Source organism: Orcinus orca, chromosome 13 (genome assembly GCF_937001465.1).
Source record: "Orcinus orca chromosome 13, mOrcOrc1.1, whole genome shotgun sequence".
In the NCBI taxonomy this organism is placed as follows: Eukaryota; Metazoa; Chordata; class Mammalia; order Artiodactyla; family Delphinidae; genus Orcinus; species Orcinus orca.
In genome coordinates, this window is record NC_064571.1 from 31,983,255 (window position 1) to 32,262,161 (window position 278,907).

A 278,907-nucleotide genomic window follows, 5' to 3' on the forward strand; every position below is an offset into this window, starting at 1 on the left:
AAGCTTTCCTACTAAGATTGGGAATAAGACAAGGATGTCCGCTCTCACCATTTCTATTTAACATTGCACCGGAAGCTCTAGAAAGGGCAGTTAGATGAGACAAAGAAATAAAAGGCATTCAGAATGGCAAGGAGGAACCAAAACTCTCTCTATTTGCAGGTGACATGATTGTGACCTTGAAAGGCAGGTGCTGGAATGGTCCCTGGCCATCTTCCAGCCTCACTGGGTTTTGTTTTTGTTTTTTTTGTTTTTTTTGATGTGAACCATTTTTAAAGTCTTCATTGAATTTGTTACAATATTGCTTCTTTTTTTTTAATGTTTTGGTTTTTTTGGCCTTGAGGCATGTGGGATCTTAGCTCCCTGACCAGGGATCGAACCTGCACTCCCTGCACTGGGAGGCGAAGTCTTAACCAATGGACCGCCAGGGAAGTCCCTCCATGAGGCCTTGGCATCCTCTTGCTCCCTGGCAGCACCTGCTACTGAGGTGAGGCTGCCAGTTGTCAGGTTCACACTATCTTTCTCCTCCTTGTCCCAAGGACAGGGCCTCTTTGGGTCTGCTGACCCTCTTGCCCAGCCCCCTGCAGCACACTGGGGGCACATGCCTCTGTGAAGCTGTCCTCAGGTCCATCCACCAAGATGCCTCACTCAGCCATGGATACAGCACTTCCCAGGTGCCATGTCGGAGGTAGATCTTTTAACCTCCCAGTCTACCCCTGGGGGTTCGAGGCCCCAGCTTTCCCAGAGAGAGTGAGCTTTTTGAGTTGGGGTGTAGAAAGACATTTCTGTGAGGAGCCTGAAGACACGGTGATACGGAGCACTGATTTCTAATGCATCAATATTCTAAGGGATAATTCCCATTATTGGAAAAGTCTGGGAAGAACAGCATCTGTGGAGGAAAGAATCAGAAGAAATCGCAGCATGGTGTGGGAGGGGCGGATATGAAAGGTTTCTTTGGCAGAGAGGACTGGATGGGCCGTGGCAGGGAGGAGGATGGTGCAGGAGCATCCCAGCTGTGATGAGCCCAGGTAGTAGAGACCTGATGAGGCACACAGGCTGTGGGCCTGGTCAGCAGCCTGAAGTCTTTGCTCAGGGTTATAGGCAGATTAGTGCCCAAAGAGCTATACCTGGAGACCGGGTGCCAATGGGACCAGCGCCAGGCCCTGGGGTTTGGGGAAAGAGGTTCAGTAGCTCCAAAGAGGTTCACTTTGTGAGAGAAAAGGCAACATTTCTGATGAACAGCTTCCAAATATGTCACTTACTCATGGTTCTTCATAGAAACTGGTTTCAGACCTCCATCTTTCGCCTGCAGCAGGAGCAAGGAATCCACTGGAAAAGCTGGCAAGGGCATTCCCATGGGCCAGGCAGTTATGCAGCTCAATTCAAATCAGCTTTACTCAGCACAGATGCCTCGACTTCTCCCTTATTCTCAGCATGATGCTATCACTGTTTCATAATTGTGAACCCTTCCATAAAAATCATTGATTAAATGTGCAAATAAGTGGGTTTACTTGTTATTGCTTTTGTTCATAAGTATTTACAAATCAGAAAAAGGTCTTGGTCGGATCATGTGTCCTGATTTTTGACTCAGAAAAGACCAATACTTCAACTCCCTGCTATATGAATAATGTAGTGACCAAGGCTCAGTCTCCCAGGTCTCACCGGAGTCAGGGCAGGAACAAGTGTAAAAATGGGTGCTACAGGCAGTGAGCACTGTAAGTTCAAAGACAACCAGCTGCACCTGGTCCAAAACCTATAAAGGTGAAAAATGTTCCTCCCACCCCCTAGGCCACTGGGCAAATAAATACCCACTTGCCCTCTGAGGTCATTCGGTCTTGAGCTGCAAATTTTTATGATGTCTAAATAGGCACTCTGAGCGGAAAGAAACACAAAGCACGTCACTTATGGATTTCTTTGGATATAATGGGAAGAGTATGAATAGGTTTCTGTGTCACATAGCCTAGGTTCTAATCCCAGCCCCGCCACTGAGACTGGTGCGGCCATAGGGAAGCTCCTTAATCCACTTGACTCCCTACTTTCCTTTCTGTGAAAGGGGTTGCTCAGAGCTGCTTCACATGTTGTTGGGAAGATTAGGGAAGGTCTATTCAAGAGTGTGTCCACAGCAGGTGTTAAATAAATGCCTGTTCTTTTTCCTTCCTACAGTGGAAGGAAGAGATGATCCAGGCTAATTTGGGACCAATAGAGAACTCTGCACTGCCTGGGGACAGACGGATCACTCCGACTTCCCTAGCTCTCGGATTCATTTGGGTGCCCAGGCTCAGGTTCCATCTAAATAGAATGGAGCCTTCGGCTTGAAAATATGTGATTTGTTTCCCTCTTCCACTGCCGTCACAAAGGGACGGCAACCCTCCTGAATAATGCATGAACCCCTCAGAAGGCTTATCTTCACTGATGCTCCAGTTCAGCCACGCTACAACTGAGGGAGGCCATGCATCTCGTCTCCACAGAAACTGTCACGTCCTGGAACACAGCCTGCCTTCTCTGGGTCTGGGCCTTTCACCTCCCAGGCTGACGTCAGTCCTGCCCTCCTTGGAGCTATGCATGAACTGAATAGGGTTTCTGCAGTGAGTCTCCACCCTGGGGTTTTCAATGGCCATCACGTGGGGGAGCAAGACAGTGGATGTGTCTCTGGCGCGAGCCGTCTCTGATGATGTGACCTGAGAACCCTCGGTTCACCAAGCCAAGCGCTGAGTTGGCGGGAGCTCCTACAATCACAGCATCCGGGCCTCCACGTGGCATAAAGAGGAGCATTGTCTCGGCAGCATTAGAGATGATTAAATGAATAAGGCTGGGAGCAGGACTGCTTATTATTACCTGACCTCAGCTGATTCTGTGCCCAAACAGTGAAATATAGGCAATTCATGGAATTCTTTCCGTTCTTTCACAATAATTACACAACACAAGCTGTACAAGCCTGCTGCCAGTGGTATTTGCACATCAGTGTCTTACAGACCAAACTCCACATTGATGTTTTTTCTCTGTGTTGAAAGATCATCACTAAAATGTCTTTTTTTCTTTCTTTTTTCCTTCCTTCCTTCCTTCTTCTTTCTTTCTTTCTTTCACCAAGAGCTTATATCTGCCTTGGCCCACATGTCACAAATTACAATATGGCTGAGACTGACCTGTTAGTTCAGCTGGAAAGCCACCTTAATTCTTAACAGTGGGGCTGCCATGTATCCAACCTGATTTGAGTCCTCACACTCAAGTGATGACCCTTTACCTCATCATGGTCAAGCACCTTCTCCCTTTCCAAGTTCTCAGCACTGTCTCCAATCTCCCTATTCAATCAACCCTTTAGCCATTACACCAGCAGAGGACCTACTACCCACTCTATCAAGATGATCAAGGTGGAACCTGTAAACAATATACTTCCTTTCCTGTTCCTCATCTGCATTCATTCCCCCACCCCCATCTTTACCTCCATCTCTCCAGACTCAGAGGACCAGGTTCTGTACTTGGTTTCAGAGACAACCCTTCCCTCACAGCAAGCAAGGGGAAAGAAAGAAATAAATTTGAAAACTGGAAAACAATAAATAAAATTAATGAAACAAAGAGCTGGTTCTTTGAAAAGATCAATAATATTGACAAACTTCTAGCAAGATTGGCAAATAAAAAAAAAGAGAGAAGACACAAATTACTAATATCAGGAGTGAAACAGATATCACTACAGACCCTGCAGACATTAAAAAATAAGGGAATACTACAAATAACTCTACACACACAAATCTGATAGTTGGATAAAACAGACCATTCCTCAAAAAACACAAACTACCAACTTACAAATAAAAGATAGATTTGAATAGTCCTGTAACTATTAAGAAAATCGGATCTATAATTTTTAAACTCCCCAAAAGGATCTCCAAGACCAGATGATTTCACTAGAGAATTCTACGAAACGTTTAAGAAGATTTAACACCATTCTACACAATGTCTTCCAGAAAACAAAAGAGAAGGAACATTTCCCAATTCCTCTTATGAAGCTAATATTACTCTGATACCAAAACCAAAGACAGTATAAAAAAAGAAAAATACAGGCTGATATCCCTCATGACTATAGATGCAATGCAAGCAAGACTGGTTCAATATTTGAAATCAATCAATATAATCCATCAAATTAATAGGCTAAAGAAGAAAAAAATCATATGATCATATCAAATGGTGCAGGAAATATTTTTGACAAAATTCAATACCCATTCTTGATAAAAATTCTCAGAAAAATATAAGAATAGAGGAGAACACCCTCAACTTGACAAAGAGCATCTACAAAAGCCTACAGCTAACATTCTTCATGGGGAAAGACCAAACGCTTCCTCCCTTAGATTAGGAACAGGGCAAGAATGTCTTCTCCCCTCTTGTTTAAAAACTTCTCGAAGTTCTAGCAGGTAGAATAGGGCAAAAACAAAATTTTAAAAATAATATAACATAACATAAAATAATATAATCATACAGATTGGGAAGGAAAAAATAAAACTGTCTCTGTTTGCAGATAACATGATTGTCTACATAGAAAATCCCAAGGAATATATATATTTTTAAAACCCTCCTAGAACTAATAAGTGAATTTAGCAAGGTTTCTTTATAAACATATAAAAATTATTTCTATATACTAGCAATGAACACATGGACATTGAAATGAAAAATACAATACCATTTACAAACTAAAAAGAAAAGAATACTTAGATATAAATTGAACAAAACATGTACAGAACTTCTATGCTGAATACTACATAACACTAATGAAAGAAATCGAGGAAACCCTAAGCAATAGGAAAGATATAATATGTTTACAGATTGGAAGACTCAACACAATAAAGATGTCAATTCTCCCCAAATTGATATGTAAGTTTAACATGATTTCTCTTAAAATATCAGCAGGAATTTTAAAGATATAGATTATTCTAAAATTTATATCAACAGGCAAAGGAACTTTAAAAAGCGCAAACAATTTTGAAAAAAGAAGAACAAAGTAGGAGGAGTGTCTCCCCAATTTCAAGACTTACACAGCTACAGGAATCAAGACAGGATTGGATCTGAAAAAGAATGGGTATATGTACATGTATACTTGAATCTCTTTGCCACATACCTGAAACTAACACAACATTGTAAATCAACTGTACTCCAATATAAAATAAATATTAAAATTAAAAAAGTAACCACATTGAAAAATACCTATACATGTAAGAAAAAAAAAAAGACTGCATCGGAATTGATGAAGGGATAGACACATAGATCAATGGAACAGAGAATACGGAAATAGAACCTTACAAATTTGTCCAGCTTATTTTTAAAAAATATTTATTATTTATTTATTTGGTTGTGCCGGGTCTTAGTTGCAGCAGGCAGGCTCCTTAGTTGTGTCATGTGAACTCTTAGCTGCAGCATGCATGTGGGATCTAGTTCCCTGACTAGGGATCAAACCCGAGCTCTCTGCTTTGGGAGCACGGAGTCTTAACTATTGCGTCACCAGGGAAGTCCCCTTGCCCAGCTCATTTTTGATGAAGATGCAAAAGCAATTTAATAGAGGAAAGATAGCTTTTTAAACAAATGTTGGAACAATTAAACATAAAAATCAAAGAAAAAAAAGATCCTGTACCTAAGTCTCACATGTTATACAAAAATTAACTCAAAACTGGATTATGGACTTACACATAAAATACAAAACTATAAAACTTTTAGGAAAGAAAAACACAGGAGAAAATCTTTGCAATCTAGACCTAGGCAAAGAGTTCTTAGACTTTACCCCAAAAGCACAATCCATTAAAGGAAAAATTGATAAGTTTGATAACAAATTTATTTTCATAGAGCAAAGTTAAGTGGATGAAAAGATAAGCTATAGGACAGGAGGAAATATTTTCAAACCACTTATATGAAAAAGGACAGGTATCTAGAATAGATAAAGAACTCTCAAAACTCAAAAGAAAAAAGCAAACAATACAATTAGAAATGAACAAAAGAGGAACTTCCCTGGTGGCCCAGTGGTTAAGACAGTGCCTTCTGAAGCAGGGAGTGTGGGTTCGATCCCTGGTCAGGGAATGAAGACCCCACATGGCTCAGGGCCAAAAGAAAAAAAGAAAAACATAAAACAGAAACAATATTGTAACAAATTCAATAAAGACTTTAAAAATGGTCCACATCAAAAAAATCTTAAAAAGAAAAAAGAACAAAGGACACAGAGAAACATTTCATTCAAAGGGATGTACACATGGTAAATAAGCACATGAAGAGTTGTTCAACATCATTAGCCATCAGAGAAATGCAAATTAAAACCACAAGGAGATATCACTATACACCTATCAGAATGGCTGAAACAGAAAATAATGTCACTATAAAATTCGGTGAGGATGCAGAGAAACTGGATACATTGCTGATAGGAATGGAAAATGGTAAAAATCTGGAAAAATATTTGGCATTTCTTTAAAATTAAGCCTGCAAATACCATATGCTCCAGGAATGGCACTCTTGGGTATTTACCCCAGAGAAGTGATGACTTAAGTTCACACAAAACCTTGTACCTAAATATTTATAGTGGTTTTATTTTAATAGGCAAAAACTGGAAATAACCCAGATGTCTTTTAAGGGGAGAATGGTTAAACAAACTGTGGTACATCTTTTCCATGGAACACTAGTGCTATGGTCTAAATGTTTGTGCCCCTGCCCACATTTCATATGTTGAAATCTTAACCCCCAAATATGATGGTATTAGTAGGTGGGACCTTTGGGAGATGCGTAAGTCATGAGGGTAGAACCCTTACGAATGAGATTAGTGCCTTATAAAAGAGGCTCCAGAGGGACCCCCTAACCCCTCCCGTCATGTGAGGACACAGAAGAAGGCACTGGCTATGAACCAGGAAGTGGGCCCTCACAAGAGCATGACCATGCTGCTGTCTTGACCTTGGACTTCCAGAGCTGTGAGAAGTAAATTTCTGTTGTTTATAAGCTACACAGTCTGTGGTACTTTGTCATTGCAGCCCAAATGAACAAAGATAAGTACTCAACAATAAAAAGGAATTATTCGTACAGACACATGCACCAACGTGGATGAATCTCCAGGGAATTTTGCTAAGTGAAAAAAACCAATCCCCTGAAGTTACATACTGTATGATTCCATTTATACAAGAGCCCTGACATGACACAATTACAGAAATGGAGAAGAGATTAGTGGTTGCCGGGAGCTAAGGAGAGGATGGGGAGGAAATAGGTGTGGTTACAAAAGGGGAACATGACGCCTCCTTGCGGTGATGGAAATGTTCTGTATCTTGACTATATCGATGACAATATCATGGTTGTGAAATTACGCTATGTAGTTTGGCAAGAAGTTAACATTGAAGAAACTGGGTAAAGGTACAGGGGCTCTGTCTGTGTTATTTCTTACAACTGCATGTGAATCTACATTTATCTCAAAATAAAAAGTTTAATTGAAAAATAACTGCAGAAAAGAAAAATTGTCCCTGGTGCTTTTTGTAAGGAGCCTCAGGGTAGACGGTTCGGTTTTGTTGACCAGACAACCTGTTGTGATGAAATGCTAAGGAGATGTAATCGTGCAGAACAGAAGGAGAGAGAGAAAGAGAAAAGCAGAGAGAAAGAAAGGGATGGAGAGGCAGAGAAAGGAGGAAAAACTGGAGACATTTAGATTGAGAGCACTTGCCATAGGAAACAATGAGAAATCAGTTTGGGCATAAGAAGAATTGTTTAGGGATTTTAGGAGATCTTTTTGTCCTTTGTAACCCTCTCTTCTGGGTCTAGAAGAATACTTCATTAAAGATCTGCATTACTTCTCAGCTTTTTTAAAGGTGGGATCTGTGTTTATTTGGATGTGACACCGTGGCAATGGTCTGCAAGGAAGCCTGGAACTTTCACGTCGTATGTGATGGTTTGTCTGGGTTTTGGACCTTTAGGTAAATTACGTCCCTAGAGCTGTGACAAGAATGAGCTTTCACGATGACCATCCAGTTGTTATGCTCATGGTACCAGGGAGCAGAGGTTGGCCCAATAGGAGTTGTGCCATCCTTGGAAAGTCTCCTTCAAAAGAAGGAAATGGGGGCTCTTCTACAATCAGAAATAGGACTGTGGAGGCATGAACTTTAAGGACGCAGGTCTGTGAAATGGAGAACCGCATATCTGTGGCTTTATGTAGGCAAGGCTGAGAGTCTAAGTCTTCAGAAAGTACAGGCTGAGAATTAGTATTTGCTCAGTATTGTATATATAAATGTACAATTTCTACAGATATTAGACTCTTTCATGGGTAAAGAGGTCAGTGGCAGACATGACCGGACATGTTCAGAACCCCAGTCCGGCTGCTGGAGAGCAGAAGGTCATGGAGGGACCCTCCATCCATCAGACCCCCTGCTGTACCACACACGTCCATTCTGTGGTTAGACATGCCTCCAAACGCTGCAGGGGTGGCGGACCCCAGAGGCCGAAAGTCAAGGAGGTTAAGAGGGTGATTGGAGCCTGGCCCTAATAATTACCTGTGGGCACAAAGCCACAGAGACCAGTTCTGGCCGAATGCCTGCCAGCCCTAGAAAGGCTCTACAGTAGAGCGAAGACGTTCTGGAATTCAGAGTTCACCGCTGTGTGTCAAAGGGAAGGGGAACGGGAACAGTGTCCGTGGTCAGGACCTTAGGGCTTCTGCAGCAGTTCATTCCAGGGCACAGCTAATTGCTGTTTGCAAAGGCAGCTGGCCCAAATAACCGAGCAACAATTAATGGTCAAGTTCATGAGCAAACTTCAGTTTCCCGGGGAAGCCTGATTTCTTGCTGTTGGGGAAACTAATTCAGAAGGCGGAAGAGAAAGCAGCTTCCACTCCGGGAATCTGACGGAGCTCACCGTGGGGTTGCGGCCGGAAGTGGGATGCAGACCTGGGCGCCAGCAATGATGCAGGTGTGACTCAGCCTGCTGAGGTCAGGTCCCCACAAGACAGGTTTGGTGGGTGGGGATGAGCCGATGGCCGAGGTAGATTGCTTTACATGAGAAAACACAGGGAGGAAAAAGATTTAGGGAGTGGTGGAAGAGGATGGGGTGTTGGAGAGGCTACTGAGAGAAGAGGTTCTTGGGAGGACTTTTAGGAAGCACTGCAGGGTCCGTGCAGTGTAACCAGCTCTTTCATCATCATCCTCAATTAACCACCAGCAAACACCCACCAAGCTCGTTTATTTAGAAGGCGCAGCTCACCAGGGTACAGACATGAAGTGTTTTTATTTTTCTCAGTAACTGCTCTCTAAACGTGTACTGTCACACTTCCCTTCCCCACTGGGGAAGGGAAGCCAACTCCCCTATCAACAGCTTGTCAAGACTCCAGACCCTTTTTTATCCACCACTTTTCGTGACTGAAACAGTCTCACTCCAGTACTGAAAACTCCAGGGCAAACTAAAGTTGTGGCCGCAGCAGCTTGGAGATGAGGGTGGGCTGAGGTGGGGCTGGGTGTTGGGCTGCACCCCACACACCTGCAAGCCCTGTGCTCACCCAGCTTCAAGACAGAAGAAAGAGCCCTGGAGTCAGCAACAGAGACATCAGTGGTTTAATGGACGGGGGAGCTTACATGTTTGAAGCAAGGTCCTGGAGTGACACCCCATCGTGTGCAGCAGTCAGGACATGGCGGCAGTCTTCATTCCCAGGGGAGGGGGGAGATTGCCAGTTATAGGGGGAGTAGACGTCATGTTGGCTCACGGATTACCAGGGAAGCTAACAGAGGGGTGCACCCTCACCACTCCTTTGATAAGAACAATCACTAGGGCTTCCCTGGTGGCGCAGTGGTTGAGAGTCCGCCTGCCGATGCAGGGGACACGGGTTCGTGCCCCGGTCCGGGAAGATCCCACATGCCGCGGAGCGGCTGGGCCCGTGAGCCATGGCCGCTGAGCCTGTGTGTCCAGAGCCTGTGCTCCGCAACGGGAGAGGCCACAGCAGTGAGAGGCCCACGTACCGCAAAAAAAAAAAAAAAAAAAAAAGAACAATCACATCACTAGCTGGGACCAGGACAGCTAAGTAGGAAGGTCAGTCAAGTAAGTAGGGTGTAGGTGAAATAGGCACTGGTCTAACTGGGGATGTACAGAGAGCAAGAGAACAGCCATCTTGAGTGGCCTGACCATCCAGTGGGGGTCACCTCTCCAGTACCTCCCAACTGGGAGAGTACTGGAGGGGAGAGTCCCTCCTGTGGTCCCTCTGTGGATGTTGCTACTAGAAAAGTAGCAACCGATGGGCCCCTGGTGGCTTCTGAGGGTCAGACACCAAAATGCTGTCCTCTCTTGGGCAAGTCGTCCCCCGAGGCAAGTTCCCTGACTCAGGTGGTCCCCCCCTGAGAAACTGCCACTGGGGTCCCCTCACCTGAAAGATGCTCAACCCCAGCCACCCTCTCTGGGGTCTGCTGAGCTGTGGGGAACCTTCACATTTTTGCTGAGGCAAACGGCAGAGGTGCGGTGTCCTGCGGGTACCCTTCTAGCAGCTCTGCCATCTCTCAGGCACATTTTTCTCCAGGCTCCAGCAGGGTTAGAACCTCTGTGGGTCCAAAGACTCAGCAAATCTCAGAGACAGAGAGTCACCAGGCCCCAACTTAGTGGAGGTGGGGACGATCCATGTTCCCTTGCGTCTCCTTCCTCTGGCGTGAGGTGCTCCGTCTACCTCTCCTGCCTCAGCTGCCCTTGCATTTCAATCCCGGTCACAGAAAAGCATGCCTATTTTCTGTGCACCGTGGGGTCCCATGTTTCTGGGTCCCGTGTCTTTCTGCTCTCTGGACACCTGCAAATGCTCCTGTTTAGAAATCAGTTAGTCTTCTTTCATGCAGACCGGACTAAGCATCCTTTTCCCCTGCTCCACTCCCACTCTTTGAAAATATATGTTTCTAGCTTGTATCTCATGATATTAAAACATACCTTTAAGTGTCTAACTCTCCCATGCTGCACCATACATTCCTTGAAGACAGAAATGGGCAGGGGGAGGTTTTGTTTGTGTTTTTGTTTTGCCGCACCACAAGGTTTGTGGGATCTTACTTCCCTGATCAGGGATAGAACCCGGGCCCCCTGTAGTGGAACTGCAGAGTTCTAACCACTGGACCGCCAGCAAATTCCCAGAAATTGGTTTCTTGATTCTATATGTTGTGCCTACAACAGCTTCTGATTCATAGAAGACAGTCAATAAGTGCTTATTGATGAGATGGAAGAGAAGAAGGGAAACAGACTACATCTCTCATCTTTCACAGTGAGGGTGTGTGCAGTCATTCTGGGGGAATGCCAGTGTCTCACACCTTCCTAGGTCCAAAGACCAGCCTTTCTCCACTGGCGTTAAAAAAGCCAAATACAGTTCTTCCAGACCCCAGGTGATTAGAGCCCAGGTGGGCGGCCTAAATTCAGCAGACAGGAAGCCCCCCCCAGGATTTAACCTAGAGGAGGAGTCAGGAGGCTTGTGCCCTGGGGCTGTGGTGGCAGAGGCAGCACACTAAACAGGCTGGTCCTGGGTATGACCCGGTTCTAGGTCCCTGGCCTCCTGCCTACTCGCCCAGCCTCACTCTCCAGGCCTCCCACCAAAGAGCCTTCCACTAATCTACCAAAGAGCCTTCCACTAAAATCCTAAAACTTAGCAGAAGGCTTCTCTTATTTGCCGGTAAGGGTCCTGACTAGTACACTTGTCAATAGATGCTAATTTATGCTTGATCTTGAAAAAAGATAACTATATACATATATGTGTGTGGGTATATAGATATATATTTAACCTAAATATATATATAATCTAAATATATATTCCTTCATGTATATTTAATCTGAAGATAATCAGTAGTAGAATGAAGTAGAATATAAAACTTTAAAATTACTGTTGAGTAAGAAAAACAAACAAAAGGTAGGCAAAGAAGAAGAGCAGAAATGCAAGTTAGCATAAGAATAAGGAGATTAGAGCGATATTATCTGTTATAATAAATGTGACTGGGCTACCCTACTCCCCATTTGAGACAAAAGGGCTCTCATAATTCCAAAAGATAAATCCAACACTCTGTAATTGAGTGGCAGATTCTTGGATTGGCTCTCCTAACTTCCCTTCCAGCCTCTTTCCATTTGGAGAGGTTGTAAAACTAAAAATTACCTTTTTCGAAGGCCTTCAGAATGAGGGTACTGGGTCTAAGTCGGTTGGGCCAATAAGATGCCCTCGACAAAGACGTGCTGCTGTGATAGGTGGAGGTGAGGTGGAGGCCATTTTCCTGCTGCTGGGTAACAAGAAACACATTTAAGCAGCCGGATTGGACCATGTTCCAGCAGCTGGTCACTAACTTGGAGGGATGAGAGACAGTTGTGCTGACAGCAGCAGCAATAGCTTCCTGATCCCCATGAAGTAACTTGGAATCAATAAGCCAGTGGATGCCGCCAGCCTCCACTCCTCCAGATGCCCCGAAGGCCTCCATAAGCACAAAATTCCTTGTATTAAGTCCTTTCCCACTTGAAACACATAAGGTGGTTTCTATTTTCTCCACAGAAATCTGAGTAATATATGTGGTTGAGAAAGTGCAAGCCTAAAATAAAGTGACCCATTAAGCTCTTTTTTAAAAAGATGACAAAGACATAGTGCATTAATGAAAACAAAGCCAAAACTAAAATACAGATGGTAATATTAATATCAAACAAAGAAGAATTCGAGAAAAACATTATGTAGAATATTCTACCAATATGTGATGTAAATCACAAAGATATGACTCATGAATGTTTATGTTCTGCATAAAATAGTGTCTAATATTAAAAATGAAAACTGAGAAATCAAGAAGAAACTATTAGGGCTATAATTGTAATGGTAAACTTTACCATTTCTTTATGCCCTTTGATGAATCAGGTGGACACACAAAGGAATAATATAATCAATGAGCTTTTCAAAATTTATAGTCCACAAATACCTAGTTCATATTCCTTTAGAATAGCCATGGGTTATAAGGTCATATATAGGTCATACAAGAAATTTCAATAAATTCTTAGATTTAAACTCTCTTTGACCATAATCCAGCAAAACAACGAATTAGTAAGAAAAATATTAAATACCAGGAAATTAAGCAATATTCTTGTAAATAACTCTTGGGTAACAAAGGAAATAAAACATGTAATTAAATACTGTTTTGAAAATAACAGTAATAATAATACCGGGTTTCAAAACTTCTGGCATGTGACAAAGCTGTACTCAGAAAAGAAATCATATTCTAAAATGCTATTACTGTATTATTATTTTTTTAAAGGAATATTGAAAATACATGAATTAAGCATTTATTTCAAGAAGGAAAGTTTTGGTTTGTTTACTGTGTATTAGGGTGATTTCATCTCTTTTATTCACCTGCCTCTATCCAACAGCCTTCAGTGTCTGTATATTCTTTTTTTCCCAGCTTTACTGAAGTATAATTAACAAATAATAATTGCACACATTTAAGGTGTACAACTTGATATTTTGATATATGTATACGTTGTGAAATGGTCAGTACAATCAAGCTAGTTAACGTATCCATCGCTTCACATAGTTCCCATTTTCTTTTTCTTTTGTGTGTGTGTGGGGGGGGAGGGTGAGGACACAAGAGCTACGCTCTTAGCAAATTTCAAGTATACAATGTGGTATTATTACCTAATGCCGTACATTAGATCTCCAGAACTTATTCGTCTTGCGTAACTAAAACTTTGTACCCTTTGACCAACATCTCCCAATTTCCCTCTCCCCCCACCCAACCCCCATTCTATTCTTTGTTTCTATGGTGACTATTTTAGACTAAGAAGGAAAGTTTTTTAATGTAAAATAAATATGAAGTAAAGCTGTTAAAAGGTATTAACATAATGAAAGCAGAAATTAATTATTTGAAAAGCAGAAAAGTAGCATTAATAATTCAATCCAAGCTCCTTTCTGTAAAATAAAAACAAAAATAACAAATTAGACACCCTCCTAAAAGTATAGTAAAAAAAAGAGGGAAAAAATCTATGCTAGCCTATTTGAGGATCTAGATGAAATGGGATGATTCTCAAACATGTAAGTTACCAAAATGAATGAAATGAGGGGTAGAAATCTGATTACTAATCCTTAAAGAAAATTTTAAAGTTTTGGAAGAAAACTTCCAGTCACGGTGTTTGGATGGTCTATTGGACGTTACTTGGAATCTTCTGGGCCTTAGCTCTTCCCTCAGTGTAGGATGCCAGTGGGACCCTGCTTGCTCAATCTGGGTAAGAAGTAGTTAATGTCATTTGGAGCAACCTCAACAAAGTGTGGGGGCACCCAGTGGATAAATGCTTCTCTGTTTCTCTCCCCAGGAGCAAGGACCTGAGCTGCATGTTGCAAAGCTTCTTAGATCATCCATTGGGATGGAGAACTCTGTAGCAGTTAGTCAACTTGTTAACACATCCTTGTTTTGACTCTTCCTCTTTCCCTGTGTCTTTTCCCTATCCTTCCCTCATTCCTATCCCAACCCCTAGAGCTACATTCCTTAACAATCATACCTAAGCCTTAGTCTCAGGCTCTGCTTTTTTTCCCCCAGTTGGCTTTGGATTTTACTTTCACTCTGTGAAATCTCAGTTTTTACATTGGAGTATTTAATTCATTTATGTTTAATGAAATTACTAATATATTTGGGTTTATATCAACTTAATATTTGTCCCACCTGTTTTGGTGGGGGTTTATTTAAAGATTTGATTTTATTTTTTATACAGTAGTTTTAAGTTCACAGCAAAATCAAGAGGAAGGTATAGGTATTTCCCATATAGCCTCTGCCCCAACACATGTATAGCCTCCCCTATTATCAACATCAATCACCAGCACGGTACAGTTTTTACAAATGATTAACCTATATTGACACATCATAATCACTCAAAGCCCATGGTTTATCTTAAGGTTCACTCTTGGTATTGTACATTTTATGGGTTTGAACAAATGTAAAATGACATGGATTCATCATAACAATATTCTACAGAGTATGATATTTCAGTACTCTGAAAATTTTCTGTGCTCTGCCTATTCTTCCTTCCCCTAACTCCCACCCCCACCAACCACTGATCTTTTTACTGTATCCATAATTTTGCCTTTTCCAGAATGTCATATAGTTGGAATCATAGAGTGTATAGCCGTTACCAGTTGGCTTCTTCCACTTAGTAATATGCATTTAAGTTTCCTCCATGTCTTTTCATGGCTTGATATCGCATTTATTTTTAGAGCTGACTAATATTCCATTGCCTAGACGTACCATAGTTTATCCATTCACCTACTGAAAGTCATCTTGGTTGCTTCCAATTTTGGCAATTATGAATGTAGCTGACATACATATCTGTGTGCAGGTTTTTGTGTGGACATAAGTTTTCAACTCCTTTGGGTAAATACCAAGGAGTGCAATTGCTGAATCATATGGTAAGAACATGTATATTTTGTAAGAAAATGCCAAACCATCTTCCAAAGTGGCTGTACATTTTTGCATTCCTACCAACAATGAATGAGAGTTCCTATTGCTTCCACATCCTTGTCAGCATTTGGTGGTGTCAGTGTTCCATACTGTAGCCATTCTAAAGGTGTGTACTAGTATCTCACTGTTGTTTTAATTTGCATTTCCCCGATGTCGTATGATGTGGAGCATCTCTTCATATGCTTATTTGCCATCTGTATATCTTCTTTGGTGAGGTGTCTGTTAAGATCTTTGGCTCATTTTTTAATTGGGTTGTTTGTTTTCTCATTGTTGAGTGTTAAGAGTTCTTTGTATATTTTGGATAGCAGAGTCCCTAATCAGATGTGTCTTTGCAAATGTTTTCTCTCAGTCTGTGGCTGTCTTCTCAGTCTCTTGACATTGTTGTTTGGAGAAGCTTTTAATTTTAAGGAAATCCAGTTTATCAAGAATTTATTTCATGAATCATGCCTTTGGTGTTGTATACAAAAAGTCATCACCATACCCAAGGTCACCCGGGTTTTCTCCTATGTTATTTTCTAGGTGTTTCATAGCTTTGCATTTTACATTTAGGTCTGTGATCCATTTTGAGTTAGTATTTGTGAAAGGTGTAACTTCTGTGTCCAAATTTATTTTTTCTTATATGGCTGTCCAGTTGTTCCAGCACAATTTGCTGAAAGATTATCTTTGTATTGCCTTTGTTCCTTTGTGGAAGATCAGTTGACTATATTTTTGTGGACCTATTTTTGCACTCTCATTCTGTTTTATTGATCTATTTGCCTATTCTTTTGCCAATACCTTGTCTTAATTACTGTAGCTTTATAGTAATTCTTAATGTCAGATGGTATTAGTCCTCCAACTTTGTTCTTCTCCTTCAATATTGTGCTGGCTATTCTGGGTATTTTGCCTTTCCATATATTCTAAACTTTAAAATCAGTTTAGAATCAGTTTGTGCAAAATAACTTGCTGGGATTTTGATTGGGATTGCATTGAATGTATAGACAAAGTTGGGAAGAACTGACATCTTGACAATATTGAGTCTTCCTATCCATGAATATGGAATATCTCTCCATTTATTTAATTCTTTGATTTTATTCATTAGAGTCTTATCGTTTTCCTCATACAGACCATGTACATATTTTCTTAGATTTATACCTAAGTATTTCATTTTGGGGGATCCTAATGTAAATGGTATTGTGCTCTTTGTTTCAAATTCCACATATTTATTGCTGGTATATAGGAAAGTGCTTGACTTTTGTATATTAACTTTGTATCCTTCAACCTTGCTATAATCACTTATTATTTCCAGGAGGGGTGGGGTTTCTGGTTGTTGTTTGTGTGCATTTGTTTGTTTGTTTTTTTGTCAATTCTTTGTCTAGCTTTTGTTAACTACATTAAAAGTCTTAAAAAAGAAAATGATGGAATCAGCAGAGACAATTCTCAACACATAAAGCATGCTGTGTAAGGTAGATCGCTTCTATAGTAGCAGTTAGTGAGATCCCTCATTTCCAGGAGCTACAGGGCAGACCATGTCAAAAATCAGGCCCAGGATCTAATTGTAAAGGTAGCAAAATAGAGAAAGAGACAACTTGTACCCACAGTAGGTGTCATGTGTCAGAGTCAGGGCCCTTGTACAAAAAGAGTGAATCTGTGAGACACAGGATGAGGACATTTGTATGTATGACTCTAATAATCTTGAACCCCTAGTTTCCACTGAATTGTCTGCACCAGGAGAAGGGTTACCTCCCCCTTAGCAGAGAGAGCAGTCTCCTCTTGCCTGAAGACCCTGCAAGGACTTCACCTGAGGCGGGTACCTTGTAGTATCAACCCTCATCACTGTCTCAGATATTAGAACTGGGGATGCAAAATATATTAGAAGATACTAGAACTGGGGATGAAAATTATAAGGATGGGAGAGAGAATACATTGGTGAGGGACATTCACAGTGACTTGGATGTAACATTCTGAAAGGACAGATTCAAACAACTTACTGGAGAGTTATTATAAGCCTTTAAGAAAAAAAATTTTTTTGAAGTTTAAAGAAATTGCTCCAGAGAATACAAAACAGTAAGTCTTTCTGACTTATAAAATAAAGCTCAATTTATAAAATAAAGCTAAAATAGCCCTGTAGGCAAAAATGACCAAAAAAATTACAGACTTCTTTTATCAACACAAGGGGAAGTTTTCTAAATAACATAGTAGTAAACTTTTTGAACAGTATATATATTTAAATATACCACACAGTGTTCAGATAAGGTTTTGTTCCAGACTCCAGTGGGACAATCAGAAAGAGAATACGTTCAGAGGGAAAATCCATCCCAATGTGATGGAATCATACTAAACTCCGTCTTCAGGATTGATCTGTCATCTTTTGTTCTTTTTGTTTTGGCTGCATTGGGTCTTCGTTGTTGCACGTGGGCTTTCTCTAGTTGCAGCGAGCAGGGGCTACTCTTCATTGTGGTGTGCGGGCTTCTCATTGTGGTGGCTTCTCCTGTTGCAGAGCACGGGCTCTAGGCACACGGGCTTCAATAGTTGTGGCATGCAGGCTCAGAAGTTGTGGCTTATGGGTTCTAGAGCACAGGCTCAGCTGTTGTGGCACACGGGCTTAGTTGCTCCGCAGCATGTGGGATCTTCCCAGACCAGGGCTCGAACCTGTGTCCCCTGCATTGGCAGGCAGATTCTTAACCACTGCACCACCAGGGAAGTCCCTTTCATCTTTTGGAATAAATTATTTTTCTGCTTTCTGTGAAAGAATATTTGAACTAATAAGAGAGTAGTTAGCGTGATGTTCTAAAACATATATTAAAAAGTCAAGGATTTTACCATATATCAGCAATATCTACTTCAAAATATCTCATGGAAAAAGTTCCCAATGACCATAGTTACAGAAATTGTAAAATATCCAAGCATAAACTTCATATGAAATATGCAACAATTTTCCCAGCTACACAATACAATATACAACAAAACAATATATATTGCAATAAAAATATTAGTTGAGATAGTCTGGGAGAAACAAAAGCAAAAGACTGACAGATTGATGAAAAAAATTACAGCCACAAAAGCTAAGACTGACAGATTGATGAAAAAAATTACAAAGTCCAGGAGCAGAAAAAAATATACATAAAATTTTAATATATGATACAGTTGACTCTTCAGAGCAGTTAAATAAAAGATAAAATTTTCAATAATTGGCCCAATGACTAACAATTTGGAAAAAAAAGAAGTTCCTACTTCACACAATAAATTAACATCACCACCAGACAGATTAAAGATGCGAATGTAAAAAGAGAAATTATAAAAACCCTCAAGGAAAATAAAGAAATAGTTACATATATATATATATGTATAAAACTATTATATATATATACACACATATATATATTTTGGATGGAGGAAGTACTTTCTAAGAATAATACCAAAGACACAAATCATATTGGAACTAGATTATTAAATTTTGACAATATTTTAAAAATCTGTATATCAAAACAAATCTTTAATAAGATTAACAGGCAAACAACAAATTGGGGGGAATTTTTGCAGGTTGTAAGGAAAGCAAAGGCTTGATATTTATAAAATAGATGAATAGTCCGACAGAAAAATGAACAAAAGTAATGAGCAGGCAACCCGTAAAAGAAGAAATACAAACAAAAGGGTGGTCAAGGTCAACAATGACTAGGAAAATGCAAATTTTAAAGAATGAGATACCACTGTAAACCTACCCATTTGACAAATAGTTACTAATGACAATAATACCTAGAATTAAAGAAGATATGTGGAAATAAGTTCACTCATACCCTGCTGGTTTGAGCATAACCAGACAGAAATTCTTTGAAGGATAATTTGGAAACAAATATAAAAAGCCTGAATTATGTATTTTTGAACCAGAAATTCTACACATAGGGTCCATGTCCAGAGCATCTGTTACCAATAAGCACTTTGGCCTCAAAAAAAGGCTTTGACCTAAAAAAATTCCTTGCCAATAGCAAAAATAATTAGAAGCAATCTAAATCTACAAAAATAGAGAATGGATTAAGTATATTAATATGTACAAATATTTTGTATAATACAATCCTATGCAATCATTAAAAATAATGTTTTATTTTATTTATTTATTTATTATATTTATTTTATTTAGTGGCTTGGAAAGACTGAAATATATTGTTAAATTAGAAATCAGTTTACTAAACACATACCACATTTTTATTTTTGCAAAACAATATATAAAAAGATATATGTCATAGTGGTTAGCACTAGCTTGTGGGATTCCCATTTAATTTATATTATCTTTCATTGCTTTCTGCCTTTTCTCAATTTCTTACAGGCAACATAGTACTTTTGTAATTTAGGAAAATCAATAAATGCTAAAACAAACAAACATAAAAATTCTGCTATGAGGCCACACCCCAGAAGTGGCTAAAGTTCTTTCCGTTGCGCTTCTGAGCTGCCCCCCAGGACAGAAGTGGCAATAGGAAATTGAAAATGAAATTATTATTCTTGCATTAATTACTGTTATTATGGAGGCACAATTGCAGTCTGTGGGCTGCCGAGTTCCTGTTATTACCTGAGTCTAAGTCTTCAGGGAGTCTTTGTGCCTCTCTGGCGTCTTTCATCAGCAAATCTCAGAGCAGCACACAAACATCCCATTCCGGGTGAATTTGAAATGTGGCAAAGACCATCCGGTTTCTGGATGGACAAAGACAGCCTCAGAAGGTAAAGGTGTTCTCCCCATCCCAATAGTGGAATCCCTGAACCTCTGAGCTGGAAATAGAGAGTCCCTGGTAGAGCCCTGTGCTTGAACACAGGGCCAGGGAGTGCCCTCATATAGAGCATCCTTTTTGCTTTTAGGGGCCTTTGTAACGGTCAAAAGTCCTTTCCTGATATCAAGACAGAATCTGCATCTTTGGAATTTCCACTCACTGGTCTTGTTTAGAGAAAGTGGAATTTCTTGAGATGTTCTGATGGGCTCTGGGTTCTGCTGGGTTATCAGCAGTTGTTCATCCTGCAGGAGAAATGAGAGTGATCACTCTTTGCATCTATAATAGCTCTCCATAATCTGCTTTTTTTCTTTCTTTTTTTTATTTAAAAGCTTTACTGGGGTAAAATTTACATACTGTAAGGGTACAACTCAATGATTTTTAGTAAGTGCAAAAAAGTTGTGCAACCATTACCACAATCTAATTTTAGAGCATTCCCATCACCTGCAAAAAGAAATCCTGCATCCTTTTGCAGTGACTCACCCCCTCTCTCCCCTTCCTACCCACTCCCTAAATTTCTGTTTTATACAGGGGCCTACAGCTAAGGTGAGTCTCTTGACCATTTTTGAGACTAACATTGCCCCCATACCTTTTTTTCTTAACTGTTTAAAATAGCGTTCCCTGTTCCTTTGGGCCCAATTCTAAAGAATCCAGGCTAACCTAGGTTTAGAGACTGCAGAGGGCCGAAGGTCAAAGAGATGAACATGCCCTCATTATACTGGATGTTTCTGTGCTAGGCCCATCTCCAACCACACACTTTGCAAGCATCTTTTGAATAAGCTATCCAATGTGCTCCTGAATGAGCATTTGATGTGCTTTATGTAGTTCAGTTTACCGGGCATCATCAATGTGTAGGAGAGGGTAGAGTCTATGATCCACCTGCGAACACTGCAGAGAGATTTTGTTTTTTAAAAAGAAGCCCCTCCCTCTTGCTCACCTCACTGTGGTAAGCGAGGATGACTCAAGAATAATGTCAGCCCCAGAATACACTGAATTGTAAGGGATGCTGGGTGTCTTAGGCAGAAGCCCTTCGAGCAGCGATTGGAGGCCAGCGAAAGCTTTCCCAAATCCATATCCAGGGCACCTGGGGAAGAGGCGGAAGCAGAAGAGTTTTGTAAAGATGCAGCCGTTCGGGTGGGTCCTGAAATGGAGGTGCGTAGCATGGCCAATGCTCACTTTCCCTCACAGTCTTTCAGGGAATGAGGCTTTCATTCTGTTTGCACAACAAACACGGAGCCTCAGAAGGAATGACTACATCCTGAGAAGTTATTTTCACGCTGAGTCTTTAACCAGGACCAGAAGTCTTAAACTGTGAAAATACTACACCGGCCATATGTTGTAAATTAATTTTGTCGTCCCTCCCACCAACTTCCATGTTAATGCCATCAAACTACTCCTGTAATCAGCCACCTACTTCACCCCACCTCCACACATGTCTTTTGGTTATGATTCTTTTTTTTTTTTTTTTGCGGTACGCGGGCCTCTCACTGTTGTGGCCTCTCCCGTTGCGGAGCACAGGCTCCGGACGCGCAGGCTCAGCGGCCATGGCTCATGGGCCCAGCCGCTCCGCGGCATGTGGGATCTTCCCGGACCGGGGCACGAATCCGCGTCCCCTGCATCGGCAGGCAGACTCTCAACCACTGCGCAACCAGGGAAGCCCTTGGTTATGTTTGTTAATCCTGTTTCCACAAATAAGCCTGCAGCCATAACGTTTAAATTAAACCAAGATGTCTAAGGTATCTTACCTTCCTCACATGTTGAAAGATTTTTACGAAAAACTGCCATTACCCAATCTATTTCTGAGAAAATGCTTCAACCCCTCCCCCAGTCTAAAATGACTATTTCTGGGGGTATAGTGGAGGTGAGCGTTGAGGAAACCCTCCGGAAAGTGAAAATAAAGCTCAGGAAAAGGTTTGAAATTCCTCCAGGGTTTACATCTGAATCTGAAGTTCCACCAGTCTCAAACCACCTTCCCTTCCTGTCTCTCTCTCAGCTGTTCGAGGACTTTTCTTTTTTTTTTTACAAAAATAAAATAAAGGGACTTCTAATCGACTTGAAAAATAGGAAATGGTGGATCACAACTCTCAGAAAACGTGGGACACCAAACATGAAACCGATTTCCAAACGAAGTGTAAACACTCAGACTCACCACTCCTTCACTTTCTGCACCAGCCCCTCCCATGTACACCCCTCAGGGCCATCACTTTTTCCCAAAGAGATGAGAAAACCATTTCACACTCCTAATGTGAAACCACGGATTCCGATTTTTTTTTAATTGCTCAGAAAATTAGAAATAAGGGCAATTTTACTAGTCCCCCTCAAGGATTTTTAAACCATTAGAATCCTACTGCAAGGTCTTACCCAGTTGGGCCATCCCTGGTAGGTGCCCCAGCACACACGTGCATGTGCACACACACCCACACAGAGGTGAACATGCAACAGCACCTACCCCACACTCCCCACGTGTCCATATGTATCTCCTGCTGTAGCTTCTTCATTGTACAGTTTTATAAGAATGAAGCAGGGGGACTTGCAGTTTTCAGTTGCACATGTAGGAAGCTGAGAAATAGCCACTCCCCCCAAACAAGTAAAAAGTTGAACAGAGGGCTTCCCTGGTGGCGCAGTTGTTGAGAATCTGCCTGCCAATGCAGCGCACACGGGTTCGAGCCCTGGTCTGGGAAGATCCCACATGCCACGGAGCAACTAGGCCCGTAGCCACAACTACTGAGCCTGCGCGTCTGGAGCCTATGCTCCGCAACAAGAGAGGCTGCGATAGTGAGCGTCCCGCGCACCGCGATGAAGAGTAGCCCCCACTTGCTGCAACTAGAGAAAGCCCTCGCACAGAAACAAAGACCCAACACAGCCAAAAATAAATAAATTTTAAAAAGCTGAACAGAATGAAAAAATCAACAGCTCTTCTTGGATCCGTAAGAAAGGGGAGGACACAAGGCAAACTGCTGCCCCCAGATTGGAGAGACAGACCAGCCATACAGGGAGTCTCAGCTGCCTGGAGCAGAGACCCACAAGTGGGAACCACCACGGGAACCAGTGCCTAGTAGGGAAATCTGAACTATAGTTGGTGAATTTCTGGAGGCTCAGTGCAGACAACTCTGAGATTTAAAAACTCCAGGAGCATCCAGTCATAGGGGGAGCCCTTTGGAGATTTACCTCCAAGAGCTTTCCCAGGCTCCTGGAGTGAATATTGGAGAAAAATCCTCTTGTGTTTCTGGTGGGAGGTGGGGGTGGGCGTTTAGGACAACAGGACTTATTCTGAAATGGCCAGAGCCCTCTGTTTTCCCTAACAAGGCCTGCCCTCAGGGGAAACTAGTTAATCAGAGCCCAGGGTATCATTAGAGCAAAATTAACCTGGAGGAAGAGAATTATCCAACTCCAGCACACTCTAGCCATCCTTTCCCATCTAAGGGAGGAGTAAAAATTTTAAAAACACTAGCTTTTAAAAACACAGTAAAGAGGCACAGGCTCACTAAAAGACCGAGAACTAATCCTAGCACAGAATGCTTCTCCTTTCCCCACATCTCATTACCACATCATTAAAAGATTATTTACAGCTGTTTCATTTACCTGATACCTTATGTCCAGCTATCTGGAAAAACTGGTGTGCAATAAGGCATACCAAAAGGCAAAAAACACAATTGGAAGAGACAGAGCAAGCATCAGAATCAGACATGGCAAGGATGTTGTTATCCGAGCAGGAATTTAAAAAAACTATGTTTAATATGCTAAGGACTCTAATGGATAAAGTAGACAGCATGCAAGAACAGATGGGCAATGTAAGAAGAGAAATGGGAATCCTACAAAAGAACCAAAAAGAAATGCTAGATATCAAAACCACTGTAACAGAAACGAAGAATGCCTTTGACAGGCTTATTAGCAGACTGGACACAGTAGAGGAAAGAATCACTGAGCTTGAGGATATCTCAATAGAAACCTCCAAAACTGAAAAGCAAAGAGAATAAAGGCTGAAAAAAAACAAAACAGAATATCCAAGGACTGTGGGACAATTACAGAAAGTATAACATACACATAATGGGAATACCAGAAGGAAAAGAGAGAGAGAAAGGAACAGAGGAAACATTTAAAATAATAATGACTGAGAATTTCCCCAAATTAATGTCAGATTAATCCACAGATCCAGACAGCTCAGAGAACACCAAGCAGAATAAATGCAAAAAAACCCAAATAACAACAACAACAACAAAACCCTACACCTAGGCATATCATTTGCAAACTACAGAAAATCAAAGATGAAGAAAACGTCCTGAAAGAAGCCAGAGGGGAAAAAAAAACTTGGCTATAGAAAAACTTCTCTTCAGAAACCAAGCAAGCAAGAAAAGAGTGGAATGGAACATCTAAAGTGTTGACAGAAAATATAATTCATAGACTTGCCATAGGACAAGTCTCCATGACACCACAGCCCACTCAAAAAAAAATCAAACCACTTATGACATCCCAAGGTTTAAAATGTTACGTTTGTGGCCAAAGATATCTAGAGATGCACACAAACCCAGGGAGCTTTTAAGAAGCTCTAGCTCTATCTTCTGACTTGAAGTTTTCATGTTCTCCTCTCTTCAGTGAGAGCTCTACATCCAGCATTGTTAGGTCAGGTTTGATCACAGGAAGGGGAAATTATGAGTTTTATGCTTCCCATTGGACTGCAATGCTTGGGTGACGTTTGGAGATAAAACTATCCTGAGATTTTAAACACTGGCTTAAAGTTTAGCAGGAAACATATTTTTATTATTCTATAAGCTGGTTAAGGGGGAATTTATGTTTATATATAAATATATATAACATATTATATATTTATAATTATATATTTATGCATATTATGTTTTATATATAATTTATATATATTTATATATTATTACAAGCATAATATTGTAAGCATATACATATATTTACAAATATATATGTGTATATATATATTTACTTTTGTTGGCAGGAATGCAGAGACAAGTAGCAGGAGACTTGTTTTCAATATGCACATTAGGATAAAGATCAACTTTATGCAGTTGAATTAAGTAGCTTTAAGCAACAGAATGAGGGGATATTGGGAGAGACTTCATCATAGGACTCACTGGCCTGGAGAGCTTCCCTGGATGCCTTGATGTCCTATCAGGGCATCTCTAAGCATCAGCTCTCAAACTGAAAACTGGCTGCATAAATTTAAATTGTCAACCACTTTTTTTTTCTCTCTTAGCACCAGGTAGTCAGACTGACAGTTTAATGCAGAACTATTCTCAGTTAGAGATTCTAATACTCCATCCATTCCTCTGTGGTGACCAAAGCCGGATTTCTTTATTGTTCTGTTGCCCCCTTGCATGCCAATAGCAAGCTATCGACAACATCCCAGAGAGCTTATAAAGAAAGCTACATGTATCCATTAATTCATTTATGGCACTACCTAAATTATGGCTTCAGGGTGCCTTGGTTGAAAGTGACAGGATATAAAGAGGTAATAAGAAGAGACAATGAATATATTGAAAAAATGATCAACTACACCAGTATACAAAGAAATGCAAATTAAACGTCAGCAAAGGTGAAAAAAAGATAGTGAAAAAGTTGTCTGCAGAGTGCTGCTAAGAATGTGAAAAATGATTATTCATATGTTTCTGGTGGCAGCACAGCCTCCATGGCTGTCAAAATTGTCATTGCCTTAATTATAAGCTACAATCGTGTTTAGGAAACCCCAGTATTGCCCTTGGTATCCAAACCAGGCTTTAGAAGCCAGAGACAGCCAGGCTGAGATTGGAGACACCCACATGCCTATGCATCATAACCACTGCAGACTGCTGGAAAGCTTCTGACCTTGACCTTGATCTTCACCTTTTTTTCTTAAAAAGGAAAAAGTCTGAGAAAGGCACAGAAATAATTTTAGAATGGATGACTAATATTAAATTTTTTTCAGTTTGTTTATTTGTCGAGCCCAGGTCCTATAACAAAGGCCTGTAGCATCTACAGGTGACTTTTAGGAATACATTGGTCTTGGGATATTTTTTAGCTTCAGCTGCATCACTTTGACTTAACTCACTGATATCACATTAGTTAAAAACTGATGTGTCTCTAGATCACATTTCAATATACTACAGAGCAATAGACCAATTCCTATGGTTGCTGAGGTTAACACAATTGTGGTCGGAAGCATGGGTGGAGCCCCAGATGGATGCAATCTGTTATTTACAGCTGTGTGGTTGAAATCAAACTAATCCTAAAAGCTTTAATTACAGAGGTGATAATTTGTCTTTTCCTGCTCATTTTCAGCTAGTTTGAAGCATATTTGTATCTATGTATACTTACTATATATGACATATAATGCATATGCATAATTATATATATATATATATATACACACTCAACAATAACTGCAACAATTGTTTAGAACTTAACAGAGTATTTTCTTCAGAGAAGAGTATTTTATCACTGACATTGTTTAGAGTTTCCAGTGTAAAGTGGTAATAAAAAGGAGATAAGTTGCTTTACAATGTTGTGTTAGTTTCTGCTGTACAATGAAGTGAATCAGCTATATGTATACCTATATCCCCTACCTCTTGGACTTCCCTCCCACCCCACCCCCATCCCACCCATCTAGGTGATCACAGAGCACTGAGCTGAGCTAGGACCAGACTTCAAACTATTCTACAAAGCTACAGTAATCAAGGTAGTATGGTACTGACACAAAAACAGAAATATAGATCAATGATAGAGGATACAAAGCCCAGAGATAAACCCATGCACATATGGTCACCTAATTTATGATAAAGAAGGCAAGAACATACAATGGAGAAAAGAGAGTCTCTTCAATAAGTAGTGCTGGGAAAACTGGACGGCTACATCTAAAAGAATGAAATTAGAACACTGCCTAACACCATACACAAAAATAAACTCAAAATGGATTAAAGACCTAAATGTAAGACCAGACACTATAAAACTCTTGGAGGAAAACATAGGAAAAACACTCTTTGACATAAACCACAGCAAGATCTTTTTTGACCCACCTCCTAGAGAAATGGAAATAAAAACAAAAATAAACAAATGGGACCTAATGAAACTTCAAAGCTTTTGCACAGCAAAGGAAACCATAAACAACACGAAAAGACAACACTCCGAATGGGAGAAAATATTTGCAAATGAAGCAACAGACAAAGGATCAATCTCCAAAATATACAAATAGTTCATGGAGCTCAATATCAAAAAAACAAACAACCCAATCCAAAAATGGGCAGAAGACCTAAATATACATCTCCCCAAGGAGGACATACAGATGGCCAAGGGACACATGAAAGGATGCTCAACATCACTAATTATTAGAGAAATGCAAATCAAAACTACAATGAGGTACCACTTCACAGTGGTCAGAATGGCCATCATCAAAAAATCTACAAACAATAAATGCTGGAGATGGTGTGGAGAAAAGGGAACCCTCTTGTACTGTTGGTGGGAATGTAAATTGATACAGCCACTATGGAGAACAGTATGGAGTTTCCTTAAAAAACTAAAAATAGAACTACCATACAACCCAGCAATCCCACTACTGGGCATATACCCTGAGAAAACCATAATTCAAAAGGACACATGTACCCCAGTGTTCATTGCAGCACTATTTACAATAACCAGGACATGGAAACAACCTAAATTTCCAGTGACAGATGAATGGATAAAGAAAATGTGGCACATATATACAATGGAATATTACTCAGCCATAAAAAGAGCAAAATTGGGTCATTTGTTGAGATGTGGATGGACCTAGAGACTCATACAGATTGAAGTAAGCCAGAAAGAGAAAAATAAATATCGTATATTTGTTATACGATACACATTTATGTGGAATCTAGATACAGATGAACCTATTTGCAGGGCAGGACACAGTGGGAAGGAGAGGGTGGGACGAATTGGGAGATTAGGATTGACATATATACACTACCATGCATAAAGTAGATAGTTAGTGGGAACATGCTATAAAGCACAGGAAGCTCAGCTCGGTGCTCTGTGATGACCTAGATGGGTGGGATGCGGGGGGAGAAATGTCCAAGGGGGAGGAGACATATGTGTACATATAGCTGATTCACTTCATTGTACAGAAGAATATTTTATCACTGACATTGTTTAGAGTTTCCAGTGTAAAGTGGTAATAAAAAGGATATAGTCTTTTAGTCAATTTATTATCATTTTTAAATTATAAATAAGCAATATACCCTCTTATTGCCTACACACAGGGAAGAATTCTCACCCCATCAGTCTAATACTTTTCCAGTTAGAAAACTTGCTCTTATATTAAAAATGATCATTTCCCCTCTTCCTTTCCAATTCACGCTTCTTATTTTATGACAAATCTAATTCATTCATTAGAACTTCCAGAAAAATGGTAAAAGTGGGTGATAGAGTGGGCATTGTCTTTTTCCTGCTTTTAATGGAATAGCTCTAGTGTTCATCATTAAAAGTAACATTGGCAGTTGGTTTTATTTAAACATATTCCATCATATTATAAAAGAATCTCTTATTCCGAATTAACTAGAGGATTAATCAAAAATAGATATTGACTTTTATCGAAATTTCTTTTTCCTGCGCTGTGCAGTATGTGGGATCTTAGTTCCTGACCAGGGATCGAACCCTTGCCCTCTGCATTGGGAGTGCAGAGTCTTAACCACTGGACCGCCAGGGAAATCCCATCAAATTATTATTATTTATTTTTTTTTTTTTTGCGGTACGCAGGCCTCTCACAATTGCGGCCTCTCCCACTGCCGAGCACAGGCTCTGGACTCACAGGCTCAGCGTCCACGGCTCACGGGCCCAGCCGCTCCACGGATCTTCCCAGACCGGGGCACGGACCCGTGTCCCCTGCATCGGCAGGTGGACTCTCAACCACTGCGCCACCAGGGAAGCCCTCATCAAATTACTTTTGACCTCTATTAATATCATTGTTCTTTTTTTCTCTCTGACCTAAGAACATGATAAATTAAGCTTTTATCCTTCATAATTATATCATTCTTATATTACTTCAACAAGGTCTACTTGGTGAGTTTACAGCAGATTTCAATTTGCTAGTATTTTATTTATCATTTTTTTAAAAATCTATATTCAGAGATGGGACAAACTTGAGGCACTTTTTTTGTTTATTTAGTATTGTGCAGTCTTTGTCAGGTTTGGTAAAAGGCTTATGCCAGCTTTGAGAAATGCATTGGGAAACATTTTGTCTTTTCTTGTTCCGTGTGTGTGTGTGTGTGTGTGTGTGTGTGTGTGTGTGTGTGTGTGTGTGTGTGTGTGTGTGTATGTAAAATGATTCCCTCTCAATTGAGTTAATTAACATACCCATCACCTCGCATATTTATCTTCTTCATCTTTGCTTGTTTGTTTGTTTTTGGTGAAAACATTTAAGTTCTACTGGCTTAGCAAATTTCAATACTATACAATTCAGTGTTATCAACTATAGTCACCATGTTTTCATCAGATCCTCAGACCTTATCTTATAACTGAAAGTTTACCTTTGTAACAACCTTATTTCCCTTACCATACTCCCCCCACCACCCAGCCCCTGGCAACCACTTTTCTACTCTCTATTTCTATGAGGTCAACATTATTTTTTATTCCATATTTAAGTGATACCATGCAGTATTTTTCTTTCTCTGTTTGACTTGTTTCACTTAGCATAATGACCTCCAGGGTCATTTATGTTGTTGCAACTGACAGGATTTCTTTCTTTCTTAATGCTCAATAAACTTTTGCTTCTCTCTCTCTGTGTGTTGTGTGTGTGTGTGTGTGTTTTATATTTTCTTGATCCATTCATTCGTTCGTTGATGGATACTTAGGTTGTTTCCATATCCTGACTATAGTGAATGAACATGGGAGTACAGTTATTTCTTCAAGATAATGGTTTCATTTCCTTTAGATATATACCCAGAAGTGGGATTGTTGGATCATATGGTAGTTACATTTTCATTTTTTGTGAGGAACCTCCATACTGTTTTCCCAGTTTACATTCCCACAACAGGGTACAGGGTTTTCTTTTCTCAACATCACCATTTGTTACTTCTTGTCTTTTTGATAATAGCCATCCTAACAGGTATGAAGTGATATCTCATTATAGTTTATCATTTCCCTAAAGATTAGTGATGTTGAGCACCTTTTTTGTGTACCTGTTGACCATTTGTATGTCTTCTTTGGAAAAATGTCTATTCAGATACTGTGCCCATTTTTAATTGGGTTATTTGATTTTTGCTATTGAGTTGTACAAGGTCCTCACATATTTTGAATATTAACATATTGTTATTACTTTTATTTTCTGCCATTCCATAGGTTGCTTTTTCATTTTGTTGATGGTTTCCTTTGCTGAGCAGAAGCTTTTGAGTTTGATGTCCCACTTGTTTATTTTTGCTTTTGATGTCAAATCCAAAAGATCATTGCCAAAATCAATGTTGAAGAGCTCACCTGCTATGTTTTCTTCTAGGAGTTTTATGGTTTCAGGTCTTACATTCAAGTCTTTAATCAATTTTGAGGTGATTTTTGTATACGGTGTAAGATACGGGTCCAGTTTCATTCTTCGTGTGGCTGTCTAGTTTTCCCTGCACCATGTATTGAAGAGGCTGTCTTTTCCCCCGTGTATAATCTTGTCTCCTTTGTTGAAAATCAGTTGACCATATACACATAGATTTACTTATGGGCTCTATTCTGTTCCATGTGTCTGTTTTTATTCTAATACCCTACTTACTATAACTTTGTAGTATAGTTTGAAATCAGGATGTTTGATGCCTCCAGTTTGTTATTTCTCAAGATTGCTTTGGCTATTCAGGGCCTTTTGTGGTTTCATACAAGTTTTAAGATTGTTTTTTCTATTTCTGTCAAAAATGCCATTGGAATTTTGACAGGGGTTGCATTGACTGTAGATCACTTTGGGTCATATGGACATTTTAACAATATTAATTCTTCCAGTCTATGAACACAGAATATCTTTCCATTTATTTGTGTCTTTTTCAATTTCTTTCATCAATGTCTAATAGTTTTCAGTGTATACATACTTCATCTCCTTGGTTAAATTTATTCCTAAGTATTTTATTCATTTTATGCTATTGTAAATGAAATTGTTTTCTTAATTTCTGTATCTGATAGTTTGTTGTTATGGTATATAGAAACACAAGAGATTTCTGTATATTAACTTTGTATCTTGCAACTTTACTGAATTCATTGATGAGTTCTAATAGCTTTTTGGTGGTGTCTTTAGAATTTTCTATATATAGTATCATGTCATCTGTGTTGATAATGACAGTTTTACTTCTTCCTTTCCAATTGAATTCCTTTTATTTCTTTTTCTTGTCTGATTACTGTGGCTAGGACTTTTAATACTGTGTTGAATAGTGAAAGTAAGCATCCTTATTTTGCTCCTCATCTTAGAGGAAATGCTTTCAGCTTTTCATCATTTGAGTATGATGTTTGCTGTAGGTGTGTAATACATGGCTTTTATTATGTTGAGGTATGTTCCCTCTATAACCAGTTCATTGAGAGTTTTTAATCATGAACAGATATTGAATTTTGTCATATGCTTTTCCTGTACCTATTGAGATAATCATGTGATTTTTATCTTTCATTTTGTTAACATGTTATATCACATTGTTTGATTTACAAATGTTGAACCATCCTGGAATAAGTTGTGCTTGATCTTGATGTACACTTCTTTTAATGTATTGTTGAGTCAGTTTGCTAATAGTTTGTGGAGATTTTTACATCTATGTTCACTTGGGATATTGGCCTGTAATTTCTTTTTTTGTAGTGTCTTTGTTTGGCTTTCATATCGGGGTAATGCTGGCCTCATAATATGAGTTGGGAAGTGCTCCCTCCTCTGATTTCTTTGAGAAAGAGTTTGAGAAGGATTGATATTAATTCTTCTTTCTATGTTAGGTAGAATTCACCTGTGAGGCCATCTGGTCCTGGACTTTGTTGGGAGGTTTTTAATTACTGATTAATCTCCTTATGTTGTCAAACTCAACTTCATGTGCCCGATGTACAGTGAGGCCAAACAAACTGAAACATCAGCCTGGAGTAGAGAAGAGCCTATTGCAAGGGTCAAGAAAGGAGAACAGGCATCTGTGCTCAAAAGGTCTGAACTCTCCTATGGTTTTCAGGGAAGAGTTTTTAAAGACAAAACTTGGGGTGAGGGCTACAGAGTGTGTGACTTTCTTCTGATTGGTTGGTGGTAACAGGGTGATGTTTCTGGAATCTCAACCTTCTGATTCCAACCAATCTGGGGTCTATGGGTAGCTGGTCAGCACATAGTCACCATCCTCCAACTGGGTGAGGGCCTTAGTTTCTGTAGAACAACTCAAAGATATGCATCAGATTGTTATTTATATTCCTTCAGGAGGAACTAGGAATCCTGAAACTCTATTGTCCTCTTAACTGCTTGAGCCTACTCTTTGGAATTAGGGGAAGGCCTAGGAGACTAAAACCTGTTTTTTTTCCTACAAGCAAGAAACAGGGGACACGGAGGGGCCCTGCAGGGTCCTGCTCAGTTTCAATCCCTCCTTTTTTTTGACACTCCTCAATATTCAGAGAAAGAGGTTTGAGATAAGAAAGGGAATAATGTTTTGGATAGAGAGGTTAATCATAAAGTCTGCAGAGGAACAATATTAAGGGAACTCAGTTTCACTTACTGGTAATTGGTCTGTTCAGATTTTCTATTGATTCATGATTCAGTCTTGGTAGGTTGTATGTTTCTAGGAATTTACCCATTTCTTCTAGGTTGTCCAATTTGTTGGCATATAATTGTTCATAGTAGTCTCTTTTTATCCTTTGCATTTCTGTGGTATCAACTATAATGTCTTCTCTTTAGTATCTAATTTTATTTATTTGAGATACCTCTCTCTCTCTCCTTCCTTTCCTCTCTCTCTCTCTCTAAGTCTACCTAAAGTTTCATGTATTTTGTTTCTTTTTTAAAAACTTGCTCTTAGTTTCATTGTTCTTTTCTATTGTCTTTCTAGTCTCTATTCCATTAATTTCTACTCTGATCTCTGTTATCACTTTCCTTTTATTAATGTTGGGATTTATTTATTCTGTTTTTAGTTGCTATAAAGTTATGTTGTTTATTGGAGATCTTTCTTTTTTCTTAATGTAGGCATTTATTGCAATGAACTTTCCTCTTAGAACTGCTTTTGCTGCATCCCGTAAGTTTTGGTATGTTGCATTTCCATTTTCATTTGTCTCAAGATATTTTTTTATTTTGTTTGTGATTTCTTCTTTGACCCATTGGTTTTTCAGTACCATATTGTTTAATCTACTCACATTTGTGAATTTTCCAGTTCCTTCTTGTAATTGATTTCTGATTTCATACCATTGTGGTTGGAAAAGCTGCTTGATCTGAATCCAATCTTCTTAAATTTATTAAGACTTCTTTTGTGGCCTAACTTATGATCTATCCTGGAGAATGTTCCATGTGCACTTGAGAAGAATGTGTGTTCAGCTGCTTTGGGATGGAATGTTCTGTAACTATCTGTTAAGTTCATGTGGTCTAACACAGTGTAACATGGCACCAGAGCCAGGCAATCAAGTGTTGCTTTCCCTGGGCAGCAGCCACAAAAGAGGGACATCAGTTGTGTGTACAAACTCCTTCCAGGGATATACTAGTGATTTGGAATGGGCTTCAGGGAGAATGCAGATATGATGTCTGCTGGCTTCTCTGGTCTTGGGAGAGGTTTGCAGTCAGCCTCTAGATGTGTGCTAAACTAGAAGCCTGACTCTCAGGGAGCAGTCTCTAAAGTATGCAAATAGGTCTTTTTCAGGGAAAGGCTGGGAGAATGGCTTTTCTATCTGGTCTTCCTGTGCTGAACCCTGGGGTGCTAGCTGGTTAAAAACTGTTTGTTTTGTTTGTTACAGTCCTGTAGGAACCACAAATGCAAGCTAAATTGGACACCAGAGCCAGGTGGTCAACAGGGGTGTCAAAACAACAGCAGCAACAAAAGTCAATGCATCAGATATATGCACAACAAAAGCCAATGCAGCAGCAGCAACAAAAGCCAACAAAATCCAATGCATCAGATACAAAAGCCAATGCGTCAGATATATGCACAAGCTCCTTCCAGGGAGACACCAATGACCTGGAGCAGGCCAGAGGGCGTATGTGGAGACAACACCTGCCAGCCTCCTTGTCTCTGGGTAGAATCACAAATGTATGCTAAATTAGAATCCTGGCCCCCAGACAGCAACTTTTGCAAATAGACCTCTTTTGAGAAAGACTGGGAGATGGGCATTTCTGTTTGCTCCCTCTGTGCTGATCCCTGGAGGGGAGAGCCGCAGTGAGTCCTCATGAGCCCATTAAGAACTGTTTCTTGTTTGCTATCGTCTAGTGGGTTTTGTAGACACAAGCCCCAGGGGCCTTTAGAAATAGTTGTTTTGGCAGTCCATTCCTCAGGTGGAAGTCTTAAAAGTTGTGGTGCTAGATTCTGAGTCAAAACCTTTTGGTCCTCAGGGTTTCCCTCCCAACTGTATGTTGCTGTAGCTGGATATAAGGTTTATGGCGAGAGTATATCTCAGCCTTTTCTATCTGTTTTGATGTGAGCATTTTCTCATTTGCCAAATGTGTAGAAGTCACTCAGGTAGTTTTTAGATTTCTTTCAGAGGGAATTGATCCACGTGTACATATAGATTTCGTGTGTCCATGGGAGGAAGTGAATTCAGGAGCCCTCTATGTCACCATCTTGGACTGGAACCTTCAGGAGGAAGCTCCTTGACATATTTCTTGTGTGGACAAAAGTGTTGCCTGCCATATCCATAAACAAAGGATGTTGTGGCCATCAAGCCATCAGCCACTGCAGCCACCCTCAATGGTGCACACCGAGGGGATTCAGGATGGAGAAAAACAGAATACTGGCCCCAGATAGTTAAGGTGCATATCAAAGGAATGATTTCAATGAGCCCAGACTCTCATCTTCCCATACTAAATTCCCATCTTCCCACACTAAATTCATTAACTTGAGATGTCTGTTTTTTCTTTAATTAGCAGTAATCTTCTGATGTTCAACTACCTGTTTTGTTTTGATTTGTTTTTTACAAAAACTCCTATATATCCTGGCTCCTCCCTTACCTCTTTGGAACAGTCCCTCAGAGCTATCTGAGAGGTGGTATGCCAGACTTTAGTCCTCAGTAATGCCCCAAATAAAACATAATTCTCAACTTTTAGGTTGTGATTTTTTTTTCATTTGACAATTTACAATGATTTTTTTGGATATGACACCAGAAGCACAGGAAACAAAAGCAAAAATAAACATGTGGGACACATGAAACTAAAATGCTTCTGCAGAGCAAAGGAAGCCATCAACAAAATGAAAAGGCAACACAATGGAACAAAATATTTTCAAACCATATATCTGATATTCAAAATGTATAACGGACTCCTTTAGCTCCTTAACAACAACAACAAAACCCCCAGATTTTAAAACGGGCAAAGGACCTGAATAGACATTTCCAAAGAAGACACACAAATTGTCAACGAGTATATAAAAAGGTGCTCAACATCACTAATCATCAGAGAAATGCAAATCAAGACCATAATGAAATATCACTTCACTCTGCTATGATGTCTTTATTTTTTTTAAAAGGTAAGTGTTGTCAAGGATATGGAGAAAGGGAACACTTATACACTGAGGGTGGGACTGAAAATTGGTAGAGCCATTATGGAAAACATTTGGAGGTTCCTGAAAAAATTAAAAGTAGAACTATCAGATGATCCAACAATCTCAGTTCTGGGTATTTATCTGAAGGAATTGAAATCAAGATCTTGCAGAGTTACCTGCACTCCCATGTTCATTACAGCACAATTTACAATAGCCAAGATATGGAAACTACCTAAATGTCCATTGACAGATGAATAGTAAAGAAAATGTGGTATATACATACTGCTACAGATTGAATGTTTGTGCCCCTCCCACCCACTGCCCACCCATCTATTGAAATTCTAACACCCAAGGTGATGGTATTAGGAAACAGACTTTGGGAGGTGATTAGGTTATGAGAGCAGAGCCCTCATAGGTGGGATTAGTGTTCTTATAAAAGAGACCCAAGAAAGCTCCCTTTCCCCCTCCACCATGTGAGAACACAGTAAAAATATGCCATCTATGACAAGAAGTGGATCCTAACAAGACACTGGATCTGTCAGCATCTTGATTGTGGACTTTCCAGGCTCCACAGTGTGAGAAATAAATTTCTGTTGTTTATAAGCTACCAGTCTCTGGTATTTTGTTATAGCAGCCTAAACAGACTAAGATACATACAATGGAGTATTATTCAGTCTTCAAAAAAAAAAAGGAAATCTTGCCATTTGTGACAACATGGATGGACCTGGAGGACATTATGCTAAGTGAAATAAGCCAGACACAGAGAGACAAAATCTCACTTATATGTGGAATAATCAACCTCATAAAAACAGAAAATAGAATGGTGGTTTCCAGGGACATGGGGTAGAGGAATGGGGAGTTGAGGGTCAAAGGGTACGAAGCTTCAGTTGTGCAAGTGTGGTCAAATAATGTCACCTGCTATTTCAGTAAATAAAGGATGTTGTGGCCATCAAACCTTCAGCTACTGCAGCCACCCCCAATGGTATACTCTAAGGGGAACTCAGAATGAAAATAAACAGGATACTGGCCCTAGATAGTTAAGGTGCATATCAAAGGAATAATTTTAATGAGCCCAGACTCTTGCATCATACCATACATAGAAAAGCACTAAATTTATTAACCTGAGATGTCTGGGTTTTCCTTAATTAGCAGTAATTTTTTTTTTTTTTTTTTTTTTTTGCGGTACGCGGGCCTCTCACTGTTGTGGCCTCTCCGTTGCGGAGCACAGGCTCCGGATGCGCAGGCTCAGCGGCCATGGCTCACGGGCCCAGCCACTCTGCGGCATGTGGGATCTTCCCGGACCAGGGCACGAACCCGTGTCCACTGCATCGGCAGGCGGACTCTCAACCACTGCGCCACCAGGGAAGCCTGGCAGTAATATTTTGCTGTCCGACTACCTGGTACATTTTTTTGCAAAAACTCCAATATATCCTGTCTCCTTCCTTACCTCTTCAGAACAGTCCCTCAGAGCTATATGAGAGGCTGTATCCTGGACTTAAGTCCTCAGTAATGCCCCAAACAAAAATAATTCTCAACTTTTAGATTGTGCATTTTTTCAGTCAACACAAGATAAATAAGTTCTGGAGATTTACTGCACAGCATTGTGCCTATAGCTAAGTTTTGTATACTTAAAATTTGCTAAAAGAGTAGATCTATGTTAAGTGTTCTTACCACACACACACACACACACACACACACACACACACACACACGATAATAATAAAGGGTGTGGGAGGAAACTTTGGGAGGTGGTGAATATGTTTATGGCCTTGATGTTGGGATGGTTTCATAGGTGTATACTAATCCTCAAACTCGAATTGTGTAAATTAAATATGTATAGCTTTTTACAAGTCAATCAGACCTCAGTAAAAAATTTTAAAACAATGTAGTGACTTAGAAGAACAACAATCATTTCATTATCTCCCTTGGTTCCTGTGGGTCAGAAATGCAGAAAGGTACAGACCTTGGATCTCTGTGTCTGTAACAAAAAGTAGGGGCAGCTGGTTTCCCACTGAGCTCAATTACATGAGCCATAACCTGGATAAGTTTGTACCAGTCCACTGTGTCCCATTTTATGATTAAGGAAAATGCCTACCAGAATCTGGTCAAGCCATTGATTGGGTTGACATTTCCAGTGTTCTTCTGAGTTCTTGTTGTTTTCTTTGTTTTCATGAATAACATAAGGCAAGTTGGGAGAGGCTGCCTCATACACTTCTAGTCAAATGATGTTAAAGCCAGAAGTCATTTCCTTGTGGCTACCATTTTTTTATATATGTGTTTAGATCTGTCACTAGGGAGAGAGGTGAAGTGTCAGCAATCTGTGAAATAGGACTGCCTGGTTTGGGTTGTGCATGAATGGTGTAAAGAAATACACTGCAGGGGCCAGACCTCAGAGAATGCTATTATTTTGTCACTTGTAGTGAACTATTTACACAGGACCTGTTCTTCTGTATAAACATCAGATGTTACTGTACTGACTTCAGCACAAAGAGACCCTCTTTCCTGTCTCTCCTCCCCTGAACCCCTCTCGACAAGTCACATTTTCTAACCACTGGGCCACTGTCTTTCCCATCAGTTGAAACCTCCACTCAATGTGTTCTCTGCAAAGTGAAAACTCCAGTCTCAGCTGCTTATTTCTCAAGTCTCCTTCCTGGGTTTATTCTTTCAAAACGTTTGATCAGGCAGTTAAGGCTGGAGAAATGCGAGAGAACAGGGTGGTCCAGTAGGATCCACCAGAGGTAGAGGGTGAGCACGTAATTAAGGTATGTCATCCACAGAGGCTTGAGGCCCACTCCTGGTGAAAGTTATTCTTAACTTCATTCTTACTTTAAAAAAAAAACTTGTTTTTCAAAAATTGTGATTTCAAACTTGCAGCGTTAACATAGATTTCTCAAAAACATATTGGATGGTGATAGTTTTACAATTTCATTTTGGTAAAAGTTTCCGAAAGAGGGGTTGGGGCTTATTGAAAGATTTAAAGAATTTTCAAAGATTAATTCACGCATTCATTGAATAAATATTTATTGAGAATCGACTATGTTCTAGACTGCACTAGGTACATAAACTTCTAATGGGGAAAGATAGACAAAAACCAACAATTTTGGAAGTCTTCATGTAGTATAATTGTGGTATAATAGTTATGAATTTAGATGAAGGAAGAGATCTTTTACTTCTCCTAAGTCAAATTAAATCTCTCTGGAGAGATTGCCCAGGTTGATGAAGTTCACCCTGGTGACCCCTGTTACCCTTGGGCTGATGTCATGCAGGAAAATAGCATAGGGACCATTCCTCAAGCTCGGTGGCTCCCACTTTGGCTGACTCTTATCCTGGCCCATGTTGCCCTGCAGTGGTAGCCCATTCTTCTGGAGGCTCCATTCTCTCTATCCAAGCTTGACCAATGAGAGCCACCACCAGGGGTTCAAGTGTACAGACTTAGTGCCTGGATTCCATAGGCATCTTAGCAGTGATCTACTAGAAGCCTTGCCACTCCAGAGAAGATAGTGCTGCGCGGTCAGGCTCACAGAATCAGCAACCTTCTCCTCCAGCCCCGATCCCTCATGCTTCCAAAGCTCACCCTGCCACCCACTCCCACCTAGGAGGCCCATGGTCTTTACATCCTTCTGAGTGCCCTTGAGAAGCCTGCAGGATACTATCAGACTTCATGGGTGGCCCTGACCACATCTGAGGAATCAGAGGAGGCTGCCTGGAAGAAGTGATATTTAAGTTGAGCCGTGAAGGAAAGTAGGAGTGAACTAGGAAAGTTTTAGTCTTGGTGGTGTGGAAGGTTTTGTGTGTGTGCGTGTGTGTGTGTGTGTTTCCTGAGAATGTTAGTAAGGGAGAGAAGTTTATTACTAGAATTAGAAGGATGACATTTTGATTGTGAGTATAGCTTGGTGAGTAGGGCTATTTCAACTAAATCTCACATTTAGATATTTCTTACCTTCTTGGGACTTTTGGAGACATTCCCAGAGGAACAGGTATCGGTTCTTACTTCCCAGCTGAATTCTGTAAGAGCCAGGGAATTTGGATATGTCTCCCAAATTTTAGGTTGTGTAGAATGATCTATAGAGGTAAATCATTAAACATGTACCAGACTCTCCTTTGTTCTGATTTTGATTTCTTTCAAATTGTTCACCACCACCACACGTGTAAGAACACGTCTGGTGTTAAGATTCCTGTATGTGAAGATCTGCACAGGGAGAACCCCTCCCAAAGGGAGGCATACTCATCATTCCTCATTCTCTTAGTCACTGGGTTCACTATCTAGAGCCTTTGTAGCTTCTTTCGGCTGTAATGTTTTCAATCATTCTCTCTCTCTTTTTTTTTTTTCACAAGTTTTAAAAAGAAAGGGGCGAAGCAAGCTCTCTTTTCAGAATCAAAATGCAGAACAAATGAGAAAATGATGGTATTTAACCTTCCCAAGTTTGAGACCCCAGGAATAATGCAGCCAACTTTTATATTTTCAACAGCCCTTCTACATACAATCTGTCTTCTCTGACTTGGCTCCGAGTTCAATCCTCACTTTCAATTATGCCAATTCTATTGTTATTTAAAAGGAAAAAGCCTTCTTGGTTATTGTCAGAAACTGCTGTATAGCTTACCCCCACCAGCACCCAGGAAACTACAGACAGGATGGAGTGGAAGGTGGGCAGGACAGAGTCAGAGGCGATTCACCAGGGTCACTTAGTTCTTCCGTGAATCTTGTTGTTAACATTTCTATTATATTGTAACAATGACTACTGACTGTTATTTTCTGAGAGAAATAGTAGGCGGAATTCCTTTCTTTTGAGGCAGCTAGTACATAAAACAGCGATCTCATCAGCTGAGCTGTCAGGGAGAATCCAAAGAGTCCAAGAGAGCTCTGAGATCTGAATAGTTACCATCACAGCAGGACTGTGTCTTCAGTGCCTCTTTGCCAAGGGTCCTGGTGGTGATAATGTCCTTTCTCGGAGAGATGACCCTGCAAGAGAGAAGCAATGACCTTTGTTTAGCTTGTGGCAGGTATAATGAGGGGGATGAGTGTTTACTGAGCCCACTCTGTGCCAGGCCCTGGATTTGAAGTTCGCAGGCCAGAGTTCAGATTCCTGCTCTGACGTTTCCTGGCTGTGTGACCCCAGAAGAATCATTTAATTTCTCTGAGCCTCAGCTTACACATCTGTAAAATGGGGATACATTGGTAGCTTCATCGCACACGGTTGATATAAGGATCACATGAGATAATTAATCTGTAGCTCTTTGTAAGTTGGAGCCATGAGAAGGAATTGCTGGTTATCTTACTCAGTGTGATCCAACCACAATACCATAGAACCTGCCCCACCTGGAGGTCCAGTCTGGGGGAATTCCAAGGTCTTGCCCAACTGGAGAAGCAGGTCAACTGGCATATCCCTGTCTGGCATCCGGAGACCCATGAGAACTGGCAGGCCAGATCTCTAGTGATATGTAAGAAAAGGACCAGGCAAGAGATACTGTGGGCAGGCACATCTGCTCTTAGATCTGGGGTGCCACTTCAGGCATAGGCAAAGGCTGGGTTGTGGGCAGCAACCAGATTATGCTGAACTGTTTATTGCTGTATTTGCAAACGTGCACCTGAAGGTTTATACGATTGCTCACAGGGAAAAATAAATTAAAAAATACCAGAGGTCCAGTCATACAAGAGTAAGAAATAAAATGACAACATCAAGTATCTTTCAGACCAGGATAGAAGTCAAAGTTTTTTTGTTGCTGTTGTTAATTTAGAATTATGTGCATACTAAAAGGGCAAAAAATTAAGTGAATCGTGACTCACTGAATAAAGGCCACTAAACTCAGGGTTTTTTAATTAAAAAAAGATAAAAGGTCAACACACTCTCTTAAAACTAAGGGTAAAATATAAATTCTCACTCATTAAAATTAAATAAAAAATCATTTGATACCATATGATATCACTTACATATTTTTCTAAAATATGACACAAATGAACTTAATGAAACAGAAACAGACTCACAGACATAGAGAACTGACTGGTTGCCAAGGGGGAGGGGAGGTGGGGGAGGGATGGATTGGGAGTTTGGGATTAGCAGATGCCAACTATTGTATACAGGATGGATAAACAACAAGGTCCTACTGTATAGCACAGGGAACTACATTCTATATCCTGTGATAAACCATAATGGAAAAGAATATGAAAAAGACCGTATATATATATATGTGTGTGTGTGTGTGTGTGTGTGTGTGTAACTGAATCACTTTGTGTACAGCAGAAACGAACACAACATTGTACATCAACTATACTTCCATAAAATAATTTTAAAAAGTCATTTGAATGTTCAGTATCTTATACTGCTGGTAAAGAGAAGGAAAAAATGAGAGATGGGCAGAGTAAGGAAAAGAACGGGAAAAGCTGACCGGAGAGCAAGGCAGGGTAAGTGGTCCCGGGAGGCAGCAAGGAGGGCAAGCTGAAATAGAGCCAAAGAAACTGCTCTTGTCACTTGAAGCACGGACCCCAAAGTAAGTTATTACTGACTGGTTTTCTGATTATTTCTCAGAGCCTAGAAATGGCTCATCTACCTGTTTTAGGAAGAAATGCTTGTTGTGAAGGAATGGCTTAAGTTTCAGGAATTTTCTTTGTGTGATCTTAGTTGTAGCTTCAAATCTGTTGGTTTACTTTTTTTTCCTATGTTCCTGCTGGTGGTCAATAAAAGTGAGCAGAGAGAAAGAAGTGGGCGTGCCCTGCCTTACTGGACAGCTATTCCACTGCTTTGTGTCAGATCCCCAGAGATTCGACTTGGAATAGCATCCCTAGAAGATCTGACTGAAGAATCCTTAGGATCTGAAATGTGCCAAATACATGTCAGTTCAGATATCTGCCCCTGATGATGCTAGTAACAGGTTGGATTTAACAGGCCGGAGGATGATAACATGGATATAAATTAGTGGTCTCACCTTTCTCCTTTCCATACCATTCATCTGCACACCACACCCCTGCTGGGGACATCTCTCATCACAGGTGGCCGTTCTCAATCTCTCACTGCTAGAAGAGCACATCAGACTCTGAGGGCAGGTCAGACATGAAATATAAAAGCCCCTCCCCAAGGTTTCTGTGTCCACCCCCTTCACTAGTACCGATATTATGCTCGAGAACAAGCCAGCATCAGACAGAAAGTCACTGTCGCCACAAACTGTGCTTTGTCAGTCCTGCGGTTGTACCATTTTAGCCTCATCTTCCCAAATGGGGCAGACACTGCACCTGCCTATCCCCATGAGGTGACAACAGTTGCGAGTCACAGCAGTGACATCCACCGTGCACTGAATGGCTTCCATGCATCCGGCTCTGATTACACCCTTAACACGCGTCATCTAATTTAGTCTTCCTTATTGACGCTGTGTGCTGAGTGTTATGACTAGCCCCACTTTATAGGTAAGAAAATTGCCAACTGGAAAGGTTCAGAAAGTTGTCCTTGGGTCATTAGTGCCAGAGCTAGGATTTGAACTCAGAAACTTGAGAGCCCGTTCCACATAGTCCCAGGCACGGTCTTTCCCTGTAGAACCACCTTGACTTTTATGATTTAAAGACTCCTTTGTATGGGGCTTCCCTGGTGGCACAGTGGTTGAGAGTCCGCCTGCCGATGCAGGGGACAAGAGTTCGTGCCCCGGTCCGGGAAGATCCCACATGCCGCGGAGCGGCTGGGCCCGTGAGCCATGGCCGCTGAGCCTGCACGTCCGGAGCCTGTGCTCCGCAACGGCAAAAAAAAATAAAATAAAGACTCCTTTGTATGATAAAACTTCTATCCTTTTATAGGTCTGATTTTCTAACAGGTGGGGGTTTGAATGAGTACCTGAAAGGAAAAGAGTGTTCCAGTGTGTGAGAGGTTGGGTGGAAGGGAGGGAGGACGAGGCACAGCCATGAAGACATGGGTGCTTCCAGCCTAGAATGAGTTTATTGCCAAAGGTCAGAGGTCATTTTTTCCAGCTGACCGAGGCACTGAGTATGCCCCATTTCCTGGGAAATGAATGGACAATTCGGGGCCTAGTCAGTCACTGCTACTTCTCAGCCTTTAAGCCATAAATCTAAAACAAATAATAAACAAGGGAAGCTCTTTAAGACTCCCTCAGCAATCTAGTCTGCTTGATTTTTATTCAGGGAAGATGCCAAAAAATCCCCGACTCACTACAATTTGTTTTTTTGTAAGAAACTGAAAAGAGGGAAAACTCAAATGTTTCTGCTCTCCCTCATTTGAACGTTTCGAATCCAAAGTAAACAGGGGACCTCTGTCCTTTGTGTTGGATGGTGGTAGACACAGGGCCCTTGTTCCAGGAGCACAGTGTCTGCCCATCACAGGCCCCAGTGCACACTGAGGCCCTGTGTCTGGGGCAGTGGTACGGGCCCTGATTCCCCCATGCTGTGCAGCAGTGCACACAGTTGGTGTTCAAGCTTCATCTCTCCCCGACCCCCGTGATCATCTCTACCTCAATGAAAAAAGAGAAACCCTCTCATCGTTCACTCTCGGGGACACTGAAACCCATGCAACTGTGCTCACTGCTTTTCTTGCTGAGAGAAAGCAGTTTGTTTCTTATTGCAAAAGTGAAACAAATTCATTGTGGAATATTTAAATCAGAAGACGAAGAGAGAAGAATAGACAAAGAATCACTCAACTTAAATACCCAGACATAAGTGCTAACCATTTTGGTGTATCTATAGCCTTTATCTGTTTCCTGATGCATGTATAGTAACATATTTATGGGGGGAGGAGCAACATTTGGATCATACTGTACATTGCTTAGGGATGTATTGTAAATCATCACCCAAAAAAATGTCAATTGGAATAAAGAATTAATTGTAAAAGGTGGTGGAATAAATACAGATGAATATTTATTTCAGTTGTTAACCTGGGGCCCATGCATAAGCTTCAGAGAGTCTATAAATGCATGTAATCATATGCACAATTTGGTACACAAATATAGATAAAGATAAGGACATAGATAACGGGGGCAGCAGGGAAGATAGTTCATAGTTTTCACCAGATTCTCCAAGATATATGTGACTCCAAAAACCAATGACTTATATTAACTTGGCTTGGGGGAAAATTCCCAATGTAGGAGACCACCTACCACACAGCTGGTAGGAACGTGAATTGGTTAAACATTTCTGTAGGGCAATTTGGGTAATCCTGTGTGTGTGTGTGTGTGTGTGTGTGTGTGTGTATGATTTAAAATATCCATAAGAACATATTATGAAGTTAAAATAGTGCAAAGCAGTGTAAATTGGAGAGCAGAGATAGACAAATTATTAATACAGAATACAAAGCTTGGGGGATGGGCAGGATCAAGAATATAACAGATCTGTGGTATGATAAAGGTATTATTTCAGATCAGTAGGGAAAGAACGGATAAAGTTAATGGGTATCAAAACTTATCAAAAACCTTAAGATTCTTCACCAAATCAAATTGTATGGAGAATGTTATAGAATAGTGGTTAGATTAGCATCCTTGTTTGGTTCCTGCCTCTAATGTTTTCATATGAAGAATTTTACACATGCTGATTTGATGTAGGTATTCCTAATGTTAATGAGGTAGTCTATATCTAAGGTATTTTTCCTGTAACTATAGAGATAATTACATTTTATCTTTGATGCTAAAATGTAAAAAAAAAGAATTTGTAACTGTGTAGAATGGATGTTAACTAGATTTATTGAGGTGATAATTCAAAATATATGCAAATATCTGATCATTATGTTGTACACCAGCAACTAATATAATGTCAATTATATGTCAATTTTTAAATGTAATTATTTATTAATAAAATATTACCTGAATTACCAGAACAAACTCTACTTGGTCCTAGTATATTGTTTTCAGTGACATTTTGGATTTGATTTGCTAACATTTTATTTACTTTTTTTCATCTTTCCTCTTAAGTCAGATTGGTCGTTACAGCTTTTTTTTTCTTTTTTGTTTGTTTTTGCTACTTCTGTTAGTTTGGTATATCAGGGTTGCTTTAGTTTGAAAAACTGAACTGTGACACTTTCCAGCCTCTTTTATGTTCTGGAACACTTACTTAAACAGCAAAGACATTAAATTCCTTGAAGGCTAAAAGAAATATACTTTATAACTCTGTGGAAACAGCATCTTTTATGGAGTAATTTTTTTAACAACTTTTCCATTTCTTTTCTGATGATTAGTTGTTTCTAGTTTCTGCTGCTTCTTGAGTTGATATGGCAGTTATATTTTTCCTTAAAAATTTATTTATTTTAATGAAATTATTCAAATTCATTAACATTGACTTATACATTACTATTTTCTTATAATTGAAAAATCTTTTCTACATACGTTCTATTTCACATCTCATTCCCAACACTATAAATTTTGTATTTTCTCTTCACTCATGATTAATCTTGCCGTGCTTTTATTATTCTTTTCAAAGATGCTCTTTCATTTATTCTGATTTTTGCCTTTTTATTTATTTATTTATTTTTGGCTGCGCCAGGTGGGTCATAGTTCCCTGACCAGGGATTGAACCCGGGCAACAGCAGTGAAAGCGTCAAGTCCTAACCACTGGACCGCCAGGGAACACCTTGATTTTTGCCTTTTCTAATTCATTAATTTTTGCTTTAATTGTGACCCCACATTGCGGCTTTCCTTAGATTTATTTTATTTTTTATTTTCTATTTCAGTAAAGTTGTTACTTCATTTAGTTTAATTATTTTTTAATAATAAAAGAAAATCTGTGGCTACAAATTTCAGCTTTAGCCGAATCCCAAATATTTTGACTTTGTTCTCATCACTATTTCGAAGTATAATTTTAATCTTCTCTTAGATCCAATAGTAATTTAGGAAAAAATGTTTTTATTGTATGTTTAAGTTGTCCTTTGTTATTAAATTCTAATCTAATTGAATTATAGTTAATGACTGTAGCCTAAGAAAGAAGTTTTTTCTTCCTGAAATTTAAGGTTTCATTTGAAGGTCAGCATATGTTCATTTCTTAAAAATCTTTAAGGATTTTTGAAAGGAATGTATGTATATTTGTAGAATACAAAATCTTAATTTGTACATATTAAATTAATTACATTAGATAAATTATCCAAATTCATTGTAAATTTACTAAGTTTTTTTTTTTCCTTTTGAGTTGCCACAGAGATGCTCCAGTTTCAAAAAGGGTATCCCTTATCTATTGTTGCATAACAAACCACCCCAAAATTTAGTGGTTTAAAACAGCGACATTTTATTATTTCTCAGGATTCTGAGTGGGCTGGGTTCACGCTTACGGCTGAATTCAACTGGTGGATCAGACAGGGGCTGTGTTCAGGACTGGTGGCTTGTCTCTGCTCCATATGGCCTGTCATCCTCCAGTAGACCAGACTGAGCTTCTGCACATGGTGGTGGAACCATTCTAAGACAGCAAGCTCTAATGCACAGGAGTTTTTCAAGTCTCTGCTTGTATCCTCCCATTAACTGAAGTCCCATTGAACTAAGAAAGACACATGGTCAAACCCAGACTCAGCGTGGGAGGGGGCAATCCAAGAGCATGGGTATCGGGGAAGTATGCGTCATTGGGGACCATCGATGTGACAGTCTAGCACACAAAAGGATGAAAATTTGTTCTTGTAGTTCTCCTTGCATTTCTAATAGTTTTGACCAAAATAATCTTGTTTATATATGAATTCATTTTTGTGCTACAAATTTTAGTTTTCTCATAATTATGTTACCCTACCGCATTCCTTCTGGTTTGTATTTACAGTTTTTGATTTTATGTCACCGACAGGTGAGTTTTTTAAAAGCCTCTAGTTGGATTTTGTATTTTAAAAGGGGAATTAAAACTATTCATGTTTAATTGGAATACAGATACATTTGTGCTTACTTCTACCATCTGATCATATGTATAATTTTTTACATTTCTTGGACTTTTTCCTCATTCCCTTTTCCTGCTAACTCAATATATCTCTCTCTGTTCCCTTTTTTCCTCTAGAAATTTGGATGTTAAATGTTGTATTTTTATTCTATTACTAGTGACCTTTAAATCTTTGAATGAATTTATATATCTATCAAAGAAAATAATTTTATAGTAGTTATTAATTCTCTTCAGTGAGTGATAACAAAATAAGCACATTTTTATTTTCCCTTCTATGCCACCCTGTCCCTCCAGTTTCTATAACGATAACCTGGGCCTTTAGATTTAGATTATTACTATGATTTAATCCTGACTACTAATCCATGTATATATGTTTTCTTTCAAGAATTATCTCCAATAGTTTTATTAAATTTCCAACCATACCTTCAGCTTCACCTAACAGTGGCTCAGACATTAAGGACATTTAATTACACCACATAGAAAGGAGAGTGAATGGAAGCAGGTCTATGGTTGGTTCAGCAGGTCTATGTTTCGTTCAGCAGCTCTAAAATGCCGAGGTGCTCTCAGATTCTCTTGGCCTTTTCCTCATGGTCACAGGATGGATGTCACACTCCAGATACTTCATCCTTAGACAACCATCTTCAAGACAGGAAGAAAGATCAGGCTACCTCATTGCCTGGCTTCAAAAAGAAAATTCCTAATAAACTTAACCAAGGAGGTGAAAGGCCTATACTCTGAAAACTATACAACACTGATGAAGGAAATTGAAGCTGATACAAAGAAATGGAAAGATATCCCATGTTCTCGGATTAGAAGAATTAATACTGTTAAAATGGCCATACTACCCAAAGCGATCCACAGATTTAATGCAATCCCTATCAAAATATCCATGACATTTTTCACAGAACTAGAACAAATAATCTTAAAACTCATATGGAACCACAAAAGGCCCCAAATTGCCCAAGAAATCTTGACAAAAAGAGCAAAGTCTGGAGGTTATACCTCCCAGACTTCAGACGCTACTAAGTCTGAAAGCTACAACAAATAACATACAAGGGAACTCTCACAAGGCTATCCTTGTACTCTGTTGGTTGAAATGTAAATTTGTGCAGCCATTATGAAAAACAGTATGGAGGTTCTCAGAAAACTAAAATGATCCAGCAATTTCACTCCTGGGTATATATCTGCAAAAAAACTAAAACACTAATTTGAAAAGATAATCTGCACCCCAATGTTCAAATTGGGTTAAGAAGATGTGGGGGGTGTGTGTGTATACAAGATGTGGTATACATACACACACACACACACAATATGTAATATTATTCATCTATAAAAAGAACAAAATTCTGTTTGCAGCAACATGGATGGACCTAGAGAATATTATACTTAGTGAAAAAAGACAGAGAAAGACAAATACTGTGTGATATCACTTATGTGTGGAATCTTGAAAAAATACAAATGAATGTATACGCAAAACAGAAATAGATTCACAGATACAGAAACAAACGTGGTTACCAAAGGGGAGAGGGAAGGGGGAGGGACAAATTAGGGGTATGAGATGAACAAATACAAACTACTATGTATAAAATAGATAAGCAACAAGGATACACTGTATAGCACAGGGAATTATAGCCTTTATCTTGTAATAACCTATAATGGAGTATAATCTGCAAAAATACTGAATCACTATGCTGTACACCTGAAACTAATATAATATTATAAATCAACTATACTTCAATTAAAAGGAAAAAGAAGAAGAAGAAGCAAATTTCTACCCAAGAAGCCTAACAGGAGACTTTCCTGACATTTTATTGGCCAGAACTTAGTCACATGTCCAGCCCTAAGCCAATCATCAACAATGGGCAAGGGATCCTCTTGCTTCATCCCCTGGGTCAGCGCATGCTGTCAATCACACAAAACTGGGATTCTGTTAGCAGGAAGAAAAGGAAAATGTCCATTCTATTGGCATCCAACAGTGAGTGCCACAATATATTAAAAATCGGGAGTAAGGCTCAACAGTGTTACTGCTTTATCATTCACTGCCATTTCCGTTACACTATTTCTTTTACATTACTGAGTTTATTTGCTTGGCTGGAATATTTTTGGTGGAGTCTTTTTATTTATTTATTTTTCCATTGGGGTGGTACATGAGTGATTTACATTTTTTATAGCTGCTTGTCTGAAATAGCTTGGTAAGAAACAGAATTTTGTGTTACAATCATTTCCCCAAAAAATGCATTTTCCATACATATTGCTTTGTTGGTTTGGGCATTTATGCAGCAAACATGAAGATGATGTGTTTCCTTCAGAGGTTACCTGATTCTTCTGCCTGTGTGGCTTCACAAAGAAGAGAGCACTTTACTTGTCCATTGTTGAATCCCTAGTGCCTGGAACATAACAGGCTTGTCATGGACATGTGTGGAATGAATGGATGAAAGAAAAAAGAGCCAGGTGTCTGTGGGAGACTCCCGAAAGAGCCCCTGCATTTCACCTGCACGTTGAAGAGTTTCTTTCCCCTGCACGTGTAACCACATAACGCTAGCTGGGAGCCAGTGCGGCTGCCCTCACCACGGCCCCCTCGGCAATGTGCTCTCTGTGCCAGGCATCAAATGTGAGAGCCCCCGCCAAGGGATCCCTGCCCTGTGTGCACCCCGGTACCTGGACACTCCCTGGATTCTTCAAGAGGATGGAGATCTGCCCCTCCTGCCTTTTCTGTGGTTCATTTCTGCCTACAGCCTTTGTTACAACCAACCTCAGGAGCATTGCTGGGTTCTGATGGGGGTGGCTCCCTAGAGATACCTTTCTTTTCTGTGAGGTAAATTGAAGGTTGTCAAAGCCTTCTCTCAAACTGGTCTCATCTGCGTTGTCTTAGAGAAATTCCTTAAAATGTCTGTTATGTGGGTGGAATCGTTTTTCAGTTTTGAACAATGGCAGATTTACCCCCGTCGTTATTTTCCTTTGCCTGTTGCAATGGGAGTTTGAAAGAGAGGCAGGAGGAGAAGTTCAATGTGATGGTTTAAATGTATGTCACAGAATAGAAGTCTGTCCTTGCACTTTTTATTATCTCAAAATCCCCTCCCCCTTATAGATCTGTGGGATGTATATCCCCCTCCCCTTATTGAGGACCCCTCCTGTCTTGGGACACAAGAACAGTTTCTCCTCTATCAGCAATATGCTCCCTTTTTGGCTCTCTGTTAAAAATATTTTGGATATCCTGGCTTTGTCCTTCTCTGTCTCATATATTTTAAAAATTATTTATTTATTTATTTGGCTGTGTCCAGTCTTAGCTGCGGCACGTGGTCTTCTCTAGTTGCAGCATGTGGGTTTCTCTCTAGTTGTGGCGCATGGCTCTAGGGCGCACCAGCTCAGTAGTTGTGGTGTGCAGCCTTAGTTGCCCCGTGGTATGTGGGATCTTAGTTGCCCGACCAGGGATAGAACCCATGTCCCCTGCATTGGAAGGTGGCTTCTTAACCAGTGGTCCACCAGGGAAGTCCCTCTGTCTCATATCTTATCTCTCATAATTTTTTTCCTTTTCCTCTGAGTTTGGGAAGAATTTTTTGAGCTTATCAGGCAGATTGACCCATCACTAAAAAATATTTAAGTCCATTTTGCAGCTCTCTATCTTTCTTTGATTTTTCCTTCCTCAATTCTTTATATATTTTTTCCTGTCTCTCTTTTGCTTCTCTTGATCATCACTACTCTTTCCCATCAATACCATTAGTTTCACCTGCGTAAGGATAGCTAGGCATTTGATTTAGGACTTTCCCCCGGCACTCCTGAGAATTTGGAGGGCAATCTTCCCAGTCTTCAGAAAGCTCTGGCTGTACGGCTGAGGCTGCAGGAGGTCGGGGGACAGCAGCAAGGACAGAATTGAATGCATAGCTCTTCTGTCTCCAAGTGTGCTTAATGGAATGGTTTGGCATCAGCTGTGCTGAATCCTCTGGGTACCTCTCCTGCATGCTGGTCAACTAGGCAGTTCACGAGCTATATGAGAAGATAAGGATTTTAGTTGTAGCAGCCTCCTGGTAACTCTGAGTCTTAGAGACTCTGACTAATACCTTGACATCTTGGAGCCGCTTGGACCACCTGTGGAACCATCAGCCTCCAGACTTCAATACTGGGCTTTAGAGCCATCCTGCAATATCCCTTGCGAAGGAAGGATTCAAGCTGAATACACAACTTGAATGTGCATTCCCAAGGTAGACCTGAGAGCTGGGAGATAGATGGAAGATGTTAGCAGAAGGTCAGACCAGTCTTCCGACAATACTGGCATGAAAACCACCTAGGTAGCTGAGGACAAAGCAAACGCCTCTGATGGCTTCTTACCTCACCCATTATGCTGGTGATGAAAACTGTAAAAGTGGACTCCGCATAAGGTTTCCTACTTTTTCTTTTCGCTAGAGATAAGGAATACACTAATAGCTGAGGCTTTGCAGGGGGCTGATACTCGAACAATACCTTACTTTGGATTAGATTTCTTTTCCTAAATCCCTTAACACATTAAAACCTCACTCTGCCTGAACACAGTTCTCCAGAGTCCTTTATAAAACCTCTCTCTCGGGCTTCCCTGGTGGCGCAGTGGTTGAGAGTCCGCCTGCCGATGCAGGGGACACGGGTTCGTGCCCTGGTCCAGGAAGATCCCACATGCCACGGAGTGGCTGGGCCCGTGAGCCATGGCCGCTGAGCCTGCGCGTCCGGAGCCTGTGCTCTGCAACAGGAGAGGCCACAATAGTGAGAGGCCCGCGTACCTCAAAAAACAAACAAACAAAAACTCTCTCTCTCTCTCATACACAGATGACATCTGACCTTTGACATCCTACTGAGTCAGGCACCCTTTCCTGTTTTTCCTCTGAGTCCCCCTGTCTACTGCTGCCACCGAGGAAGGTCCTGCAGCCACCAGAAGACTTCTCTGCTCACTGCCCTCCAAGGCTTGTCTGCAGGAATTGTAATTCCTTCAATGCAGTGGCCCATGGCAGTGCTTCCTCCCCAAGAATGTCTGGGCTGTTTACTCACTAATATCTGGGTTAATTGCCGATCTAAACAGCAAGTTCTGCTGGCCTGAATCATTCAGGGAAGACTCTGAGGCTAGTGGTCCCACAATCACTTCCACAAATGAATCAGGAAGGAGGGGGCGGCTGATTACAGTGAAGAAGGAGACTCTTTAAACATACACTCTGTAATAAGTATGTGGAAGAAAGGAAAGGGAAAACTGACAGTGGGACTTTGCTGGCCTCTGATCAGAAGATAGAGTAGTTCTCCTGTTTGCACGGGGAGAAAAGGCTATGCTTGGCTTTACAGAAGGTATTATCCTTGAGCTCAAGGCCAGCTGAATCAAGCATGTGCAGCAGTAGCCCAGGCATATTCTTAGGAGGAAGGCCACACGCTAGTCAGTCTCCACGCACACAGAAACAGGACTTTCAGTGGCCACGCGAGACAGCTACTGTGCCTGTAGGTAAAGGAACGCAGCGGCGTTCTCTATGCAGCATCCGGGGGCTACAGCTGGAATTTCACTCAGCTTGGGGTGCCGTTATTCCATACTGCTAAAATACAAAAACATCACAGCTTCCTCTAGGAAAAATGAGTTCTTCCCTCTAAATCGCATTCTGTCATTTTTTTCCTCATTCTTCTTATACCACAGGCTGAGAAACAAGTTCATAGCTCCTGACTTACCTGTGAAACTATCCCCCGTAGGAAGGTGTACACATGCACAAGCAAAGAACTGATATGGAAATGATAATAATAATAAAAAAAAAAGACACTGGTAGGAAATTGAGAGTGGGAAATTTATGTCCACTGAGAGAGTTTTTCTTTAAGCAATAGTTATATTTGTTGATATTAAATAATGTGCTAAGCATACAAATAAATTCTTCCATTTAGTCCTCACGTCAACCCAGTGAGTTCAGTATTATCCTTATGAAAACCATGGGAACTGAGGCAGCATGGTATAGAAGCCAATACAGAGGCTTTCGAACCGGCTCATTTTGCTTTCAAAATCGGGCTCTGCCAATTGCAGGCTTTGTTTCTCTGGGTAAGTTACTAAATTCTCTAGGTCTCGATTGTTTTCATATAAAAGGAGGATGGAGTCTACCTCATAGGGTTGTTGTGAGGATTCAATCAGATATACAAGATGCCAGAGTCAGAGTGTTAACATTTTAGGATATTGGGTTTCCTCCTAGTTCTATAAATGTCCAAAAATTATTTTTCAGTTTACAAAAAAATGTTGTAGATGTTTAGAAAAAAACTTCAACGCCTGGTCGTCTCTTTGACTTGAATGATTTGGAAGGTTGATAGAACTACAGATGTGGACTGGCTATGGACAATTTGAGGGAAGAATTAATGATTTCCAAGCATCAGAATGTCCTTTGATGTGAGTACTCTTTAGCCTGCAAGATATCAAATTATATTCTGATTACAAAGATTTTACAACGCTGAAGGGGACAAGCTCGTTGTCTTGATTCTGCTGCTACCTCCCTCCACCCAAGACTTTGTGTGCAGGCAGGGGGCAGAGGAGGGGAAACTGCTAAACCTGACTCTTGCCAGTTTGGACAGTCAGCCCTCAGCCACAGTGAACTTGATGTGTGTGTCCCAGCAGGAAACAAGCTGACAGGTCAATTCTCCACTCCTAGCTGGGGGTCCTGGAGAATAGGAAAAGGGTGTGGAGAACTCCTGATTTCTTTCCTCCTGTAGACAAGGCAGGCTAGTCTAGGAAGGAGACAGAAGAGCCACTGGAACAGGTCAAGACCAGTCTGAAGGATGAAGACACAGATGCTGAAGGGAGTCAGGGACCACTCACTAAGGAGAGTGTGTGTGTGCTCTGTACATGCATACGTGTGGACTTAGGAAAAGATGTACCCAAGGATTTATCATGAAACCCTCACCACCAATCATTAACGGTTGAAAGAGCAGCAAAATATCCTCTGACAAATGTATTGCAAAGAATGGTAAAGAAGAGTAAATTTACACTGTTTTCAAAATCCCTTTCTACACGGTGTTTCCTGCTCAAATGTTGAGGCCAATGGCCTGGTGCTTCCTTTTTGAAACTCAGCTCCTATGAAATAAACTTAACAAACATCAACTCTGAGAGTCTGAGCATTGCGCCAAGGAAACAGAAAGAGATTTTGCTCCCTGCCCCTTCAAGGAGAGTGGGTCTACCCTGAACAGGTAGGCTAGAGGGACCAGGAGAAGACTTAATCCTTGAGCTCGGGGCATCTGGAGAGTACACCAGTCACAGCCTCTCAAGGGCACACTGTCCCCTATGGATGGTCCCTAGGGAACCTATAATTCTTCCATTCTCTGCCCAGAATGTCTTCCCTCTGTTCCCTCTACTTCCCCAAATTCCAGCACCAGGGGCCAGCTCAAGGCTACAAATCCTTGAAAGAACCACTCAGGTAGCTCCTGCCCATACACATCCTCTCTCAGGGACATATGGCTGCATGCTACCTTGTTCTCGGCCTCAACGGCCTGTGGCGGGATGGGGTGGAGTGGTCTGGGGGTACTGGTGGTGATAGATAACCAGGTGCCCCACAGCAAAGACCCATCTTCACTGTCAGCATCAGACCAGATGCACGAAAGCCCGCTGATCTTAACAAGGTGCCGCCTGAGAACGTGGGGTGGCTGTGCTCCCGCGGCAGGCGTCCTGAAAATCCAGCGTTCTCTCGGATGGGGGCGCAGGTGGGAAATCTGGTTGAACAAATTCTTCGCTCGATTCTGGGGAGCACTTTCCTTGGGCCAAGTCTTGACAGGGGCAGGTGAAGCTCGCAGGTCCCGTTCCGGGTCGAGTCTCAGCGCCTTGCCCGGGAGAGCCCCTGGCAGCTGCCGTTGGCGCAAGTGACAGACGCCAGGGCCGCTCCGCTCCCCTGCCCGGCTAGAAGCGGCCACTGCGCCCGGCCGCTCGGGCTCCGCACTGAGCTGCTAGTCTGAGGGTGGTGTCTGAAATCAGGCGCTTCCTGCCTTTCCCTCGGCCTGGGTGCCCGGCCCGCGCCGCGGACTCGGAGATTCCCGGGTCGCGCCGCGCCGCCCCGCCCGGCCCGGCACGGTGCGCGCAGTCTCCCCGCCCCTGCTCCAACCCCACCCCCGCTCCACCCCCACCCCCCTGCCCCTAGAGGGGCCCCCCCAACCGGGGCGCGAAGGTGGTCCGCCAGGCCCAGTAGCCGAGTGGCGGAGGTGACGGTAACCGTCTTCCCGTTTCCGCCCGGCCGCCGGCGCGGCGGGGCGAGTGCCAGCAGAGGCGCGCGGTCCTCCCTCCGCCCGCCCGCGCCGGGGGCTGGCCCTGCCTAGCCGGCGCCTTTTTCCCCCGCACCGCGGCGCCGCTTCGCCACTTGGGCACCTCAGGTAGGGCAGGAGGCTGGAGTGCCTGCCGCCCGCCGCCCGTAAAATGGTTACCTCGGCTGGACAGCTCGCCCTCTTCGTGCTGGGTACGTACGCTGCCTACTGCGCGCCCGGTGGCACCTGCCCTCCGCGACACCCCGCTTTCCCCTGTCCCCTCCACTTCTCTCTCCCGGGGGTGTTCTGCGCCCGCCTAGGAGAGGAGAGGGCGGCGAATTCTTTTCGAGGCTTGAAGGCTGGGAGGCAAGGGGAGCCACTCGGGCTTACTAGGAATTGGGGGAGCGTATTCCAAAGAGGGGGACCGTCGAGCGCTCAGGCTTTCCCCGGTAAGTGGCCGCCGGGCGGTGCGTGAGAACACCCGCCGGGGAAGGAGGAGCGGTGGGTGAACGGGCTTGAGCTTTAATCCGCCTTCTCTGTGTGCTCGTACACTTGCCCACACCTACCTGCTTACCTGGCTGCCTCCAAGCCAGTCTTCACCGGCGTCGGTAGCGCGTAGACTCGCGGAGGGTGGCCAGCGTCCGACCCTCCGGCCGGACCTTGGCTGCTTCCCTTTCGTACCCGCCGCCTACCCGTGAGCCCCAGCGACCGGCAGATGTTCACCATCAGCAGCGGCGCCTCAGTCTTCTAACTTTGAGAGTTCTCGAGCTTTGGGGGTGGATTTTTGTGCGGATTAATTGTTGTTTTAATTAACTTCCCTTGGAGAAGTGGTTTAAGTGTCAGCCGAGGGCAGGAGTGAAACCCTAGACGAAGCGCTGCTGATTTCCTTTGAGTTTATTCTTGGAAGAGAACGAGGGATGGGGGAAGGGAGGGGAAGTTAAACCCGGCAAACCCGAGTCGGGTCTGGGGAGCCGGTGAGATTTTCGACGGTGAAGGTCACTGCCCGGCCGGCTCTTGCCCCTCGCGGCGCCGGGTCTCGTGTTGAGATAGCAGATTGACAGCCCAGGTGTCCTGGTTACTGCCGTAGCTTCCGTGAAATGAATTGTTCAGTCCCTATCTCCTGCGTTTAACCCTGTAAAGCAAGTTGCTCCCTACAAGATCATTTATTAGAGCGTGAGAAAAGCTATAGAACCCCTGCCTGCAAAATGCCCAGAGCCGCAGCCCCACCCAGTTCCGTGTACAGTTTCAGGGGGTTCACGGACCCGCCCGTAATCCTGCCCATGAAACGCTGATTAAGAACCGCAGCAGAAGTGGAGGCATCATATAAGGGAAATACAGAGCAGCCGTGGAACGGGATTCCACAGCTGCTCCGAGGTGTACCCTCACCTGAAACTCCCCAACAGGTGGCATGACTCTGAGTGGCTTTTTTTTTCTTTTCCCAAGACCATTTTATATTTTTGTATTGATGGTTCTAATTTTAGATTTTTTGTTAAAGCAGTAAAACATTACCAATACAGTAGAAGCCTCCTGTATTTGGGTCCCTATGTAATGTTTTTTGCAAATGCTAATAGTAATAATATTAATAGCTAACACTCTTTGAGCACTTACTCTGTACCAGATACTGTTCTAAGTGCTGTGCATGTATTAACTCATTTAATTTTCACACCAACCTGATGAAGAAAGTATTATCGTCCCCATTTTATGGAGGAGGAAAGTGAAGCACATGGTCCCACAGTTAGTAGGTAGTTGGGCCAGAATTACGAGAGTGTGGAAGGAATGTGGATATTAAAAGTCACCGAACTGTGGTCACTGTAGTTCCATCTCCTAGGTTTGGGACTTTTCCTCGAGTCGAGATGGGTGGAATACCCTGGAGATTGTTTTAATTGGGTTTTCTTTTGGACTCTCAGGATCTCAAGGCGGTCTTAGGTTATTCAGTGAAAATCAGAGGCAAGAAACAATGAAGGTAAGCAAATTTGAGGAAGCTTTGTAAAGTTGCCCCTGCCTCCCACCCCACCCCACCCCCCCCGCCATCATACTATACTTGCCCATGAAGACTGCATTCATTCATCATGGAATTTTTTCTCTTTTGCCTGAGTTCAACTTGATCTTTGTTTCCTCCCTTAAGAAAAAGATGTATAAATTTGCAGAGGTTGATCAATATGTGAAAGCTGGCTCATACAGGTCCAAACTATGAGCAGTTGAAAAAAGTAGAGGAAAAGAAGGCAGGAGGAACTTACACCAGTGAGGATTCCTTTTTATTTATATTGCTTTTAAAAAAAAAGCCATTGAACTTGGCCAAAAGTAGCCAATGTCGTTCTGTACATTGACGACCGCTTCTGCCTCCCACCTCCCTTTCTGCTAGATTACTAAATACCTGTCAGTGCCATGTGCATCTTTATTCTGCACATTTCCTCCAAAGCTGCTTTCCTCGCTAATTTTTCTTAAATTAGTTAGAGGCAGTTCCAGGCAAATCAGCCAGTGTTCCATCAGTAATCAAGATCTAGAAAACCGGGATCTTTCCCCTCCTTCCTCACCTCCATGGGAACAGTCTGAGAAGGAACTGTTAGGAGTCTCAGCTGATTCTTCTGATTACTTGATTGATGTTTTGGCCAAGAGAATGTGGAGACTGTTGCTTAAGTGGCAACATTAGGAACATAATCTAGGTTCCTGTGGTGGCTGCGCTCCCATGTCAGGTTTCCGTCCTTGGCGGAGCAAACCTCACAGGGGCTTGGCTTCTCCAGTCCCAGGTCCTCCCTGTGTCAAGGGAGCAAGATGTGTAATCTTGGGCAAGTTACTTAGCTTCCTTGTGCCTTGTTTTCCTCATCTGTAAAATGGTGATATTAATAGGATCATTGAATATAGTTAATGAACCTAGAATGGTGCCTAGCACGTAGTAAGAGTTTAATCAATCATCGTCATTGTCACTTTGAACCTCATAGAATTCCAGGTATCATTGCAGGTTATGTCCATTCTGTAACTGAGAGTTTGTCTTACTTATCTCATTTTCCATCTCCCCACCCTTCCTAAGACAGAAAATACCACCTAAACTAAAAACCTACTCAGAGATTTTAGCGAATATCGTTTGGCAGATGACAACTTCAAGAAAGTTTGGGAGTTCTTTTGGACCTTGTGAATTCTTTAATTTTTGATGCAGAACATTTGTATTTCCTCCTTACTGTTCAGTGGTCAGTTGTTTATTAAAGTCAGCACTAAGTTCCGGTTTTCTTATCTATAAAGTGAGAATAATAAAACTACCCACTTCACAGGTTGTTATGAGAATAAAATGAGATGGTAAATGTGGAAGCTATTTATAAACTTTAAAAATAAATAAAAATAAATCTTAACACTACACACAAAATGACATTGATTTTATAATGGGTCTTATCATCCAGAAAAAAAGCATTATTATTTTTATGGCAGCTCCCAGAAGTAGGACTAAATGTAGGCTAAAGAAGGATGTCCTAGGACACGAAATGCCGTGAAGGATGAGTAGAGAGGAAACAGGTCAGCTTCCCTGTGGATTCGGGGCTGAGGGACCAGCAGGGGGCATGAAGTAAGCCGGCTCTCTTCTCCATTACTTGGTAATGTTGTCTTTCAGAGTGAACAGTGGAGGTTTGCCCAGGACACATGTTTTCATTATTGGGCAGCTGAAATTAGGGAAAGTTCACTTTGAACAAGGGCTGTAAAGGTGTATATGGAAGGCTTAGAGCCTGAGTTTCCTGTATTTACTTTTCCAAAATCTGATTTCCTAGGATAAAGTGATCTTTCTGTAAATACTCAGTGTCCCCTGCAAAGGAGACCTTTCTTATAGGAGTAAATGATGCTTCATGTTCCTGTGGTAACATATGAAAAATAGATGGTTTTTCCATTAGACCTATCTCTAAAGGCCTTTTGAAAGTATGTTTTGAACAAGGCCCTGCTCTTTGGGCTGCCCACTAAAAGGGACAGGGGATGGGAAGTGGAGGTTGGGTCAAACAAAATGGAACTGGCCTGACACACTGAATTGGGCATCTTGTGCCTGGTTTCACACTCACAACCTCTGTAGTGTGTTCCACAGCAGTATCCTCAAATTACAACCACTTGGAGAGCTTGGTAAACCAGATGGCTGGGCAGGAGGTGGGAGAGTTTGCCTGTGTAAAGAGTTCCCCAGTGTGGCTTGTGTTGCTGGTGGGGAGGAGAGTAAAGGGACACTCTGAGACCCATCGCTCTACAGTTGGTGCTGTTAGGGAAGCTTCCAGCTTAATGAGTTGCATTTTGTCTAACGAGTTGCATTTTGCGTTTGATGTTTTAAATGCTGCCGTGGGTTTCTGAGCATTATTAAAGGCACTTCTACGGCCTGTCTTGTTTACCAGAGCAGAGTTAGAAGTCATGCTGAGAACTCTTACCTGTTCTAAATGTTCTTGTACTCTACCTATGGAAAATGTAATAATCCCACGCTATTAAACTCCAGCTGACCAAAGCTAATCATGTCATGCTTTCTTTTGTGTGGATCACCAAAAATTGACTGTTGTGTTGCTGTCATTTCAAATATTTTTCATCCCCTCATTTTAAAGTATGAACTTAATTCAATGCTCAAGCTAGTACGTGTTAGATGGCATCTAGATAGAGGATTGGGGCACTTTTATGGTGACTTTTGTTTTGCTTTTTTTTTTTTTCCTGTGAAATGTCAAGTATAAAAATCTTTTGTAGAATCAGGAAAGCCAGAAATCTAGGCTACCAGAACCATCTCTTAGGAGCTCTTCATTTTAAGCACAAGGCCCATTCCCTTTAGACCCTCTCTAAAAATTGGGGTAAATTCTTCTGAGGCATTAGGAATTCGTTGTATTAAATATGACTTGAATAGTTGTTACTTGGGCTTAGAAAAAGTAGGAAGTTTATTGAAATGGAATTTTATGTATTTGCTAGTATTTTTCTTTCTCTTTTAAGTCAGAGGAAACAAAATTTTCTTTCACTTCCCTAGTCTAGTGTATTATATGCCCAGTAGTTTTGTCCTTAATATTCTGCTGTCCTCTTACCTTGAAAAGCTTTCAGTTTTCCCCACCTTAGAGTTTACACTTCTCAAGTACTTGCAGATGGTTAGGGCTTCCTCTAGGAGAGATTTGACGAATAACTCCCTTCTATAACAAGCTTGTATAACTTTGTATAACTCCAGCCTGCTGTTGCCTTTCCTCTTTTGGTTTTAATTTTTGAATGTGTTAACTTTTCTGGCTGGGAACCTCAACAGCGTGTCCTGACCCCTCCAAGTCCTGCCTTCAACTAACATTGGCTGGTACTTGCCCCCTCTTCCCTTCTAGTTTGAGGGCTTCTTGAGGGCAGAGCCCCTTGGTCTTCATCTTTGCCTTTGGCACCCTGAGCACAGGCCGACCTTCAGGGGAGACCAGTGAGCACTTGATGACTCCTTGGGGTGCCCCATACTGAATACTCCAAGTGTGGACTCAGTTGGCAAACACTTGGCTGGGTAGGTAACCTTTATCCTGAAAAACTCTTCATTATGATAATCAAGAGTGGTTGCATATAAATTCTTCTATACAACTAGTTTTCAGAGAGTGTTTTATTGCTTTTTTAAAATAGATTATGATTTGTTTTGATTGCGAAAACATATTTTTTTCTCTAGAACATAGAAAATTCAGGAAAGCATAAGAGAAAAGTTATTTTAGTGGCCTGTAATTCCACCACCCAAAGATAACTGTGATTAACATTCCATTGCACAGCCCGATGGATTAATGTATAGGTCAATAGATATTCTTTAAAAACTTGTATGAATTCCAAGAGGCTCACACTGTTTAACTTATTTTTGTAACTTAACCATCTTTCATGATAAACATTTTTATATCGTTTAACATTCACCCATAACATCATTCTTAGTGGCTGGGAAATAATTCCTTGATTATGTTTACTATAATTTTGAAGCCCTTTGGACATACAGATTTTTCTTATTTCTCACTGTTATGAATAATCCACACAGTGTTGTTGGGAATATAAATGGATACAACTTCTCTTGGAAGTCAACGTGACAATAGCTATCAATTTTACGTGGGTATAATTTGGGTCACCAGTTTCACTTTTTGATATATATGCTACAAAAATACTTGTCTAAAAGTGTGAAGAAAAATGTAAAGGGGGATGATTGTTGACTTGTTTATAATAGTAAACAAGTTGCCAGTAAAAAAGTTGCCAGTACCACACTGTTATAGTTTATTTTTTATTTATTTATTTTTTTTGCGGTATGCGGGCCTCTCACTGTTGTGGCCTCTCCCGTTGCGGAGCACAGGCTCCGGACGCGCAGGCTCAGCGGCCATGGCTCATGGGCCCAGCCGCTCCACGGCATGTGGGATCTTCCCGGACCGGGACATGAACCCGTGTCCCCTGCATCGGCAGGCGGACTCTCAACCACTGTGCCACCAGAGAAGCCCTGATTAGTCTTTTATAGTAAGCATATATTAAATTTATAATGCTAAAGTCAAGGAACATAAATGACACAACAGACATTCTTGTATGTAAATGTTTGGCTCATCTTTGATTATTTAGGATAAGTTTCTAGAAATTGGCTTTTTCTCCCACCAGCAGTATATGAATGCTTACTTTCTAGATTCTTCTATAACCAAAAGTTAGTTTTAACATTTACCAAGTTGATTGGAGAAAAAAAATCTTAGCCCAATTTCATATTTAATATTTGTTAGGGTAAGTTTGTGCGTCATTTATCATCTTGTTATTTGCATCTTAACCTTTCAAAATTTCTTCTTACTGATGGATCATCCTTTTCTTAGAACTTTATAACACACTTTGTGTAAAAAGGTTGTTAATACTTGGCAAGTGTTCATTTATTGTTTGTCTTTTACTGTTTTGTTTATGATATTTTTGACATGCCTAAGGTTTTTGTTTTTATGTAAGAGAAACTGTAAATCTTTCCCCTTAAGCTTTCTACCTTTGCTTGTATAATTAGGAAAACCTTCCCTGTCCTAAGTTGAGGCAAACATTTACTTATTTTTTTCTTCTAATAATGGTCTCATTATATTGAACTAATCTACCTGTAATTTATTCTAATGTATGGTGTGAAGCATCAATACAACTCATGTTTCATTTTTTTTTAAAACAGCCAACCAGTTAATATTGTCAATTGTCATTTGTGGAATAATCTATCCTTCCTACTGTGGTTTGAAATTCCATTTTTTCATCGTATGCTAAATTCTTCTAAACGTGAATCTGTTTGTGGGATTTCAGTTTGGTTCTTTTATTTTGTATTTTTGCCCTTGTTGTGAACTTGTTCATTCAGGTAGTCTACAAATATTTATTGAGCACCTATTCTGTGCTGCAACTGCTTCTAGGTGCTAGGGAATCAGCCAAGACTGATCCCTGTTCTCATGGATCTTGTATTCTAGTGGGTGAGACCTTTTCCGCTGCTTTGTATTCTAATTGGTTATTGATATCTAAAAGCTTTTCTTAAAAATTATTTGTTTTTAACATCTTTATTGGAGTATAATTGCTTTACAATGGTGTGTTAATTTCTGCTTTATAACAAAGTGAATCAGCTCTACATATACATATATCCCCATATCTCTTCCCTCTTCCGTCTCCCACCCTCCCTATCCCACCCCTCTAGGTGGTCGCAAAGCACCAAGCAGATCTTCCTGTGCTATGCGGCTGCTTCCCACTAGCTATCAATTTTACATTTAGTAGTGTATATATGTCCATGCCACTCTCTCACTTTGTCCCAGCTTACCCTCCCCCCTCCCCACGTCCTCAAGTCCATTCTCTAGTAGGTCTGCGTCTTTATTCCCATTCTGCCCCTAGGTTCTTCATAACCATTTTTTTTTTTTTTAGATTCCGTATATATGTGTTAGCATACAGTATTTTTCTCTTTCTGACTTACTTCACTCTGTATGACAGACTCTAGGTCCATCCACCTCACTACAAATAACTCAATTTCGTTTCTTTTTATGGCTGAGTAATATTCCATTGTATATATGTGCCACATCTTCTTCATCCATTCATCTATTGATGGACACTTAGGTTGCTTCCATGTCTTGGCTATTGTAAATAGAGCTGCAGTGAACGTTGTGATACATGACTCTTTTTGAATTATGGTTTTCTCAGGCTATATGCCCAGCAGTGGGATTGCTGGGTCGTATGGTAGTTCTATTTTTAGTTTTTTAAGGAACCTCCATACTGTTCTCCATAGTGGTGTCAGTCTACATTCCCACCAACTGTGCAGGAGGGTTCCCTTTTCTCCACACCCTCTCCAGCATTTATTGTTTGTAGATTTTTTTTTTTTTTTTTTTGCGGTACGCGGGCCTCTCACCGTTGTGGCCTCTCGCGCTGCGGAGCACAGGCTCCGGACGCGCAGGCTCAGAGGCCATGGCTCACGGGCCCAGCCGCTCCGCGGCATGCGGGATCCTCCCGGACCGGGGCACGAACCCGCGTCCCCTGCATCGGCAGGCGGACTCTCAACTACTGCGCCACGAGGGAAGCCCCTGTTTGTAGATTTTTTGATGATGGCCATTCTGACTCGTGTGAGGTGATAACCTCATTGTAGTTTTGATTTGCATTTCTCTATCTAAAAGCTTTTTAAGAATTATATTTACAGTTGACCCCTGAACAACACAAGGATTAGGGGGCCAACCCTCCAAAAATACACCTTTAATTTATGGCCGGCCCTCATATCACTGGTTTCTCCATTTCCAAGGTTCCCCATGGGCGGACTCAATTACCCAGATCGTGTAGTAGTGTAGTATTTACTATCAAAGCAAAACCTCACATATAAATGGACCCACACAGTTCAAACCTCTGTTGTTCAAGGATCAACTGTATTTTGTGATGGGTTTTGTTAATTTTAATAGTCTTTCAGTTGATTCAGGTTTCTTATGTAGATGATCATGTAATTTTGAATAGTGATAACTTTGCCTCTTTCCTTTTATATTTTCATCTCATTACTTTTTCTTATCATGCTGACTAGAACTTTAAGAACAACATTTTTTTAAAGGCAGTAGATATCCTTGTATTTTTCTTGATGTACTGCAAATGTTTGTAACATTTAACTAAGTCACACAAGAGGCTGACTTTTCAGTTATTTATATATAATATACATATATATGTAACTGTATATTTGTATATTTATATATGCATATAAACTTTATCATGTTAGTAAAATATACTTCTCTTCATAACTTACTAAAAGATTTGGTATTTTGCTTTGTTTTTTGAAGCAGGGGAGATAATGTGTTGTTGTTGTTGTTTTTCCAAATGTTTTGAGGATATTTATTGACTCAGTTAAATTAAAGCCATTCTTGGGGCTTCCCTGGTGGCGCAGTGGTTGAGAGTCCGCCTGCCGATGCAGGGGACACGGGTTCGTGCCCCAGTCCGGGAAGATCCCGCATGCTGTGGGGTGGCTGGGCCCGTGAGCCATGGCCGCTGAGCCTGTGCGTCCGGAGCCTGTTGCTCCCCAACGGGAGAGACCACAGCAGTGAGAGGCCCACGTACCACAAAAAAAAAAAAAAAAAATTAAAGCCATTCTTAAATTCCTGGAATGAACCTTCTTGGTTGTGTGGTATTATCCTCTGTATCTACTGCTAGATTTGATCTGTTCTGAAGTATTTGGGGCCTTTTTTCTTTTTTGGGTTTGATATCAGGGTTATGTCAGCTTTCTAAAATAAATATTAAAATGTTCCATCTGGTTTACCCTCTGGAGTAGCTGAAATATCATGGAAATCAAATGGTTCTGTGTAAGCTTGAAAGAAATTGCTTATGAAACTTCTGAGCTTGGTCCCTTTTTAGTGATCAGTTCAAGTTTTCTACTTCTTGAGGTGTTTTTGGTAATTATTTATTTTCCTCACAATCTATTCAATTCAGATTTCTAAAGCTTTAGCACAGATTTATAAATGATCTCCTTTTAATTAAAAATTTTTCTTTTGCACCTGCAACCTCAGTTAATATGACTTTACCAAATAAGAAACAAAGCAAACACTTAGGCCCCCCCCAAATAAAATATATTTTTAATTTGTTTTTCTTGATAATGATATTTTGAAGAAAAATCTCTTTTTAATCATCAACCAAATTCAAGTCAAAGCTTCATATTTGATGTTCTGTTTGCATAAATGCATGTGCCAGAGTTGTTGTAATAATGCCATTTCTGATTTGGATGACGCATGGCACTGTGATTTCTAGCAGAGGCTGCTAAGTGGCTTCCTGATGGTTTCTTAAGCTTTCAAAAGTTTAAAAACCTCTAGATACACTATTGTGTCCATTAGATGTTACTGTACTGTTTGGAGCAAATGGGACATTTCTGTTGTTTGTTCCTTTGCTTTTTGTTTATTTTTTTCACTTGTTTTTAAGATCAGTACTTCTAGGTAAAAAAATGTTGGGTTCTGACAAAGAGACCATGTCTTCCTCTTGGATTTTAGGCCTCTAATCTGAGTTTGAATGAGGTTAGTAAACAATTCTCCTGGGTGCTTAGAGAATAGATATACCTTGATGGCTCTTCCGTCCTCTCTTTCCAGGGCTGAGGCACTCTCTGGGTAACTACTATACTTCCAAGAGGTACGGGAGATTAACTGGCTAAATGGTACACATAAAGTGGTGACAGAAAAGCAGCCAAAGCTGATAAACGAGCGGTTTGCAATTACACACTCTGCTCCCCTCCCTCTGCCAGGCCTTGGCAGCAGGGAAAACACAAACTTAGGAGACTTTTCTTGGTTGAAAGAAAGCACGTAAGACTTGTAACTTTCACCGTGGCGGTGGCTTTGAGGAATTGGCATGTGAGCTGCCAAGGGACATAACCTGGTCACTTTATTTGTCACTGAGCTCAGCTGGAAACTCTGGGCTTGGGCACTTCTCACCTTGGACTGGTTTCTGGGTTACCACTTTGGCATTGAAGGAGCACATCAACAGGCCGGTTTGCATGCCGTACACACTCTCCGCTAGCACATTTGAACAATGACAGATGTTTTTGCACATAGCAGACCTTGGGTGTTATAATTAGAGTTTCAGGGGATGAATCATAGGTCCCTGAGCTAGAATGAAAGCAAGCCCGGGGCCTGAGCATTTTTTTAGGGAGGTGAGGTAAACTCATAGATCACATTGATGGGGAATCCTTCTGGATCTGGACTCTCCCTAAACCTCATCAAAGACTCCCAAGGCCCCCCCGACCCCCACCAAAAAAAAAAAAAAAGCAAACAAAAACAAACAAACACATCTTTTGTGCTGGCCCCAGTGCGGGCCACTTAGTGTTACCAGAACACACACCCTGTGGTCGCCACCTCCCATGTGGGCCACTCGGTACCCTCCTTTTCTGCCAGCCTTGCTAAATCCTAATCATTCTTTTTCCACAGCGAAATAGAAATCAGAATCTACAAACAAAAGTATCTAGAAAACACCCGCACATTCAGCTCCTCAGAGACATCTGCTTAATGAGGTTGAATTGTCAGGGATCTTACCAGATCCGTTTCTGTGTGTGGTTACAGATATATTTGTATATTCACTCTTCTTCCTTCAAAAATGGCATTTGGTATTTTTAAATCTGCTTTTCACTTACAGTGTATGGAGAAAATATTTCTGTGGCAAAGATACAAATGTATCTATCAATCTATTCTTTTTTTTTTTTTTTGCGGTACGCGGGCCTCTCACTGTTGTGGCCTCTCCCGTTGCGGAGCACAGGCTCCGGACACGCAGGCTCAGCGGCCATGGCTCACGGGCCCAGCCGCTCCGCGGCATGTGGGATCTTCCCAGACCGGGGCACGAACCCGTGTCCCCTGTATCGGCAGGCGGACTCGCAACCACTGCGCCACCAGGGAAGCCCAATCTATTCTTAATGACTAACGCATTCCGTTACACAGCTCTGTCATTATTTATTTATCCACCCCTTATTGATAGAGATGTAGGTTGTTTCAAACTTTTAAATATTCAAACCTGAAATGAAAATGTTTACAGCTAAACATTACCAGCATCTTTGAATTATCTTCTACGGTCAAATCCCCAGAAATGGATTACTAGGTCAAAAGGTACACACTTTTTCACCTCTCAGTATGTTTTGACTATCTGCCTTCCAGAAAAGGTAGACAAATTTATACTCTGTCCTATGTGTGACTGCCTGTTTATCAGCAGCAAACTTACCTAGGATGAATATAATCATTTTCTAGACTTTGCTCATGACGTTGGCCAAATTGTATCTCCTTGTTTTAATTTGTGTTTCTTTGGCTAAAACCAAAGTTTGCTACAATTGAATGCTTTTTCACGTTTGTGTATTTGAATTTCTTTTCTTGGGACTTACCCATTTCTGTCCTCAGGTCACGTTTTGGGTGGGTGAATTATCTTCCCATTGATTTGTAAACAGTTTTATAAAAGATATATTAAATATTTTCTTTATTTTGTCATTTAAATTTATGTGTATGTGTATGTTTGGGTTTACAGAAGTATGGTTTTGTTTTTGTTTTTAACTTTTAAGGACTTAAAATCTGTTCATTATTTCTTTGTGATTTCTACTTTTGTGGTAGGAAGGGGTTTGCTATGACTCTCTGATCTCTCATTTCCCCTTGTATTTTTATGTTGTTACTTTTTTGGACTTAAATTTCACTTCTTTGGGAATGCATTTTGGTGTAAGATGTGAGACAAAACTCTAACTTGCCTTTTTGTCGAAATGATCCGGTTCCTCAAACACCATTTGTTGGATTTATTCTCTACTCACTGATTTCGAATCCCACTTTTGTCACTTGAGACTTTCTTAGGCGTACTCGAGTCTTTTTGGAGTTTCTGTTCTGTTCCATTAATCTGAGGCTCACCCTTTAATGAACCATTCTTTGGGGCTGGTAATGTGTTATTGCCCCAGGAAGCTGGGGCAGAAAAATCTTGAGAAGTAGGCAGGCATTGGGTGGGCATTGAGTCTCACTGTCCTGAAAGGCATGGTGAACCTGCCTCTGCCCTCCTATCTTTTCTGGAACTTTGTGCTTTGCAGGAGTTGGGGGACATGAGGCAGGCCTGCAGTCCTCACTCCATGTGACATTCTGGTTAACTGACACTGTATATTTTCATGTCGCCTTCTCAAATGGGAGGACGGTGGAGTCTGCCATGGCATACCTGGAGCCACAGACCAAACCTGGCACATCTCCCAGGATATAGTAAAGGAAAGGATATAGTAAAGGAAAGGAACTTCACTGGAAAGTCATAACATTGTTTTATATATTAAAACAAACTCAGATATATTAGCAAATAGAATGCAAGGTTGAAATGTCATAATTAATTTTTCGGATACAAGACTCAAATAAATTATGATTTTTTTTTCACTTCGATTGTTTCAGGCTGTGCCCCCAGACTCTAGAGGAGCGGGTATGAGTTCCTTCTGTTTGCTATTTTGGGGGTTTTAATGGAAAAGTTTGAGAAGTACTGTCCCATATGGATGACTAATTTTCAGATACTTAGAGCAGAATAGTAACTAAAATGAATATCTTCATCATTCTTCTGCTTCCTTTGGATATAATTTGCCTTTTTCTAAGGCAAAAACTTAATTATTGGTTTTAGATTTTTCTTCTTTTCCGATATATTCATTCAGTGCTATAAATTTCCCTCTAGACACTGCTTTCACGTCATTCCCCAAATTCTGATGAGTTGTGTTTCCATTTTTATTTACTTCAAAATACTTTTTGACTTCTCTTGAGATTTCTTCTTTGACCCATGTGTTATTTAGATTAATCTTCAGTATGTGGGGATTTTCTGGCTATATTTCTGTTATCAATTTCTAGTTTAACTCCTTTATTGTCTGAGAGCAGACATTGTATGATTTCTCTTCTTTTAAATGTGTCAAGATGTGTTTTATAGCCCAGAATGTGGTCTGTCTCAGTGAATGTTCATGTGAACTTGAGAAGAATGCATATTCTGCTGTCGTTGGGTGAAGGGGTCTATAGATATCCATTATATCCAGTTGGTTGATGGTGTCGTTGAGTTCAACTGTGTTCTTGTTTTCTGCCTGCTGGATTTGTCCATTTCTGAAAGAGGGGTGTTGAAATCTTCAGCTGTAATTGTGGTTTCATCTATCTCTCCTTGTAGTTCTATTCATTTTTGCCTCATGTATTGTGATGTTTTATTGTTAGGTGCATACAGGTTAAAAATTGTTATGTAATTTCATCATTCTTTAATGATTCTTTAATGATTCAGGGTCTCCCAGTGCCTGAAGATCATCACTAGTAAACCCTTTATCCACATGTGGTACCTGTAGTTAATGCAAAACTTCCGTTACTACCTGCGAACGAGGAGAGCTTTCTTCCTTAGTTAAGCAGAACTCTATTTTAACTTTCCTTGTGGAGAGAGAAAAATATATAAAAGGCATTACTCCAGGGTCCTGGACTAGTGCTCTGTTAGGCTCAAGGTGGTGGGACCTTCATTGACTGAAGCCATCCTTTCAAATCAGTTCTTATTTTGAACCCTCTGTAGGTTGTAGAAGGTTTTGGTGAATGGATTACGCCCCAGTGAATCGCTTGAGAGTTAGAGATTTACACTTAGAAAAACATCAGCTCACTATGTAATATTGATTTACTTTCTTGTGAAGTGCCCTTTTCCCCTACTGTGGAACAGAGGGAAAAATAAAAAGTCCTTTCAACTAAATTGGATTTTTTTGGATTTCAGATAAAAGGCAGGACATTTTTCTCTTAACAGTAATAACAGAGGCATTTGGAGTATCTCAGCTGTCATCCCATGTAGAATAGATCCAAGTGATGAAACAGTAGTTGTGATTTTTGTGAACTGGGCCTAACCTTTTATTCTTAATTCACCCAAGCTAGCTACTTTATTCACTTCTAGAGCCCAAGGGATGAATAACAAAACTAAGATCTGTCAGCTCAAAGTGAGGGATGCTGTTTGTTTGTTTGTTTAGGTTATTTTATACATGGATTGTTCACTTCAGCAAACACTTAACTGTGTATCAGACCGTCTGCTGGGTTTGATGATATTAAAGCAAAGAGGGCCATGACCTAGCCCTTGCCCCCAGCCCCTGAATTCTTTGTAGATTGTAGCAGAAGAAAACACACAGTTTTTCACAGTATGACATGAGGTACACATTGAATACCTTGGGCTCAAGAGGAGGGTCCTTGAGGGAATTCCCTGGTGGTCCAGTGTTTAGGACTCTGCACTCTCACTGCTGAGGACCCGGGCTGGGGAACTAAAATCCCACAAGCTTTGTGGCGCGGCCAAAATGATAAAAGAAAAGATGAGCGTTCTTGGTATGACGGGGCAAGGCACTCTTTGAGGAGATGATGGCCAGTACTTAGAACAGTGCCTGGCACACGGTAATTTCTTTAAGTGCCTTACGTATTGCACACATTCCTTTAACCCATCTAGCAATCCTGTGACATACAGTGATGAGCCGCATTTTATAGGTGAGGAAACTGACGCACAAAAATGTCAAGTAACTTGCCGAAGTTCCTACAGCCAGCAAGTGGCAGAACAAGGATTTGAACCCAGGACCCTTTCCTGCTGTCCTAGTCTTCCCGCTGTTCTGCTTCTCCAGGTCATCCATGGAAGGCTGTGGATACTGAAGTTCCTGGCATCAGTCACGTGTGAGAGTGCCATTTTGGAGTAGACATTAAGTGTAATCAGGCTTTCAGACTGCTGCTCCCCTAAATAATATTTACCATATTGAGAGTAATTGCCATGAAGGTAATTGTCATGCTGGCTAAAAAGAAATATTACTACTTCAGAATGCCATGAAATGTAAAGAAACAACAGTGGTAGAGGTTTTATCCCCCCTTCTTCAATCAAAAGTTCAGATGTTCAGAAGACAGATAATCACATGAGGTGTGTGTGACTTAAAATATATTTTGTTGTGACCAGGGAGCCTCTAATAATAAATTTGAGACTTGATAGAATCTCGGGTCAGAACAGAAAGAGCATTTACTGTTTCACTTGTGTGTAGGAACTTCATTCATTCAGCAGGCGGCATTTTTGATGGCCTTTGTACCTCTGAATAGACAGTTGAGTATCGGATGCCCAGGTGTTAGGACAGTGCCGCAGCGTGGACAGTCGACAAAGGTTGATTCAAGGTGATTTTTTTCCCCTGTAGGTAAAGGTAATGGGGTCAGATGCACTGGCAATCAGTGTGTTACTAACACGCAAAGCAGCCAGTGGGACAGACCTCTTTTGCAGTGAGTGAGCTTCTGAAAAAAAATGTGGGATTTAAAAAAATCTGTATCTTGTTTAAAGGACCTTATTTGATAATCCTTTTCTAGAACAATCTCTCCTTAATTGGTTTGTAAATCTAAAGCATTCACATCTCTGGTTTGCCTAAAGTAGGTTGCCTCTGCTGTGGCGACTCCTCTCAAGAAAAGGTTAACTAGTTGGGAATTGTGGGAAAGCCCATCCAGTTGGCCATGGGGGAGAAAAAGTTGATGTTTTAAGGGAGCCAAGAACCTAAACTCTCCCCCGAGAGTTACCCACACAGATAGTAGCTGCTTATGAAACTCCTGATATTCTCAGAGCAGAGGGCCTGCTTGCATTTTCCACGGTCTTCTCCATACTGGGCTGCAGGCTTCCTTGATCTTTGTTTGCATCTTCTAATGTCTTAGTGACCCGCTCTCTAACGTTTCTTCCTCTGATTGATGCTCTTTAGTTGTGACACTCAACAGGAGAGGAGAAAAAAGGTTTAACATTTTGGAACAGAGTAATCCTTTGGGGACACAATGTCTTCATCTTTTCAGCTTGTGCCTCAGAACCCAAGGAACCAAAATTGCACAGGGCTGGTGTGTGATAATGAGGAAAAGACTAGGGAAATAAGCCTAGCTGTTTTCCAGCAGGAAGAAAATAAACATGCTTCACCATTCACACACGTGTTTTACCTACTAATCAGGGAACAATGCTTTCCGGCCATTTTCTGTGCTCCTGTGGGAAGAACCATGTGAAGCAGGGAGAGGGTTCTGCTCCAGCGGGTGACTGTTCACGGGCCAAGGATGGAGAGGCAGCCCCCACTGCTGAGAGCCTCACAAGCCCGCCCTGCGGATGGAGAGCTTATCTGAGCTCTCAGCCTTGCAAAGTGAACCACAGGGCTATGGGGGGGGGGGTATGTTTTTTATCCTAAAGAAATAGGATATGATATGCACCTTCCCTTAAAAATACTTCCTGAAACAAGGCAGGTACCAGCCTGCAAGGTGAGACCCCCTTCTAGGTGTGTGGTCTTCATCCCTGAGCATGCTGTGACCCCAGAAGCCGGTCCTGGCCCAGCCAAGCATGTTCTCTGGGGACTGTGATGTCATCTGATTCTACTGTAAGCAGAGCCAAAGTGGGCACGTGGCCTCACTGTTTGGCCTTGAAGATAAAGTCATCACCTTTTGTGAATGAGCATGTTTAGGTTCCCAGTAAGTTAATTAGAAAGCATTAAAGAAATCTGCATTGTTCTAACTACCCATCTCTGTGCTGCTCTTGGTCGTTTCCACTTTAGCCTCTTTTATCATCGGTTCAGTCATTGTTTTCACCTGGGCTGTTTATCACCTGAGACATTTTCAGAGGCTACACAGGCAGAAAATTTCTGAAAATCTAGGGCCTTGATGTATATAAAAACCTTTTGCTTTGAGGAGGTGGACAAATTGGTATGAAGAGTTATTGGTATTCTCTGGTACTGCCTCCCTTATCCTGGCGGAGAAAAGAAGAATCCACTTTCATTTGTAGCCATACCAACAGATGGCATCTTGCTCCATTGACAATAATTGTGTGCAAGGGTGTGGGAATGTGTGCATGTGTTTCATCTAGAGGTTTCGTTTCCTACTTCATGGGCTTTTTATTTCAGATTTCCTCTGGCCCCCATCCTCAACTTCTGCAGTGCTTCACACAATACCTAACATTTAATGATTGATCCTTATGTTTTTATTGATGACAAATAATTTACCCCCAGAGTCTCTCTTCACTTCTCTTTTCTTTCCTTCCTCTCCCCACCTCTAACTTTCAAAACATCACTAACATAACAGCAGGTATTTTTTGAGCAGAAGTGGGAAATAGTTCCATTTTCTAGGCCAACTGTGATCCCTTGGAAATGGCTGTTTCTAAGGATTTGGAGGCTGCATCTGAGTTCAGTGGGAGATAATGCTGTGATCAATTAGTAATGTCTGTTGTGGACCCAGTGTGGAGGTGGTGTCACATATACTTGCATTCCTGCTTGAGATGGTGGGCCATTTTTCTTAAGAATGAGAAAAAGTCATATGTTTCTCCAAGGAATTATTTGAAGATGTTCCCACTGGTGTTGCTTACATTTCCTGCCTTTTAAACAATACAGTACTCTAATTTTTAAAATGTGTTCCATAAACCTAATACCATAACCATGTATAAGTGCCACTGAGTTCTGCTAGGCAGGGTTAGCATCCAGCAAGGCAGAGAGCCTGTGAGGGTATGGACTGGTACATCCTGTCGCCGTTCAGGACACGGGGGTGTTTGCCTACCTTCAAAGTAAGAAGCAGAAAACCACAGGTAACGCTGGATGACAAAGCTCTGTGTTGATGTTCATGTCTGCCGATCTTGGGCCCTCATTGGGTTATTAGCAGGAGTGTTCTGACTTGCCTGCTAGTCAGAAGGGAACACTGATATCTCACTTTCTTACAGGGAGGGACTCCTTTCCCTAGAGGATATGTAGCATGTCGTGGCACTCCCGCCCCAGCAGTCATCAACATCCTTACACCCGCATCAGTGGGGGTGACCATCCCTGTTTAATCGTCCCGCACAGGCACTGTGAGGGGATAAGAAAGAAAGTAGAGAGAAGGGCTGTGTCCACATGGGGCATAGAGGTTGCGGCAGAGGCAGGACTTGTAGGGCAGAGAAACCCGGAGCAGAGAATGGTGTCTGGGTCTGTACGTTTGCAGCTGCTTGTGCTCTGGTCACAGGTTGGCTCGGAGCCTGTTTGCTTTGCTCCTCGTGGGCCCTTCACTTCTGAGTCTGGGTTGCTTTAGCACCCCAGGGGTGGTAGCAGAGGGGTGTATGGTGAGCAGGGTTAGATACTGTGTGAGCCTCCAGAAAGCCTTGGGCACAGCCATTGGTGTCTGGACCCTAACGTATCCTGGATGTTGAATGTGAGTCTCACAGGTAAGCCTGGGCTGCCCTTGGACTGAGATTCCTAGCACCTGTCTGGGGATGAGCAGGGCCAGAGCCTTCATTCCAATTTGTAGCATCCCGGAGGATCTTGGGGGTAGTGGACAGGCCCTGGCTGGGCCCTGTTAATGAACACTCTTTAGAGAAATGTGAGAACATCAGGACCAAGAAGAGATTGACTTCTGTGGCTTTGGTGCTTGTTGGCACTTGCGAATGGGTTTTTTCAGACCTGTGTCCCTGTTGACTCATTTGTTTGCTATTTTAATTTTTTGAGGGAGAGGGGGTCCTCCATCTGAGGTGGTCAGGAAAGGTTTCTGAAGACATTGATGTCTGAGCTGGTCTTGAAGGCAAGGAAATAGAGGTAGAGATGGGGTGAGGAGAGGAGGTCCCACGCTCAGCCCTCCCGAGTTCCCGCGTCCTGCTGGCTCTGATTCTGTTCTACACCCGACCACTCCTCATGCCCTCCCAGATGCCCCTCTCATCTTCCGCCTGCACTGCCGTAGCCTCATCCGTTCCTCTGGTTTCCAGTCTTGCCTCTATAAGGCCTCTTCTGTTCTCATCCATCTAATCGGATGCTGTGGCTCGTCTTCTCAAAACCTTCCAGTGGCTGCCCAGCTTGGAAAAATTCGGATTCCTACTGCTCCCTGTGACAGACACCTGCCTGGCATCCTTCCACCCTCATTTCCCACCACTGTCCTCCAGCTGCACCAGCCTTCCTGCTCTTTCTTGAACATGCTAAGTTCATTCCCACCTCAGGACCTTTGCACCTGCTGTTCCTTCAGTTTTGACTGCTCTTCTTCCACATTTTTGCAGGACTGCTTCCCTCATTTTATTCAGGTCTTTGTTAGATGTCACCTGTTCAGAAAGGACATCTGTGATGACTTTATCTATCTATGCACACACCCACGATGAAGAAAATGCTCCAGTGTCTGCATTATTTCTTGGAGAACTGTCATCACAGAAAAGTTTTAATGGTGTCTTCTTATTCCAGAAGGAAAGAACCTATATTCCACAAAGTCTGTATAAAAGGCTCCTGCTCAAATAGGAGTTTAAGTGTCACCTTCTTTAGTTCACACTTCCTAGACATCTCTGTGGAACTGTCTCCCAGGTTTGGCTTTAAAAGGAAGTGAATTCATTCAGGAGGTATTTGTTCAGAGCTGTAGATGCGTCAGGCACTGTTCCCTAGAGGGTGTCCCCCACTTGGTGCTAAGGAGACAGAAAATAAACAAATAAACCTACAATGAAATGTCAGGTTTTGACAGTGCTGGGGATGGGGATGAGCCACTAGCTTCATTACCTTGCAAATCGGTCTTCACAGAAGGATACTTTCGGGCAGTTGAAAGCCATCTAGTTCTCTCTCTCTCTTTTTTTTTAATATTCTTTTTTAAAAAAACTGTTGATTTATTGATAAAGGTAATTGATAAAGAATGCAAGTCAAAGGTACACATCTGAAAATATCAACTTTAAATCTGATTTACTCAGTATTAATTTTAGGTGATAGATTAAGTAAAATTAATGATACAAGCCAAATGATGCCTGCATCACATTCAATGTGCCTAATGCTCTTGACAGCATCAAAGGAATTAAATGTTTGAGGAAAACCAGCGATTACGTTTATCAAACATCTGTCACTGATGCTAAACAAATTGCAGAATCTCGTGATTTTGACACCAATTTTTGTTCCTTTCCTACCTGAAGTGTAAGAAAGGACAGGAAGAGGAGGGTGGAAGAGTTCTCTGTAACGGTAGCTGCATTTTGTTATGCCAAAGGCTGTGCTTGATACCCGCATAGGAGCCCCCCTCTTAGATATAGCAGGAGGGTCCAGAAGCAGGATGAAACCGTCCTTCTAGCAACTCTTGAATTCTGCTCCCTCGGTCTCAGAGGTGACAGCTGGCTGGCTACAGATTGAAAATTGTATTGATCACTTGTCCTCAGCTGAGGGAACATCTAGGATACATCATCTGTTTTACGTCAGAAACCACAGAAGCAAGGCCAGTTGCCTGAAACCAGGGCACTGGATTTCCTCGGCTGTTGCAAAAGCTGCTCAGATTCCCGGTGGTGCCTATCAACCTCTCTACAGGAAGACTTCTCTGGGAGACCCCTCGCCCATTGTTCCTCCCTTTCCTCCCCTCCAGGCTCCCGCCTGCCTTATCCGGGGCCCATGTCCAGAGGGTTCTCCTCGGCTTCCTCCCATTCTGACACACTCCCAGTTTGAGAGTGAGGCTCAGGGTCCATGGTGGCTCAGTCCAGTCAGATCAGCCACTGATCAAAGCTTCTCCCTGGCAGCCACCATCAGTATACAGTTGTCTGTAATAGACTGTAGTTTTTTGTTTGTTTTTATTGGGCTATAATTGCTTTACAATGTTGTGTTAGTTTCCGCTGTACAAAAGAGTGAATCAGCTATATGTATACATATATCTCCTCCCTCTTGGACCTCCCTGGCACCCCTTACTCCCATCGCACCCATCTAGATCACCACAGAACACCGAGCTGAGCTCCCCGCGCTATACAGCAAGTTCCCACCAGCTACACATGGCAGTGCACATACGTCAATCTCAATCTCCCAGTTCATCCCCCCACCCCCACGTCCACACGTCCGTTCTCTACGTCTGCGTCTTTATTCCTGCCCTGCACATAGGTTCATCTGTACCATTTTTCTAGATTCCACATATATGCGTTAATATACGGTATTTGTTTTTCTCATTCTGATTTACTTCACTCTGTATGACAGACTCTGGGTCCATCCACGTCTCTACAAATGACCCAATTTCTTTCGTTTTTTATGGCTGAGTAATATTCCATTGTATATAGGTACCACATCTTCTTTATCCATTTGTCTGTCAATGGACATTTAGGTTGCTTCCATAACAGTGCCTCCTCTGGCCACGAGGGTCCAGGTGGGCTGAGCACTGCCCTCCTCTAGACTGTAGGTTTTTTTTGTTTTCTTTTTTTGCGGTACACGGGCCTCTCACTGTTGTGGCCTATCCCGTTGCGGAGCACAGGCTCCGGACGCGCAGGCTCAGCGGCCATGGCTCACGGGCCCAGCCGCTCCACGGCATGTGGGATCTTCCCGGACCGGGGCACGAACCCGTGTCCCCTGCATCGGCAGGCGGACTCTCAACCACTGTGCCACCAGGGAAGCCCTAGACTGTAGTTTTTTTAGAGCAGTTTCAGGCTTATAGAAAAGTTGAGCAGAAAGTACAGAGAGTTCCCATAGGCTTCCCCTGTTACTGACATCTTGCTTTAGTGTGGTACATTCACTATAATTGATGAGCCAATACTGGTACATTATTAATGAAAGTTAATGTTTTTTAACTAAGGTTAAATGTAAACAAAAGTCCCTAGTTTACATTAGGGCTTATTCTTTGTGCATTCTACGAATTTTGACAAATGTGTGGTGACGTGTATCCACCATTGTAGTATCACACAGAATAGTTTCACTGCCCTAAGAATGCTCTTTGCTTCCCCTGTTCATCCCTCTCTCCATTGTCCCAACCCCCTGGCAACCAGTGATCTTTTCACTGTCTCCATAGTTTAGCCTTTTCCAGAATGTCATATAGATGGAATCACACAGTCACAGTACATAGCCTTTTCCAATTGGCTTATTTCACTTAGGAATATGCATTTAAGTTTCCTTCGTGTCTTTTTGTGGCTTGAGAGCTCGTTTTTATTGCTGCATAATATTCCATTGTCTGAACGTCCCACAGCTTATCCGTTCACCTGCTGAAGGATGTCTTGGTTACTTCCGAGTTTGGGTAATTGTGAATAAAGCTGCTCTAAGCATTTGTATGCAGGTTTCGGTGCGTGTGTGCGGACGTACGTTTTCAGTCATTCGGGTAAATACCAAGATGCTCGATTGCTGGACCCTATGGTAAGACTATGTCTGGTTTTGTAAGAAACCACCAAACTGTCCTCCAGAGTGGCTGTACCATTTCATCGGCGTGTTCTGGTTCCTGCACCACTTTCATTTAGAGTCTGATTTTCCTGGGCAGTGCTTCAGAAATACGCCGAATATTCCAGGGATACCGCACACATTCTTCTTTCTGTCATCTTCCTCTTGCTTGAGCTAAACCATCCTAGCAGAAAACTTCCTCTTCCCTCCCTCTTTTCTTTGGCTTCGCACCTCTACCCTCCCTGCCAAAAGTCAATGAGGAGAAGCAGGGTTGGTAGGGGAGAATTACCGTGCTTCCCCAGGGTATTTTTGTCTTCCTTTAAAATGATTTAAGTTGATACTACTAAAAGGTACGTGATGCTCTTCACCCAAAACTGTGGGGTCAGGTGTACCTAATTCCTCACTGATTGTCTCCAGTCAGTACATAAGACTCTTCCCATACGACTAAGTGCTTTGGGGGCATTCGCTGAACAGCTTTGCCATATGTGGCCAGAAGAACATACACTGGCCAAAGGGAAATACGTCAGGGGCCCTAAAATCAGTGCACCAAGAGTCAGTTGCCTGCCTCACCCCTCCTGCAGTTCCCTCCCTCTCCGGGCTCCCAGGGGTCTGCTTGGAGCCCCATGACTACAAATCCCTGGGAGCAGGTTTGTTGATGGCTTGTCGGTCTTGTTTCTTTATAGGTAGGCTTCCTATTTTGCAACCCAGATGCTTCAGGTTATTATAGAGAGGCAGACAGATGAACAGAGAATGGAGGGAATCACTGAATGGGGAAGGGAGCTTCCCAGTTTCCTGAGGGCAGGCTGACCCCACAGTCCTGCTGCGAGCTTCCCCAGACCATTAGCAAGGCTCTCCTGAGCCACCCTGTCCATTCCTGTGACTGCCGGCTTGTTCCATCTCCCCTGAGTTTAGGGTGCTTCTGCCCGCATGCCTTTGGAGGCTGAATGACCTGTGGCTGAAGGGACTTTCCCTGCTGGGGTCTGGAATTTCTCAACAAGGTGCACTGTGAGCATCTTAGGCAGGACAAAGTCCTGTGCATCGCAGCAGTTTAGCCTCCTTGCTCTCACCCATTAAATACCAAGAGAGCCCCTCACGTCATTGTGACAATCAAAACTACCCCCCCTGTTACCATATGCCCCCAGCAGGCCCTGCCAGCAATGAGAACCCCTGCGCTAGGGGTGGTTTGGTCAGGGTCTCCTAGTTAAAAGGGGTCACTCTCAGTGCCTCTTGCCCACCCCTCATCCGGGCCCTTCTCAGCAGCTGGTACCCGCTGTTTTCACCCACACCCTTTTTCATCTACTCTCCCCTCTTCCTCCTCCTGCCCTCACTTCCAGGGCCAAAGGAGAAGAACGTAGACATTTTTCCAGCCTGCAGTGTGATGTGGGGTTTCAAGAACTTCAGGGTGTCTTCCCTTAACTCTTGAAAATCTAGGCTTCTCAGGATTTGTTTTCTCCATTTGAACCCTGCTTCTCAGTCAGTGGTCCTCATGCAGTCAAGTGAGTTCTCCTAAGGGGTGTTCTGTGGTCAGCCCCGAGAACACAGAACATGATGGAAGCCTGACAGTGGCGATTAGCATTGGCGCAGCGCTGTCCCCTCCGTCCAACCCTCCCCCAGCCCCCAAGGCTGACGCTGCATTGATCTGAAATTCGGCCAAGTCATACTGGTATTTATCTTGGCTCAAACCCCACGCCTCGTCATGCCTTCTACAGAGGGGTCCCAGGGAAGGGATGAGTTTGTCATCACCCAGCTATTCACATGGAGGAAATGGGGCAGAGTTCAAGGATTGCTTATTTTTTTTTACCTCCCCGCTCGTAGCCTACTTCCAAGCCACTAGCGGTGAGTGATGTGTACATAGGGCCTTGACAGAGCTGAGGGATGGGCCTGGCTTTGTTGGGGCTGCCAAGAGGCTAACTCTGCTGGGCTGAGGTCCACACAGGCAGAGCCACTGCTGACCCTGGGCCCGGAGGGTGGTAATTATGGGGACACCACAAGGCCAGGGGGAGCTGGCATGGGGCCAGTGGGCCTCCACGAAGCGGGAGGGGGCTTGGTGTTTGATTTCTGCAATTCCCGGCAGCCGAGGGGCCCGGGCCCTGCAGGTGGTGTCCTTGCATCTACCACTTGATCCCGGCCCGTCTCAGGTCCACTCTCCCGCCCCTCCTTTCCTCCGGGACTCTGGGAAAGTCGAGCGTGGCCCTTGGCGCTGACACCTTTACTCCTCAAGTCAGTGTCAGTCGGCTGCAACGGGGTCGCGAGCACCTCCGCACAGCTTCCTGTGGCCTCAGAGCTCAGCCCTGGTAGAGCCTGTTGGTGATTCAGCAGCCGGGAAACTCCAGGAGGGCTCGGCGATACTCGCCCTGCTGCCCTGCAATGCCTGGCGGGGGCCCTCGGCCAGCCAGCATGGGAGCGGGGCCTGTGGAAGAGGAAGTTTGACTCAGTCGCCAGCCCTGGTCCAGATCTCTGATAAACCCTCAGCTCTGCTTCCTCCTAACGAGAAAGGGTGGGGCACAGATGGGAGCGAGCACAGGGCCCGCCTCGCCCAGAGGAGATGCTTTGTGCATCCTGGTTAACTTACTGTTTGGCGAAGATATTTTGCTCCTGTGTGCTGTTTGCTTTGTAGGAGGGGGCCCTCTCAGACCACCGGATCAGTAGGCAGCACTGTTCTGTAAGGCTTTGACGTGGGTGGGTGCTGGGGAGAGCAGAGAGGAAGATATGTACGTAGCAGTGTGAGGGGTTGCATCACACCTGCCAGGCCTCAGAAACAAAGGTTTCTCAACAGGGCAGCACCCACCCCCTCCTGCAAGGGTCTCTGTGGATTTTTTATTTAGTCATTTCTTTTTTGCGTGTTTTCCAGAAGTCAGGATGAGCGTGCCACCTCCTCTTATAGCTGCATTGCTTCTCTGATGCCTGTGCATGTGGTATAAGTCTTGGGCATTTATTAGGACCTGGACTCTCAAGAGCCCAAAGCAGTTTGCAAATCTTCTCATTTGGCCTTTGAAGTATGGAAAGGAAGATAGTCATCAGTTCTCCTAAGTCAGAGATGGTGGGAAAAGAGGTCTGGGCCTGGGGGCTGCAAAGAAGTGAGGTCAGGGCAGCCTGAGGGTTTTCCAGGCAGGAGAGAGCGAGTGAGAGTATTTAAGAGGCCTGGGCCAGGTGGACACATTTGGGTGGAGCAAAGGGCTTGAATAGCGAGCGTGGGAGAGGCTCCCAGGACACAGGTGAGTGTGTTTGCTTCAACCGTATCTTCCTGCTTTCTCATAAAGATTTCAGGAAAAACTGACAAAATAAGTTAAGGGTGTAAAACATTTCGGGGGTCATCTCATCAGGTGACCAAACGACTCAGGATCATCTTGGCATGATCTTGCTTCAGCAGACTTACTCCAGGCTCAGGAGAAGGGCGATGCTTCCCCATCCTGCGTGGTCTTCTCTATATTCTAGTGAGACTCGTTAACTAGGATTGAAAGAGAAGAGGCATCTTAACTCAGCACCCGACTGAATGATGGTGCAGCCTGACTTCTATAATGGAGTTCGGTGTGATGGTTTCTAAGGGTTGGAAGAATTATTCCTCCCAAGACGAGTACATTGCAGATGTTGTGAGAGAGGGGCCTTTGAGTCCCTCCCCTATCTCTGCAACCTCTAGAGCAGTCTCTGCCACGTAGTGGGTGCTCAGTAAACACTGTTGAATGAGTGAATGCCAGGTTTCCGTGTTCTCCAACTCCACTGAAATCAGAAAAAGAACCGACACTCAGAGGTGTAGCTGGGGGAGAAGTGAGGGGGGAATTCCGGGGGGTCGGTGGGTTTTCCCACTCCCCACCTGTACACTGTCAGTACTCACCCCCCTCCAACTCTGTTTTCAAGCTGGTGACCTCTTAGAGAAATCCAGTTCAACATACATATATCCAAACCCTAAGTAGGGGCCAGGCATTGCACCAGGTGTGAGGGTAGAGATGAGCAGGACACGGCTGCCGACCTCGCTGGCGGGGAGGGGTGAGATGTGAGAACTTCTTAACTACAAGGTGGGATCTAATAAGGATGGCACTGAGGAAGAAATGATTGTTTCTGACACGTGAGCGAGGCTTTCAGAGGCAAATTTGTTTACAGGTAGAGGAAGGGGCTGGCTGACTCAGAGAGCAGCATAGAAATGGACACTCTCGGTCATAGCAGCGACCACATGTTGCATGGTTGTGACAGGCCACTCTACGTATTACACGTTTCTCCTGAGTCCCCTCACTCAGTCTTTACAGTAACCCTGTGTGGGAGACCACTATCGTTATCTCTTTTTCATAGCGGAGGAATCCGAGACTCAGGCAACTAAGCAAAGGTCACACAGCTGCAAGGACTCGAGTCAGGACCCTAGTGGCATGAGCCCCAAGGCACCAAGCTGAGTGAAGACGGGTCGTGTGCAGGGAAGGGGGACAGTGCCAGGAGGCTGGTGCCTAACAGGAGCGGGTGGGAGGAGCCAGATGGAAATGGGGTTGGGGACCAGGTTATGCCCCTGAAATCTCTGCTTGGGACTTCGTGACTGGGGGAGGGGGCTCTGTGAGCGGGGTTTAGAGGGAAGGAGTCCGATGGCCCAGAAGTGCTCTGGAAGCTCACTTCTGGCAGCAGGAGCAAAGGTGAAAAAGCTGTTGTCAGGAAAACCAGTCAGGCAACTATTGTGATAGCCCAGGAGAGATGACAGGCTGAACTGGGGCAGTGGGGATGCAGGGGGATGGATGAGGTGGAGGGAGGACGTGTAGGAGACCTTGGCTTGGATATCGGGTAAAGGAGAGGCAGGGCTCGATGACAGCTGTCGGGTCTTCAGCCCCACCTAGAACGAAGGAGGAGGAGTGGAACGGTCAGGAGACAGGTGAGCTTCCTTTGGAACACGACATTTGAGGCGCACACCTCTGGAGAGGGGTCCGGATCGGAGGTGGTGCGTGGGACCAGGAAGTGGGCAGGTGTCTATGGGAACATGGGGTTTCCGTGTTGGCTTCCGCAGCCCATACTCATCTGCCTTCGATGTAGTATGGAAGAGTCCATTTTCCTCCGACTCTGCGTACACCATTTTATTTTATTTAATCCTTGCAGTAGTCACGTGAGGAAGTGTTATCCTTATTTATGGATGAGGACACAGAGGCTCAGCGAGGTTAGATAACTTAGCCAAGGTCCCACAGCTGAGTGGCAGAGCCAGGATTTGAACAAAGTCCTGACGGCAAGGCTCCTTTCTGCTCTGCCATAGTAGACCCTGAGTCAGGAATAGAAAATGGTACAGGCTTGCAATGCAGGCACCCATCCGCCTGACTCCTTCACCTCCCCATCCTGCAGGTTCATTCTGAATACTTGAGGTTTTCCCATCCACAATACCCATGAGCATTCAGGTAACACTGGCTTATTTTCCACAATGTCATAGTTATGAGGTATTGCCTTAGACGCGTCAAGTTGGGCTTTGCTGCTTGTGGCCACCCAGGGGTCATTAGGAAGCGTCCCAAGCTCACTGACCCAAGAACATTCCTCATGGACTATAAGCTCGGAATATATTATCAAGCCAGTGTCAAGACTGCACTGAAGGGCTTCCCTGGTGGCGCAGTGGTTAAGAATCCACCTGAATGCAGGAGACACGGGTTCGAGCCCTGGTCCGGGAGGATCCCACATGCCGCGGAGCAACTAAGCCCATGCACCACAACCACTGAGCCTGCGCTCTAGAGCCCGCAAGCCACAACTACTGAAGCCCGCATACCTGGAGCCCGTGCTCCGCAACAAGAGTAGCCACCGCAATGAGAAGCCTGCACACCGCATCGAGGAGTAGCCCCCGCTCTCTGCAACTAGAGAAAGCCCGTGCACAACAACAAAGACCCAACGCAGCCAAAAATAAATTTAAAAAAAAAAGACTGCATTGAGAATGTAGAAATGAAAAGTGCCCTTTTAGGTTGCGGTTTTCGGATCTCTCCCATCTTCTGATATTTGATGGAAGTGCCAAGCTAAATGGAAAGACAAAATTACCGTAAACCGAGCACACTCACTGAGATAAGCACACGCAGCCTGCATCTTGCCTGATCCTTCTTCAAGGCGAGGGATCCACCTACAAAGCATTGGAATGAGGCCAAGTGTGTCCCCACCCACCCCTTCCCCAGATAGCTGGTTGAAGAAGATGCACAGCCCCATATTGTCCCAGAAGTTAAGGCCTGGGCTGATCTTCTGGCCCAACTCTGTCATTTAAACGTAAGGAGCCCAAGATTGAGAGGTGAAGGGACTTGCTAAAGGTGACACCATTCACGAATGACCCTAGTCCCTGGACCCCTTGGTAGCCTGCATATCCCAGTACATCTGGCTTAGATCCAGGAGAGGAGGAGGTGGACTTTTCTAGCATGTCTGTGTTCTTTGGCTGTACTTCATAGGGTAAGGGAAAGCAAAGGGGGGCCAGCTGGACCCTGTAACATGAGCCTGCAGTGTCTGTCACTCACAAGCTGGATGACCTTGGGCAGGTGACTTCATCTCGTGTACCTCCACTTTCTCACCTCTGAAATGGGAGCACAAATAGTACCTACTTCCTAGGACTGGCTTTGAGTATTGAATGAGATGATGCAGGGCATGTCATAAGTGCTCAAATGTTGCTGCTATTATTGTTAATAACGCTGTCAGCCACAATAATAATTATGGCTGGACGGTGTGAGGGGGGAGCTCAGAAGACCAATCAGGCGCTGGTGATCTTCCCTCTACCACCCGCCACTGACATACAAGTGTCTTCTCAGTTCATGTATCCAATGTGGGGCTGTTTGGGCACAGGGTCAGAACCTCACTTGGGTGGGTTTGTAACTGAGAGCTGCCTTCTCCCTGCAGAGTTGGTTTCTTTGCTCTGTGTGTCTGGACTCGCCACCTGAAACACAGCACTAACCATTTCAAATAATTTCTCGATAAGATTCTCCTTGGGTAGCAGAATCCAATCTGTGTTTGAAAGCAGAGTTCCAGATGCTGGGACGGTGAAAGAAAGAGCCCTCTGTCCCATGAGCCCATTGGCCTAAGGTGATTCATTCCCGTGTCACATATTTCTAAACCCTCCTTGCCTTCCCCTGAGCTGTCCTAATCCCGTCTGGCCAGTTCCTCCACAAATTCCTCTGCTGCTTTGCCTGCCATCCTCTGAAGCCAGTGTAACTGGTGTCTCTGTAAGTAGGAGCACTTGTGAACTGCCAGCTCTTCCTTGGAGAGAAATGCTGCACTGGGGAGATGGGGATGCCTCGTGGCTGCTTTCGACCACGGCATTTATGGATATTCTCGAAGGCAGGGCAGGCCCGGGTCTCCTGGTCCTACCAGCTTCCCTCCTTGTCCCTGCCTGCAGTGTGTTCCCTTTTTCTTTCTTCCAAATCAGTTCTGACCCTGAAGCCAGCATCTTCACCTGGCTATCAAACCTCTTGCATTTACTTTTATTTATTTATTTATTTTTTTGCAGTATGCGGGCCTCTCACTGTTGTGACCTCTCCTGTTGCGGAGCACAGGCTCCAGAGGTGCAGGCTCAGCGGCTATGGCTCACGGGCCCAGCCGCTCCGCCGCATGTGGGATCTTCCCGGACCGGGGCACGAACCCGTGTCCCCTGCATCGGCAGGTGGACTCTCAACCACTGCGCCACCAGGGAAGCCCTAAACCTCTTGCATTTAAAAATACTGATAAAGTCACAAATATTGCAGTTTTTGCTATGCAGTTAAAAATCCTGCCATGTTTGCAGATGAAATTCAGATGTTGGAGTATAATTCATAAGAAAAGATACCTTAGAACCTGGTACCAGAAGATACCAGCAGGCCCTGGGTTCCCCGTGACCCATTTCCATATACTTTTGTGCCCTATATGGCTGTCCATGAGTGTCACCTGAAGACCTTATGCTGAGATGCAGGATTCTCACCTTCTAGGCACCACCCTCACTTCCTGAGCTCCTGTTCTGTCCCTTATGACCCCGCGACCCCAAGCATGGCAGGAGAGGAAGGGGGGATCCTGGCTACCCTCCAAACACCCACACTCCCTTCTGCCTCTCTCACCTGATTCCTGCCCCACTCGTCTGCATTAGTGCTTTCTCCATAGGCCTTTGCTCACCATCTCTAAATCCAAGGCATCCTTTTTTTTTTTTGACATCTTTATTGGAGTATAATTGCTTTACAATAGTGTGTTAGTTTCTGCTTTATAACAAAGTGAATCAGGTATGCATACACATATATCCTCATATCTCTTCCCTCTTGCGTCTCCCTCCCTCCCACTCTCCCTATCCCACCCCTCTAGGTGGTCACAAAGCACCGAGCTGATCTCCCTGTGCTCTGTGGCTGCTTCCCACTAGCTATCGGTTTTACATTTGGTAGTGTATATATGTCCATGCCACTCTCTCACTTCATCCCAGCTTACCCTTCCCACTCCCCGTGTCCTCAAGTCCATTCTCTAGTAGGTCTGCGTCTTTATTCCCATTCTGCCCCTAGGTTCTTCATGACCATTTTTTTTTTTAGATTCCATATATATGTGTTAGCATACGGTATTTGTTTTTCACTTTCTGACTTACTTCACTCTGTAGGACAGACTCTAGGTCCATCCACCTCACTACAAATAACTCAATTTCGTTTCTTTTTGTGGCTGAGTAATATTCCATTGTATATATGTGCCACATCTTCTTTATCCATTCATCTGTCGATGGACACTTAGATTGCTTCCATGTCTTGGCTATTGTAAATAGAGCTGCAATGAACATTGGGGTACATGTCTCTTTTTGAATTATGGTTTTCTCAGGGTTTGCCCAGTGGTGGGATTGCTGGGTCGTATGGTAGTTCTATTTTTAGTTTTTTAAGGAACTTCCATACTGTTCTCCATAGTGGCTGTATCAGTTTACATTCCCACCAACAGTGCAAGAGCGTTCCCTTTTCTCCACACCCTCTCCAGCATTTATTGTTTGTAGACATTTTCATGATGGCCATTCTGACTGGTATGAGGTGATACCTCATTGTGATTTTGATTTGCATTTCTCTAATGATTAGGATTAAAGACGTAAATGTAAGGCCAGACACTATAAAACTCTTAGAGGAATACATAGGCAGAATACTTTATGACATAAATCACAGCAAGATCCTTTTTGACCCACCTCCTAGAGAAATGAAAATAAAAACAAAAATAATCAAATGGGACCTAATGAAACTTAAAAGCTTTTGCACAGCAAAGGAAACCATAAACAAGATGAAGACAACCCTCAGAATGGGAGGAAATATTTGCAAATGAAGCAACTGACAAAGGATTAATCTCCAAAATTTACAAGCAGCTCATGCAGCTCAATATCAAAAACACAAACAACCCAATCCAAAAATGGGCAGAAGACCTAAATAGACATTTCTCCAAAGAAGATATACAGATTGCCAACAAACACATGAAAGAATGCTCAACATCACTAATCATTAGACAAATGCAAATCAAAACTACAATGAGGTATCACCTCACACCGGTCAGAATGGCTATCACCAGAACAGCTGATTTATACAGTGGAGTAGGTAGGAGCAAATACTGGCTGTAGCAGAGGCCAGAGCAGGGAGGGCGTGGTCAGCTCTGCTGGGGTGACTGGGGGCCTGAGGATGCTTCTTCCAGGCTGGGGCCCTAGAGCTGAATGTCCACAGAGGAGGCGAGGCAGTCAGTAGGCCAACAGGTGATGGGTGGAGGGTGTCCCGTGCTGAAGGTGCAGCCGGGTCCCAGTCCCATGCCTGAGTGAAGGCGTGCATGGAGGGGGCACCCTGCTCTGTGGCCTGGGGGTGAGGAGTGCCCAGCGTCCATCAGCAGCAGTTCCCATCGGCCCAGAGGTGGGTGGGCTTCACAATGGCCCGGTCCTGTGAGCTTACCAGATAAGTAGGCTAGCCTTTCTCTTGACATTCTTCCTGTTGGAAACGTCTGTCTGCATTCCAAACAGCTGAATTATAAGCACTGCAGCCCTTGTCCTTCCTGGAGGGCAGCCTGGGTTCCCACTCTACCTCAAGGAGCGGGGTCCGCCTTTCATAAGGTCTTTATTCCATTGCATGTGGTTTTCCCCTCACCACCACCCCCTTTCCTTTTTAAAGTTCACAATGCAGGGATTCCCCTCTTTGGAGCTATTTAAACAGAAACAGGGTGCTGGCAGGAGCAGCCCAGAAGGGATTCCTGGCCCAGAGGGAGGCTGGCTGGGTGGCCCTGCGGCAGGCGAGGTCCGGCTTTGAACCTCAGGCGAGAGACACCTGTGGCTGCCAGGCCTCCGTCTGGAGTGTGTGTCGTCTCCCCGGAGCTGCTGACTGTGGCGCTGTCCCCGGGCCTGTACTGTCCCCATCCAGGTGCTCCAGGGAAGGATTTCCTGTCCTTCTGATGAGCCTCGGAGCCTGCCAAGTCCACATGTTTCTGGAAGGCCTGTGCACAGCCCGGGGGTGGGGGCTGGCAGTCTGGGCAGCTGGGCTTACGAATACTGGGCTACAGGGAGTCTGGACAGTCACACCCTTGACCCTTCTCGGCAGACCTCACTCGTAGTGGGGGAATTGGAGGCAGTGGGAGTATCCCAAGAGGTGACTGATGTAGCTTCTGGAAAAGACGGATCAACCTGGAGGCTAAGCCTGCTGAATCTGGACTCATTCGGGGGTTGTCACTGGTAAACACACACCTTCCAGTGTGTCATGACAGGCTATGGTCTGGACTCATTCGGGGGTTGTCACTGGTAAACACACACCTTCCAGTGTGTCATGACAGGCTATGGTCAGAAGGACTGGTGTTTGGGGCGGTAATTAAACACTGTCTTGGGCACAGGAGTTGAACAGACTTGAATTTGAATTTGGCTGCAGGAGCTTGGGCAAACTTCTCAACCTCTCCAAGCTTCAGTTTCCTCATCTGTAAAACCGGGTGTTTCCATGGGCTGGACCAGACGGCAGGGAGGCCAGGAGGTGCCCTGTATCATGGGTTGTCGCGAGGACTAAATAAGATAACGCATGTAAAAGCCGAGTGGTGGGCCTGAGAGTGGCACCTGTCCAATGAGGGGTATCCACCCACGTGAGAACTGAAAGAGGCCTGACCCTGTCGTTTTGGTCTGGGACCCTCTTAGGGAGCGCACCATGTAGCGAAGGGAAAGCAGAGGCCTCGCCTCCCATCCCAGGGCCTCAACTGCAGTTGTGCCCGAATGGAGATTGCAGAGAGAGCCCAGGGCACTAAAACGTTTTTCCATGGGAACGTGAGGGTATAGAAAGGAACTATTCTTCTCCTATTGCTCAAATTATGAATAAAAACCCAGTGTCTTTCATCTGTGGGACATGGTGGTTTTGTAAACTCTAATTAGTTCCCAAGACATCTTTGCAAGTTGGCAGCTGCGGGCTCCCCGTGAGGAGCAGAGGGGGCAAGGGGACTCACCCAGAGTCTGCGGGAGCCCCCCTCCACACACCCTGCAGGCTGGTGAGCATCTCTGTCCCGGCTGGAGTTGGACAGTATTCGCTTTCTTGTTCTGGTTTTGCTGAAGCAGAGGTCACCGTGGAGCCCAGGAACTATACTGACTGACAGGATATAGGGCCGGGGAGGGAGATGGGAAGGTCATTCATTCGTTCAGGGACAGTTTGTGACAGGCCATGGGCGCTTTCTGTCGAGAGGTATGCAAAGCATCCTTGAGTCGTTCCTTTTGGTACCACAGGTCACGGGCCACCTTTGGCCCAGAGTGGTTTGCGGTGGTGTCAGCAAAATCAGATTGTGACAGGTCCCCAGCTGACAGTGAGAAACCTCTAAGACTTTTTCTGGCTTTGGTAGGAAAGCCTCGTTTTAACGCTTGGTGTGCGGATTACAAACTGGGCCTTTTAGATATGTCCAGGGGAACCCCAAGACCATGCTTCCAAAGTTAGTGTCTATTGAGCAGCAAGAAAGAATTGCACGGGGCAGATGTGTGATTTCACTAACTTTCTCTCCTTGTCCCCCACTGTCAGCTGGTCTCCCCCAACCCAACTCCAGCACAAATGTCTGGTTCAACACTCTGTAGGAGTATTTGGGAAATCCATGCCAAGCCTGCAGTAAAAGCGGTCTGAAGTTTTTGAGATGTTTCTCATGTCAAAGGCCTCAAGGAAAGTCGTGAGCAGATTGCCATATCTGTTCCAAGCGTGTTTCTCCCTTGAGAGTCAAGAGCTGGTGCGTCGACACTCTGAGGGACAGGAGAAAGGAGCCCTCACAGCCTGCACGGCGGGGGGCGAGCTGGTCCTGAGCATTGGGGTAGGGGTCACAGCGCAGAAGTGTTTGCCTGTTTTCTCTGCCGCCTCTGGGCTAACCTGCAGGCGGCCCAGCCTGTTAGCATGGCCACCACGGCATCTTTTTGCAGCTTGGTTTTAGGAAGTCATTCTAACTTAATTCATGCTGATTGCACAACTCAGAGAGGTTCCTTTTTCATCAGAATTTTGCTGCTCTGTTTCCTGAAACCTCTGGTACTGTAACATGCTGGCATATAAGGTCATCTGCTGGCAGGGGCAGTTTCACAGGTGGTCCCAGGATCTCCTGCTCAGGTGGGCCCTGGGCTTGGGGGGCTAACGCCGCTGCCGCTGTGCAGCTGCAGTCTTGAAATTCTGAACAGTTTTCTCTTTGCATTTGTATCTTGTAAATGAAGTTCAATGGGGCCTTGGGGTGTGCACCGGGGAGGACTTGGGCCTTTTGCCTCCTGTGGTCCCACCTACCGTCACCTCCCTGCCTCCCCTGGGTGGGTTCTCACCCCTGCCACCTGGGGCCTGGACACAAGAAAGGCTGGGGTGAGGTGTGCACACCCCACGGCATCCCGGGCAGGGCATGCTGGTAGCTGCCCCATCCTGGGCTGGCAGCCCCACTGCGTTTCTGTGGATGACTGACTCCCCTCCCCCCATCCAGGTTGCCAGGGTGGATATTGCAACACCTTCGCGGGTCACCTGCCCACCTTGGGTTGGGGCGACTGGTTTCTGGGAAGAAGAAACCCCTGACTAGGCTCCCCTGCCCCCAGCTGGGTTGCACACATCCATCCTGCCGCTGGGGGAGGGGAAACGCGGCAGACCGGGGTCACGTGCGCACCTGTGCACTGTCGCAGGGGCCCAGGGTGCCTCTGAGGAGCTGTGCTCACCCTGCAAGTCTCCAAGACCAGAAAGAGCAAATAAAAAACATCACGACATGCTCAACAGTGTGTCAGTACTTAAAGCCACCGAACTGTACACTTAAAGACGGTTAAGATAGTAACTTCTGTGTATGTTTGACCACAATAAAAATATTTATAAGGTGTTTTTAAAAAGACAGAAACAAGAAACATCATGACAAGTGTTGACAGAGAGACCAGGAAAGGAAGGGAAAAGCTTGATATTTTAGTAACTTAGAGTGCCCATTAGATAGGCACTTTTTTCCCTGCATTTTGGACAGAGGGTCCCACGTCTTCACTTTGCACTGAGCTCCCCGAAGTATGTCACCAAGCCTGCCATTGGCCACCTCGTGAAACTACCGACTCTCCCTTGTGAGGGCCCACTCTCGAAGCCTGAGTAGCTGGGCTGCTGGCCCGACTCTCACCTGTCCTCTCTTCTTCCCCTCACAGGTCTTCTGTTGGCTGTGTGCCAGGCCCTGGAGAACAGTTCGTCCGCTCTGAGTGGTGAGTCCCATCCCCTTGGTGTGGGGTGGTGTGCGGAGCATTGCATGGCGGCAGACCCTGGCTGCCTTGTGGAGCCTGTGCTCTAAGCTTCCTCCCGGGGCCCCGCCGCTGAGCTCCTGCACAGCTGTCCCCTGCACCCTCTCTGTGCCAGGGGCCCAGGGAGTGCTCCTGGGAGGTCTTAACTGCTGGCCTCAGGGCTTGCCCTCTCCCTTCTCTGATCAGACAGTCACTGTGGGCAGGGGTGCCGGAAAGCAGAGCCCGCACGACCCACAAGCTGGGAACCGTCACGTTAAAAACCATCTAAAGAAGAACCCAGATTCCTAAACCCTTTTGTCTCCTTCTGCCTGGTGATTTTGTTTAGTTTTTTTTCCAGTTTATCTTTTGACATTTGTAGTCATATTTCCCTGGTTTCGTTTGCAAGATCCTCGATCAACAGATTGGAAAGTTGGGAAACGTGGGAGGCAAACCGTTCACGGGCAGAGGATCACAGAAAGCGTCGGCTTTTAGCATTTGTCCATGTGCGCTAATATTTTTATACAGTTAGTTGGGAAATGTGGGAGGCAAACTCTCCGCGGGCAGAGGATCACAGAAAGCATCGGCCTTTAACATTTGTCCATGTGCGCTAATATTTTTATACAGTTAGTCATGATGAGGAAGCTATTTGGATTCCTGCTTTTTAAATTCAAGGTTTGGAGTTGTGCGTTTTTCCATGTTGCTAGAAAGTCTTGAAATTTATCCTTTTAAAATGTCATGATGTTCCATGAAAACGGACCTATGTGGTTTAATTAGGCATTTCCCATGGGATATTTTTGTTGCCTCCAGTTTAAATTATAATGCTACATCTTGATGCCTAGAAGGTGTTTCCTTCTTTTGGATTCTTTCCTTAGGACATATCTCCAGGAGCAAGGATAAATATATTTATGAACCTTTTAACAAATTGCCAAATAGCTTTCCAAGTGAATTGAGCTGATCTCTATGCCAGCAATGCATGATTCTGCCAGTTTCACTGTTCCCCCGTTGACATGGAGTATGCTCCCATCTGTTGTTGCAGTGGCCCCTGCTGTGTTTCCCTAGTTATCTCAGGGAGGTGCCTGGGCAGGAGGTGGTCCTATGCATTCATAAATTCTCTAACCAACCACACAGTGTCCCTGGTACTTGGCTCTTCTCTTCTTCCAGACCTTTCCATCCAAACACAGTGGAGGTGATGCTGCCACTCCCACTGAGTACCAGTCTCCTCTTGGAGCTGTTATTCTTGATGCACTTGAACCATTAAGGTGTCCGAGCCACTTGGTGGCCCATGTTGCCATGGATGCCTTTCTTCCTCTGTGTTATTCTTTTCTGGGACTCGGGGTAGAAGGATCTGTCCCTCCCAAAGCGGTGCTTTTAGAGTCCAGGGTCTGCCAGAGTTTCCATGAAGTAGTTCTTTCACTTTTTAATTACTTCCCCCGTCACAAAGGGCTCAGATATGGTATATAGGGAGGGGGAGATAGCTTCGTGACTCCCCCATGCTGTTTTCAGAACTGCCCCACCCCCCCCTTCTGGGATGCATGTACCCCCCAGGTGCATCTCCAGCCTCTCCTGGTGCTCACTGTAGGACCTGGCGGGCCAAGAGCCGGGGTCTCCTCTAAGTCACTTGCAGGTGACAGTTTGTGGTGATGGCAAATGTTGATGCTACCTCCATGGGGACGGGTACTCCTGGTTATTTTATCCCCTCCTCCCATTGCATCCATTTGTACAAGAAAGGCCTAGGGGATATCGTACCTCAGCCAATCCCCTCAGGGGCCTGGCGTGGCTCCTGCTGAGGCCCTTTGTGGTTTCACAGGCTCTTCTGGGTAGAAATGGGAAAACCTGGGACATTTATCCAGAGAATGACTGTCCTTGCTGCAGTAGTGACCAACCTCTCTTCCATCTTTCCTTTCTGGACTCGCTTCTGTGAGATAGTCTCAGGTCCTTGTTGATATCAGAGACATACTCTCCCTCATGATGATGTATGTTCAGAAAACAGCAGTTGTGTCCTGCCCTTTTGCACATGACCCTGTAACTGGCTGAGTGCCCCTCTGTAGCCCAGTGTGGTGGGTGAGAGCAGAGGCGGTGCCACACCTTCTAGTGTTCACGGGGCCTTGAGATCTTGGAGTTGGTTGGCGATATGTGGAGAAGGGAGGTGGGCTGCCCATCTGGCCTCTGCATTGCTCTCTGTTTGATGGGTTACTTAGCTATGGGACTTGTGCCCCAGAGAGGTTAATGGACTAGTTCTTTCCATGTTTGCTTACTCTCTACCCTACTCCATTGGACCGAGACATGAGTCCAGAGAGGGCTGGGCTAGTTAGTAGACAAGTCCAAATGGTGATGGCCGTGTCATAGCCACCCCTCCAAGGGCTAGGGCTTTGTGATTAAATCAGGCTTGTCTGCTCAACTTCCTCTTCCTTTAGGGTGACCTTCCTGTCTCCTAGAAGACTCCCCAGGCCCTGGTAGGCCTTGACCATCCCATGCCACCCCGACACCATCCTCTCCAGACATGGCTAAAATCCTGCTGTGGGTGCAGCTCAAACTGGGGACAACCCCTGCCAGCCACACTCACTACCCCGGCACTGGGGTATGTGTGTATTTAATTCTTGACTAATTCGGGAAGTAAAACTATTTGTTACTGTTTATAATAGAAATCTTCATACATAGAAAAGAAGAAATAATAGTGAAATCAATCCCCATATAACCAGCTTCAACAATTAGGATCACTCTGCAATTTTTTCTTTCATCTATTCTCTCACCTTTTTGAGTTTTATCTTTGCTGGGATAGTTTAACACAAAGTCCATTTCGCTTGTGAACACTGCTTATATCTAACAGGTAGGAACTTTAAAAACAAAACCATAGTTCAGTTACACTCACAAAAGCAACGAGAATTCCTTTTTTGTTAGATCCTTAAATATGGAGGGTGGATGATGACGAATTCAAATCCGTGGCGCTTCCTTTAATTTGCATTCCCTTTGTCACACGATGAGACGTTTTAGATTTGTTGTTGTTGTCGTTCTAGATTTTTTTTTTTTTCCCTCACGTGTTATGCAGGATCTTAGTTCCGCAATCAGGGATCGAACCCGTGCCCCCCTGCAGTGGAACTGAGGAATCTTAACCACTGGACCGCCAGGGAGGTCCCTAATTTTCATTCCCTTTGATGTTGTCATATTTTTCTTTCTACTTATATTTCCTTTCAGGTCAACAGTGCTTTTGTAAAATGTGCTCACGTATATACTGGGTGACTGACTTCCACATCTGAGTCCCTCTTACAGCCCTCATGCTCTGGTTGTTGGTGGGCTCATTTACTAAATCGTCAAACTGTCCATTTAGGTGTGAAGATGGGTTGTTTTAGGACAGAAGCTATGAGAGCTTCACCCACGGCATAAATATGCAGGTCTCTCCACTCTCAGAGTTGATTGGAATGAGAAGCAGTAATGGACATAAGAAGGTTTTGGTACATCCCTGATTGACGGTGCTGGAGCAAAGGACTGCAGGCACACTCAGAATTAAGCTCTAACGTTTTGATGAAGCAGCACAGAGAGAAAATTGCAAACTCCATGTGCCAATCAGGAGTAGAATATGAGCTTGAAGGAAACCCATGCGGCTTTCTTGTGCTTTTCCCCCAGAAAAGTTCCATGTTCTCATGACTTCATGGTTGCTCCTGACTTTCTTGTTGAGGTTTCATTGGTTTCTTCCAATCTTCCTTTTTATGAAGCCCCATAGATGATGCCAGAGGCATGGGAAACTGGCGTTATTGTCATCAGTAGATGCTTCTCAGACATCTGCTTTGGGTGGGCCATTGGAGGGATACATGCCTTAGGCTGAAGTTTAGGCATCCTGGGCATGGGGCCCATCTGGTCTGAGCTTTGCCGAGTCCCTGGGCAAGTTATTCATCTGGTTCCTGTGTGGATCTTAGTTTCCTCCTCTGTTGGCCTTGAATCAGAAATCACCTGTGACGTTTTTCACGTGATCACTCTGATGGATAGATAGAGACTACCTGGAAAGCTTTGCTGAGTATTCTAAGGCTGCCTTCAGACTGTCGGGAAATATGGCAGTGGTCAACTGGCGGTGCCTGCCACAGGCCTCAGATAGGCTGGTGGTAGTGTGGCCGCCACGTATCTCATTCTCTTGGAGGCAGGTGCTATTGTACATTCAGGTTCTAACATTATAGTTACTGGACAACTTCTGCGTCCTCGTCCGCACTACACAGGTGAACCCGTAATGAGAGCCTCATAGTGACAGAAGGCAACCACAGCTGACTGCTTAGTGTATGATTTAGAAAATAATTGCTACAAAAGTGAAGTCAGTCGTCTGGGAGTCAGGACAGAAAATCTGTCTCCGGTTGGTCGTCAATGTGTAAAGCGTGCAGAGAAACATTAGCTGGAGGCAAGGTGAGGGTGGCAGGCAGCACCTGCAGCTTAGAGCTTCACATCCTCCACAAAGAGTTACAGCCTATCTTCAAAGGCACCTTTTAATGCCCCTGACAAGGGACAGAATGCATCCTGGGTAAGTTGTTGGGTGGCTGCTTGCTTAACCCTCGGAAATGTTGCGTAGTTCCCAGGCTGCCCATGAGGTTCTCATGTTTTAGTGAGACTTGCTGTAATGACCGAGGGGTGTGGTGAGGGCCTTGCTCGGGCACCTGGCTGTCTTCCTTGCACGATCTGGGTCCTCGGGTGGCTCTTTAAACCTCTGAATTCGGCTCCTTCCTCTAGCCTGTGTCTAGTGACCCCCACCGGGAACCGGGCAGTGTTGGAAGCCTTACCTAATTCAGCGTCCGGGAGACTTCAGAGGCGATGATAAAAGACCATGGAAAAGCCACAGTGCTGTTATTCATGGGGAAGGTCACTCGTATCGGCTTGCTTGGGGAGATGGTGGTCAGATTTTGGTGGGGACTTTGGGCTTAACTATATCGAGAAGGGCGAGTTTGGGCTGGGAGTGCAGAGGGAGGGCAAATCTGATTATAGGGAGCAGTCTTTGAAGGCGTTACTTGTTTGGAAAACAGGTAGAACATGGGTCAGCCAGCAAGCGAGGGATCTGTTTATTGCTCATCTCACCTAACAAAAGCTTTTCAGAACTGCAAACCACTTCCCCGTTCCATTGTCTGGAGTTTTCCCACGTGGAGCTGAAGTCATTCTAAAATTAGAAAGCTCACGTGTTCTACCCAGGTACGTGGTTCACTGTTCCAAATATGTGTCTGGAGCACAAGAGACTTGGTATGACTTTGTTAGGGGCTAAAGGCACAGACAGCCGTAGGTGCTGGGACTAGCTCACTTCAGAGGACAGGTAGTGGACCGTGGAGCCTCAGGAGAGAGAGAGGGACTCTTTCTCCTTTCCTCATTTTACCTTTTACTTTCTGCAGAGGAAACTGTGCTGGATCAGAGGGATGTTTGCTTGGGGTAGTAGACAGGCCCCAGGATGTGGAATCCAGGATTGTAATTCTGACTCACTAGCTGTGTGACATCTGTAGTGCTCTTAAATCTCCCTGAACCCCAGCTGCCCCTCATAAAATTAAGGAGTTGGATTAAGGCAGTCTTTTCAAACTGTGAGTCACAAAATCACTTTAGTGGGTCACAACCAACATTTTTTAAAAGGAGATCGAATAGTTTAGACTAGAGAATTTCAGAGTGCATTACATGAAGGAAAGTCAGGTAATGTTTCATGATACTGTTGTTTGGGGTATTCATGGATTTATATATTGGCATTCTGCATTCGTTTACTTGTGTAAGCTGCACCCTTACTGCATCCTCTGTAATTTCCATATTTGATTTCTTCAGCGTAAGAACTTAGACGCTTGCAAAGTAAGGGCTGTAAATCTTTGTAGATTTACGTATACTTTTCCCCCCATACACCTAGTCTTTTTTAGTTGTCTTGTTCACCCCTAATTTGACAGCAGTTCTTTTTTTTTTTAACATCTTTATTGGAGTAAAATTGCTTTACAATTGTGTGCGAGTTTCTGCTTTATAACAAAGTGAATCAGCTATACATACACGTATATCCCCATATCTCCTCCCTCTTGCATCTCCCTCCCACCCTCCCTACCCACCCCTCTAGGTGGTCACAAAGCACCGAGCTGATCTCCTTGTGCTATGCGGCTGCTTCCCACTAGCTATCTATTTTACATTTGGTAGTGTGTATATGACAGCAGTTCTTATCTACTCACCTTTATCAAGTCTTTTCAGAACACTCCACTTACAATAGAAACAACAGCTCTTTCCTTATGCATAGATATGTCATTAGTTTATGTAATATGTAATTAAATTATGTAAATACAATAATGAGTGCAACTGACATAAATAGGTTTGGGAACAAACACACATGTCCTCTTGGTAAATATATAGCTTCACTGGGAAAAACAGAAACGGGCTGGTAAGCTAGAGTAGCCAACTAATTGAGCTTTTGCACTCTGAAGACATTGGTCTAGTTGTTTTAACAAAGGAGTGGAGAGGATGGATTGGGAAATCAAGGCCCTGGTTTAAGTTGAGCTCAGATAAGAGAGCATCTACCAGCTTTGAAAAAAGCAAAGCAAGTGACACAACTCCTGGATTTCTAAAAATCAAGGCCTATAGAAGCCTACTGTTCTCCCACTTTTTAGTTTTCAACTTTTATTTAGCACACACTTATTAGGTACTAGCTTATACCAGGCGTTGTGCTAGGCCCTGGAGATACACATGAGAAGTAACTATGAGCCCTGGCATCAGAGAGCATAGGGTCAGGCAGATGATGATGATGATTTTTACATCTCAAAGTAAATCATAAACATAGACCATGTGATCTACCATATGGATTTCTTTGAAGAAAACACCTGCTTCCACTATATACAGACTTCCCTTTTTTTTTTTTTTTTTTTTTTTAATGCGGTACACGGGCCTCTCACTGCTGTGGCCTCTCCCGTTGCGGAGCACAGCCTCCGGACGCGCAGGCCCAGCGGCCATGGCTCACGGGCCCAGCCGCTCCGCGGCACATGGGATCCTCCCGGACCGGGGCACAAACCCGTGCCCTCTGCATCGGCAGGCGGACTCTCAACCACTGCGCCACCAGGGAAGCCCCCCATTTTTAATCCAAGTGCCAAACTGTATACTTTCTATTTTCTTTGATAAATTGCTTCGTGCTCAGTTTGGCCCGTGGTGCCGAGCTGGTTTTCCATCTGATTGATCACCCGTCTGGGCTGTGGTTGGCATCTGTGGAGCTGGCAAAATCCACAGAATTGCTGAGCAGTGAGGCCCCACAGACTGTGGCCATTTACTCGTACCTACCGTGAAGATCATTCTAATACCAGTTCATTCCATCTCCGCGCCACTTAGCTCAGAGTCTCAAGAGAGAGAATTGGATCGGTTTGCCCCCTTTGGTCAAGTGGTAACCCAACAGCTGTGGCAGGACTGGGAAGGGGAAGCTGCAGGTAACAAGGTGCCAAAGATCAACAAAGATTTATTGAGCACTTATTATGTGCCAGGCCCTGATCAAAATAAAGTCTGTGTTTTTAAGAACCTTGTACTCTGCTGGGAAAGATAGACATACTATTAAATTTTTATCTATCAGATCGGCGCATTTTTGAGAATGGCAACACTGAGTGCTGGTGTGTGTGAGGTGAGACAGCTACGTATATTGCTTATGGATGTGCATATTGACTTTCTAGGAAAGAGCTTAGTATTAATGGGGAACTTGTTTCCTTAGTATTAGTAAGAACCTTAAAATTGTCCATGCCCTGTGACTCAACTGTTACACTTTTAGCCATCTATTTTACAAAAATAACCAGAGATGTTAGGTTATTCTCCATTATAGTAAAATATAGCCAAGTTAAATGTCAGCAAGAGGGAAATAGTGATGGGACAGGTGGATAGATTTTAAATGAAAGCCCTTTAAAATCATGCTGAAGAATATTTAACAATATGGGAGAATGCACATGTAAATAAACAGAAAAAGTAGTATATAAAATTGAATATAATATATCAAAATTGTACAGAGAGATGCAAAAATAAAGGGCAAACATCATATGGTATTAACATTAATTATCTCTGGCTAATGGGAATGTAGGTGATTTTAATTTCCTTTGTACTTTCCTGTTTTTCTACCCTGTCTACAGCAAGCGTGTTTTAATACTATAGCCAGAAATAAAAGGAGCTACATTTTTTAAAATAAATTTACTTATTTATTTGGTTGTGTTGGGTCTTTGTTGCTGCGCGCGGGCTTTCTCTAGTTGTGGCAGAGGGGGCTACTCTTCGTTGTGGTGCACGGGCTTCTCATTGCGGTGGCTTCTCTTGTTGCGGAGCACGGGCTCTAGGTGCGCAGGCTTCAGTAGTTGTGGCTCGCGGGCTCCAGAGCGCAGGCTCAGTAGTTGTGGCTCACTGGCTTCATTGCCCCACGGCATGTGGGATCTTCCTGGACCAGGGATCGAACCTGTGTCCCCTGTATTGGCAGGCGGATTCTTAACCATTGCGCCACCAGGGAAGTCCCAAAAGGAGCTACATTTTTAAAAAGAAAGAAAAGGCTGTGGCTGACATCCTGCCCTGCAGGTCTGTTGGCCAGCACAGGTTGAATGCAGGCTGCCTCGGTCTTGCTGCCAGGACTGCAGCTGTCACTGAGGCTCGGGCAGTGCCGCTGTTTCTGGAGCACAGGGACCTGCCATACTGGCCTGCATGAGGGCTGCCCCAGTCCCTGCAGCTTGGCACCCACCCCCAGGGACCTCGCTGTCTGGAGATGTTGACCCCAACAGGATAATTGCCAGTTCACCTCCAAGTTCTGGGGATGCTCATCCAAACTCTTCTTGGGTGACCCTTTGGCTCCTAAATCCTGATCCACTTTTATTTATTTATTTATTTATTTTAATTTTTGGCTTCATTGGGTCTTTGCAGCTGCGCACGGGCTTCTCATCGCAGTGGCTTCTCTTGTTGCGGAGCATGGGCTCTAGGCGTGCGAGCCCTAGAGCACGCAGGCTCAGTAGTTGTGGCTCACGGGCTCTAGAGCGCAGGCTCAGTAGCTGTGGCACATGGGCTTAGCTGCTCTGTGGCATGTGGGTTCTTCCCGGACCAGGGCTGCCGATCTCCTGCATTGGCAGGCAGATTCTTAACCACTGCGCCACCAGGGAAGCCCCGATCCAGTTTTATCTCTGGTTTTCAACAGAGAGGCTGGGCTTTTCCAGGCCCCCAGCCCTAGAGTCAGTCTCTAGAATGTGAAAACTCTGGAACTGGACAGAGTTCAGATTCTCCCTCTGCCACTTACTAGCTGTGGGACCTTAAGCAAATCACCTAACCTCTCTGTACCTCAGCTTCCTTATCTACGAAATAGGAGTAATAGGACCTGCTCTTCGGGTTGTTGTGAGGGTTCAAAGACTACATGTGAAACACTTGGAGTTGTGTGCACACACACGTAGATACTTTGCTGCTACGCCTCTTACTGTATTATTGGTGATGCACATGTCATGACGCCAGACCTGTACCTTTATGGGCGCTTATATCACCTGCAGTTCAGTTCTAAGGCAGTGGTTCTCGTGTTTCAATGTGCAGAATAGTCATCCTGCTGACTGTGTTAAAATGCAGATTTCTGGGCCCCCGTCATCATGTGGCCCAAATCAGCACTTCTGGTCCTCAACCACATTTCGCTAAGGCCCGATGGGAAGAAGCTGAGTGGTACACACCCTCGTAGGCTGAGGGGCTTTCTCCTTAAGACAGCAGCCCCTCCCCGTCCCTGGAGTTCTTGCTTCTTTGCTGGACAGAGCCGGTTTCTGGGAGTCTGTGAAATGTTTGTGTTCCAGGACTGACTTTCTAGCATTCAGCTGGAAGCTTGGTAAAGACAACCCAAAACCTCAGAACTTGGGCCATCACCTCAAAACATCCTCTTTCTTGTTAGCCTTGCTATGACGAAATGATGAAGGCGGAAGCTTTGGGGTAAGGCATCAGCTTTGTTTTCTGAGAGCCTGACCCAGACCTCCTGCTTCTGAGTTTGGGGAACAGCCTGGGTGTCTGTTTATTTACTAATGAAGGGACCTTTAGCTGTTTTGACGGAGCCGGGTTCAGATGTCCTCCTAGCAGCCTCAGTAACTTTGACTTACAGTTTCATTCTGAATCTCTCTTCGTTTCCTGTCTAGAAAGTTATTGTGCAACTTTCTTATCAGAATGTGTAATAGAAGGTGATTTCATATGTTTGACCATTTAATCACTAGGCTGCACTGACTGAAATGTTTCTGAAATACCAAAACATGCTAGCACTAAACAAGGGGGAAAATGGGGAAGATGAAATAGAAGGGAGGGCTCAGTTTCACTCGTGCCATGGAGCAAGGTTCAGAAGAAGGCTGCTTTTCTTCTCAGTGGTCGTTTAGCAGCCCGCCTAGGAAGCTCTCTTTCTGGCCCTTTTTGTCCTGACTATTGGGGGCTTGGGATATAATAAACATCTCTCCCTGCCTTACACAGTAGGTCTAGGAAGGCATTTTTTGGATCTTGAAAGTGAAAAATGTTAGCTCTTACTAGGAAATCTGGCACTAATGAATCTTCCTGGTGCTCTGGGGCCTGACAAATGGAAATACAATCATGAATCATGTAACCACCCACAGGAGCCTCTATAAAAGTCTGGGTCTAGCAGGCTTTCCACCTGATATCCTGTTAAATAACCACAGCCCAGCACAGCGAAAGGTTCTAGAAACCTAGATGCACATCTAACCAGATGATAACCACATCATAGTTGTTGTACGCAGTTTCCTAAGGATTTAACCCTAGGTCGTTTCTTCCCAACCTTTTTCAGAATAAAAACCTAATTTGAACATCAAAAGTATGTGACACTTCATAGATAGTAGTTGTGCCTTTTTTTTTTTTGCGGTACGCGGGCCTCTCACTGTTGTGGCCTCTCCCGTCGTGGAGCACAGGCTCCGGACGCGCAGGCTCAGCGGCCATGGCTCACGGGCCCAGCCACTCCGCGGCATGTGGGATCTTCCCGGACCAGGACACAAACCCGTGTCCCCTGCATCGGCAGGCGGACTCTTAACCGCTGCACCACCAGGGAAGCCCAGTTGTGCCTTTAATATTAAATTAATTAATATATGAAAGTTGCAGTGAGAACTCAGGAACACTTCGAAGTAAATTTGTATTTTATCGGTCACAACAGAGTTCACGTAGTAATGTGACCTAACACTTATAGAACTCTCACTGTATGCTGGATACTTTTCTATATATCCGCATTTAATTCCTAGAACTCTAGGAAGAAGGTACTATTATTAGCCCCATTTTACAGTTGGCAAAACTGAGGCACAGAGAAGTTAAGTAACTTGCCCAAGATCACATAGAAAGCGGCAGAACTGGGCTTTGAACCCAGGTAACAGCATTGTTGTAAGCACTTCATCACTAGGCTTGAGAAATACACACACAGAGATACACGTGTATCTCATTCAAACCACAGATATTACTTGAGGGAAGATTTACCAACACCTAGCATTAAATAACTCTCTAATTCTCTTTTTTTCTACCTTCCACAAGACAAATTAGGACCAACTTTCTTGGGTTTTTAATCCTCTTTTCCACTAAAAATTAGACCTACATCTTAAAGCAAAGCATGGGCATGTATATGTATATATATGCATGTGCACATGTGAGTGCTCATGTGTGAGCATATATGTATACGTATATAAGCTTCTGTTTAATTGTATATTCTTCTTAACACAAAACTGTGGCATCTTCCTTTATACACTTATTCTTCCATTCAGCGAAGACTGACTCAATCCTAGGATATGCTGAGTCCCAGGGGAACAACTAAGACATCGTTCCTGCCCTTGAGAATCTCAGCATCTCAGGGCAGAACTGTCTGGCTAACAGATAATCACACCCGCGTGTGGCACACGTGCTGTTGGGTGGCTGCACAAGGTGCCGAGGGAGAGAGGGAACCTGAAGTTGTTCTTTGGGGGGCATCAGGGAAGGCGTCTCACAGGAAGTGACTTTTGAACTGAGTTTTGGAGGCTGAGATGGAGTTAGGCAGGCAGACTTTTGGGGAGAGGACGTGCTTGCAGGTGTGTGGAGGTGAGGCTGGAAGAAAGCGGTAGCCAGCTGAGGAAGACCGTGCGTGGACTTTGTTCTGAGGTGTACAGATTATTATCATTGTGAATGTTTGCATAGATCTAGTCACAGAAAGGTGCTTCCTGAGGGAACCTTTTCCTAGATTTACCTAAGGTGGTTGTAACTCGGCTTTTGAAACACAAGGGGTTAAATCTAGAGAACTCCAAGGTCACAAAGTCCATGTGGGTGATAACACAGCCCTCCCACTCTTTAGCTTTGTCGTGTGTGATGGCCCCATTTGCTAGCTGCCTTGGGTGTATATCCAGTGGAAGTAGTTAGAAATTCTCGGTTATTCTTAGAGCTTCAGTTTCACTTGATTTCAGCTTCTCATTAGCAGGTGAGGGAATTATGCCTTTTCACCTACTTAAGTGTGGCTTGATGAAAAGGTGCCTAAAAATAAAAATCATAAGGCTGATAGCACAGTAGTTACAGTAGAATCTAGAGTCCGCCTGGATTCAGGTCTTAACTGTGCCCTTTGGGGACTGTGATCCCAGGCAAGTTAACTTTTCTGTGCCTCAGTTTCCCCATCTGTAAAGTAGAGGTAACAACAGAGCGTCCTTCATAGGGTCATTGTGAGGTTTAAAGAGATGGCCTTGTAAAGTGCTCAAACAGGGCAAGGTGCTGAGTAAGGTCTGTGTATTGGTCACATAAATCTTTTCAAAGATAGTGAAAGCAGTGATATACATGTGAGAAATGGTATTCGAAATACGGAGATGGCCTGAAGCAGTTGGTAGCCGGGACACGAGTTGAGTTTAAGTTGTAAAGGACTGAGCCGGGGTAAGCCATATAACTCCACGCTCAGGGGCTTGCCCTTGAAACTTAAAGGAAGGGTCAGAGGAAGCCCCACTCAGCCTGTTGGGAAGTGGTATTATAGAACCTGCCGCTTAGAAGATCCCAAAATTAAGCTCTCCTTTTAGAACTGTGGTACCCAATGTAGAGGAAACACAGCCTGGCCCTTCGGTGACAGTGATGGGAGACGTGGGATGTTGTGCTCTATTCTGAGTAGTGAGATTGAGGAGGGACGTAGAGAAGCTGGAGAAACTGAACCACCGTGAGAAGCCAAGGCACCGGAGGGCAGACGAGCAAGGCGAAGGTCTCAGCTCCCTGTACGGGGTACCTGGCACAGGCCGCACAGTCACATGCTTGAGGGATTCACATTCCTGCTACATGGAAGGCCTTTGACACCGTTGTTTAAAATAAAGTGCAAATGGGTTGCTCTCCCTCCTGTGAAGGCTTCAGGGAGAGGCTGGTGATCCTGTGTGAGGACTATTTATAGCTATTAGAAGAGAAGAGTTCAGTCCTAATTCCCCTTTTGATTCTAATGATTTCAGAATCTAAGTGGAAGCACAGGTTAGAAATGTATAAAGATGGAGAAATAATTAGCTAGTGAAACTGAGAACATACCTAATTGAGGATTGTGAGCTATTGGGATTAAATGGCTTTTAGCTTGAGAAAGAGGATATTATACTGAAGGGATCTTTGGCCGAATTTGACTTGACTTTCTTTCTTTTTTAAACATTTAAAAAAAATATTCATATGACTGTGAGGGCTTACTACAGACAGCTGTGCTGGGCATCAGAGATGGGCAAGGGACAGTCCCCACGCTCAGGGCCCTTTAACTGGGAAAAGTGAGGAGTAAAACTTTGAACCTTACTTGAGTTAAATGCCCACCAAACTCTGTAATAACCTAAATGGGAAAAGAATTTGAAAAAGAATAGATACATGTATATGTATAGCTAAATCACTTTGCTGTACACTGAAACTAACACAACACTGTTAATCAACTCTACTCCAATATAAAATTTTTAAAAATTTGTAAATGACTGCCCACCAGAATTATAAATAAATCCTTGTCAGGAAGGGCCAGGTGCAGGCCGTCCTCTGCCCGAGGGCCTGAAGAAGGCTCCTTAGGGAAGTGAATTCTGTGAATAATCTGTGCTCTGCTCCAAGGACAGTCTTCTCAGCTTGAAATCAGCTTCAGCAACAATAGGAGGCTTGAAAGTGTGTGTTTGGAGGATGGTGGTTCAGGGTCCAGGATCTCTCAGGATCTCTCAGGGTCCAGGATCTCTCATCTGTGAACCACGGAAAAGGATACGGCCTCCGGAGCATTTTCAACAAATGAAATGTAACATTTGTTGAGGATTCTGAAACAAGGGGAAGTCTAGGCCCCCCGTTCCCCGTGTACACCTTGGTGTGCCTTGTGCCACTCATGCCCTCAGTTGGCTCCTCTAGAAGGACAAGGGGCACCTGTGATTAGGGCACAGCGGGGGAGGCACAGACAGCCCGTTTTCACTGTGCTTGAGGGAAGGAGGTCCACTGAGCGGGCCTTGCTTCCTACTGGTCACATTTCAAGTGAAGATGATCAACCTTGGTAAAGAGTGTTGGTATTACAGAGCTATGCAAATAGTCATTCTTGTAAAAACTCGTGTTGGCTAATTAAGTCAAAGTAATTCTTCAGAGGTATGTTTTTGCCCATTAATGCTGCAGGCTGACTTTTTTTTTTTTTTTTAACTTGGCTTAAATAGTATAGCTTTATGAGTAAATAGAATCCCCTGAACCAGGATGTTGTTTGGGGAGAGGCTTTGACAATGTCAATATTTTTAAATATCAGTATATTTGTATTGGTCTCCAAAGGCTTATATAATTAAAAATCTGGCACATGGAGCATGCTCAGTTCATGGTTTGCCTTTAAGAGGATGAGCGCTCAATGCTCAGTGTATCCTCCTTGAAGAGAGGATGTCTTTAGAAACCTCTGGCAGCTGTCTAGAACTGTGCTGTCCGATACAGCCGCTGCCAGTGGCTACGGAGCCAAGTTGACATACGTTAAAATATACAATAAACACCAGGTTTTGAAGACTTCTTATTCTTTTTATGTACTATCTTATTAATATCTGTTAATACTTGTCATCTGTTGAAATGACACTATATTGACCATATTGGGTTAAATAAAATATTCAAATCCATTTCACTTTTTTTCCCGAAAGGTGACCTTCAGAAAATGCCAAGTCACCCAAGCGGCTGAGGTTAATTGCTACTAGACAACACAGCCCCAGGGCCTTGCAGCACATTTGTTCCCATTCACATCACTTCCCTCCATCCTGGGTCTTCCCCTAAAAGCCAGCCCCTTGGTTCCTCTCTCATCAGCCTTATCCCAGTATCTTGCTCCAACGCATGTGTCTAGTGCTTTCTCGTGTACCTGTACCTGTAACAATGTTCTGCTTAGGGAATGTGGACTTGTCCTTTAAGATCTAAGTCATACATCTATTCCTTCAGAAAGCTTCTCTGACCATCTTTGGGCAAGACTAATTCATCCCTCCTCTGTCGCATCCTCTTGTTTTGAAATATTGGAAATATTTGGTTTTCCCCCCCCTGCTGCCTTCTCTCCTGTGGTAATGCTTGAGGACAAGGGAGTGTCTTGTTCTTCTCTATATAAGGTGAATGCTTAACTCCACGCCTGACATAGCGGGCGCACAGTAAAAATTGAATGAGTAAATGAACACTAGCTCTCTGTAACACCAAGTTCTGTATAAAGACACGAAATACAGCAAGTTAATATAGCATTGGGTTTACTTCTAAAAGTGGAGGCCACAGGCTGCTAGCATAACAATCAGCGGGAGACTTATAAAAATTAATATTCCCAGGCTTCACTCTAGACTAACAGGTTCAGTCAGGAGAAGTTAAGTCATGCTATAGTAACAAAATTTCATTGCCTTAACAGCAGAATTTTCTCACCCATTTAAAGTCTCGTGGGAGACTTCCCTGGTGGTCCAGTGGTTGCAGTGCAGGGGACACCAGTTCGATCCCTGGTCGGGGAACTAAGATCCCACGTGCCACGGGGCAACTAATCCCGTGCACCACAACTAGAGAGCGCACGTGCCACAACTACAGAGCCCACGTGCTATGGAGCCTGCACGCCACAACTAGAGAGAAGCCTGTGCACCGAAACAAAGAGCCCGCGCACTGCAACTAAGACCTGACACAGCCAAATAAATAAATAAAAAGTTCACCGTGGGCCCTGGGTGACTCTGCAGGGAAACCGATGGTTCAGGTTAAACCTCCTGTGGGATGTAAGGTCAAGTGTCCACAGCTGAATGTTCTCACCAAGTTATGGGTCACTTTTCAGTGCTCACATTTCGTTGCCTGAAGTAACGCATATGGCTGTACCTATACAATGGCCTGAGGAGACCAAGCCTGTGTGCCTAGAAGTCGAGGGATGCATATATTGATACACAAGCCAAACGCGAATCTTTGAGGTGGAGCTGGGGAATCCACATTTTTAACTCCTTGCTGGTCCATATTCACACTAACATTTGGGGCCCATTGGCTGCACATTAGAATTACCTGGGGAGTTTTAATGACACTGATGTCCTGGCCCTATCCCCCATAGACCCTAATTCACAGAGGCTGAGGGTGAGGTCCAAACATTAGTATTTGTTCAGTCTTCCCAGGAGATTCTAGTATAAGGCCAGAGTAGAAAACCACAGGTGCCAGAAAAAGAGCAAGGGCCTTTGAATCCTGACTCCAATACAGACTAAACCTTGGTTTGCATACCTGTCGGTAGCAGTGAAGATCAAACACATGTGAAAGTATTTGTCAGCTACAATATTGAACAAATATTGACTATAATTATACACTGGCAGGTGTGGACTTTTTATAAACTGGATTCATGTACATTCTTATATGCACACATGCCAGTCCTCTCCCTCCCCCACCCAAAGCCAGGAGGGGAAGCAAAGCATCCTCCCCACCTTTGCGTCTGCCTCCTTTTTACAGTCAGTTAATTGGGGGTGGTGGGGTCCCTCCTCCCTCCCCTCTGCTTATCTTCATGATAAAAGGAAGCGAAAGAGGGGGAAAAAAACCCTTCCCCACTTCTATTTTCCTCTCCCTCATCTGTTCCAGAACCCTTAGCCTAGGGCTCTCATTGTGCCGTCTCCTTTCCCAGGCCCCTCCCTTCACTCTGAGACCTGTGCCTTATAGCTCTAAGCCCCTACAACCATGTTGCCAACCTCTCCCTAAAGCTCATTTCCCACTGACACCCCAGTCCCATGCCAGGGCAGACAGCAAGCACCCTGGCCCTGGAGGAGGCCCCTTCCTGCTTTCTGATGGCTTTGAGCAGCATAGGAAATCCATATTCTCAGAAAATTGGAATCCAAGGCGTTGTCCCATAGCAGTATCATTAGGACTGGCAGACTCCGCAGAACTGGAGAGATGAGTTGTGCAATAGGTAAGGCCAGCTGGTTTAGCACTCTTACCCACTCTTTATAATATCTTGTTTCCTGTGGTTTAATATTTTATTTCAGGTTAGATCCTGAGATCTAACCAACTGATTTGCAACAACTTCTTGAAATGCTGCCGTTCTATAACCTGGGAACGGCCTCCGAAGTCAGTTTTCTTCAGTTTTAACAATACCACATTGGCTTTCTTCCATTGACAGAGCTGAGAGTTTATGCTGGAATAAGCTGTTTTTAACTATTTTTCCTCTCATGTCTAACAATTTCCAAGGCAGAACAATGCAAGGGTACCTCTCAGGAAATAAATGCAGTACCACTTACGAAAATAACCCATTTTGTGCATTTGATGCGAACTGTTGACTTTATAGAAGGATCAAAAGCATCCATCAGCCTGGACAGCTGTGATACAGATCCTCTGAAATGATTCTTACCGGTCCAGCTAATACGGCTGAGGAACTTGTCAGTGGAGCTTGTATGTCAAGCATCAGATTACAGGCCACACTGACCTTTCCAAAGCTGGAGCCCACTTCCTTCCTGCCCATCAGCCAGAGCGTCCTCTCCACCTGAGCTCTTTCTCAGAAGTCAGCGGGGCTGAAGTGCCATGTGCCCAAAGGAAAAGAGCTCCAGGGCTCAGCTCCTTGTCTGCAGGGACGGCAGGTGCAGCTTCTCCTTATTTCCAGTGCCTCCCACGTGGCAGGTGCAATTGATGTTTTTCTTTGATTTGTGCATGGTGTCAGGTCTCGTACAGACATCAGAGATTCGTTGAATTAAACGGAAATGCTTAGCAATCTGAAAATGAGCCTGCTTAGGCCAGATCTCCTTGGTATGCTTTCTTGCAAATGAAGATAGTTGAATACGTATTTGAGCTCTGGTTTGAACCTCAACCCAATGCAGCATCTCCCACGTCACCATCGGCTATAAGAACTGGCCGCCGCAGTAGCAGCAGCCAGAGACCCAAGGCGCTCCTGCCCCACGAGGCCCCGCTGCATGCAGCTCCAACCTCCCTCTTCAGCAAATGCCTCTTTCCTCTCTCCTCTCCGTGCTCCAAGTCTCTGGCCTCCTTTGTTTTCCTCAGAGGTGTCAGACCCTTCTCCATCTCGGGGCTTTTGCACTTGCTCTCCCTTCTGCCTGGGATGCTCTCTCAGCAGTTTTTCCATGACTGACTTGTCTGTGTCCTGAGGGTCTCAGATCTCAGAGCGCTCTTCCCTGGATGGTGACCTCCGACGGCAGCTCTCCATCACACCTCTCTTCCTTTCCTTCGTAGCACTCACTGCTGTCTGTAATGATTTCATGTGTTTATTGACTTATCATCTGCCTGCCTTCCCCAGTCGCCCTAAGTTCCTTGAGTGCAGGGATCTTGTCTGGCTAGTTCATTAACGGCTCCCTGTGCCCAGCACAATGCTGGCCACATAGAAGGCACTTGATATTTGTGTAAGTGAATGGAGAAATGAATGAATTTGTGCTTTACGTTACCACTGCATCTTTACAATACTCACTATGGACACATGGGGAAACTGAGGCCCAGAGGGTTTCAGGGACTCGCCCAAGGTCAGAATTAGTAACAAAGGGCTGAGATTTGATCTCAGTCTGCCTGTCTGCAAAAATTTGTAGCAGAGTCAGGTCTGAGGTTAGGGTTCAGATTTTTGCCTTATTCTGTACCTTCATGGATTTGTTAATAGCAAGTATTTGGTTTATTCCTGTGACTCAAAAATTCTTGTCCGTGGCCCTTGAAACAGGTCATTTCCCACAGTTTTGTGCAAAAGAACCTGGTGGAAACAAGGAAATGTTCCAGCAGAAGCATATTTTGGAGGGAGCTATAGACGTTTGCTTGAGCCTGAGGGTTATGGATGATTCGAGAAGTAATGCATGTCTTAAAGTCTAGATTTTGGAAAATAAAAATAATTATGGCAGCAAATGGAAAGCAGGGCTAAGCTCCAGGCAACACTGATGATGCTTGGTAACAACACTTCCCCAGCAGCGGGAGCTTCTGAGGTTCCTGTGTGCTGTAGCAGCAGCACTGAGATCTGTCAGAGCCAGACCTCTTAGACTAGAAGACTGACAGAGGGGGCCCAGTAAACTGGTTGGAAAGGAGATAAACTGCTGTCTTTAAAAACTATATTGTTATATACCTGGAAAACACACAAATCACCAGAATGCCTGTTAGAAATATTAAGAGTATCTAGTAGGGTGCAAGTAAGAAAATAATCAGTGGTTTCCTAAAAATCAATTAAAAGTGTGCTGGGGAAGGTCACCTTCAAAATAGTTATGAAACATAGACTATAGACTCCGTAGGGATAAACTTTAAAAGATGTGCTCAGCATCTGTTTGAAGGATACCATAAAGTTTTCCTTTTGAGGTAACTGATTTGACTAAATAAAGAGAGCCATGCCTCCAGAGCAAAGCACGATGATATGAACTGTTAGTCCTGCCTATTATTACTTTATAAACCCAAGGCAGTCCTAGATAGTCTTTACACAGGATCAGAATGGGGAAGGGGCAACTTGACTAAATGATTCTAAAGTTTACCTTTAAGAATAAGGCACAAGAAAATGTTGATATAAAAGGTGGAGGGATTTGTGCCATCAAGTATTAACAATTAATATAAAGCTGCACTAATTAAAACATTATGACACTGACACAAGAATAGATACATTCGGGACTTCCCTGGTGGTCCAGTGGTAAAGAATCCACCTTCCAATGCAGAGGATGCAGGTTCAATCCCTTGTCAGGGAACTAAGATCCCACATGCCGTGGGGCAACTAAGCCCGTGTGCCACGACTGCTGAGCTCCCGCGCCTCAACTAGAGAGCCTGCGTGCCTCAAACTACAGAGCCCACGTGCTCTGGAACCCGCATGCCACAACTACAGAGCCCACGTGCCCTGGAGCCTGCGCACCACAGCTAGAGAAGAGAAACCCCGCATGCCACAACTAGAGAGAAGCTCATGCACCCCCACAAAAGATCCTGCATGCCTCAACGAAGATCCCACGGACCACAATAAGACCCGACGCAGCCAAAAATAAAAATAAAATAAATAATTTTTTTAAAGGCATTAGATTTTTTTTTTTTAAAAAAAGAATAGATATATTCATGAGCCAGTGTGGAAGGTTCCAGAAGAGAGCCAATTACATGTAACAGGTTGACATAATACAAAGTGGCATTTCACATCCCTAGGGAAAGAGGGGATGACGTCATAAATGATTCTGGGGTCACAGGCTAAACATTGAAAAAGAGACAAAGATAGGAAAACCTAATGACATTCTAAAATAAGTTCTAGCTGACTAGAGTAATTGTTTAAATGGAAGCAAAAAGTTTATCTAAGAAAATATAGGTGAATATTATATGACTTACACAAAAGGAGAACTAATCAGAACACTGAAGACAGAAACCATAAAGGAAAATAGATATATAGAAATCGTAATTTTCTGAATATCACAGAAAGAACACTATAAAGAAAAGTCATAGATAATATTTGCCAATCGTTAAAACATAAAGTACTCTTACAAACCAATAACAAAAATTTTAATATACCAGTAAGAGAACAAGCAAATTATTTGGATAAGTCACAAGATAATAAGTACCTGTGGGCAATAAACATAGAAAAGGTATCCAGCCTTGCTAGTCATCAAAGAAATGCAGATTAACTCAAGATATCATTTTCATTGATCAAATTAGCTAAGGTAAAAATTGGTGTACAAAATAGGTAAGGTTGGAGACTCATACCGTTGAGTGTGTAAGTTGTAAGTCTCACGTGTATGAGAGCAATTTCATAATGCTCATCGTAAGTCTTTAAAATGCCCTGCTTACCCAATGACCCAGAAATAACACTTCTAAGAATTTATCCTAAGGAAATAAGCGTGGGTAGATTTGTACGACTTGGTTACGATGATGTTCATGGCAGCAAGATATTTTTCAGGAAAACTCCAAGTATTGAGATGGTAAGAGGTGCTGGGGAAGGTTTAGGATTGCTCTGGTGGGCAGAGCCTGTGTCCATATTACTGGACCACACAGAACCTTTAGCGCTCAGGTCACCATCTGAGGGGCCAAAGAAGTGTACAAGTAAATGGCATGATGCATTTGATGGCCTGTTTTTAGGGCTTTGTTTTTTCATTTTGATGGAAGTTTTTCAGGTCTGTGTCTTTCAGGTTACTATGAATTGGGGTCCATATTTCTCATTTATAGTTTTGAAGTATTGAACACTTGCTTAGGTTTGTATAGTACCTGTGGACATAGTCATTTGATTGAACTTATAACTGTGTTGGCCCTCGGATTATAATTGTACAAGCAAAAAATGTAGGTTTGGACTTCCCTGGTGGCGCAGTGGTTAAGAATCCGCCTGCCAATGCAGGGGACATGGGTTCGAGCCCTTGTCTGGGAAGACCCCACATGCTGCGGAGCAACTAAGCGTGTGCACCACAACTACTGAGCCTGCCCTCTGGAGCCCACGAGCCACAACTACTGAGCCCGCGTGCCACAACTACTGAAGCCCATGCGCCTAGAACCCATGCTCTGCAACAAGAGAAGCCACCTCAATGAGAAGCCTGCACACGGCAATGAAGAGTAGCCCCTGCTCTCTGCAACTAGAGAAAGCCCGCATGCAGCAACGAAGACCCAACGCAGCCATAAATAAATTTTTAAAAATTTATTAAGAAAAAAATATAGATGTACAGGTTTCCTTTTCCTCCCGCTCTACCAATTTTTGCCTTCTAGAAGGGCCATCAAACTTGCAAATATTTTTCTGCAGACAACAGATTACTGGACAAATAGAATTATTTTTGTTAGGTATAGTAGCTAAATAATGGTCCCCCAAGGATGTCCACATCCTGAGCCCCAGAACTTGTGCATATGTGACCTTGCATGGAAAAAGGAACTTTGCAGGTTGATTAAATTAAGGGCCTTGAAATGGGGAGCTTGTCTTGGATTATCTGGGCAGACCCAATGTAATCAAAAGGGCCCTTATAAGAGGAAGGCATGAGGCCCAAAGTCAGAACAGGAGAGGAGATGCGGGAAGCAGAGATTGAAGTGATGCTGCGTCTAGTCAAAGACTAGTTCTGGCTGATTCTAAGGCTGGGAAAGGCAAGGAAACGATTCCCCCCAGAGTCTTTAGAAGGAACCAGCCCTGATGACACCTTGATTTTAGCCCCATAAGACTCATTTCAGACTTCGGACCTCCAGAACAATAAAATGATACATTTGTGTTGTTTTAAAAGTCACTAGGTTTGTGGTAATTTGGCGTAGCGCAATAGGAAACAAATACATTTGGAAAAGGAGGAAAAAATCAAACTTATACTTGAGCCGCAGTTATACATTAGTTGGTCCCGGATGAGAAGTTCAGAGACCTAGATTCTGCTCATGACTTTGGGAAGTCACCTCTCTAGATCTCATTGTCTTCATCCTTAAGGTTCACTTCTTGCTATAAAGCTCTGGTCTTCCTCAGCATTTGTTTACCGTCGTTAAATACATCATTATGGTGACACTGATAAGTGCGTGAGGCTGGTGAATACATTTTAGTTGATTTGTTTTGGAAGCTGACTACAGTATTGTTAGCATTATCCTTTTTGGGGTGTGTGGTGTGTCCTCATATGGAGGATCTTGGAATATCCCAGTGAGTGCTGTGGAGTCAAGTGAAGACACACACAGAGGTCAGAAGCCATTAGAACTACAACAAATGGATTACAAAGTGACCTGAGATTGGGCATGCAAGCCTGACAGACTCTCCCATGGTGATCCGAGATCTTTCTAGGAGGATTTTCTAGATCTCGCCTACTCAGACCCCTACTCCAAATCACTGCAGAGTTTTGCAGATGCAGAATGAGAAGTTTGAGACTATAATGTCACACCACGGCCCTGCCGTGGAGCAGCTCAGGTGTCCATAGTCACTTGCCCAGCAGACCCACAGGACCTGCCCAGGAGAGAGAGTGGGCCTTATTCATCTTCTCTCCTCACATGTGGTCTGCTCTCTGGCTCACAGAAGGAGCACAGAAGGAGCACAGTAAACATTGCTGAAGAAAACTGTTCAGAACATTAGCAGTGAGAGTTGTCACTTGATACTAGAGTGTATGCATGTTTAATTGGTACACGGGCATTTCGTGGTTTTATCACGTACATTCTTTCCTCTGCATATAAGCACAAGAACCACAATCAGTATCCATTACTGTTTGAGTTTGACTATATTAAAGATAAATACATACACGTAGTTTTCAAACTGAAGTTTGTTCCTATGAGGGATCCAAGCTACATTTTAAAATGAGAATGAATTCGTCTTCTCACCATTGGGAATGAACTACTGTAGAATTTAGCATGCACGCCAAAAGTAAAGCTGTGTTTATCAGGGAATAACTTGATAGACATCTTTGTTTTTCAGAGCAATTGGAAGCACAGTTGGTGATTGAGAACCATGCCGGGGGGGGGTGCCGTTCTAACTTGTTATCCCAACATGTGGAAACGTTGTGAAATGGAACTGGGGTTTTAAAGTTAAACATGGGATATCATTTCAGTCATCAAAAGGGATATCAAGGAACATGAAGGTGACCAAAACAGGCTAGCACAGTAAAAAAAAAAAAGGGGGAAAAAATCCCAGGCTTGATTAACCAGTCATGGCTGTGCTGCCAACCAGCAGAGCGACCTTGGGCAAATCACTTAACCTCTTGAGTCTGTTTCGTTGTCTATTAAATGGGAAAAAAATACCTTCTTGTCTGGTGGTGGTGAGAAATACGGGTGATGGCTGACACATGCAGCCACTCATCTTGTCCATGATGACTGACCTCAACAGATGCAGAGCCCAGCTCAACTGACCACGATCCAAGATGGAGCTCATTAATTACTGCTCTAGAATCCTCTCCCCTCTCCCCACCTTGGCCAGGTGTGGAGAAGGAAGTGCCACATTCCAGTACCTGTCATGGCCCATGGTGGCTGTGGAAGGCTCCCATCAGTAGGAGACAAGCTCTGTTGCCCTTCTTCCCCTTCTCTATCCCTTATTGTGTTGAGACCCAGGTTTTGTCTGTAGTGTTGCCTCCTTTCCTCTCATCCCTCTTGATACCTTTGTTTTTCTCTCCTTTGTATCAGCACAAACTGGAGTGTGAGTAGTAACCTCACCCGAATATAAGATCCTTGAAGGTAGGGCGTGACTTGCTTGTGGTTTTTCTCTTCCGTACTAAGTTTTCCTGTACACATAAAGAGCTCAGTTAATATTTGCTTTTAAAAAATTGTAGAATTGAAGATCTCACCTCCAAGACACTGGAGATGTACCTTGTGCAACTCATTTCCTGGGCTGTGTGAACTCGTAGTCCGTGCTGTGCGGACTGGCGCCCTGGGAGTTCCCAAGGGATGAGGGTAGGAAACTGACAGAGTCGTGGTCTCTTCCACATGGCGCAGAAGATGTATACGAGCCTTTTCTTAGGGGGTCAGAGGAGAGCAAAGAAACCCTTTCACTCATCAGAGCGGAGCGCTTCTGAGAAGGAAAGTGGTACCAACAGTAATGGGCGTAAGACCTTGTTAGGCCACTGTCTTCAGGAAGGGGGCCTGGCTGGCTTGGGGCAGGGTGAGAGGGAGACCTCTCACAGTATACACTTGTGTTCCTTGTGAATTCTCAAGAAGATGAAGGGAATGAATGTCTTTAAAAACCAGCTTTCATAAAGGCCATTTCGCAGGCCGAGGAAACTCCCAGAAGCACAGGCGGGCTTTGGCGGGGTCCTCTAGGCTGGAGCAGTTCTCCTCTGCACATGCGTGGTGGAGTGACTTCTAGACCCTGCCACACTGGAAAGTTTGGTCTGGTCTGGAAGGTTGTGGGTCCCCTGAACACTGTAAGCTGCTGGTCCTGGCCAACCTCCTGACACCTAATTGTCACCTTCCTCAACGTGGGTTTGTCCTGGGGGACCCTGTTCCAGCACCATTGCTGACACTGCACACCTGGGGCTGAATAGCCTGAGGGAAGCACCAGCCAGCAGCTCAGGTCCTGGTCCTCAGCCCGGCTCTCAGAGAACGTGCTGGGTTTCTGGTGGGACATGGGAGCTAACAGTGCCTTCTTTAGGAGTTAAAAGTGGGTGGGTGGGGCTTCCCTGGTGGCGCAGTGGTTGGAAGTCCGCCTGTTGTTGCAGGGGACGCGGGTTCGGGCCCCGGTCCGGGAGGATCCCACATGCCGCGGAGCGGCTGGGCCCGTGAGCCATGGCCGCTGAGCCTGCGTGTCCGGAGCCTGTGCTCCACAACGGGAGAGGCCACAACAGTGAGAGGCCCGCGTACCGCAAAAAAAAATTTTAAAAAGTGCGTGGGTAGGTGGGTGAACTCTGTGCTGCCCCTGGGCTTGAAATACTGAATACTGACCGTTTTTTCCACTGTCAGTTCCCACTGAATATGGTCATGTTGTATGTCAAACCTGATGTGATTTGGGAAACCCAAGCCAGGAGTCGCTTTATATTTTCCTGAGTCACTTTTATGAATGGCTTGAATTGAAAGGAAAGACGCTGAGTGGTCCACAGCTATGTCTACACCTTGTTGTGCTGGCTCCAGGGCCAGATAAATGTGCAAAGTGCAGGAAGCCCTGTAAGCCGAGACTTGGCTTCGGGGCTGATGTCCTTCCTGCCTCGGTGGCTGGAACACGAGGGCAGATGTCTTTTCATAGCTCACCTATGAGTTTAAAGCAAAATAAGGCAGGAAGTCAGAGAGAGACCAATTCATACCCCCTTGATTATTTACCCAACGTGATGCTGAAAGACATGTGTGTTTTTTGGAAGTTCTGTTCCCTGGCAATGAAATAAAACCTCCTTTCTAGGCTAGAAAGATTGATGTCCAACTGCATTAAAGGAGTATGTGAGTAAAAGGATACTCTGTATTCTGCCAGTGAACACAAGAACTTCCACTGTGCTTATGGGACCATAGTGCAGAATGCGTTATCAGACCCGAAATTTGTAACACAGAAGTAAAAATGTTCTAATAAGACAGGAGCATAAAAATATTCCCACTTGCCATGGTTTGGAAATTGTTGTATGAGGAGGGTTTTCTTTTATTAGAAGATGGGAGAGAGGAAGTGTTACCTTTTAACCTCACCAAAGAATATGATTCAACCTTGTTTTTATTTTTCTCTTCCTTAAGGACATCATTTATTGATACCCTATAGCAAAGGCCCATCACATCAGTGGTTATATGTCCAGTTTCTTCTCAGTGAATTTTGCTTGGTTGTTTGCAAAGTTTTCTGTGGTTCTGTTTATAGTCCAGGAATTCCAGAAGGAATTTCTTAGTTTTTTTCTTTTAATATATTTATGTATACTAGACCAGTGGTTCCCAAACTTTACTGCATATTAGAATCACTTGGGGAATCTTAAAAAAAATCCCATTGTCCCAGCTGCACCCAACAACAATTAAGTTGTCATCTCTGGGGCTGGACCCAGGCTTAGGTACTTTTGCAAGGTGGTTCCAATGTGTGGCCAAGATTGAGAAGTGCTGGACCAAAGCAGCACTTAGCAAACTGCAGTGTGTACACAACCCTCTGTGGGGGACGGGGAGGTCGGGTTAAAATGCAGATTCTGATTCGGCAGCTCGGGGGTGGGGCCTGACACTCTGCATTCTGACAAGCCCCAGGGTGGTGTCAGTGCTGCTGGTCTGCGGACCGACCACACTGAGCAGTGAGGTCCTAGACTACAGAAGAGAACTTACAGCTAGATGCCACGTGGCAGACACAGTGATGATAATATGCTGCTCAGGTTCCCGCGTGTCCCCTGACTGCTGTCCCCTGCTGTGTAAACAGACAGCAAAGCCACCAGAGTTCATCTTCCTTTTCCTATGAGGTTTTTAAAATTATTATTTGCAAACCCCAAAGGAAAAACCCCTCCTTCTCAGACCTCACTTGACGGTGTGTCCTTGAGAACATGAGTCACCCCCGAGGTGGAGATTGGGGTCCGTCACCCCTGAGTGGGTGGCTGGGTATTGCAGTCGATAGGGTGGCGACCTGTGCTCTGTGCTCTGGCGGCTCGCCTGGTTGAGGGAACGTGCCCCGGGAACGCTGGTCTCGCGCTTCGTCTGGTGGGGATGAGAGACCTCGGTAAACACTGCGTGGGAAAAGGAATGAAATGGGCTGAGAATGAGGTTGAGGAATGGGTGTGTGAAACACCAGGTTGAGCAATGCCAGGGTGCCTGGAAGCAGCATGCCAACGCCCGCCTCTCCAGCAGCTCACCTGCCCGGAGAGGCCGGCGGTGCCGAGCACCAGGACGCGGGTGCCCTGGCAGAGCTCTGGGGGCACGGCCTGTCTGAGCCTCGCTCTGGGGCCTGGCTGTGGACTGGAGGGGCAGCTCCTGCCCACGCCTCCCCGTCTGGGGACCCCACAAACGATCTCCAGGCCCCGTCCTGTCCCCCAGGCTGGGAAAGATCATCTCGCTCTGTGTTTCCCACGCCCTCTCAATGCCTGGAAAGGTCTGATTCAAGGCCAAGACCCCTAACTTAATTTACCTGGATTCTTTGACCATCTTTGGACCAAGGAAGTCTTAGGACCGGGCTGGACTTTCTGGACTAGGCCCCTCTATGTAGAGAGTGGGTGAATTCTGTAGAACGGCCACCCAAGACTCAGCTAAAAGAAACAGACGTATGAAAACTTGCTCAAATTCTGGCCACTGTGGTTTCGCTCCCCAGACCCACCCGAGCAGATCGAATGTGCCTCCCCCACCCGCTCGCCTGCCTCTCGCCTCTGCGCCTCTGCACATGTGTTCTGCATCAGGGGACTGATTGCACATATTTGCTCTGCCCTTCTGAAGATCCCACGTTCAAGCTCACTTTCTCCAGCAAGCTTCCTCAGACCAAACTAGCTGCATTTAAATAATCACCTTTTCTTCCTTACTCCTTCAGCATCTAAGCATACCATTATTAACAGACATTACCTTTTCATTTCTGTGAGACTCCATCCTCCTCAAAGGGCTCTCTCATCCACCATCTCACTTTTGATAGAATCAGAATTTTAACATGAAGGGAACCTTGGGAACCGATTTTACAGAGGAATAAACTGAGACCCAGGGAAGGGAGTGACTTGGCCAAAGTCATGAAGAGTGGGTGTCCAAGCCACCACTAGGACCCAGGCTGCCACCTCAGTGTTTCATGATGCCATCCTTCCAGCCTTGGCACACCCTTGCATCTTCCTGCGCACAGGGCTACAGCAGGCCAGCGAGGCTGGAGGCCTTTGCAGATCCTATCAGGGACAGTTCACACCAAGCCAAGGGCATTACACAGCAGCGATGGTTGTTGTGTGCAGAGTTCCACAGAACTAGACTGCAAGACACACAAAGGAGATTTGAATAAATGGAAAAGCATAGCATGTTTGTGACTAGGAAAACGTCGTATTATCCAGTTATCTCTAAGTTAATTTCTAATGCCAGTCTCCAAAATATTTGGGTATCAGGGAGGGAACTTGACAATGATTCTAAAGTTCAACTGGAAAAAATCAACAGATGAGAATATCTAACAGTTTTCTTTTTTAATAATGTGTCATGGGGGCAAGGGAGAACAACAAATTTGTACTGCCAGGTATGAAACCATGTTACGGGGTTACAGTAAATAAAGTGGTTTGGTACTGATAGAGAAATAGAATCTCAGTAGAACTAAACAGAAAGACCAAAAAATAAGTATAGTTATGACAGAGATAACATTTCAAATCAATAGGGAAATGATGAGCTATTCAATAAATGGTGTTGGGAAAATTGGTTGGCTGTTTAGAAAACAATAAAGTACACACTATAAATAAATGTAAAATGATAGATTGTTTGGGGTTAAATGTAGATGATGAAATAGTAGAAGGAAATATAGGTAAATATTTGCATAATCTTAAGGAAGGGAAGGCCTCTAATCATAACACTGAGGTGATTTCTGCACAAGCAAAATGAAGATGCAAACCACAGATTATTGTCTATACATATGTATATATATGTATATAACAGGATACCACGTTATCATTCCTATCATTTTAAGGAGCTCTTACAAACAAACAGGAAAGAACATATCAGTACAAAAATGGACAAAAGATATAAGCAGCTAATTCACCAAAGCTGAAACACAAATGCTAATAATAATATGAAAAAAACATTCAACATCATATGTAATCAAGGAAATGCAAATTTATATGAGAGGTTTCCATAAGCCTCCATGAAATTGGCAAGGAGGGAAAGGGAAGGTAATATCCAGTGTTGGGAAGGTTAGGAGAGTTCATCTCCTCACTGGAGCATAAATTGTTACAAATGTCCTGGAATGCAGATTGACAATATGCCTCAGAAGTCTTAGAAATGAGCATTCCTTTGTCACACCAATTCTGCTCCCAGGAAAATAATCATAAATGTGCTTGAACAAAGGTCTGTGTAGAAGAGTATTCAGTTCTGTATTATTTACAGTAGTGAGTTACTGGGAAGCTATCAGTGTCCAACAAGAGGAGACTGGTTAAAGAAAATGTGTATCAGTGGAAAACTTCAGCTATTGAAGATTACCTTGTACTATAATGTTACTGAGTTGGGGAAATTTTCATGATAGCATCATTTTATTCCTGTTGGGGACAGAGTGGGGGCCCAGAATAAAGACAAAGGTTATACTCCAAAGTGCTTATACTGGTGATCCCTGAGTGATGGGCCAGCAGTGGTTATCTATAAGTGGTGGGCTTGCAAGTGACTTAGTTTTTTTTTTTCTTTCTTTGTGCTTTTCTATTCTCTCAAGTTTTCTGCCTTGAACATATGTTGCTTTTGGAAATTTCAAAAGTTATTAAAACAAGGAAGACAAAAGAAATGCAGGAGGTATAGTTGTAAGAATCTGGGTGGGATTTGCTCAGCTGTCTTTGAGAGACTATATAAGTGGCTTGTGGTCGGGGCCTGGTACCACTAGGAGGAGTGCACCCTAGAGGTGCCCAAACCAGGATCAAAGGAGGTAAAATACCCTGCCCTGTTCCCCAGGCCCTCCTTCCCATAAGGAGCAATAGATCAGAGTGTTCGTGGTTTCACTGTCTAGGTCTACAGAGGACATTTCTGCTGCGTTGCCCAGAGGCAAATATAGACCTTCCCCATTCACAAAAAGCATCTCACAAGTGGGTACATGCAGGACAGCTACACTCTGGTGGGTAGTAGAAAGCAATGACTTCTGACTTGGAAGGCTAGGAAAAATATATTCAGGACAGGTTAATTAAGAGACTAGTTATGTGAGCTTTTGCCTTTCAAATAGCATCACCGTGATACCACCTGAAGAGTAGAAGACCCTAAGAGTCCTCAGTTCCAGGAGGAAGCAACACAGTTGTGAATTGTTACATCCTGTTGAAGGGTACAGTGTTGATCCTGGTGTAGCTAATTAGTAGGTGTCTGGTCTTTCTCATATATACTTTTGTGTGTGTGTGTGTGTGTGTGTGTGTGTGTGTGTATGTGTATGTGTATATATATATATATGACCATCGCCTATAAAGATTTCATCAAGAGATGGACTATAGCACGTGTAAACAGGGAAGTAAGCACGTGTTTGGCAAAAGAGCCCCCCAGCTAATCAGTATGTTCTTAAACAGAAATGTGGGGGTGAGAAAGATAAAGATTCCAGTAAAAATATAAAGCCAGATGCTGCGGAGAGGGTGGCAAGTGTAGTTTGAAAATTAAGCAGCACTAAGCCCCTTGGAGCTGATTCTTAATTCTCAGTTACAATATTGAATTTGTTTTTAAATTTCTCAAAACCTTAAAGAAGGCCATGAAGTTATAACAATTTAGGAAGGGAGAGCTTAGCAAAGAAGAAGAATAATGCAGAATACAGCATTACTATCAACAATACTTAAAACTTCTGGTAACTGTAGTCTCAGAGCTCTCTTTGGGGGCAACGAATAAATTCAACTTGAAATTTTAATCCGGTTTATGCCATGTGGGCTTGTTAGGGAACTGTTTCTGAAAAACAAATAAATGGATGAGTCTGGTGAATTGAATGGGTGATTCCATGATGCTGTGAGCATTGGAGACTTGGTGGGAAGAACGTCATTGGAATAAGTGATTGGAGAATATGCCTTGTCCTGGAGTATATCAGCTAGGCTTTTGGGGTTGCAGCAATCAATTCTGGCTACCTTAAACAAAAGCAGCCTTGTTGGAAGGCTGTTGACAGCCCACAAAATCTGCAAGAAAGCTAGAGAATCATGCTTGGAAAGGTGCCTCCAGGGAGCCAGGCATCTCAGGACAGAACTGTGTTCAACACACTGCCATTGTAATGCATGAACTCCACCCTCATTAGCTCTGTGTCTTCTCAAGGTTCAAATTCTGTGAGGGACGGTAGGTGTCTGACTGTGGCCATAAACCAGTATAAACCCATGGTGGAAAAAGTAATTCCCCAAAATAAAATCTGGGTGCTGTTTGGAAGTGGAGAAATATTTGCCACGCAGCCCTAAATTGTTGAGCATGAGCTCAACAGAGACATGGATGTTTAATTCAAGGTTAAAAAAAAGGGAATACCAGGCTTCCCTGGTGGTGCAGTGATTGAGAGTCCGCCTGCCGATGCAGGGGACACGGGTTCGTGCCCCGGTCTGGGAGGATCCCACATGCCGCGGAGCGGCTGGGCCCGTGAGCCATGGCCGCTGAGCCTGCGCGTCCCGAGCCTGTGCTCCGCAACGGGAGAGGCCACAACAGTGAGAGGCCCGCGTACCGCAAAAACAAAAAACAAAAAAAAAAGAAAAGTCAAGCACAGGTGGGGTGCCCCCCTCAGGGACACCATATGGAGGGATGGTCTCTGGGCTAGCTAGAAAGTTAGATTTGAGCACCTCCATCTCTGTAATATTTCATTCCTTGGTTAGGGAGGAATCTGGGGAGATGGGACCCTATAGGGCTTTTTTCTCTTTTTTATTTTACTTTCGATAGAAAAGAAATGTTTCATCAAAATATAAGATCTTTGTTTCTGAACCAGTGTGGCTTGGAGAAGCTATTAAGAGGTAAAATGACCTTGGTGTTTCTGGAATCCCCTTACATTTCTCCTTTTAAGAACAGAGTTCTGATGAGGTTGGTTTACATCTAGCCTGTGGAGTTAAAACCAGGAATTCCCAACTTTTTATGAGACAAAGCCTTTAGATCATGGAAGGGACAGGAACACTGGCACTGAGTTTTCTCTTTGGGAATCCCAGCAGACCTTGGAGAGAGGGTTGAGTATGCAGTTCTGGGGCATACTGGCCAGGTAAGGCTCAGACATCTACTGGGGGAAACCTGTCCACTCGGAGCATGCAAAGGTACTTGCTGACACTTCACTGGGGATTCCATAGGGAGAACTGAGAATGCAGTTCCTGGAGAAACTTAAGGGCGTTGGTGGGGGGTGGTGAGGGAGTGTTACACTGGTCACCCGTAATGTAGAAAATGTCTATAGGAAAATGAAGGGAGACGTGTGCATACCACTTTCACTCCTCCTTTCTCCCATCTGCCCGTGGATGCTGATTGAAATGAGTGATCGGTGGAACATGAAACTATTTCTAAACTTGTATCAGTACTAGAGGCTCTGAAGAATTTCTGCCAGTGAATGTTCAGATGGGACCCATCCCCCCCAGAACAGCATCCACCCCTCCAGGAGGCGAGGGGATTGTCAGAAGCAGAATCACACCTTGGAAGGCCAGGGTATGTAGGTGAGAGCTGGCCACGTGGCAGTAGGGTTAGGGAAGGTCCATCTGGATCCTGTCTACACCTCAAGAAAGGACACCAGTCAGGGCCACACTGAATGATGAACTCCGTCAGCTCTTACTCCTGGCGTGGCATGGGTGCGTCGCAAACAAGGGAAGAAAAGAAAAAGCTTCTGTCCCAGAGATAAAACCCTTCGCTGTACTTGCTCTGTCTCCTGCTTCTACCGAACAGATTCCTCAGATATTTAAAGCCAATATTTAAACTTTTCCCTTTCTATCTTTATCTGGGCCAAAAATATTGAACAGGGCCACACGGTCTCTGACGGAGCCTATCTTAACTCTCCATCATACTCTACAAAGTAGATCTTCGTCTGTAAAGATGATGATGCAAGAAATTACTGGCCACATGAAAGATCTATTGGGTTGGCCAAAAAGTTAGTTCGGGGTTTTCTGTAAGATGTTACAGAAAAACCGGAATGAACTTTTTGGCCAACCCAATATCATATGAGAAGAATATTTGTGAGGAATTTCAATGACTGTCTCTACTTCTAGGAAATGGGAGAAGATGTAGAATTATCTCTAATTCGTGTCTTTGAGACTGAAGCTGACATTGCATCAGTCAGGGAGCTATTAGTAAAGAAACAACTGCAAGGACATGAAAAATATGGCACCTAATTTTGAATTTGTAATGGACCAATGAGTAACAGATTTGACAGTAAGTCAAATCAGTGATTTTTTTTTTTTAATGACCTGGGAAATATCTCGTAGAGCTCAAAAGGACGCAAAGATAAAAATACAGAGGAGAAAAATCTGAAAAACAGAATTAAGTGGTCCAATACACAGATAATAATAATTGCAGAAGAAGAAAGCAGACTAAGGTTGACGCAGTCATCGATGAAGTAATTCAAGAGAACTTTCTGAAGCTGAAAAAAGATGTGTCCTTAAGATTGAAAGCATTAACTTCCAACGTGACTTGACAAGTTTTCATTCAAAGAAAGAAACCTCATAAGCATCCAGGTGAAAACAAAAAACAGGTTTCTTACAAAAGAATACAGTAAAGCTAACTTTGGGCTTCTCATCAACTACAAGCCACAAGTCAGTGGTAGGAGGCCTAACGGGGTCTACAGATTGTGACCCAAGTTGTCCTTCACATGCAAAGCCATGAATGTGGACGAGAACATAGAAAGAGATTCTCAGACATGTAATAGTTCATGATGTAGACATACCCCTCGCATGCCCTTCCTGGAAAAATGTCCAAAGATCCTACACAGCTAGATAGCAGCTGTATCAAGGTCAAAAGCTCCAAAAATGGGAAAGATACGGTGTAGAAAACACAGTGATGATGTGTGTCCCAGTAACTGTTGTTGATTTAGCTATATTTAGTACAAGTGTCAAAATTAATTAGTAAAATAAAAGTTACATATAGAAATAATGCAAAAGGGATATGAAATCAGGCTGTAGTAACTGGTAACTGGGGACAAGAGGAAGGAGGAAGTAAAAGTACACTGAATTCCATATCGAATGGAACATCCAATTTCATTCTTTTTTTTTTTTTTTTTTGGTGTGTGTTTGGTACACGGGCCTCTCACTGTTGTGGCCTCTCCCGTTGCGGAGCACAGGCTCCGGACACGCAGGCTCAGTGGCCATGGCTCACGGGCCCAGCTGCTCCGCGGCATGTGGGATCTTCCCGGACCGGGGCACGAACCCGTGTTCCCTGCATCGGCAGGCAGACTCTCAACCACTGCGCCACCAGGGAAGCCCTTTCATTCTTAATGTTGATAATTAGAGAAAATAAATTAAATATTTTTAATTTAAAGATAACCATAAATAGATATATCTAAATCATTACAAGGGAAAAGAAGTCAAAGAAACATAGTCCCTTATGCAAAGGACAACAACAAAAAAGGGAAAACAACTAGAAATCATAAGCATTTATAAAATGTTCTGTGAAAGCAGTGGTTATTTCTCAGCAATGGCAAGTAATTTTCTTAGGATTTTTCTATTTTCTAAAATTTCTACAATGAAAATGTATTACGTTTTAAATAACAAATTATAAAACTCTTTCTGGGGCTGTTATAAAAAGTTGTTTCATATGTAACACACCACCAGTAAAATTAAAGCCTGGATGGAAAGCCCCCAGTGATATTGATGAGATATTATCAAGATACTCTGAGGCAGATGATTTAAGATTTTTGTAACTGGTGAGATACAAGATGTGGCAATTTGGAGAAATTATAGGGCACCACCTTCTGTATCAGGAAGACTGAAGATGTGGTAGACACGTTGCTATCCTGCCCTGGTGAATTTTTTGTCTAGAGAGTTTTGATAATCTAGTAAACTCACATCAGCTGCGTCATTTCAAACAAGACAGCTGGACCCTGCCTGCTCTCAGTTGTGGCCACAGTGCTTTATATTTTGTTGTGTTCTCAGACTTACACTTGAAGAGGTAGCCTTTGCTCAGTTACAAATGCTGGTCGCATAAACATTGAGCAAGGACAAGTCACTCCTGGCCCGCAAAAGATTATTACCAACCCTGTAGAGGTAGGTGAGGGTTGACCTGACCAGAGAGTGGACAGGACATACCATAAGCTGAGGAGCAAGGGTTTCAAACTGGAGGCTTCCAGTAAAGGTCAAAAGGACTTGAGATTCTAAGTGTAAGACATGTTGGTATTTTGGGTGAGTTTCCCAGAAGCGACTATGGGAGAAGAGGAGAAAAGGAAATGATCTATTAAGAGGATTTCTCCCTCATCAGAAATTCACTAACCCCCAAACACTGTTCAGACTTAGCACTTGAGTAACACTCCCTGCTGTAATGGACAAGCCCTGAATGCTGTTTATTTCCTGCATATTTCAAAGTCTGTGCAGGTGTTCCTGGCCTTACAGACTTCTTTCCTTGCAGTTATCCAAGGACCCAGGCTCCTTCCATCTTGTGTCTCCTCCCTCCTCCATGCCTTTGGAGGAGTCCCCTCCATTTAGACAGCAGCTAGGGAAAGAAAAAGGGAGATCTCACTGGAGAGGTTTATATGGACCAAAGTGGTACGTATAACTTATGCTCACATCCATTGGCCATAACCTGGTAACATGGTCACACTTACCTGCAAGGGAGTCTGGGAAATGTAGTCTGTGTGTCCAGGAGGGAAAGTAAGAGAGGTTTAGAGGAACTCATGGGAGTTTCTGCCCCAGATTTTTTACTTCTTCTCATTCCCTGCCTCCTTCATAGAATGGTTTCCCAAATGTCCTCTTTCAATTAAAAAACAAAACAAAACAAACAAACAAAGACATGAGTATAGGAGTTGGAAGTGGAGTGGATCACGCAGGCCATGTTCTTTCTGGGGTTCATTGTTGTTTATAGTGGGAGCATGTGAGGTTTCTGCGCCTAGAGGCCAAGCCTGAGGGCAGCTTTTACTAAACATCTTTCATCTTAGCATCCTCTATCTTCTCTAAACATTTATTTTGTGTATCCCTCCTCCTTATGGCCCCTTTAATGATAAAACACAAAGCAGTAACATGATTTATGTTATGCAGATTCAAATCTAGATTCATAAAGGCCAGTTTCTATAAAACTAGTTTTATCTGTGAGTAAAACAATGAAAAATAAAAATTGTTTAAACTTTATCTTTTTAACGTTGTACAGTTTTAATTTTAAATAATGTTCATTTTCAAACTCTAAATGTTCATTTTATAAAATTGGGAAAATTATGAAAGAGAAAATGATTGCCCATAACCCCACCACCCTCTCAACATCTCGGTGTTTTCCTTTTGGAATATAATCTTAATTAAAGGGCTTTTATCTAAGGTCAACCGAAAATCATCAGTATAACTGCCAGGTTGAAAAGGAAGAGCCACGTATTTGTCAGGGGACAAAGTCCCAGCCGCAAAAATCACATCTATGATTTTAAGGCTGTTGAGCTTTGCCTAAAATTTACCTCCGGATGCCTCCATTTCCTCACTTTAAAATGAGGAGTGTCCTTCATCTACCCAGACCGCATCTGCAGACTGTAAATGAACAAGGCATCTGTCAAAAAGTTCTGAGGGCATAGAGTGTTCTAGAGAAACAGTTGTCCTAGTAGTATTTACATGTACTCAGTGTGGAGGGTTTGAAGGGATTATGGTTCAAAGACTCAACAGGAGGAAGCATTTTTTCCTAAGGGTGGATTGAGGGTTTCCTGCCAACCACTTTACCTAACAATTTTGATATTAATAAAGAGGAGAACAGAGACACACAGAGACTGCAAACCTAGGTGGCCCCAGGCTCCAGCGGGGCTGTTCTTCCAACAAAGCCAGAAGAGAATTCCCCGTCCAGCAGGACTCGGCTCTAGTTCCCAGAGCCGTTCACACTTTGATTCAAAGCTGGCTGATGAGAGCCAAACGAAGATATCCTTGTTTACTTTGTAAGTGGAAATTTGAAATGAAGTATTTTCAAAATGCTGGTTGACACCCAAGAGGACGTAATTAGAATAAGGGGCTTTCTGGTTTGATGATGTGAAAGAAAGAGATGATCTGTCTCTTTGAAATCAAATTATTAAATTGTAAGAGAGAGGGGAGGTTTGACTTTCAGTCTTCAAAGCAAAATCACGACTGGCAATTTTCTTAATTGGTTTTTTGCTTTAAATCGCTAAGGCCAAGGTAGAGAGAGAAGGGGCAGCCGGGGGCTGGAGAGCAGGGTGGTGAGGAGAAGAAGGAAGAGCTGGGTTGCAGGGGGCGGTAATCTTCCATGTGTGGTGCATTTCCCTTCTATTTCCATCTCATTTTTAATCCTTCACGGACTTAAAATGCAGTTTGGGGGCTACTCGGGGCATCTCAGGCATGCCTCTCCCTTCCTCATGCGCTTTGGGGGAGGAGGTGGTGTTACTGGTGAAAGCTGGACGCAGGTAAGAGGCCAAGTTGAAATCTGTATTCTGAGATCTTTAGATGAGTACGCCCAGAGTCTGGTTTTAGCCCATACTTCACATGATGTCACTGAGATTTTATTTTCGATTCCTAAAGCCTCTTTGCTAATTAAAACCATTTTGCCTTGGGACTTTTAGCTCCTTTTATTCTAAAAACAGCCCTGAGAATTTCATGGTAATTCCTGATTTGTTTACTCTTCAAATGAAAGAGTTGTCTTAACTGCCGGAAGGTGCCCGTAAGGATTTAACCCTCAACTCATTCTTTCTCTCTTTCGCCCTCTCCCCACTCTCTCTCTCTCCACGCGGCCCCCCCCACACACACACACCCTGAAGCGACAATGGGGCATATTAGGAAGAGCAGGAACTTTAGAGACTGCCAGCCATGAGTTCTGGTTTCAGCTCTGCCATTTGCAAACTTAGCAACATTGAACATCCTTAACCTCCCCCGGCTTTACTTTCCTCATCTATAGTCTGGGGTAGTAACGAGTACCTCTCAGGACTTTTGTGAGAATTAAACAGAATTCTCTGTATAAAATGCTGGGCATAGTGTTTGCATTTAGTAGACAATGTATTAATGGGAGCTACTATTCATAATAATGGTCGTCGTCATCATCGTTCGCATCATCGTAGTCCAACCGCAGAAAATCCACACTGGGTTAAAAACTCTAAGCCCAGTTAAAATCTCTAAGCCCACTTTAGGTGGGATATGAACCTAGCAAATTGTTTTTATGTTCATGCTATGTGATTCTCTTCTTCTCTTGGATTAGAAAAGGATACCAAAAGTGATGCAAATTCTGCCTTTGCCTTAGAAATAGGCACAAGCAGGATGAACCCCATTGGAGTCAAATACCACTGGTGACTTTCTCTCTGAATGTGTGTCTGTTTTCCTCTCTCTGTCTCTCTCCGCCCACCCCACCACACACACACACATACACACACACACACACACACACACACATGCGCGCGCGCGCACACACACACAGGTGTTGTGTTATTAAAAACAGTATCTTTGTAGGAAAATAGGAAATATGTTGTCTATGTTGTCTGCTGCTTCACCAATACCTTTCTTTGAATTTGGTTCCATCACGTCTGATTCCCCTTGGGTTTTACCCAAAGAGAGAAATGCTCAGAGGGAATTAAATTAGCTCAGATGCTCCCTTAGGTTCCCCCAGCATCTTGTTTAAAGCTGTAAAAGCAATTCAGAGTCCATTTTAGCTGTGCTCTAAGCCAGAAGCTCCCGATTTCTAGGGCATGAGCACCATGTAGCCCAGAGATTGGGGCTCTGGGGAGAGCATGCTTTGTGAGACCACTTAGTACCATCCTATGGACCAGCTCCCCACCCTACTTCCAGCTACTCCTCAGTTAAGCATCATCTGTGGACAGATAGAAATCTCTTTTGCATCTTTGTTTCTCAGCTACTACTCCCTTGTGGGAATAATAAGTCCCATATGTATAGTTCCCCACTCCTCCCCCAGATAAAGTAATACTTCCTGTTGCTTCTCCTAAAAGTGTGCCTTTCTGATTACTAGAAAGTAATCTAGTTTCCTAACTACCTAACAAGCTGAGAATTCCCCTTCCTCGTTGCCACATGATTTGTAGATTTTGATTATGTGCCTTCCCAGCATTTGTCTTCTTGGACTTGAATAGTGTCCTAATTTTCTACAGCTCTTTACTCTCTTAGAATCAGAGAGACCTGAGATAAAATCCCAACTCTAGTACTTTCTAGCTACGTGTCCACTGGCAAGTTTATCTAATCTTTAGTTTCCTGTTCTCATCTGAAAAACAGAGAATAGTAATGCTTACCCCACAGGGTGGTTTGAGGTTTTAGGAGATAAAATGGTATCCGTGTTCTTAAGTGGGGATGAAGGTATGGGTAGGGTCTAAAGTCAGTTTAAGACCAGGGAAAATGTGAAGATCAAATAGGGTCAAAAGTAGACGGTGTTGGAAAAGATTGCTTAAAAAGTAGTAAATCTGTAGTCAGAGATCATGTAATAGGAAAAATATGTATCTTTTAAGTATAAGATTTACTCTCGGGAAATTGAGCATCTTGGGGTGGGGGATGGTAGTAAAAACAATAGTGCTACACTCCCCCCATCCATGGAATGGCAAGAGGAATTGCAGGGCTACTTATTTTTCTCTCATCACTTAACTAAAACAAATGACCGCTCCCTCTTAAATGATGGTACTGTGGGGCTTCCCTGGTGGCACAGTGGTTGAGAGTCCGCCTGCCAATGCAGGGGACACAGGTTCAGCCCCGGTCCAGGAAGATCCCACATGCCGCAGAGCGGCTGGGCCCGTGAGCCATGGCCGCTGAGCCTGCGCGTCCGGAGCCTGTGCTCCGCAATGGGAGAGGCCACAAGAGTGAGAGGCCCGTGTACTGCAAAAAAAAAAAAAAAATGATGGTACTGTGAAGCCAAACTGCTTTCAAATTGCTTTATATCTATTATTTTTAAAGTATCCACTGTCCTTAGTTTTAATAGTGAATGAGTTGAGTGATTGTATTTATGTCATACCACCGCCACACACATCCCAAATACAGCAAAATCGAATTCCCCTTGATTGGCCAGTAGGCCTTAAGAATAACATGTGTTTTCCTACTTCTGTGAATGTAGCTGGGCTTACTCTTCCGTACTCTGCTGACTTCCACTGCTCGCTTGAAATTGCCCCCTTGTTCATCTGCCCCCTCACACAGCCTCAGGAAATGCCCTTAGTAATTGTCTTCCTTTGTGGGATGTTCCTCTCTGTGGTAAAGGTCAGCAGTGTTGCCATGCTTGATCCTGACAACACTCTTCCTCCTTGGGATCATTTATAAAACTTCTAATAGTTCTTTTTCTCACTCCCCAAATGCCCAGGGAGACCAGGGCCCCTGCCTACCAGTCTCTGTCTGGAGAGGTGCCTGTGCTCTGTACCATCCATTTCTCTAAGCCCTGGCTTAGCACTTCCGCCACCCAGGTGTGAAGCCTCTGTACTAGCCTTTCCTTCACACGCTGGCTAAATTTTGCAGGTTCATGCATTGCCTCATGTAAGCCTAGAATTCCATCCCTGTACACTGGGCCCACTGACAGCCTAAAGCAAGCCTTCTCCATCCCAGAACTGAGCCTAGACGACTTTGTGACTCTAGCCTGGCCCTGGGGGCATCAGCGTGTGGGTCTCAGATGCACTCAGGTCCATATGCTCCCCTAGCTTCACCGGGGCTGCTGACCAGTTCCCATCTTCGTTAAATTCGTCTACTGCCTTTTCTCTTAGACATTCCAGAAGCATTAGTTGGCTTTCCCACTAGAGCATCTGAAGAGAAAATACTTCATCCCAGGTCAAAAACGTGGCTAAAAGTTCCTACTAAAAAGCCAGGTGTCACTCTTAAATTGTCAGAAAGTTAGCGATGATATTTGAGGAAGTAATGAAACGGCTATAAATGATGTAAGCTTTGCAACAGGCAAATGTGTTTGCAACTTCTAACACCTGGAGAAGAGAGTGAGGTATCCGCTCCCAGCGACCAGCCCAGCAGAAAGTCCGATTTGGGCAGCTTTTAAAGGGGGTGATCACCTCAGCGGTGTGGGCGCCGCTCCCAGGGGAGCAGGGCTGTCAGAAGGCGCTGTCCAGATGGCTGCCTCCCAGCCCTTCTGAACTGGAGAGACCCCTCCTGTGAATCGAATCTGTGGCTTCTGTGCCCCTCGATTGCTATTCCAGACCCTCTTCCTGTGAGTGGGGCGGGGGCTCCAGGCCCTATGAGTGGGTCTGTGGTCTCTGGGCAAAGCTTTCACAGCTTCTCGGGAGAACAGGGGTGTCTGCGAGACGTGCGTTTGGTTAACAAGCCCGAGAGGCCTCTCGTAAATTTCAGAGCAACAGGAACTGAGCGGCTTTGAAACTCCCGCGGCAGATGGGCTTGGTATGTCTGTTCCTCAAACCAGAGCATTTGATTTTCCAGTCAGCCTGCGTGCTAATCAGACCTGGTGCCTGGAGGAGAGGAGGGCAGGGTCCTGGGCCCGGGGGAAGGGGCAGCCCTATCCTCCCTTGCCTGGACTTCCGCCCCGCCCCCCCTTGGAGTTTCCCTGTTGGCCTTTACTGCCTTCCTTTTCTAAATGAGGTGGGTTTTTTCCATTTTAAGTGTCTAGGCCTCTCCTTCCTTCACTTTGATATTTCCTTGAGTTTTCAGAAAGGAGCAAAAGAAAAATTAGAAGGGGAAGAAAGTAGAGGAGGGTAAAGGAAGAATAGGGAGAGGGAGAGGAGGAGGAAAGGAGAGAGACAGAGAGAGGCTTCGAGACTCATTCTCTGGGAAGATGCTGGAAGTTGGGGCGTTTCCTTATAAAGCTCATTGTTATTTAAGTTACTAGCAAATCCTCCACTTGTTATGACCGCCTGCCCTGTCTGGACGTAAGGCCAGCACCTGGCACGTAACCCACACTCAGAAAGTGGTGACTGTCTTCTCCCCTCCCAGCCTCCCCCAGAGTCCCTCTCCTCCAGAGCACCCCTGAAGCTTCTGGGAACATCAGTAGGACCGGTCTTGTCTGTGTGAGCTCAGCGTGCTGCAGTGTTGGGGTTTTCATTGCTGATTCTAGTGGTGTCTGAGGCAAACACCTTTAAAAGCCTTAAAACAGGGCTTCCCTGGTGGCGCAGTGATTGAGAGTCCGCCTGCCGATGCAGGTTCGTGCCCTGGTCCGGGAAGATCCCACATGCCGCGGAGCGGCTGGGCCCGTGAGCCATGGCCGCTGAGCCTGTGCATCCGGAACCTGTGCTCCGCAACGGGAGAGTCCACAACAGTGAGAGGCCGGCGTACCAAAAACAAACAAACAAAAAAAACAGCCCTAAAACAAGAGCAGTGCCTCCCCTTGACCTGTCACACTCAGCCCATGAGGCTTGCCCAGCACCTTCAGGCACAGGAGCCTACACCTCCCACTGAGGTTGCAGCAAGCGCAGAGGGCCAGGATGTGGCCCACCTGCGGACTGTATTTGGTTCCCTCCTCCCCGTCCACTTCCCCAGTGCAAACCACATCCCCCCAAAGCCGCTGAATGTGCTGTTGGAAACAGGACCCCCCCCTCACTCTGCACGATGGACCGCTCGGGGTTACGGATCACGATGGCTCCCAATGCAGGCTTGAACTAAATGCTCACTTTTAAGATGTTTGGGACTATATTAGGAGGACAAGCTTGTGTAACGGAATAGAAACAGGAAGTTTACATGAGTGCGTATGTGCGTGCGTGCAGGCACACAGGCAGCGTGTAGTTACATGGTTCTCCCTAAATGGTGGATTGAAGATGGGTTTTATTCCCTAAGATGTTTTTTTATTCTACATTGGCATTTACAAAAGGTTTCCGCGGTGATGTATCACTTTTGTAATCAGGAAAAAGGTGTTTAAAATAAATAGCCTTTTAGTCATCATGATCATTGACTAGCATCAAGCTCCCTTGGTCCCCTCAGCACCTGGGCTTGAGTGGGAACGGTGGGATTGTGGAGGAGTGGGACCCCAAGCTCTGAGCATCAGACTCCCCTCCTTACCCTGGTCTCTGACCGCAAGGAGCAAATCCAGCAGGCATTTGCTGCCATCACTGTGACCAGGGCAGGGAGTTTCCTCATTGCCTGGGCTCTTCGGCTCTTAGTGAGCTGTTGAACGACAGACGGTTTACGTTGGCAGATGCCTCTCTGTTGTCTTCGTGGAGGATGTCGTCCACCATAACACGTGAAGTCCCTTTCAAAAGCAGCTGCAGAAGAGAGGTTGCTCTCTGACCTTAGACTTGGGCAAAGCTGAGTCTGTCCTGCAAATGCAAAATAGGTGCATTTCTACTTAATGGACTGTGAACACCCTTGCTTAGGTGGCTGGGAGACATGGAGCTTCAGCACATGCGCGGGACTGTCTGACGTGTGTCTTCATATGTAACCTGATACCTGAGCTCTTTGCTCTTTTCAACCCCTGCCCTTATATTCCTTTGCTCTGCTCTGTCCTTCCCTTTCTCACTGCCTCTCTGTTTCTTCCTCTCTGCCCCGCTCCCCTTCTCTGGCCCTTTCTCTCCATCTCTGTCTCTCCCTCCTTCCCTCTTTCCCTTCCTGTCTGTGTGTCTCCTCTGCCTCCTCCCCCCCACCTAATTCTCCCTCCGTCCCTCCCTCTCTGTGTTTCTTTCTCTCTCTCTCTCTCTCTCTCTCTCTCTCTCACACACACACACACACACACACACACACACACGTCTTTCCCATTTGTGTCTCCTTTTTATGGTACCTATTTTTATAAAGCCTCCTCAAGTCGTTTATGAGATGAGGCCAAATAGCCGTAAATACAGGTTAAACGAGATCGTGGCATTGAGTCTGCCCCTCCCCTGTCAGCTCCCAAAGACAGATCCTGAGTTTTCCTTTTAATGTATTTCTATTGACCTGACACTTGACCACAGAGAACCTCAGCAGATTCCAGGCTTTAGTATCACACAGGAGTTTGAAGAGCTGGAAGGTGATCAGTTCCAACAAGGATCTCTTTCAGGATCCCTGTCATTTTACTTCTCTGAGAGGCCTTTTGTCTCTATCCTTTGTTTCCTCTGATACAAGCCTGTCTCTCAAACATTAGTGCACGTCAGAATCACCTGTAGGGCAAATGGTACTGTATATCAATTCTACCTCAGTAAACCCAACTTCTAAAAAAACCACCTGGAGAGTTTGTCACACGGATTACTGGGCCCCACCCCAAGGACCCTAATTCCATAGTGTGAGGTGGGGTCCATGAACTTGGCCTTCTGACAGGTTCTCGGGGGTGTGAAGCTGCTGGACCATAGACCACATTTTAAGAAGCCTGGCTCTAAGCCCTGACAAGGGACTCCCACTAGCCCCTTGGAGGTGGTTGTCTAAATGGCCTTTTGTAGAGCTTAGCAAAAGCCTTTTTTAATGTCTGAATCAAATTAGATCCACTAATCTCCAGCCACTTCATCTCTCCATATTTGCCCCTTGATGAGTTTAGTCAGCACAGAGACACCAGTTATGTGAACTACAGCAGACCCTTCCAGCTTCAACTTACCGTCCCAGTGTCCGCTGTCAGCAAGTGGCCAAGTCACTCATCGGCCACCTGGGCCTGGGACTCACAGGTAGCGGTTATCAGCCAAGGCAGTCGGAACCCATGTCCTAGAGGCCCCTGCTGGACAGGGATGTGCTGCCGTCAAGAGCAGGGCCGTCCAACAGCCCTGCGTCGCCATCGGCGCCTGGCTCTGGGCTTCCCAGCTTGTCCTCACATGTGAAAGTCACTGTCTTAGTAGCTGAAGGGCCCACCTTGACTTTTAGTTATGCTGCCCTGAACTTATGGAGGGAGGGGGAGATTATATACTAGAGTGGTCTTGTCACGTGTGGGGACTCATTAGCATAGTGGGATTGTCAGCTATGATAACAGAAGAGCTAACAGCTGAGCGATACGTACGAGACAATTTGCTGAGCACAGTATTTAACCTGCCTGGCCTCGCTCAGCCTCAGAGCCACGTTGAGGCAGTGGACTCCCCATCTCACAGGGGCTCAGCACCGCATCCAGGCGGCAGAGGCAGGACCCAGACCCGTGTCTCTCTGCCTCCTAAGCCCACACTCATAACCTCTGAGTGCCCTCTCGCCTTCTGCATCACGGACTCTGCTATATTTTTAGCCTCTGCTTTTTCCACTGGAATTATGAGGTTTCCAAAATTATGATTCTTCTGGAAGTAATAGACAGCAACATGAGTTTACTATTTCGTGGTGGTCAAAAATCCCACAGTATGAAATTGGGGCTTAATTCACTCAAAGAGCAAGAACTCCAAGCACATATTTTTTTCCCCAAAAAATACTTGAGAAAGACCCACTCCCCGAATGCCCGAAACACAAAATATAAGAGGGCCCCCTGAAAGACGCAACAGAAACATGTATCATGCCATCTTGAAATTGCTATCTACTATGTCTCAAGGGTTATTTGGACAAAACAAGGCTATTGGAGTCTAATAAAATAAATCCAAAGTGATACCCTTTGGGCTGGCCATTAGGTCATGTGTGGTTCCTTACCGTGCTTCCAGCTGGCCTGAGAGGTTTGGTGATGCCCCAAACCCTTGAGAGTTACAGGTGCCAGGGCTCCGAGTGGACCCAACTCTGCTGCCTCTCTCTCCACATCAAGGCTTTCCCAGTACTGCCTGTGCCGCTCCTGGGTGGACTTCTGTGCATTAAGTCATCTTCATGGCATGATCACGCCTAATCCTACCACCCCAGAAAGGCCCTACCACCATGTTCATGTAAATCCTTCCCAGACTTCCTCACATCTAAATTTCTGTTTGTTTGTTTGTTTAAATAGAATCATACTATACAGACCACATTGGAAATGCACTAGTTCACTTACAGTCATATGTCATGAACATCTTTTTGCGTCATTATTCTTCCTCAGCATCAATTTAATGGCTTTCGAGTACTCTTTTGTGCCTTTCTTCGGTTTCCTACCTTTAAAACAGATTTTTATGAAGGCTCTCTTTTAAAAAGTCATCACTATCACCTTGCAAAAGTAAAATTAGGTCCTTCTTGGGGAACGGGCTTTAAAAGTACAATTGCTCTGGTGTCTCTGAATTACACTGAGTCTTTTGGAAAGATTGTTTTGTTTTCTACAAAGTTAAGTAAATAAGTAAAGCCCCACTGGAAGGCTCACACTGCAGGCATCTCTGGTCCTGTACTGGCTGTTAGAAAGTTAGAGCTGAAGAGGAGGTACTGGTAGAGACCAGAAACGCCAGCCCTCCAGGCTCCCTCTCCGGTGGGGTGGACCGTGGGATGTCTGGCTATGCCTTGGATCTGAGCCGAACGTCTTTTCTCTCCCCAGCAGACCCACCCGTGGCCGCAGCTGTGGTGTCCCATTTTAATGACTGCCCTGCTTCCCACAGTCAGTTCTGCTTCCATGGAACCTGCAGGTTTTTGGTGCAGGAGGACAAGCCAGCATGTGTGTAAGTGTCCCCTGGGGTTCTGGGGTGCTGGGGCTGCCCACGCGCCAGCAACCCACTAAAAGAGCACTTCCCTCCAGAAGCCATGCCAGAGGCCCCGAGAGCCTTGCAGCTGACGTGTTAGAGAATCAGAACAGCGGGCTGAGGGACACCTGCTTCAAACCCAGTTGGTAAAAAATCCAGGTTCCAGAGCCCTGGCCCAGAGCCACTGAGGCAGAACTCCTAGGTTTAGAGCCTGGGGATCTGCATTTTTAACAAGCACCTCGGGTGACTCCTGGGTTCAACAAAGTCTGAAAATTCCTGGATTCACTTTTTTTCTTTTTTTTTTTAATTGAAGTATAGCTGATTTACAATGTTGTGCTAGTTTCAGGTGTACAGCAAAGCGATTCGGTTATTCCTATATATTTTTTTATATAAAGAATATATTCTTTTTCAGATCCTTTGACATTATAGGTTATTACCAGAGAGTGAATATAGTTCCCTGTGCTCTACAGTAGGACCTTGTTGTTTATTTTTTATATAGTAGTGCATATCTGTTAATCCCAAACTCCTAATTTTGGTTCAAGTTTAATTCACTACTTAGAATTTCTGGAGGGCAAGGCACTTGTTTGGATCCCTTTGAACAGCTGGAGTCTCTTAAGATGAGGTCTCTGCCCTCATCCAGCTAATAAAATAAGCCAGAAGTGCACACAGAGGGTTGGTGTACATGAGTGGTAACAGAGCAAAGCAATTTGGAAATAAAGATGCAGGCCAGGGCGTGGCATTTGCCACTGCAGGCTGAGCATGGGCCCCCGGGGGCTGCTTCTGAAAACATAGCTGAGCCCCACCCCAGTCCCCTGAATCAGAATCTCCAGGAATGGGACCCAGGAGTCACTTTAGTTAGGAGCCACCAGTGATTGCCACGGTCAGCCCGACTGGGCAAGGAAGGCCCATAAGGAAAGCTTCCCGGAGCAGGTGTCGGGGATTGGCCGGTGTGGAGAGCAGAGAGGTTGCTCCAGGCCTGGAGTGTTGGGCGACCTGCCGTTACAGTCAGTGAGGCCACAGTAGGGAGGAGACAAGATTGGAGATGAATTGGAAGCCAGAGCCTGTTGAAAGTGAGCCTTTATTCTCTAGGCAGTGGGAGCCGTGCCACTCGTGGCAAGGGGTGTTTTAGGGAAGTAAATCTGTGCGTGGTGGAGTACGGTTAGGTGGCCCTATAGTCAGCCTTGGCACTGTTGACTTTTGGGGCTGGGTAACCCCTTGCTGTGAGAGCTCGCCTGTGCACTGAAGGGTGTTAGCAACCCTGGCCTCTACCCACTAGGTGCCAGTAGCACCACCTCCCCCCAACAGTCATGACAATCAAAAATGTCTCCAGACATTGCCAGATGTCCCCCAGGATGGGGGTGGGGGGGTTGGGGGCAGAGGAAGAATTGCCCTCTACCCCCATTAAGAACCACCCATGTCTATGAAGTTGCCATTTTTATAGGTCAAAAACAGTTAAAAGTCAGCAATTTCATATGATCCAAACTAATAATACTAAATGTTAATAAAAGCCAGCATTTATTGGGCTTTGCTTCATGCCAGGCAACGTTCTAAGCATGACCCATGTGTTAATTCGTGTAACCCTCAGAATGATCCCGTGAGGTGGGCCCAGAGAAGCTGTGCCCAGATCACATAGCAGAGCTCACATCCAGACCCAGCCTGTCTGGCTCCTAAAACTGCATTCTTAACCATGATGCTTAAGGGTATCGGATGAGTAGCCCAGGAGAGACTGGGGACCGGGAAAGCCTGCCACAGTAAGTGGTGGTGGGTAGGGCTTTCCTCTTCCTGACGTGCAGCTGTGTGAGCCTGGGCGGGCCCCTCGGGGTGCCTCTGAAGCCTGGAGAGGCAGGCTGGCCACCTTCCTCCTGGGAGGCCTGGGTGAGGCCCCCAGGCCACGTCTGCAGAGCCAAGAGCCCTCCCCACCCCTAAATACAAAGCACGATGATGACAATAGTCTTCGTCATTCATGGTGATCATTCTTATTAAAATACACAGAGGAGCCTCTGGGAGGCGATGGCGTTATTTTTGATCGTAGGCTGGTCATTATGGAAAAACACTGGCCCTGAAGGAAGGGTGGCTTCTTGGCCTAGATCCCAGGAAGCCTACCAGTGCAGCAGGCGGAAGGCCCTCTCCCCTCCAGCGGTGCCCGGTGCCGGGACCCTCAGGCTGCCCCGGGCTGTGTGATGGGAGAGAGAGAGGGGAGTTCTGATCAAAGGTGTGTCAGAAGTTCAGTTTTTCCACCAGATCAGGGACTGTTGTAAACTCTGAGAGCTGGCAGCCTTGAGCCTGGGTCGGCAGGTAACCTTGCCTGTGGCCGAGCCCCCTTCGGCTGGCGGACGCCTTCTGAGAGCAGGGGGTGGTGGCTCCCTTGTTCTGTTCGGTCCAGATCCCAAGCCCCGCTCGTGGCTCGGGGAGATCACTGTCCCTCACATTTACACACCATTACGTGCTGGTGGTCAGGAAGACCGGCTGTCTCTCTCCCCACTCACCCTATAGCTATTACTGTTAATAATAGTAGTAAGCTCTCTGTGAAAGCTGTAACTGTGTGCCGGGCCGGCTCCCAGCACTCCACATACAGTGACTCATGGAGTCCTCCCATTCTCCCAGCTTCCCTCTCAAGTAGAGATTCTTGCCCTTATTGTATGAATGAGAAAACGGAGGCTCAGAGAAGTTAGGCGACTTGCCCGGAGCCCCAGAGCCCATAAACGGTGGAGCTGGGGTTCAGTCCCATCAATTCCAACCCCAAAACCCGTGTTCTCAGCTGTTGCCCCTGAGGGCACTCTGTCTCAGCCTCACAGAGTTCCCCTCAAATAGCTCTTATTTCCAGGAAAGGTGTTGGCACCTTCCCCCTGCAGGTAAACCTTCCTCCAGAGGAAGGTCAGGGTCATTCCTACACTCGTTACCCTCAGCACAGACTCTCAATGAATCCTTCCTGTGGGCCGAGGGCAGGGTCTACAGAATCAGCGGAGCCCCTGCTGCAGTGTGGGAAAGCTGGCCGTCTGTGGGGAGGCGTGGCCACGTGAACCTTTACCGCCTCTTTACCTCAGTTTCCCCGCTGGATCTTGGCGGCCCAGGGGTGGTATTCAGCCCACAGACGTGTTTCATACCATGGTAGATGAGTCTGCCTCGTGCCTTGGTGGTTGTAATTAGCTGTCCACGTTTTGGAAGTCAGGTTTTACATCTCCAGGCAGACGCCCAGCTTCTCTGGAACACAGCCTGCCTCCCCCCGCAAGTTCCCCAGTTTCCACCTCTTCCTGCTGGTCCCCAACAGTGAAGCCAAAGTCGGTCCCCAGTCATTCCTGTTGCCCGCTCTGTTCCGCTCACGCCAGCCTGCTTTGCTCACTTCTGCCGCCACATGAGCTTGTAAGCTCAGTGAGGGCAGGACCACGCCTTATACCTTTTTGTATTTACAGTACGTAGAAGAATGTTCTAATTCATTCATTCCCACCAGACCAAAAACTGTGAGTCCACGCAGAGAAAGCAAAACCTGCTGTCCCCGCTCTTAGAACTACCCCAGCTTTAGGGAGCTGACACACTCGTCCTTGTCAATAAAACTGACATACCTTGAAGTTAAGGCCGTGTCAGTCACGGCCTTACAGGAAAACCCACAGGGGCCCAAGATAATAGTCCGAAAAGAGGGAGCTCTTTCTAAAATACTGTCATTCTTAAGCTTTGTTTTCCATAAGAACAATAGTCCTTAGGTTTCCAGAGAACTAAAATGACATCTCACACTAAAATACGAGATAAGGAAAAAAGTTACAACAAATAACTAGTCAGAAATCACCAAAGGTAGTGAACATTATCCTGAAACATTTATGCTTCAGATGAACCCTAGATTGTATCTTTGGTCTCCCTTTAATAAATCCCTGCTAGGAGCCAACCACTTCAGAAAACAAATAGGGAAAGAATTTCCAAAGGTAGTAAGTAAAACCCTAGAAATGCAAGGGTAGGACTCAAACACGGTTTCTTTCCCTGAGGCAGATTCTGCAAACCGTTGGTCTGCTGCCTGCAGAAACCTTCAAACAAAGGAAAACAGTTGAAGGAAGCCACCCGGGTGACAGGTTTTCAGGGTTCCAGTGTTGGCAGCCAGTGACAACTCATCGAAGTGTCTCACCTATCCAAAAAACGCCCCTCGGTGACTAAACTCCCTGACTTTCCCACAGCCGAGTGTGAAAGCACATTGCTGTCAGCCAAGGAAAACATTCCACCTGGCTCTGGCCACAGCACATTCCAGTGGGATCTGAACAGAGTCAAACACCCAGAGCGGGGTGACCACCTTCAGTGCACACGCAGACTGCCTGTGTGACCAAGAACACGCCTCCTGAGACATCAGGCTTGGGAGTGGTTTTCTTGTTGGTGCGTGAGCCACTTTATGTAGATCTACTGTCATCTCAATAACCAGCAGGTGGTGGGGTGTAGGGCTAAGACGTTAAGACATCACCCACCCACAAGTCTGGAGAAAGTGCACGCCCTCTTTCTACCCCCAGCGGAAGCAGGTACTGAGGGTCACGCACCAGGCAGGATAACGCAGCAGTTAAAGGCATGGATTTGGACATCAGACAGATCTGAGTGACTTAGCCCCGTTAAGCCTCAGTTTCTTTGTGTATAAAATGGAGAGATTAGTACTTCTCAGGATTGTAATGAGGACCCAGTGACCATAATGCATGCAGAGCTTTTGCTGTCTGAGACAGGAGCCACTAGCCATGTGTGGCTATTTAACTTATTTAATTAATTAAAATTTAGTTTTTCACAGAAGTAGAGCCACGGATGTAGGAAACACACTTATGGTTACCAGGGGATACGGGGGAGAGGGATACATTGGTAGATTGGGATTGACATATACGCACTACTCGATATATAAAATAGATAACTAGTAAGAACCTGCTGTATAGCACAGGGAACTCTACTCAATAGTCTGTAATGGCCTCTATGGGAAAAGAACCTTAAAAAAGAGTGGATATATGTATATGTATAACTGATTCACTTTGCTGTACACCTGAAATGAACACATCATTGTAAATCAACGATACTCCAATAAAATTTGTTTTTCAGTCTCACTAGCCACATTTCAAGTACTCAGTACCTCTAGGCAGCTAGCGGCTACTGTATTAGACAGCACACATACAGACACTCTTTCCATCATCACAGAAAGTTCTTCTTAAATGTATTTTTTTATTGAAGTATAGTTGGTTTACAGTGTTGTGTTCATTTCTGCTGTACAGCAAGGTGACTCAGTTCTACATATATATACATTCTTTTTTATATTCTTTCCCATTATGGTTTATCCCCAGATACTGACTATAGTTCCCTGTGCTATACAGTAGGACTTTGTTGTTTATTCTCTGTGTGATAGTTTGCATCTGCTAACCCCAAACTCCCAATCCATCTGTCCCCCACTCCCCCTCCCCCTTGGCAATAGACAAATCTGTTCTCTATGTCTGTGAGTCTGTTTCTGTTTCATAGATAGGTTCATTCGTGCCGTATTTTAGATTCCACATATAAGTGATATCATATGATATTGCCTTCTCTTTCTAACTTACTTCACTTGGTGTGATAATCTCTAGTTGCATCCATGTTGCTGCAAATGGCTTCTTTTGTTCTTTTTTATGGCTGAGTAGTATCCCATTGTATATATGTACCACATCTTTATCCATTCATCTGTCGAATCATCACGGAAAGTTCTATTAGCACATTAGAGAATATTGAAGCCCAGTTCCTAGCAGAGCATAAGAACAGCCATCATCAGCACGATCACCATTGTGAACAGCACATTGTTACCATCACCACAGCTGAAGGATCCAAGTCCTGCTGAAGAAGCAGTGAAAGTTGGATAGACCATGGAACCCAGGGCTGTACAATGAAGAAGCCCCTACTCCCTCCAGCCCACTCCTCCCGAGCGCCCCAAGCAGAGAGGTTCTAGGACTTGGTAAATCCAGTTCTTGAAGCCAAAAATGGGCAAACCCAGTACAGGTGTCCTGCGACTCATGTCCCCACTCCCACCACGGCCCTATGGATTTTCTCCATGTTAAAGGCAAGTTGGTATAAACGTTTTTCTAAAACCATGGTCCCTGGCCCTTGGTCACCTTGGTTCTTGGCCCCCATGTTAAAAACTTTATCTCGGAGCCTGTGCCAAAAGGCGTGGCTACAAATCAGAGCACTAGCCTCCTGCCAGAGGGTACACCATTGTTTATGAAGACAGTGTCTCTCAAGAGCCTGGAAAATGCTCCCATTCTTTTATTTACATTTTTGGCACTCGTACAGCCCTTCCTTTGTGTCAGGCACTTCACAAGATGTTAACTCATTTAATGCTCATAACTCTATGAGGTAAGTTTTATTACTATCATGTTTTAAGGACGCAGAATGAGTGCCACAGAGAGGTGGAGTAACTGGCTCAAGATCACACAGGCATTACGCGGGGAATGGGATTCAAACGAATGACGCTTTGGCTCCAAAGTCTGTACCATGTTGTGCCCACTTGCGGGATCCTGTCCCGAGGAAGTAATCTCAAATGCAAACAAAATGTGTACACAAAGATAATCCCCTCGCATTGTTTATGATATCAAAATTGGATACAGCCTAAACGGTAAGGGTTCAGTGAAGCAAATCGTGTATAATTTACTTTACAGCCATTTTAAACAACTTCTGCAGTTTCCTAATGACATAGTAAAATGGTGAAGAGATGTTAACTGAGAAATTGATGCAAAATCGTATTTTTTAAAAATCTTAACTATGTTAAAAACTACATAGAAGTAGTCCAGAAGAACTCCTTGTCAATCAGACTGCCATTTAAGGTGGTAGGGTGTACAACAATGTGGACTTTTCTTTGTCTTTCTGTTCTATTATATTGTGATGTATGTCCTTTCCAATTTGCTTAGAAACATTCTTTCTCTAGTTGGAGAACATTTTCCTTAAGGAAAAAAAACAAACAAACACACTTATAAGAGCACAGCTCTACATGCATTATCCTATTTCTTTAAAATTTTAAAAGGCACTGTGAACCAGGTACAAAAGGGACTTAGGGGAAACACTGAGCAACTGGACAGGACTAGAAGGTCTGAAAACCCTCAGCAGAGGAGGAAGAAAGGCATATCATTGATCATTTAATTCTTGTTAAAATGAGGAGGCCTAAGCCACAAAGTTTGCTCCTAAGAAAAGCACCAAAGCAACCTCCAAACTGAATCAGTAACAAAAATGAGAAGGTCTCAGGGACTCGCCTGGCTGGAGCCCGTTGCCTTTCGTCTTCAGCCACGGTGGCCCCTGCAGCTCAGACAAGCTCCTTGCCCCTCCCGTGCTACACTCTTTCCTTTCTTTCTTATGTACTTCTTTTTTATTCTTATCTGGGGGAAACAGCCTACATGTGATTCCAGAGCCTCATTTTCAGAATTATGAAGACAGAATCAGCATTCCAGAGTCTTGTGTTTGACGATATCCACTCTCGACAGATAAAATTGAATGGTCAAATGTTATAAGAAAATGTTCAGCCTTACACATGTGCCATTCCCCTTCGTGACAGAAAAATTCCTATTTTGCTCAGATTCCTTTCTCTCTTTTTTTTTGCGGTATGCGGGCCTCTCACTGTTGTGGCCTCTCCCGTTGCGGAGCACAGGCTCCGGACGCGCAGGCTCAGTGGCCATGGCTCACGGGCCCAGCCGCTCCGCGGCATGTGGGATCTTCCCGGACCGAGGCATGAGCCCGCGTCCCCTGCATCGGCAGGCAGACTCTCAACCACTGCGCCACCAGGGAAGCCCTCAGATTCCTTTCTTAAACAGAGGTGCCGCATCTCCCATTTCTCCTGCACCTGAATGAGAGGGCCCACTGTACAGCTCCCAACCTGGGGAAATGCCCAGGGAGAGACGGGGGAAGAGAGGAAGGAGAAGGGGGAGGGGCAGATTTTGAATTGTTGGGTCTTGATTCTGTGTCCTTAAATGACCTTCTACCTCAGTGGTTCTCAGGCCTCAACATTAGAGTCACTTGGGTGCCCAGACCAATTGGATGGGCATCTCCAAGGGTATGACCATGGCCCCGGCATTCTCCAGAGCTTCCAAGGTGATTCCAATGTACAGCCAGGTGGGAAGCAGTGCCTACCTGAGGTAGAGACAGCAGCTGAGTCAAGCGTGATTCATTTGTGACCAGGTGAGGTGACTTTTCCCCTCATTGTGTGACTTATGCTAAAATAATTGCGTAGTTAAGTCTAATATTAGTAGAAGCTTGGGAAACTTTTTTTAAATGTATGTCACCAAACCTTTTCTTGCTCCCCCCGCTAGTAAAGAGCAACTGAGAAGCATCCCTGTATTACAGTCGACTGGGGAGAAGAAAGGACCTCCCTCCACCCCAAGGCCAGAAAGTCTAAATTGTGTTCTCAACTTTGACTGCCCATTGGAATCATCTGGGAGCTCTAAAAATGCTGATGCCCAGGCCTTACTCCCAGGGATTCTGATTTAGTTGGTCTGAGCTGTGGCCTGGACCTCAGGATTTTTTCAAGCTCCCCAGGCCATTCCAATGGCCAGCCAGAGTTGATTTCGCTGGTAAACCTTCACGGTGGCTTTCAACTCAGGCTTCATCAGAATACCCTCGGCCTTTTCTTTAAGACACCCGGCCCCCATTTTCAGAGAGATTTTGACCTGGGAGGTCCTGGGAGAAGCTCAAGTATCTGGACCACTGGCTGTTCTGCCTCCCAGCTGCAGCTGGGCTGCTTGGTGCTAAGACTTGCTCTTCTTGGAGCTCACCTGGGCCATGACCTGGAGTCTCGTGTATTAGGCAGCAACTCAGGTGCTCCCCGTGCCTCACTGGGGAAGTTTTCATTCAGAAGCAAGCTGAGCTCCCTAACTCAATGAGACTGGGGTTTGAATGTTTACTGCTGTGACACTAAGTGGACAGAGGCATTCTTTTTGGCATGAAGACTTTCCTAATGGGAAAGACCTCTGCCTGGGGCAGTACTGAGGCCAGGCTGGTTGGAAAGGGCCCAGCACACACATGGCAGGAAGAGGATGGAAAGTCAGCAAAATGTGACCCAGCCTAGAGGGTTATCTTCCCTAGTGGGTTAAGACGGCACTGTTTGGGGGCATCTTTGCAACTTGCTACACCCACAGCAGGAAGACCTCTTTATGGGGCAATCAGTCACCCCTCTTCCTTTTTGCTGTGCAGTTTGTGAGTTTGCCATTGGATCACTATCCCACTATCCCAGAGTAGTATCTTCTGGATTAATTTCCATTACCCCAGAAAGGTCTCCCTCACAGTTGAGATCCTTAGGTTTTTTTTTTTTTTTTAACATCTTTATTGGGGTATAATTGCTTTACAATGGTGTGTTAGTTTCTGCTTTATAACAAAGTGAATCAGTCATACATAAACATATGTTCCCATATGTCTTCCCTGTTGCGTCTCCCTCCCTCCCACCCTCCCCATCCCACCCCTCCAGGCTGTCACAAAGCACCGAGCCAATATCCCTGTGCCATGCGGCTGCTTCCCACTAGCTATCTACCTTACTGCGTTTGTTAGTGTGTATATGCCCATGACTCTCTCTCGCCCTGTCACAGCTCACCCTTCCCCCTCCCCATAACCTCAAGTCCGTTCTCTAAGAGGTCTGCGTCTTTATTCCTGCTTTACCCCTAGGTTCTTCATGACATTTTTTTCTTAAATTCCATATATATGTGTTAGCATACGGTATTTGTCTTTTTCTTTCTGACTTACTTCACTCTGTATGACAGACTCTAGGTCTATCCACCTCATTACAAATAGCTCAATTTCGTTTCTTTTTATGGCTGAGTAATATTCCATTGTATATATGTGCCACATCTTCTTTATCCATTCATCCGATGACGGGCACTTAGGTTGTTTCCATCTCCGGGCTATTGTAAATAGTGCTGCAATGAACATTTTGGTACATGACTCTTTTTGAATTTTGTATTTCTCAGGGTATATGCCCAGTAGTGGGATTGCTGGGTCATATGGTAGTTCTATTTGTAGTTTTTTAAGGAACCTCCATACTGTTCTCCATAGTGGCTGAACCAATTCACATTCCCACCAGCAGTGCAAGAGAAATGCAAATCAAAACTACAATGAGATATCATCTCACACCAGTCAGAATGGCCATCATCAAAAAATCTAGAAACAATAAATGCTGGAGAGGATGTGGAGAAAAGAGATCCTTAGGTTTTTAACTCCTGAATCTGCCCGCCCCATCTGTAAAACAAGGTAAACAGCAGCCCAGACCTCCCATGCAGTAGTCATTGTTGGGATTAACAGAGATAGTTCCTGTAGGAGTTTAGCATAGCCTTCGTTGATAATGTAATTAGCACTAAGCTCCCACTATTTTATTTAAATGGGATTTCTTAGAGTCCCCAGCATTGATTTGTTAATTCATAGGGTTTCCAGAACCAAGCAGTTGAGGAGGTGTTAGAATCCTCCTCTCCCAGGGCCTGCAGGTTAGAGTAGGAACGTCTCTAGCTGGGTGAAATTGCCTCCTGAGGTGCTCTTCCTATAGCCTGGACCTTTCACGAATAGCTGTGCAAACCCTCATCACACTACCCTTCCCTAGGAGGAAGCAGACTGACACCCAGCTACAGAGAAGTCTCACTGGCTTGACTGCAACTCCTGGTTAGACATCTAACAATCCATCCCAAAGCCCAGGCTCCCCAACCCTCTTCTGCTCTGTGGTTCACCAGAGTTTTTGTAGAGCTAGGTCTTGCCTGCGGGAGCCTGGAGGCTGGCCTAAAGTGAGGCTGGTGGGAGAGGCAGCCAGAGAGGTGGGCATAGTCCTAAGGGCCTTCAGAGAAGGAGAGGCTATAGGGAGATCCATAGAAAGAGCTATGGAAAATGGATGGATGGATGACTGGGCGAATGAATGAGTGAGTCTTTAAATTATATCTCCTTGGCGAATGTGGTCTTTGAGATGGAGTTTGAGGAAGAAAGTGAGGAATAATATTCCAGGCAGAGAAGGTGGCAGGAGCTGAGATGGGCAAAGGGAAGGTAGTCATTCATTCATTCATTCATTCACAGGCCGACGTGTCCTGAGTGCCTATGTGCTGGGCGCTAGTTTAGTTGACATTAGGGGTGGGGGGACTTCTTGGGTTGGCTGAAACCTAGGTGACTGGAGATAAAGTAGAGGGGGTGGGTTAGGGTCCTGCAGATAAGGGGTGTTGGATACCAAATGGAGGAAGCCCACAACCCAGCTGGGAGCCATCTGGGTGCAGGGTGAATATTCAGGATGGGTTGGAGGAGGGACCCTTTGCAGGATTCGCTATAGACACCCACAGCTTCAATTTGTGCATCACCTGTGCCTGTTGCATATCGCCTCTCAGTCTCAAGTTCAGTCCACCGTCAGCTTTCCCCTACTGGGAAGGGGCCAGCGCCTTGTTTTCTCCCCAGCCTACAGGGTGAGCTGTTTCTGAATTTGCCCTCAAAATGATTTTGTTATTAAGACCAAACAAAAGCAAACTTGCCCCTGTTTCCTAGCCCCTAGTCATCGCCATCCTAGCCAAAGTCTGTGAGAGTCTGTGTTCTTATTCACACTTCTGTGGTCCAGATCCTTTTTCAGACAAGGTCTTCTTGCCAGAGCCCTTGCATCTTCTTCCTCTCTGGAGCCTCTCTCTCCTCCTCGGGTCTGGAGAGAACTCTACATGGCATTTTCCATCCCGGTTGGCCCTCCCCAGCTTCCTTACTAACTGAAGACTGCAAACCCTTTGCACCCTTGTTGAACCTAAAAGCTCAAATCTCCTTTACACTTTCAAGATTGGAGGCTAAACCAAAAGCCAGATTTAATCAAGAACTGAATCTGCGGCATTCTCATCACAATCCCCAGATAGTGTGCAGGGGCAGCAGCCCTGCTGAGTGAGCGAGAACCCAGACCCTGTGGTCAGCAGACCTGGGAATGGATTTCTCTCTCTTCCCTGGCAGGGTGGGCACAGGCAAGTGACTTGACTTTTCTGTGCAAAGACTAAGTGAGAAAACATGTGTCAAATGTAAACTAACCTCTAACAGAAAAGCAAGTTCAGACAAAAGAATTCAAACTAAAGAATACCTTTAAAGGAGGTACATAACAGTTGGGGCTTTGGGATAAAGAGCACCAGTGAGAGACTTTTCCATTAAGCAGCGTTAAAGACAGAAGCTGTATGTTCTGGTATCCCAGGTTGTAGCCTTAAGCAGCCATTTTTGCAGTATCTCCTGTTTGCCATAACCTTAAACCCATACAGTATCTGAAAATGATTCAATTTGTGCTAGCATTGAGCAAAACCTGTACTCCAGGAAAATGTACTATATTTGTCCTGTGACTCCTTCTGGCATGTGGGGTCTGGCAGCCCGGGAGCCCAGGTTTAAGGGAATCACAAATGCAACGCCCCTGGGGCTGGTCCTGCACAAGAGCAGGCGTACCAGGATCCTTAATCCCCCTTCATTTTCCTTGCCCTTCCAAAGCCTTTTAATCTAAAAGTGAAGGTGACAGTCTGGCTATTTCATCAAAAGGTAGACTCTTAAAAAAAAAAAATTTAACTATCATTGTCGTGTCTGAAGGGTGGTGGGGAGGGACAAAAACCTTTAAATCCAGTGTGATGTTTGGTGCACGACTGCCCCTCAAGGAAGTCCCCTGTGGGAAGGAAGCTATCCCACCTGAGAAGGCAGTGGTGATCAAACATTTTCATTACAATAAAAAAGTCACCCCAGACAAAGGGACCTGTGTGTAAGCTAAGTATCTTCTACTGAGAAGAATCATATGCTTGGTAGAAAAAAAAAAAGGGCTTGCATCAGAAAATGACCATCGCTTCCTTATGCCTAGAACATGTCCTGAGGAATCACCATACACGAACCCCTTGTGGCCCCAGCCAGAATCTGGGTGGGGGGAGTTTAGCATAGGTGAGGGCTACGTGGAAGAAGCAGCTTCAGCCCTCAGCTCTTAGGAGGAGGCCGCTACTGAAATGATTGATGCCAAAGAGTCTCTGAATAGCAGCAATACAAGCAATACTATCACCTTGTGTTGGTATTGCCCTTTACAGGCTACATGCATTTTCATAAACATGCGTCGTTTTGTGCCGTTACTAATCCTCTAGCGGAGAGAGGCCAGCTGTTATTACCAGATAGTGGTGCTGGCCTCTAGTCCAGTACACGCCCCACCTGGTAAATGTCTGCAGAACTAATTAAACTTGATGAAGAAGATAAAAAAGCAAACCGCAGTCTTTGTCTTCTGCTGGTTTAGCATGTTGTCTTTCTCTCATCACTAGGAATTCTGAATACACACATTTAGTTTAAAAATAACCTGGATTTTTATGAACTGCCAAAATGAGCTCCGTGTCTTGGACACACTTGCCGCCCTCCTCACTCCCCCGGGACCTGGCACGGTTACCGTAATAACGAAGTGCCTCAGCAGCACCTTCCCCTCAGATGATAAGCTGGTGAGTTATCCCTTGTTCTCCAAACAAGAGGAGCCTGTGCAGGGGAGTAGGAGAAATTTTGCTGATGCCTTTGCCTCCAATAGCAAAGGCTGGAGGGGCCCCTTTGGGCTTTTCCCCTCCGGCCCAGCCTTCCTGGGGAGTGGGGAGAATGAGACTTCTGCCTGGAGAGCACACTGATGTTCCTGTCTTCCTCAGCTGCCACTCTGGGTACGTCGGTGCACGCTGTGAACACGCGGACCTCCTGGCCGTGGTGGCCGCCAGCCAGAAGAAGCAGGCCATTACTGCCTTGGTGGTGGTCTCCATCGTGGCCCTGACTGTCCTCATCATCACGTGTGTGCTGATACAGTGAGTCTTTGCTGCCCCCGAGGCCGGGACCCCCACCTGCAGGCCCTCCCGGGGCCATAACAGGGCCACCACGACAGCTTACTGCTGTGATGTCTGATTAGTGTTAGCAAAGCAAAGAGGAACTTTGGTGACAGCCACGTTGTGTGAAAGGCACACATCCTGGCAGGTCTGCAGCACACATCCTGGGAGGTGCCCCATTGGAAGCAGAGCCAAAGGTGCTCTCTCTCTGCCGTGGGCTTGGAGCCCTCACCATTGTCATGGGGATGTGCAGGGGTTCCAGAGGGAACTAGACACGGCTCCCAGCCTCCCGTGGGCAGTAGCGGCCTCGCTTCCTCTCCACGGAAGGCACTTGGCGAATCCTAAAGCCACTGTTGCTGTTATGACAGGCCTCCCCCTTTCTCTACTTCTCTGCCCTATTCCTCCTCCTCCAAAACTCAGTCTCTGCCTGACATCTTCCAGGAAACCTTCCTGAGCCCTAGACCAACTGAGCCCTTTTCCCGGTGTTTCTTAGCCTCCTTCGCTTGCCCGTATCTCCCGATTGGACTGCTCTGCAAAGGGAGAGGCCCTAGGGCTGTATTTCCAGCATCTGGCCAGATTTATTCCCTGGAAGTATCTGGAGACCTCTAAGTCACAGAGCAAGCCCTCAGGGTATGCTACCTAATTGGACACGCACAAGAAATGGACATACCGGCCAAAGGCTGCGGTTAGCTCAGCGTAGAGTAGCTCGTGGTGGAAACAGTAAGTAGACAGGTCCCTCTAGCCAGGCCTGGAGGAAGCAGGAAGCCAGACTTGAGCCCTCTGGGGTTGCCTGGGTTTGGGACAGATAAATAAGAGTCTCCGTCCCGTTTGTTTATTGGCTGTTGCTGTTGGAGCGTCTAAAGCACACGCTCCTGGTTCTGGGAATGAACGGGGTGCCCCTAGAGCCCCAGCTTGTTGACAGTGGCCGCAGCGCACTCACATCCTCCTCCTGGATCCAGCCAGTGTTAAGGGCGAGGGATGAGGTCTCAGCTGGGCTGTTCTACTCCCATGTGTCTTGGGAAAACATGTTTGCAGGCTGGGGCATAGCTCAGGTTCTGCTACTCGTGAAGACCCCCTGGGGAAGCAGGAGCAACCTATTGACCACTAGCCTCGATTCTCATGGCCGGCTGGCTATGTGGGGGCGCCCGTCACTCCCACAGTCCTGTTTCTGTGGCCAGGAGGGTCCCAGAGCCGTAGGAACAAGACTCGGTGCCCACGTGCGCCCCCCCCAGGAGGAGTGAAAAGCTCATTTTGCCATGTTCTCTAAAGACAGAAACAACCCAGGGCACCTGGGCGGCCTCTCTGATTCCCAGGGAGGAGTCCCCAGGGAGGCAGCCATTCCCTCTCTCCTCTGTCCTTGCCAAGCCCATCCTTGCCAGAGATCAAGTTCAGAATCCCTGAGAGACCAAGCCCCCGCCAGACTGCTGGTTGCCAGGGCACGGGGTCCCTCCTGAGTGGCAGAGTTGGTTGGGACCAGCTCATCCCATGCCAGAGGGACCTAGAGGCCTTGATCTCACTGCCCTGGGCCATTCCTGTCTGGGTAGTGACGGGGCAAGCCCTCCTGGCTAGGTGACAGCAAGACAGCAGTCACTGATAGATCTGGAGTCAAGACCTAGGTCCCTCCCGCATGGGGCGAGCTGGTCCCACCCCGGACTCTGTGGCTCAGGAAGGACCCGGGCCCGGGAGACTGCTCTGGCCACCCCCGGCAGAAGCAGCTTGGGCAGAAATGTCCCAGGGTCCCTTCTCAGCTCTGCTGCCCAGAGATTCAGGGGCTCTAGTAACCTTCCTGGGGCAATGCCGAGAGAGAGGGGCTGGGGTGGGGATCGTGAAATGTCACCAGGCTCCAACAGGGAAGCACAGCAACAGGCTTGTTTCCTCATCCGTTTCCAGGCGCATGTCAGCCCCGAGACCCCTCCCAGCCCCAGACACTGGATGTATAGGTTACATACACCTTAGGGTTAGAATGAGTGGAAACAGTCCTCCATGCTATCCCGAGGGAAACAACCATCAGTGTCTGCAGGTACTTAATGTCTTAGTGCTTCCTTTTCTGCCCTTCTCTTGGGTTCTCTGGTTCCTTTTTTGTGCTAACTCTGCAGACCGTTCATTCCTGCCCACAGAGGGAGGCCGAAGCGTTCATGGTCCTGATGCTTTAGGACTCCGGGTTTGGGGTTCACTGAGAGGATGAGTTTGCCACGACTAGAGAATGTTAGTCCTCAGAAAAAGATTCGAAGCCACGGAGGTGCATGATTTATTCGTCCATTCCTTCCGTGGGTCCATTGCAGCCCACGCACAGTCCCAGCTTTTCGGCTGGCAATTCCTGATGGATGGCCCCGTCCCTAGCCCTCCCAGCCCTGGCTAGCCTGAAGTGGTGGCTCTGACCCAGTCCTGACAGCGGTTCTGAGGCTGCTCCCGCATTTCTGGAGTTACCCAACTGCTGCTTTATGGAGCAAGCAGTCGGTGGGGGACCGGTCCCCTCTCTCAGCTGGAGCCAGGTACCTGCCTGCCAGGTTACCCTGCCAACCCAGAGCAGAGCAGCCGAATGGAGCTGGTCCTCTGGGGTGGCCAACAGGCCCTCTCACAGGTGGCCAGCTCCTGCCCCAAAGGCCACCACCCTGCAAAGCCCTCAGCCCCCTGCTGTGTCTCTCCCTCCGGAGGCCCCATGGGAAGGCTGGGTTAGAGCCCAGAGCTGCCCAGCAGGCCCCTCGGGCAGACGCTGCACCAGCTGGGCACCCCTGCCAGGCTCCTGCCAAGACCGTGTTCTCTGCACCTTTGCAGCTGCTGCCAGGTCCGAAAACACTGTGAATGGTGCCGGGCCCTCATCTGCCGGCACGAGAAGCCCAGTGCCCTCCTGAAGGGAAGGACTGCTTGCTGCCACTCAGAAACAGGTAAGAGGGCTGCCTCAAGGAAAGGCCTTTTTCCCTCGGGAGACACTATTGGGTAGAGAAAAGGACCACCTTCTCCAGGTCAGGGCAGAAGTTCTTGGAGGATGAAGCAGAAAGAAGGGAGAAAAAGAAGAGTGTATTCATCCTACCAAGTCAGGTTTAGTTTATTCTAATGTGTGTTTTACTCAGAAGGGAGCTCTTTTATCCTTACTGGTGACTGTGTGACCTTTAACAAGTAACTTAACCTCTCTGAGCCTTAGTTTTCTTGTTAAAAAGATGTTGTGCAAATTGAATAAGTACTGATATAAAGCACCTAGTGTGTCACAGATGTTCATTCTCTTTCCCTTGAGAAATCATCTCCCCTTTCCCATCTGTGAAATGAGAGATTTGGCCTATAGAAGGTCTTGAAGGACTCTAAACTCTTAGAATCCTGTGATCTTCCTTCAGTTTACCCTTGTTGCTTGAATATTTTCTCCAACATCCACGAAGAAGATTGGACATCTGGATATGAGGCCAAACTCACACCTCAGGAACCCTCATCCGAGCATCCCTTGCTCAGGGCTCCTTGAGTCAAATAGCAAATATATCCAGACAGGCTCTCAAAAGTCTCACATGAACAAGTTTCTGGACCACGGGGTTGACCCACAAAGCCCGTCAGAAACTTAGAGTTCCTTTTTAGGAAGCAGTGGATCAGGAGACAATCACCCCATACTCGTCCACCTGGGGGTGTCCTTCTCCAGTAAACAGGCAGCATTCCAGACGAGATCGGGCGCGTTCAGAGTGGTATGGCCATAGCACAGTCAGCATTCCAGAAGCTCACGGTTGCGTGGAGAAGACAGGAAGAAAAGCGCCTGGGAAGCTGGAACGCTGCGGTGTTCATTAGGCCTCCTGGTGATCTGACCTGGAGGGAACTGAAGGCCCTGGAGCACCCTTCACTTGGTCTTCATTTCAAGAGCCGTCGTAATTGTGCATGGGCAGCCCTTCTGATTTAGGAAGGTGCTGATTCATTAGTCCTCACCATAGCCTTAAGGAGGAGGGTGTGGGTAAACTGAGTCTGCTAAAGGCCTGCGTGGGTGCCTCCCTGAGTCCCTAGGGGAGCTAGGATGAGACCCACGTCCTCTGAAGGCCCCACTCACATCTCCTCCACTACCTCAGGGGACCATCCATTGAGCTAATGAAGATAAATATTTTTGTTTTGTCTTTTAGCACCAATAGGAATGGTGCTAAATATGCCTTTTTAAGAAAATTTATACTAGATTTTGTGCCATCGGTCTGCACCTTGGCAGAGTCATTTAGGATAGAGTAAATTTCTTGTTAATGTCACTTCTTCCCTACCCACATTTGAGAGAATGTTAGCTTTGAACCTGGGGATGGATCTGACCTTCCAGAGATGGCCACCAAGGCTGACGCCCCTCTCCTTGAGTTGACAGGTACCTTCCCACCTCCAGAGGAACCATGGGAGGGACCAGAGCAGGAAGATGTCCAGGCTGGGCTGGACTCAGGAGCTGCTGGGGAATGGGTACACGCTGCCTCCCCGTAACAGGCACAGAGGATACCGTCAGGGCCCACCCATTGAGCAACAAGGGGGTCCATTCTTTTTTTTTTTTTGCGGTACGCGGGCCTCTCACTGTCGTGGCCTCTCCCGCTGCGGAGCACAGGCTCCGGACGCGCAGGCTCAGCGGCCATGGCTCACGGGCCCGGCCGCTCCGCGGCATGTGGGATCCTCCCGGACCGGGGCACGAACCCGTGTCCCCTGCATCGACAGGCGGACTCTCAACCACTGCGCCACCAGGGAAGCCCAGGGGTTCCATTCTTAAACAGCCTCGGGGGAAGCCATTCTGCTGCCAGAGCCCTGACCCGCTCATGAGCTGCCCACTAAGCCACCCCTGGTGAGGGAACTGGCCGCAGACGGGGTTGAATCACCTCCAGTTGAATGAAGGCCCTCATGACAGCGCGCATCCCCATCCTCTTGTTTCCTTTGGCGCTGAAAGCACAGTTTCAGGAGCTTTTGCCCCTGCGGTTTAACCAGCAGAAGGTGGACTTGTCCGCCCAAAAGAGCCTGGTGACTTTGGCTGGTGCATCCCCAAGTTTCTGTCCCAAGCCAGTTTTCCCAGCCTGGCTGGGGTCTGGCCCGCAGAGCTTAACCTGTTTTTCCTTCCTTCCAGTGGTCTGAAGAGCCCAGAGGAGGAGTTCTTCCAAATGGCCTGCGGCAGCCTGAGAAAGAAAGGACTTCTTGAGGACCGCTCGGTGAGGGCTGCCTGGGACTAGCCAGCAGACCTTTCCTACTCTGCCTGCCCTCGCCTGTGTGAGCTTTTTGTCTTTTGTGGGCCTTCATTCAAAACTCTGTCCACAACTCTGTCTGCCTGGGGTTATCCAGTGTGACCTGGAGAAGAAATAAGTGGACCACAGTCTAAAGACTGGTCAGAAATGAACGGCACGGGGTGGACCTCCTGTTTACCTAATGAGCTGTGCGCGTTGGCGTCTGTGTCCAGGTGTGTGTAGGTGTGTTCTGCCAGTCGCGGATGCCAGGCTGTGCTTTTTTTAATAGGCCCATCTCCCCACAACAGTCTCCATCCTGCCTGACACTGGAGATTCCTTTAGTTGTTACAGTTTTTTTCTTACCGCTTATGGGAGAAGAAGGTGGAAAAAGGCATAACTGCTTTTTGCTACGTGAAGACACCAGTGTAAGAGGAGCCATGTCTGTCCTCTGTCCACAAGACCCTCAACCAGCCCGATATCTTCCACAGACACATGATGTTGAAGACCTTCCCGAGCTGTTGCCACCCTCAGAGATAACTTCTTATTTATTAGATGGATGATGGTGTCATTTTTAATCTCTTAAGTCAGTGTAAAAAGCGCAAAACCCTTTCAGACATCTGCATTAATGATGTATGTATTGCTGGCCAGAAAGTTAGACTGATTAGAAATGTCTGGTCTCTTTGGAACAGCTAAAGCTTGGGGAAAACCACCAGGATAGATGGAGATGGAAGCAGAGGATGAGTTGCTGATGGGAGCAAAGATTGGGGTTCAGAGGTCATGCCGTTTAATACACAAAACTAGTAAACGCCCCAGGATACAGTCCTGTTGAAAAGTTAGCAAATCTAGCAGTGGAGATCTGGCATCTTGTCAAGGAAGAGGAAGAATGCCTGTGTGTGCCTCCACATGGGGGAAACACAGACTACCCCGCTCTGTTATTAAACACGCTAACCGTCTAGTGGGCCCTCTGAGAATCTGTTTAGAAATAGAGCATTAACAGAGGGCCGCGGGCATTTGGGGCTGCATCCGTGAAGGGGGACCAGTCACTTATTTTCCATGTTGCTACTCAGTTGATGTTCTATTTTGAAAGGGAGAAATTGAACTTTCCTATTTATTTTTAAGCATTAGGAGAAATATTCCAGTGACGTTTTTTTTCTTTTCCATCCAGGATGCCTTTTTTTTTTTTTTTTTTTTTAACAAAAACTCTAACAAGCCATCTCCACCGTGTGGGTCTCACTTTTCCCTCAGGGAAGGAGAAATTGTTCTCCTGGGTGCTTTCCAACCCAGTGGGTCTGCCTGTGGGAAATTCCAGTTCCCTCCAACTGCACAGTGGGAGCTCATCCCTAGGAATTGTCATTAAAATTTGGAAACGGGAAACAATGAAATAATATGTAGACTCCATATGTGAGGGAACTCTTATTCCCTAATATTTGAAAAATGGAAGATTTCTACCTATTAACCCTTCAGTGCTTGTAGCGCCTCACATCGTGAAAGGGACCTTTAAAATATGTCAAGTTGGCTTGAAATTCCTACCAGGTCATTTTGTCCTCCTCGAATTCTTCTACCCCAGTATGTCTACTTCAGTGAATTTTCTCTGTATTTCTTACAGTTGAGACAATTATATGACACGTGTCTTAACTCTGGTACTTTTATTGAATGATGCAGCACCCAAAGCGCCCGTAGCAGAAATGGGGTCCGTTCGCCAGCAGTGTAACTGACCACAGCTCCCGGGTTTTAGTCATAAAAGAAAACACGCCTAAGTTCGCATTCCTTAGGCTGGTCCTACAGCAGCAGATCTGTGGGCTGAGGCTTGACCATAGGACACCAATGCAGTTGACACTAGTTTGTGGACCCCAGTTTGCACTCACTTTTCTCATCAGGCTCTACTGAAAGTCTGATCCCGGTTTGGAGAGACTAATGAAAGTGGAGTAGCATCCCTTGTTTTTAACTTGAGATCACATTTTTACTTTAGGACAATCTTGACTCAGTCTTTTAGAGGCTATTTGAGGTCTGGTTGCCTTTAAAGTGTATGAACTGATGTTGAGAATGTCTCATGGGGCTATGTTCACCTACTGAGTGGAAGGATCAGTGTCCAGTCTTCAGGTGTCCAAGAGCCTTTGCAGAGGTGAGAATATAAGGGTGGAAGCAGAGGGCACCTTCTTTGTTCCCTGTGGGGACCTCATATTTAGGGTCTGTGAATGCTCCAGTCCAGCAAGTCACAGCTGCCGATGCCCCATTCCTTGTGCCTGTACAACCATGCAATGAGTGGGCTCAAATGTGTGCCATCCTAGAAGTGCCTCTCAAAACAGTCCTCTGTAAACCAGCAGGTCTGAAGGGAGTTGGAAGCAGAGGTGGGGTCAAGGCAGGCCTGGTTGGACCTCTGTCCATGCTCCAGGCTAGGAGAACCTTGCTTCTTTAGTGATTTCTCTCTTAGAAATCAGATGGCCAACAAGCATTGGATTCCTATGCCATTAATGGCATTGGTACTTCTTTGGCATTGGTTAGGTGTAAAAACGCCCCCTTTTCAGGTTAAAAATCATCTCCTAATCCATCTCCATAGGTTCCCCATGTTTCCTTGCTTTTTAGAAAGCCAAGTTGATTACGATCAGGGAATCATTCCCAAGATCTGACATGGTAAGCGGTCACACACACCTGGGGGCGGGGAACACAGCCGTTTCCAATGTCTGGCTCAGGAGAAATGTAAAGCCCGCATTTAAAAAAAAGGGAGGGGGTGCTTCCAAATCTTTTGTGGGGCCTGGATTTTCCCACTGCTCTACAGGCTGTGACTTCTTTAAGCATACTGGCGGGAAACGTCTTCTGCTAATGAAAGGAGAACAGCGGCCAATCCTGATCTGGAAGACACATCTGGATACACATGTAACCAAGCAAGATATGAGTTTGCTATTGTGTGCCAGCAGAGAAGGCGGGCAGAATGTCCCCAGAGTCTATCTGCCATGAAAGGAGGCGGCGGGATTGACGTTCCCCCATCCATATTGACGAGGGAGGAGGTGTGCTTCCAAAGCTTCTTGGGAGCCTGGTCTGTGCAGGTGGAGAAAGTGTCTGGCATCTTCAGGTTTCCCGGGTCTGGGCTGCCTCGGGGCACAAGAACCGCTGGCTATGGCTACTCTTCCAGGCAGGTTTGGCAGGAAGAACAGTGCTCAGGAGACCCCAGCCCCTTAGTAGGATCTGGGCTTTGATTCCTGCCAACCTGCTCAGCTGAGGAAGGGGCAGGGCATGATTCAAACGCCCAGGACCAAGGGGGACATCACAGAAACAAGATGAACACATATGTTTGTTCTTAATGTTCTAACATAAGACCTGTTCTCTGGAGCTACTGATCTTACCAGGCTTTCTAAAAGATCTCACGGCAAACACACACATAGTACTGAACACAACCCCTCTTCCTAGTGTAATAATTTACTGAAGTGTTCAACTTCTCATTATCTTATTATAACAAACCTGATGCTTTTTTTTTTTTAGAACTTGTTACTCTGACTTCTGTATATGTTGCACTGAAAAGGTTAATATTTAATGTTTTAATTTATTTTGTGTGGTAAGTTAATTTTGATTTCTGTAATGCGTTAATGAGATTAGCAGTTCTTTTCCTTAATGTCTGAATTGTACTTATTTAAAGAGTAGTGAGCAATGTAAAATGCAGTTGTGTTTTTCGGTAATGTGTATTGTTGTTCAGTTGTACTGTACCTTGTTTGGAAGGATGAAGGAATGAACTCTTTTTTTCCTAAATCAAGACTAGAGCTTTTCTTTCATGAGATTGGGAGACGGCTGAAGCACGTTTAAGATTTTTCTCTGCAAATGTGAATGATGAGAAAAAACTAGATGCTCTTTTGCAAATGTGGGAATCCTGAAATTAACTTGAGTTGATCCCTGTCTGCTTGGAAAAACCAAATTCCCTGAAGTTCTTCTCAATGTATGAGTATTTCATTTACTATGTGTCCAACAATACACTAACTAGTGTGAAAGAAAAGATGAAACATACAGTCCCTGCCCCAAAGGAATCAAAATCTGGCTGAGACTGACTGACACGCAGAAAATAATTCCAGACCAATTCCAGCCAAAATACAAATAACGCCCGAAATTCTAAGGTAGGGAGTATGTGTTAACAGCTATGATTCTCCAAGTGTGGTCCCCAGACCAGCAGTATCAGCATCACCTGGGAACTTCTTAGGAACGCAAATTTTCAGGCCCCACCCCAAACCTGTTAAACTCTCGAGATGCCCCATGCCCCCTCCACCTTCCAGATGATTCTGATACATGCTCGAGTTCGAAAACCACTGTGCTATAGGACTCAGAGGACCCATCCAGGAAAAAGCCCCCATGAACTTGGAATCAGCCAGACCTTCCCTCATTTATCCAGGTGACTTGCAGGTGCCAGCTTGAATCCATGGTCTGGATCGTTCGCGCTCAGCCTTTGGGGATGCTGTCGGCCCACACTTCAGACCCCTGTTTTGCCTGGCTGCTGTATGCCCTGACTCCTGCCTGGCCCGGCCTTGGGGTGTGACCTAGCCTTGCCTCCCCTCTAGCTCGGAGCTCCTTGCCCAGCAGCAGCCTGGAATTCTAGCCCCAGCGCTCTTTCCCCGTCTCCTGAAACTCCCGCTTCCGCACTGGCCATCCACAGGACTTGCTCTGCAAGCCCTGAGCTTTCTGCCTCTGCCTTTCACCTCCAGAAACAGGAAGTGCCCGTGGTCACACACCCCTGGGTCGAGCAATGCCTTTTCCACTAAGCTAGTGTCTCTCACCCCAGATCAATTGAATTCTAGAATCTGTAGGGGTGGAGCTTGAACATCTTTTTAAAATCTCTCCCCGTGATTCTAATCCAATCCCTACTGCCCTCTGGAATATGCCAAGCCCCAGGGAGCACGTGGCACAGGAGAGGTTTCATGCCTGGAGCTGAGATACCCATCCAAGGCGTCCCACCCTAGTCCATGCTTAAGTATCCCTTAATATCCAGCAGATGTTAGCCCTGGGAAACAGGGAGGCTTGGACCTCCTTTCAAGTGGGATCGTCTAAAGCAAAGAAGTGAGATAACACCTGTGGGAACAGGGCCCCCTGAGGAGTACCATGTGGCTGATGCTCGAGGGTATGCACAACTGGGCAATGGCTTTTCAGGAGCCAAATTTTGCAATTGGGAATGAAAATGTGACATTGATACTGAAAAGTAAACAGGAGAGGAAAAAAAATCCTCTCTCCAGGGACATTTACCTCAATGGAAGCTTCAGGCCCTGATGTGCAGCTGAACAGGTGCTCTAGGGCGGGAGGAGCCCCTGCTGCCATGAAGTCCTCCAGGGCAAGTCCAAGTCTGGCAGGGGAGCCCCTCTCAGGGGGGTCAGGGGAGCAGAGTTGAGAACTGGGCAAGGGAACAGCTCCACTCCCTGGGCTGGTCTGCCCTGCCTGTTCCAGGGAAGGATTCCTCGGGTCTAGAAATGTGACATCCCAGAAGGACTGTGCTGTAAAGAGCTGGCATCATTTAAACCTTGTCCCACCAGGGCAGAGCACGCAGCGGCACCCTCCCCTGCAGCATGGCGCTCCCACCTGCCTTTGTAAAAGAAGCCCCCAAAACAGCACAGGGGCTCCGGGTCCCCGTGGTGGAAGGAAGCTCGGAGGTGAAGACCTGGGCTGGCTGCAGCCCTGCTTTTGGCTGTGTCACCCTAGGGCGGTACTAATTCTTTCTGAACCTCCAGTCCCTGCCTATTTAGCTCCTGCCCGTTTAGCTCACGGAGCTGTTAAGGTAAAACGTATAAACTCCCACTTGCTCAGCCTGATTCTTGCAATAAAAAAATCTAGTGCTGGGGGCTTCCCTGGTGGCACAGTGGTGGAGAGTCCGCCTGCCGATGCAGGGGACGTGGGTTCGTGCCCCGGTCCAGGAGGATCCCACGTGCCGCGGAGCGGCTGGGCCCATGAGCCATGGCCGCTGAGCCTGCGCGTCCGGAGCCTGTGCTCCGCAACGGGAGAGGCCACAAGAGTGAGAGGCCCGCGTACCACAAAAAAAAAAAATCTAGTGCTGTCCTAAATGCCGTTGACACGTTGCCCACCTCAAGGGAGGCCTCACTCCTCCATCCTCCAGTGACATTCAATCCAAGGTGAAAAAAGGCATGAGGAGGGGAGATTGTATGAGAACTATTTCCAGAGGGCCAGTGGCAAAACGGGCCACATCCAGAGGGTCATGGTCCCAGGACACCACCTTTAGAAGTGGTTAAGGACCTAGGAGGGTGAGGAAAACTCTCCTTAGACGTAGGAAGGTGTTCATTGTGGCCTCAAGTTGCAGGACCAGAGACAAAGAGGTTGACCTCAGCTCATCAGAGGGTCTTTCTCATCATTAGAGCCACCTCCTGTTCCAGAGCCACCTCCTGTTCTCCCCAACACCAAAGTGATCAAGCAGAGGCTGGGTGGCCACCAGGGACACAGTGGGTGCCTGGTGAACTAGAACAGGAGCCGGAAGACCTTGGGGCCAGTCTTCCTCTAAGGATCCTGGCCACCGTCTCCTGCCCGTGAGTCCACGGGCTACCCCAGCCCTCCAAACCTCCACCTACCACAGCACCCTTCCGCAATAGTCTTTCTGAGCCGACTTCAGCCTCTGTCCTCCCCTTGTCCTGCTGTGGGTCTTGTGGTCTCCCAGAGCTTCGCGGTGATGGGGGGGCATCTCAGGCCCTGCCCAGCCCCCTTCCCTCCCACCTGCTGTCTGTAGAGCCCCTGTGGCTTAACCATACTCAGGAGGGTCCCTATACAGGGACCACAGATCCAGTAGCTCTCATGAGAGGGCCTTCTCTGGCTCCCTCTCTATCCCCATGTGCCGAGATGTACTAGTGCCCTCCCAGATCCACTCTCCACCATCCTCTGCCCAGTGCCCCACTATGGACAGCCTCTGTAGGGCTCTCTTGCCCAATGGCTTCTGGTTCAGCTAGTGGGAGGCCCTGGAGGAGAGCGGGGTCGTTTGTTTGTTTTTATGGTGCAATTCTTTTCTGTTTCTTTTTTGTTTTTTCGGTGTGTGGACCTCTCACTGTTGTGGCCTCTCCCGTTGCGGAGCACAGGCTCGGGATGCGCAGGCTCAGCGGCCATAGCTCATGGGTCTAGCCGCTCCGCGGCATGTGGGATCTTCCCGGACCGGAACACGAACCCGTGTCCCCTGCATCGGCAGGCGGACTCTCAACCACTGCGCCACCAGGGAAGCCCTCTTTTCTGTTTTTTAAATTTACCTATATTTGATTTACAATGTTATATTAGTGACAGGTGTACAGCATAGTGACTCAATATTTTCATAGATTATATGAAATTTTATAAAGTCATTATACTCCGTTTAAAATGACTACAAGGTAATGGCTATATTTCCCTGTGCTGTACAATAAATTCTTGTTACTTCTCTGAGACGGAGGTATTTTAACCCCCCTCCCTTCCTGCTCCAGTGCTGTGTCTCCAATAATTACGCCCCAGCACTAGGCTCTCAGGGCCCCTCCTCCTTCCAGCTCTCACCACACTTCATTTACGCCACTCCCTCCCCTTGTCCCTTCTGCTCTGGGGTGGTAATGGCTCCCCACAGTTGCCAGTTTTAACTCTGCCAATCTTGCCCCCCCAACCTTGCCCTTTAATTTCCAGGGATACTTAACCGGAGGCTAAAAATTCAAATGCCATCAGGAGTGAAGCTGTTAATGGGAATTAGTGCAACTGCTGGATGGGAGCGTAAATGCCCACGAGTAGATTGCATCTGGCATGGGAGGTGGACATGGGGATAAACTGGGGTGCACAGACCTCTTCTGAAGGGGGCGATCATGTCTCAGTTCCAGCCCATAATTGATATCCAGCAAGGTGGCCTGATTTTCCATTTTTTCAAGAGAAGCAGAAAATCTGGACTTTTTCATGAAATAGCTCCGTTCCTAAATGTGACTAAAATTCATAAACCGCTCTGTGGCCACACCGAAATCTGTCTGCAGGTCACCATCCGTTGGCAGCCTTCACTCTCAAGCTGTTCACTTGTCTCCACCTCTGCCAGGCCCTTTCACGCCTCTCTGCCTTCACAGTTCTCTTTACTAGGAATGGCTTTTGCTGCTTCTTGGCCTGAGCAAACTTCTGGTCCTTCAAGAAGGGACTCACACCTCATTTTCTCTCTGGAGCCTTCTTGGAGCCCCCATGCAGAGCCTTCCCAACGCACCCAGAGCACTTTGTACATCCTTATGTTAAGACACTCATCTCACTGGCTGACACTGTTGACAAACTCCTCGACAAGTTGCCCTGTGCCCAGGATCATCTTGTGCCCCAGGTCATGAGCTTCTCAAGGTCAAAAACCTCTGTCCTATGCATCTTTGTAGCCCCAGCATTTAGCCTGATGGCTGAAGGATGCAAGGTGATACAATAACTCTTTGTTGAACAAAATCCTCAGATATACGGGGCTTTGGTTGGACCAATGTCTGTCTCTGGAGGCAGGAGAGATCACTGGGGATCTCTGGGTCCTGTGGAGCTGCGTTATCTGGACTTGGTGTTGGATGCTACGGTTGGACACCTCACAGGTCAAATAGGAAACCAGGGAGAGTCCCAAAGACCTATCATGAGAGCTTTGCTTCTAGGCAAAAACACATTACATGTTCTGACCAGTATCTTACCAAGAACTTCGTCACAGCCGAGGTGAATTTAACAGGAATATTTTTCCCCCCAGATTTATTAAGAAAGAAATGACATATAACATTGTGTAAGTTTAAGGTGTACAGTGCAACGATTTGATGCATGTATCTATCGCAAAATGACTACCACAGTAGGGAAATTAACACTTCCACTCCCTCGCATAGTTACCATTTTTGTGTGTGTAGTGAAGACACTCAATATCTAATCTCTTAGCAACTTTCAAGTGTATAATACATATTTTTAACTATAGTCACAATGCTGTACATTGTATCCCCAGAGCGTACTCATCTTACAACCAGAAGTTTGTACCCTTTGACAAACTTCTCCGCATTTCTCCCACCCCCGCACCAGCTCCTGGCAACCACTATTCTACTCCGTTTCTCTGAGTTCAGCTTTTTTTAGATTCCACATGTAAGTGAAGCCTTACAGTGTTTGTCTTTCTCTGTCTGACTTATTTCACTTTGCATAATGCCCTCAAGGCGCATCATGTTGTCACAAATGGCAGGATTTCCTTCTTTCTCGTGGCTGGGCAACATTGCATTGTGTATATATGGCACGCCTTTATCCATTCATTCACTGGTGGACACTTGGTTTGTCTCCGTATTTCAACTATTGTGACTAATGCTGCAATGCACAAGGAAGTGCAGATATCTCTTTGAGAACCAGATTCCATTTTCTTAGGTTACATACCAAGAAGTGGGATTGCTGAACCATATTGTGTTCTGTTTTTAATTTTTTTTAGAAACCTCCATACTGTTTTCCATAATGGCTGCACCAATTTACATTCACTGCAGCAGTGCACAGGAGTTCCCTTTACTTCACGTCCTCGCCAGCACCTGGTTTTGGCTCTAGCCCTTCCATGTCCGGCCCCACCTCCTACCAAGGTAATAGCTCCCAGCACACTCTGAGGAAAGATGACTGGTGTTCATGTCAGATCCAGCTCTCCCACCAAAGCCACTGGGCACACGCAGACTGTATAAGGACGCTCCCACACAAGGACACCCCTTTAAGACCACAATAGGTAACCATTTCACCCAATTTCATAGAGATAGAGAAAGTTAAGCAAACTGAGAAGACAGAGGAATTTGTTTCAGTTGAAAGGACAAGAGAAAAACCCTGAAAAAAACAACTAATGAAACAGAATTCTTAAGACAGCAAGAGAAAAACAAAAAGCTATATACAAGGGAACCCCAAAAGGCTGATTTTTCTGCAGAAACTTTTTCCTTTTCTGCAAAAGGAAGTGGCATGCCCTAAGAATTCTCTCTTTAACTTGTATCATTTTAATTATGTCATGTTTTCGTGTGAGCCTGTTTGGGTTCATTTCGTTTGGGACCATTTGTGCCTCCTGTACCTGGATATCTGTTTCCTTCTTCAGGTTTGGAAAGTTTTCAGCCATAATTTTATCTAATATCAATATCAGTGTCTAGGTTGCTGGTCTTTTCTTTTCAGCACCTAAATATACTGGGTGGGCCAAAAAGTGACTTCGGTTTTCTAAGTAAAAATAAAAGACAGATTTTTCATTTTCACCAAGAACTTTATTCAACAACGTTTTCACCCTCTTGTTCCACTACCTTCTGCCATTTTTCAGGCAACTTCCTAATTCCATCTTCCCAAAACTTTTTATCTTTTTGAGCAAAGAACTGTTCCAGGTGCCTTTTACAGTCTTCCATTAAGAGAATTTCATAAAGACTGAAATAAATGGAAATCTGAAGGTGCAATGTCTGGTGAATACAGCAGATGAATCAGAGCTTCCCAGCCAAGCTGTAACAGTTTTTGCCTGGTCATCAAACAAACACATGGTCTTGCATTATCCTGATGGAAGCCTATGCGTTTTCTATTGACTAATTCCGGACACTTTTCGTCGAATGCTGCTTTCAGTTGGTCTAATTGGGAGCAGTACTTGTTGGAATTAATCGTTTGGTTTTCTGGAAGGAGCTCATAATAGAGGACCCCTTTCCAATGCCACCATATACACAACATCACCTTTGGATGAAGACCGGCCTTTGGTGTGGTTGGTGGTGGTTCATTTCACTTGCCCCACGATCTTTTCTGTTCCACATTGTGGTACAGTATCCACTTTTCATCGCCCATCATAATTTGTTTTAAAAACAGAACATTTTCATTACGTTTCAGCAGAGAATTGCATGCAGAAATACGTCCAAGAAGGTTTCTTTCACTTAACTTATGTGGAACCCAAACATCAAAGCGATGGACATAACCAAGCTGGTGCAAATGATTTTCAATGCTTGATTTGGATATTTTGAGTATGTCGGCTATCTCCCACGTGGTAGAACGTTGATTTGTTCTCAGTTATTGTTTCGCTTTGATCACTATCAACTTCAGCTGGTCTACCTGACCGTGGAACATCATCCAGAGAGAAGCCTCCAGCATGAAACTTCGCAAACCACTTTTGACATGTTCGATCCATCACAACTCCTTCTCCATATACTGCACAAAACTTTTTGTGCATTTCAGTTGCATTTTTACCTTTCTTGAAATAATAAAGCATAATATGTGAAAAATGTTGCTTTTTTCTTCCATCTTCAATATTAAAGTGGCTACACAAAAATTCACCAATTTTGATGTCTTTTTTTAAATGCACACTGATATAACAGCTGTCACATACAATCTAACAAAAAAAGACAACTAAGTGCTGCTAGAGCCATCTTATGGAAAAAACCAAACGAAATTTTGGCCCACCCAATACAACTTCCAAGACTGTATCAGGAAGATATTGACAGTCTAAACAGGCTGATCACAAGTAATGAAATTAAATTTGTAATTTAAAAAAGACTCCCAGCAAACAAAAGTCCATGACCATACTACTTCAAAGGGGAATTCTACCAAACATACCAAGAATTGTTAGTACCTGTCCTTCTCAAACTATTCCACAAAACTGAAGGGGATGGAACACTCCCAAATTCATTCTAAGAGGCCACCATTACCCTGATACCAAAACCAGACAAGGACACTACAAAAAAGGAAAATTACAGGACATTATGTCTGATGAATATAGATGCAAAAATCCTCAACAAAATATTAGCAAATCAAATTCAGCAATATATAAAAAGGATCATATACCATGATCAAGTGGAATTTATTCCAGGGATGCAAAGATGGTTCAATATTTGCAAATCAATCACTGTGATACACCCCTTTAACAAAAGGAAGGATAAAAATCACATGATTATCCTAACAGATGCAGAAAAAGCATTTGACAAAACTCAACATCCATTCACAATAAACACTCTCCTTAAAGTTGGTATAGAGGGAATATATTTCAACATAATAAATGCCATTTATGACAAGTCCACAGCTAACATCATACCCAATGGTGAAAAACTGAAAGCCTTCCCTTTAAAATCATGGACAAGGGTGCCCACTCTAGCCACTTATATTTAACATAGTATTAGAGGTTCTAGCCACAGCAATCAGATAAGAAAAAGAAATAAAAGTCATACAAATTGGAAGGGATAAAGTAAAAATGCCACTAATTGCAGATGACATGATACTATACATAGAAAACTCTAAAATCTCCAAACCAAAAAAAAAAAATCTATTAGAACTTATAAATGAATTCATTAAAGTTGCAGGATACAAGATTAATATACAGAAATCTGTTGCTTTTCTATACACTAATAATGAACTATCAGAAAGAGAAAGCAAGAAAACAATCCCATTTAAAATAGCATCAAAAAGAATAAAATATCTAAGAATAAACTTAACTAAGGAAGTGAAAGATCTATACTCTGAAAACTACAAAAACTGACAAAGGAAATTGAAGATGGTACAAAGAAATGGAAAGATATCCCATGTTCTTGGAGTGGAAGAATTAATATTGTTAAAATGGTCACACTACCCAAAGCAATCTACAGATTTAATGCAATCCCTATCAAAATACCCAGGACATTTTTCACAGAACCAGAGCAAATTATCCTAAAATTTATATGGAATCACAAAAGACCTCTAATTGCCAAAGCAATCTTGAGAAAAAGAACAAAGACTGGAGGTTATACCTCCCAAACTTCACACTATACTGCAAAGCTACAGTAATCAAGAGAGCATGGTACTGGCACAAAAACACATATATAGATCAATGAAACAGAATAGAGAGTTCAGAAATAAACCAATGCCCTTATGGTCAATTAATCTACAACAAAGGAGGCAAGAATATACTGTACAGAAAAGACAGTCTCTTCAATACTGGGTGCTGGGAATACTGGACAGCTACATGTAAAGAATGAAATTAGAACATTTTCTCATAACATACACAAAAAAATAAACTCAAAATGGATTAAGGACCTAAATGTAAGATCTGAAACCATAAAACTCCTAAAAGAGAATGTAGGTGGAACACTCTGATGTAAATCGCAGCAATATTTTTTTGAACCTGCCTCCTAAGGCAAAAGAAACAAAAGCAAAAATAAATGAAAGGGACGTAATTAAACTTCAAAGCTTTTGCATAACAAAGAAAACCATTGACAAAATGAAGAGAACCTACTAAATGGGAGAAAATACTTGCAAATGATATGACTGATAAGGGGTTAATACCCAAAATACATAAATAGCTCATACAGCACAATACTTAAAAAAACAAACAACCTGATTAAAAAATGGGCAGTAGATCTGAATACTTTTTTTTTTTTTTTTTTTTTTTTTTCAGTACGCGGGCCTCTCACTGTCGTGGCCTCTCCAGTTGCAGAGCACAGGCTCCGGATGCGCAGGCTCAGCGGCCATGGCTCACGGGCCCAGCCGCTCCATGGCACATGGGATCTTCGCGGATCCGGGCACGAACCCGTGTCCCCTGCATCGGCAGGCAGACTCTCAACCACTGCGCCACCAGGGAAGCCCTCTGAATATTTTTCTAAAGAAGATATACAGATGACTAACAGGCAAATGAAAAAATGCTCAACATCACTAATCATCTGAGAAATGCAATTCAAAGCCACAATATCACCTCACACTTGTCAAAATGGTTACATCAAAAAACCTACAAATGGGCTTCCCTGGTGGCACAGTGGTTGAGAGTCCGCCTGCCGATGCAGGGGACACGGGTTCGTGCCCCGGTCCGGGAAGATCCCACATGCCGCGGAGCGGCTGGGCCCGTGAGCCATGGCTGCTGAGCCTGCGCGTCCAGAGCCTGTGCTCTGCAACGGAATAAGCCGCAACAGTGAGAGGCCCGCGTACCGCAAAAAAACAACCTACAAATAACAAATGTCGTCAAGGATGTGGAGAAAATGGAACCCTAGTACATTGTTGGTGGAGTTGTAAATTGGTGCGGTCACTATGGAAAACAGTATGGAGAATCTTCAAAAAACTAAAAACTAAATATGATCCAGCAATGCCACTGCTGGGTGTATGTCCAAAGAAAATAAAAACACTAATTCAAAAAGATACATGCACCCCAACGTTCATAGCAACATTATTTACAATAACCAAGATATGGAAGCAACCTATGTGTCCATCAACATATGAATGGATAAAGAAGATGTGATATATATATATAATGGAATACTACCCAGCCATAAAACAGAATGAAATTCTGCCATTTGCAACAACATGGGTGGACCTAGAGAGTATCATGCTTAGTGAAGTAAGTCAGACAGAGAAAGACAAATACTCCATGTTATCACTTATATGTGGAATCTAAAATATAAAACAAATATATATGAGAAAACAGAAACACACTCACAAATATAGAGAACAAACTAGTGGTTACAAGTGGGGAGGGGCAAGATAGGAGTAGGGGATTAAGAGATACAAACTACTATGTATAAAATAAATAAGCAACAAGGATATTTTGTGCAGCACAGGAAATACAGCTATTATTTTATTTTGTAATGACTATAATCTATAAAAATATAATATGTAAAAATATCGTGTCACTATTCTGTATATCTGAAACTAATATCATATTGTAAACCAACTATACTTCAATCTTTAAAAAAACCTATAACAAGGACCTACTGTATAGCACAAGGAACTACATTCAATACCTTGTAATAACCTAGAGCGGAAAAGAATCTGAAAAATAATATATATATATATATATATATATATATATATATATATCTGAATCACTTTGCTGTACACCTGAATCTAACACAACATTGTAAATCAACTATACTTCAATTTTTAAAAAACCTAACTGTATACTGCTTATAAGAAATGTATCTTAAAAATAAGGGTACAGAAAAATTGCATATAAAAGAGTAGAAAAATATAGACTATAAAAATGCCAAGTAAAAGAAAGCTGGTGTGGCTATACTCACATAAGATAAAGTGTACCACAAGGCATTTCATAATGCTAAAAGGTTAATTACATTTACCAGGAAGATATAAAAACTTAAAATGTGCCATGTGTGTGCCAAATGGCATTGTTTCAAAAATTCATAAGGCAAAAATGAACACAGAGTATATACTGCTCCTAACAGGTAAGGCACTTTCTAGAAAGAAACATTTATACCCATGGACATTTATTTAATTTAAAATTGGGAGGAAGATGAGAAGAACCAACTTCTTGGGCACACCCTGAAGCGTAAACACAAGTGTGTTATACTCAGAAAAAATGTATACAGTATGTATACAGACTGAGCTACCATGGTTTTTTTCCCAATCTTTGAAGCAAAAGAAGAAAAGTTAAAGACTCTATGACCACTCTAACCCAGATATTCTCCCCTGTCCTCCTTCCATACCCAATCTGAAAACCTTCCTATTTCCCTCTAGATTATGTGGGGGAGAAAGTAGGGATGCAGGAAAAGACACCAAAACTCTCTGTGGATCTCCCAAAGCCAAGTAGTCTTCTGACCACTCTTCTGCTGCTGATCTTTGCTACAGTGTAGCTTAATGTTATGAGCACAGCTTGAAAGTCATTTTGCCTAAGTTCAAATCCCAGATCTGTCGCTTATTAGCTGTGTGAACTTGGGTAATTTATTTAATATCTGTGCACCTCAGTTTCCTTCACCATAAAATGGGGATACCCTCAGAAGTGATTGCAGAGATTAAATATGTAAACTTTATAAAGCTTAGAACTGTATCTGGCACACAGTATAGGCTGTCGTTTTCATCTGCTTCATCCTCTACACTTTGATGGACTGCAGTCTTCAACTGGATCAGAAATACATTCCAAACATTCTGTGACCTTCTGCCCACTTAAGGATCTGTGGACATAAATATCTCTCAATTGAATATGATTGGTTGATCCATATAGGGTTTAATTATGGCCATATCCAAGCCTTACTCTCTGAATATATACATACAGGTGAACACTAGGTTATTTCCATTCTGGAAAAGAAAGTACAGATGATGTAACTCTAGTAAAGGCATATTGAGAACCCAATTCCAATGCTATGCTCTTTGAGTTGAACTCTGAGCGGTCATAAACACTCTCAAAAGCATTCAACCTGTGACTGGGATGTTTCCTTGAATGAATATTTGAAATACTGGCATGGAATAAAAGGCATATATCAAACCCCGGAAGCAATCTTTTTCTCACAAAGCCATTCACTTTTTTCTTTCATTTATTACTTACTTATTTATTTATTTATTTATTTTTGGCTACATTGGGTCTTCGTTGCTGTGCACGTGCTTTCTCCAGTTGCGGCAAGCGGGGGCTACTATTCGTTACAGTGCACTGGCTTCTCATTGCAGTGGCTTCCCTTGTTGCGGAGCACGGGCTCTAGGCGCACAGGCTTCAGTAGTTGTGGCTCGTGGGCTCTAGAGTGCAGACTCAGTAGTTGTGGCGCAGGGGCTTAGTTACTCCACAGCATGTGGGATCTTCCCCAACCAGGGATCGAACCCATGTCTCCTGCATTGGCAGGAGGATTCTTAACCACTGCGCCACAAGGGAAGCCCAGGCCATCCACCTTGAAACAACAAACTTTAAGGTTGACCAGAAAGTGTACAATTCACACTCTCTAAAGACAATATACTAAAGCTATAAATAAATCATATGAATTTAAACAGCTACAACAATAACAACAACTTAATGTTTTCATTAAGAAAAGACTCAAATAATTTTGGCCAGGAGACAGATAGATAAATATAAAACTGAAAACTGACTACAAAATAACAAAAACAGATTACATATCAAAATTTATAATCTGTAGCCAGTTGATTCAGAAGTAAAATCACCTTTATTATTTAATTAAATTAACCAAAGAACAAACAAAATAACTAGATGTTCAATTCAATAATTTACAAAAGAACCAACAAAATGCCTAAAGAAAGTAGAAGAAAGAAAACCATAAAAGTCATCCCATTGGGCTGCATCTCACCAGCACGATACTTTGGGCTGCAAGCAACTGAAGACCCAAGTAAAAGAGACTTAAATAATAAGTTTGTTATGGGAGTTTGCGGGTGGGTAGTTTCCAGAGTTGCTTAATTCGCAGGCTTGTGACCCAAATTCATACAGCCACTATGGAGGACAGTATGGAGGTTCCTTAAAAAACTAAAAATAGAACTACCATATGACCCAGCAATCCCACTCCTGGGCATATACCCTGAGAAAACCATAATTCAAAAAGAGTCATGTACTACAATGTTCATTGCAACACTATTTACAATAGACAGGACATGGAAGCAACCTAAGTGTCCGTCGACAGATGAATGGATAAAGAAGATGTGGCACAAATATACAATGGAATATTACTCAGCCATAAAAAGAAGTGAAATTGAACTATTTGTAGTGAGGTGGATGGAGCTAGAGTCTGTCATACAGAGTGAAGTTAAGTCAGAAAGAGAAAAACAAATACCGTATGCTAACACATACATATGGAATCTAAAAAAAAAAGAGGTTCTGATGAACCTAGGGGCAGGACAGGAATAGAGATGCAGACATAGAGAATGGACTTGAGGACGTGGGGAGGGGGAAGGGTAAGCTGGAACGAAGTGAGAGAGTAGCATTGACATATACACATACCAAATGTAAAATCGATAGCTAGTGGGAAGCAGCCGCATCGCACAGGGAGATCAGCTCAGTGCTTTTTGACCACCTAGAGGGGTGGGATGGGGAGTGTGGGAGGGAGACACAAGAGGGAGGAGATATGGGGATATATGTATATGTATAGCTGATTCACTTTTTTATACAGCAGAAACTAACACAACGTTGTAAAGCAACTATACTCCAATAAAGATGTTAAAAAAAATTAGAAAAAATGTTCCCAAAGCAAACAGTATCTCATAGGCCCTCATTAAATGGTAGCTATTATAATTACTTCAGTTACACAGGGTGATACTTTAAGACAAACATACTTGCCTCCCTGTGACCACCAGTGGGATTAAAAATCACAGGGAGGAGGATACAGTTTTGTAGGGTTGAAACCCAGTTGCAAAGACACTGGCTTCTCCTTTTGGCAGGCAGCTTTGTGACCCAACCCCACACAGCAAGTGCCTGTACCTATGCAATTATCTTATTTTTCAATTATTTTCTCAAGCTCTTTCCCCCTGACCTGAACCCTTCCGCGCTGGTAAAACCTTTGCTGCTGCAGCCTCAGCTGAGAATTGCAAATGCAAACCCAAATCTCCCCTCTTCTTCCTATTTTCCTTTGGGGATTCAAAAGAAGGGACGTTTTTGATCACAACTGAAAAATCTTACTCTTATATCTGAAGAAGGCAGCATTGTCTTAGTTATTGTCTTATTTGTAATTGTTGCAATAAAATATGAGCCAAAAGATTGTTAAAAATGTTTCTTCTATTTTTCTGATTATAAAAGTAATACACGTTCCTTGGAGAAAAAAAATCAAGAAAATCTGGAAAATTATAAAGAAAATCAAAACCAATTTCAATCTCATTATCTAAATTACATTTCAGTGGGTTTCTCTTTTTTCCCCCCTATATAGGCAATAGGTATAAATTTTTCTACTTTTTTACAAACAAAATCGGGATCACACATATAATTTTCATTCTTATTTTTTCATTTATTATATGATGAACATTTTACCACATTTTTTAAAATGAACTTTGGATATTATCTTAATTGTTATACGCTATTTCATTATACGAATGTACCATAATTTATTTTATTACTTTCCTCTTGCTGAATAGTCAGCTTTCAGATTTTCACTATTACAAATAGTACTACAATGATATGTTTGTTCTCATATCTGCTTATTACATTAGAAATTAGAACAGACTCTTAATAAATGGAATTAATGGGTCAAACAAATGATATGGATATTTTAAGGCTTTTGAAACATATTGCCAAGCTGCCTTCCAGAAATGCTACATTAATTTATGTGCTCATCAAATATGAATGAAAGTGCTATTCTCATCCAATTTGACCACTGCAACAGTATGCAGACATCACAAATGGATGAAAAGCATTTTCACTATTGTGAGAAATACTTAAGCTATAATGGTAGGTGGAGGAAAAGACAGAATACAATTTATAGATAGAGTATATTCCCAAATGTATAAAGGTAAATATAATGGTATACTATACAGGTATTTTAAAAATCTACACATATTGATGGTAAATGATTTTCAAAATATATGAAGAAAGCAAAGTGCATACCAGTGTGAGCACTGTGCTGCCGTTTGTATAACAAAGGGGACAGCTATACATGCATGTATATGTACAGAATATCTCTGGAATTATGTAAAAGAAATTGATAACAATAGTTGCCTCTGGGGAAGGGAAACAGGAGAGAGATGGGAGGGCGGCTTATGTTTCACTTTATACCTTTTTGTGTTTGTGTTTAAATTCTTTTCTGTGTATTTTTTCAAGTTTTTTTTCATTAGTAGATGCCTTGAAAGTCATTTTACATGATGGTGGTGTAAAAATTTTAAATAAATCAATAAAAGAAAAAAGAATGTATAGGTACTTCCCTGTGGTCCAGGGGTTGAGACTCCACCCACGCTCCCAATGCAGGGCGCCTGGGTTCAATCCATGATCAGGGAACTAGATCCCACAGGCCACAAATAAAAGATCCCACATGCCGCAACTAAGACCTGGTGCAGCCAAATAATTGAATAAATATTTTTTTTAAAAAAAGAACGCATATATATATATATATATATATATATATATACACACATATATATAACTGAATCACTTTGCTGTACAGCAGAAATTAACACAACGTTGTAAATCACCTATACTTCAATTTAAAAAAAGAACAGAGAAACACACACAAAAAAGGAAAGAAACTAAAGCCTTATAATTACTAATTTGTACACAGTTCACTCACTGGCCATTTCTTTATGCTTTTGGAAAGCGTATCACAATGTTCCTGTATTACATCAGTCTACATGGTCACCTCTGTAGTGGATGCACCTCCTTGAACCCAGAAATTGTGCCTTTTTCTTTGGTCACTACAGCACCTAGAATAGTGCCAGACACGTAGTAAGTGCTTAAGAATATTTGCTGAATAAATAACAATGCTTGAGTACAAAAAAAAAAAAAAAAAGACAGGCTCTCTGACCCATGTTCTAGCCCCTGATCCTCCGCTTCTCCATCAGGCCAGGCTGCAGAGTTGGTATTCAATAATACACCCTGTAGCATGCAAACCTGACCTTGGGAAAGTCAGAAAGAGAACAGTGCCACTGTGACCCCAGGACAGCAAGCCAGGAAATAGTCATCCCATTGGGCTGCATCTCACCTGCACAGTACTTTGGGCTGCAAGCAACTGAAGACCCAACTAAAAGAGACTTAAATAATAAGTTTGTTATGGGAGTTTGCGGGTGGGTAGTTCCAGAGTTGCTTAATTCGCAGGTTTGTGACCTTAAAGAACCCAAATGCTTTCCACCTTTCCGCCAGCCTCAACATGTTGGCAATATCTCTCCTCACAGTTGCAAGTAGGTGGCTGTGATTTCAGGAATCACATGCGTATATGGTAACATCTGTGAAGAAGAGCTTTTCTTCCCATACATTTGTTTTCGTGAGGGAAGAAAACCTTTACCAGAAGCATTCCCCTCAGCCTCCCAGAAGCCTTCCCCTAAGGTCCTATTGGCCTAAGCTAATCACTGAAAGGGGAACCACCGTGATTTGTTTGAACGAATCAAGATCCCCCATCTATGGTTGGAGTCAAAAGCAGCTTCCCTGAGCATATGAGAATGTGAACCACTGCAGCAAGAAAGAATGGGGAATGACTGCTGGATGGACAACTCATGGTATTTTCTACCTATGCACACTTCAAGGCTCACCTCAAGTTCATCTGCCTCTGGAACCCCACCCAAGAAAGCCCCCCCAGCCCTTTGAACCAAGAGGGCTGATTGCCTGGATGTCTTCTTTGTAATTGATAACTCAGTCTTACAGCATTTATTGGATGTGTTTGGCACAAAGACGAGTCAATTCTCACAGAATGGCAGACGAGTGAATGAATGAATGAATAGTTATATGATTAAGTGGTCTGGAGGGTGATGTGACTAGAGGAAGCCAGCAGGCCAAAGCATTCATTCAGGAAAGGGAGAAAGGATTTAGACTAAACCAGGGATAATAAGGATGCAAAAATAGATCACATTTTAGAGAAATTTGCAGTCACTAGTGGAATGGGGGAGCGGAGGGTTTGGGAGGAGTTGGTGATGCCTCAGTTTTCTAGTTTGGACTCTCTAATTCTATTTATAGAAGAGGGAAGTCAGGGGGTCCCGGGTCCTTGACTGTACCTTCCTCTTACTGCAGTGCTCACTAATGCTTTTGGTTCAAGAGGGTACCTTCTGGAGAACAGGGAAAAGAGCCCAGTAATGAGATTGGAGTCAAGATCGTCACAGAGGGGCAGTGACAGAGAGAGAGCACAGGTGAGGGCTGCCACCTGAATTGTACCCATCACTGAAAACTCCCTGAACGCAAAACACTTGCTCCGGTCCTGTGGAAAGAGGGGACCTCTCAGCTGCTGAGCTAGGTTGCTGCCATATTAACCCTGGCGCCCCAGTCAGCATCCAGGCAGAGGACATAACTTGTAAATGAGCTGCCGTAAGTGCTAAAGGCACATGCTGCTGGGAAGGAGGAAGGGACAGTTCCAAACACTGCGGCAGAAGGTGGGTAGGAAAGAGCCCCATATTTTTAATTAAATGAAGTCAGATTGACCTGACCACTGTATCTTAAATTTCTCTAAGTTAAAAAAGAAAGGAACACAGAGCTATTTGGAAGATTATGTGCCATGATTTGAAGTGTATCTCCGGCTGAGTTGAAATGTCTCTAAGAGTAGAAACATAGACTAGAACCAGCACGTATAATCAGAAAGGCCTTCCTCACACTGAATAAAGCCCTCTATGGGAACCGAAGTTGGTTCCTGGTAGAAGGAGTACATATCAGTCACCCTTCTTGAAACGCCTACCATTCAGAAGTGGTGAGTCCTTCCTATTGCCCCTTCCCTTTTCTATTCTCTGGCCTAAATAATCTTTATTCATTTTGCTTTTCTAAACGCATTCCTTTAATAATTTTTGCTCATTTCTGTGGCTTGTTTCCTGTTCCTCTTCTGTGGCACCTCCAAATTGCTTCAACAGGGTATCAGGAGCCCAAGCCACGCCCAATACAGGGAGGAAACTGCCATGCATTTTTCTGCCATTCTGAATTTCTTTCCCCTGAAAACAGGTAAAGGATATAAGCACGCACACCACAAGAGAGGAAATATAAGTGGTCAATAACATATGCCCAACTTCACTAATAAAAGACATGCAAATCAAAATAACAATAGAGCATTTTTCACCTATCTGATAAGCAAAGATAAAAATGATTCTTAACCTTCAGTGTTGAGGGATTTTTCAAATTCTACTGTTAGGAATATAATTTGGAATAAACTTTATGAGGGTAGGGCATAACTTGGCAGTATGTAATTTACGACATAATCACTGTCCCCCATCTGAATTCTACTTCTGTAAATTTATCCTTCAGAAATGTTAGCACTAATGTATAAAGATATATGAAAAGAGGAGTAGTATTGTTCATAGTAGGAACAAAATAGAAACAATCTAAACATCCAGTAACAGAGACTGGTTAAATAAATAACGGTACAGACATACAAGGATTCCTATGTAGCCATTAAAAAGAATGATGCTGGGTTGGATTGGGAGTTTGAGATTAGCACATGCAAACTATTATATATAGAATGCATAAACAATAGGTACTACTGTGTAGCACAGGAAACTATTTTCAGTATCCTGTGATAAACCATAAAGGAAAAGAATATGAAAAAGAGTGCATATATATGTATAACTGAATCACTTTGCTGTACAGCAGAAATTAGCACAACACTGTAAATCAACTTCAATAAGATAATTTTTTTAAAGAAGGAATGATGCAGGTTCTAATCTACAGAGTTGGAATGATGTCTTATTTTGTTAAATGAAAACAAACAAAATTTTAAATTATAAGTAAAGCAGGGGTCCAATTTTAATAATCTCTGTGTGTATATATGCAGAGCTATAGAGATATACACTTGTTTACATATAGAAAAGAACACTATAAAACAGTGGTTTTTAAAATGGGTTCCACACAACAGCAGCCTAAGCATCACTAGGGAATTTATAAGAAATGCAAATTCTCAGGCCCAACCCCAAACCAGCTGAATCAGACTGTCTAGGGCTGAGGCCCTCAATCTGGCTTATAAACCCTCTAGGTCATTCTGTTGCTCACTACAATTTGAGAATCACTGTTCTAGAAAGAGCATTTATCTGGAGGTGGAAAGAGAAAAGACCTAGCTTAGGGGGAAATTTCTGCTTGTTTATTCATTTCTGGACTGTTGAGAAAATTTAATTTTGTTAGTGAGGAACGCTTCTCAAAGTCACGTACACATCTTACTAGGCTGTGCTAACTTATCAGTTGAATTGACTTCTGTGCTCTACTTGAAGAAAATAAAACGCGTAAAAATTCAGATTCATCTGTACAGCAGAAATAAACACAACATTGTGAATCAACTATACTTCAATAAAATTTTTTATTAAATTCAGATTCATGACGCCAATAACATAGGGAAATACTTATATTACTGAATGGTTTCCGACATCACCAGAGTAAAGCAAAATGAACACACACATCAGGAACTGAACTGGGCTCTGCTGTGTGAGCTGAGGAAAGGGAACTCAGTCTCTGAGCCTTGGTTTCTCCTCCGTGACTAAGGATGACAATGGCCACCTTGTCTCCTCACAGGTCACAGGGAGGAGCAGGTGACACATGGAAAGCCCGCTGCTTATTGTCATATATTAGGACCAAGGTTTCTTAAACGTCAAAATGCCCTCAACAACTTGATCGACTCACTTGGTTTTACAGAAACATCAACGTTGCATAAAATCATCCCAGAATAGTCCTCCTAGTAGAAAGCGTTCTGCCAGACAGCCTTGACACATACCTGCCCAGATCACTTTTACTACTGAAACCTGTGAAACTTGCATGAGCCAGTGAATGCGTGCAAATGCTTTCCTTCTGCCATTCTCAAGCCCTCCCGCCCACCCACCCCAAGCCTGCTTTGTGTTGTGTGTCTCTTTTATGGTCTGTGAAAGGCCTTCTTCTTGTCTCTCTCACTTCCCTGTCCTCAGACAACAAAGCCGGCTTTTCTGTTTGCACAAAGTGCTTGTTGCTGTCTTGAGCCATGAGAAAGCAGGGAGCAGAAGAAAAATAATGTGCTGCTTCTTTCTGCTCCAATAGAAGGAGTTATGAAACAGAAGCCTGGGGCCAAAACAGGCTCACTGTCGTGTGTTTTGACAAAGAAATCATTTCCGTAAGCACAGTCCGCAGTAAGTGGTGGTAAACTAGTCTGTGCGGCACAGATCATGTAACTGGGAGGCTCCTGCCCTGTCCATGGGACCCTGGTCTCTGGACCCAGGTAGGTACCAGAGTAGCAGGCAGGACCCTGGTCCTCCATTCAGAAGCCCCTCCCCCCTCCCCAGGGAGGAGGGGTGCAGGGGGCTGCCCACAGCTGCATGAGATGGGAGGTCCCTGAGACTGGCCCCAACTCCCAGTCCTTCAAGGGTCTCCATCTGGCCACAAGGAAGCTGTTGGGACAAATACAGGTATATTCTCAGTTTTCCCCACTGAGATACTGAATTGATAGGTCTGGGGAGGAGTCCAGGAATCAGCCTTTTTTTTAACTTCTCTGGTTGTTTCTGATGGACAGCCAAATTTAGAAAGCTGTTTTAGTGCCATCTAAAATGTTTTCCCCGTCTGTGAAACCCTGACTCTCCAGGCAGAACTGGTCTCACCACCCACCCTGGCCTTCTCCCCATTCTTCACACAGGCAGCCTAAGGGAGCCCAGGCCAACGTGAGACCGAATACTCCCTTGACACGTCTCTCTCACCCTCCAAAGGTGAGTAGGGATCTGGTCAACTGGGTCCCACTCCAAGCTTTGCCACTTACCAGCCCATGTCCCTGGGAAACTGACTTAAGCATTTGAAACTGTTTCCTCAGCTGTAAAATGAAAAGCATAATTACGGCAAAGAGTAACTGGGTTGAAAGGGACCAGGTATGGGAAAGCGATGGGCACTTCCCGTAAAGAATCAGCTAAAGCTAACATTGTTATTCATAAGCCTTGGATCAGAGCTCTCTTCCCAGCTGGTGGTCCTCACACTGGCTCCTGACATTTTAGAGACTCCACAATGAGCAGCATCTTTAGTACATATCTAACCATTTTCCTGTGTATGTGTAGGGGAGAGGAGCATCGAGACCCAGCCGGCAGGACCTTGGGTGTAGCTGTGCCCCACTTGGACTAGAGGAACTCTGATCTGAGCAGTGTCTCTGCCCCAACAAGAGTTCCTTCAGAGACAACGTTCCTATGCTGAAATAAACCAGGTAGAGATGGGTGTCAGGGTGCTGGCTGTGGAAGGATTGATCCCCTGTGTTCCAGAAACTCTATTTGATACTGGGGACATAAGGAAAATTATAAAGACAAGACTTCTTCACTCGATTTCCAAAAGGAAACCTTTTCCCTTGGCTTGCTACTTCTTGAGCCATCACTGACTTTTCCCATGCAATGTTCCCCAGAATGCTGACACTCCTCAAAGTGGCTCTAAATTCCCCTTCAAAAGTCTTAAAATGTGTCCCTGTTTCCAATGTGTATACCCTTCCCAACTTCCTTCCCCCAACAGCACTGTAGGGCCTGAAGTTTGGAAACATAACAAAGAGTGTAATTCAAGTCTGCAAACCACTAAGTCCCTACAAACTTGCTCTTCTCTCCTCCCCTCCTCTCCATTTCATTCTTCTTCCCTCCACTCTGATCCCCCCTCTGCCAGAAACAGCACTGAACTGAGGGCGGGTATCCTCGTTCTAGTCCTGGCTCTACAGCCAACCAGTGGTGTGATCTCAGGTCAGTTATTTCAGGATTCTGGCCTCACTGTCCCCATCAGTAAAATGAAGAGGTCCGAATAGACATCGCTCTGTATTTCCTCTAACCTCTGATCTGTCTCTTCTCCATTATGGACATCCATAACAGACTTTGGCCTTAAAGTCTAAGTAAGACTTGACCATGCCTACCGACTCAGGACAGAAATGAGGAAACCAGGCCAAGGTATCTGCATCTTCCCTGTAAGTGATTTTTAGAAAGAGAGGAAATAGCTTGAAAGAGTTTCAGGATCTGAACCCACAATGTTGGGTGAGCTGGGGGTGAAGTTTTTTGATGTTTCCAACTATAATTGTGGATTTGTCTCTTCCTTCTTTCCATTCCATCATCATTTGCTTTATGTATTTTGAAGTTCTTTTATTAGGTGCATATATGTTTAGGGTTGTTATGTTTTCTTAATGAATTGACCCCTTTATCGCTATGTATCATCCCTCTTTTTATTTTATTTATTTTAATTTTTTTTATTCCTCTTTTTAACTGGTAATAATCTTTGTTCTGAAGTCTACTTTGTCTAATATTCACATAGCCATTCTACCTTTTTAAAAATCACTGCTTACATGATATATCTCTTTCCATCTTTTTACTTTTAACCTATGTCTTTGTATACAAAATAGGTTTTTTATGGAAAATATAATCAGGCCTGCTTTTTTTTCCCCAATCTGACTATCTCTGCCTTTTATTTGGAGTATTTAGACATTTAATATAACTATAAATATGATTGGATTTTAATCTGCCATTTGATCATTTGTCCCATCTTCGTTTATTTTCCTCTTTTCCTGCCTTCTTTTGTATTAATGAGAACTTTTAATATAATTCTATTTTAGCTCTACTACTGGCTTAATAATTATACCTCTTTATTTTGCTTTTTAGTGATTGTACTACGGTTTACAATATACAGTTTACCATCAAATATTATTATACCACTTCAAGTATAGTAGTAGAACGTTGCAACAGTATACTGTCATTTCTACTGCTCATCCTTCATGCTATTTTTGACTAATACTTTGCTTCTACATATGTTCTAACCCCCCAAGCAGATTTCCTTTCCCTCGCCTGGCAACAGATGGCTTTGACTTCTACCTCTAGTCCAGCACTAGCAGATTTTGCCTACAACTGGGGCACTGCAGAGTTTCCTTCCTCTCCTCACCCCAGAAGCGTGTGGCTTTTGCATCATATGAAAGAAGAATCTGGGGAACAAGTGGGGTCCTATGCCTCTGCAACGCAGAGAGGAGGGCTCTTTCAGGTCTCCTGCCCCACCCCCAGTCTTCTCCATGAGAACTTGGTAGAAGCTAGGGCAAAACAGTTGGCAAGGAAGTGTGGGCTCCCCTTGGGTCTGGGGCTTTCCAGGGATTCTAAATTGTCATACTAGAGCCAGAGCTGGCTCTTAAGAATTCATTAAAATTTCAGCTGTTTTCTTCTTACCTGTCGGCTCTTGTGGCGACTTCTGTCCTCCATACTCTGGCAAAGGTGAAATAGTTCATCTGTCCTGTCTCTCCTCAGAATAGCTTCTCACCACCTTAGAATTTAGTTAACTTGGTTTATTTAAGACCTCAGTTCTTTCATGGATGCAAAAACAATTAATGACTTTCTAAAATCTTTATCCAGCTTTTTCTCATTACTAGTGTGTGCACAACAAGCTCTTGTGGCTTTTTATGTTCTAAAACGAAGTGAAATTTTTACGTAATGTCTTCATTGAAATAGAATTTAGGTATTACCATAAGGTGAAACACGTTAGACACAGCACTGCTTCCATCCAAATGTTCCACTTCTGTCTCTTGCTGAGAAATCTAGTACTTTGTTCTAATACTTCTTGCTTCAAACCTTAAGCAGTGTTTTCTAAACATCATTCAACAATTTTCAATATTCTTTTTGTGAAAGATGAATGCATCTTAGTTTTTTGCCGTATTGCTTTCTGTGTGTTTCAGCCAGGAAGTCAGGATGTGTTTCTCCAATAGTGTATGGCTTTTTGTCTTTTGCTATTGCCTAAGAAACCTCAAGAGACTTTAAACTGTATTATTACATTTAATAAAATTTCCTTACAAATAGGACTGATTTTTCTTGACTTTAAACATTTCTGAAAAACTGTAGATACCTGCCTTCATGTTTTCTGTGCTTAGTTTTAAATACATTGCTAAATGTGATGGCTTTATATCACCTTTAGCTATTACCTCAAAACATGCCATAAGGGCTTCCCTGGTGGCACAGTGGTTGAGAGTCCGCCTGCCGATGCAGGGGACACGGGTTCGTGCCCCGATCAGGGAAGATCCCACATGCCGCGGAGCGGCTGGGCCCGTGAGCCATGGCCGCTGAGCCTGCGCGTCCAGGGCCTGTGCTCGGCGACGGGGGAGGCCACAACAGTGAGAAGCCCTGAAAAACATGCCGTAAACTTAGAGGGAAGGTCCCCTTAAAGATTGTGGATGTAAATTTGTAGTTCAAATAGTCTGCTTTACCAATTTTTTCCTTTGTTACCGACTTCTTATCAGACCTGGTTGGATTACCATTGTTTTTGTTTTGTAACATGATATAGTTCATTCTGGAAGTAGAAGTGTTTCCCTACTATTTTTTGGTTCTTTGCTTATGTTTAAATTCTAGTATTATTTTCAACCTGTGGCCTCATTTTTAAGCCATTTGTCCACTTTGTTAGGATCATTTTAAAATCCATGAATCCATTCATGTTCATTGCAGTTTGTTTCAATATGCTAAAAATGAGCAAATGAAAGCCTGGGGATGTCACATCAGCCTCTGTGTGACTGTAACCCCCATTCCACCCTTAAGATACCTCCCGTGCCAGACATGCAGGTGCTAGTTTCCATTAAATACAAGGATACTTAATTTCTTTCTTATTCCTTGGATTAGAAAATAAATATAAACAGATGTCTTAGTATGTTCTTCCTGCTCCCCAGTGGGTCACCCTTGAGGATCTCACACCCTACCTTGGAAAACATTAGGGTAAAACACGTAATGGGTGCCTCGCACACAGTGGGTTCCTAGTTGATGCAAATTCTCTTCCCTGGGGGAACATGCTTGGAAAAAGACACTTGGGATGTCTTCCCATCCTCAGCTCTCTGGTGAATTTTGGAGGTTTATCTCTATAGGCAGGACTCAGGGAAAAACAAGGCAGGGGATCAAGTGAAGGGGTCTCCTGAAGACTCACTCCTGAGCCCGGGCACGGCTTGCGTGAGACCAGAGCCTGAGGTTAAGGGATGAGAGTCACTGAGTCACCACGCTGGGTTCCTCACCAAGGCCATGATCGTGGGGATGGCCCTCAGCAGAAAGAGCTCACCCAGATGTCTTGAAGGCAGGCTCTCCAGAAATGGAGGGAAGACGCTGATGAGAGAGCCCAGGTCTCGCCCAGGCCGCCTGGCCCGCTGAACAGCTGCTTTTAGCTGACAGGAACCACATAGGTCCCTGCAGACAGGCGCCTCTATAAGATTCCCAGCAGCAGACAATGTCCCTGACTTTAAAATGCAGCTCTTCTCTTTTCTAAGTGTTCTCTTAGAAACAATGTAGATGGAGACTGCAGCCACAGTCACCAGCCTGAGGCTTCTGCATCCCTAGATGTGACCATGAATACTGCTCGTCTTGCCTGCTGCTTCTGGGATCTGGACAAACCCCACAGGCCTCCTTCTCAAACTGCATCCTCCTCCCTCCAGAGGAGCTGGAAACCAGCCCTGTGGCTCCTCCGATGGGCAGCGTGACAAGGAGTCTCTGTGCCCACACAGGAGCAGCTCTGTGTGTCCAGCTGCCAGCCCATGGCCTTTGATAAAGCCACACAGGGAAAGCCTCTTGCGCAGCAAGCACGGCTGGCAGAGCATTTACTGGCCTGTAGCAGTCCTGTGATGGTAAGTCACTGCCCCTCCCGCCAACCCACTTCAGAAGCACAACTTAAATAACGGCTTTCATGTTAAGGTCTGAAGTGAGCCAAGGTTGGGAAGCTCCTGGCTTTTACGATGTGGCTTTCCTCCTGTTTTGAATGGGCTCCTTTGACTAACCCTAAACCAAGCTATCAATCAACAAAAAATCATTGAGCACTTGCTACTTTTCATTTCACTGCAACGAACATTTTTTTTAACATGCTCACTTGTACCCAGCTACAAGAAAAGCTTCAAATAAAGAGAGACGAGGTGGAAAATAGAGGCCTGGTCCTGGGGATGTAATGTACAGCGTGGTGAATATGGCTAACAGTACTGGATAGTTGAAAGCTGCTAAGAGCTAGATCTTGAAAGTTCTCATCACAACAGAAAAAAAACTGTAACTATGTGTGGTGTTGGATGTTAACTAAACTTACGCAGGCCCCTTTTATCCATGGAAGACACACTCCAAAACCCCAGTGGATGCCTGAAACCCCGGATAGTACCGAACCCAATACGTACTTATGTTTTTTTCCTGTACATACATACCTGTGATAAAGATTACTTTGCAAATTAGGCACAGTAAGAGATTAACAATAATAACTAATAACAAAATAGAACAATTATAACAATATACTGTAATAAAAATTATGTGAATGTGGTCCCTCTCTCTCTCTTAAAATATCTTGTACATATGTAATGCCTTATCCATCTTAACTAAGCACTTGCCCACTATGGCTATAACGTTTGCAGTTTGAGGTGCAACAAAAAAACCAGCATGAATTTCTTTTTCCTTCTTCACAATTTCACAGATAGAAGATCCATTCTTACCATAGATCTTAGCAACCTCAGTGGACGATTTTTTTTTCTTTCCTGATTAAGTTGAGAACTTTCACCTTTTCACTTAAATGAAGCACTTTACTCCTTCTCTTTGGCATTTCCAGATTGCCAGCATCACTACTCTTGCCCTTTGGGGCCATTATTAAATAAAATAAGGGTTACTTTAACACAAGCATTGAAATACTGTGACAGCCAATCTGATCTGGTGACCAAGATGGCTACTAAGTGACTAACAGGCAGGATATGCTGGCCAAAGGGATAACCCACGTCCCAGGATGGCACAAGATTTCATCACACTACTCAGAACAGTGCACAATTTAAAAGTTATGAACTGTTTATTTCTGGAATTTTCTATTTAATACTTTCGGACCATGGTTGACAAAGGGTAACTGAGACCAGGTATCTTTCTGTGGAAAGCAAAACTGCAGGTAAGGGTCATCTCACAGTAGACACATATAACAAATCATTATGTTGTATACTAATACGATGTTATATGTCAATTACATCTCAATGTTTTTGATTTTAAAATTTTAATAAAATTTTTGAAATTAAGAAAAGAACAGCCTGGGACTCCAGAGCCAGAAGAGACTGTAGCTTAATTTCTGTTCTAAAGATGACAAAATAGGTTTTCTTTTGTAAAACCAAAATGTTTACTAATATGCCCAGGGACCTCCAGCAAGTCCCAGTTAATAAATAGCATTAGAAATTGGAACCCAATCTCTCAGAGTGAGGAGGGGCCTCTTAGTATGTTTCATCCAGCTGGACCGCAACTTAAGTTTGCTGAATCCTGGCTCCTTCCCCAAGATATGCGGCTGCAGGGGGTCTAGAGAAGGCCCAGGGACCTTCATTTTAAACAGCCTTCCTCAACCATACCCACCGCCCCACACACACACAGCCGATTCTGATGCAAATGACATCGGTCATTGGTCAAGTCCAAATGTCCAGTAAATGTCAAATTTCCAGGGAGCCATGCCACCTGAGTTGAAGCAAGCCCAGTGATAAGACAATACACACTTCCCGAGAGGGCAGCAAATTTCACTGCTGGATGGCTCTTAGCATTAGAAAGTTCTTCCTTAATGTAACAGTGCTTCAGGGAAGTGCTTTCAGGTCCTGAGAAGACATGTGCTCAGGTGAGCCTAGGTGATGAAGGTGTAGTGTAAGGCCACATGCAGAAGAGAGGAGGCAGGGCTTCCAAGACAGGACTTGGGGCCCAGATTGCAGGGGTCCATCATGGGGAACTGAAATAAGGGCCAATTGTCTTTCAGGTCCAATAAGCACTCCCAGAGATCCAATGGGTTGTCTACCCGCAAAAGCGGACATTGGGGGCTTCCCTGGTGGCGCAGTGGTTGAGAGTCCGCCTGCCAATGCAGGGGACACGGGTTCGTGCCCCGGTCCGGGAAGATCCCACGTGCCGCGGAGCGGCTGGGCCCGTGGGCCATGGCCGCTGAGCCTGCGCGTCTGGAGCCTGTGCTCCACAATGGGAGAGGCCACAGCAGTGAGAGGCCCGCATACTGCAAAAAAAAAAAAAAAAAAGCGGACATTGGTTCTTCCCAAAAGAGAAACCGGGTTAATTTATCATCATCCATTACTAAAATGCATATAATTCAAAAATAAGTGTGCATTTTTTGGAAGGATGCTGGAAATAGTTTACTGATACACATGAACAACTTTTAAAATTTGGAGAGCAGGGCTTCCCTGGTGGCGCAGTTGTTGAGAGTCTGCCTGCCGATGCAGGGGACGCGGGTTCGTGTCCCCGTCCGGGAAGATCCCACATGCCACGGAGTGGCTGGGCCCGTGAGCCATGGCCGCTGAGCCTGTGTGTCCGGAGCCTGTGCTCCGCAATGGGAGAGGCCACAACAGTGAGAGGCCCGTGTACCACCAAAAAAAAAAAAAAAAATTTGGAGAGTAGAGCTTTAGAGCAATAATAAATGAAACTAATCCCTCTTTCACGTGGTACTTCTTAACATTTCAAGACAGCTAGTCTGGTCTTCCTAAGTCATCTTTTCTTCAGGAGAAGCACCCTCGCATATTTCAGTCAGGCCGGCTGCAAGACCCTTCACTAGCCCTGGCTGTGTTTCTTAGATAGTGTATGGCTAAGATCCACGGCAACTCACCTCCATCACAAGCTCTTAAAGAAACTCTGCAGAGCAGCATGCCAGGAACAATCATGCTCTTCAAGAATTCATTCAAACATGTCTACTGAGTACCTACCATATACAGTCACTCTTTTAGCACTGGAAGTACAATGATTAAGAGAAGACAGAAAAAGTCTTTGCTCTCATGAGCTTACATTCTAGTAGAGGAAACAGGCAATAAGCCATAAACATACAAGATAATGTTTATACAGTGTAAGTGCTATGAGAAAAAATAATGCAGGATCAGGGGACGGTGAGCCATGGAGATGGGTGACTATCTTAGATAGGAAGGTCAGGGAAGGTTCCACGGATAAGTTAATTCTTAAGACATGAATGAAGTGAGGGCAACAGACGTGAGACAATATGGGGCAAGTGTATTCCAGATAGAAAACACAGCCCATGCAAAGACCCCACAGAAGGAAGGCCTGGGTTTGAAGAGAACAATGAGGCCAGTGGGTCAGAGGGTGGAGAGGGGAAGGAGATAAGATCAGAGAGACTTGGGACTTTCCTGGTGGTCCAGTGGTTAAGAATCTGTTTTGCAATGCAGGGGACGCCAGTTCGATCCCTGCTTGGGGAACTAAGATCCCACATGCCGCAGGGCAACTAAGCCCACGTGCCACAACGTGAGAGCCCACGCACTCTGGAGCCCACAAGCCACAACTAGAGAGCCTGCGCACTGCAACGAAAGATCCCTCGTGCTGCAACTAAGACCTGAAGCAGTCCCAAAATTAATTAATTAGAAAAGATCAGAGAGACTTGGGGGTCGGATTAGGTAAGGTCGGTGAAATGAGGTAAGGAGTTTGGATTTTACTTCAAGTGTGATGGGAAGGCACTGGAGAATTTTGAGCACAGGAATGTGGTATATTTTAAAGTAGAAGTTACATTTTAAAAGATAATTCTTAGTTAATACATGGACCACAGAGGAGCAAGAATGCAAGAAGAGAGACATGTAGAGAGGCTATTGCAATTGTTTAAGCAAGAATCGTGTTGCCTTGGACCAAGATGGGATTGGTGGAAGCAGTGGGAAGTGGTCAGATTGGGGATGAATATTTTAGGGTCAGCAGAATTTGCCAATAGTTTGGATTGTGTGGTATGAGTAAAAGAGAGGAATGTGGGATGGTTAACTTGCCTGAGCCAGTGAATAGTAGAATAGTGAATAATGACTAGCACAGTCGTTTCCTGAGATGGAGATGACTAGGGAAGGAATGGGCTGGGGGAACAGTTTTAGACTTGTTAAGCTTGGGACGTCCTTAGCTGTTGAGTAGATAATTGTATATATGAGTCTGTTGTTCAGGAGCAAGGTCAGACTGGAAATATAAATTTGTAAGTCATCAACACAAAGATGGTATTTAACACCATGAGACTAGTAAAATCACCCCGGAAGTAAATAAATAGGCCAAGAACTGAATCCCAAGATCTCCAACATCCAGAGGTCTGAAAGATGGTGAACCAGCAAAGGAGGCTGAAAAGAAGCTTCCAGCAAGGAAGGAGGAAAGCCAGGAGAAGGTAGTACAAAACTGCTTCAAGAAGGAAAGAGTGATTAACTATGTCCAAAGATGCCAAGGAGCTAGTCAAAGGTGGACTAAAAAATTAATTAGGTTTTGGCAGAATGGAAGTGATGTTGAAAAGAGTCTTTTCAGTCGAGTTATGAGGGTAAAAGTTGGATTAAAGTGGACTGGGGTGAAAAAGGGAGGTGAGAAAGTAGACAGTATAAACAGCTTTGAGACATTGTCAAAAAGGAGGATGGGGCGGGGCTTCCGTGGTGGCGCAGTGGTTGAGAGTCCGCCTGCCGATGCAGGGGATGCGGGTTCGTGCCCCGGTCCGGGAAGATTCCCACATGCCGCAGAGCGGCTGGGCCCTTAGCCATGGCCGCTGAGCCTGTGCATCCGGAGCCTGTGCTCTGCAGCGGGAGAGGCCACAACAGTGACCTCTCACAGCCCGCGTACCGCAAAAAAAAAAAAAAAAAAAAGGAGGATGGGGGCTTCCCTGGTGGTGCAGTGGTTAAGAATCCGCCTGCTAATGCAGGAGACACGGGTTCAAGCCCTGGTCCGGGAAGATCCCACATGCCGCAGAGCAACTAAGCCCGTGTGCCACAACTACTGAAGCCCACGTACCTAGAGCCCATGATCCACAGCAAGAGAAGCCACAGCAATGAGAAGCCCACGCACCGCAACTAGGGAAAGTCCACGCGCAGCAATGAACACCAAATGCAGCCAAAAATAAAATAAATAAATAAATAAATTTTTAAAAATTAAACAAAAAAAAGGGTGGAGAGGAGGTAACAGCAAGAGGGGATTTAAAGACTATGGAAGGTTTTGTTTCATTTGGGAGATACTCTGGTATGTTTATTTTCTGATAAGAATAATCCAGCAGAGAGGGTAACATTTTAATGACAGCGGAGAGAGAAGGGATGATCACAGTAGGCCAGAGGGGATGGGCTCCAGAACATGAGTGAAGCTGGCCTTAGATAGGAGATAATTCCTCTATTGCACCAGAAGCAAAGCAGAGTATATGGGGTCAGATGCAGGTAGACTGGTCGATTTGACGATGGGAAGATGAACTACTGCTCTTTTTCATCACAGAAATAGAGATGAGGTTGCCAGCTGAGGATAAGAAAGGGGGAGGGAGGGATGTCGTACTTTATGGAGACAGTGAGGTGTGCAAAAGTCCTCTTGGAGATCAAACGAATGAATTGAAAAGAAAACTGTGGTAGGACGTCTGGGTAGTGAGCACTAAGAGACCTCTTGAGATTTCTGGTCGTGTAAAGCAAGAACATTCAGTATGGCAGTGGGACTTTTCTTCAGCCATATCTGCTACTCGGAAATAGAGTAGGCAGAGAGATGAGTTTATCCAGGGTTGTGTTTTGCCTGGAAAGTACTAGGGAGCGAGTGAAAACCAAGGAATTGTGTTTACAAGGGTATGGACATTGGAATGTTATCTTGGATAAGGAAGTAAATGAGACTATGAAGAGGAAGATTGATAGCATAAAAGTCAACAGATGGGAGGTTTCTATGGAATTGAAGAATCACTGACACTGGGGTAATCAGGTGAAAGATCTGGAAAGATAGGTGGCCATGGAAACCAGAGAGTAGGATGCTGACGTCTAGATTTTAGGAGATGGTCCAGTTACTGGTGATGAGGTTTCAGGTAGGGCCATGGAAAGAAATTGAGAGGCCAGGGGTGAGATGAATCATCTATGTAGACGTTGAAGTCACCCAGAATGCTGATGGGAGCAGTGCTGGAGAGGAAGACAGTGAACAAGCTGCTAAAATCCTAGTGAAGAAGATGTGAAGGTGACTTTAAGAAGGAGAGATAGCCTGTGGTAGAGTCTGATGGCACGTGCTTCGCAGAAACTGGGGGTTTTGAGGAAGGAAGAGGGAGAAACTGCCTGGAGTGCCACGAGGAGCAAAGACCATACTACCCGGCCTTTTGTACCTTGAGAAAGACACAAAAAGAACACTGTGAAAGCACAGCCAGGTTTCCATTAAGCAAGATCAGTCAAAGCAGAGTTTGAAAACCCAGGCAATTTTTCTGGTGACGGACTGAGTTCCAGAAGGGAGGACTGGGGGCAGAGACGGGTGGGAGGTGGATCAGATTGGGAGCATACACAGCCCCCTTGTGGAAGCAGGGTTTCTGGGTGGGGATACCCTGCGAGTCTTGGACTTCTGTGGGGACTGCCATACATAGGAAGGCAGGTTGATGGGACTGAACCTGATAGCTCTGAGGGAAGGTGAGCCTCCATCCTGGGACTGGTTTCCCACAGACTTTGCAGTAGCCAAGCGGGCTTGTTAGGCGGTGGGGAATGGTGGTCTTCCCACTTACCAGGAATGCACCATTCTGTCAGCCTTCCTCAAATCACCTTATTTAATGAGACTTTTCCCCAAGCTCCAACTGGTCTCCTTGTGAGCTGGACAGGACTGTGTACAGCTGTGAGGCTCCAGCTATGAGCCTAAGGTCCAGTTTTAAAACAAAATGGAGGTGACTCCCAAGACCTGCCTCTTAAACTCAGTCCCTTCCAGAGAGAAAGAGAGGAAAACAGAGGGCTCTCTCTTAAGGTCAAAGTAGAAACGATCCACCTCAGGCTTCCCAGCTTCCCACGCTGGCAGCAGCTGCTGGAGCATCTTTGCACGCAGACCCCACAAGAGAAGAACAAGCTTCATCTAAAGAGAGGCCAAGTTCCTAGCAGGAAGGCCCTGTAAGTTCCTTGCCCTTGATCCACATCCCAGGGGGAACGCCTGCGGTGGGAGAGGGAAACTTGAGCACGCCCTAGAGGACGAAGGCATTCCCTTGTCTCACTTACTTAAAACCCAGGCCCCTGGAACAAAATACAGTGTCCGGGAGCAGAGGACAATGGGTTACATCATAGCTGCTGCTGTCAGTTCAGCCCAAGATTAGGAACTGTAGGTATCTCAGTTGCCAAACTCGAATGTGCAAGAAATATCCCTTTCTTTATTTTATTTATTTATTTACATTTTAGTTTTATTGGAGAAGAGTTGATTTACAATGTTGTGTTAGTTTCAGGCATTCGGTAAGAGATCCAGTTATACATATACTATAACTTTGTAACTGATTCCTTGCCTCCTTCCCAACAGGATGGCAGAAAATTTAGCTTGGTTATCCCTGGTGCATTCTTCCCCAGGATTATGTCAGAGTTTCAGGATTTTATGCAGTCAGTGCCATGGTATCTCTGAGGTAGGAGTGGAGGGTCCCATTGGTCATCAGCCATCTGTCCCCACAGGTTTCCCCTGAAAGGTTCACTGTCCCCTGTTCCCAGGGTCCTTTGGATCCAGGGACTGCCTGCTGGGACCGTGCCACACACAAGACAAGAGATCCTTTTTTTGAGGCTACCTAAAGGCCCGTGTGCCTGGAGTCCCCACACAGTCATTCTCTAGGATCCGGACATTTCCTGATTGACTGGGGTAAAGAGAGAGACCCAGCTCCAACTTCTCTCTCCATCTTCTGCCCCCCGTCAGTTCGGAAAAATCTCCAGCTTGGGAGAGGAGAGCAATTTCCCATGACTCTGCCCTGAATCCTCCTTCTTCCTTTGAATTCCTTAGACTGAGTTCTCCTAAAGGATTAGGTTCTCTGGAAAATTGCTTGCCTAAATGTAGATAAGGGAAAGGGAAATGCGCAGCGTGAAGAAAATATATCAATATCTGAAAATATTGTCCTACTACTATCCACTACGTTAGATAGCTTATATTGAACCTGATGTTATCAAAATCCCTCAGATCTTTTCCCGCTGCACTGTTGCTAAGAGTTATCCCCTACATCATTCTGATTTTTTTTAATGAAGTGAATAGCTTAACATTTTACCCTAGTAAATTGCATCCTATTACTTTCAGTCAATTACTATTAAGACAGACTTTAAGCTTAGTTCTGTGACCCAACACATTATGGTATATAAACCCCCATTCTCTTCTACTGCCTCTTTTCTAAGATGCAGAATTTTTCACATTTTAATATTATGGAAATCAAGATATATCTTAAAATCAATGTCAAAAGAAACTTAACCAGCCACCAGGCACAGAAATAAATTAAAATGCTTAGCCTTCCACGTGGGAAATAATCCACGCATAGAAGTATTTGTTCATCTGATTCTTGTGTCAGTTGAATATTTACATTTTTAGTGCCATTCACTCTTTTAACTTAAATTGGTATCCCTAATTACCAATTTAAATCCCTTTGAAAAGAAGATCACATTATGATGAAGCTCCGAAGCAGAAAGCTGTGTTACACAGAACTTTTCCTGTCGCATACAGAGCAGCTCAGTTAAAGAGTCCCTCAGAATCGATTCTAGAATTTTCAAAGCTAGGAGAGATTGGAGGGGTCAAGTCATGCCTGTTGTGGAGAATTATCTGTGCTGAACATGTATCTGTCAAACGCTCCCAGCTGATTTTCAAAAGACATTTTTAATTTCCAATAATATTAACTCAACAAAATAGAGTTTAACTCAATTACACAAGTTAACTCACAGGCAGGTATTCTTTGTTGCCCTTCACATTTATTTTCTTAGTCCTCAAGGTCCAAGATCTCCAATCATGAAGAACAACCACCACCAGCACCTCGAGGGTACATTCTGTTTGGCCTTAAACAATTATGGTGCCCCATCCCTAGACAGAGATTGGTTTCAGAATGGGCTGGTGACCCTGTTCTTGCAATGAGAAAGGAAAAAAGCTGTGGGGCTTCTAGGAAGATTCCTCCTTCCTAAGAAAAAGACTGAGACAGCCCCTTTCTTTCTGGACATTGCTATTCCTGGATGCAATTCTGGAACTGCTCCATCCAGCAGCCCGAAGGGGGCGCCAGTCCAGTCAGAAAGGCAGAGCAGAAAACTGGACACAAGCTGCGACCTTGATGATGTTGTTGACTAGCTGAATCAACCAGCCCTGAAGCTTGTTTGACCTCAGAACTTCCAAATATGTAAGATAATAAATTTCCTGATTGCTTAAGCTGGGGAGTGGGGAGAGGGAGGGAGCCCGTCACTGTGATTACTGTCCCTGGATAAGAGCGATTTAGAAGAATCATTAAATTCTGAATGGAACATAATGTTTTGGTTTTCAAAAATCTGTTATCAAATTAATGATGCGGCTCGTACTTGGTGGTGTCTTATAATCAAGAAAATACAGCATACTGGAAGTGCTGCTCAGGACGGGAAGATGCATTTTTGGAAGGATGTCAATTCCTTCAAAATAATTTGTAAGTTTGTTTTGATACCAGTTCTTGAAACTTGACGTCATGATTTGGAAGTTCAGCTGGAAAATAACAGAGATAAATAACAATGAAATATTTGAAAATGAGATTCATTTAGTCCTGGCCCTATCAGGTATTAAAATAGCCTACAAAACTAAAAGATTGAAAACAACGTGGATGGTAGAGAAACAAATCAGCAAAACAGGGTAGAAACGTCCAGAAACAGACCCAGGTACATACAAAAATTAGATGTGAGAGTAAATCATCTCAAGGAAATAGGCTGTGGGGAAATTAGTAGCCCCCTACTCTACAGGACAAAGTAATTTGGCACAATCTTGTTGGTGAGCAATTTGGCACCATAATAAAAGCCATAAAAAATAGCTATTTCCTTTGACTCGGCAATTTCACTTCTAGGAATTTATCCTGAGAAAATGGTATAGGAGGCACATGAAAATATAACTACAGAGTGAAGATCAACTCAAGTGAAGAGCAACGTCTCCAAAAACTGAAGAAGTGTGTATCGATATGACAGGGAGACACTCATGTTCCACCATCAAATTGAGGATTTTAGGCAGAAGGCCACCCATGGTGTGAGAGTGGAGAGTGGGGAGCACCAGGTTCTCCCCCGAACTGCTGGTAGAAACGCAAATGGACACAGCTTGCCTGAAAGGCATAGACATTGTTTAAATGCATATTCAGCTATTCCACTTCTAGAAAGTTATTCTGAAGAAATCATCATGAATATGGGAGAAATTTTAACTATAGCGTTGTTCATCAAAATGTTTTTAATAGATGAAAACTGGAAACTACATATATGTCCATCAAAAGAGAACTGGTTGAGTAAATTATAATATCAATATTATGGTATTCTGTGAAGTCATTAAAATGATAAGCGATAAGAATATTTAAGGACACAGCCAAAATATCTCAACTGTTTTATTGAATGCAGTTGTTTTATTCAGTGTAATTCAAGCAGATTACAAAATAGTACATACTGTACAATTCTACGTTCATAAAATAAATATTTATTTACACACAAAATTTTTAAATGAGCTTATCCATATGGAGCACTTAGAATCATAACTGCCATGTGGTAAGAAGTCAATAAAGTCAATAAATGGTGGCCATTACTTTTTAATCCTCGCATCCACCCTATAAGGGACCTACTATTACTACTCCCATTTTACAGGTATGGAAACAGGCACCAGGAGATGAAGTAACTTGCTCAAGGTCACACAGCTTTTACGTGGTGGAGAGTTAACATGTGATGCACTGAGAAAAACAGCTGGGACATATGAAGCACTCCATTCTTTTATATTGTTGGAATTCTGTAAAATATTTATATACATACACAGATGTAACTGGGTATTACCTTTTCATGGGAATTTATAAAAAATCTTTTTTTAAAAAAAAGAGCTTCCGGGCTTCCCTGGTGGCGCAGTGGTTGGGAGTCCACCTGCCGATGCAGGAGACACGGGTTCGTGCCCCGGTCCAGGAAGATCCCACATGCCGCGGAGCAGCTGGGCCCGTGAGCCATGGGCGCTGAGCCTGCGCGTCCGGAGCCTGTGCTCCGCAACGGGAGAGGCCACAACAGTGAGAGGCCCGCATACCGCAAAAAAAAAAAGAGCTTCCCTACACTTGACCACTGAGAAACCTACTGATACCTCCTTTGCTTATTCCTCAGCCCTGTGTCCTCTCTCTAAGCTCCCCCCAGTGTCAAGGTGACCTTTATTTTTCACAGCCTTCAAGACAGAACCTCATAGAATCATCTTTAAGGGCCCAGAACCAGGCACTGGCCAACTCCAATGGACAGAGCATCTTCTCCTCCTGTACCTGGAGTCTGGCCCAGAGCCCAGGGCTGCTTTCTAGGGACAGCTGGCGTTTCCCACCGGATCCAAGCTAAATGAAAACCCACACACTGGCGGGTCTTTACCCTCGCTGATGCCTTCTCTGGAGTATTCTATGGGAATAGGGTCTTAGAAGTTTTCTCAGGTATCAAAAGTCTCTTTCACATTTAAAAAGCAAATATGGATCATTTAAATAGAAAGGCAATTACAAACACTCAAATGAAATAAACCAAATTAGAATATTTAAGAGAGAAGATTTTTATAATTTTTATAATGGAGGTCTTCAAAGTTGAAGATGGCAGGGATACACTTGGAAACTTTGGATTTCTCACACTGACCCTGAGTTTCATCAGGCAAGACCTTAAAGATTAAAAACCTGAAACTTTCTAATAGGATGTTCAGGACGAAAGGCAGGGCACACCCAAGACGTCTCACTCCCTTCTGGACTCCTGCCGCTAAAGCACAGGGTGTAGTTAGCACACTGTCACGCAGGACTTTTCTCTGAATTCAGAAAGAAATTACCTAGAATTACACATATCAGTAGCTATATGTGCATTTACACAAATCAATGAATAGTATGTATGTATAACTTGGTCCATGTTTTTCAAGCCATCCCAGCTTGAGATCACAATAATGGAGATGAACCCTCCCTAACTAGACAATCACTTAACCCTCCTCAGCTGCCTTTCTGGTTCAAGGCAACCTTTTTTCCTCCTGCAGAGCTCTCAGTGATCACTTACCTCCCAGGGACCCTCGCTGTCATGAGGGGGCATCAGTCCTGTTCTTTTGAGTTCTTTGGGATCAGCCATCCTGACTGAAGAGGATTTTGATGATACTCAAGTGCGCGAGGGACTGCACCCCAACCTGAGGTACCAAAATCCAGAGAAACACCCTCCTGTCCTCTGGGTCAGAGTCTCTGGGTGACCTTGGACCCCAGACTATGGCCGCTCTGGCCGCCTCTTAGGCTCACTGGCTCTTCCTGTTTCAGGGCTTTATTCCCAGGGACCTAGTCCTTGACTCTTACAGGAGACTAGCTCTGCCAGTCTTGAAATGATACCTTCCTTCAAATTCTCTGAGCGTATTCAGTTCAGGTCCTCATTTAGGGACCTTCCTATTTAACACATTGTGAACAGTGCCTTTGGGCACTGGTTTCCAGAACGTCCAGCCATGGCTTACTCTCCCGTTTAACTGAGCCCGAGCACCACTCCCTCTTGAGACGAATTAGGTCTTCCACATCCAGTTAATTTATTTACCTTTTTTACCTTTGGGAATTCACTCTCCATTTATACCGCTTGTTTCTTTTTTCCAGTATTATAATTCCCAGCAACATGGAAAACTTTCTTGTTACCAGTCCCCGATTTTTGGTGAGGCTGGTTTCATGCAGCAATGCTTAAGTTGTAGGAAAAGGGTTTGGGTTCATTGCAACTAAGGGATGCTGATGAAAGAACATTCCTCCTCGAAAGACACACAGTTGTTTCGCTCCAGCATGTAGTCTTGACTTGGGCGTAATCTGTTTGCATTTCTGCTCTCCGCTCCCTCGGGGAAGCAGGGTCAGTTTCCACACCCACCTCCTAAGAGCATGCTGGGACAGCTCCCCGCCTTCTCCACCAGCCTTACCATCCTTGTTCCAGCCACACCCTCACCCCAGCATCCCCACCAGCACTCAGCATCCTCCACTTGTCAGTTGTCTCTTCCTCTCATCTCTGTATACTTCTAGTAACTGCTTGTTTGCTTACTGAGCTGAAATGAACTTCAAATTCTTTTTTAAATTATGTCAATAAAACATGTAGCTTGAAGTGCTTCATATACTGTAAAAATCCATGCCCAGACAGCATCAGCCTGTTGATTCATTTTTTTTTTTGGTCTCTTAACAACCACTCAAATCTGTGGCAACAACTCAAAGGTAGGAGATTCCAGTTACCAAGCATCAAGGCTTCCTCCGGATCTGATTCCAGGCTGAGCTCCCTTGAGCCACACAGATCTGCATCTCTTTCTCTGAGGCAGGAACCCTAAGGAACTTTCTCAGTAAATTATCAAGGACCCATCCAAGCTCCTTTGGGAAGAAACCAACCTAAAGGCAGGCACTATAACTATTCTACACACCCTGGGCCCCAACTGGCAGGGGTTTCAGCTACAGGGCACTTCAAATCCGTTTGCCTTCACATCCTGGAATCCCTATAGGCCCTCGAGAGATGGTAAACATTTAGGCTGGAGCATGAACCAGTTATACCCCACCCCACATCTTCTTCTTACAATGTAATGTAATGTTGCCACTCCTTCAACAATAGTAAAGTCTATATTCTCTCCCCCTTGGACTTGAGCAGACCTTTGTGCTCCTTAAGCGACAGAATGGAGAGCGGGGGGGTGAATGTGATGCTGCATAACTTTTGAGGCTGGTTCATAAAAGTCAATGTGATTTCCATCTAGCTCTCTCTCCCCCTGCACCTGGGGAATCCTGAGCCGACATGAAATTAGTCCAGCTACCCTGAAGCTGCCCTACTGAAAAGACCAGATAGAGAGACCATATAGAGATATACAGAGGTTATTGAACCCTCAGATCTTTCAATCTACCCAGCATCAACCACCAGACCTGTGAGTGACTGATGTTTCAAATAATTCTAGCCCCAGGCTTCAAGCTGCCCCAGTGAGGTGAGGCTTTCCCGCTGTGCTGTCTGAATCCCTGACTCACAGCGTGTGGGAGCATAATAAATGATTGTCTTACATCACTAGGTTTTGAAGTAATTTGTTGAGCAGCCAAAGTAATTGGAACAGGAAAGGAGGATATTATTTGCATCTCAAACTATGAAATAGAGCCCACTGTTACAAAGGTGACTTTGCAAATATCTGATTGACTCATTCCCTGTTGATTTTATTAGTCCTTCTCTCAGCGTTATGGGATTCGCAGAAGATGCTGGGTTCATCATCAAAGCCTTGGTTACCAGCCTGGGTGGGAAAAGTCAGTTCCTGGGCTGTATGTTCTTCAGCTGAAAGGGGCCTTGAGTCTCCTGGTTATTGTTACAGGTCAATGAGACCTCAAGTAAACTAGAGAAGTCTACCCTGCCCGAGACACTGGAAGAGGCAACCCTTTTACATAGGGGCTTCTTTATAAAATCCTCTTTGCTAGATAATAATTGGATGCACGTATTTTAAATTGTTCCCTTAGTCAATCATCTAGGAACCTATTACGTGCCCAGTATTGGATGCTGTGAAGGATGTTTCTTTCCAGACCTCTCTATGAGTTTTCATGTTTTCAGCTGTAAGAAACAGAAACCCCAATTTAAAATGACTTTAAACAATGGGGAAATTTAGTGCACATAGCAAAGGATCCAGAGGAGGGCAGCTCCAGAGTTGGTTCATCCAATGGCTCAACAATGTCATCAAGGATCCAAGTCACTGCCCCCATTCTGCTCTACCATCCTCAGTGTGTCCTGGCCAGGCTAACCCTCCTCATGGTCCCACAGTTCCAGGCATCAACAGGCACACGGGATAATGACCGGAAGGAGAAGAGGAACTATTTTTTCTGCATCTATTTCTTGACTTAGACCATTCATGGTTTACTCTATGGAGCTGGACACGGGGCCCCTCTGAGGACATGGAAGGTGAACAGCAGAAAGTAGGACATGGGCAGCATCCAACAGCGTCTGCTCCAAACTCTACATCCGGTTAGGGAAGTAGGACTAACTAAATGAGACAACGAAACCCTAGTTACTCTCTCATAGAGTATTTAAAGTTTCCCTCTTGCTGCTTCCTCCTTCCTCATTCCGAGGATGCCATAAGCCATGGTGTTTGTTCACAGTTCTTGCTACAGAGCCTTCAGCTCCTTGGAGAAAATTCGTGACTCAAAGAGCTAAAAACCTAAGGCTTACTTTATCTTTTGTTCTAGATTAAGTGCGGCAGTAACTAAAGTAGCATTCCCATCTTAACTGACACTCCTCGTGGTGAGAGCTGGTTGCCAACCTTTGTCAGTGGAAAGATAGGAAGGCCCAGGGAGGGGGAGGGGTGGGGAGGCCTTTGTCATTTATCAAGCTGTGAAGAGTGGCTGCCACTCATCTCTTGGAACAGACCACCTTTTTGTATCTGGTACACAAGTTAAGAATGTTTTTTACATTTTTAAATGGCTGAAAAAATTTTAAATGAGAAAAAGCTATGAAATTCACATTTCAGTGTCCATAAATGAAGTTTTTTGGAACACAGCTGTGCTCGTTCATTTACATATTGTCTGTGGCTGCTTTCGCACTACAGCAGCAGAGTTAAAGTAGCTACGATACAGACCAAATGGCCCGTGAAACCTAACATAGTTACTATCTGACCCTTTGCAGTTAAAGTGTGCCGACCCCTGTCTTGCAGTAAAAGTCCTACTGGGGCCTCCAGGCATTGGGCGGTCAAACCGGAGCCTCTAAGCAGCCAGACCTCAGTCCACTTCCAGAAAAGGCCTTCCTCCCATCTGAGCAAGAAAGGAACATTCGGTCTAATCCATTTAGAACAGGTTTCTCAGACAGGTTGCACATTAGAATCACCTGAGGAGCTTTTTAAAAATACCAGTCTTGGGCCACACCCAGACCAATTAAACGAAAACCTCTGGGGATGGACCCAGGCATTTGTGTCCTTGAAAAGCTCCCAGGTGATTGCCCAGTGCAGTCAAGTTTGAGAACCCCTGCTGGAGGCTTGTTTGCCAAAGTCAGGCCTAGTTTCTGGAGCTTTCTCTAAGCAAACACCATTACCCACCCTCAGGCAGGTGTTTTGGGAACAGGACACGAGCACCATGCTGGGGTGGAGCAGGGCAAGAAGAGGTGGAAAAGCCAACTGTGGTTAACCCCTACCGTTCATTTTCACAGGTGTACAGTCAAATGACCTCACCTGTGTACAGGTGAGGTCCTGAGGTTTCCCAGGCGGAGGAACCCTCATCACCAGAGCTCTCCTGTATCTCATGCCAACTGTTGACAGAGAAAACAGTGTCTCACCCTGACTGCCCCACACTGGCTTTCTTTCCTTTACCTGAGAGGTTGCAAAGAGGAGCCTGATGTCTACCTCACTCAGGGACGGTGTAGACGTGCATTTTCCTCCCCGGCACCAGAGATGTCCCTTCTCCTTGGCATGCAGTTGAAGAAAACAAACCACATGCTTTCTTTCCTTCAATCACTCGCTCAACATATACTTACTAAGCACCAACACTACCAGAAACTATAGACTTTAAGAATACATGATGAGGGAGGATAAATTAGGAGATTGGGACTAACATAAACACACTACTATATATAAAACAGATACTCAACAAGGGCCTACTGTATAGGACAGGGAACTCTACTCAGTATTCTATAATAACCTGTATGGGAAAAGAATCCGAAAAGGAATGGATATATGTACATGTATAACTGAATCATTTAGCTGTACACCTGAAACTAACACAACATCGTAAATCAACTCTACTCCAATATAAAATAAAAATTAAATTTAAAAAGAAAGAATACGATGATGAGTCAGCATCCCAAGGGAGCCCAGAGACTAGGGAAGATTCAATCAAATTAAGCCAGTGCCCTATAATGCTGACGGGCTGCTCTGTAGGAGGCCTCCAGGACTCTGAGCGGGGAAATGACCGTCTCTCAAAGGGGAAGATATGCTTGGGCTGGTCTTGGAGAATTCCTTCTCAGTTGAAAGAAGGCATTTTGTGAGGAGGATAGAGCATTAATAAAGATATGGTGGCTGCAAAGAGAATAAGATGGGTGTGAGGTAGCAGGGGAGAGGGCTGCCAAGAGGGGAGTGGGGCGGGAGTGGAGGCTTGAGAAGGGAGCTGGGGCTGCTTGGGGATGGTGGGTCACCAGGACCAGAGGAAACCAGCAGAGCTTTTCAGGAGAGCTTCAGAAGAAAGCCCTGGCTGGGTGTGATGCTGAATTCTGGAAGGCAGCAGGAACAAGGATCATGCCAGTTGTTCAGAATGAGATGTGATAAGCTTCTGAACTACTGCTGTAGATGGAGTACAGAGAGAAGCCAAATCCTAGAAAAACTTCAGAAATGCAGGCTCTAGAACTTAGAGATCAATGTAATGGATGGGGCCAGAGAGTCCCTGCCACACCCACCCACAGCCCTCACCAACTCCCCAAGGCTTCCATCTCTCCTGCCCTTCTCTGCGGCTCTGCTCCCATTCCCAGCCAGACCAGCAGCAGAGAACACCAGAAAGGGAAATAAAAATTGCTGTTGGGGAGGAGGGTCTGTTTTTGTTTATTTGTGTTCTTTTTCATACCCATTATTGTTGTTAAGCTCCCCCAGAATTTCCCCTGGCTACTCTTTGAAGTGGATTTTCTGAAAATGGCTCCATGTGCTTCCCCTACCAGCCATAATTAGAGTGTGAACCTCAAGGTTGCTGCTGAGAGGCAGTACCTTTGAGCTCTGGAGCCAGAAGGGTCTGAGTTTGAACCCAGGACCTACCACTTAACAGCTACAAAGATTGGTCACATCGCGTAACTTCTCTAAGTCAATCGCCTCACCTGTCAAATGCATATGATAGCAGTTCCCACCTCATAGAGTTGTAGTGAGGATTAAATGTGACAGCAAGATAGAATGCACAGAGCCTGGCATACAAGAGGGATTGATAGATTTGAGTTGATGTTATTATTAGCTATATTTGAGACCCCAGTGCACATTCGTTTATTCACTCATTCAAATGAATCTTAACGAATATTTGTTGAGAGCCCTCCACATTCCGGTCATAGTCCTGGACATTGGGAATACAGAAGTGAGCAAAACTTAAAGATCCCTACCCACTGGAGCATCTATATTCAGAGGAGAGAAATAAACCAAAAACAAGTAAATAAAGCAATAAATGCGATAATTTTGAGTTTGAGAAAGGTGAAAATAAGTAAACAGGAAGGCAGCAATGTGATGAGACCCTGACATGATGACAATGGAATGAAATATTCAAGAAACTGAGAGAAGAAAAGATGGAAGTAGCAGCAGCACGGGTAGGGGCGCTGGTACAGGATGGGAGTGGCTTCATAGGCAGGGACCAGTTGGTATCAGGCCTTACAGCCCCTACTGGACTTTGTATCTTTTTTCTAAGTCAATGGGAAAGCATTAAAGGATTTCAGGCAGTGGAATGACGTGATGATTTACCTTTTTTATAAAACACTCTGACGATTGTAAAAAAGATTGAAGGAAAATAAGAGTGAAATTGGAAAATCCTGCTAGAAATCCATCGCAGATGTGCAGATAAGAGATGATGGCTAGACAAGGATGATACAGTAGAGGTAGAGCTCGGCACCATATCTGAAATGTGCCGTGAAGTTAACGCTGACAGGGTTTACTGGTTGTTTAGAGATAGAGGGATGAGGGGAAAGGGATGAATCCAGAATGACGCCTAGATTTTCGATCTGAGCAACTCTGTGGGATGGTGATACTATTTACCAAAGTAGGACACACTGCAGAAGAATCAGTCTGGCAAGAAGTCCTTAGTTCTGTTTGGGAAAGTTAACGTTTGCAATGGCTTATAGGTATCTTGGTGAAGACATCTTGTATGTGTTTGTATATTTGAATCCGGAGTTCAGTGATGAGGTCAAAGCTGAAGATATAAATTAGGGAGTCATCAGCCTATTGGTGACACTGGGTAAATATGCGGATGAGACCGAGGGGTCTGGGAAGGGGTTGCCAGGAAGGCTGAAAGCAAACCAGAAGAGGGCAGATCTGAGGAAGCTAAAAGGGGTGACTGTTTGTAGCAGGAGTAGGGAGAATAAACCTGTTGGATGCTGCTAAGCAGTCCAGTTAGAGAAGGACAGGGAAGTGGCCATTGCATTGGCAGCATGGAAGTCACCAGTGACCTGGGCAGAGCTACTTCAGTGGAGCAGTAGAGGCAGAATCCACAGAGGAGCAGGCTGAGGAACAAATGCAAGGTGACCAAGTGACAGCACAGGGCGAAGACAGCTCTCCAGAAGGTTTTCAGTGAGAGGGAGCAAAGAATCAGGATGGCAGGAGGAGGAAGGGTCAAAAATGAATTTATTCTGTTTTGTTTTAAGATCGGAGCTATTACAGCATGTTTGTATGTAAGGAAATGGATCCAGGAGAGAGAAGATGGATGCCTGAAGGAAGATGAGTTAACCACAGGAATGAAGTTGTTGAGAAGGGGAGGGATCTGGGCAAAAGTGGACAGATTTCCCTCTCTGTTAAGAGGAAAGATGGAAAATGTGGGTACAGGTGTGGAGAGGCTTGTAGACCGGATGGTGGGAATATGTAGCTATGTCTGCCCAAATCCTTCAATTCTCTTTGAATTATGAGGTAAGGTTTATCACTGAGGGGGGCAGAGGAAGACATATAGTAGCTTTAAGAAAAGATAGTCTGAAATAACAACTTTGGTGAGTTGAAAAGCAAACTTACTAGGGAAACATCTAGGCTGTGGTGAATGCCCATTGAAGATAAGGGATCATGACATTTAAATGGGAGAAAATAGCCCTGTTGTGTGATTTTTCCCAGCTACATTCAGCTGCAACAACGTGAATAACTGGGTTCAACTATAGCTGTGATTGTTCCAAGAAAATGTAACAGGGGAAAGAGGGAGTGATTATGATAAACTATGGATTCTGGACTAGACAAGAAAGTAAGTGCGGCCAAAGGGAGAGATAGGAATAATGACGGAGGCATAGGGTCAATGGATGTGCAGTCCCAAAGAGATCAGGGAATTCTGCAGTGTGGGTACCAAAGTCAGGGAGCCAGAAGAAGAGTAGAGCATTCTCAGAGGAGGGAATCCTCGAAACCAAAATTTAGAGACGCCAGAAGTTACCGGCGACAGTGTGATCTAGGGTGTAAACAGTGTGATCTAGGCTGAGATGGGTTGCAGGAAGGTGTTGGTTGGATCATGCAAGTAGGTGTTAAAGTCACCAATGATGACAAAGGTAGAGATGGAGAGGAAAATGCTGCTGAAGTCGTCCGTAAAGGAAGGGAATCTCAGCTATGAGGAGGGACAACAGGTGGGGCGGCAAGATGGCACCAACTGTCAAGCAGGTGATTTGTTTCGGTCGTTCATTAGTTGGCTGATTGACTTTTGTTTATTTTAGGGAGGAGCGAGAAGTGACTTGGTGTAAGGAGGACACCTGCTCTAGCTCCCTGCTTATCAAAATATGAGCCACCCTCTTGAAAAGATTTCCTGGAAAACTGCTAGGAAATGGTCCAAAATGTCAGCATGATTGTGTAAGGATACACGTTCTGATGATCTGTTGATGCATAACTAACCACCCTAAAACTCAGTGGCTTAAAACAATATTTATTTTAAAATAGATAAACACCAAGGTCCTACTCTCTAGCACAGGGAGCTATATTCAGTATGCTGTAATAAACCATAATGGAAAAGAATATAAAATATATATATACACATATATCTGAATCACTTTGCTGTACACCAGAAAATAACACAACACTGTAAATCAACTACACTTCAATAAAAAAATTTTTTTTGGAAAACTTTTACTTTGCTCGCAAGTCTGCAATTTGGGCAGAGTTCAGCAGAGACAATACTCTGCTCCACTCAGTGTCAGCTGGGATGGTTCAAAGGCTGGAATAATCCGAAGGCTCGTTCACGCACATGTCAGGCTGTCGTTGCCAGCTGGATCTTTAGCTGGGACTGTGACCAGAACACCTTAAAACCATGGCCTCTTCTTGTGGCAGCTTAGTTTCCTTACAACATGGTGACTGGCTCCCCGGGGTAAGCGTCCCGAAGAAAGCCAGCCAAAGCTATGTCTGCTTTTGTGACTGAGTTTTGCTCATCGCATAGCCTCACTTTCACCCTAGTCACAGGCCAACCAAGACTCAAGGGGATGGAGCAGAGACCTCACTTTTCAATGGAGAAGTGTCAAGTTCACATTATTTTTTTTAATTAGTAAATTGATTTATTTATTTTTGACTGTGTTGGGTCTTCGTTGCTGCGCGTGGGCTTTCTCTAGTTGCTGCAAGCGGGGGCTTCTCTTGTTGTGGAGCTCGGGCTCTAGGCACGTGGGCTTCAGTAGTTGTGGCACATGGGCTTAGTTGCTCCGTGGCTTGTGGGATCTTCCCGGACCAGGGATCGAACCCGTGTTCAATCCCTGCAGTGGCAGGCGGATTCTTAACCACTGCGCCACCAAGGCAAGTCCCTCAATTTCACATGATAATAGGAACTTACAAGGTGGAAAAAAGTGGTGCTGTCTTTGGAAAATACAGTCTATCATAGTGACTTTTTTTTTCTTCTTTTACCTTGTAGTAGGATGGTGCCCAGTGATTTCAAACTTTAATGTATCTGCTTTTAACCAGGAGTTTGATCACTTAAAAGTTATTAAAATCTTCCCTGTTTATAGCAATGGAAATAACAAGAAATCTTTAAGCAGACTTTCATTTGGGAAAGAATCACTTGAATGACCCCTTTCCATTATGTAGCTGTGAAGCAAGAAGGTACACATGGTTCTGGAGAGACAAAGGACGAAGATTTTAATCTATTTGTACATCTGATTACTTTTATTTTTTGCTTGGCAAAGTCCTGGGCTCAGTTTTATAAGCAGTTAGAATTAGGCTGACCATCCCCTACATTCATTAATAAAAGGAACTTAAAAGTTATGAGAGATTAAGCGGGCTAATTTGACAAAAGTTCAAGGAGCTTTCTGGAAAGAGGGGTATCAATACCTTGACCATTTTCCTTTAACATTCAATGCTATTACAACAGTTTAATTGATTGGAGGGTCCCAACTGCTAAGAAAGACCAACATGGTCACCTACCCCATAAGGGAGAGAGGTGTGTGCAGTGATTACCTGGGCTCAAGACAAGAGCCTAGTCGTCCGAGAAGAGGGCAAGTGCTGAGAATAACACGGGCTGATATTAGCATCCTTCCGCAGCAAGCCTGGTACTGACAGCTTGCACTGGGAAGACAGCTTTGTGTATGGGTGAGTGTTTATGGTCTGGGCATCTGTGCCACTGAAGAGCAGGAACAGTGGCAGCCCTGACGTGCAGAGCCCGCCCTCACGGCTGACACTAATCCGGTGAGACGGGCACCTTGCCCTCTCACAGCGCAGGGAACTATAGCCACACTAGCATCGTCAGTGCAACTGATCCCCACTGATTTGACTTCCCATGTCTGTCGTCAATGAAAAGTGAATATATTATACATTTGTAGGTTTAGGGGCCTTCTACTCCATTTACTGATTTACTGGTGTTTCCACCAGTAGTAACGCCCTGCTTCATTTTTATCACTTTGTAAAATTTAATTTGTATTTACCCCTTTTATTATGTTTTATTATATTAAAAAAATTTAAGAATTTCTCTTCTATTTTTTTTGGAGGGGGTTTATCTGTGGTGTCCAGCATTGATTTATAACTTTATCATTGGTTCATGGATGCCCCTCTTTTATTTACTACATTATATAATGAACACCCAGAGTACACCATCCAACCCCAAGATCTGAAGCATTACCAATAACTTGCATATACCTACGTGCTCTTTCTCATCCCAATGCCCTTCCTCCCCTACCCCGCTCCCAGGAGTGAGCACTAGCCTCAATTTGTTTTATCATCCCTTTATTTACATATATATACTTTATCATATAGCTATTTAAGCCAAAACAATATATTGTCTAAGTTTGCTTACTCTTCACCTCTAGAAAAAGATATCATATTATATATAAAGTCTTCTAGGACTTGCTTTTTAACCTGACGTATTTTACTAGTAAGTATCCATGGGGATAGATGCAGGTCCATCTGTTTTCACTGCTGTGTGACAGCGCATTGCGTGAACACAGCACAATTTATCTGTCCGTTTTCTCAGGTTGTTTCCAGTTTTTTGCTGTTACACCTAGTGCTGCTGTGAACAATCTTATACCTCCCGGTGACCACGTACGAGAGTTTCTCTCAGATGTATGTCTGGGAGCAGAATTTGTGGTGTGACACACAAATATTCAGCTTTACAAGAGAATGACAAATAATTGTCTTCCAGTACTGGGTATTGTCAGATTTCCTAATTTTTGCCCATCCAGTGGATGTGCAAATCCACGGTGGAGTGGCTTTGCATTTCCCCCAATGCTGGTGATACTGAGCTTCCCGTTCATGTACTTATTACTTATACGTGTATTTCCTCTTTTGTGCAGCGGCTGTGCATATTTTCAGTTACTGTGCTTCCACATTCTTTTTTTTCCTAGACAAACCTTATTTCTTAGAATAGTTGTAGGCTTACAGAAAAATTGCAATGCTAGTTCAGAGCTCCCCTACACCTCCGGCCCAGTTTTCCCTGTAATTAACATCTTACATTAGTAAGGTTCATTTGTTACAATTAAAGGACCAATATTGATATTTTATTACTAATTAAAGTCCATATTTTATTTAAATATCCTTAGCTTTTACTGAATGTCATTTTTCTGCTCCAGGACCCCCTCCAGGATACCACATTACATTTATAAGTCATGTCTCCTTAGGCTGCTCCGAGCTGTAACAGTTTCTCAGATTCTCCCGGTTTTTGGAGATCTAGACAGTTTTGAAGAATACAGGCCAGGTATTTCATAGAATATGCCTCAATTAGAATTTGTCTGATGTTTTTCTCTTGATTAGACTGGGGTTATGTAATTTGGGAAGGAAGATCACAGAGATAAAGGGCCATTCTCATCACATCTTATCAAGGGTACAAACTATCAACATAGCTATCACTGTTGATGTTGAACTGGATCACCTGGCCGAGGTAGTGTTTGTCAGTTTTCTCCAATGTAAAGTTATACTTTTCCCCTCTTTTCATCCTGTACTCTTTGGATGAAAGTCCCTATATATGGCTCACACTTAAGGAGTAGGGAGTGTAGTAGACTGAATAATGGCCGCAAATATTTGGGTGGCCAAAAAGTTCGTTCGGGTTTTTCCATACGATAATACAAAAACCCGAATGAACTTTTGGCCAACCCAATATATTCACATCCTAATCCCCGGAACTTGTGACTATTACCTTATATTGCAAAAGTGATTTTGCAATTGTGATTAAAGATATTGACATGGGGAAATGATCTTGGATTAACTGAATAGATCCTAATTGTAATCATAAGTGTCCTTATAAGAGGGGGGCAGAGGGGGATTGACACAGAAGTGGAGCAACGTGGCCATAGAAGCAGAGCCTGGAGTAACTCGACCAGCAGTGTACCAGCAGCTGCAAGATGCAAAGAATGGATTATCCGCTAGAGCCTCCAGAAGCAGTACAGACTACAGACACTTTGATTTTGGTCCAGTGATCCCGATTTTGGACTTCTGGCCTCCACAACTGGAAGAGAAGAGATTTCTGTTGTTTTAAGTTACCAAGTTTATGGTAATTTTTTTACCACAGACACAGGAAACTAATACAAGGAGTTATGTTTGTTAGCTACGTCCCTGAGGGCGGAGTATCTACATAAATTACTTGGAATTCTGCACAGGACTTTTATCTCTTTACTCCCATTTATTTATTTAATCGATTATTTATGTTATGATGGCCTCATAGATATTTATTTTATACTTTGGGTTACAATCTAAAGTTGTTCCACATTCTTTTTAAAGACAGAATGGGGACTTCCCTGGTAGCGCAGTGGTTAAGAATCCACCTGCCAATGCAGGAGGCAGCAGCTTGAGCCCTGGTCCGGGAAGATCCCATATGCCACGGAGCATCTAAGCCCGTGCACCACAACTACTGAAGCCCGTGCGCCACAACTACTGAAGCCCATGCGCCTAGAGCCCGTGAGCCACAATGAAGAGTAGCCCCCGCTCGCCGCGACTAGAAAAAGCCCGCACACAGCCACGAAGACCCAACGCGGCCAAAAATTAATTAATTAATTATTTTTTAAAAAAGACAGAATGTCCTTCTCTGTGTAACCCAGCCCATCTACAGGTGCCACATGAGAAGGTTCTAGTGACTAGATGGGGATTTGGAAGGTGAGGTTGTCCAGCCTTGTGACTGTGGCCTGAGGGCTGGGCGGGCAAACTTTGAAAGAGATACAGAGTAATAGACAAATTGACTCATGCACACACAAACTAGATTTTGCACAGAAATGAATAAATGGATAGGTGACACCTGTCAGATATGTGTCAATCCTTTTCCATAATATATCAAGGAACTTGATATTTAAGAAGAAAAATGAACTCAGGTCTTGGCTGAAGTCACTGATGCTCTGTCGTCACCCTGGCCTCAGCTGCTTTCTTCACAAACACCTCAAGGAAGCCACTCCACACCCTTACTTAGTTCTCACTCAGAGAATTTTATGCTCCTTACAGACAAGGGTTTCCTTGTTCTCAGCAGAAGTCTCTTCTGCTTTAATTCCAACTTTCAGCCTGAGAGAGAGAGAGAGAGCAGGTGTGTTTTCAAAAAGGTTTTCAATGCCCTAATTGGGTTGGGGGCAAGGAGGGTTGCAAAGGCAGTGGTCCTTGAGAGAAGGGGGAGGAAAAGGACCCTTGTCTCAGGACTAGACACACAGGTCTTCAGTTTCCTTCCAGTGCTCTTAGTTTGCTGGAAACAAGCTTGTCAAGTCAAGAACACGCTTCTCAAGGAAGGAGGAGATCATGGCCCAGTCTCCAGGGGTTAAGGAGACGGCCTGCGGTGTAAGACTGCCCTGGGTTTTAGTTTGGGCTGTACCTCTTACTGCCGTGTGACCTTTGGCAAGTTAACTCCTTGGATCCCATTTTTCTCATATGTAAAGTAGAGACCACATCGATGTCACAGGTCATGTGAGGACCAGATGGGATTACACAGAACATGGCAGAGCCCTACAACCACCACCGCTATTATTATTGTGGTGATTTTGTTATTATTTCTTATAATTATTTAGTAAAATCATAAGAATAGCACAGGCTCTGGAGTCAGAGAAAGTTGGTTTCAAATCCCAGCTCCACCACCATAACCCTGGGGCAAGTTATTTAACTTTGCTCTGCCTCAATTTCTCCATCTGTAAAATGGGGAATATCCCATAGGATTATTAGGAAGATTAAAATTAAATACAATTAAATTAGAAGATGCATGTAAGGCACTGAACACGGTGCTCAGCACATTGAGTGAGCTCAATAATGTGAACTATTATTATCATATTAGTGTCATGTACTCTACACCATACCTATCAATGTGCATGGTTCCCACTTTGGCTACAGTTCCTAAGGGCCTGCAAGCACAGCCCCAGGTCCTGAGCTGATTTAACCGGACCTGGCAGTATATTAGTGGCCCAATAATTTAAGGCAGTGAGAACAATTTGGGAGCCCACCTGTGCAGTGGGTGAAGGAGGTAGGAGGGTGGGCTGACAAATTGTTCTCACTGCCTTAAATATCATAGCCACAAGCTGCAATCTGCAAACTCCCCTGTAAGTCCAAACAGGAGGCCTCAGGCCAACAACCCACCTTCTGCCTTGGGTTTCTGAGTATACCCTTGGGGAGGCTAAAATGGACCCCCAACGCATATCGCTTGGGCCCTGACTCATTGCCTATCATGCACTAACCACGCCCCCTGGCACGGGAGCCTGGCACATTCTACCTTTACCCTCACCCGCTGGCTAACGCCCTGCTTTCCCTCCCACATTAGAACTAGGCCCTAGAGCTAGAGCCCTGCTCAGAACCCCCCAGTGCCCTCTCCTCCGTCACCCCCCATGGATACTGGCACAGACTGGCTCACTCTGAAGGTCACTCTAAGATGCCTCTAAGACTCTGACGTCCCAAATAGCACCCACCTGTCCACCCCTCTAGCTGACCCCTTCTCTGCTCCTAGGCTGCTTGATTCACAGCTGAGGCACTGGAGGCTAGCCATTACCTCATTTTACCCCCATAGCAACTCTTGAATTGTCTTATTTCACGCATAAGGAGCCCCAGAGATATTCAGAAATTTGCCCAGTGTCATGTGACTAATAACTTCCAAAGAACTTGAGCTCCCCTGACCTCTATCTAGTTCAGGGCCCGCTCAGCTTCCTGTGTCACAGATCCAAATCTCAGGAGAGCCAGCTCCCTAATTTTCACTTTGGATGAAAACCCAACTTTAAAATCTTGGCAGGCATCACTCTTCCTGACTCCCAGGCATTTGGCATTGGTTGGTGTATGTTTCCAGAGATATTTTTCTGCCTGGGGGAAAAAAAGAGGGAACATGTTTCTATTTGACTAAGAAACATGTAATCCCAAGGACTCCACACATTTTTAAGACTCCAAATAGCACAGAGACCTGAGCAACTGGGAGAGACAGGAAAATACTGAGTTTGGTGGAAACATATAAATTTTATTGCAAAGGGGCCCTTTAGGATATAAGTGCTGTTAACATGATCCCCAGAGGAGGGGAAAGGGATTTACCAAGGTGCTCCCAGCTCAGTGGTGCTCTGTATTTTAGAGGACCTGGGGGACTTTGTGTCTCAGAAGTCGGAAGTTTTGCCCTGGAGTCCCATATGTGCATATGTAGGCACAATGGAATTAGCCCCAGTGGCCTTAAAAGCCACTTTCAACATTGTCAGGAGTCTTTGCTATGACAAAGTCTCCAACACATGAGTCTGGAGGAAGAGATGTCCCCTTAGCCCTCATCACCACTAGAAATGACCTTGTTAATTTAATTGTTTGCATGTAGGTACTTCCAGGTATGTTCCATGGGGTCAAGGACATTGATTGTTCACTGCTGGATCCCCAGCTCCTACAGTAGGGTCTGGCATATGGCAGGTAATCAGTAAATATTCTTTGAGTGCCTATATTATAGTCTTTAGTTCGGACCTTCTGTATTAGCTACCAGCAAGACAAAGGGCACCGTGCTCTTACTGTTCATGGGGTGGGGAAAGCCAGGTGGCCAGCCTCAGTCAGCTGCCCAGTGGTCAGAGGTTATTGCCAGGTGTGGCCAGCGTGGGGAGGGGATGGTCAAGGGCATCTACCCTACTCATATCTCTACCCAGTGTTTTCGATATTTAGTTGTTTGCTTTTAATAACAAGTATTATAAAGAATTTCTTTGCCAAATGGCCCATCCCATTAACTCTACCAAATATATTTTTTATCCAAATCTTAGCTATAAGTAATAACTATTACTATTGGCCATATCATTTATTGATTGACCACCATGCGTATGCCATGCATTTATTGCCTCATCAAGTTTTTAAAGCAAGTATTAGATTTGTATTGTTACCCTTATTTTCTTGATGAAGAAACTTCGGCTTGAAGAAGCTGTATGGCCCAGGGCATTCAGATGTTAAGCAAAGGACGCAGACGTGAATCAAGTGAATCAAAAGCCCCTGTTCTTGACCTCCATGCCATCCTGCCTCCACAAGGCCACAAAATAAGTGAACTGTCTTTTTTCTCTATGTCAAAACTCTGCCAGGAGAGACATCCAACCCAAATTCTCCTGTCAGACCTGAATTATTCAGTGATTTGTTAGTAAACAGCAAAATTGACTTTCTGAGTTGATGGGGTCGCTGAGGTCATTTCTTCCTGGTGTACTATCAGAATCAGATCAGAACGACTAAAGTGGTGACCAGCCACGGCAACCCTTAACCACCCGAGAATAATACAGGTGGAAGCAGCACAATGAAAGGAAACTGTTTTTCATCAACTTGTGCTCTTCCCTCTATGGGCCTGCCCTCCCTTCTCTCACCTGTCTTGGGAAGACATGAGCATAGGTGAAATAATTTACAAGAGTGTTCCAGAGCTCTGGGAAGGTGCCTTTTCTAAGTCCCCTGAGATAATCATTAATCATCTTAATGAAACTCTTATTAGGTCATGTGTCCATTACTCTACCCAGGAAGGACCAAGGCCCACCCAGATTTCTTCCTGATGATATTTTAAGTTACAACTCTACTGTGGCTCCTGGCATTTGATCCTCAGGCCTCACCAGGTCACCCGTCACACAAACTCCCAAGACCACCCCATCTTCGTCCCACTGGAGGGGAATGAGCCTGGGACTCCAGATTAGGAGGTCCCATGGTCCCGACTGATTCAGGAAGGAACAAGGTCTTCCAGGGTCCATTTTCTAGAGAAGGGTTTTATACGCATCCCAAATTCCACCCCCTCAGAAGAGCCTCCCCATGCCATTTTCTAGTGGCTGCCTCAGTTCCCTGAGGCATGCAGTAGTCCTCAAGCTTTCCATCAGGGCTGACAGTCCAAAATTGATCTCTCATCTGCTCCACTGGCAGAGCACTTCATTTTGGGTGCCAAGAAAGTGGTACTTTAGCTGAGGGAGGTCAAGCGGAAAGGAAAAGATACATAACTGCAGTTGCACTGAAGCATGACATCAGGGTCTGGAAATGGAAAAAGGCATGAGACAGAGAAAGGGGAGGGACGTTTGTTTGGAAACCATCTCACAACGTCCAAATTAAATAAGCTGTTCTTTCAAGTCCGCTTTCCGTCTCTGCCCCATCTCTCTACTAATTCTTACCTCTTCTAAGAGCTCTCTCCCTCAACCCAATGTCTCACTTCTATCAGGGTCTAGGGAATTCTTCCTGATCTTCCAGGGCTTGAAAGGCCCATGTAAACCTAGTATCACCTGTCCCATTTAAAAGTGTCAAGAACAGATCAAGTCCCACATCTCTTTGAAGTCTTTCCTGAACATTGCAGCCACCACTAGTTTCCCTCCATCCTCACCAGTCTTGGAACTTACTGACTGGATCATCCATTTGAGCATTTGAGCCTCTATTTAGCCCAAGAAAGACTATAGCTCTTACATCTTAACTATTCTCAGATTATTTCATGTAAGTATCTTATCTTCCCAGGAAAACTGCAAGCACCTTGGAGTCTCAGACTGGGTCGTGTAATCCTTTTGTATGTGCCACTGTGTACCCTCATGGCTCTGAATACATAGGAGTATTTAATTTATGAAGCTGTCTGAGCCAAAGAGAATTAAAGGAAGGCACACAGGAAAACATGAAGCCACTGGGCACTCATGAGGAAAATGGCTAGTGGCCTCCAGTTTCAGGTGAGTAATGCCTAGGATGGGCCCAAGGTGTGTGCCAGAATGACACACACAGGGTCCAGTACCTGTAAAAACAGGTAAGTTGACAAAGCGTTCCAAGGTTGGATTGAGCTCCTGCATGTGGAGGGGGAAAAAGGAGGAAGATCCATACTTCATTTGCACCAGGACTCAACACCAAACCATAAGCCAAGCCAGGCTACCAAAACGGTAAAAGCGTCCCTAGAATGGGTGCCAGGTTCACGGGACTGGTAGCCCATTAGTCCACTTTTGTACTATTGTACATCTCCCTGGTCACCGCGTTTTCAAGGAACATCTGCTTTTACCTCAACCACTGCCTATGTTGAAACAAAAGGTAATTCATCAACTTGCCTCATCGAACAAAGTAAGTCAGAGGTAGCCCTGGGAATTGAACTTACAGCTCTTGAATTTCAGGTCTAATCCCTAGAATTGGAACTATGCTTCCATGTTCACTCACTACCACATGTGAACTCTATGAGGACATTTTTTTCCGATGGCTTCCCCAGCAGATATTAGCAAGAATTAATTTTCTAGCCACTTTACAAATGGGAGAAATAAGCAACCTGAGAAAAGGTAGAACTCACCAGGGTGGCCAGCATGAGGTCAACGGTGGACTCTCTGTAGTGTCTGTCAGAGCTGGGAGCAACTTCAGTTTCATGGGCCAGGAGTCCAAGGCCCCAGGAGATGGCATGACCACCCCAAGGTCACATCACTTGATCATCGTGTTCCTGGAGCTGGTGCTTCAGTCTCTTAACTCCCAGTCCAGGTTTCCTCAGTATACCAAGAAGAAAAGATTGCAAGGAATAAAAAGGTGAGGTACAAAGTTTGTGGTAAAACTTGATGGGGGAGAGGGACAATGTCCTTTCAGTGCTCATTAAGAACTGCAAAACAAAAAAAAAGAAAAAAATGTCCACAGAACACCTAGAGTTGGTCGAGCAGTTCATAGTTGCCAGAAGAATAAGGAGCACCAGACCCAGTGTATTCATTTGCTAGGGCGCATAACAAATACCCCCGACTGGGTGGCTTAATCAATAGAAATGTATTTCCTCCCAGTTCTGGAGGCTAGAAGTCTGATATCGAGGTGTCAGCAGGGTTGGTTTCTTCTGAGGCCTCTCTCCTTGGCTTGTGGATAGCCGCCTTCCGTCTATGTCTTCACGTGGTCTTTCCTCTGCACATCTGTCCTAATCTCTTCTTATAAGGACACCAGTCATATTGGATTAAAACCCACCCATATGATCTTATCTAAATTTAATCTCCTCTTTAAAGGTCCTGTCTCCAAATATAGTCGCATTCTGAGATACTGGGGATTAGGACTTCAACATGTGAATTTGAGGAGGACACAACTCCATAATGTGGACACAAATCCATAACGCCCACTATCATTTTATTCTGAAGATACTCATGGACAGTTGTCCAAATTCTCCTCCTCCTGCAGACTAGATCTGAACTAGTGTGGTAGGACCTTGACCTAGAAGCTACACTGAGGCTGGGGCCCCTCAGTCCAGCCACCAGAGGAGGACGGAGGGACTCCCTGAAGAGTCACACGCCAACCCTTCAGGAGCTACTCCTCTGAATCATTCCATACACTCTTGTCGGATTCTCCTCACCCATCTCCACAGATGTCCACACGCAAATACAGAATAAACGGAAGACTCTAAAAACAATGGGGTCCTGCCTCTAGTCCATTCACGTGGAACAGAACTTTGGGGTTAAAGAGTGAGAGGCAAATACAAATGAGGTGAATGTTCTGCTGTGGCCCTGGCCTGGGCCCAAACGAACGGTGCCCTGTGGTTCGTCAGGCTGCTGCCAACCCAGCCAGCCTACAAGGAGCGGGCATGCCAGGGGTGGGGCCACATCTCCCTCCTCTGGCTTCACACTTTCTTCACATTCTCCCCACATCTGCAGCCGTTTCCTGCAGGCAAAGCTGTTGCCTATGGTTGGAAAGCCACTAAAGCAAAGATCAAAACAGCATCCAGATTGGTAGGGAATGCCATTTGAAGTCTTGAAAATAGTTCGTCTTCGGATTCTATAAGAAACTGGCCATAAAGATAGCACAGAAGCTGTATCGCTCAGGGAGAAGTGTGTAGTGATTTTTTTTTTAGTGCAGGCCGCGGGGGCTATGCTATGAATCTTGCCCCATATGTGGGGCACAGGGACTACAAAGTTCAAAGTAAGATCAAAAACACTCCTCTAACCTTGCCTGGATACACCTGACCGTTTGCAAAGGAGCCTTGTCTACCTATAAATGTGCAAGTCTCTATGACTAAGACGGAACTTTGGTTACTTGTTGTACCTTGGCCCACATTTGTCAGAGGGACTAGATAATATTGGACACAAAGCAAAATGCCAAAACCCACCCACATCTTTCATATTCATACCGCCTTTCCATTAGAGGGCTTTCCTTAACAAAGTTGGTAGGGCAGGCCGATCACACAAGATGCCCTTACATTAGTTAAGGTGTCTCTTCAGAGCCTGATGCCTCCCTGCTTCCCATTGATGAGTCAGCAGTAGCCAGTCCCCGGGACTTTTTGTTTGTTTGTTTGTTTGGGGGGGCTTTGTTGGGTCTTCGTTGCTGCACACGGGCTTTCTTTAGTTGCAGTGAGCAGGGGCTACTCTTCGTTGCAGTGCGCGGGCTTCTCATTGCGGTGGCTTCTCTTGTTGTGGAGCATGGGCTCTAGGCGAGCGGGCTTCAGTAGTTGCGGCATGTGGGCCCTAGAGCTCAGAATTTGTGGGGCACAGGCTTAGTTGCTCCACAGCACGTGGGATCTTCCCAGGCCAGGGCTCGGAGCTGTGTCCCCTGCATTGGCAGGCGGATTCTTAACCACTGCGCCAGCAGGGAAGTCCTCTCTGGGATTTTTTTATAGGCCTGGAACCAAGCACTGCCTTCATGGAAATCATGACATGTTCAGGGAATAGCAAATGGTTCCCCATGCCTGGAACTTCAGGTGTGTTTTGCTTTGTAGAAGGTGAAACTTTCCTCTCAATGTCCACCTACACATAAACCTCAAAGAGGACTGATTAACCAGGTGCACAGTGTATAGGAATTTATAAATTAGAAAAGCCAAAGTTCATATGCGGAAAACAAACCATAAACGGAATACAGAAATAAAAAATGTTGTGCTTTTATTTGTAAGGACTCAGCAGATGCACAGTAAAAAGTGAATGAATGAATAATCCTGACTAGTTAGTCCCACACTGGTCCCCATCCTCCATGGGAAGGAGGGATGCCCATGGGGCTTTCCTCCCCTTGCAGCTGGGTTACCAGAGGCCACTCCACAGGCTGCTCAGGTTCATGGTAGGAAGTGAGCTCCCTATTTCTTGAATGTGAGGTTTTTTTCTGCTGGAATGTCAATGATAATAATTACATACACATTGGTTTAATAAAAAAGGTTAGTTCCCCCACAAACACATATAATCAAAATGACACTACCAAACGTAAAATGGATAGCTGGTGGGAAGCAGCCGCATAGCACAGGGAGATCAGCTCCGTGCTTTGTGACCGCCTGGAGGGGTGGGATAGGGAGGGTGGGAGGGAGGGAGATGCAAGAGGGAAGAGATATGGGAACATATGTATATGTATAACTGATTCACTTTGTTATACAGCAGAAACTAGCACACCATTGTAAAGCAATTATACTCCAATAAAGATGTAAAAAAAAAAATGAAATTTGGCGCCAGAATAGAGAATCAAAGGAACTCTAATATATAAATGCAATTAGACATCCCCATGACACTGGCAGCTTTCCTAGCAACAGAATGCTAATTGTTCTGCAGAAAGAGAACAAGGCAGATAAACATCTTTGGTGTGACCTTACGGCTCCTTTTTAATTCATTAAGGAAAGGCCACTCACTGGCCAAACTCTGATTTATTATCCTAATTAGGGAAAAGGTCCAACCCTTGACACTCTGTAGCCTTAAGGAATGAACAGGGCAGGATGAATCAATCCAACCTGCCAGGATAGCAAACCAAAGAAGAGATCAGGATGTGGGAGAGGTTTAAATGTAACCTCCACAGCCTAGATGAGGATGGGAAGTCCCAGCCCTGTACAGGAACTGACCAGAGACAGGTGAGGAGAACATTCTACCAGGGCTGCACTTCCTGCTGCACCCAGCTCAGGTTCCCAGGATATACAGATGAGGTAGACAGCACAGCCCCAGCCCTGCCCTTGTGGAAATGACAGTCCTTCTGGGAAGAGGAGAGTAATATCCATGGAACTATCAGAAAACAATTCAGATTGTGCGAAAGGAAGTACTGAGTAGGGGCCCATGTATCCCAGGCCGGAAATGCAGAAAAGGGAGGAATGGGGTGGCCCAAGGGAGCCAGAGGAGGGGGAGACTTAAGCTTGATGCTTAAGGGATCAAATAAGGACTTCCTGCAGCAAGTAAGAGCATCTGGAATGGGGGAAGGGGAAAAACTGGGGAGAAAAAGTTTTTTTGGAAAATGGAGTCACTTCTAAAGAGTTGGTGGGAGTTTTCTATGCCATGGGTTATTAACTATAGAAATCTCATGCAGGCCTGACGCTCTCTCTCTCTCTCTCTCTCTCTCTGTCTCTGTCTCTTGTGTTGACATGGATTTTATCCAGTTATGAAACCAGAAGGCATCATTCTGTAATCAGCACTTTCAGGAGCATAGAGACAGACCTTTGAGGGGGCTCAAAGACAGACCTTTGAGGGGGCTCAGAGTCATTTAAAAATGATCATGAGGGCTTCCCTGGTGGCGCAGTGGTTGAGAGTCCGCCTACTGATGCAGGGGACACGGGTTCGTGACCCGGTCCGGGAAGATCCCACATGCTGCGGAGCGGCTGGGCCCGTGACCCATGGCCGCTGAGCCTGCGCGTCCGGAGCCTGTGCTCCGCAACGGGAGAGGCCACAACAGTGAGAGGGCTGTGTACCGCAAAAAAAAAAAAAAAATTATCATCATTAGTCAATAAGGGTGACTCACCACAACTCTTCAAAGGCAGGTAGATCAGGTAGGAGGGGATCATGATTCATTCTTCCTCACACCAGAAACCAGGCTCCCTAGCCAGGTAGGACACAGTCCCTGACTTCTCCAGAGCCATTGACCAAGACTTTCTGGTGGGTCCCAGCCCGCCCTCCCCTAAAGACTGCTGGGACTTACTGTAAAGGGCGCAGCTCAGGAACAGAGTGCCTCATCATCTCTGGGAATTTGAGAATGAGGCATCAAAGCCAGAATCCACTGCACCCTTCACCCACCTTCCACAGAACTTCTTTCCCTAAGTGTCTCATAGTTTCAAAATGTAGGTCCCAGAAGGTTGGCCACACCTGAGGATAAATCCTGAGGAGCTGAGTGATCTGCCCAAGGTCACAGAGCTAATGCCTATCAGACTGAAGAGAGGAGAAACAGAGAAAGAATAGCTGGGGCCAACCAGAAAGCAGAAATATGACTTCCTCTTGGCCTCGTGAGAGAAATTACTCATTCTTGTCATCCTTCTCTTCCCAGCAGCCTTCTTCCCTGGGGCTATCTGTCATGTTGACTTTGGTCTCTGGAGCTCTGCCCGACTCAGGACAAGGGACCTCAGTTCAATGCTGCCTTAGGAAGCCCTAGGTGTCTACTTTACTTCGTTCAGTTGAACAGGCCCCAAATATACCATCAAAATGTCAGATTGTTGGGTGACCAACCATCCCGGTTTGTCTGAGACTATCCCAATTTTAGCATGGAAATTTCTGCCTCCTGGAAAAACCCTCAGTCCCAAGCAAACTGGAATGGTTTATCACCTGCTCAGTACACCCTAAACAGGAGCCCTCTTCAGAGGGGTCTCATTAAACATCTAAAACCAGAGGTTTTAATATATATGGGAGATACTGTGGTCTACAGTTGACTAGATAAGACATTGGAGTGAAGTTTTAACACCTAAGACAGACTTCTGGCTCTGCCAGCTTCAGTTTCCAGACTTTGAATCAGTTATCCAGGGTCCTCTGGGGACTCCTGCTGAAGGGTCTACTACTCTAATTTGCTCACTAGCCAAATAGGGAAGGAGAAACCACTAGGGAATTGGTCTGTGGTAGAGGGCCAGTTGGGGCTTTGACATGTGCCTGAAACACATTTGGGCTCCCTGTCTGCTTTTCAAGACATCCCAGTCCAGTCTGCTTCCTGGACTGGAATTTGTTCCCCTTTTTCCTCCCCCAGTTTCCCCTCCCCTATGCTCCCATATCTCTCTGTACATCGCTTCCATAGACCATGTTGTTTTCATGAGCATATAGTTATCGATTTGGCTTGTCTATCTCCCTACAAACCTTGAGCTCAGTACTGACCACTCCTGTTCAGCACCATGTCCTTGGCACCTAGAAAAGAACATGTCAAAAAGAAGCCCTCAATACGTGTCCATTGAAAAAGAAATGTTCAAGAGAAGGAGAAGGGCATTTTCATTAGACTTTGGACATAGTGAATGCTCTCTCTACATACTTTTTCCTTTCTTTCTTCACTATTATATTTCTTTTAGATAAATGGATGCATGCATGATCACCCAGTATGAATCTGAGCACACAGTGGGTTCACTTTTGAGCTTTTTTCCAGGAGTTGTTCCAGTACATTTTGATCTTTCTAGACTTTTAAGGCATCATTCCTCATGACAATTGGGTAAGAAAAAGAAATAAAAGGCATCCAGATTGGACAGGAAGAAGTAAACTATCTCTATTCCCAGATGATATGATCTCTTATATAGAAATTCCTAAGAAATTCACTAAAAACTGTTAGAATAACAAGTTCAGCAAGGTTGCAAGATACAAAATGTACAAAAGTCAATTGTATTTCTACACACTTGCAATAAGTACTCTGAAAATTAAAGGAAACAATCCCATTCACAAAAGCATGTAAAGAATAAAACTTAAGAATAAATTTAACAAAAGAACTGCAAAACTTATACTCTACTCTGAAAACTACAAAATTTTGGTGTTGGAATAAATTAAAGAAAATCTAAATAAATGGGGAAAAAATCCCATGTTTATGGATCGGAAGACTTAACTTTGGTAAGATGGCAAAACTCCCCAAACTGATCTACAGATTCAACAAAAATCCTATCAGAATCCCAACTGGCTTCTATAAAGAAATTGACCAGATAACTGTAGAATTCCTATGGATTTTTAAAGGACAAGAATAGCCAAAACAATCCTCTGAAAAAGAACAAAGAAGGATTCACACTTCCCAATTTCAAAATTTACTATGAAACGGCGTAACCAAGACAATGTGATACTGGCACAAAGACAGACATACAGATTGATGGAATAAAAATTAAACGTTCAGAAAAGAACTCATACATATATGGTCATTTATGATCAATTGATTTTCAACAAAGGTACCAAGACCATTCAATGGGGAAAGAACAATCTTTTCAACAAATGATGCTGGATAGCCACATGCAAAAGAATGAAGAGGGACTCTTACCCCACACCATCTGAGAAAATTAACTCAATTTGTCATTAAGGAAATGCAAATCAAAATCACGATAAGATACCACTTAATACACACAGGATGACTATAATCCAAAAAAATGGAAAATAACAAGTGTTGGTGGGGATGTAGAGATATTGGAATTCTTGTGCATTGCTCATGGGAATACAAAATGATGCAGTCTATGTGGAAAACAATTTGGTAGCTCCTCAAAAAGGTGAATGTAGAATTACCATATGACTTATCAATTCCACTCCTGGATATATACTCAAGACAATTAAAAACGTATGTCCAGATAGAAACTTATACACAGATATTTATGACAGCATTATTCATAACAGTCAAAAGGTAGAAACAACCCAAATGTCCATAAACTGATAAGTGGATAAACAAAAAGTAGCATATACATACAATAGAATATTATTCAACCATAAAAAAGAATTAAATATTGATACATGCTACAACACCGATGAACCTTGAAAACATTAAGCTCAATAAAGAAGCCCATCATGAAGACCATGTATTACAAGATTCCATTAATATGAAAGTCCAGAATAGGGAGATCTATAGAGTCAGAAAGTACGTTAGTGGTTGTTTAGGGCTGGGGTGGGGTGGGGAGAAGACATGGTTGCTAAAGGGTACGGGTTTCTTTTTGAGGTGATAAAATCTTCTAAAATTCACTGTGTTGATGGTTGTACAGCTCTGTGCATATAAAGATCGGTGAAGGTACACCGGTAAATAGGTAAATTATATGGTGTGTGAATTATATCTCAATATAGCTGCTTTTAATAAAAGAAAAGACTCCATTCCTCCCCACACACTTCACATACCCACACAAAGCCATGCTTTCTCCAGCTCTATGCCTGGAACTTTTAAACATTGGGTCAGCTCGTTCCCTGACTTTGGTGAACTGATCTTTATTTGGGCCCTTTTGACAGTTTGAGGTAACTGGCCATTTACTCACAAGGGCAAAGTAGTACTTGGATAATTACTAAAGCCACAGTCCTGAATCATGGGAGCTTAGAGTTTGGAAAAAACACATCAACCAACCCAACAGCCAGGTTTCCATGAAAGAGGCCTCAGCTTCTGATAACTTTCAAGCACATTCTCAGCTCACTCCACCCTTCCCTGGCTCCTCCTTTCCTATTTTCGACAATTTCCTTCCCTCCCCCCACCCCACCCCCAACAAACTCTTCACTCTAGGAAAAGTGAGCACGTTCCCGCCATCCCCTTCCCAACTGAATTCAACTGCCTCCAGCCTCTCGGCTCACACATAAGGGCCAACAGCCAAACTCTCTGATCCGAGTTAAAAGTTTTGTGTTGTGCCTGCTAACAAGCTGGGGGGGTTTGCCTTTTTCCTCCAGCTCAGATTACCTGGTTTCCAAGTGGGCCAACTCTGGGAGAAACCCTCCCAGTCAATGCCTTCAGTTGAGTTCTAAATGTCCAAGCCTCTTACTCCAGAGGAATGAGAAACAGACCAGAGGAAAAACATGTTGCAACACAGTTATTACATTATTTCTTTATCACCAAGGTCTCCAGGTTGGGGGTAGAGTGAGACATGAAAAGCTTTTGTATTTAATGAATAACTGCCTTGTAGTCCTTTTGGCTCCTCTTTAAAGAATTCCGAACACATTGCAAATGCTCTCTCAATCTCTCACATGCCACCAGGAGGGAGTTGGAGAAGTAAAACCCATTTCACAGATCCAGAAATAAAGGCAGCAAGTAACCTGATAACTTTCTTGATCCCCAAACAAGTTCTTAGGCTACTCCTTTCACCATCAAATCTATGTCCTACTTTTTTTTTAATAAAGTATTTTTTAATATTTATTTATTTATTTTCCTTATTCTTTGGCTGCACTGGGTCTTAGTTGTGGCACACAGGATCTTCAGTGAGGCATGCGGGATCTTTTGTTACAGCGCGCCGGCTTCTCTCTAGTTGTTGTGTGTAGGCTTCTCTCTACTTGTGGTGTGTGGTTTTCTCTCTCGTTGTGGTGCGTGGGCTCTAGGGCACAAGGTCTCTGGAGTTTGCAGCACGCAGCTTTCCCGTTGAGGCACGCAAGCTCAATAGTTGTGGTGCGTGGGCTTAGTTGTCCCACGGCATGTGGGATCTTAGTTCCCCGACCAGGGATTGAACCCTAATCCCCTGCATTGGAAGGCAGATTCTTTACTACTGGACCACCAGGGAAGTCCCTGTCCCACATTTTTTGAATGTTCCTCCTAGACTCCCACTACTTGCTTTTCCAAGCCAAACCCTACTACCACTCAAACACCCTTCTTCCATGATGTGACTACCAAAACCCAGTCCATCCAGATACTTGCTTCTCTGGAACACACAAAGGCAAGTTACTAATGATATTGTATCGTGTGGATGGAGTGCCCTAGCAGAGTGGTGCCCTGCCAGAGATTAAATTTGTTTTCTTTTCTTTTCTTTTCTGTAGAGGGAGAATTTATCTGCTTCTTCAAGGTATGGGCCAGGTAAAATAGCCTAGAAAAATTTTATATAAAAGAAACGTAAGATTTTTAAGGTAAAGGAAGAGCATCTGTCAAGCTAAAAACTAAACAAAACTGAAACCCAAATCAATGGAAATGGAAAAGAATGATCAACGTAAAGTGTCAGGATAATTGGTTCCCAATTTGTAGACAGTTAGTGGCAGGCTCCAATCATTAAGGAACTCAATACTCGAAAAAAAAATTTGCTAATATTATTTCCATTTTCTCTTTTTTACAATTCAGATTTTTTAAAAATTTTCAACAAGTATTACTTTGAAGGTGGTGATTTTTTAATTTTTATTTTGGTAAAATACACATAGCATAAAATTTACAATTTTAACCATTTCACATCATACAACTTAGTGGCATTTAATATATTCACAGTGTTGGGCATCACCACTATCTAGTTCCAAAACATTTTGATTATCCCTAAAGGAAACCTCATGTTTGTTAAGCGGGCACTTCTCATTCACCATTGTTCCCAGCCCTTGGCAATCACTCATCTGTTTTCTGTCTCGGTGATTTTGCCTATTCTGGATTTAAATTATATATAAATGGAATCATACAATACGCAACCTTTTCTGCCTGGCTTCTTTCACTTGGCATGTTTTCTAGGTTCATCCACGTTGTAGCATATATCAATACTTGATCCTTTTTTACGGCTGAATAATATTTCATTTTATGAATGTACCCTATTTTGCTTATCCATTCATCAGTTGATGGACATTTTAGGTTGTTTCCAATGAGTATTACTTTTGCAATCAGGAAAAAAATAAAGTTTTGGATTGTTGTTTGTTTTGTTTTGTTTCTTTTTTTTTTTCCTGCAGTACGCGGGCCTCTCACTGTTGTGGCCTCTACCATTGCGGAGCACAGGCTCCGGACGCGCAGGCTCAGCGGCCATGGCTCACGGGCCCAGCCGCTCCGCGGCATGTGGGATCTTCCCGGACCGGGGCACGAACCCGTGTCCCCTGCATCGGCAGGCGGACTCTCAACCACTGCGCCACCAGGGAAGCCCCTGTTTTGTTTTATTTGGGGTACCCAGAAGGCAGATGGGAGTTCATGTTCTAGTTCTTTCTTCACCCACTGACCAAAGGCAAATGTCCTGTTTTCTCAATTCTAAGGCCCCTGGGTTTTGTTTGTTGTCTTGGTTTAGATTTTTATTTTAATGTTTCTGAAACGTGAATTCATCTTGTGATCTGTTTACTTTTATAGGGGTACTTCTTTTTCCTTTCTGTAAAGCTAATACTATATTTCGTCAATTTGGAAACACCGTCAATGCACTATTATTTTATGTACCACTAAGTAAACAAAAACAATAGCAATTCAACTATAACAGTGCTTTTCTGCCCACCAATTTCAGAGTTGATAAAATATTTTTTTAAATCTTAGAATCAATGAAATGTGATCTTAAACCTATGAGAACTTAGAATCAAATATTTGCCTATATGATCTTTTTTTTAACATCTTTATTGGAGTATAATTGATTTACAATGTTGTGTATATGATCTTGCTAAAAGGAATGATGAGTAGAGACAGACAAAGAAACAGCTATGTGTCCTGTGTGGACCTTTACCTTTAGGTAATTAGAGGAGTTGTGGACATCAGAGCTTCAGGAAAGGTTTTAAAAGTCCGCATCGGCAGGCGGACTCCCAACCACTGCGCCAACAGGGAAGCCCCTATTAGTGATTTAAACAAAATCTGTGACATATATTCATTTTATATTTGTAGGAAAGTCCTACGTTTACCTTTGAAAAATTATCCATTAACTATCTGCAAAATAGAATGTCAGTCAGTCATTAAAAATCAGGTTTATTCTCAAAGATCTAAAAATAGAACTACTATGTGACCCAGCAATTCCACTCCTGATTATATATTCAAGAAAAGCAAAAACACTAATTTGAAAAGATACACGCCCTCCAATATGCATAACAGAATTATTTACAATTGCCAAGATATAGAAGCAACCTAAGTGTCCATCAACAGATGAATGGATAAAGAAGATGTGATATACACACATGCAATGGAATATTACTCAGCCATAAAGAAGAATAAAATTTTGCCATTTGCAACAACATAGATGGACTCTCAGGGTATTTTTCTAAGTGAAATAAGTCAGACAGAGAAAGAAAATACTGTATGATACCACTTATATGTGGAATCTAAAAAATAAAACAAACTAGTGAATATAACAAAAAAGAAGCAGACTTACAGATACAGAGAACAAACTGGTAGTTACCAGTGGAGAGAGGGAAGAGGGGAGGGGCAAGATGGGGTAGAGGATTAAGAGGTACAAACTATTATGTATAAAATTAACAAACTACAAGGAAATATAGCCAATATTTTATAATAACTATAAATGGAATATAAACTTTAAAAATTGTAAATCATTATGTTGTACACCTGTAATTTATATAATATTATCCATCAACTATACCTCAACAAAATAAAGAAAAAAGAAAGAAAAAGAATTATGTTTACAGAGTTTTTTGCTTAAATGACAATAAAACTTCTTAAGAAATAGTGTCAGGTGAAGAAAAGATACAATATTGAAAAGTGCAGTCTCATTCAACTATGTCAAAAATATGAAGAAAATCAAATGGAAAGAAATAAGACAAAATAGTGACTGCCGGTAGGTGCTGAGTATGAGCAGGGTTTTTTGGTTCCTGCTTCTTTATATCATTCTGCACTTGGCACGTTTTTACAGTGAACATGAATTGCTTTTATAGTCCAAAAAAAATCTTTGAAGAGGAAAGAATAAAATATGTTCTATCCTTAAAACAAGACCTAAGACATGGAGAAACAGGTAGAGCAGGGATTTGGAAACAAACAGCACCTGCAAGACAATAAGTGACCAAAGGCCCCCCCAGGGTACACGGGACTGGCAGCTTGCCAGGAAGCTGAAGGGCCTCTTGCATTTCTTGGGTATTTTATTTTTCCTTTTTACAATGGAAATATGCATGGCTCAGTGTTTGCTCCTGAGAAAATAACTTCTAGACAAATCGGTGTAAAATAAATAAAGATTTGAAATTAAATTATATGTATAGCCTAGAAAAACACCTACCCAGCCCTTAATCTCCACCAAGATGCTTATTAGGTAGTTTAGTGAATGCTTATGACCTGTCCCTGTCAGAGATAGTACCAGGGCCCTTTTTTAACTGAGAAACCTGCCAGAACCACATTCCAGAACTTTCCAGAATGACACGAACCAGAACAGCATTCCAAAACCTTGGGCTTAACAGATGTCAGTCACTGACCCAAAAAGACATGCCCCATAAAGATGAAGTTTAATGCTCAAACAGGGTAATCAAATGAATTCATCTGACTCAGGGAGCTTATAGTCTAGTGAGAAATCGGCACAGGCACAGAATTACACAACAAAATGATGAATGGCATGACTTGACTGAGAGGTATTGGAGGGGCTGGGGCGTGCAGAGGAAGAAACTCCTGACTTTACCTGGCAAAAGCCTTTCTGGAATTGCAGACAATTAAATTGAATCAAGACGAAAAGTTCTTCCACTCAGAGAAAAGGAAAAGAACTTTCCAGGACAAGGATATAGCTTGAGCACTTGCATGGGAGAAAAAGACCAACCTTGTGGACCCGGCAGCTCTAGATGGCTGAAGTGTAAGAGGTGAATGACCACATAACCAGAAGTGTGGCTGGAAAGAAAGGAAGGAGCCAGATCACCAGGTCACGGCCAGGGTGAAGTCTAGGAGGGAGAGCACAGCAGGCCCGCCAGGGCCCTGTATCACATTGCCAACTGCAGTACCTTGTCAAGAAGAGTCACGGGAGGGCACTGTTGAACCATCTGGCAAGTGTCATTTTGATTTGTTAATGTATAAACCTGTATAATTTACCAGCATTTCCGGTGTGATGGTTAATTTTATGTGTCAAATTGGCCATGGGGTACCCAGATTAAACATTATTTCTCGATGTGATTAGCAATTAACTGGTGAACTCAGTGAAGGAGATCACACTCCCGAAAGTGGGTGTGCACCATCCAGTCCATTGAGAACCCAAAAGAACAAAACGCAGAGGAAAGAAGAATTTACCCCTTTTTTCCTGCCTCTTGCTTAAGTACCTCATCTCATCTTCTGTGGCCCTCGGACTGGGCTTCGCACCATCAGCTTCCCTGGGTCTCCCACTTGCAGCTGGCAGATCATGGAACTTCTCAGTCTCATAATTGAGTGAGCCAATTGCTCAAAATAAATCTGTGTGCGTGTGTGTGTGTGTGTGCACGTGTGTGTGTGTACTGGTTCTGTTTCTCTGGAGAAGCCTGACTGCTACATCCAGGTAGTATTACAAGTTGGTCTGTTTACGCCAAAAAAATTTTTTAGACCCTGCAGACTCTGGACTGAGGTTCTCACAGGGTCAGCAACCTCTCAGAAACAGTGTCCAGTCAGCTGCCCTACTCTTCTGCTCTGGGAGGTGGTACCCCTGACCTGGGCTCCCAAGCACTGTTAGGGAGAATCACATAATCACTGGGACTGCTACCAACAAAGATTCAGGGGCTCCATCCCAGCTGTGGGCTTGACACCATCTTGCATCTCAGTGAAGATTCTCCTCAATCATCTCCACTTCCCCCCAGCCCGGCCTCACACTGCCTTCCTCTCCCGTGGATATCCTCATTCTCACATCAGAGAGATTTGAGGCTGACAGCCCTGTGCTCCTTTGACTGCTTTTCTCCATCTCCTACTACCTTTCCCACCCTTCTCCCTCAAGGTCCCTTCTAGAGGCCAAGTCATTCTGACCCTGAGCAGACCTTGATCTCAATTCCCAGTCCTCACTGGCATTGTCAGCCTCTCTCTTTCACCCAGTCATCCTTCATCCCACAGCAAAGGGAAATCCAGGCTATGGGCACTGCAGCTGCCCCTGCTTGAAGGGACAGATTTAAATGAGTGTTGTTGAAAGCAGGAGATCACATGAGCAGATACGCTAGAAGGAACCAAGACGAGCCTTGAACTAGGGCCAGGAGGACCAGTCTTCTCAAGTAGGGGCTAACACTTGAATCTTAGGTTGGCCCAGTCAAAACCTGGGGAGCAAGATCTTACCAAACCATACGTTGATTTAGAAAAGTTTGGAATTCAATTCCTAATCATTCTGCTCCTAAAAGTTCAGGGCAGCCCTGTAAGCCTCCACTGGCAGGTTTGGAAGATGAAAAGTACAGGAACAGAAGAAAGAGCAGTGGGTGGCCGTCAAAGATTTAGAAAACCTTTTTGCTTCTTACATATCCGTTCTTCCTGCGTCCCTGCACCCCTGCACATGCGCAGGCCCATCCACACCAAACCCACGCCCTTCTCAGCCACCCAGCATCTTCTGGTTCAGCCCGTCTCAAGAAACTAGCTGTGCCCAGAAACACACCCCTAGGATTCTTAAACCTAGTTTGCATTTCAAGAGAAAGTTAAGTTGCATTCCGTGACTTACTTTATATTTACCTCCTCCACTGGCTGGTGCCGAGCTGCTGTAGACCTCTCCACAATAAGCCTCTCTTCTTTGAAACAGGGAGTGCCATTTGGCCCAGGCTGAAAGGAGTAGCCCTTCTAGTCCCCGGAGGAGAGCCACCCGGGATTGGCCCTGGTGCCTCCCTCTGTCCCCTCTTTGGGCTGAAGGGGCTGTAGGGTGGGATCTGGCATTCCCCCGAGGAAGCAGGGGGTCGGGCCAGGGGAGTAATGTTTACTTAAAGCTTCTCTGCAGCTAGAACTGAGAGAACTGGGTCATGTTTTCTGGGGAAAGACCAGGTCCTGGTCTCTATCATCTCTAGTTTAAAATAGATTTAATGTCCTCTGCAAAACAAACTGAAAAAGTGGCCATGGGCTCATTGCCAGTGCTGTCGGCCTGGGAGAAGTAAGCTCTGAGGGGGGAGGGATGGAAGGGACCCATCTCTCTTTGCCTTGGTGACAGTGGGAGTTTACAGACCTATATCAGCAGCAGCTGGTAGAGACTCTTCCCTCATCCCAGTCACTGCTCAGTTGCCAAAAGTACAGTCCTGATTGGAGAAAGCTCTGCCCAGTTTCCCCACCATGTGGTGCGAGGGCAGGCCAAGGTCACTTGTGAAATTCCAGGCTGGTCTGTGGCCATCACGTCCCCAGTCCTACTCTCCCTTCCTCTAACTCCAGCAGACCTGAATTCCCGCTGAAGGATGGAAAGCTCAGACACCCCCTAACAATGGTAGGCTTTCCAGTGGGCACTGGGGCACAGGAGGGCCTCCTCTCTTTCCTTCCAGTCCCACCAGGACAACAGCTGCCTACTGCTAAAGGGACACGTCTCATCCGTGAAGATTGAACTGCTTCTGTGTTCTTGGCCAGAGAGCAGCTCTGTGTAGGAAGGGCCTCGAGGCTGGAGTGCAGTGAGCTTAATTAAGCCTGCCACCGTCGGGACAGGCAGGCAGGAAGCACCACCATCTTGGGGAAAAATCAGTCCTTTTATCTGGTCTACTCTGTCTCACCTTCTCACCAGGCACAAAGCTGGAAGCAGGGAATTTGGATTTCAAGCAGGCAATCTGAAACCACTGTCAGGTTCAAGTCTACAGGGATTAAACAGAGATGAGGTCACCAGCCCAGAGACTCCGTTTTCTGACCACAGGGCTCCCACATTACCTGCTTTGATCTCTGTGTTCAAACTTTTCACTAAAGGCCCAAGCCTTCTCTGCAATGTGATGTTACCTCTCCTCCAATTAAGAGGTAGAGTCTATGTCTCCATCCCCTTGAACCTGGGCAGTCCTTATGACAAGCTTTGGTCAACAGAATGTGGAGGACATGATGCTGTGTAAGTTCTAGAGCCTAGGCCTTAAGCGACCTTGCAGCTTCCACCTTTGCTCTCATGAAATGGTGCCCTCCAGTCAGTGGAGTTTACTCCTGCATGGGAGCCTACATGGAGAACCGAGGCACCCCAGCCAACAGCCAGCACCCACTGTCAGATGTGTGAATGAGACCGGCTTGGCCCTTCTAGCTGCTGTTCTAGCTGCCCCGTGACTGTTCATAGCATTAGCGAGCCCAGGCGAGATCACAACAGAACTGCCTGGCAACAAAATCATCAGAAATAATAAACTGTTATCTTAAGATACTCAGTCTTGGGGTGGTTTATCACCCCAAGCCTTTGCTGTCTGTCACCTGGAGCCAGGATGCTAGGCCCAATTGCCCATCCCTAGTCTTCTTGTTGCCCCAGTGAGCCCCACTCCCCAAGCCTGGCCTGCTATTCCCATTCCACTGACCCTGCCTTGGTCTCATGGTCTCATGGTCTCTCTGAAACCAGACTCACTAAACTATCCCTTGACACGCCCACTGCCCTTCATTCATCACCAGGAGTGGCAAGATCACCCATCCCAGATTCCCTGCTGTGAGTGGCTAACTTCTGCCTGAACCAGCTTGGAGCCCACCACCCACTTCAGTCAAGGAACCTTACCTCATGTCTATATTTACACATCAGCCTCGCGGATAGGCCTCCAGTGCCTGCCCCATCCAAGCAGGCCTTTGTCAGGCCACAGCCCCAACTTCTTTCAGTGTCATTCCTTCCTGTCTAGATGGGTTTGGTCTGGAGCCTGAAGATAAAATACTTATAATGTAATTATAGATTGTCTGTCTCCCAAGCTGTGAGTTTTTCAAGAGCAGGGACCAGGCCTTATTCATCTTTGAATCTCCAAGACCTCCCTGTGTATGGGAGAAGGAAGGTATGAAAGCAGGAAGGCAAGATGGATGGATGGATGGATGAAAGGAAAGGAGAGAAGAAGGGAGGGAGGGAGGAAGGAAGGAAGGAAGGAAGGAAGGGAGGGAGGGTACAGTAGGGCAATGACCTTCCATTATCCTCATCCCCATCCACCTCCCCAAAAACTTTTATATTAAAATAGATTAAGAGTTTAGGCATTCTGGTTTCACAATGCCCTGGGACATACCTGCAAAGTTGGGTGCAAAGTAACTTTGCTAAAGTACAGAATATTTGGAAATAAGACAAGGTGAGGTGGGGGGTGGAGCAGAACTGACAGGGGGAGATTCAGAGGGAGACCTCAGGAAGCTGACAGCCCTCACCACAGTTAGTTTGCACCTGCGAATCAGGCTGACAGGAAAAGATCAGTGAAGTTGGCTGTTTCATCAAACAAGCTGTTCAGTCAAAAGAGACTATTTTGCAGAAAATAGTCTAATTACATTTTCAGTGAACCTTCTAAGACCTGTTCTAGCAGCCTGATTTGCCTTCTGTCTTGGGGAAGATTTGTCAGATTGTAATGCTCTATAAAAAAGTTAGCTAATTTGGGTTTCCCTGGTGGCGCCGTGGTTAAGAATCCGCCTGCCAACGCAGGGGACACAGGTTCAAGCCCTGGTCCGGGAAGATCCCACGTGCCGCGGAGCAACTAAACCCGTGCACCACAGCTACTGAGCCTGCACTCTAGAGCCCGGGAGCCACGACTACTGAGCCCTCATGCTACAGCTACTGAAGCCTGCGTGCCTAGAGCCCGTGCTCTGCAACAAGAGAAGCCACTGCAATGAGAAGCCCATGCACCGCAACGAAGAGTAGCCCCCGCTCGCCGCAACTAGAGAAAGCCTGCGCACAACAACGAAGACCCAATGCAGCTAAAAATAAATAAATAAATTTTTTTAAACAATGTTAACTATAATTTTTATTTTACATTATAGACAAGACTAGAGTCCATGCACAGTATAGAATAGTAGTTTTATGTAACTGTCTTTGAAGTCACACAGACCTTGGGTTCAAATCCAGGCTCTACCTCAACTAGTCTTAGGACCCTAAGCTACTTAATTTCCATGAACTTCCTCATCTGTCAAATGACTTCACAGGTGGTGGTAAGCATCAGAGATAACACATGTAAAGTTCCTAGCAGAGCACCTGGCCCAGAGTAACTGCTCAAAAACATCGGCTACCATTAATAATAAAAACATAATAAATATTAGCTACTACTAATCACAGTTTATTACATACAAGGAAGTTAAACTATCCTGAGGAAAATAAGATGCTTAATCCTTTCACCCAGACAAGCTGGGAGCTGGGGGTGCTGAACAAATGTGCAGCTTTGGGTTCCCCGAGGAATCCACTGCCAGGCAGCCTCTCAGAGAGATTCGGCAACCCAGAGACACTGGGCAGAGAGGGGAGACTGAGTTTGAGACAGCTAGATAGATACCACGGGAACCAGATGAACTCAAAGGTTCTAAATGGGAAGTGGGAGGATATTAAGGAAATTCAAGAATCCAAAAGGAAGGCTGCAGCTTTGTTTTATTGGGTGCTGGAGGCCTCATGTTACCTGCGGCCAGGAACCCATAAAGGTACCACCAAGACCCGGCTCTCTTCCCCATCTTTCACCAACTAAATGTTGTGCTGGTAAACGTTTAACAACCAGCTTGAATGAGGTGGCCTGTCTGCATATCAATTTTACTGATATAAAGGATGTGTAGTACACAATTTACAAATACAATTTACGATTACAAATAGTAATAAAATATACAATACTCTTTATTGTAAATTCCATGTAACCAATTAATCAGTAAGTCAAAGAAGGCTGTCACTGATTTTTGGCAACCTCTTTCACGGATAGCCAACCTAAGGTTGTAATTGCCAAATGAGTATAGTTCTGACGTGAGTGTTGGTTGATATTTCATTTACAGTTGACTTGCTGATTGTACTACTAGAAGAATATTTCCTTATTTTTGTGCTATTCACAATGTAACAGCCATAGATATGATACACACGTAAGTTTTATCTTCATTATTAATATTTTCTCCATCACTTTAGTCTAGATAGTCAACAAAAAATAAAGCCAGCCCTGATCTGTAGACCTTGCTAATTTCTGTGATATAAATACTAACACCATGGCCAGTTTTCAAGTTACCAACATAAAGTCGAGTTGGATAGGTTTTCAATAGTATACCTTTACGTAGTAATTCCACCATACAGAGAGCAAAAGTAAAAACATAGATAGTTGTAAAAATGTAGGAAAATAATTAAGAAGTCATATTTTTGTACTTATTATCCTTATAAAATATAATTTATTTAATTGTAAATTTATATAAATTAATTTTTAATAATGGCTATGTTTAACAACCAGTTCACAAAATTCCTGAAAATTTAGGAACAGGCTCTTATAAGTCAGTGTGAGCCATTCCTGGGTGGTAATAGCAATACTCATGCTATTAGCCTGCCTAGATCAAGGGTTTTCAACCCTGGCTGCACATCAGACTCCCCCAAGGGAGTTGTTTCTTTGTTTTGTTTTGTTTTATTTTGTTTAATCTCAATGCCCAGGCCACAACCAAGACCAAGCAAATCTGAATCTCTGGAGCTGGCACCAGGCATCAGTATTTTTCAAACCTCCCAGATGATTTCAATATGCAGCCAAGGTTGAGAACCACTGGCTTAGAACCTTGCTACCCAAAATGAGGTTCTGAGACCAGCAACTCTGGTATCATGCGGAAGCTTGTTAGAAATGCGAAATCTTGGACCCCACTCCAAAGCAAGATGTCCAAGGGATTAGAACACACATTAAAGTGCTGGCACAGAGCCCTGACCGCTGCACCCACCTCATGTCAGCTACCCAACTCATACTCATCACTCTTACCTTCTCACTGAAGCCTTCCTTAACAGACCCACCCTGACTCATCAAGTCCCAGAGTGTTTTCATGGCACCCTGTACTTCCTCCTGGCTTTTATCACCACTGAGCTTCAATCATTATGTATTGAATCTGCTGATGTCTGAGTCCCCTGGTAAAAGATGAGTTCCATTAAGGCAGGAATCACAAAATAGATAACCAACAAGGACCTACTGTATAGCACAGGGAACTCTGCTCAATACTCTGTAATAACCTAAATAGGAAAAGAATTTGAAAAAGAATAGATATGTGTATATGTATAACTGAATCACTTTGCTGTACACCTGAAACTAACACAACATTGTAAACCAACTACAGTCCAATATAAAATAATTTTTTAAAAAAAAAGGCAGGAGGACTTCCCTGGTGGCACAGTGGTTAAGAATCCACCTGCCAATGCAGAGGACATGGGCTCAATGCCTGGTCCAGGAAGTACGCACATGCCACAGATCAACTAAGCCCATGTGCCACAACTACTGAGCCTGCGCTCTAGAGCCTGAGCACCACAACTACTGAGCCCACGCACTGCAACTACTGAAGCCCGCATGCCTAGAGCCCGTGCTTCGCCACAAGAGAAGCCACCACAATGAGAAGCCCGCGCACCATAACGAACTGTAGCCCCCGCTAGCCGCAACTAGAGAAAGCCAGCCCGCAGCAACGAAGACCTAATGCAACCAAAAACAAACAAACAAAAAAAGGCAGGAATCAGTTCTGCCTTGTCTATTATTGTGCCCCAGCACTGAGAAACATGCCTGACACATAGTAGATCGTTAGTAAATATTTGTTAATTTTTAATTTATTTTTTATTTTTTTGCCATGCCACATGGCTTGCCGGATCTTAGTTCCCCGACCAGGGATCAAACCCGTGCTCCTTGCGATGGAAGTGCGGAGTCCCAACCACTGGACCACCAGGGAATTCCCAATATTTGTTAAATCTTGAAGTGACTTCTGGGCGGCCCAGAGCTCTCCCAAGTACTGCCCGCTATGTGGACATCTACGGCACTGAAGAAGGAGGTGAAGAGGTAACCGGGGGAAAGCTTACTTGCTGTGTAGAGGTGTTCTGGGAATGTGAGAAGCTGCTTGGCAGCCCCTGCAGATTGAAGATCTCAGTGATAAACAGGTTGGTGCCAGAGCCTGAGAAATGCGCACGCCATAAGGGATATAATGTACCATTTAGATGAGGGCAGGATAGAACTGGGTAAAGGAGAAAAGAGATGACATCTAGAATGGTGAAGGTTCAGGGGTGTTCAATGATCAGAAGAGGTTGCAACACAGAGAGGTACCAGGAGATGTTAAGCATGTTGGACTCCCCTTCTCGGTAGATTTATTAATCTCAGAATTTTATTCTCTCTCTCTCTCTCCCTCCTTCTCTCTCTCTCTCTCTCTCTCTCTCTCTCTCTCTCACACACACACACACACACACACATCCTCCCACACTGAGTCCAGGGTCCTCATCTCTCTCAGAAGAAAAAGTTCTGACTTTAGCAAAACCTCAGTACAACTGCAGAAACACACCGCCCTGAGACAGGGAAGACAGTTCTCTATAGTGAAGAACTGGAACGGGGCACGCTGCTGCTCTCAGTACGGATGGAGAACGGAGCTCTCAGCCAGGAGTACCCCAGCTCCTTGGATGTTGGCAAAGTGACGGGTGCAGGGAGTGAGCCAAAGTGTAACCAAAAGTGGGGTCCAGCTGCTCGCTGCTCAAAAGCCAATAAAGAGGCAAGGTTGGCAGAAAGGAAAGTTTGCGTTATTTCAGAGGCCAGCACCTGGGGGTGGGGGGCGGACTCCTGTCCAAAGGCCGACTCCCCCACCCCCTGACAGTCAGTGGGCAAGAGCTTTTATAGACGGAGGGAGAGGGCTTACCTGCAGAAACAGCACAGTCAGCTCTGGCAGCCATCTTGAAATTGGTCACGTGGTGGTCTGACCAGCATCATCTTGATTATTTTGAGTACATTTAGTCTTCAGTTCCAGGCTTGCTTTGTTTCCATTTTCTTGAGGCCAATTCTCAGAATTGTGGCAGCTTATGCCATGGCTACAGTCTGGTCATCATGTAGTTAACTTCTTCCGCCTGGTGAGGGTTTCAGTATCTACAAGACAGCTCACAGGATAGGGCTCAGAATATTATCTATAGCCCATGAAGCAGGACTAAATGTCCTTGACTATTCTTAATGACTAAAGTTTTGTTATTTAGTCTTGTTGGACTGTTTTCCTTTGTTTCTGTATTTTCTCATTTCTCTGATTACATTTATTCTTTGGCTAAAGTTTTTCCACAATCATAAGGCAGGCAGAGAACATGGGAGGGGAAGGACCATAGGGTCCTGCTCCGTTTCAGAAGGGGTCTCCCCCAGCTCGGTGCTTTGTGACCACCTAGAGGGGTGGGATAGGGAGGGTGGGAGGGAGTCGCAAGAGGGAGCGGTTATGGGGATATAGGTATACGTATAGCTGATTCACTTTGTTACACAGCAGAAACTAACACACCATTGTAAAGCAATTATACTCCAATAAAGATGTTTAAAAAAAGGGGGGGGGGTCTCCCAAGTCTCTGCTTAAAGGAGGGTATCAGTGGTGGCCCTGAGAAAGTGAGAATGGGGCTCTAAATGAACTTCTCTTCTCAGATGAGGATTATTAGTTTGGAAAAGCTGAGGGATTGGATGCACTGTCTGCCATTTCAAGCAGGGCTTCCCAAAACTATGTCCACTACTCAGTTCATTCCACTCGAACTTCTAGGCAAGAGACTGGAATCCCACAGCACAGTGGCCACTAACCTTGCCTCCTCACTGCCAATCATCCCCAGCTTAAAAATTCACTCATGATTCAGTCACTCACTCAGTGTCTACTATGCACTCAAGCACTGTGCTAAACTCTGGTGACACAGGGGTGAATAAAGAATATTCCCTGTCATCCCAGAACTTAGAGCCTAGTAGCAACAGTCTTTAGACATTACTGAGAAAAGCCATCAATCACATGGCCCATGGCTCAAGAGGCCTAAGCTGTCTTCTTTCAAATAAAGTTTGTTAGGTTTTTCCCTTCATAAAAGCAATGTGTGTTTATTTCATTTCAAAATACAGAAAAAATAGAGGAGAGAGAGAACTACCCATCGTCAAATGACAAGCAGACTGCCACATATATATATATATATATATATATATGACATTTTCGTTTGTTTTTATTTATATACCTGGAATCATACTATATGCACAAATATATTTGGGTTGGCCAAAAAGTTCATTCAGTTTTTTTTCTGTAAGATAGCTCTAGTAGTGCTACTTCATTCGAAACAATTTTGTTAGATTATATTGTGACAGCTGTCATATCAGGGTGCATTTTTTTAAAACTTATCAAAATTGGTGAATTTTTGTGTAGCCATTTGAATATTGAAGATGGAAGGAAAAAAGCAACATTTTTGGCATATTATGCTTTATTATTTCAAGAAAGGTAAAAATGCAACTGAAACACAAAAAAGGACTTGTGCAGTGTATGGAGAAGGCGCTGTGACTGATCAAATGTGTCAAAAGCGGTTTGCGAAGTTTCGTGCTAGAGATTTCTCACTGAACGATGCTCCATGGTCGGGTAGACCAGTTGATAGCAATCAAATCGAAACAGTAATTAAGAACGATCAACGTTATACCACATGGGAGATAGCCGACATACTCAAAATATCCAAATCAAGCACTGAAAATCATTTGCTCCAACTTAGTTATGTCTATCTCTTTGATGTTTGGGTTCCACATAAGTTAAGCGAAAAAAACCTTCTTGACCATATTTCCCAAGGTGATTCTCTACTGAAACGTAATGAAAACGTTCCGTTTTTCAAACAAATTGTGACCGGCAATGAAAAGTGGATGCTGGGCTTCCCTGGTGGCGCAGTGGTTGAGGGTCCGCCTGCCGATGCAGGGGACATGGGTTCGTGCCCCGGTCCGGGAAGATCCCACATGCCGCGGAGCAGCTGGGCCCGTGAGCCATGGCCGCTGAGCCTGCGCGTCCGGAGCCTGTGCTCCGCAACGGAAGAGGCCACAACAGTGAGAGGCCCACGTACAACAACAACAAAAAAAAAGTGGATGCTGTACAATAATGTGGAACGGAAGAGATCGTGCGGCAAGCAAAATGAACCACCACCAACCACACCAAAGTCTGGTCTTCATCCAAAGAAGGTGATGTGTATATGGTGGGATTGAAAGGGCGTCCTCTATTATAAGTTCCTTCTGGAAAACAAAACAATTATTTCCAACAAGTACTGCTTCCAATTAGACCAACAGAAAGCAGCACTCAATGAAAAGTGTCCGGAATTAGTCAACAGAAAAAGTTTAACCTTCCATCAGAATAACCCAAGACTGCATGTTTATTTGATGACCAAGCAAAAACTGCTACAGCTTGGCTGGGAAATTCTGATGCATCTGCCGTATTCACCAGACATTGCACCTTTGGATTTCCATTTATTTCGGTCTTTACAAAATTCTCTTAATGGAAAAAAATTTCAATTCCCTGGAACACTGTAAAAGGCACCTAGAACAGTTCTCTGCTCAAAAAGATAAAAAGTTTTAGGAAGATGGAATCAGGAAGTTGCCTGAAAAATGGTAGAAGGTAGTGGAACAAAAGGGTGAAATTGTTCAATAAAGTTCTTGGTGAAAATGAAAAATGTGTCTTTTACTTTTACTTAAAAACCAAAGGAGGACTTCCCTGGTGGCGCAGTGGTTAAGAATCCGCCTGCCAATGCAGGGGACATTGGTTCGAGCCCTGGTCTGGGAAGATCCCACATGCCATGGAGCAACTAAGCCCATGCACCACAACTACTGAGCCTGCGCTCTAGAGCCTGCGAGCCACGACTACTGAAGCCTGCGCGCCTAGAGCCTGTGCTCCGAAACAAGAGAAGCCACGGCAATGAGAAGCCGTGCACCGCACCGAAGAGTAGCCCCTGCTCGCCGCGACTAGAGAAAGCCCATGAGCAGAACCAAAGACCCAATGCAGCCCAGAAAATAAATAAATAAACCAAAGGAACTTTTTGGCCAAACCAATAGTCTATTTTTTCACTTACTATTATTATATTTTATAATATGCATTTCCCTTGTTTTTTTTAAATTTTAATGAACATCACTTTAATGACACACAATATGTCATAGAATAGACATATTTTATTTAGCCATCCTTTGAGTACAAGGCATTTTGTCCATTTCGTGTTATCACTATTATATATATATATAGGACCTATAAAATATTTTTATGCAAAAAATAACTTAGTTTAGATTTCAAGAACTTAGGTTTTGGGTTCGGAGTAGGAGGAAGGGAAAGGAAACATGTTATTCTTACTCATGCTGACATACTCTAGAACAAAGCAAAATTCCCCAGATTTTGGAAGACCACACCTGTGTAGGAGGCACATGCCGCTGCCTGACTTGCCCCTGGAGTTCCTCGAGGAACTGCCACACCCACAGACCCTTGGGAGGGGCAGGCCAGCCTCCGCCTCAGGCAGACAAGTTCATTGGATCAGGTCTGAACACATGACCCCAAATCGCCAGTCAATTGGTTGGCTAGAAACCAATCATATTTTTATCTTCTTAGAAATTGAACTAGGGGAATTCTCTGGAGGTCCAGTAGTTAGGGCTCTGTGCTTTCACTGCCAGGGTGGTGTTCCATCCCTGTTCCAAGGAGCTAAGATCTTTCAAGCCTTGCAGCGTGGCCAAAAAAAAAAAAAAAAAGAATTAAACTAAGAAACCCAGAGATCATAGGAAATAGATGGTGGGCACTTAGGGAGAAAAGACATTAAATAAGTTGAGATGGACAGCCTAGGCTACACACAAGATATGTAGCAGAAGCACCTGGTCAGGATAAAAAGGGAGAAAAGGGGGAGGTGTGCCTAGAAAGCAGAAAGGAAGAGAGTGGCCTTTGTTCCTGCCAGCATTCCATTTCCTACACCAGCTGTTGTTTGGTGGTTTGATGTGATTTCAAATCCACTTGTTTTTAACAAAAATAAAGTTGTTTATAAGTAAAATTGTTTTGATATGAAAATGAAATTCTGTCAGGAGGTCATCATCCACATCTGTGGTTGCCCTAGGCACTCAGTAGCTCAGCTGCCGAGGGGCGCTGCTGGGGGCTTATCAGTAAGAACGTATGAAGAAGCATCTATGGCCAGGGGACATTTAGACTATAAACACCCAGAGTTTGTGAAGACTATCCCAGAACGTACAGTCTGGACAAAGTGACTCCTTGTTGATGTAAATAGCTCCCCGAAGACCTCCGGGCACTAGCTCCTGCCTGGGCAAGGTGACTCTGCTGGGCAGTGGCAGTGGTGAATACGCCGCCGTGCCCGGGCAGGATTTCACCTTGCCTGACAGCACCTGCGCCTTCATTCCTAGCAACGAGCTCTAGCAACAAGGAAATCTCTTTCTCATAGCGGCTGCTGGATATCAGCTCTTAGTTGGTTAAGCCATCTCTCTTGAGAACTGGTAGAAAGGTACACCTTGAACTAAATTTGGATTTTCATGCTACGGTTAGAAGAGTGAAAAAGATCGACGTGTGTTGTTGAGTGAAAAATGCAAGTTGAAGAAAGAAATGTACAGTCCTATGTCATTTAAGTTTTTTAAAAGCCACACAAAATAATCTGATTATCATCTGTGTGTTTCTATATATGTGTGTGAATGCAGAGAAAAAAAACCCAAAAAGCAGTGATGACCAAAAAAGACTTAGTTTACTCTTATCATAAATCGTGATTTGCTCAGGAAGAACTCAATAACATATTGTGTGATTTTATTTTAATAAAATTGTTTTAAATACATTTTATATATATATATGCATATACATAGACACGAAAGAAAATTTGGAGAATACACAAAGAACATTAAAATAATCTCTAATCCCACCTCAACAGCTAACCCTCTAGAGCCCTTTGAGAAAGAGTCAGGGGTCTACTCAGGGACTCAAAGCATGTCCATCAGGCTATCAGCTGCCCTTCTGCCTACAAGGGAGTCTGGCACCATTCAACCCAGGACACCTCCTAATCTAAATAGTACCCTAGACTCTGCAAACGTCATAGTGCGCACACACCATTTGTGATTCAAAATACATAACACTAAACAAAGTTCTAAATTTTCCCATTACTACTTCAATGCCTTTTTTAAGCAGTGAATATCAAAATCTTTTCAAACAAATGTTCCCCCCTCCCTTTCTTTGTTTGGGTATATGTTTTGTTTTGCTTTGTTCCATCAGGGGTTTTTGCGTCCTTGCTTCTTGGTGCCCTAAACCCACATGCAGTCTGCCTGTGGACTAATCCTGCACTGCTCCTCTCCCCACCCCCACAAAGGCTGTATTTGCAAAGACACACCCAGGTTGCCTACACTCCCCCCCCCTCCCCCCGCCCCATATCTATGCCTCCTGTTTCAGTCTTGCCATTGTGTCCCAGGCGAGCTGCAGAACAATGAATTCTTAGCAGATGATGGTATTGCCCTGTCTCCACGTTTTGAGCCAAACCCAGCTATGCCTGGCATCTGGGAGTCAGCAGTTTGTAGGCTTCTGTGACATTTGAGAGCTCACATCCCACTTCTTCCAGCATTTGGAAAAGAAGGAAGGACAGAGGGCTGCTCTTGTCACCACCAATGAGCTCATCCTTCTCAGAGAGGCAATAAGAAAGCTAAATTTCACCCCATGAATCAGGAAGCCTGAACTCATGAAAAAGCACACATTCCCCAGCTGCCTGACCCACCCAGCTGACCTTTCTATAAAAAGGAGGGTTAGACTGAGGCCTCCTCCCTAGAATGAGTTAACTAATTCAACGAAGACAGACGTTTTTTAGTGAAACAAACCCTTCACACCAGCCACCCGATTCCTCTGATTTCTATATACCTTCCAAGGTCACGACTGTTTTTTCAGGCCTCCTGTGGCTGAAGTCACACATGTCTGGGAGCCCCTCCCAACTTCAACACTTGGGACAGTTTTACCAGGAGCAAGTCCCTTAACCTTAGTTTCAGTTTCTCAATCTGCAAACTGGAAACACTAATTCCTATCTTTTTGCATTGTGATCCTAGGGCAATACTCACCGTCTCAAAACAGTGATGCCGCGGAATTCGATTTTCCCCCTCATTCATATTCACTCCAGACCAAAGCCATTGATTTGTCAACCTCAGTCTTACAAGATAATGGCCTGGTTCTCCTACCACAGGCTCCGCAAAATAGAGGTCTCTGTGTAGTTAGCCATCTGGTCTTTCAATCTCAGTTGACTTGCCAGTCAGCTTTCCTCCACATCTCTTAACTATGGGGCCAGTCCACCCTTGTTCTCTTTCTGAACTACTGCTTTACATTTATCTTTAAGCATATCTCTTTCTTTTCACTTTCCTCAGTGGGAATTTTGAAGACTTCTGCATCAGTGTCTACAAGATCTTCTTTCTCCCTTGGCCAGCAGCCATGGTCCTCCCCTCTCTGCAAGATATCTGATGCACTTTTTACTCTCTGGTCTTTCATGAGTCTGCTGTGAAGATTATACACTGATTCAGAATCTGAGTTTGGTCCAGGCTTAGAGTTTGCACACCTGAGTACAACAACCTCTTTGCAGCTTTGCGACAAATGGTCTCTGTTATTGTAAAGCATGGCATTGATACACATTAGTTCTAAACTATCCTGTCGTGCTTTTATGGGCTGGTGGTCATTATTCTAGATCTCCTCTTTTGTGCTACTAAAATCACTAATGCTGAATAATTTTAGAGTAGTCAGGAGTCACAGGAAATGAAAAGTAAGCTTTGGGGTCCTTTCTCTGTGATTGCCTCATCATTGATTCAAAACTTCTGGAAGGAAAGGCAAAATTATGGAAACAATAAAAAGATCCATGGTTGCTAGAGCAGAGGAAGGGGGAGAGAGGAATACGCAGAGCACAGAGGATTTTTAGGGCAGTGAAAATACCGCGTATGATATTATGATGATGGGTATGTGTCGTTATACATTTGTCCGAACCCATAGAATGTACAACATCAATAGTAAACCCTAAACTATGGACTTTGAATGATTATGATATGTCAAAGTAGGCTCATCCTTAGTAAAAAATGTACCATTTTGATGAGTGATTTTTTCTTTTTTCTTTTTTTTTTTTTTGCCACACCATGCAGCTTGTGGGATCTTAGTTTCCCAACCAGGGACTGAACCCAGGCCCTCAGCAGTGAGAGCAGGCAGTCCTAACCACTGAACAGTCAGGAAATTCCCTGGTGAGTGATAAGGATAATGAAGGAGGCTATGCATGAGTGAGGATAGGGGGTGTACGCAAAATCTCTACCTTCCTCTCAATTTTATTTGTAGGTCCTGTTCTACTCTTGTGTTTCCCACTTAGATAAGTTCCTTTAGCATTTGTTGTAGAGTTGGTCTGGTGGTGCTGAATTCTCTTAGCTTTTGCTTGTCTGTAAAGCTTTTGATTTCTCCGTCGAGTCTGAATGAGTTCCTTGCCGGGTAGAGTAGTCTTGGTTGTAGGTTCTTCCCTTTCATCACTTTAAATGTATCGTGCCCCTCCCTTCTGGCTTGTAGAGTTTCTGCTGAGAAATCAGCTGTTAACTTAATGGGGGTTCCCTTGTATGTTATTTGTCATTTTTGCCTTGTTGCTTTTGTGTGTGTGTGTGTATGGTATGCGGGCCTCTCACCGCTGTGCCCACCCCCCCCTCCGCGGAGCACAGGCTCCGGATGCGCAGGTTCAGCGGCCATGGCTCACGGGCCCAGCTGCTCCACGGCATGTGGGATCCTCCCAGACTGGGGCACGAACCCGCGTCCCCTGCATTGGCAGGCAGACTCTCAACCACTGCACCACAAGGGAAGCCCACCTTGTTCCTTTTAATAATTTTTCTTCATCTTTAATTTTTGTCAATTTGATTACTATGTGTCTCCTCATGTTTGTCCTTGGGTTTATCCTGCCTGGGACTCTCTGCACTTCCTGGACTTGGGTGGCCATTTCCTTTCTCATGTTAGGGAAGTTTTCGACTATAATCTCTTCAAATATTTTCTTGGGTCCTTTCTCTCTCTCTTCTCCTTCTGGGACCCCTATAATATGAATGTTTGTGCATTTAATATTGCCCCAGAGGTCTCTTAAGCTGTCTTCATTTCTTTTCATTCTTTTTTCTTTTTTTTTTTTCATTTTATTTTATTTTTTTATACAGCAGGTTCTTATTCGTTATCCATTTTATACATATCAGTGTATATATGTCATTGTTTTTTCTTTATTCTGTTCCACAGCAGTGAATTCCACCATTCTGTCTTCCAGGTCACTTATCCGTTCTTCTGCCTCAGTTATTCTGCTGTTGATTCCTTCTAGTATACTTTTCATTTCAGTTATTGTATTGTTCATCTCTGTTTGTTTGTTCTTTAATTCTTCTAGGTCTTTGTTAAACATTTCTTGCATCTTCTCGATCTTTGCCTCCATTCTTTTTCCAATGTCCTGGATCATCTTCACTATCATTATTCTGAATTCTTTTTCTGGAAGGTTGCCTATCTCCACTTCATTTAGTTGTTTTTCTGGGGGTTTATCTTGTTCCTTCATCTGGTACATAGTTCTCTGCCTTTTCATTTTGTCTATCTTTCTGTGAATGTGGTTCTTGTTCCACAGGCAGGATTGTAGTTCTTCTTGCTTCTGCTGTCTGCCCTCTGGTGGAAAGGCTATCTCAGAGGCTTGTGCAAGCTTCCTGATGGGAAGGACTAGTGGTGGATAGAGCTAGGTGTTGCTCTGGTGGGCAGAGCTCAGTAAAACTTTAATCTGCTTGTCTGCTGATGGGTGGGGCTGAGTTCCCTCCCTGTTGGTTGTTTGGCCTGAGGTGACCCAGCACTGGAGGCTACAGGCCCTTTGGTGGCGCCAGTGGCAACTCCGGGAAGGCTCACACCAAGGAGTACTTCCCAGAACTTCTGCTGCCAGTGTCCTTGTCCTCATGGTGAGCCACAGCCACCCCCTGCCTCTGCAGGGGACCCTCCAACACTAGCAGGTTCAGTCTGGTTCAGTCTCCTATAGGGTCACTGCTCCTTCCCCCTGGGTCCCGATGCACACACTACTTTGTGTGTGCCCTCCAAGAGTGGAGTCTCTGTTTCCCCCAGTCCTGCCAAAGTCCTGCAGTCAAATCACGCTAGCCTTCAAAGTCTGATTCTCTGGGAATTCCTCCTCCTGTTGCCAGACCCCCAGGTTGGGAAGCCTGACGTGGGGCTCAGAACCTTCACTCTAGTGGGTGGCCTTCTGTAGTATAATTGTTCTCCAGTTTGTGAGTCACCCACCCAGCGGTTATGGGATTTGATTTTATAGTGATTGCACCCCTCCTACTGTCTCACTGAGGCTTCTCCTTTGTCTTTGGATGTGGGGTATCTTTTTTGGTGAGTTCCAGTGTCTTCTTGTCCATGATTGTTCAGCAGTTAGTTATGATTCCAGTGCTCTCACAAGAGGGAGTGAGTGCACGTCCTTCTACTCCACCATCTTGAACAATCTCCTCAGAAGACTCCCTTCCTTTCAATGTTATTGTAAACCTAAAAATACTCTTAAAACAATAGTCTTAAAAAAGAAAAAAAAAAAACCTGGAAGGGACAAACCCTATTGTCCTTCTTGCTTAGCTATAGAACTTTCTTTCAGGAGGCTGCTCACAGGTAGAAATTCCAAACTTCTGGGAGCCGGACTCCAGAGGTGTTTTGTTTCATTCTTCATGGGTCTTCATCTTGCTTGTTTTTATCCTCCTTTACTCTTTTCATTTCCCCACTCCCCACCTCTCTTTTTTTTTTCCTCCACCTCTCTTTCCTCACCCAAAACCTGCTTTTCTACTTTCTTTCTCTTTTTTCTTTTTCTGTTCTTGTTTGCAATGATCATTTCCATCCTCAAAGAGTTTTAAATTGTGCCTTGACCTGCATACTCAATTAGAGAGGACCCTAAATCCAATGACTCATGTCCTTATAAGAAGAGAAGACACACAAAGACATACAGAGAAGGAGACCATGTGAAGATGGAGGCAAGGGTTGGCATGTTGCAGCCATAAGCCAAGGAATGCTAAGGATTGCCAGCAGCTAGCAGAAGCTAGGAGAGAGGCATGGAACAGATTCTTCCTCAGGGGTTCCAGAGGGAACCAACCCTGTCATGATGTTTTTTGACTTCTAGCCTCTCCATAAGCGAATTAATTTCTTTGTGTTAAGCCAAAAAATAAAATAGAGTCAACAGTGATTGATGATGGTGATGGCTGTACAATTATTCAAACATACTAAAAAATATCAAATTGTATACTTCAGATTGGGTGAATTGTTTGGCATGTGAATTATATCTCAATAAAGCTGGGTTTTTTGTTTGTTTGTTTTGTTGTTTTGTCCTCACCACACAGCATGCGGAACTTCCCCAACCAGGGATTGAACCCATGCCCCCTGCATTGGAAGCACAGAGTCTTAACCACTGGACCACCAGGGAACTCGAAAGCTGTTATTTTTTTTAAATTGTGTCCTATAGAGAATGGACTTGAGGACATGGGGAGGGGGAAGGGTAAGCTGGGATGAAGTGAGAGAGTGGCATGGACTTATATATACTACCAAATGTAAAATAGATAGCTAGGGGGAAGCAGCCGTGTAGCAAAGGGAGATCAGCTCGGTGCTTTGTGTCCACCTAGAGGGGTGGGATCGGGAGGGTGGGAGGGAGACGCAAGAGGGAGGAGATATGGGGATATATGTATATGTATAGCTGATTCACTTTGTTATAAAGCAGAAACTAATACACAATTGTAAAGCAATTATACTCCAATAAAGATGTTTAAAAAAAATTGTGTCCTGACCTGTCAGTGGCCTTGTTTCCTTCCCCTTTTAGCACCAGCTTCAGAGGCTTCTGTACACGTTCCTCATAGAGGCATTTGCCCTACTTGTGCTTCTTGCTCACATTGATCCCAGTCCTGGGGCCCCTACCACACTCGCCCCACCAGTTCCAGGCAGAGAGAGAGAGATTAAAAACAAAACAAAAACCATAGCATGGACCTACTGAAGGACATTTAGGTTGTTTCCACTTTTCACCTCAGCAAAGGAACCACAGTGGCCATTCTTACTCACATTGAATTGTGCACTAGTGTGAGAGTTTCTCTAGGGGATGGGCTAGAGCGGAATTCTTGGGTCATAAGGTATATATTCAACTCCCCTAGACATTGACAAATTATTCTTCAAAACAGTTGAAATAATTTACTTCCTACCAGCATTCCCATTTACCAGCTCCTCACCAACCCTTGACATACCAGACTTGATATTTTTTCAGCATGATTATTATAAAATGCTGTTTTAGTGGGCATTTCTCTGACTACCAGTGAAGTTGAGCATCTGTCCATTCGTTTATGAATATTCAGGTTCTTTCTCCACTAACCACCCATTCCTATCCAAACAACAATTTTTACTGGGGTATTTGTCTTTTATTTCTTGATGTGTATTCTGGGTACTAATTATTTGTCAGTTATATATATGGCAGATATCTTTGCTCAGTCTACAGCTTGTCTTTTTGAAACTGTGCACCTCAGATTGGACTTGAACCCATGTGCCGGGACTCAAACCCAACATAAACCCATGCAGCTGGGACTCAAACCCAGACAAAACCAGCAGTCTGCCAACTGAGATCACACACCTGGTTTCAGGACTTAATGAAGCTCAGGTTCTTGATGTCTCATCACAGAAAGAATTCAGTGAGAGACAAAGTGATAGGTAAGAAGTGGATTTATTTAGAGAGAAACACACTCCACAGAGTGTGGGCCACCTCAGAAGGCGAGAGTGGCCTTGGGAGAAACACACTCCACAGGCAGAGTGTGGGCCATCTCAGAAGGTGAGAAGAGCACCAGGGTATGGGGTTGTCAGTTTTTATAGGAGTGGGTAATTTCCTAGGCTAATGAGTGGGAGGAGTATTCCAGCTATTTTAGTAAGGGGCAGGGATTTCCAGGAACTGGGCCACCGCCCACTTTTTGATGCTTATGGTTGGGCTTGGAACTGTCATGGCGCCTGTGAGTGTGTCATTTAGCTTGCTGACGTGAGCATATACTGAGGCTCAAGGTCTAGTGGAAGTTGACTTGTCTGCCATCTTGGACCCATTTGGTTCTAATCAGTTTATGTCATGTCCTCGGGCTATGTCATTCTTTCAAAGGTTGTGCCTTTGGTTATGATGTGTTTTAGTATTTGCAGCGTTTTAATTTTAATGTTGTCAAATGTTCCTTTATAGTTCATGGGAATTTTTTGTTTTATTTGAGAAATCTATCTCTGCCCCACAAAAATACTCTTCCTTTTAAAGTTTTATGCTTTTCTTCCACATTTGGGCTTTAATCCGTGTGATATTTATTTCGTGTGTGATGTGAGGTAAGGATTTATTTTTATATTCTCCATAGAGAGCCACTGGTTCCAGAACATTTACGGAATAGTTCATTATTCCCTATACTCCGTAGCACTTCCTCTGCCATTAAATTCAAGCTCCCATATACATTGGATAGCTCAGAAATTCATCCCTTAAAATTCAGTTTTAAGTTCTACATTTTATGATGTCTTTTTTTCTTTTGGCCATGCCGCGCAGCTTGTGGGATCTTAGCTCTCCAACCAGGGATCAAGCCCAGCCCCTCGGCAGTGAAAGCACTGAATCCTAACACTGGACTCCCAGGGAATTCCCTATGATGTCTTAATAACTTAAAGAAGAATATCTTCACCACATTCTTCTTCAAAATTGTCTTAGCAATTCTTGATCCTTTACACTTTATTTTCTTTTATCCTTTACACTTTAATATTAGTTTTGTCAAATTCCATGAAAATCCTTCTCAAAGTTCGACTTTGTCAGGGAGGAAAACACTTTTCTCTACCTTTCTAGGTTATTCTGGCTGGTCTAAGAATTAAATTGACATGAGACAGATTAACAGAAGAAAGTCACATAAGAGTTGAATAACACGTGTACGTGGAAGAAACCCAGAAAAACTGAATAACAAGCCAAAATGGCTGAAACTCTCACTTTAAATGCCATCTTCAGTTAAAGACAAAAGAGAATATTGAAGGTAGTGGTTTGGGACTTCAAAGGGGAGGAAGGCAGTTGACATGGAGATGGAAAAGCAAATGTTTGGTAAATAAATATTCCTGGGCCATGCAGAGACAATGGGACACAGAGTGGAATTTTTTTTTTTTTTCCCCTGTGTCCCAGCGCTTGAGGATAGAACCCGCGGAATGGAGGCCGCCGGTACCGAAGACATGACGCGGAGGGGGCCGAAGCCCTTTCCCTCTACCTCCGTACGTTACTCGGACCGAGACCGCACGCCCAATCCCCGCCAAGAAAAGGACTTTGCTAGGCTCCTCCCCGTCTACACACCTAATTCACTCTGTAGTTATCTACGGTGATAACGTCTTTGCTGGAACACATCCTCTATCTACATTCTTTTAGGCAGTTAGGAGGAAGGTCAAAGCTTTTTCCTGAATCTTTTGGGCCTTGATGTTTTCCAGTTCGAAATAGTCTGCACGCCAAAGAGACATTTTGGGGTAGCAAGTATGGCTCCCCTACAACTTGAATTACATTCCTTTATAATTTTTTTATTTGGGAACTGGCATGGCCAGTTTCTAACAAAAGGGGGAGCCAGTGGCCATGCTAAGGAGTGAGTGGGCAAGGCTCAGACCTTCATCAACACCCTCTCCTCACTACCACACCCCACAAGCCTCCTCAAAAAACACTGAATCTCCAGCAAAACCCTGCAATTGCAGTTTCAAGACAAGTTTCCTAAGTCTTCTCAACCCTCTTCCAACCAGATCACTGCCCCTATACCCTGTGGTATAAGAATTCTGGAGGAGAGAGCAGGGGGGCTGTGAGCAGTGGGTAAAAGTGTCACCAAATTGGTTAACCAGGGTTCCGAGCCTGGGCTGAGACCCCTTGTCTCAGTCAGGGAAGTTCTTTTTCCAGTCGGATTCGCAGCCAATAACGAAACCAATGACTGGAATAGCACAAGCTTTATTCAATGGCCAAAGAATGGAGAATTGGGAACGTAGTTCACAAATCAACTTCTCAACAAGGGTCAAGGTAAAAGGGAGAGATTTGGAAAGACTGAGAGGAATGAATATTCATGGGTTATCCGAGAACAGGGGTGTGGTTTGGTCCTGGAACTAATGCAGCTCTCCTTTTCAGTCCTTGTATGAGCTTTTCCAGTTGTTGTCATGGCAATCGTCAACTGTCATGGCACCGGTGGGTGTGTCATTTAGCATGCTAATGTATTACAATGAGCGTATAAGAAGGCTCAAGGTCCAGCTGAAGTCAAATCTTCTGCCACCTTGGGTCTAATTTGTTCTAACCAGTTCTTGGTTTTTTTTGCTCTTTGCAGCTCCCTCCTGAAACTTAGATAAGAGTAATTGGTTTCTTTTTTTTTTTTTTTGGCTGTGCTAGGTCTTCGTTGCAGCATGTGGGCTTCTCAGTGGCAGTATGCAGGCTTCTTAGTTGTGGCATGTGGACTCCTTAGTTGCGGCATATGAACTCTTAGTTGTGGCATGCATGTGGGATCTAGTTCCCCGATCAGGGATCGAAGCCAGGCCCCCTGCATTGGGAGCGGGGAGTCTTACCCACCGGACCACCAGGGAAGTCCCCAAGAGTAACTGTTTTTCGAGAGAGGGGCTGGGGTATGACTCTGGGGCAACAGCCTTGGTAACAAAATAACAGGTCCCAGGCATTGTCCTATTCTGATTCTTGTTCTAAAGGCACCTGGGCCCTCCAAACAGTCTACAAAACCTATTTATCACCTTCTCATTCCAGAGCATTTTAGGGCCTCTGGGGGGAATGAAGGGGCTGCATGATTGCTTATAAAACCTTATTCTACCCTCACAACCCCAGGGCCAGGAAGGGCCTCAGGGAAGCAACCCCTGAAAGGCCCAGTGGGACTCCTCAAGCTGGGCAAGACTTTTATAAAACTAGGACCAGGGCACAAAGGACTCAAAGGAAGTGTGAGTTGAAAAGAGAGGGTGCGCCCAGCAGTCAGCTAATTGAGGAGAGTGAGATAAAGAGATCAATTACAGTGAATGAGGACAGGATTAAGGCAAAGCAACAATCCTGCACTGTACCACAGGTGAGCAATCTGGGGAGCTGTTACTATCTCTAGACCTGGAGGGGACAAGCTGGGAAAGGTCACTGTAACCCAGGGAGACCAACAGCTATGAAAGAGAACTATTCAACAGAGCATGGCCTTCAGCAGAGAGAGGCAGCCACTGCCACCCTATGGCCCAGGCAGTCCCACTGAGCATTTAGCGCCCTGCTTCTTAAAGCAGAGGCCCATTGATTGGGGTAAGCAAAGCAGAAATCACTAAGTGGTCCTCTATTTCATGCCCCTATCCCTTGGCCCTAGGGTTGGCTGGGTCCTTTTTACACACAGGGAAATCTACAAGCTTATATTCATTGGCCCACAAACCTATTTCAGCTGTTTGCCCTGAGTAAGGCAAGGAAGAGCTGAGCTGCATCTGAGCTTGGCGTTCCTAGATCAGATAAGAGAGGCCACCAAAATCTCCCCCCACCACACACACACACACACACACACACACACACACACACACACACACCACATGTACATATATAGTAATAGCTATAAAGTATTCTACAGTCGTTAGTTATTTTATTATCAAGGATGCTCTCGGTAAGTAAATTGGTCTTTAAACTACTGAGAAAAGACTTTGAAGTTCCTGAAAGCAACCTGGAGAGTGAGGAGTGAGGAGAAAAAAAAAAAAAAAGGAGGAAAATCAAGGAAAGAGGAGACTATAAAAGGCTTAAGACTAGGGTCCGGTCTCTGAGCTCTAGGATGGACTTGGAACAAGCAAGACCCTCTTTTCCTCACAGCCATGCTCTTTTCGTGCTTAGATGAAGCAAGGAAAACGTTAGAACCTGCAAACGGAGATACTTTCTATTTCACATATTGTTAGAAGAATAAATTTCAACAAAAATACTTGACACAGAGTAGATCCTAAATATGTGTGAGTTAAAACTAAACAGTCTTTTCATTCCTCTCTAGAGGGCTGGTGAGTTCTTCTCAAGCCACTTACCCTTCCTCACTGCTCACTCTGGAAACAGAAGCGACTTGAACTAGCTCAGCCGACCACCCCTTCTCCCTGAACCTCGACCTCTTCCCTGTTTCATCAGTTGCACTCTCTCTCAGAAGGAATGGCCACCCTCCAAGGCTAAGCCCTCCATCTGGACCTCGGACTCCGCTCCTCTCTGGGCCAGGATATACCAATTACTCCTCTTTAGCCTGGTTTCTCTTCCTCTGTCTCCTTTCCCTGCCTATACACTTGCTTAGTCTTAGCCAAGATTTTTTTTTTTTTTTCGGTACGCGGGCCTCTCACTGCTGTGGCCTCCCCTGTTGCAGAGCACAGGCTCCGGACGCGCAGGCTCAGCGGCCATGGCTCACGGGCCCAGCCACTAAGCGGCATGTGGGATCTTCCCGGACCGAGGCACGAACCCGTGTGCCCTGCATCGGCAGGCGGACTCTCAACCACTGCGCCACCAGGGAAGCCCGTGTGTCTGTTTTATATGTATATATAAATTATATTACCTAATTTTCTGTATATTATTATGTTTTTGCATCTTAAAAAACCTTTCCTGCTGAGCAGAGACTGCTATCTCCCATTTCTTAGAGATAGCAAAGGATCTAGCCAGGACACAAACTAAGCAAGCCAGAGCCAGGTCACATCTACTTTACCTGACCTGGAAGCAATATTCCTATGCCTTAATCATCCCAGGGTCAGGTATCCCAAAAATTGTCCCCCCCAGCCCTGAGTAAGAGCAGATTTAGATTGATAAACAACAAAGGGCTCCCTGGCACTCACCTCTGGACAACTGGGACCTGTGAGTGTGACAGCCTGCTCCAGCGACTAGGACTCACTCCTAAAGCCCAGTGAAACTATTCAAACTAGCCAGTCCTAAACTGCTCACCCTGCCTTGCCTTGTTGTTTCCACAGAAACCCCAAGAAAATCCATGGACTGAGGGCTCCCCTCACTCCTGCTTCCTGGCCACCAGGGTGTCTCTCCCCGTAGTCCTGTGTGACGTGCTGTGCCTCCTGTCTCTAGGACCCATGAGTGCAATAAACTTTGTTTTCCTGAGCCCCTCCTCTGTCTCCTCTTGTGGCTGCACCTGACTAACCTTCTTGTAAAAGAATACAAAACAGTGTTTGTGTGTGTGTCTCTGCGCCTCTCTGTGTCTGAGTATGTGTGTGTTTCTGTGTGTGTGTGAGATCCTGTCTGTCTGTCTACCTGTCTGCGTGTGTCCGGGTGGCCTTGGAAGGAGTCCTTAGATAAGGTGTTTCTTGATAAGCTCTGGGAGCAATCCCTATCCCTTCAGCCTCCTTGCTTCAAGCCTCCTTGTACCTGAGTGTTTTGCCCTCACACACACTGTGCACCCAGGTGTACACACACATACACACACTTTGCTTTGATTGGTCGATCCCTAAGTTCCTACTGGATGGGGCCTCCAAACGTTTTTTCTTCTTTCATTCCCTGAATTATATCCACATGAGTATAGATTCCCTGATGTAAAAGGAAATCTAAAGATCCTACAATCTAGTGCTTTCTTAAGAAATTTGACAATAACTTTTTTTTTAATCATCTTCCATTGATAGAATGTGAGTTGGGCCACTTGGATTCAATTAAGCAGCCAAAACTGTCTCCTAGGGGAGTTAAATGCTACACAAAATGATCCCAAGTATATTCATACGTTGGAGTGAAAATATTTTGAAGAATTAAATCATTTTTATTGCAGGAAGAACATAAAGCACAAACTATGACAAATTTGTACCATAATTACAAGACAAGAGGCCTAGCATGGACCAGTGATCACCAAGTAGATGGTGGGTCTGGACCCCACCATCATCATCGGTAATCACTGCCTATCCATGCAGCACGCCCTCTACCTCGTGTGCCTAGGCCTGGCTCACCACCTCTTAAAGATAGTTTATGACACAATAATAATTACAATATACGTGTTTCTATTTTACTACATGTTTTTAAATATTTAAGAAAAAATACAGTCTGCATTATTTTGAGAGTTTGGTTGGTTTTAGGATTTCTAGAATCACCTCACAGAAGAGAAATTTAGAAACATTGATCTAACCTCATTTTCAATCTGGTAAACTGAGTCCAAGAAGAGGAAATGACCTGACCAAGATGCTAGGGGTTTTGCTTCAGAATCTCAGGAGGAAAAAAGATTTGGAGACGATTCACAGGCTAAGTACCTACTGGTCTCTGACCTTGAGGAAATTCTGGGGCCCACGAAGACTGGCAGGCTGCTGGGAGTCATGGGAGAGTCAGAAGAACTGGAGCTATTGCTGGAATTTTCAACATGTTAAGTATTTAAAACAGAGATCTGAACTCAGGAGGACTGTGGGAGCAGGGAGGAGGTCAGTGACCTGCCACCTCTTAGGCTGTGACCTGGCCCAGGGCTGGGCAACCTGCTCGTGGTAAAGGTCTCCACATGGGGCAGAAGCTCAGACCTGAGGACCTCAACTGTCAGCCCAGGGAGGTTTTGGGTTCAGGGCTCTCTTCTTTCTCATGATGTTCCCATTTATAAGAGTTGTACATGGTTCTTAAAGAAAATTTGGCAAAATACTGAAACGTAGAAAGAAAAACACAATTTCACCTATTTCTACCTTCAAAACAACTCGCAAATGTGTTAGTATATCTCAAATTGTTATAAAACTTGTAAGTCTGGGGAAATTTTCTTTATTATCATAGTTATTCCATCAAATATGTTTTGTGGTCCTAAAAGTCACAGTGAGGGCAGGCACTATTGCACTTAGGAACCAAAGTTGTTACTAGGGTTCCTGGCATATACCAGGCGTCACTTCTCTCCCCAGTATGTGAGTGGTCTCTAAGCAACAAAAAATACAAGGCAGGACCTGTCCCATTGACAGGTCCCATTAAGCTCTGGTCACAAATCTCTCCTTAAGAGGAGAAGCTACTCCAATATCTGTCCTTAATATTTTCTGTTCCACTTCATTGATGTGCTCAGAAGAATAGAAGCAAAAACTCAGCCAAAAGCATCCCTGATAATAAAATAACAATTGTACGACACTTTGTAGATCTTAACATGTTTGCATGTGGCGGCGGTGGGGGGGAATATGTATACATACACACACACACACACACACACACACATATGGAGAGGTTAACAACAGAGCTCCATGATTAACTACTGTAAACAAGTTTCCAGGATGCCTTTCTAATGGAAGTAGTTTGCATACTCTGCCAGTCCCATCAGAACAGAAGTCAAAGCTCCAGTATGCGCCATCTGTCTTCTGTTCTCCGTTCACCTGCACACATCAGCTCACCTGCTTTCCCAAAGCTACAGGCAGAGGAAAGATAATTCTGTTAACCCTTAGAGTGATTTACATGGGTAAGACGGCAGGAGACATGAGTAGGAGAGTGTTGTCTTCGAGTTGAAGGAGGTGAGAAGAAAAAAAATCTCGTTACGGTAATCAGATTTTTGGTACCAAAGATAGAGTGACTTAGGGCATCTTTGGCAAGGAGGCACTGAGCGAGGATGGGCCACGTCCTCGAGAATCAGAATAGCATTCTGTGAACCAAGTGGGAAGGAATGCATCGCTCAGGAAGCCAGGTGAGGAGAGGCTGTCATTAAGGCAATCTGGGCAGAGCTGTGATTACAGATGAAATGAAGATGGAAACCCAGTCCACAGCACCAGCTCCCTGCCATGTGCTAGAGCTTTCCCAGGCTGCCTTTTTGTCCACCTAGTATATCTGGGCAGTGACGTGGCCTTAAGGCTTTGTGGGGAAAGCACCTGATAGTAAAAAATAATAATAATTTAAAAGTATTGCTGTTGAGTGAGCTGCAGTATTACATGAGCTGATCAATCCTCACTCCCTCACTCATTAATTATGATGGAATGTTCCAACTTGAAAAAATTTTTATATAACCAAGGGAGATATATTTATTGGAGAAAACATAGAAATTCCATGTAACCATTCAGAAGAAAATTATAATCATTTGTAATCTCATCACCCACACATAACAAACCTTAACATTTTATCATGTAACTCCCCCAACTTTCCTCTATGCATATATACATGTTTCTTATAAATATAAAATCTTTTGCACAGAATCTTTTGTTACTTGACTCTCAAGTAACTCAATCAATCAAATACACATCTTTCCGCATCAATAAAAACCACTCTCACAGCATCATTCTTTATGTCTTCAGGGTACTCCATAATATAGCACATTCATTAGTTATTTAATCAATTTTCTATGGTTACACATTTAGTTGCTTCCAAATATGGAATATTATAAATGCTGTACTAAACATCCTTATTCACATATCCTTCCAAACATGTCTGATTATTTCCCTAGGTTCTTCCTTTTAGACGAATTGTTGGGTCAAGAAATTTTCATGTATTTATGATTTTTTTAATATATATTGCCAAATGGCCTTCCTTGTCTTACAGATAAGTTGTACCATTTACAACCACCACCATTGTATAAATGTTCCTCTCATCTTCACCTGCAACTGGTTTTATTCTGCTACCTCACAAGATGAACAGTGGTATAAAGAATAGTGATTTGTTTTCTTTTTGATTTCTTAAATTTCTAGTGAAGCTTAATATTATTTCACACGTACATTAGTTTCCTAGGGCTACTGTCCCAAAGTATGACAAACTGGGTGGATTAAAACCACAGAAATGTACTCTCACAGTTCTGGAGACTGGAAGCCCAAAGTCAAGGTGTTGGTAGCCATGGGGCTGCCCCCTCTGAAGGTTCTAGGGGCGGATCTGTTCCAGGCCTTCTCCCTTCTGTGCCTTCTCCCTGTGTCTCTTCACATGACCTTCCCTCCGTGCATGTCTGTCTCTGTGTCCAAATTTCTCCTTTTTATAAGGATACCAGTCATATTGAATTAGGACCGACCCTAATGACCTGTGTTAGCTTGATTACTTCTGTAAAGATCCTATTTCCAGATAAGGTCGAATTCCAAGGTGCTAGGGGTTGGGACTTCAACGTATCTTTTTGGGGAGACAAAATTCAAATCATAACAACATGTGTACTAGCCATGCGTATTTCTTTTTCTTGTGATGAATTGTTCACTTTTCTATTAAGTGGTTTGTCTTTTTCTTTGATTGGTAGGAGCACTTTATATTATCTATCACAGGGGTCCCCAACCCCCCGTCCGTGGCCTGTTAGGAACCCGGCCCCACAGCAGGTGGTGAGCGGTGGGTGAGAAAGGGAAGCTTCATCTGACGCTCCCCATCGCTTGCATTACTGCCTGAAACTTCCCCACCCCTACACCTACAACCACCCCCGTCCGTGGAAAAATTGTCTTCCACGAAACTTGTCCCTGTGCCAAAAAGGTTGGGGACCACTGATCTATCACATAGGTTCCTAATATTTTCCTAGGTTATAGGAAACAAGAGTTTAAACTTTTTTTATGTATTCATCTTTTTCTATTTCTTGTTTTTATATCCATATGAGGAAGCATTCTACCTCAAGGTTATAAAAATAATTTGCCTGTGTTTCTTCTAGTACTATTTGGTTTTATTTTTAAAATTTAAATCTGGAGGGTCTTTTGTTTTGTTTTGGCTGCTTTGGGTCTTCGTTGCTGCACGCGGGCTTTCTCTAGTTGCGGCGAGTGGGGGCTACTCTTCGTTGCAGTGCGCAGTTCTCATTGCGGTGGCTTCTCTTGTTGCAGAGAACAGGCTCTATGCACACAGGCTCAGTAGTTGTGGCTCCCAGGCTCAGTAGTGGTGGCACACGGGCTTAGTTGCTCTGCGGCATGTGGGATCTTCGCGGACCAGGGATTGAACCTGTGTCCCCTACATTGGCAGGCAGATTCTTATCCACTGCGCCACCAGGGAAGCCCTTAAATCTGGAGTTTATTTTGTGATCTAGGTCATTTTTTTCCCACATGGCTAGTCAATTGTTCCAATATGTTTATTGAATGACTCCTCTTTTTCCCCAGTGATTTGAAGCCATCTTATCTTTTATTAAAATTTTATATATATACTTGGATCTATTCCTGAACCCTTTATTTTGTTAATTTTTTCTGTCTGTCTTTAATAATATAGTTATTAAGTTATTATTACTTAAGTTATAACTTTATAGTTTTAAATAACTGCACTATAACTTTGTATAAAGTTATAACTTTGTAATACATTTAATATTTGAGGTAAATATTCTCATCATACTCAAAGAGAACTTTCTATCCTTAATTTATTAGGCAATCTTATTAAAAAATATTTTTATCAAATGCCTTTGTAATAAATATATCCCTAGATAATGACATCATTTTTCTCATTGGTTCATTATTCAGCAAATACCTTTTGAACACCTGCTATGTGACAGGACTGTGCTGTGTGCTGGATACATGGTAAGCAAAACACACATGGTCCCTGCCCCCATGAAGCTTACTTAGAGTCTAGTAGAGAACACAGATATTAATCAGATAATCATCTAATGAATGTAAAAGTACAACCACAGCAGGTGTGAGGAAGAAAAGGCTTACAATACTCAATGTGTGATCCATGGACCAGCAGCAAGGGCTTTACCTAGGAGCTTGTTAGAAACACAGAATCTCCAGTCCTTCCACGCCTCCCCAGTCAGAATCTGTATTTTAACAGAATCTCAAACCCTACAGTTTGAAAAGCGCAGGAGTAAGGGGGATTTGACTGATTAGAGAGGTAAGAAAGATTTCTTGAGGAAGCAATGAGTTAACTTAGATCTGAGAGGCATTAAATAAGTCTAAAAGGGAGGGAAGAATGATGTGAGTGGAGGGAACAGCATGTGCAAATGTGATGTGATAGACGTGTGGTGCATATGAAGAACAAACAGGCCAGCAGGGCTGGAACACAGCACTCCAGGGAGGGGTGGGGTGGGGGTGGGATGAGCCTGCAGAGAGAGGAGAGGACCTTGTGTACTGAGGAGTTTCTGTCTTCACATTAAACGTGTTAGGAAGCTATGGCTGTGTTTCAAACATGAGCATAACTTGATTATATTTGAACTATGAAGTTAATATTTTTGCATTCATGTTCACTCATTAGGCTATAGGGGGTTTTTTTTGTTTGTTCATTGGCCTGTTTGGGGGATCTTTTGTTCTATTTTTGTCTCAGGATTATGCTAGTTTTGTAAAATAAAATAAAATTTTCTGCTATCCAACAGTGTATATATGATGGGAATTCTTTTCTTCAAAGATTTGAAAGAACTCACCTATGCATGAAGCTTCTTGAACATATATTGATAATTTATATTATCCTAAAAAGGAATTTCATCAAGGTTTTAAAATACATTAGCACAGCACTATGCATAATATTCTAATAATTCTTGTTCTGCACAATATCTATATTTAGGTCCCTTTTTTTTTTTTTTTTTGCGGTACGCGGGCCTCTCACCATTGCGGCCTCTCCCGTTGCGGAGCACAGGCTCCGGACGCGCAGGTCCAGCGGCCATGGCTCACAGGCCCAGCCGCTCCGCGGCATGTGGGATCCTCCCGGACCGGGGCACGAACCCGTGTCCCCTGCATCAGCAGGCGGACTCCCAACCACTGCGCCACCAGGGAAGCCCTAGGTCCCTTTTTTGATTACTCATTTTGGTTATCTTTATTGGACTAGTTGTGGTGTGTATGTTATTGTTGTTTTGTTTTTAATAACAATGTGTTGAATTTGTATGTCTATTTATGTTAGTGGCTATTTTTTAAAACTCTATCCAGCAACCCCTCCCCCACCCCTTTTCTGGTGAGAGACCCTGCAGCCTTGACCACCAGGGACACATGTGTGAAGCTAAGCCCATCCTAGGGCCTCAGTCACCTCATGACGGCAACTGGACCAGGGTTTACTCGGTACCCAAACCAAGCCCATCAGAGTTCCTTCCCAGGATTTTTCTTATAAGAGCTAGCAGGTCTGCCTCCCTTTCTTTTCTGGTCACATCTGGAAGGATATAGCCCTCCCACGTTCTCCTCCATGCAGCAAATAAAATAGAGCCAACATACAGAGAGATGCAGAAGCGAGAAACAGAAAGCACTTGGACTTCTCGGGAGTCCTTAGATTCAGGTGAAGCCAGCTGTGTCTCTGTTCTTTGATTTGATGACATAAACTGAGAAATTCCTTTGTTAACTTCAGCTGAGTTGGGCTTATTAAACACGGGATTAAACATTTCCTCAAAGGTCTAAAAGAACTTCAGTATGTTTTTATCTTGGATCCAGTTTCACTGGTATTAATATTGCAATACCTGAATTTGTTTTTGTTTGCCTTCACCAGGAGGCCTTTTTATTTGTAGCCTTTCTGAGTTGCTTTGTTTTCGGGGCATCTCTTGACCACGGCTGCTCTTTGCTGCATGCCCACCACCGGAAGGGCCTCACACCAGGAAGTGCTCCCGGTGAAAGGTGAATGTGGATCCCAGGACCTTGGTTGACTTGTGTCCTGCCCTCAGTGCCCAGCTAAACTCACTCTGCCTCACTCACACAACTGTAGAATATACAAGCTCTCTAGCCATCTATTTTCATCACCACATCACTGAGGGTTTCCACACCCTGACTCTGTTTCTTTCAATTCCTGTTTCCCAAATTTTCCACTGTGCCCACCAGAACTCATTTTGTGTAAAGTAAATCCCCCCATACTGTCAACCTCTCTACTGATGTTTCTTTCATCTTCTTGCCTTAACTGAAACCTAGATTTTCCTCCAGTGTCCCTACTTCTAAAATACTTTTAATGTCTACAATCCCCCTCATTTTGTTTCAAAGCACTTTTTTCCCTCATTTCTTCTGCTTTCCTTTTATTTATGTACCCATGAGGCAGCTTCATTTTCATTTGTCTACTATCCTCTTATCTCATTTTTTTTTCCATTTCCTGGAAAACACATTTTTTTGACTTTCCCCTAAAGAACAGTGTAGATGATAATCTTCTCTTGTTTCCTGCCTTAAATCTTTTGCAAAGGTATTTTCCCTCCACTTACTCTGTTTTACAGTGTCTTTCACATGGAGATAAGATATTGCACCTGGATGACCACACAAGTATGGGATGTGTGTAGGAGGTGTGGCCTCAAATTTTTGGTCAAAAACTACCATCCACACACATTCCACTGTGTCCATATTACTGAGAAGGAGTGTAGGAATTTAGGGAGGATTCTAGTGTAGCGCAACTGGGTTCGGAAAAGGGTAGTACACATGAGAGTTGAGACGTCGTGGGGGAGAAAATGCCACCCGAGCAGGGAAATCCAACTAGGATTAAGTGAAAGAAATGTAAGCCCCTTACAATCCTCCGAGAAATTGGGGAAAGGATTTTAAGTTTCCCAACAGATGTGGATGAGGGGTCAAGACAATTTTCTTTAAATCCTAAAGGACAGGTGATCCCAGCAGGGAGGAGGACTTTGCAGACGTTCAATGGCCATCAGTGACATTGCACACGTTTATGTGTCTTTGCCGAAGTGGTAAGAAACCACAGCATCAGCCTCCAATGCAGAGTCTTTCTTCAGAAAATGCAAGAAACCTTAGTGTTTCCTCCTAAATCTCTGCCTAGTGAATTTGACCATCTCAGTTCAGGCGACAGAGACTGGCAACTTCTGTTTGCAGTGCATTTATGATGCCCTGAAGTCTTCATACTGTCACCCAGCCGTCACCGAGCCATCATTTTCTTACCACAAGACTACCACTCCCCCACGCAGTGAGCAAGCCCACTATGTGCAGGGTTTTCCTAGGTTCCAATCTAGATTGAAAATAAGATGTGATTTCTGCCCCCCAGGTTCACAGTCAGGTAACCACGTAAAGCTGAGTGGGATGAAGAACCGGAAGAAATCATTCCGACAAGGGCTACAGAAATTCAGAGAAGTGGGAAAGTTTGTTGTGAGTGGGAGTATTCGAGGAAGGCCTCTCTCTGGAGAGGTGGGACTTAGTCTGGGCTTTGGAGGACAGGTGGGATTGAATAGGAGGAAAGATGCTCCGTGTTGACTTGTGCCACTGTCTCCTGGGCATAGTCCCTTCATTAGCCCGAGAGCCCCACTTCCAGAAGCAAAAGTTCAGGAGTCTCATTTGATTTCACCTAATGTTTAGCAAAACAAGGAAGTTCCTACCACTGTTGAACATCAAAGCATGGATAAAGCACCATCTCCTTTAAAAAGCTTGAACAAAGCCAATTAGGCTTTATTTTGCTATGCTCCTTTCTTCCAGGCAGTCTTCCCAGCCTCCTTCTTCACAGCACACAAGCTGAGCAGAGAATGCTGCCACGGGCCCAGAAAACTCAACCACTCTCTTCTCCAGAGGGAAAAACTGACTTGGGGAAAGAGGCCTACCCTGCAGCTCCTTCTCTGCCCTGTCAGAATAGTTCTGAGAGACTGAACCTATCCATGGACTATTGCCAAGATTTTAATCAAGTAAAATTTAGAATCGAAAATGAATGGACAATTGTCAGACCTAAGAATAGGACTCTGACCCACAACCTGCAGCAACCTGTCCAGGAAACCAGCCCCCTTATCACCAATAAACAACCCCGAAGCCAACCTGCTAGAAGTCAGACTTGTGGAAAAGCGTATTGCTATCTCTAGTGACAATCGTGGAAGCTAAGCAATAACTTCTCTCACAATCAGCCCGAAATGAGAAGGACTTGATCAGTTTCTAAGCCTTTGCTTTTCTCATTCAGTTGTTATTCATTTATTTCCACAGAAGGGATGACCACTCCACTTGATGTCCACAACCCCAGGTTACAGGGGGCCCAAGATGCCATCAGGATATGGCTACTCCAGTAGAGTAGTGATGCGAGACAAAAAGGTATGAGAAATCTGTTGCTAAAATACACTCAAAGCACGTATACAGACAACCTGCCTGTATTCCAGGTTACTCTTTGAATACCTACTGGCCAGTTCCTTCTTTTTCCCTTTCCCACTGCACACCCCACATACACAGCCCACCCCTGTGTGGTCGTCCAGGTGTAATATCTTATCTCCTTCAAGTCTGCCTGTCAAACACATTTTAGCTTTTTTATCCCTGTGTAGAGTCTTGATCATGCCCCATGCCTCATTCCAGAGAGGGGTGCACAGTTCGGCTCTGGGTAGCTTGAGGTCCTCTCAGGCTAGCACAGGTGAGCCAAGGGCATTCTTCCCATCTCTTGCCCTTCCAGTTAAGAATGTGCTCACCTGACCCCTTGCTAAGCAATTCTCTATGCTTCTAACAGGGAGGAGAGAAAGTCCCGCTGATTATCTTTCTCATTATTACCAACATCACTTCATGTCGGGAGAATAAACGTATCCCATCTCTCTGGTATTCAGATGGGGCAAGTCTGCTAAGAGTTTAGCTGGAATCCGAGGGTACTGTCTGCCAGCCTTGGGTCCCTGGCCAGAAGCCACAGGCTGCAGCTGGAAGCCCCAAAGCCCAGTGGAGCTGCTGGTAGGATGACAGCTCCTCCCTTCCTTCCTTCAGCCTCTCTCACCCACCTCAGCACTGACCTCCTGAATGGCAACCCCCCTTCCCAGCCCGTCACTCTCCTGCACCCCCTGAGTTATGTTGATGTAATGACACAAGTAAGCATGCAGATCTTGTTTTTAAAAGCTGAAGGCAACCTTTCTTTCTTTTTTTTTTTTAACGTCTTTATTGGAGTATAATTGCTTTACAATGGTGTGTTAGTTTCTGCTTTATAACAAAGTGAATCAGCTATACATACACACATATCCCCATATCTCCTCCCTCTTGCATCTCCCCCCCACCCTCCCTATCCCACCCCTCTTCCCACTAGCTATCTACCTTACGTTTGGTAGTGTATATGTGTCCACACAACCTTTCCATTTCTCCAGGATTCAGTGACTCACGGTGGTCCGGGGTCAGATGAAGAATGAGCTTCTGTGCTTGCCCTGCCCTCTGACCTGAGATGCCTAGACTTTTTTGTGAGGTTCACTGACATTCTAAGATCCCCAAGAGAAACTGTATCTAGCCTACTTGCATCACTCTTCTTGTTGAACTCAGGTATATTTTTAATATTTGCACTACATGGTGTTTACAGTAGTAAAGCATTCAGTGTTTAGAGTAGATGAAGTCAGTCTTTGGTAACTCCCTGAATTCTCTCTCACAACTTCTATCCCTGGTCTTCTTGGGAGCTTAGTGCCATCATTCTGCCCTCTAACTGCCCACTGTTGGCACCGCCTGTCTCCGCCCGGTACTGACAAGGCCTCGGAACGGATCTCTCCTCCACTCTTACTCTTCAAAATTTGGCTGCCAGGTATGTTTCCCAATTAGCAAGAGACTCTTTGCCGCTTGGTAAAGGGTATCACAGGGGGTAAAGTTGATGAGAGCCACAGAGATGGTCTAATCCAATCCTGATCATTTTATAGATCAAGGAACTGAGTCCTAGAGAACGGAAGGCGTAAGACCGGCACAGACCCAAAGTTTTGAACCAAAGTTCCCTTCATTGTCATGAGAACCAGAGCTCGTTGGGTTAAGGACATGTGTGACCGGCCTCAAGTCTCCTCCTTTGGGCTATGCCGAACACTGCCCCACAACAGGTCTTCTTAGGGGGGCTCCTAGCACTTCTGCCTCCAAAGCCTGGCCCACAGCAGTCTCCACAAATTATCATTATTGTTGTTTTTGCTATGACAACTACAGTAATGAGTGGGAGAGAGGGAAATACAAGATGCCCAGCAACAGTAATAATTATTTACCTCATACCTCAAAGACACTAAACCATGGCCTGCTACCCCTGAGAGGTAGCAGTACTGTCCACAACGTTTAGAAAGGAGAAGGAAGGAAGAGAAGAGGGGAGTGCTCTGTCAGTGGATTAATCAAAAGACAGATTGTCAGAGATAAGTGGAGAAAACAGAAGACATTGATGTTCGGCCCAAGATTGGATCTTGTGTTTTCAACAGACTTGTGTTTTCAACAGAACCTACATCTGTGCCCTACACAACACCTCAGTGCAGCAGTTTCCAAGCTCTTTTGACCATTACCCTGGTAAATAATATGATTTTTATCTTTACACCCATGCTTATATGTACATAACAGAAATAAAAGCGTTCATAAAGAGTCCTGTTCACGGGGAGGGGGAAGGGTAAGCTGGGATGAAGTGAGAGAGTGGCATGGACATACATACACTACCAAATGTAAGATAGATAGCTAGTGGGAAGCAGCCGCATAGCACAGGGAGATCAGCTCGGTGCTTTGTGACCACCTAGAGGGGTGGGATAGGGAGTGTGGGAGGGAGGGAGATGCAAGAGGGAGGAGCTATGGGGATATATGTATATGTATAGCTGATTCACTTTGTTATAAAGCAGAAACTAACATACCATTGTAAAGCAATTATACTCCAATAAAGGTGTTAAAAAAATAATTAGATAAATTAAATAAATAAATAAAACAGTCCTGTTAACCCTTACCACGTGCCATGCATTTGGATATTTTCTCTTTCATTCTAAGTCTATTCTGTTTTGTTCTTTAAAGTGCTAGTTACAACCCCCTAAATGTATTTCACTACACACTGGTGAGTTATGACCCACATGTTGAAAAATATATCTTCAGAGGGAAGATGAAAGAGCAGTCCTAAAGGAGAAGGGCTGGATGAACCTCTTCTCCAAGAAAGAAGAAAGAAAAGCAGTTAAGGATAAAAATAGAAGAAAATGAGTATAGAGTCACGTTTGTAAGATTAAGGTATAATAGCAGAAGGACACAGCATCACCTATATAGAATTTTTGCCCAAAATGTTTAACCTGAATCGAATCATGCAGGCACAATCAGACAAATTCTGCACATTCTACAAGACAACAAACCTGGAAGTCTTCAAAAATCTCATTGTCATAAAAAGCAAGAAAAGGTAAGAGACTGTTTTAGATCACAGGATACCAAAGAGACATGACACATGCAATATGTGATCCTTAATTGGATTCTGGCTGGAGAAAGGGAAAACAACAACAGCCCAGCCACAAAGTACAGTATGAGGGCAATGAGGGAAATTTGAATGTGATCTCACGTTAGATGATACCATTGGGTCACGTTAAGTGTCTTGGGTGTGATAATGGCATCGTGTTATGTAAGACAAGGCCCTTGTTCTTGGAGGTACATCCTGAAGGATTTAAGGGGGAAAGAATTGTATCCTCTGAAGTGTACTTCAAATGCTTCAAAAGACAGAATATGTGTAGAGAAAGAGAAAGCAATTGTAGAGGAATATTAACAATTAGTGAATCTAGGAGAAGGATATATAGGTAGGTGCTCATCAAACTATTCTTTCAACTTTATCTGTAACTTTTAAAGTTTTTGCTTTGACCTTTGAATATATTTATAATAACTACTTTACAGTCTTTGCTAAATCTAACATTTTTTAGTATATGGACCGTATTTTTCTGGGGTGGGTTTTGTTTTGTTTTTGTTTTTGTTTGCATGTCTGGTAATTCTTGAATACTGTGGATTATGTTGGAATAGTATAGATGCTGTACTGTAGATGCTCTGGATTCTGTTTAAAAATGTTTTGGAAGGGCTTCCCTGGTGGCGCAGTGGTTGAGAGTCCGCCTGCCGGTGCAGGGGACACGGGTTCGTGCCCCGGTCTGGGAAGATCCCACATGCCGCGGAGCGGCTGGGCCCATGAGCCATGGCCGCTGAGCCTGCGCGTCCGGAGCCTGTGCTCCGCAACGGGAGAGGCCACAAAAGTGAGAGGCCCACGTACCGCAAAAAAAAAAAAAAAAAAAAAAAAAATGTTTTGGAAATAAAATTTTAGAGGGAAAGGGAAAGAAATAAAGACTTTAATAAAAGAATTTAAATTCTAACGTTGCAATGAATATTAAAATGGTGTTCCATAAACCTTTTTTGTGATTATATTTTTTTTAATTGAGGTATAGTCGGTTTACAAAGTTTCAGGTGTACAGCAAAATGATTCAGTTTTATGTATGTACATATGTATATGTATATATATATATATATATACACACACATATATATGTATACATATGTATATTCTTTTTCAGATTCTTTTCCATTATAAGTTATTATAAGATATTGAATTTAGTTCCCTGTGCTATACAGTAGGTCCTTGTTGTTTATCTATTTTACATATAGTAGTTTGTATATGTTAATCCCCTATTCCCAATTTATCCCTCCCCATTTCCCTTTTGATAACCATAAGTTTGCTTTTCTATGTCTGTGAAAACGTTTAGAAATGTTTTCTAAATAAGTTCATTTGTATCATTTTTTTAGATTCCACATGTAAGTGATATCATATGATCTTTGACTTACTTCACTTAGTATGATAATCTCTAGGTTCATCCATGTTGCTGCAAATAGCATTATTTCATTCTTTTTTATGGCTGAGTAATATTCCATTGCATATATGTACCACATCTTTATCCATTCATCTGTCAATGGACATTTAGGTTGCTTCCATGTCTTGGCTATTGTAAACAGTGCTGCAATGAACATTGGGGTGCATGTATCTTTTTGAATTAGAGTTTTCGTCTTTTCTGGGTATATGCACAGGAGTGGGATTGCTGGATCATATGGTAACACTATTTTTAGTTTTTAAAGGACCCTTCATACTGTTCTCCATAGTGGCTGCACCAATTTACATTCCTAACAGGGTAGGAGGGTTCTCTTTTCTCCACACCCTTCCAGAATTTATTATTTAGAGACTTTTGGATGATGGCCATTCTGACCAGTGTGTGGTGGTACCTCATTGTAGCTTTGATTTGCATTTCTCTAATAATTAGTGATGTTGAGCAACTTTCCCTGTGCCTGTTGGCCATCTGTATGTCTTTTTTGGAGAAAAGTTTATTTAGATCTTCTGCCCATTTTTTGATTGGGTTGTTTGTTTTTTTGATATTGAGCTGTATAAACTGTTTATATATTTTGGAAATTAAGCCCTTGTCAGTCACATCATTTGCAAATATTTTCTCCCATTCTGTAGGTTGTCTTTTTGTTTCGTTTATGGTTTCCTTTACTGTGCAAAAGCTTTTAAGTTTAATTAGGTCCCTTTTATTTATTTTTGCTTTTGTTTCCATTACTCTAGGAGATGGATCCAAAAAAATATTGCTGCAATTTATGTCACAGAGTGTTCTGCCTATGTCCAGTTTTCCCCGTGCCACTTGTTAAAGAGACTCTCTTTTCTCCATTGTATATTCTTGCTTCCTTTGTCATAGATTAATTGACCATAAGTGTGTGGGTTTGTCTTTGGGCTTTCTATCCAGTTCTATTGATCTATATTTCTGTTTTTGTGCCAGTATCATACTGTTTTCATTACTGTGGCTTTGTAATACAGTGTCCCCTACATATGAACAAGTTCTGTTCCAATTTGTTCGTAAGTCCAACAAAGTTAGCCTAGGTACCCAACTAACACAATTGTCTATTAGTACTGTACTATCTATGATAGGTTTATAATACTTTTCACACAAATAATATATAAAAAACAAACACAAAAATAAAGAAATCTTTTTTTTTTTTCAGTACGCGGGCCTCTCACTGTTGTGGCCTCTCCCGTTGCGGAGCACAAGCTCCGGATGCGCAGGCTCAGCGGCCATGGCTCACGGGCCCAGCTGCTCCGCGGCATGTGGGATCCTCCCGGACCGGGGCACGAACCCGTGTCCCCTGCATCGGCAGGCAGACTCTCAACCACTGCGCCACCAGGGAAGCCCCAAGAAAACACTTTTAATCTCACAGTACAGCACCTTGAAAAATACAGTAGTACAGTACAGGGGCTGGCATCAAGAGAACAGGGAAGAAGAGTTACTGACTGGCGGAGGGAGACGGGGTGGGAGATGGTAGAGCTGAGGGATCGTCAGCAAGAGGAGATGGAGGGCAAGGTGCAATTTCACTCATGCCTGACGTTGATGGCACAGGTTCTGGTTCCTTGCTGGACCAGATGCATGTTCGCATCTTTGAAAGTTCGCAGCTGGAAGTTTCGTATGTAGGGGACTTACTGTGTAGTCTGAAGTCAGGGAGCGTGATTCCTCCAGCTTCATTCTTCTTTCTCAAGATTGTTTTTGCTACTCCAGGTCTTTTGTGTTTCCATACAAATTTTAAATTTTTGTTCCAGTTCTATGAAAAATGCCATTGGTGATTTGATAGGAATTGCATCGAATCTGTAGATTGCCTTGGGTACTATGGTCATTTTAACAACATTGATTCTTCCAACCCAAGAAAACCGTATATCTTTCCATCTGTTTGTGCGGTCTTCAATTTCTTTCATTAGTGTCTTACAGTTTTCTGAGTACACAGTTTTTTTTAATAAATTTATTTATTTATTTATTTTTGGCTGCATTGGGTCTTTGTTGCTGTGCACGGGCTTTCTCTAGTTGCGGCAAGCAGGGGCTACTCTTCGTTGTGGTGCGTGGGCTTCTCATTGCAGTGGCTTCTCTTGTTGCAGAGCACAGGCTCTAGGCCCGTGGGCTCAGTTGTTGCGGCGCATGGGCTTAGCTGCTCCACGGCATGTGGAATCTTCCCGGACCAGGGCTCAAACCCGTGTCCCCTGCACTGGCAGGCGGATTCTTAACCCCTGCGCCGCCAGGGAAGCCCCCACATTTTGTAAAAGATGTAATAGCAGTGGGTCCACACTTACCGCAGCTGTCACGCCACTCCCCCACCACCCCTGGCAGATGGGACAACTAATAAGCCCACTTTTAAATTTTAGACTAGAGAGGCCAATAGGAGTAGAATAAAATGTGTAGGTTTCGGAGTCTATCAGATCTTGTTAGAGTCTCCTTTCCACTGTTTTAGCTGTGTGACCTTAGACAATTTACTTGACTTTTAAACCAGCTTCCTGGACAATGTGGATTTTAACCTGAGCCCAGCGATCCCAGAAAACAGTGAAGATTAAGATATCCTCACACCCTTTGTGTTCCAAAACAGCACACTGCAATGAACCACCCTTCCCTATGAGACTTTTGTAAGAGTTGCAGATGTCTTCCTTGTTTACTTATGACAGGACACACACAGCCCCCAAATTCCCATTCTTTGCTTTATAAACCGTTAGCTGAACTGTTTGTCCCTACCGATCAGTCAGAATAAGACGCTTGTTAACCAAACTTTTTGTTAAGCTTTTCTGACGTCTCCAGCTCCCTGAACTTTCATCCACCCTCAGCCTGAACCAGCATACAGCCGCCTTAAAGGATCCCTCCCAGAAATTAAGCTAGCCTCAGGGTAAAACAATCTCTGATCTACTATCTAATCTCACCATCCCTTCATCCCACTTTCTCACACCTGGTTCTCTCTAGCTTTGTTTCCTGCTCTGTAGAAGGAAAAGTCTTTTTACCTAACTCTGGAGAGATTTGCACATCTTTAAAGTAGTCCCCCTCCCCCATTACAATAATCATTTTGAACTAAGGTTTCTCCTTACTAAGTCTGGATTTGTTTTTTACTTGACACTCCTTTGTTGAATGAGGATAACAGCATGTCGCACAGTACGTGCTCAATAAATGGAAGATGCTATTATTATTACTGAAGATAACATCCCAAATGAGAAAGATGAGGCCCCACTCAGCTCCCAGCTTGGGTCCAGCTCCAGAGCCCATCCTTCCCACCACTAAGGCTCAGGAGAGCATGGCCCAGACAATGGGGGGAAGCCATGTTTGGACCCTGTCATTTCAAAAGTGTATGGAAAACACTGGACTGAGTCAGAAAAATCTATTTCTACTCTTTTCTGACAGTCACCTACTGTGTGACCATGTGAAATCCCTTTGTCTTTTGAGGACCCAGTTTCATGAGAGCTTTGGTTTGGATCAAGAGTTTTCAAACTGTACCCCACAGCAGCCTAGGGCTCCACAGAGAGGCCCTGGTGTTCCACATGTTGTGTGAGAATTCTAATTTTTAAAATGTGTTTAAATACTTTCTCAGCTATTCTTCAAAAAAACACCTGCTCAAGTATATTCTATGTCCTATTTTAACCCACAAGACATCACAAGGGCATTATCTTGTGCTACCAGGTTAACTAGCTTTAGTCCGGGCTCAAGTTAAAGCTTTTCCTGACACCTCCCCTTAATGGAAGACCATCCTGAGTTTGAAAAAAGAGTTGTTGGAAGGGACCACCATGTGTAACTACTCATCTAGTAAAATCAAAGTTGCCTTGATTCTGTACAAGTAAAGCAAAACCAAAATTCACACTGGATGCTGAGACTGCTATAAGGATGAAATATCATTCATAACCTTGAGCAAAACAACCTCATTGTTCTAAAGCTGTGCTGTCCAATAGAACTTTCTGCGGTGATAGAAACACTCTATGCCTATATACTCTATTCACATTTGCCTAGTGAACACTTGAACTGTGGCTAATGTGACCAAGAAGCTGAATTTTAAAAATTTATTTTAATTTAAATTCAAATAACCACACATGGCCAGTGGTTATCTAGATAGCCTATTTACAATAAACAAATCTTTGAGGGACTTCCCTGGTGGCACAGTGGTTAAGAATCCGCCTACTAATGCAGGGGACATGGGTTCGATCCCTGGTCCTGGAAGATCCCACATGCTGCAGAGCAACTAAGCCCGTGCGCCACAACTACTGAGCCTGTGCTCTAGAGCCCGCGAGCCACAGCTGCTGAGCCCACGTGCCACAACTACTGAAGCCTGTGCGCCGAGAGTTCGTGCTCCTCAACAAGAGAAGCCACCGCAATAAAAAAGCCTGCGCACCACAAAGGAGAGTATTCCTGAAGACAGGAATAAAAACACAGACCTACTAGAGAATGGACTTGAGGATATGGGGAGGGGGGAAGGGTAAGCTGTGACAAAGCGAGAGAGAGGCATGGACATATATACACTACCAAACGTAAGGTAGATAGCTAGTGGGAAGCAGCCGCATAGCACAGGGAGATCAGCTCGGTGCTTTGTGACCGCCTGGAGGGGTGGGATAGGGAAGGTGGGAGGGAGGGAGACGCAAGAGGGAAGAGATATGGGAACATATGTATATGTGTAACTGATTCACTTTGTTATAAAGCAGAAACTAACACACCAAAAAAAAAAAAAAAGAGGGAAGTTTTTTTTTTAAAAAAAAGAATACCTTCATGATCTTGGAGTTGAGAAAAAATTTTTAAAGATGACACAAAAGAAATTAACTATAAAGGGGAAAATTATAAATAAGACTAAATTCAAGTTAAGGACTTCTTCCAATTTTAAAGTGGAAAGGCAAGTCACCAAATAGGAGAAAATATTTATAACACCTATAACTGACAAAAAGCCCATTACAAAAATATATAAATATATTCTACAAACCAAGAAGTAAAAGGCCACTCAATCGGAAGATGTGCAAAAGATTTAAACAGGGTCAATTGTAGTAGCCCAGGCAAATAATAATAATATTAATAATGATGGTGGCTTTATCTAGGGTGATAACAGTAGGGTAGAGAGATGTGAATAGATTCAAGAGATATTTACATGGTAGAATATTTATAATCATAAAACATTTGCTTTATTTTATGTTTAATTTTATTTATATATATATATATATATAACTGTTCAATCAAAGCTTCAAATGTATTTTAATAAAAATTTCTGTGACTTCCCAAAAGTTAAATTCCTCATTCTACAGAAGGTGGTATTCTTTGTGTGAGAGTTTTCTTTTCCTCAGCAGCCTTGTTAACCTACCAAGGAATAGAATATCATGACTAGAAAGTGATAACATAAGAATTGTTTTTTGAATTATCAGTTTGATGCATAGAGGTTCATCCAGAGCTCTTTTTTTTGTTTTTTTGTTTTTTTTGCAGTACGTGTGCCTCTCACTGTTGTGGCCTTTCCTGTTGCGGAGCACAGGCTCCAGACACGCAGGCTCGGCGGCCATGGCTCACGGGACCAGCCACTCCGCGGCATGTGGGATCTTTCCGGACCGGGGCACGAACCCGTGTCCCCTGCATCAGCAGGCGGACTCTCAACCACTGCGCCACCAGGGAAGTCTCCGGAGCTCTTTAACCTAGGTTGGCCAAAGGGGTTTCTGGCTGTCACCCATTGCTAACGTGAAGTTCAGTCAAGGTGACAGCAATGAGCAAATTTCACTTCCTCCTATCATCCCAAGGTCCCAGGGCCCCCTTTATCCCACCCATATCTGAATGTAAGAAAGAGTCTTGGCCTATCGATTGCCATTGTTTTTCTCTGGCAGAGTGGCTGGGAGTATTTCGGACGCTGTTGGGCCACAACCAGGGTCTGAGAGCAGAGCGTCACATGCAGGGGAGGTAGAAAGGGAATCAAGATTATACAACTGACCATCCAGGACCCTGAAAGGGCTCAGACTTGTTTCCAGTGAGTCAACCAAGACTGGGCCACACAAGATCTCGAATCCTGAAACCTCGTTTCCTACTCCCAGAGCACCAGGAAAATAACACAAAGAAGGTATCTGAGCTTCCTAAAATGAGATTAAACTGCTTCCACCATGTAGGTTTCCAAAGCCAAATGAAGTCAGGAATCATTTTTCATAAATATACTAAAGAACCATTCATTTCATATACACAAACTAGTAAGGCTGCATTACTCAAGGACTTTTAAATTCATTTTAGTGTGATTAACTGGGCTCCTAAAAGTAGGACTTGTTGGAGAGATTCAATCGGACATTTTAGAAATAAGGGGGAAAGGTGAGATATTTCAGATTGTTCTATAACAAAGAAAGTAAGAACTCTCCATAGAATATGGAAACATAAGTATAAACATTGTCAGTCATAACAGAGATTTCCTACTTCACAGTAGGAAAGTTAGCTTATGCAGGTTGGAAGTCTAGCTCCACCGATTCTAGCTTCTAAATATGCAACCTTTGGCAAATGGCTTCACCTCCCTAGATCTCAGTTTTCTGCCCTAAGCAGGAGAAAAGTGGATAATAAATTTCTCACTTCATAGGATTGTTGTGGGTATTAAATGAGATAACCCATATAAAGAACTTAAAACAAAGGCTGGCACATTCAGTAATAGCTGGGGTCATTCTAATTCCAGAGGCTGCTGGTAGCCGCCTCTAGACTGGCTTGAAGTGTAAGGGATGTTTCAGATGCTGAACAGTGGTTTCCAGGAAGTTACCAGCCCCTGGGCTAGAGAAGGGCCTGATGCTTGAAGTCTTTGGGCTGAGTCAAGCGGCCCACTGCCCTCAAACCAGAGTTCTGCTGCCATCTAGTGTCCGGTGGCAGCAAATGCCTAAATTCCAAAGTCAAGGTCCCTTTCCTTGTGTCCCTCACTCTCTACTCCAGGTTCCAAGTCAGCAAAACCACTTGGCTTCCCCAAAACTTCACGCTGTTTCACAGTCTGTTTTGTTCAGGCAGCTTCCCGTGCCTGGTATGGCATTCTCTTCACCGTCTCGTGTGCCAGGCAAAAACACCCACTTGTCATATCCTCTAAGGAAGCTTTCCTGAGACACTTGGACTGCTCACTTTCTTCTTGCCAGCCGCCGTCACCCCGTATTAGCACATCTCTTCCAACACTACCTGTCTGCCCCCTTCACCCTCACCAAGGCTCCCCTGTGGACCCTCGCCCCTACCACAGTGCCTTGTGCCTAGCACGCACCAGCTACAGTTGTCCCTTGGTATCCGCGGGGGGTTGGTTACAGGACCCACTAAAAGTCCTGACACCGACACTCAAGTACCATAGTCGGCCCTCCATATCTGCGGATGCGGAACCCAGGGATACCGAGGGACGACTGCATGTGTTT

At 44.1% G+C, this 278,907-nt stretch overlaps 1 protein-coding gene, 2 long non-coding RNA genes and 1 other non-coding gene across 5 annotated transcripts; 1 reads left to right on the forward strand and 3 right to left on the reverse strand.

Annotated features, from left to right (window-relative positions):
• Positions 1 to 50,315: 50,315 nt before the first annotated feature.
• LOC117195591 (uncharacterized) lies at positions 50,316 to 55,608 on the reverse strand. Its single transcript, XR_004475333.2, has 2 exons — positions 51,637 to 55,608; positions 50,316 to 51,562 (listed from the first exon to the last, which is right to left on the reverse strand). It is a non-coding gene; the product is annotated as an uncharacterized LOC117195591 (long non-coding RNA).
• Positions 55,609 to 55,725: 117 nt separating this feature from the next.
• Positions 55,726 to 161,558, forward strand: TGFA (transforming growth factor alpha). Of its 2 annotated transcripts, none has more exons than XM_049695759.1 (6): positions 55,726 to 55,992; positions 92,230 to 92,283; positions 138,805 to 138,922; positions 152,515 to 152,664; positions 155,458 to 155,567; positions 157,730 to 161,558. In XM_049695759.1, exons 1-6 carry the CDS (start codon positions 55,953 to 55,955, stop codon positions 157,735 to 157,737), a joined length of 480 nt encoding a protein of 159 aa, XP_049551716.1. In that variant the 5' UTR covers positions 55,726 to 55,952; the 3' UTR covers positions 157,738 to 161,558. The 2 variants fall into 2 exon arrangements, with proteins under 2 accessions (XP_049551716.1, XP_033256339.2); XM_033400448.2 differs by having other exon boundaries at positions 55,730 to 55,992; positions 138,802 to 138,922.
• LOC125960765 (uncharacterized) lies at positions 119,504 to 120,522 on the reverse strand. The gene is made up of 3 exons (XR_007470774.1): positions 120,418 to 120,522; positions 119,993 to 120,110; positions 119,504 to 119,594 (listed from the first exon to the last, which is right to left on the reverse strand). It is a non-coding gene; the product is annotated as an uncharacterized LOC125960765 (long non-coding RNA).
• A 91,967-nt stretch (positions 161,559 to 253,525) lies between the features above and the next one.
• On the reverse strand, positions 253,526 to 253,674 carry LOC117195608 (small nucleolar RNA SNORA57). The gene has a single exon (XR_004475366.1). It is a non-coding gene; the product is annotated as a small nucleolar RNA SNORA57 (small nucleolar RNA).
• Between the last annotated feature and the right edge of the window lie 25,233 nt (positions 253,675 to 278,907).

Excerpts from the sequence above, each read along its gene's own strand:
- TGFA (XM_033400448.2), top strand. The coding sequence starts at position 55,953 with ATGGTTACCTCGGCTGGACAGCTCGCCCTCTTCGTGCTGG. Across the intron at positions 55,993-92,229 it reads GCTCGCCCTCTTCGTGCTGG|GTCTTCTGTTGGCTGTGTGC; the intron begins GTACGTACGCTG and ends TTCCCCTCACAG. Across the intron at positions 152,665-155,457 it reads ATCACGTGTGTGCTGATACA|CTGCTGCCAGGTCCGAAAAC; the intron begins GTGAGTCTTTGC and ends GCACCTTTGCAG.